Genomic DNA, 273,182 nt, shown 5'->3' with positions numbered 1-273,182 from the left:
GGTCCAGATTGTCTAGCCCAGCTGATTTGTAGGGATCCAGATTTTGCAGCTCTTACAAAACATCAACTGTCTGGATTTGGGTGAAGGAGAAGCAGGGGGGCTTGGGCCTGTTGCTGCAGGTGGTGCAGAGCTGTTGGCCGGGGTTGGGGTAGCCAGGTGGAAAGCATGGCCAGCCGTAGAGAAATGCTTATTGAAATTCTCGATTATTGTGGATTTATCGGTGGTAACAGTGTTTCCAAGTCTCAGTGCAGTGGGCAGCTGGGAGGAGGTGCTCTTATTCTCCATTGACTTTACAGAGTCCCAAAAGTTTTTGGAATTAGTGCTGCAGGATGCAAATTTCAGTTTGAAAAAGCTAGCCTTTGCTGTCCTAACTGACTGTGTATATTGGTTCTCCTGACTTCCCTGAAAATGTGCATATCGCTGGGACTATGAGGAGCAACCAGACACTGCACTTGACACATTTATGAAATTGCTTATTCCAGTTACTAATAAGCATTCACCCATTATGAAAATGACTGTAAAAACTGTTACATTCCCTTGGATTGATGTGGAATTGAAAAATTGTATATTTGAGAGGGATGAGGCAAAAGGAATGGCAAATAAGTCTGGCTGCACAAATGTACCGCAAATTAAGAAAACGTGACTAAACTGAATAAAACGAAGAAGAAACTACACTATGAAACAAATATAAATTACAAAGAATGATAGTAAAAAGCTTTGGAGCATCTTAAATGAAATTTTTGGGCAAAAAGGCAAACTCATTGAATGAGATGGCTCAGTCATCACAAAACCTATTGATATGGCCAATTACTTTAATGATTTTTTTCATTGGCAAGATTAGCAAACAGGCATGACATCCAGCAACAAATGCTGACACTACACATCCAAGTATAACTGATCAAATTATGAAAGACAAGCATTGTAATTTAGAATTCTGTAAAGTCAGTGTGGAAGAAGTGATTCTTTTTTTTGTCTATCAACAATGACAAGCCACCGGGGTCTGACAACTTGGATGGAAAATTACTGAGGATAATAGCGGATGATATTGCTACTCCTATTTGCCATAATCAATCTAAGCCTACTAGAAAGTGTGTGCCCTCAGGCCTGGAGGGAAGCAAAAACAGTTCCGCTACCCAAGAATATTAAAGCCCCCTTTACTGGCTCAAATAGCCAACCAATCAGCCTGTTACCATCCCTTAGTAAACTTTGTGGAAAAAATGTGTTTATAAATGTGTTTATAAAATGATACCCTCATTCAATGAATCAGGGATCAAATTGATACGTATCTAGTTAGCTATAGTTAACTAGCGAGATAACTGTCAGTTAGTCTGTTGTCTGTCATTATTTTATACCTGCTGCTGAAATGTAGTGCTCTCTCTCCTCTGGCAATGGCCCACACCTACAGACACACACGCAACACACACAGAAGGATCATTCTGATAATGGCTGACGTAGATTTGTAAGTGATTGTTAATATTTATATTATCATGAATTACATTAACAAACTCATTAAACTAATTTCCATAACTTTTCATGACCTTACAAACCCTAATTTGACTATTTGGAACAGCGCATCATGCGCATTCAGGCTGGAACATTTTCAATGTGTGCAATCTTGAACAGCCTACTGTCACTCATAGATTCACAGACTAGCGGCAAATAAACTTGAACAAAGCAGAATCAGGAAATTAATGCCCACTCTCCATTGCTATTCAAGGCAGATCCCACCTTCATTCCGCTTTGATCAACCTTTTTTGCCTTGGTATGTGAACCTGGGCCGGCAATAGGCTACTTATTATTATTTATTTTTAATTTATTTTTAATTTTACCCCCTTTTCTCCACAATTTTCGTGGTATTAAATTGCTAGTAATTACTATCTTGTCTCATCGCTACAACTCCCGTACGGGCTCGGAAGAGACGAAGGTCGAAAGCCATGCGTCCTCCGAAACACAACCCAACCAAGCCGCACTGCTTCTTAACACAGCGCGCCTCCAACCCGGAAGCCAGCCGCACCAATGTGTCGGAGGAAACACCGTGCCCGGATGACGCTAGGCCAATTGTGCGTCGCCCCACGGACCTCCCGGTCGCGGCCGGCTGCGACAGTGCCTGGGCGCGAACCCAGAGTCTCTGGTGGCGCAGCTAGCGCTGCGATGCAGTGCCCTAGACCACTGCGCCACCCGGGAGGCCCTCTACTTTGTTTTATAGAGGAGCCGGCATGCACCTCAAAACATTTGAGATGCCGCTACGACGCTCCGGACAGCTCCGGCCCAAGTCAAGCACTGGTTACGAATTCCAACGTTTTGTGACTAGTGTTAGCTAGGTGGCTAGGTGGCTAATGCTAACGTTAACTAGGTGGTTAACGTTAGCTAGGTTACAGTTTAGGGGTTAAGGTTAGGGTTAAAGTAACTAATTAGCTAAAATACTAAAGTTGTCCGTGATGAGATTCAAAAACGCAAGATAGGTAGCTTGACATTCGTGTTGTATGGCCACCCACCCATCCAACCACCCTATACCTTACCTTAATCCAAGTCTAAGCCGTTGGGGGGTACTAAGCTAACATATGGAATTGTTTTAAGATGGTCATACTGTGTATCATTTAGTTTTTTTATTTAGATTTTATGACCCCTTTAGGTATCTGCTCCAAAAATTACAAAATTATTTTATAAAAATATTGAATTTAGCCTTTACTACTATAGCCCATAGAAACACATTGTATAATACATTCATAAATGGCAAAAAAGACAGTAAAAAATACATCATCATAAGGAATATGGTTTTGAAGTGTCTGTCCTAGACCCCTTTCCAGTACACGACACACTGACGTTAGGCGAGACTCTAGGCTGCAGTAAGAAAGCCATTGCCATCTGCACCCATTCAACATAGCCTAGATTTAAGTTTTTATTACTTCTAAACAAAATAATTTTTTGGTGTTCTCATACGCTTACAATGATGTTCTGATTATTGCATGAACAGTCGCTAACATTATATTTGGTTGTGATCTTTGCAAAATAACTATTTTGGATGCAGCAGTTGTTAGCTAGAATGCTAACACTCATTGACATAGATGTATCAAAAGCTAGCCAAAGAGACATTTTTACTAGTTGAAGTTGAAGTGTTTTCTAAGTATAATGCAGTTGATTTGCGATGATGACATAAACATTATATTAAACAGAACATTCATATGAGCCTTAAAATCCAATTATAATCCAAAAGTAGTGTGAAATGCACTCATAAGCAACATGTAAATAGAGGCTTTTTCTGCTGGCGTTTTATAAGAACTCCCCTTCCACCAACTTGTGTGCATCCCTCTCGTGCGGCAATGTTTGCAAACACTGAAAGAGGTCTATATCCAGGAGATATAAGAAAGCCCAGGAAATATATATATATATATTTTTTGGAGACACATATTTAACCCTTTATTTTTGTTGCCACAAAACTACTGTACCTCCATACTTCCATTTGTTTGTATGGGCTACCTTCAGACAAGTCCTGTGACACTTGTGGGGGTCGAAGAATAAAATGGAGAACACCATCTTGTTATTGAGTCATTTGTTGACCGCTCGGATGCTACAGACGTTTTCGTGAGAAGACCGATTTGCGGGATGTCTCATGTTCTGACAAACACCGCTGTAGCTCAGCCACCTCCCACCGTACAGTAGATGCAGAAGGCCGACATAAGTGGTTGCAATGGATTGAGCTGCAGCCCAAATAAAAAAAACTTGATATCTCTAGTTTAAACTGACGGATTTTGATGGGGATTTAAAAAAATTATGTTAGTTAGATTCACGGTCAATAGACTCAAGATTTCTTAAGTAACCTTCTGTCTTCTGTAACCATATCATACTAAACGTAACATATCATACTAATTTGAGACCAGGCTGTGCGTTTGTATACTGCATCATCCCGGATTTACATTTACTATGTTACATCTGGTCTGAGACCAGGCTGTGCGTTTGTGTACTACATCATCGCATCTGCGCGACAGGACGCCCTTTGCAGGGGACAGTAACAAGCCGAAGAAGCGGTGGACACACTGATACGATGGATTTCAATCTCAAAAAGCTTACTTCTGATGCAGGAGTCTTCTTCACCCGTGCAGTCCAGGTATTTAGTGAATGTGTTATGTGAAATCCTATGAATAATTGTTTTTGTCGTGCTCTGACCGAGGTGCGTAGTCTGTAATTATCTTATTCCGAGTCGGATTGTAAGGGTCGTCTTTCTCATATAACGCTGCAAACACCAAATATAAACGGTTACTTCAAAAATATTTAAGAATAGGGAATGTTTTTCGTTTAGGTTTTTCTCACCGTGAACGTCATTGTAAACCGATAATTCTGGTTAAGCCCTTCTTCATTATTTATGTCTGTTTTCGACCGTAGCGCCGAGGGGTGCATGTGACGGTCACCAGGATACAGGGCGGCGACTCCTCTAACCGCTACTTTACACTCCTGTCAGAGAATTGTAGGGCTAGGCTACTAGACCTGTCTGCTATACATTTCTATGCATCATGCCACTGGTTGTCATTGCAGTCCTCACTGAAAAAAGGCGACATTTTTGTATTATGCTGTATTGCGTGAAGACTAATAATGGTGTGTGTAGCAGCCTATGTCTTATTCATCAGTCATTGGTCGTATTCTAATCATAGGATTGACCTGTTTCCCTGTCAGCCGGCAGGTACAGTAGTTTAGCGATTTGAGAGGCGAGCCCGGAGGGTTGCCAGTTTGAATCCCAGGACCGAAGGGAAAAATCTGTTGAAGTGAGCTGGCAACCGGAGGGTTGCTGGTATCAAATCCTAGATGCCATCGCCTGCAATTGTGCCCTTGACCAAGGCATTTAACCCCCCCCCCCCCACACAACAACAGCCCCCCTCTCCAAAACCTGTATGAGTGTGTGTGCATTCTGCAATTATTCAGACCCTTTCCCTTTTTCCACATTTTGTTACATTACAGCCTTATTCTAAATGGATTTCCCTCACCAATCTACACATAGTACCACATAATGACAAAGCAAAACATTGTTTTTTTGTTGTTGCAAATTTATTAAAAAGAACACAGAAATACCTTATTTACGTAAGTATTCAGACCCTTTGCTATGAGACTCGAAATTGAGCTCAGCTGCATCCTGTTTCCATTGATCATCCTTGAGATGTTTCTACAACTTGATTGGAGTCCAACCACCTGTGGTAAATTCAATTGATTGGACATGATTTGAAAAGGCACACACCTGTCTATAAAAGGTCCCACAGTTGACAGGGCGTCTCAGAGCAAAAACCAAGTCATGAGTGAGAAGGAACTGTCTGTAGAGCTCCGAGACAGGATTGTGTCAAGGCACAGCTCTGGGGAAGGGTACCAAAACATTTATGCAGCATTGAAGGTCCCCAAGAACACAGTGACCTCCATCATTCTTAAATGGTAGAAGTTTGTAACCACCAAGACTCTTCCTAGAGCTGGCCGCCAGGCCAAAACTGAGCAATCGGAGGGGAGAAGGGTGACCAAGAACCTGATAGTCACTCTGATAAAGCTCCAGAGTTCCTCTGCGGAGATGGGAGAACCTTCCAGAAGGACAACCATCTGTGCAGTACTCCACCAATCAGGTCTTTTATGGTAGAGACTGAAACCACTCCTCAGTAAAAGGCACATGACCGCCCGCTTGGAGCTTGCCAAAAGCCTTTTGGCACCTAAAGGACTAAGACAATGAGAAACAAGATTCTCTGATCTGATAAAACCAAGATTGAACTCTTTGGTCTGAATGCCAAGTGTCACATCTGGAGAACCTGGCACCATCTCTACGGTGAAGTGTGGTGGCAGCATCATGCTGTGGAGATGTTTTTCAGCGGCAGGGACTGGGAGACTAGTCAGGATCGAGGGAAACATAAAAGGATTAAAGTACAGAAAGATCCTTGATGAAAACTTGCTTCAGAGCGCTCAGGACCTCAGACTGGGGCAACGGTTCACCTTCCAACAGGACAAAGACCCTAAGCACACAGCCAAGACAATGAAGGAGTGGATTTGGGACAAGTCTCTGAATGTCCTTGAGTGGCCTAGCCAGAGCCCAGACTTGAACCCGATCAAACATCTCTGGAGAGTCCTGAAAATAGCTGTGCAGCGACGCTCCCCATCCAACCGCTTGAGAGGATCTGCAGAAAAGAATGGGAGAAACTCCCCCAAAAACAGGTGTGCCAAGCTTGTAGCGTTATACTCAAGGCTGTAATCGCTGCCAAAGGTACTGAGTAAAGAGTCTGAATACTTATGTAAATGTAATATATATATTTTTTTATCCATTTGCCAAATTTCTAAACATGTTTTTGCTTTGTCATTATGGGGTATTGTGTGTAGAATGATGAGGAAAAGCAACAATTTAATCCATTTTAGAGTACGGCTGTAACGTAACAAAATGTGGAAAAGTCAAGGTGTCTGAATACTTTCTGAATGCACTGTATATATACACTGAGTGGACAAAACATTAAGGATGCCTGCTCTTTCCATGACATAGACTGACCATGTGAAATCAATGACCCTTATTGATGTCAATTGTTAAATCCACTTCAATCAGTCTATATGAAGGGGAGGAGACGGGTTAAAAAAAGATTTTTTTAGGCTTGAACGTTGTTCACGCTCAACAGTTTCCCATGTGTGTGCCAGCATCCCTGTGTGGAATGTTTTCAGAACATTACCTTGTTTAGTCCATGCCCTAACGAATTGAAGCTGTTCTGGGGGCAAAATGGGGGGGGGGGGGGGGGGGCGCGCAACTCAACATTAGGAAGGTGTTCTTAATGTTTAGTACACTGTGTGTCCTTCAGAGGGGTTGGGTTAAGTCAAATTTCAATTGGACCTTGTGTGCAATTGACCATTAAACCGATCCCACTGTGTAGCTCAGTTGGTAGAGCATGGCAGTTGCAGCGCCAGGGTTGTGAGTTAGATTATAAAAAAGTTTAAAAAAATGTCTGTTAAATGACAAAAATAAAAAAATATATTATCATTAGGCCTATCCACAACGGGACTAGTATGCTACCACTCTCAGTACTTTTTCAACTTGGAGTGGTATAAAATAGGCCTATTTGGAGTTTAGTGTTTCTCTGGCTTCTAGAATTGGATGTTTTCACAGGGCTTACATGGCTGCCAATGGATTGAATAGCCTGCAATGTAGGCCTTTAATGGTCAAACAAGTCCACACTGTACAGGTTTTGGTAAAGCAAGTGAACAATACAGCATCATCTGACCGTATACCACGAGTATGAGAACATTTATTTTTACTGCTCTAATTACAATGGTAACCAGTTTATAATAGCAATAAGGCACATCAGGTTTGTGGTATATGGCCAATATACCACGCTAAGTACTCTATTCAGGTACTCTTAGCCGTGGTATATTAGCCATATATCACCCCCCCCCCCCATGCCTGATTGCTTAAATATTATACCCCCCCCCAAAAAATGCTAACCTCCCTGTTATTGTAATGGTGGTATGATATTTCTGCTTCTGTAACTTTCTCACTTATCATTATCCACGATTCACTCAGGCCTATCCGTAGTCATGGTAGCATCCACATTAATGTAGAAGTGTTTAGAAACATTATATTCTTATTTACAATAAAAGTGACTCCAAAATAACACAATACATTATTTACCATTAATTTCTGTTGGACACAAAATAATCTGTAACGCAACCAAAACAAACAGCAAATGCATCCAACAAGTTTGTAGAGTCACAAGCTTGATGTAATCTTTGCATGCTAGGAATATGGGACTAAATACTAAACTTTGGACTACTTTAATACACATAAATGAATTGGTCCCAAAACGTTTTGTCCCCTGAAATGAGGGGACTATGTACAAAAAGGGCTGTAATTTCTAAACGTTTTGCACAATATGGATGAAAAAACCCTCAAATTAAAGCTGACAGTCTATACTTCATAGTCATTGTATCATTCAAATCCAAAGTGCTGGAGTACAGAGCCAAAACAACAATATGTCACGATCACAATACTTTTAGAGCTCACTTTAGATGGCTAGTAGTAGTAACAGCTTTTTACTGTGTGAAATGCTAGGGGCAGGATTTCTCCACGAATCAGTAACTGTGATTCAACCTAAAGTGCAGGGTCACTCGAGAGGAAACAGATGTTTCGCTCCCACCAGTCACCTCTGTTGACGACCACATGTGATCCAAGAACAGGAAAATATGGCCAAATATTACCATTCCGTTAGAATGGTAATCACTGAAGCATTTTCCTATGTTTCTAATGGTTTGGATTTGGGTTACCAGTAACAGTCATTGTAACAGCCCTTTTATGCCATCTCCAGCTCCTGTCTTCACATGCTAAAAATCCCCCTGTGAGAAATAAACCTGAGCGCACCAATGCATAGAAAGAAAGTCTGATGTAGTCCTACTGTGCTGTGAGACTAGCTCTGTGGCTGATGTAGTCCTACTGTGCTGTTAGACTAGCTCTGTGGCTGATGTAGTCCTACTGTGCTGTTAGACTAGCTCTGTGGCTGATGTAGTCCTACTGTGCTGTGAGACTAGCTCTGTGGCTGATGGCAAACCACATTATGCACTTAGTAGCCAGTAGCCCCAAAAATATAGATTTTGAAATGGCTTGATATTGTCAGCACATTATTAGGGATGTGGTTGTAGTACTTTTTAGGAGTAGATATGGCATGTATTTCAATGTACTGCGTATGAAATGGGTTAGCTGTTATATTCACGCCAGATAAGGTGGTATTTCAAGCAAAGCTAAATGTATTATAGCCTTATGATAGGCTTCTTTTTCTTGTTGCCATTTTGCAGTGGAGCAGAAGTGAAAGTCTTCAAGTGATTGGTTAATCATGAGTCATAATGAGGGAGCTAAAGACGTCTTGTGATGCCGGATGGGCTACCAGTGTGGCTGCTGCACAATTATACAGCAGTCACTTGGGGAGCTTCTGCGCTCTGCTATCCTCACAGTTCTCTCTCTGTCTGTCTGTTCCGCTCCTCCCTCCCTCCACCCACACAGACACGACGTGGTGGTTGAGCTTAGGTTCATTTGGTTGCTTAGCTTTGTGTTGTAGTTCGAGAGGTTAGGCTTAGAGGGCCTTAGCAGTCACAAGCTGCTCAAAATGGGCCATTCACAGAAACATTTCAGAGCCAGACAGAACCGTTTCGGCTGGTTACAATTTGCCCAGCTGCCACTGACTTACAGAACAATGTTGTTTTTTGCCAGTCATAACGTATGCTGTCTTAGCCTACATTATTTAGGTGTATGTTTTTGTCAGTAATTATGATTTATTCCTTTTTGTCTCCAAGTTCACAGAAGAGAAGTTGGGCTCTGCGGAGAAGACTGAGCTCGATGCCCACTTGGAGAATCTGATCGCCCGGGCCGACTGCACCAAGAACTGGACTGAGAAGATCTTCAGGCAAACAGAGGTCTTGTTGCAGCCCAATCCAAGTAAGACCCAGTCCTAAAGCAACCTATAGCTGGTTCTTAGACCTGTTTGTGCTGTCCGGTCAACTCCCATGGTCATTGCCAATGCCAAACAAGACAGCACAAACAGATCTGCGACCAGGCTGAAAGGAGCCTTCATGGTGATGCCGTTCTGTTTGTGTTTTGGGTTCTGAGCCCTAGCTAGCGTTTTTCTCTGGCCGTGTTTTGCCGACATGCATATGTCCAAATAAGTACTATTGAAGTATACAGTACATTGTGGCATTGGTCCCTTTGAGAGAAAGAAAACTAGTATGTTAGAAAACTAACCATTGACTTTCTGACCCTCCATGCTACAGTTGACCACACTGGTAAGTCTGTCTCCACTCTCAGTATGTAGTAGCAATAGTAGCAGCAGTAGAAGTAGTAGCAGCACTAGTAGCAGCAGCAGCAGCAGCAGCAGTAGTAGTAGTAGTAGCAGCAGCAGTAGTCGTAGTAGCAGCGTACTTGAGGCTCCCCACCCCCATAAGACTTCCTATGGGGGTCAGTTGGAATGTGTGGAATGATTTCATTTTGGACCTAAACCCTTAACATACTGCACCCCCTCAGTGATCACAGATCTGAATGAGCTGGATAGGTCAATGCCATGTTCTACTTTATCATATGGTTTACAACTTTTGCTTAGTCCTTTAGCATCTTTGAACTGTGAAGGGGCTAGGTGCTGAAATAGGATGAGGCCCTTGTACTCACATGATTGCCTATGATGGCTGGTTATAGATAGCTAATAACTCCAATTGGTCCTACTTTCTCTGCAAAATGTCACTCCGTAAGGGACTTTCATTCTTACGGTGACTTTCCATGCAAGGCCAAGGCCTGTTTGGTTGCTCTGACTTGAGATATGCACACGCAAGGGAAACTTCAGCATAAATAGTGTCATCGATGTCAAATTCAATTGAGGTATTGCACGAAAGTTAGTTGAGTAATCTCTCGTGGACAGATTAAACTGGAAGTTACAACTTTTTACAAGAATTTTACTTCTGGGTAACCAAGATTAGTTGAAGAGACTTGTGTGCACGTCTCAAATCAGATTTGGGACGGTATTGATTTAGGCAAGGTAAACTGGGGTAGGAGGGCTAATTGTGCAGAGGAGGAGGGACCCAAATGGCACCCTATTTCCTACAAAGTGCACTACTTTTTACCAGAGTCCTACAGTAGACACAGTGTACAAAACATTAGGAACACCTTCCTAATATTGAGTTGCCCTCAGAACAGCCTTAATTGTTCAGGGATTGGCCTCTACAAGGTGTCAAAAGCATTCCACAGGTATGCTGGCCCATGTTAACTCCAATGCGCTTCCCACAGTTGTGTCAAATTGGCTGGATTCTTGATACACACAGGAAACTGTTGCGAGAGTGAATCCCAGCAGCGTTGCAGCTCTTGACACACTCAAACCGGTGCGCCTGGCACCTACTACCATTACCCCATTCAAAGGTACTTAGATATTTTGTCTTGCCCATTAACCCTCTGAATGGCAGACATACAAAATACATGTCTCAATTGTCTCAAGGCTTAAAAATGGATTTAACAAGTGACATCAATAAGGGATCATAGCTTTCACCTGGATTGATCTGGTCAGTCCATGTCATGGAAGAGCAGGTGTTTCTAATGTTTTGTACAGTCAGTGTATAGAGAATAGGGTGCCATTTGGGACAAATCTGTGAAGGAACCACCAACCTCTCCCCTACCCTCATTCTCATCAAGAAGCACATACACAAAGGAGTGTGTGTCATCGTGTGTGTGTACTTGTTGATGTGCTTTTCCCGTTGTGTGTGTATGTATGTATATCTTGTAAAAGTGTTTGGAGGGGGTAAAAAAGAAGCCTTTGTTTATCTGCTAAATGTTGTGTGTAGAAAGCTGGATAGGTTCCAGAGAGAACTGCCACCTCCTCCATTTCACTCCCATGCTGTGTCTTCTTCTGTAGTGCATTGATCAATGTTGCCTTTCACTTTCCAACAACAAGCAGTATAACATTGTAGATAGGAGTTGTCAACTGTTAAGTCTTGTTATTCATTGTCTGTCCATATGTATGTTATTACGTTTATAATCAATAACTCGTACATTTCGGAATTGTTATTGCTCAGTAGAGTTGTTTTGGTGTATGGTTTTAAAACTCATCGCTTTGAAAATGGAAGAGACATTTAGGTAATTTCATTGTACCTGAAGGACTTTTCTCTAGTGATAAATGATGTAGGCTAATTAATGAATGCCTCTGTTGAAAGGGCATAGATAAAGACTGAGAAGACAGGGGATTCATGTTTTTTGAGGGGGTTGGGTTGAGGTGTCACATCATTATATTACTTGTGCTTTTTTGTACCTTGAAATTTGTATTTTTTTCTAGCATATTGTTTTATTTATTGGGTTTTTGGCACAAAGGAAAAGCACTACATTTACTGATTGAGGTACCTAATTGCTGTCTGGTGTGAACTATCTTATTCTTTACTTTTACACAGGTGCGCGTATAGAGGAGTTTTTCTATGAGAAGTTAGATAAGAAGATCCCATCCAGGACAACCAATGGAGAGCTGCTGGGACAGTATATGCTGGATGCTGCTAAAGACTTTGGCCCAGGGACCCCATATGGTAGGTGGAACGTTTGACAGCCGCAGGAGGTGCCGTAACACTCTATTCTGCTATTTGTTCTGCAACACCCTCTTGTTTTTGAAAGTCATTGTTCCTGAACCTTAGTATTAATTGAAATCTTAATTGAAATCTACATAATGTATTGATGCCAATGTGTCTGGGTGGGCTGGCAATGCTGCCCACACTGTACCAGGTGCTCAGCTGTCTGTGTGTGGTTGGCACAGAAACAAACAACATGGCAGTACCCAGTGTTCTAAATGCCATCAGCCTCCATCAGCTGCCCAGGCCTCCATTTTATTCAGAACATAATGTCCGCGTTCCAGGCCGACTATATTGCAGTCGCTTGCCAGATCACATAACGCCTGAGTAGTTGTTTAGTATATCAGATATCCTCATCTATGACATAGCAATCTGATGCCCAACTGCAATGTATGATGTGGACCATGGCCAAAGTGACTCAAGTTGTCCAGATGGGGATACCCAAGTCTATTAGAAAATGTGTTCAACCTGAACACGATATGAGCATTCTTGCAGTGAAGTGGAATCTCTTAATGGTTCTCTTTCTAGGCACATTTTTAAGGGATTTTCTCTCAACAATCTAAGTGATGGTTGGACACATTGTACTGTATGTTAGAGTAGGGTTTCTTAAACTCTGCTCTAGGCATGTGAAATGTGTTATGAGTTTACAATATAATCACACACACTATTTCTTAATTTGGGTCTTTGGAGGAGGAATTTGGTCACGGAAGGACGCTCATTTTGTAATTTGTCTCTTTAGCTGAAAAGGTTTAAGAACCCCTGACAGAGCATTGTGGCCCAGTATATTAATGATGATCTTTGGGTGCTGCAGCCCAGGAGTAATCGAACTTGAATGAAAAGGATGGCCAACACTCGCCAGTTATGATATAAATTCCCAAGAAATGCAGCTTGCGACTGTTTTGTCTCCCATAGACTGTGAGCCAGTGTGATAATGGATAGTTGTGTCTATAGACAGAGTTATAGCTCTGATGCTGACTTTGATTACCTAGGAAGCTGGCGGGATACCCACTCCTCTCACAACTAATCTGATCCTTTACACAGCGGTTTGATGATACCATGCCTCACAACTTAGCAGCTTGGCTTAGCACGCTGTGTGTGTGTGTGTGTGTGTGTGTGTGTGTGTGTGTGTGTGCGGTCCCAAGAAATTCCCTCCAGCGGCAGTTTCTTACTGAAAATCCCCAGTCTCTCAAAACGATTATATGTCTATCTATCCATCCATCCATCCATCCTTTATAACAGCAGTAAAGAGTGGTTAATGCAGTGAAGCATGGAGAGATGCTGAGTTGAGGGGGATGAGTTCTGACTTATAAATATCCTTAATCAAGTCACTAAGGGGGAGAGGGGAATGCAGAACGTTTACATTCTGTCAGAACATGTTATTGTTAGACATCAGGTATCCTATGGAAAGGAGAAGGGACACAGTCTGGTTTCAGTTGTTGGGTTGTAATTTCAAATACTTGCTACACCAGAAGTTAATGGTAGGAGTAATGTATATGGTGGGGTCAGTTAAGGTTGCATATGAGCCAGGGGCTTGGAATGTTACTGAGTAAGGGAAAGGCAATCAGATGGTTGCGGTCACTGATAAGGGTGGATAGCTGTGGATTAGTGAGGAATGGGGGCCGAGGTCAGGTCACATTAAGGGAGAAGGAACAATTTATTACTACTTCCTGCCTAGCAATAAAGATGTCATGTTTAAAGAAAAGGAGAAGACTTGTTCTTAAGTGGGGTATATATACTTGTGATGGTGGGATCATGTCTTTGTCTGTTCAGCTGTCTGACCCATTGGGTGAATAAACTTGGTTTGAGCTTGTCTTAGTTGTCCGGTAGTTTTTACTCTGTTTATTTAGAACCTAACAAGGGGGAGGGTTGATATAATGCATGGCTATAATGATTTATGTTTTTACCATTGTTGAATACTTGTTTCTGATGGGCTTGAAGGGCATTCTAGAGTGTACATTATATCCCTATAATGTACAGTATATCAGCACGGTAGAATTCAATGGCTATTGTTCATTCTTACATGTTCTATGTTTGTGCTGCTTTTGAAAGCAAAAGTTGAATTGAAAACATTATTATTGGCATTGTTGAATTGGATTACTCTACTGGAAGGTTTTTTTCACTGGGAGTGGAGGGGACGGAGTCTCTGACCTGGCTCTCTCGCTCTCTCTCGCTCTCTCTCGCTCTCTCGCTCTCTCTCGCTCTCTCTCGCTCTCTCTCGCTCTCTCTCTCTCCTCCCACTGGGTCAATGGCCGGGCAGTTCTGATCTGATGAGTTGGGCTCAGTTTCATTCTAACTCCCTGGTAATTTAGGAAACTGAACGAATGTCATGGAATTCAATGTCCCGGTCCGGTATGTCCCTTTGTCTCCTGAATGGACTGGAACTAAAAAGGAATTGGCCATATTATTATTGCCCAGTCATGTATATTCACTGTCAACAACCTAATCATCCACTTCTGTCATCAACCTAATTGTGTGTGTGTGTGTGAGTGACAGGCAGTACCCTGATCACGGTGGGGGAGTACCAGAGTAGACTGGGCGGGGCGGAGAGGGAGTTCCTCCAGACCTCGGCTATCAACTTCCTCACTCCTCTCCGCAACTTCCTGGAGGGAGACTGGAGAACCATATCTGTGAGTATTCTGTGAAATCCTAAATAAATTCCTAGCCCCTCATCCCTAGCCTCTACCCCTTAGGCACTTCAAGCTGAAGATAAGTGTAAGTGTTCGCGGAGTTAAGAACGTACCTTAACCCTTCGCCTACAGTGGTCGTCCCTCGCGGAAATCTAATTAACATAATAAAAAAATCCCCATCAAAATCTGTCTGTTTAAGCTAGAGATATCTGTTTTTTGCATGGACTGCATCTCAATCAACCGCATCTGCCGATATCGCCCTTCCGCATCTGCGGTGAAAGGTGACAGAGCTAGAGCGGTGTTTGTCAGACCATGAGACATCCCGAAAATTGGTCTTCTCACAAAATCGTATGTAGCGTCCGAACGGTTTGGGCTACACACTAATATGAACCAAGAGGAAAGCTGAGACACTCACGAACACGGTGGTGTTTTGCTTTAGGACGCTCACGAGACTCATCTGAGGGTCCCCGGTACCAGTTTTAAAAATGAATGGAAGTATATATGGAGATAGTTTAGTGCCTAAAATAAGGGGATAAATACATGTTAAAAAAAATATATAATTTTTTACTGATCTTTCTTATACAGTGGGGAGAACAAGTATTTGATGCACTGCCGATTTTGCAGGTTTTCCTACTTACAAAGCATGTAGAGGTCTGTAATTTTTATCATAGGTACACTTCAACTATGAGAGACGGAATCTAAAACAAAAATCCAGAAAATCACATTGTATGATTTTTAAGTAATTAATTTGCATTTTATTGCATGACATAAGTATTTGATACATCAGAAAAGCAGAACTTAATATTTGGTACAGAAACCTTTGTTTGCAATTACAGAGATCATACGTTTCCTGTAGTTCTTGACCAGGTTTGCACACACTGCAGCAGGGATTTTGGCCCACTCCTCCCTACAGATCTTCTCCAGATCCTTCAGGTTTCGGGGCTGTCGCTGGGCAATACGGACTTTCAGCTCCCTCCAAAGATTTTCTATTGGGTTCAGGTCTGGAGACTGGCTAGGCCACTCCAGGACCTTGAGATGCTTCTTACGGAGCCACTCCTTAGTTGCCATGGCTGTGTGCTTCGTGTCGTTGTCATGCTGGAAGACCCAGCCACGACCCATCTTCAATGCTCTTACTGAGGGAAGGAGGTTGTTGGCCAAGATCTCGCGATACATGGCCCCATCCATCCTCCCCTCAATACGGTGCAGTCGTCCTGTCCCCTTTGCAGAAAAGCATCCCCAAAGAATGATGTTTCCACCTCCATGCTTCACGGTTGGGATGGTGTTCTTGGGGTTGTACTCATACTTCTTCTTCCTCCAAACACGGCGAGTGGAGTTAGACCAAAAAGCTCTATTTTTGTCTCATCAGACCACATGACCTTCTCCCATTCCTCCTCTGGATCATCCAGATGGTCATTGGCAAACTTCAGACGGGCCTGGACATGCACTGGCTTAAGCAGGGGGACCTTGCGTGCGCTGCAGGATTTTAATCCATGACGGCGTAGTGTGTTACTAATGGTTTTCTTTGAGACTGTGGTCCCAGCTCTCTTCAGGTCATTGACCAGGTCCTGCCGTGTAGTTCTGGGCTGATTCCTCACCTTCCTCATGATCATTGATGCCCCACGAGGTGAAATCTTGCATGGAGCCCCAGACCGAGGGTGATTGACCGTCATCTTGAACTTCTTCCATTTTCTAATAATTGCGCCAACAGTTGTTTCCTTCTCACCAAGCTGCTTGCCTATTGTCCTGTAGCCCATCCCAGCCTTGTGCAGGTCTACAATTTTATCCCTGATGTCCTTACACAGCTCTCTGGTCTTGGCCATTGTGGAGAGGTTGGAGTCTGTTTGATTGAGTGTGTGGACAGGTGTCTTTTATACAGGTAACGAGTTCAAACAGGTGCAGTTAATACAGGTAATGAGTGGAGAACAGGAGGGCTTCTTAAAGAAAAACTAACAGGTCTGTGAGAGCCGGAATTCTTACTGGTTGGTAGGTGATCAAATACTTATGTCATGCAATAAAATGCAAATTAATTATTTAAAAATCATACAATGTGATTTTCTGGATTTTTGTTTTAGATTCCGTCTCTCACAGTTGAAGTGTACCTATGATAAAAATGACAGACCTCTACATGCTTTGTAAGTAGGAAAACCTGCAAAATCGGCAGTGTATCAAATACTTGTTCTCCCCACTGTATCTCTCAGATATAGGACAGACACATCAGAACAAACTTTCTTTAGATTTTTTGGGGGACAAAATCTGTTATTCAATGCATTTCTGTTGGCTAATAGCAGTAAGGGGTCTTAAAATTCAAAGTCAAATAGCTAAATAATCCTTGGTATGATCATCTTAAAACAATTCCATATGTTAGCAACCCCCCCATTCCATATGTTAGCCCACACCCCTGGCTTAGAGTCTAGATGGTTAAGCTCACGCCACAGCTAGCTTGAAATATTGAGGATGGACAGTGGCGTGTATTCATGGAAGCCAGGCTTCCCCAAATATTGGACCAATAAAAAATTATAATATATAAAATAATTTCGCTTTCGTCTCTGTGTTTTCATACTTTTCTGTCAATTCGCAAGGGGCTGAATCTCACCAGAGAAATCATACGAGCGAGAGAAACAGTGCCTCTCTGTAACAGTGCCTCTCTGTCTCAGTATGTGGAGCCCATGTATCTGTGCTGTCTGGAACAAAAGAGTATTACATGTTGCGGCCGTAGCATTTGATTGATTGATGCCAGCAAGCATTTCAAATCAAATCAAATTTTATTTGTCACGTGCATAATTCAACAGGTATTACACCTTACAGTGAAATGCTTACTTACAAGCCCTTAACCAACAATGCAGTTTAAAAAAAAATACCCCCCAAAAAGTAAACGATAAGAATAACAAATAATTAATGAGCAGCAGTAAATAACAATAGCGGGGCTATATACAAGGGGTACCTGTACAGAGTCAATGTGCGGGGGCACCGGTGTCGAGGTAATTGATGTAATATGTACATGTAGGCAGAGTTATTAAAGTGGCTGTACATAGACAATAACAGAGTAGTAGCAGCGTCGAAGAGGGGGGTGGGGGTGGCAATGCAAATAGTCTGGGTAGCCATTTGATTAGAGAGAACAGTCTATGACTGGGGTGGCTGGAGTCTCTGACAATTTTTAGGCCTTCCTCTGACACCGCCTGGTATCGAGGTCCTGGAAGCTTGGCTCCGGGCCGTACGCACTACTCTCTGTAGTGCCTTGCGGTCGGAGGTCGTGCAGTTGCCATACCAGGCAGTGATGCAACCCGTCAGGATGCTCTCGATGGTGCAGCTGTAAAACCTTTTGAGGATCTGATGACCCATGCCAAATCCTTTCAGTCTCCTGAGGGGGAATAGGTTTTGTCGTGCCCTCTTCACGACTGTCTTGGTGTGCTTGGACCATGTTAGTTTGTTGGTGATGTGGACGCCAAGGAACTTGAAGCTCTCAACCTGCTCCATTACAGCCCGTCGATGAGAATGGGGCCGTGCTCGGTTCTCCTTTTCCTGTAGTCCACAATCATCTCCTTTGTCTTTATCACGTTGAGGGAGATGTTGTCCTTGCACCACACGGCTAGGTCTCTGACCTCCTCCCTATAGGCTGTTTCATTGTTGTCTGTGATCAGACATACCACTGTTGTGTTATCGGCAAACTTAATGACGGTGTTGGAGTCGTGCCTGGCTGTGCAGTCATGAGTGAACAGGGAGTACAGGAGGGGACTGAGAACGCACCCCTGAGGGCCCCCCCGTGTTGTTACCTACCCTTACCACCTGGGGGTTGCAGAGGGAGGTGTTTAGTCCCAGGGTCCTTAGCTTAGTGATGACCTTTGAGGGCACTAAGGTGTTGAATGCTGAGCTGTAGTCAATGAATAGCATTCTCACATAGGTGTTCCTTTTGTCCAGGTGGAAAAGGGCAGTGTGGAGTGCAATAGAGATTGCATCATCTGTGGATCTGTTGGGGTGGTATGCAAATTGGAGTGGGTCTAGGGTTTCTGGGAGAATTGTGTTAATGTGAGCCATGACCAGCCTTTCAAAGCATTTCATGGCTACAGACGTGAGTGCTATGGATCGGTAGTCATTTAGGCAGGTGTGGTATACCGTGGGGTGTTGGGTTGAGTGTGCAGAGATTGACACAGAGACAGGGAGGCTTTAGTCCGAAAAACAACTTTACTTAAGACAGAAAATAAATATATCAAAGAAATAACTTAGGTTTTGCTCTGTCTTTCTTCTCTCTCTTAACTGGTGTCCGTCTCTCTCCCTTCTCTCCCGCGGTGTGCCATCGTGCTCCTTTTATTTAGCCTCCACGGCTGGTTGGCACTTTCCTCTAATTACCTCCACTTAGCTGTCCATGTCGGGGTGCCCAGCTCCCGTATTCCCAGCAGAGGGAGCCATCGTCGCCTCACGTACCTCCCCTCTATTACCATCCCTTGGGGTAGACCTCCTGGGATACCACACAGGTTACATGGTGTTCTTGGGCACAGGGACGGTGGTCTGCTTGAAACATGTTGGTATTACAGACTCAATCAGGGACATGTTGAAAATGTCAGTGAAGACACTTGCCAGTTGGACAGCGCATGCTCGGAGTACACGTCCTGGTAATCCGTCTGGCCCTGCGGCCTTGTGAATGTTGACCGGTTTCAAGGTCTTACTCACATCGGCTGCGGGGAGCGTGATCACACAGTCGTCCTGAACAGCTGATGCTCTCATGCATGTTTCAGTGTTACTTGCCCTGAAGCGAGCACAGAAGGGATTTAGCTCGTCTGGTAGGCTCTTGTCACTGGGCAGCTCTCGGCTGTGCTTCCCTTTGTAGTCTGTAATAGTTTGCAAGCCCTGCCACATCCGACGAGCGTCAGAGCCGGTGTAGTACGATTCGATCTTAGTCCTGTATTGACGCTTTGCCTGTTTGATGGTTCGTCGGAGGGCATAGCGGGATTTCTTATTAGCTTCCGGGTTAGAGTCCTGCTCCTTGAAAGCGGCAGCTCTACCCTTTAGCTCAGTGCGAATATTGCCTGTTATCCATGGCTTCTGTTTGGGGTATGTACGTACAGTCACTGTGGGAACGATGTCATCGATGCACTTATTGATGAAGCCAGTGACTGATGTGGTGTACGCCTCAATGCCAGGGGAAGGATCCCAGAACATATTCCAGTCTGTGCTAGCAAAACAGTGTTATGTTGTAGCCTAGTAAGCTCACATTAACTAATGTTAGCTAGCTAGCTAACTTAGCTGGTTCATTGTTGCCCATACGAGGAAGTTAGGCTAGCAAGCATTCTATGAAAACAAAAACTAAAAGTGTATTGTATGACAGGGCCATATACTGTTTTGCCAACATGAAAGAGCGGAGGATGGCATTGGCGTTCAACTAGTCTACAGTTATTCTCTAAAACAACATTGGGAGGTGGCTTATGGTAGAGAAATGAAGATGTCTCAACTTGAGACATCTGTGTCATTGTGTTGTGTACATTTTAGGGTGGCCTTTTATTGTCCCCAGCACAAGGTGCGCCTGTGTAATGACCATGCTGTTTAATCAGCTTCTTGATATGCCACACCTGTCAGGTGGATGGATTATCTTGGCAAAGGAGAAATCCTCACTAACAGGGATGTAACATTTGAGAGAAATAAGCTTTTTGTGCATATGGAACATTTCTGGGATCTTTTATTTCAGCTCATAAAACATGGGACCAACACTTTACATGTTGCATTTATATTATTGTTCAGTCTAAATCAATAGTTGTTTAGTAAACTGTCAAACATTATCTTGCTTGACCATGCTGCAGGTCATATAACTATTTGCTTTGAGGTTTTCACGGGACAGATGTTGCTCTCGGGTTTGTGATGATACAAACGTATGTGTAGTTAAATTTATTCCGCCGCTGTTACTGTCTTTTTGTTGTGACGGCCTTAATGCACAGTACCAGTCAAAGGTTTGGACACACCTACTCATTCAAGGGTTTTTCTTAATTTTTTACTATTTTCTACATTGTAGAATAATAGTGAAGACATCAAAACTATGAAACAACACATATGTAATCATGTAGTAACCAACAAAGTGTCAAACAAATCAAAATATATTTGAGATTCTTCAAAGTAGCCAGCCTTTGCCTTGATGACAGCTTTGCACACTCTTGGCATTCTCTCAACCAGCTTTATGAGGTAGTCACCTGGAATGCATTTCAATTAACAGGTGTGCCTTGTTAAAAGTTAATTTGTGGAATTGCAGCACAAATTGCAGCACAAATAAATGTTCAAGTTCAAGTAACAGACACATCTCGACATGAACTGTTCGGAGGAGACAGCATAAATCAGGCCTTCATGGTCGAATTGCTGCAAAGAAACCACTACTAAAGGACTCCAATAATAAGAAGAGACTTGCTTGGGCCAAGAAACACGAGCAATGGACATTAGACCGGTGGAAATCTGTTCTTTGGTCTGATGAGTCCAAATTTGAGGTTGTTGGTTCCAACCACTGTGTCTTTATGAGACGCAGAGTAAGTGAATGGATGATCTCTACATGTGTGGAGGAGGGGGTGTGATGATGTGGGGTTGCTTTGCTGGTGACACTGATTTATTTAGAATTCAAGGCACACTTAACCAGCATAGCTACCACAGCATTCTGCAGCGATACGCCATCCCATCTGGTTTGCGCTTAGTGGGACTATCATTTGATTTTCAACAGGACAATTACCCAAAACACACCTCCAGGCTGTGTAAGGGCTATTTGACCAAGAAGGAGAGTGATGGAGTGCTGCATCAGATGGTCCTCCGACCTCAACCCAATTGAGATGGTTTGGGATGAGTTGGACCGCGGAGAGAAGGAAAAGCAGCCAACAAGTGCTCAGCGTATGTGGGAACCCCTTCAAGACTCTTGGAAAAGCATTCCAGGTGAAGCTGGTTAAGAGAATGCCAAGAGCGTGCAAAGGTGTCATCAAGGCAAAGAAGGGTGGCAACTTTGACGAGTCTAAAATCTAAATATATTTTGATTTCTTTAACACTTTTTTGGTTAATATATGATTCCATTTGTGTTATTTTATAGGCTCAAACTGTTGGAACGTTGTCAAGGAGGGCGGTCACGTGCTGAGTTCAAGCAAGGCATGAGCCCAATTGGGGGGTTACACGCTAAGCAAGCAACATGACGTCCGTAATATAAGCAACATGGTAAAAATGCCACCCAGCAATATCAGAGGGCAATGTGGAGCTGTTACCAAGTGGATACACAAGTGGCTCTGGCGTAGCACAGAGGAGAAGTAGTGGGAGAGTGGTGGTGGTCTGGTTTTGTGTCACTCACTTCCTCGTCTTCCTCCCCTGTGCAGAAAGAGAGACGTCTCCTGGAGAATCGGCGGTTGGACCTGGACATCTGTAAAGCACGTGTCAAGAAAGCCAAGCAGGCCGAGGCTAAAGCGGCGGTGAGTCTTCCTCATCCTCAGACACCCCTCCCCTTATGACTGGCAGTCCCAGTTTGATTGATTTCAGGCCTGACATGGGACATACAATTCCTGACACAGTTCTAGAGTTGATGAAAATGATTTGAGTTCTCTTGGCTCTGTTTACTTCCCTGTCTATCTATTAACTCTATTACTGGGGGGCATTAAGGCCGTCACAACAATCACTCAAAGGTGATTGCAAAGCAGTTTAGTTATTCAACAGCTACTACCTCCAATCACTGTATGCTTTTGATTAGATACTCTGGTCTATAAGTGGAGAATGAACACAACACAGTTTAACTCACATAATACGAGCTCACTGCTTGTCCTTCCCCCAAGCTTTCTTAAATGTGCTGTCAACTTAGATCAACTCCAACTGGGACATCAATAGAAATCCATAGACCAATAAGCCAGCTACACCAATAGAAATGGCCATAGGGGTGGGCAGGGGTGGAGGATTTTCATCAATGTCTAGGGGTCTACCTTTGAGTCACCTTCTCTGCAAACCTTACATGGGGCATGGCAATTGTCTCTCCCAAATTAGAATCACCCTTCACCCTCCAACCTCTCTCATTCTCTTCAGTTTTGCACGTGGAGACCAACGGTGCCCTCTGTTGACTAACTTTGGACTAACATGTTTCTCTGTTATCATTTGCGCAGTGTGAGGGAGATGTAAGTATTGACGAGAGTGTTGTATTTTCAGCGATCTCGCTTGCCTCTTTTTCTCCCATTTTTATTTTTGTCATTGAGTGTTGTTCGGGGCATCCTCCCTCTCTTCTTTCAGACCATCCATGCACTACAATATACTGTATAGTCCCAAAGAAAAGTTGAATGGGATTGTTTCAGTAATGACACCTAGAGATGGTCATATGAGAGGTGGAACATTTATTTTAATTTTTTTTCCAGTTGACTTTACCAAACAGAATGTTTTGGATGGTACACTGGCGCAACAAAGTTGATGATGTAGAACTGAGACTGTACATTTTTAGACTGTTGTTTTAAGTGGCCTCAGTGTTTCCACTACCATCTCCAAGGTCTACCCGCCTCATTGTCTGGGGCCCTGAAAGCTGATTCAGGGGTCACTGGACCCTTTGAACAATACTCCATTGTCCCCTCAGTTGGAAAGCCCTGCTCATTCCCACACTCACACATCCTGAAGACTGATGGGAGTGATGGGGGGTATCCAGCCAGTCTGCTGTCCATTCCACAGGTTCAATGGTCAGGTTTGAACAGAAGACAATGCAAAACCAAGATGTCTGCCACCATTATAATGATACCAGAATATTGGACCTTGACTTTGAAAACGTGCATGGCGCTTGATGCAAATAAATATTTGTGTAAGCTCTTCTAATCCATTCATGCCTCATGGTGTGGAGGTAGTATTTAATTCTCATCACTGGCTCTGCGTGACAAAATACAAGTTACTCATGCCATCCAAGTTCCTCTTAACATCATAAAACACAAATAGGCTGCGCACCACACTGCTACTTGCACTGCACAGTCCTGGGCCAATATCCACAAAGCATCTCAGAGTAGAAGTGCTGATCTAGGATCTGTCCATATAATCATATTCATTATGATCTAAAAGGATAAACTGATCCTAGGCCCTGAGCTGAGGCCTTCTGTATGGGAGAATGCTCATGCCCTCGAGTGGCTGCTACTGTCAGAGCCAGGTCTGTAGAACTCTGGGAGCCATAATTAGTTTAGCATTGTAAGGCTGCTACTGTCAACCAGGTCTGTAGAACTCTCGGAGCCTCTGTATGTAGCCATAATTAGCTTAGCATGCTAAGGCAGCTTCTGTCTGTATAGAGGACACATTGATGCCCCCCATATTTCATGAACTGCAGCTTTGCTTCTCCATCCCAGACTCCTGTGGGAACTGACCGTTTGCTGCTTCTTCTCATTCTCCTTTTCATTCTTCTTCTTCCTCAGTGTGCTGTTTGTTGGAGCTGCTTGTGTTGATGCGATGCATGACTGTATGACTTTGTTACCCCCTCTGCCTGTAGGCCGAGCCCGATTTTCAGGAGACTAGGCCTCGAAATTATGTTCTGTCTGCGAGCGCATCTGCGGTAAGACGCCCACAGACGAAGGAGACTCATGTTGAGAGATGCATACACACAAAAACACACAGGCTATACTCCATAAAATATGTACAATGGCGCACGCACACAAACACATAGCATTAGTGGTACAAATTCTGGTTTATTTGCACAAGTTTAGTGCACTTCATGGCCTACGTCACAGGTTAGCTTTTCTGAATGTATCTAGTCTTTGTGGATAATAACTTGGGTGAGACTGTTAGGAAGAGACAGACATGTAGAAGGAGACAGAGACTAAGCTATCCTCAAACTAATTCTTTATCTGATACAGAGGTACCATACTCTGGAATTCTTATCTTCACATTGCCAAAACCCCATTGTCCCTCAATAACTTCAAGCGAAGACTGGGGGTCAGCCTGATGAACCAAACTATTCAGTAATCTCCTCCATATAGTTAAATAAAGGTTATATATATATATATATTTTTTTTTTTAAATATAGCCCATCTCTCTCACACTCACATCCACACACATATTTAAACAAAACATATACTGTTTATTATTTTTTGTGATTTCTGATCAGTTAATTTGTACTTTTATAGTTAGAAGGTTTTGTTATCTGTTTTAACAAACGTAAAAAAAAAAAAAAAATCCTACTTGTATATATTTTTTTGTGGTATTGTTTTTATATAAGCCCTTGGTCTTCCAACCTGCACACCGTTTTTTACTTATTTGGTTTTATCTGTATTGTTGTCTATCACTTCTTTTCTTTGGTGCAAATAAATGAAACCTTCAAATTTAAACTTAAAAACAGCAAAGCAGTGGTGGCTGGGATAGTTGGGATCTGGAAGATTCCAAAGAGTCGGCCAATGTGATGGATCAGAGGAAGGTATATATAAATAGGTTTACACTGTTCATAGCATATATCAACAATACTAGATGGAATACAACCCCCGCCCTACACTGCTAGAAGAAATGGTGCTATACAGAACCAAAAAGCGTTCCATGGCTTGCTTCATACAGATCAGTGTGGTTCAGTCAGTCGAGCTTGGCACTTAAACACCAAGGGTATTGGGTTTAATCCCTGCTGGAGCCACCCATACATAAAATGTATGCTCGCATGACTGTAAGTCGCTTTGGATAAAAGCGTCTGCTAAATGGCTTATTATATATGGCTATATAAAACTGCAATGAAGCACCTTTTATTTTCAGCAGTGTAGGTACTAGCTCAATGGTACTGTGGTATAGTAGGGTGTTACTTGCTCCATCACCTGTTCTCAAGGCCCTTAGAGGGTGTGTATGTATTGGAGCCCACCCCCCCCCCCCCCCATCACCTCAACGTTCTGATGGAATCCAGCCAAACTTCAGCACCTGATTTGACTGACCACAGACTTGATTAATTAGTTCAATCATGGAGAGGCCTAACTGACCGAACAATAGACCGAATGCAAATACGAAGGTTTATTCAATTAGAATTGGGGGGTGACCTCGTCTCCGAGGGATGACCCCAGGAGCCAGATATCGGGATAGCAGATAGCCCTTTGGTGGACAACTGGCCAGAAGATTGCAGGTGTTAGGATCTCTTATCTACCTGATTTTTGCCACCATGCAGTTAGCTAAACAAAAATGGTCCTACGTTCCACTTTCATAGATCTGTTTTGCTCCTGATGTTGTCACTGTCTTCGCTACTGGTTAGGTAACTCTGTCACATTCGTCAGTCTGTATTGCAGGAGAAGGGCTTGTTCGTGGTAGTCGTGTTTATGATGAATGCCAGCGACGAAGACGTGCCTGGCCATTCTCTTTTCAGTCCAACACGTTGGACTATATTATTTGTTTTGTCAGTTGTTGTGTCACGGTGTTGTGTGTCTTTGTCTATAATGAGAGATTCTGTCGTTGTAATTGTCAAACAGATGGTTGTGTATAGAAGGCCGTTGTTGAAAAAGCAAAACATTTGAATCCCCTTCGTGACCAGAACACTGTGTGTGTTCACATCCTCCCACATTTGCCCTTATTGAGGTTGTATTTCTCCTTCGAGAATCAATTCCTTAGCTGCTTAGAATTCCCATAGAAATATAATCTAATGAATTATATTCCTATGATGTTTCCCATCAGTTTGGCTGAACCCTCAATAGAGCACTTCCCAGGGCTTTGTCATGCTGTCTGTGTACATGCTGTCTGTGTACTGTCCACACAAACTACGTGTCCTCCTGTCATTTTAATTCTGCTAGTCCCACAGAAATGTCATTTGGCTATACTTATTGTAGAGTAAGGAGCAGTCTAATAACGTGTAATAAATACCCTGTAACAGGGCTATTACAGTTGATAAGTACATGCAGTTATGGAATAGCTAGTTACTAATGCCTGTGTCAAGTGTGAACTGCTGCCCTACATTTAAAAGTGACTCTTGACTCACATCACATAGCTAACAGTGGTTTCAACAAAATCATCTGATTACTTACTCATGTTTTCAAATCATTGGCCTCTTCCAGACATGACTAGACTTTTATTGTTATGGGGGATTCCTGCCATCTTACTACGTGGCTACTAGTCTTTCATCATATTAATGAGTCAGAAAGGGAGTGGGGCCATTGCCCTTGAAACAGACTCATGAGACTGCTCTGGGGAGAAATGTCTGTTGTCTGCTGTCATTGTTGGTCTGAGAATTGCTCTTATCTCCCTTGTTGTCATGCTGCTTATTCTAGCTGTGGAGTGAGGAAGTGGACAAAGTAAGTATCACTTAGTAAGATTGGTGTTCAACAACACAGCCTAAAAAGGTCATAGGCATCTTTAGGTGTGTGTGTGTGTGTGTGTGTGTGTGTCCAGTGACCTCAAAGTATTTGGACAGTGAAACATTTTTTGGTTTGTTTTGGCTCTGTCAACTAAAACACTTTGTATTTGAAATGATACAATGACTATGAGGTTAAAGTACAGACTGTCAGCTTAAATTTGAGGGTATTATCATCCATATAGGTTTACATTATTTACCATTCATTTATTGGGTCATTTTGGAGTCACTTTTATTGTAAATCAGAATAGAGTGTTTAGAAACATATTCTATTTTTGTTTACAATAAAAGTGACTCCAATGCATTATCTACCATTAATTAATATTGGGCACAAAATCTGAAACGCAACCAAAACAAACAGCAAATGCATCCAACAAATTTGTAGAGTCACAAGCTTGATGTAGTCATTGCGTGCTATGAATATGGGACCAAATACATCACTTTTTACTACTTTAATACACATTAGTGAATTTGTCCCAATGCTTTTGGTCCCCTAAAATGGGGAGACAATGTACAAAAAGTGCTATAATTTCTAAATGGTTCACCTGATATGGAGGAAAATACCCTGAAATTAAAGCTGGAGTACAGACCCAAAAACGAAATAAATGTAATTGTTCCAATACTTTTGGAGCTCACTGTACATGCATGTGTGTGCATATACACTGAGTGTACAAAACATTAAGAACACCTGCTCTTTTCATGTCAGACTGAATCTAGGTAAAAGCTATGGTCCCTTATTGAAGTATCTTGTTAAATCCACTTCAATCAGTAGATGAAGGGTAGGAGACAGGTTAAAGAAGGATTTTTAAGCCTTGAGACAATTGATATATGGATTGTGTATGTGTGCCATTCAGAGGGTGAATGGGCAAGACAAAAGATGTAAGTGCCTTTGAACGGGTAATGATATTAGGTCAAATTTATTTCAATCAATCAAATTTATTTATGAAGCCCTTCTTACATCAGTTGATGTCACAAAGTGCTATACAGAAACCCAGCCTCAAACCCCAAACAGCAAGCAATGCAGGTGTAGAAGCACGGTGGCTAGGAAAAACTCCCTAGAAAGGCCAGAACCTAGGAAGAAACCTAGAGGAACCAGGCTATGAGGGGTGGCCAGTCCTCTTCTAGCTGTGCCAGGTGGAGATTATAACAAAACATGGCCAAGATGTTCAAATATTCATAGATGGCCAGCAGGGTCAAATAATAATACACAGTGGTTGTCGAGGGTTCAACAGGTCAGTGCCTCAGGAGTAAATGTCAGTTGGCTTTTCATAGCCGATCATTTGGAGTATCTCTACCGCTCCTGCTGTCTCTAGAGAGTTGAAAACAGCAGGTCTGGGACAGGTAGCGCATCCGGTGAACAGGTCAGGGTTCCATAGCCGCAGGCAGAACAGTTGAAACTGGAGCAGCAGCACGGCCAGGTAGACTGGGGACAGCAAGGAGTCATCAGGCCAGGTAGTCCTGAGGCATGGTCCTAGGGCTCAGGTCCTCCGAGAGAGAGAGAGAGAGAGAATTAGAGAGAGCATACTTAAATTCACACAGGACACCGGATAAGACAGGAGAAATACTCCAGATATAACAGACTGACCCTAGCCCTCCGACACATAAACTACTGCAGCATAAATACTGGAGGTTGAGACAGGAGGGGTCGGGAGACACTGTGGCCCCGTCCGACAATACCCCCGGACAGGGGAAAACAGGCAGGATATAACCCCACCCACTTTGCCAAAGCACAGCCCCCACAACACTAGAGGGATAACTTCAACCACCAACTTACCATCCTGAGATAAGGACGAGTATAGCCCACAAAGATCTCCGCCATGGCACAACCCGGACAGGAATATCACGTCAATGACTCAACCCACTCAAGTGACGCACCCCTCCTAGGGACGGCATGGAAGAGCACCAGTAAGCCAGTGACTCAGCCCCTGTAATGGTGTTAGAGGCAGAGAATCCCAGTGGAGAGAGGGGAACCGGCCAGGCAGAGACAGCAAGGGCGGTTCGTTGCTCCAGTGCCTTTCCGTTCACCTTCACACTCCTGGGCTAGACTACACTCAATCATAGGATCTACTGAAGAGATAAGTCTTCAGTAAAGACTTAAAGGTTGAGACCGAGTCTGCATCTCTCACATGGGTAGGCAGACCATTCCATAAAAATTGAGCTCTATAGGAGAAAGCCCTGCCTCCAGCTGTTTGCTTAGAAATTCTAGGGACAGTAAGGAGGCCTGCGTCTTGTGACCGTAGCGTACATGTAAGTATGTACAGCAGGACCAAATTGGAAAGATCGGGTAGGAGCAAGCCCATTTAATGCTTTGTAGGTTAGCAGTAAAAACTTGAAATCAGCCCTTTCCTTAACAGGAAGCCAGTGTAGAAAGGCTAGCACTGGAGTAATATGATCACATTTTTTGGTTCTAGTCAAGATTCTAGCAGCCGTGTTTAGCACTAACTGAAGTTTATTTAGTACTTTATCCGGGTAGCCGGAAAGTAGAGCATTACAGTAGTCTAACCTAGAAGTGACAAAAGCATGGATTAATTTTTCTGCATCATTTTTGGACAAAGTTTCTGATTTTTGCATTGTTACGTAGATGGAAAAAAGCTGTCCTTGAAACAGTCTTGATATGTTCGTCAAAAGAGAGATCAGGGTCCAGAGTAACGCCGAGGTCCTTCACAGTTTTATTTTAGACGACTGTACCACCATCAAGATTAATTGTCAGATTTAACAGAAGATCTCTTTGTTTCTTGGGACCTAGAACAAGCATCTCTGTTTTGTCCAAGTTTAAAAGTAGAACATTTGCAGCCATCCACTTCCTTATGTCTGAAACACTTACAGGGAAGGCAATTTTGGGGCTTCAACATGTTTCATCGAAATGTACAGCTGTGTGTCATCCGCATAGCAGTGAAAGTTAACATTATGTTCCCGAATGACATCACCAAGAGGTAAAACCTAAAACGGAACCGTGAGGAACACTGAAATGTACAGTTGATTTGTCAGAGGACAAACCATCCACAGATACAAACTGATATCTTTCCCAGTGATAAGATCTAAACCAGGCCAGAACTTGTCCGTGTAGACCAATTTGGGTTTCCAATCTCTCCAAAAGAATGTGGTCATCGATGGTATCAAAAGCAGCACTAAGGTCTAGGAGCATGAGGACAGATGCAGACCCTCGGTCTGATGCCATTAAAAGGTAATTTACCACCTTCACAAGTGCAGTCTCGGTGCTATGATGGGGTCTAAAACCAGACTGAAGCGTTTCGTATACATTGTTTGTCTTCAGGAAGGCAGTGAGTTTTTCTAACCTTTTTGTAGAAGAATGGGAGATTCGATATAGGCTATTTTCTGGGTCAAGGTTTGGCTTTTTCAAGAGAGGCTTTATTACTGCCACTTTTAGTGAGTTTGGTACACATCCGGTGGATAGAGAGATGTTTATTATGTTCAACATAGGAGGGCCAAGCACAGGAAGCAGCTCTTAAGGTAGTTTAGTTGGAATAGGATCCAGTATGCAGCTTGAAGGTTTAGAGGCCATTACTATTTTCATCAATGTGTCAAGCGATATAGTACTAAATAGTACTAGTGTCTCCCTTGATCCTAGGTCCTGGCAGAGTTGTGCAGACTCAGAACAACTGAGCTTTGGAGGAATACGCAGATTTAAAGAGGAGTCTGTAATTTGCTTTCTAATGATCATGATCTTTTCCTCAAAGAAGTTCATGAATGTATCACTGCTGAAGTGAAAGCCATCCTCTCTTGAGGAATGCTGCTTTTTAGTTAGCTTTACGACAGTATCAAAAATAAATTTTGGATTGTTCTTATTTTCCTCAATTAAGTTGGAAAAATAGGATGATCGAGCAGCAGTGAGGGCTCTTCGATACTGCACGGTATTGTCTTTCCAAGCTAGTCGGAAGACTTCCAGTTTGGTGTGGCACCATTGCCGTTCCAATTTTCTGGAAGCTTGCTTCAGAGCTCGGGTATTTTCTGTATACCAGGGAGCTAGTTTCTTATGACAAATGTTTTTTGTTTTTAGGGGTGCGACTACATCTAGGGTATTGTGCAAGGTTAAATTGAGTTCCTTAGTTAGGTGGTTAACTGATTTTTGTCCTCTGACGTCCTTGGGTAGGTGGAGGGTGTCTGGAAGGGCATCTAGGAATATTTGGGTTGTCCGAGAATTTATAGCATGACTTTTGATGATCCTTGGTTGGGGTCTGAGCAGATAATTTGTTGTGATTGCAAACGTAATAAAATGGTGGTCCGATAGTCCAGGATTATGAGGAAAAACATTAAGATCCACATTTATTCCACGGGCCAAAACTAGGTTCAGAGTATGACTGTGGCAGTGAGTAGGTCCGGAGACTAGTTGGACAAAACCCACTGAGTCGATGATGGCTCCGAAAGCCTTTTGGAGTGGGTCTGTGGACTTTTACATGTGTATATTAAAGTCACCAAAAATTTGAATATTGTCTGCCATGACTACAAGGTCCGATAGGAATTCAGGGAACTCTGTGAGGAACACTGTATATTGCCCAGGAGGCCTGTAAACAGGAGCTATAAAAAAAGTGATTGTGTAGGCTGCATAGATTTCATGACTAGAAGCTCAAAAGACGAAAACGTCATTTTTTTTTTTTGTAAATTGAAATTTGCTATCATAAACGTTAGCAACACCTCCGCCTTTGCGGGATGAGCGGGGGATATCGTCACTAGTGTAACCAGGAGGTGAGGCCTCATTTAACACAGTAAATTCATCAGCCTTAAGCCATGTTTCAATCAGGCCAATCACATCAAGATTATGATCAGAGATTAGTTCATTGACTATAACTGCCTTGGAAGTGAGGGATCTAACATTAAGTAGCCCTATTTTGAGATGTGAGGTATCACAATCTCTTTCATTAATGGCAGGAATGGAGGAGGTCTTTATTCCAGTGAGATTGCTAAAGCGAACACCGCCATGTTTAGTTTTGCCCAACCTAGGTCGAGGCACAGACACGGTCTCAATGGGGATAGCTGAGCTGACTACACTGACTGTGCTAGTGGCAGACTCCACTAATATGGCTAACAGCCTGCTGCCTGGTGCAGTAGGTGCCAGCTGCACCGGTTTGTGTCAAGAACTGCAACGCTGCTGGGCTTTTCACGCTCAGTTTCCCATGTGTATCAAGAATGGTCCACCACCCAATGAACATCAAGCCAACTTTATACAACTGTGGCAAGCATTGCAGTCAACATGGGCCAGCATCCTTGTGGAGTCAACATGTGCCAGTAGTTTCCTGTGTGTATCAAGAATCCAGCCAACTTGACACAACTGTGGGAAGCATTGAAGTTAACATGAGCCAGCACCCCTGTGGAAAACTTTCGACACCTTGTAGAGTCCATGCCCTGACGAATTGAGGCTGTTCTGAGGTCAAAAGGGGGTGCAACTCAATATTAGGAAGGTGTTCCTAATGTTTTGTACACTGTGTCTACTGTAGGACTCTGGTAAAAAAGTAGTGCACTTTGTAGGAAATAGGGTGCCATTTGGGTCCCTCCTCCTCTGCACAGATGGGCACTAAACACAATTAGCCCTCCTACCCCAGTTTACCTTGCCTAAATCATTACCGTCCCAAATCTGATTTGAGACGTGCACACAAGTCTCTTCAACTAATCTTGGTTACCCAGAAGTAAAATTCTTGTAAAAAGTTGTAACTTCCAGTTTAATCTGTCCACGAGAGATTACTCAACTAACTTTCGTGCAACACCTCAAATGAATTTGACATCAATGACACTATTTATTCTGATAGGGGGGGGGGGGTGCAACTCAATATTAGGAATGTGTACTTAATGTTTTGTACACTCAGTGTATGTGGGTGTTCATGTGGTCTCTCCCCTCTTCTCCTATAGGCGGAGCAGGAGCTGCGTGTGGCTCAGACAGAGTTTGACAGACAGGCCGAGGTCACCCGGCTGCTACTGGAGGGCATCAGCAGTACACACGTGAGTCCAGAGACATCACACACACACTAGTCACGGAAAGCCCAGACCTAGGGAAACAGCACTAGGTCTGGGGAGGATGCTGGATCAGGGGTAGAGATCAGGGGTAGCTCTACTCCAGTAAAGCAGTCAAACAAACAAAAAAGCAGGTTCTAACCAGTTCTCACAACCTATGTTTTTTTTTTTTTTTTTTTCACCTTTATTTAACCAGGTAGGCTAGTTGAGAACAAGTTCTCATTTGCAACTGCGACCTGGCCAAGATAAAGCATAGCAGTGTGAACAGACAACACAGAGTTACACATGGAGTAAACAATAAACAAGTCAATAACATGGTAGAAAAAAAAGAGAATCTATATACAATGTGTGCAAAAGGCATGAGGTAGGCAATAAATCGAATAATTACAATTTAGCAGATTAACACTGGAGTGATAAATCATCAGATGATCATGTGCAAGAAGAGATACTGGTGTGCAAAAGAGCAGAAAAGTAAATAAATAAAAGCAGTATGGGGGGTGAGGTAGGTAAATTGGGTGGGTAGTTTACAGATGGACTATGTACAGCTGCAGCGATCGGTTAGCTGCTCGGATAGCAGATTTTTAAAGTTGTTGAGGGAGATAAAAGTCTCCAACTTCAGAGATTTTTGCAATTCGTTCCAGTCGCAGGCAGCAGTGTGTCTAAGATGGGTGAGTGATTAGATCTTCAGAGCCTAAACAGATGGGAGAAGTATTCAGACAATTTTGCTCCAACAAATATAAACTATAATGTTGCGGTTTAGTAACAATCATTGTGAAAACCATTGAATGTGTGAAACCAGGCTTTTGGAGGTACAACTTGTTTCTTGTCTTTCCCTGGTAGGTCAACCACCTGCGCTGCCTGCATGAGTTTGTGGAGGCCCAGGCTACATACTATGCCCAGTGCCACCAGTACATGCAGGAGCTGCAGAAAGAACTGAGCAGGTGAGCACTTTACTAAGGAGGTTGGATGAATCATCACCCTTATGAGTGGGTTGAAGTGGCTTTGTTTACATACATGGGAAAATTCTTCAACATTTCCCTTTTTTCTCTCTGCTGGCAGTGCTAACAGCGATACGTAAGTAACTAGTGTTGTTGTTGATAGTGTTGTTTGTTGTGTTGAGTTTCTGTTTTAAGAGTGATTTGTGCGTATTTGTGAATACAGTGCCTTCAGAAAGTATTCACACCCCTTGATTTTTTAATACAAATTTGTTGTGTTACAGCTTGAATTTAAAATAGATTCAAATGTGTCACTGGCCTACATACAATACCCTCATAATGTCAAAGGGGAATTATATTTTTCAATATTTTTACAAATTAATTAAAAATGAAAAGCTGAAATGTCTTTAGTCTAAATATTCAACCCCTTTGTTATAGCAAGCGTAAATAAGTTCAGGAGTCAAAATTTCACATAATAAATTGCATGGACACACTCTGTGTGCAATAATAGTGTTTAATATGATTTTGACTACCTCATCTCTGTACACCACACATACAATTGTCTGTAAGGTCCCCAAGTCAAGCAGTGAATTTCAAACACAGATTTAGCCACTATGATCAGGGAGGTTTTCCAAAGCCTCGCAATGAAGGGCACCTTTTGGTAGATGGGGAAAAAATACAAAAATAAACAGACATTGAATATCCCTTTGAGCATGGTGTAGTTATTAATTACACTTTGGATGGTGTATCAACACACCCACTGTGTATCAACACACCCACTACAAAGATACAGGCATCTTTCCTATCTCCGTTGCCGGAGAGGAAGGAAACTGCTCAGGAATTTCCCCATGAGGCCAATGTTTACCTTTTAAACAGTTAGTGTTCAATGGCTGTGATAGGAGAAAACTGAGGATGGCTCAACACCATTGTAGTTACTCCACAATACTTACCTAATTAACAGAGGGAAAAGAAGGAAGCCTATTCAGAATAAAAATATTCCAAAACATGCATCCTGTTTGCAACAAGGCACTATAGTAATAATGCAAAAAATGTGGCAAATTAATTAACTTTTTGTCCTGAATACAAAGTGTTATGTTTCGGGCAAATCTAATACAACATTTTACTAAGTACCAGTGGCGATCGGTGCCGTTTTAAGATGAGGGAGGACGATAATTATTTTAATGAGCATGGCCTTATTTAATTTTTTTACAGCATGTTAAATCATGGTCATTCATATTCCATTCACCCAGATCAATGTAACATCTATAGGTTTAGGCTACTACCTGTATAAAATGGCGCCGGGAAGAAATGGCAGCAGTTTTATGGGCGCCTAACCAATTGTGCTATTATGTGTGTGTTTTTTTGCATTATTTGTAACTTATTTTGTACAAAATGTTTCTGCCACCGTATCTTACTGCAAAAAAAAGCTAATGGATATCAGGACAGCGATCACTCACCTCGGATTAGACAAAGATTTTTTGTTTGAAGGAAATATGCAAACAGGAAACCACTTACCCAGAGGCGGTGCTCCTAGTGGCCGGGGACTTTAATGCAGGGAAACTTAAATCAGTTTTACCTAACCTTCTATCAACATGTTAAATGCGCAACCAGAGGGAAAAACATTCTAGATCACCAGTAATCCACACACAGAGACGCATACAAAGCTCTCCCTCGCCCTCCATTTCGTAAATCTGACCACAATCATATCCTCCTGATTCCTGCTTACAAGCAAAAATTAAAGCAGCAACCACCAGTGACTCGGTCTATAAAAAAAAAAGTGGTCAGATGAAGCAGATGCTAAACTACAGGACTGTTTTGCTATCACAGACTGGAACATGTTCTGGGATTCTTCCCATGGCATTGAGGAGTACACCACATCAGTCATTGGCTTAATCAATAAGTGCATCGAGGACGTCGTCCCCATAGTGACTGTACATACATACCCCAACCAGAAACCATGGATTACAGGCAACATTCGCACTGAGCTAAAGGGTAGAGCTGCCGCTTTCAAGGAGCAGGACTCTAACCCGGAAGCTAATAAGAAATCCTGCTATGCCCTCTGACGAACCATCAAACAGGCAAAGCGACAATACCGGGCTATGATTGAATCATACTACATCAGCTCCAACGCTCGTCGGATGTGGCAGGGCTTGCAAACTATTAGACTACAAAGGGAAACACAGCCGTGAGCTGCCCAGTGACACGAGCCTACCAGAGGAGCTAAATCACTTTTATGCTCGCTTCGAGGCAAGTAACACTGAAACATGCATGAGAGCATCAGCTGTTCCGGATGACTGTGTGATCACACTCTCCGTAGCCGTAGCTTAAACTGGTCAACAGTCACAAGGCCGCGGGGCCAGACGGATTACCAGGACGTGTGCTCCAGGCATGTGCTGACCATCTGGCAGGTGTCTTCACTGACATTTTCAACATGTCCCTGATTGAGTCTGTAATACCAACATGTTTCAAGCAGACCACCATAGTCCCTGTTCCCAAGAACACTAAGGCAACCTGCCTAAATGACTACCGACTAATGCCCTTTCCCACCTGGACAAAAAGAACACCTACGTGAGAATGCTATTCATTGACTACAGCTCAGCGTTCAACACCATAGTACCATCAAAGCTCATCACTAAGGATCACTGGATCCTGGACTTCCTTACAGACCGCCCCCAGGTGGTAAGGGTAGTTAGCAACACATCCGCCACGCAGATCGTCAACACTGGAGCCCCTCTGGGGTGTGTGCTCAGTCCCCTTGCAGACGAGACGGCATGTAGGGATGTCCGAGACCTGGCTGGGTGGTGCCAGTATAACAACCTATCCCTCAATGTAATCAAGACAAAGGAGATGATTGTGGACTACAGGAAAAGGAGGACCGAGCACGCCCCCATTCTCATCGACGGGGCTGCAGTGGAGCAGGTTGATGTCCACATCACCAACAAACTAGAATGGTCCAAACACACCAAGACAGTTGTGAATAGTGCACGACAAAGCCTATTCCCCCTCAGGAAACTAAAATGGGTCCTCAGATCCTCAAAAGGCTCTACAGCTGCAACATCGAGAGCATCCTGACTGGTTGCATCACCGCTTGGAATGGCAACTGCTTGGCCTCCGACTGCAAGGCACTACAGAGGGTAGTGAGTACGGCCCAGTACATCACTGGGGCTAAGCTGCCTGCCATCCAGGACCTCTACACCAGGCGGTGTCAGAGGAAGGCCCTAAAAATTGTCAAAGACCCCAGCCATCCCAGTCATAGACTGTTCTCTCTACTACCGCATAGCAAGCGGTACCGGAGCGCCAAGTCTAGGACCAAAAGGCTTCTCAACAGCTTTTACCCGGACTATTTGCATTGTCCTGCCCCCCCAACCCCTCTTTTACGCTGCTGCTACTCTGTTTATCATATATGCATAGTCACTTTAACCATACCTACATGTACATACTACCTCAATTAGCCTGACTAACCGGTGCCCCCGCACTTTGGCTACCCGGAATATCTGCATTGTGTCCCGCCACCCGCCAACCCCTCTTTTACGCTATTGCTACTCTGTTTATCATATATGCATAGTCACTTTAACCATACTTACATGTACATACTACCTCAAATAGCCCGACTAACCGGTGCCTGTATATAGCCTTGCTACTGTATATAGCCTCGCTACTGTTATTTTTCACTGTCTTTTTGCTATTGTTTTTATTTCTTTACTTATCTATTGTTCACCTAATACCTTTTTTTAACTTAAAAATTGAACTGTTGGTTAGGGCCTGTAAGTAAGCATTTCACTAAGGTGTACGTCGTATTCGGCGCACGTGAAAAATAAACTTTTGATATGATTTACATGATACAACATTTTTCCCTATACCCATCATGAGGTTGCTGAAACCTAGCCTATGAATGAAAGTTTACAATGTAGATGCACAGGTCGAGAGACATTTTTGTAATCAAGGTGACAGACATTGACACATTCAATACCGCCTTGCACAATATTGCCTGCATCTAGCTGATCTAGGGTGTAATCATTAGTTCAACAGTTGCAAACGAGAGTTTCTATTGGACACATTCAGTTATGTTTATCCCCGTTTCATTCCGTTTGCTTCCATTTTAGAAAGGTTTTTCAACAGAATCGGGGCAATGAATCACTGACCCTGATCACACGCAAACACTGTTCACTTTCATAGCAGCCATATACAAACAGTATGATCCCTTTGATCATTGGATAATTCCTGCTCGCATCTACGTGCTCTCCTCCTCTTACCTTTTCCATTGACTTGTGGACTTCAGTGCACAACACATAAGCTGTCTGTGGCCAAACTTTCATATCATAACGGCTAACTGCTACACACAGCCTACATCGTTGTCACAATTTTAGCTGAGGTTAAGTCAACATAGCTACTAGAACTAACGTGTTAGTAAACCCGTTACAATCATGCAGTACAGTGTATAGTTAGCAAGCAGTTTAGCAGTTACACCGGCAGGCCCCGGTGGCAATAAATTAAATAAACCAAAAGGTTACCTTGACTTGGAAGAGTTCCAGTGTTGGATAACCATAGCTAGCTAGGTAACACAGCATGACCTTCATTACAAATCAGTGCGTTTTAATCAATTATTTGGTGAAGTGAATATATTTAGCATAGTTTTATCTAAAATGCATATTTTTTTTTTTTTATATTTCACTATTTAAAATTTTCTGAAATTCACTGAGGGGCCTCCACTCCTGTGTACCACTCTCCTTATTTTTAAGCATAATGGTGGCTGCATCATGTAATGGGTATGATTGTAATCGTTAAGGACCGGGGAGTTTTTCAGGATAAAGAAATTGAATGGCGCTAAGCACAGGCAAAATCCTACAGGAAAACCTGGATCAGTCTGCTTTCCACCAGACACTGGGAGATGAATTGACCTTTCAGTAGGACAATAATCTAAAACACAAGGACAAATCTACACTGGAGTTTCTTACTAAGAAGATAGTGAATGTTCCTGAGTAGCTGAGTTACAATTTTGACTTAAATCTACTTGAAAATCTATAGCAATACCTGAAAATGGTTGTCTAGCAACAATCAACAACCAATTTGACAAAGCTTGAATGATTTGTTTAAGAATAATGGCAAATGTTGCACAATCCAGGTTTGGAAAGCTCTTAGACTTACCCAGAAAGACTCACAGCTGTAATCGCTGCCAAAGGTGCTTCTACAAAGTATTTACAAATATTTACAAATATCTCATTTACTTACGTAAATGAGATATTTCTGAATTTCATTTTCAAAACATTTTCAAAGATTCAACAACAAAAAATTGTACTTTGCAATTATGGGGTATTGTGTATAGATGGGTAAAACAAAAAATCCTTAATCCAATTTGAATTCAGGCTGTAAGACAACAAATTGTGGAATAAGTGAAGGGGTATGAATACTTTCTGGAGGTATTGTACATTCTAAATATGTACTTGCTTGGGAAATAATATTCCTTTATCACCTTAGCACCCTAATTGATCACTTATGACCCCCTCTTCTTCCCCTCTCCCGTAACCCGACCCCAGGTACCCAAACTCTTTTGCCTCGAACGCCAACCCGTCCACCTCCGCCACATCCCCCTCCCCCGTCTCCTCTGCCACCCTGCCAGGGGTCTCACCCCCATGCCTGGCCTCCACCTCCACCCCTGGCATCGCTCGGGAGCCTTCTGGCCCGCTGAAAATCCAGGATGTGCAGCAGCCTTCCACAGGCCACCGCAAGGCCAAGGTCCTGTATGACTACGACGCCCACGACACTAGTGAGCTCTCCCTACTGGCCGACGAGGTAGGAGCAGTCACGGTTCACCACATCTGCTATGGGGAACCATTTGGAACATGCTGTATTATGTAAAAAATATTATAATAATTCCGTGCCACAAAATACAAACATTGCAATCTTTTGTCTACAAAATGGCAATTGGTAATGGCATGTTACAAACTGCATCCCATAATCTGGGACATTTAAACAGTTAGACTCTGTCTCTCTTTTAGGGCTGACCCATTTAGTAGGCTGGGCGATTGTTTGTTCAATAGGCTGTTGGTCGAACGACATTTCTTTAGTCGAGCAGTAGGAAAAAAACGAACGTTTCTGATTCACGCCTGTCTGAGTGGACTAATCCATTGTGGAGGTCGTGGGGATGGCACAGTCCATCACTCTAAAATGTGCAACTGAAATTCTATATGGTTATAAACTCCTCATGGACTGCACCAGATTTGCCAGTTCTTGCTGTGAGATGTTATCCCACTCTTCCACCAAGGCACCTGCAAGTTCCCGGACATTTCTGGGGGGAATGGCCCTAGCCCTCACCCTCCGGTCCAACAGGTCCCAGACGTGCTCAATGGGATTGAGATCCGGGCTCTTCGCTGGCCATGGCAGAACACTGACATTCCTGTCTTGCAGGAAATCACGCACAGAACGAGCAGTATGGCTGGTGGCTTTGTCATGTTGGAGGGTCATGTCAGGATGAGCCTGCAGGAAGGGTACCACATGAGGAGGATGTCTTCCCTGTAACGTACAGCGTTGAGATTGCCTGCAATGACAAGTTCAGTCCGATGTTGCTGTGACACACCGCCCCAGACCATGACGGACCCTCCACCTCCAAATCGATCCCGCTCCAGAGTACAGGCCTCGGTGTAATGCTCATACCTTCGACGATAAATGCGAATCCGACCATCACCCCTGGTGAGACAAAGCCGCAACTCGTCAGTGAAGAGCACTTTTTGCCAGTCCTGTCTGGTCCAGCAATGGTGGGTTTGTGCCCATAGGCAACGTTGTTGCCGGTGATGTCTGGTGAGGACCTGACTTAAAACAGACCTACAAGCCCTCAGTCCAGCCTCTCTCAGCCTGTTGCGGACAGTGTGAGTACTGATGGAGGGATTGTGCGTTCCTGGTGTAACTCGGGCAGTTGTTGTTGCCATCCTGTACCTGTCCCGCAGGTGTGATGTTCGGCTATACCGATCCTGTGCAGGTCTTGTTACACGTGGTCTGCCACTGCGAGGACGATCAGCTGTCCTCCCTGTAGCGCTGTCTTAGGCGTCTCACAGTTGCAGTTTATTGCCCTGGCCACATCTGCAGTCCTCATGTCTCCTTGCAGCATGCCTAAGGCACGTTCACGCAGATGAGCAGGGACCCTGGGCATCTTTCTTTTGGTGTTTTTCAGAGTCATTAGAAAGGCCTCTTTAGTGTCCTAAGTTTTCACAACTGTGACCTTAATTGCCTACCGTCTGTAAGCTGTTAGTGTCTCTACGACCGTTTCACAGTTGCATGTTTATTAATTGTTTATGGTTCATTGAACCCTTTACAATGAAGATCTGTGAAGTTATTTGGATATTTACAAATTAGACAGGGTCCTGAAAAAGGAAAGTTTCTTTTTTTGCTGAGTTTATTACATAAGAACAATTGTGCAACACTAATAAAAATGATTTTATTTTATAACAAATGTGCTTTCTCGCGTGTTGGATAGTGGTTGCTGTCCGCGGATCTGAAACACATCAGTGCGCTGTTGAATTGGCACCTTTTCCTAGACTACGTTGCTTTGTGCATAATAGTAAAGTTAACCAGCATATTGGTGTTAAGAACAATGCAGTGGAGGCAGCAGCAGAATGAGGAGATGAGAAAACTGCCCTTTATTGTCTAAGAAAGGTGAGGAGAGAGGAAACTCCCATTTTAATTAGGTCTATAATCAATAGCTTAACTGTTAAATGTGCCTGGCTTTATAAATCATTCATATACAGTACTGTGCAAAAGTTTTAGGCAGGTGTGAAAAAATGCTGAAAAGTAAGAATGCGTTCAAAAATAGACATGTTAATTGATAATATTTTTTAAAAAAATAACTAAATGCAAAGTGAGTTCTTAATGACTTTCGCTGTATGTTTGGGTCGTTGTCATGCTGCAGAATAAATTTGAGGCCACTCAGATGCCTCCCTGATGGTATTGCATGATGAATAAGTATCTGCCTGTACTTCTCAGCATTGAGGAGACCATTAATTCTGACTAAATCCCCAACTCCATTTGCAGAAATGCAGCCCCAAACTTGCAAGGAACCTCCACCATTCACTGTTGCCTGCAGACACTCATTCGTGTACCGCTCTCCAGCCCGTAGGCGAACAAACTGCCTTCTGCTACAGCCAAATAATTCAATTTTGATTCATCAGTCCAGAGCACCTGCTTCCATTTTTCTGCACCCCAGTTCCTGTGTTTTCGTGCATAGTTGAGTCGCTTGGCCTTGTTTACATGTCGGCGGTATGTTTTTTTGGCCGCAAGTCTTCCATGAAGGCCACTTCTGACCAGACTTCTCCGGACAGTAGATGGATATACCAGGGTCCCACTGTTTTCTGCCAATTGTGAGCTGATGGCACTGCTGGACATCTTCCGATTGTAAAGGCAAGTAAGCATGATGTGTCTTTCATCTGCTGCAGTAAGTTTCCTTGGCCAACCACTGCGTCTACGGTCCTCAACGTTGCCTGTTTCTTTGTGATTCTTCAAAAGAGCTTGGAGAGCACATCAGGAAATCCCTGTCTGCCTTGAAATTTCTGCCTGGGAGAGAACTTGCTGATGCAGTATAACGACCTTGTGTCTTGTTGCTGTGCTCAGTCTTGCCATGGGGTATGACTTTTGACAGTAAACTGTCTTCAGCAACCTCACCTTGCTAGCTGAGTCTGGCTGATCCTCATCCAGTATTTCATCACATACATTCATATTTCATATATTTACACACACATACATGGAGCTCTGTATGTTGTCTTTTATACAAATGTCTAAATCGGTTCTAACATACCAGCCCCTAATTGTTAACTGCAGTGAATGCATAACAATGACTTAATATTCAAAAATAGAGCCAATACACAAGACATACTATACCAGAGCAGTATTACGGTGCATAGCTTTAAACAAATATACAATGTCCCAAATAGGACAAGTGATCTCAGTCCCAGATTTGAAGTGTTCAAGTGTTGTGTCAATGTCAAGAGTTTGACGTCTCAAAATGTTAGAGTACGACATCTGACAATCAGAGGTGCATGTGATTCAAAGATGGAGCTCTGTGTGTGTGTTTCACTCAGCTGCCTCCAGGAGCAGACAGAGTTTATTGATAGGTCTCTGTAAGATGTTGGTCTTGGTCTTAACCATGACGCTCTGGACAAGACCTTTGGCCCCTGGCAAAACTTCCACCACACACCCAATCAGCCAAGAGTTCCTTGGGACTATGTCATCCACAATGAGAACACGTTTCTCTTAGTTTTGTTCCACTTGTTCCGCTCCTGCATAAGTGGAAGATACTCCCTTATCCATCTCTTCCAGAAGAGGTAGGACTGGACTGGCTTTTGCATTCAGATGATGCAGATGGTTCGGAGTCAGGGGTTCTAGATCATTAGGGTCATTTGTTACAGTTGTGATTGGTCTGTCGTTCATGATCGCCTCAACTTCACACAAGGTTGTCTGCAAAGCCTCATCATCCAGTACTTGCTTTTTAAGGACTAGAGGATATTTTTCACCAGTCGGATCAACCTCTCCCATACTCCCCCATGATGGGCTCCAGAGGGAGGGTTGAATGAACATTTCATTCCTTCCTTCAGTAATGCATTTTGAATATTGTTGTGATCCAGCTCTTTCAACGCTTCTCCTAGCTCTCTGTTGATGTTCTGCGGTGGTATGTGAGCGGAGTGGAGCGAGGAGTGGAGTGTGCCCAATTTGGCTGAAGCATGGATCGATTTTCCCAAAGGCTGGAGCATCGGCCTTCTCACCCGCTTCAATATCGCTCCAGTAGTGCTGACTTCACAAGCTCAGGGCATGACTGGCCCAGCATGCATTTCTAGTCTACTTCTGTGCTGCTCTAGCCCCTTGTTCCCGCACACTGACTCTGTACCTGTGCACCCTGTATATAGCCTAGTTATTCTTATTCTTATTATGTTACTTTTATTATTACTTTTTATTTTAGCCTACTTGGTAAATATTTTCTTCTTGAACTGCGCTGTTGGTTAAGGGCTTGTAAGTAAGCATTTCACGGTAAAGTCTACACTTGTTGTATTCGGTGCATGTCACAAATAAAATTTGTTTTGATTTGTCATGGAGTTTCGCTAAATATTTTCATAAAGAAACTGATAAAACACACGGGTGCAAAATCAAGGTAACTTACAAAGATGAGGAGAACCAAGGGCAAGAGAGGGAGTGCGGTGTGGAATCATTGTGGAATCTGAAAAGACACATCCCGAAAGCATGATGGTGTACTAGGTGCATATGCTAACAGAAAGGAACAAGGTGGGTAGCTAGCTAAGTATCATTGTAGCAAAGTATTTATAACCTTTAAATTAGATCTCTTTTAGATGTTCTTTAGGCCTACCTAATATTTAAAAAATGTATGTCATCCTATTATTAGAATAATTGAAATGGCCATCATAATTAATGTTTTATGGAGCTCATATGACAATTAATTTAAATGTATTATCATGCTGATTTAGGCCTATATTAAATGTAGGCTACATGTCTGGTTAGGCCTATATCCATGACTTGTCTAGACTTTTATTTTGGCGCTAATTTAAGATGAGGTAATAAAGCTTTAATTTGTATTTATAGAGAAGGAGAAGCAGCAGCAAAGAACTTTGCAGAAGATTCCAAGATTACTTTTCTGCACACAAAGCCCCAGCACTGTTGCGGGAGAGAACAAGTCAATTGGATGAGGCTTTCTTTAAAATGGTTTACTTGGACTTTGAGCCCCTAACTAAGGGAGAATGGGAAGGGAAGCGGTACTTTGCAAGTGCAGCTCAACCAGACTACACACCACCTTGCTATAGTATGTAGACATACTATAGACACCCCCATGCCCTATGCCCTGCAAGAAATGGAGGCCAAGCTGAGAGACATATTGCAACTAGGTGGGGGTTTCGTTGTGTCCACTGACATTTGGACTAGCAGAAGGCAAGTGATACGAGTGGTGACTGACAGTGCAGTGAGCGATGAGCGGGACTTCCGACAGCTGAACTCCACTCACATACTCTGCAGCAGGGAGGAGAGAGAGACAACAGGTGCTAGATACACAGTCACTCGCTGTCATTTGTTTTTAACACAGCGCAGCAAGTCAATTGTGGTTGGATTCCCTCTAGTCATTTGTGTGTTAATTATTTTTTCAAATGGTGCGCTTAAAGCATCAGACAAGCTCAGTGCATATAGTTGATTTGATTAAAACACATAGGATGTGTTTATAGATGGAAAAATGCACGTTTAAAAATGTCGACCGATCGAACAGATGACTCTTGGTCGACCCAGATTTTTGAGGGGTCTGTGACAGCCTTACTCTCTGCAGTGCAGTGGTTTTCAACCGGTGTGCCTTGAGAATCTCTCAGGTGTGTCATTAAACTTTTCCTAATCTTGATGAAAAAAAATACACTCACTTATAAACATGACCTGTGGAATGCTCATGGAGGTTTGATTTGAGAGCACTAGTACCGCTCAGATGATACAGTTGAAGTTGGATGTTTGTATACACCTTAGCCAAATACATTTAAACTCAATTTTTTACAATTCCTTACATTTAATCCTAGTAAAAATTCCCTGTCTTAGGTCAGTTAGGATCACCACTTTATTTTAAGAATGTGAAATGTCAGAATTATAGCAGAGTGATTTATTTCAGCTTCTATTTCTTTCATCACATTCCCAGTGGGTCAGAAATTTACATACACTCAATTAGTATTTGGTAGCATTGCCTTTAAATTGTTTAACTTGGGTCAAATGTTTTGGGTAGCCTTCCACAAGCTTCCCACAATAAGTTGGGTGAATTTTGGCCCATTCCTCCAGACAGAGCTGGTGTAACTGAGTCAGGTTTGTAGGCCTACTTGCTCACACATGCTTTTTCAGTTCTGCCCACACATTTTCTTTGGGATTGAGGTCAGGGCCAGTCCAATACCTTGACTTTGTTGTCCTTAAGCCATTTTGCCACAACTTTGGAAGTATGCTAAGGGTCATTGTCCATTTGGAAGAACCATTTGCGACCAAGCTTTAACTTCCTGACGGATGTCTTGAGATGTTGCTTCAATATATCCACATCATTTTCCTACCTCATGATGCCATCTATTTTGTGAAGTTCACCTGTCCCTCCTGCAGCAAAGCACCCCCACAACATGATGCTGCCATCCCTGTGCTTCACAGTTGCGATGGTGTTCTTCGGCTTGCAAGCTTCCCCTTTTTCCTCCAAACATAGCGGTGGTCATTATGTCCAAACAGTTCTATTTTTGTTTCATCAGACCAGAGGACATTTCTCCAAAAAGTACGATCTTTGTCCCCATGTGCAGTTGCAAACCGTAGTCTGGCTTTTTTATGGCGGTTTTGGAGCAGTGGCTTCTTCCTTGCTGAGCGGCCTTTCAGGTTATGTTGATATAGAACTCGTTTTATTGTGGATATAGATACTTTTGTACCTGTTTCCTGCAGCATCTTCACATGGTCCTTTGCTGTTGTTCTGGGATTGATTTGCACTTTTCGCACCAAAGTACGCTCATCTCTAGGAGACCGAATGTGTCTCCTTCCTGAGTGCTATGACGGCTGCGTGGTCCCATGGTGTTTATACTAGCGTACTATTGTTTGTACAGATGAACGTGGTACCTTCAGGCGTTTGGAAATTGCTCCCAAGGATGAACCAGACTTGTGGAAGTCTACAATTTTTTTTCTGAGGTCTTGGCTGATTTCTTTAGTTTTTCCCATGATGTCAAGCAAAGAGGCACTGAATTTGAAGGTAGGCCTTGAAATAAATCCACAGGTACACCTCCAATTGAATCAAATTATGTCAATTAGCCTATCAGAAGCTTCTAAAGCCATGACATCATTTTCTGGAATTTTCCAAGCTGTTTAAAGGCACAGTCAATTTAATGTAAACTTCTGACCCACTGGAATTGTGATACAGTGAATTGTAAATTAAATAATCTGTCTGTAAACAATTGTTGGAAAAATTACTTGTGTCATGCACAAAGTAGATGTCCTAACCGACTTGCCAAAACTATAGTTTGTTAACAAGACATTTGTGGAGTGGTTGAAAAACGAGTTTTAATGACTCCAACCTAAGTGTATGTAAACTTCCGACTTCAACTGTACATTGGCACATGGTTACAGTGCATCTGTATCGTTCAGTGCACTCAGCCTGTTGTTACACTGGCGTCGGTTCAGCTAAACCCTAGGGTATGGCAAAGTGGGGTGTGTAGAAATATTGCCACTAGTTGTAGCTCACTGTTGAAGCTCACTGTAAACAAACACAATGCCAAGAGGGCAAAGCTGTCATCAAGGCAAAGGGTGGCTACTTTGAAGAATCTCAAATATAAAATATATTTTGATTTATTAAAGTTTTTTTTTAGTTACTACATGATTCCATATGTGTTATTTCATAGTTTTGATCTATTCACTATTATTCTACAATGTAGAAAATAGTACAAATTAAGAAAAACCCTGAAATGAGCGTGTCCAAACTTTTGACTGGTACTGTATACCCATTGATTCTTGAAGAATATCACTTATCGATGCCTCATGAGCCTACCCCATCAGAATCAAAAATATAGGCTTGTTTTACTATTTTGTAAAGAAACACTATAGCCTTAAATCCTTGTTAAAACTATAACTGTTATATCATGGATGGTCTGTCCTTGTATCTATAGCTCTGTCCATGAGTTTTGGAGTGGTTACATTTCTCCAGCCCCATCCCTCAGCTGTTTACCAAATCAGTGGTGGGGTGTTCACTTTGTTATTGTTCGAACTGCTGATTGCCCTTTTAATGGAAATTGAATTGTTTCAGAAAACGAATGTGATTTAAATTCTATAAGAACATATGAAACCCTGAACTCGTTACAGCCCTGTCGATCTCTGTAGCATATGATATCTAAGGAGTTGTGTGTTGGTGAGTGATTTGTTGTGTGTGCACATGAGGCCTTGCCCAGGCCTGAGGGTTATACTACAAAGCAGGTTCACTGAGTTAGCTAGCGGATTTCGATAACTGTTGATTTTCTTACTCCATAAGAAGTCTAAACTGAGCCTCCCGGGTGGCGCAGTGGTCTAAGGCACTGCATCGCAGTGCTAGCTGTGCCACCAGAGATTCTGTGTTTGAGCCCAGGCTCTGTCGCAGCCGGCTGTGACCGGGAGGCCCATGAGGCGGCGCACAATTGGCCCTTGGCCCAGCGCTGTCCGGGTTAGGGAGGGTTTGGCCGGCAGGGATATCCTTGTCTCATTGCGCACCTCCTGTGGCGGGCCGGGCGCAGTGCAGGCTGACCAGGTCGCCAGGTGTACGGTGTTTCCTCCGACACATTGGTGCGGCTGGCTTCTGGGTTGGATGTGCATTGTGTCAAGAAGCAGTGCGGCTAGGTTGGGTTGTGTTTCGGAGGACGCATGGCTCTCGACCTTCGCCTCTCCCGAGTCCATACGGGAGTTGCAGCGATGAGACAAGACTGTAACAAGACTGTAACTACTACCAATTGGATACCATGAAATTGGGGAGAAAAAAGGGGTAAAAATATATTTTTTAAATAAAGGTCTAAACTTGTGTTTTTGGTTCGTGAGACAATTAGACCATGCCATTTTCAAGCTTATCTTTCTAAGTAATAAAGTAATTTCAGAATATTTAGGCAAGTTAGCTGGCTAACTACTTGATCCTACTTTGTAGTATTACCCCTCTGATGTGATGCCCGCTCTGTTTCAGCTCATCACTGTCTACACAGTGCCAGGCATGGACCCAGACTGGCTCGTGGGAGAGCGGGGCAACCAGAAGGGCAAGGTGCCCGTCACCTACCTGGAGTTGCTGAGCTAGATGGACCCACGTAGGGACACACACGTACACACACGTCCTCAAACGCACACACGCACGCTCACAGTCACACACGCACACATGCCTCTACTCTATGGTCTCATGGCACAGGAGGTTGGTGGCACTTTAACTGTGGAGGACGGGCTTGTGGTAATGGCTGGAGTGGAATAAGTAGAATGGTATCAAACATGGAAAGATGCCATTCCATTAACTCCATTCCAGCCATTATTATGAGCCGTCTTCCCCTCAGCAGCCTCTGCTGTCTCATGGTGCGCAACACACTTACTTTGGTCTCTATGCCAATTCAAACGCATATGCAAAAGGATTCAAAAGCTAAATGAGTATGGATCTATAGCGCATCAGAAGGGGAACAGTCGTAAAAATACAGTGAATAGTCTATATTCTATCTCTATAGTTGCTCTTTTCCCACTAGCTATTTGGAATCCATCCACCTTGCACGCTCTATCTTTCTCATTGAGAAATGACAGGAGCCGCTCGAATAAGGTGGCATATCTGGGAATATAGTGTGTATAATAGACCGGGTTTGAACTCTCAATATATAGAGGAAAGGTCCTTCTTGTTTTTAGTTTTTCAACCATGCTAATTTAGTCATAGTTAAGTCACCATTACTTTGATATTTCAAAGCCATGAAGAAGAAAAAAAGTAAAACAGCCTATAAAATCCCCCAGCTGTAGGCCTGTAATGCAAACATAATCCAGGGTGACTCAAATATTTATCTCTCCAAGGTGTAATTAGCCATTGGCTATCACAACATAAAAAAGGAATCTTGAAAGAAAGAGACCGCTGTACAGTATGCTAACAGAATGTGACTCATATTGACTGAGTCAAAAACGGGTGATGAAAGACTAGAGGAATAGTTGAATTTCAGTTATGTTTTCTGACTGGTTGCATTCTGTTTATGTACGTACTGTATTTACGTGGCTTTTATTTCTTAGGTATCACTGTTTTACTTTTTTGCGAGTGTTCCCCCATCTTGCCCTATTTGTGAGGAAAAGGACAAAACCATGGTAACTTTATTAAACTAACGGTTAAAATAAGGTTTATGCAAATCAAAGTATTGCGTTGCTCTCTCAGTGGGTTGGTCCGTTGTTGATGTTTGCGTGTCATTTTTGTTTTTGTTTATCCACTCTGGTTGCTGAAAAATGTGTATTTTTCTCCAGGATGTTTGTCGCGTTTCTGGTGTGTTTTACTAGCTATCAGGTCTTATTGTTTGTCTTTTTGAATTTGTAGATGTTTTGAAATTAGTGTAGTTGTATGTAATAAGTTCAGACCTGTGGTTTCCTTTCCTCCCTGATCTCCCTTTACCCCTGTGTGGGTCGCCATCTCTCCCTGAACCCCTCAACATTTCCTCCTGTCAGTGTGACCAATATGCTGTTGTATGATTATTGTATGAATGGAACTTGAAGAAAATAAACGACAGCTTGTTTAAAGTGATAAAATAAGCACTGGATAATCTGACTCATTAAAAGAAAACAACTTTTAATTTATAACATTGTACAACTGAATAAAATGTAACATTTCAACAGATTTTTTGTGACGAGGCAGTCCCACTCCTCATCTTCAGTGTTTATTGGATAGATGTAGGAAAGAGTGTACTGAAATAGCAGTGGACCAGATTCAAACCCATGTTGCAGAGGAGGCAGGGGCTTAGACCGCTAGACCAACCTAGGTCACATGTAATGTTTTTGAAAGACAGAGTGGGATGATCTGTGACTCACTGGAACCTTTCCCGGATTGAGGAATTAATGCAGCCGCAGAGTTACACACAGACAGGGTAATAGATAGGGATAGACTGATGTGTAGATAGATAGGGATAGACTGAAACCACAGTGTCTGCCCTGAGATTGGCATGTTGGGGGTCAGATTCCCGGTCGAGTCGTACCGAAGACTCTAAAAATGGGACCTGATACCGCTAGAGAAACAGGGCCATGCTGGCTGGTTACTTCATCCTACATGTGTTTTATTTCATTAAACAATAAAAACTTCAAATTACTAATTCGAGGCTGTAAGGAGTTGGAGCCCACAACAAAAGTGATGAATTTCTTATTTGCTCACTTTAATCCATTGGATAAATACAAACCAGAAACCTTTGGGTACTAGCCCAATGCTCTAACCCCCCCCCCCCCCCCAAAATGTATTATCAGTTACTCGTGTTTCATTTTCCGTCTACAACACATTCTGAAGCATAAACACCTGATGAAAGCAACAGTAGTCAGCAGTATCAGTAGCACAGAAGCTAGAAGGAACGTCATGACATCCAGAGAGTGGTAGGAGTACCAGGGCATTCTGTAGGACTCTGTACGCAGGTGAGCAGTACCTTTGTGTCTCATGACATACTCAATCCAGAACATGGCGAGGTCCAGGGGGTTCATTGGCTGATCCCTGTGCAGCTTGGAGAGCCTCTGCATGTTCTCCCTGTAGGATGGCTCCTGAAGAACTTCCTGTAAGGCCTTGAGGAAGTCGTTGTTTAGCGTGGCTATGGTCACAATCTTTGCTCCTCCTCTTGCTTGCAGACGGAGGAGGTTGTCATATTGGTCGAAAAACAAAGGTAGGCCAACAACGGGGACTCCGTGGTAGATGGCCTCTTGAACTCCATTGGTTCCTCCATGAGCTACAAACAGCCTCATCTTAGGATGTCCTAGTAGGTCATTCTGCGGCATCCAGTCAACTAGTAAGGTGTTGTTGCCCAGAGTCGCTGGCCTGTCCCCAATGTGCCTCCAGATGATCTTCTGAGGCAATTGGGCAAAAGCAGTCGCTATCTCGTCTGTCATGTCACTCGGGAGTTCATTGACAAAAGTCCCCAAAGACATGATAATGACACCGTGTTCTCCTGAACTCTGAAAAAAGTCCTCCAGGTCTTGGGGAAGGGGCTTGGCCGGTTTGCACTGAAACCCTCCAATGTAGATAACGTTAGGCATGGTGGGACGAGGGAACTCAAACACAAAGTCGACTCTCATGAGCCATAAGTCAGCCCCCTGTATTAACTCATTAAAATCCACACCCAGTTGGAAATACTCCTCGCAAACTGCTTGGTAATAGGGTCGCACTAAGAACCTGTCCTGAACTTGTCCAAGCAATTTAATAAGCATATTCTTCACTCTCTCTGTGAAGGTCATTTTGTCCGTCAGCCCAGATCCAGTCATTGGAATGTAAGACATGGGGGATGGTGCGATGACCTGATGTCCCTCTCCAAAGGTGACCCAGCGGACATTGTAGACCAGAGGTAGCTGAAGATAGTGGGCCATCAGAACACCTGCTCCCCATGCCGGGTCAGTCAAGACGAGGTCATACTGGGTTTCCTTTATGTCCTTCATTAACTCCTTGTCTTCAATCATATTGGTCACCATTTCAGCCATCATCTTAGGAACTTTAGACATGAATGACAAGGCCTCCACCTGCAAACTGAAGAAATTTAAAGCTGAACTTTTACCTCTTTCTATATCGAGGAGTTTGTTGAGAATTGGCTTCACAAAGCCCTCGTCTACTCCATCAGTGACGTGTACTGTAATAGAGCTGTAATATGAAGACTCTTCTTTAATGTACCAGCTTTTGTTTGTTCGTACCACGGTCACGGAGTGTCCTTGAGCGTGAAGGGCCTTGATCAGAATGTCCATGTGAAGCCAATGGCTTCCTTCCAGAAGAAAGACCAGCACCTTCCCACTGTGGCAAGCTGGCAAAGACACCATGAAGCATGTCACAAGAAGACATGAGAATATGCTCCAAAGATGGTACGCCATCCTTCTGAAGGAGAAGGAAAACATTATCAAATGTATATTTCATATTTAAAGATAGAATCTGTATTTGGTGAAACCGCCATGATTGTTTGGGATATTACAACAACAAAGAAGTTACTTTAAATTAGGATCACTCTTCTTTTCCCCTCGGACATCATTGCACACCCGATAGAACAGCAGAATATGTACTGCAATTTTGTTTTACCATGCTGCCAGATGCTTCTCTCCTCTGTTTCATCATTAAAAATAATAACAAAGGAGCTGGGGAAAACAGTGGTGCTATTTCACCAAATGTGGATTGTAGCTTTAAGACAACATAATTAAAAGCTTCCCTTATTTGGCCTTACTATAAGACCCAGGCCATGATTCAATCTGATCATGTTTTGTCTGATGTGCACCTTTTTAAAGGCAATGTAATCACATTTGTGGAGACTGTGTTCACGGTAAGTGCTGTATATATCGTCTCAATCAGAAATTAGCTTTAAATATCATATAAAACTGATCTACCACTGATCGGATTGAGTCCCGGGACTGAAGTGGCCTATAGGATTGTGGTTGAATATGGATCATTTTTGGATAGAGGGTCACCGGGCATTAAATGTCACAGAAACACTTCAGTCCATAGAAGAAAACTTCAGTTTTACTCACAGACAAATCCGCCAATGTTTGAAAAGAAATCCGTTTGATTGAGCTTGAATGAATCCTTATGTATAAACTGAGTCTGAGCTTGTGTGTGGTTCTTATCTCTTTTTAGTACAGTAAGTTCAAAGTCCTTCCCCAGTCAGGACCTTGTCATTCTGTTAAAGTGACAGACCTGTTTTGCATAATTATATCAAGTACCTGTCCTGTTAGTCTAAGATTCAGACCATGTGGTACAATGCGACTAACCAATGGTCTGACAAAGCTTGGCCATAATGACCATCGTTATGTTTGGGGGAAAAAGGGGGAGGCTTGTAAGCCGAAGAACACCATCCCAACCGTGAAGCACAGGGGTTGCAGCATCATGTTGTGGGGGTGCTTTGCTGCAGGAAGGACTGGTGAACTTCACAAAATAGATGGTATCATGAGTAAGGAAAATTGTGGATATATTGAAGCAACATCTTAAGACATCAGTCAGGAAGTTAAAGCTTGATCGCAAATGGGTCTTCCAAATGGAAAATGACCCCAAGCATACTTCCAAAGTTGTGGCAAAATGGCTTAAGGACAACAAAGTCAAGGTATTGGACTGGCCATCACAAAGCCCTGACTTCAATCCTATAGAACATTTGTGGGCAGAACTGAAAAAGCGTGTGTGAGCAAGTAGGCCTACAAACCTGACTCAGTTACAACAGTTCTGTCAGGAGGAATGGGCCAAATTTCACCCAACTTATTGTGGGAAGCTTGTGGAAGGCTACCCAAAATGTTTGACCCAAGGTAAACAATTTAGAGGCAATGCTACCAAATACTAATTGAGTGTATGCAAACTTCTGACCCACTGGGAATGTGATGAAAGAAATAAAAGCTGAAATAAATCATTCTCTCTACAATTTTTACTGGGATTGAATGTCAGGAATTGTGAAAAACTGAGTTTAAATGTATTTGGCTAAGGTGTATGTAAACTTCTGACTTCAACTGTAGTTCCTGAGTTCTTTAAATTGTCTGTAATTAAACCATGTTTAAAGAAATCAAACCTCAATCGCCTTTCCAACATACTATAGAAGAATGTAGCCCAGTAGATAACATTATTTAAAAATTCAAACAGTATCTCTGAAACCTTGTCAAGGTATTAAATGACCTACTGCTGTCCTAAGACCGTGGTCATGTCTCTATTCTCGTTCTTTTAGAAATAAGTTCTCCCTTTTACACTATTGATTATACTATTCTTATTAAGAGACCAGAAGGCTTAGTTGTTCTGCGAAGACAGGTTCTTAACTGGTTTAAATCATACCTCTATACCTCTATTATCTTTTAATTTGTTCAACTGGGTAACAAGTCATTGGAACGTTCCAAGGTTGAATTTGACATTCGTCACAGTTTTGTGGTATAACCTCTTTTATTTCACTTATACATGCTACCCTGGCCTTGGTTATGTCATCCGTAAGCACAGACATACTCCACTATTAAAAACCTACAACTGCAGCACACATTTTAACCAACTCTAAAAGGCATGAGTACATCACTCCATTTTTATCTGCACTACACTGCCAGCCTGTAAAGTATCAGTCATATTTTTAAAATATTCATGTAATATAATCAGCCCTCATAACACCCACATATCAGCAGTGCATCACTGGCTGATGCTGTTAAAACTTGTTTTTATCTGTCAGGTTTCCTCTCTTTACGTCACTCAAAACCAATGGATTTCTATTTCAGAACCATGTGTCATACCCTAGAGAGAATCCCTCTCACTCAAACGCTTTCATCATAAACATCCCACCGTCTTTCCTCAAGATTCCAAAAAGGTCAGCGCAATTTCACTTCGCCCCCACATTACTCATGTCTGGGCTAGTCCTGCCAACTGTTGTGCAAGCAAGATAATGTACACGTAATAACTTCTCTGTATTCCCTTGTGGAATACTGGGGATTGAGAAAGAAAGCGATGGCTGTAGTTAATGTGCCACAGGTATCGCTATGCTTGCAACCAGATCAGATGATGAAAAGATTACAACCAAAATATGCCATCATTTCCAGTCTAGTCTGATGGAAAAACACCTTTGGCTGAAGTTTGTCATGCAAAATTGATTGCTTGAAAATACTTCCACAAGTAGATGTAACCAAACATATTGTTAGACGCTAACTGTGAACTGTAAGTAGTTGTTTCCCATTGTTTTCTCTCTAGTTTTAAATTGTCACACCTCAAGAAAAAGATGTGACCTCTACCATTCTACAGTATATTGAAATCCCATTCCCCTTACATATGTTGTTTTTTAAATTATTGGAATTGTTAGAGACATGTAAAAATGTGCTGAATTCAAGGATTGTACATGGGAATGTCAATTTTTTTCCACCCCTGAGTAGATTGGTGACAATCACTCTATCTCTGTTGACTAAGACGATTGACTTTGAGTTGTGTGTTGTGTAGAAAGTTGCTAGTTCGATCCCCATTCAGGGCAGAAAATAATGCCTTCTGTTACAATGGGACCAGTTTTAGAATCCCTGGCCAACTGTCAGCTAAGACCTTTTTAACTTCTGTGGGGGATGAATCAGAATTAGTTGGGTAACATAGATAAATAATATGTTTTATTTACATAATATGCTTATGTGAGAGACTTGTCATTAGAATGTCTCCCTTTCGACTATACTGTTGGTAGTTGCACTTTTCCCTTTTCAGCTAGGGAAAAGTCACTTGGGGCCCAGAGAGGGGAGAGGTCAGGCTTGTCTTCATATGTGAATGTATCTGTTAAACCATCTGGTGCTATGCAGAATATCAGAAGGGGAGGAGGTCTGAATGGAACATTGTCTTCATATGTGAATGTATCTGTGAAACCATGTGAAGGGATGATTAAGGGGGAACCAATTATCTCTTGGCTCCACAATGTCTGTGCGCAAGTCACTCCTCTCAGTGAGCTTGCCCAGGAGTGGGGAGAAGGGGGGGTTTTACTTGAGATAGGAGAAGATAGAGTTGACAATTGAGTTATGCCTTGGATGAGGCAATGTTTTGGTACTATGAAGTACCAGGAATGAGATTAGAACCTCGTCTTAGAAACCAAACTGAACGATAATTTATAGCTAATGCTATCTGGCTATGGGATACTCCTCTCTCAAGTAAAAGTATTTCTTTGTGAACTGTTCCTAAGATCTGTGGTTTGTCATGTCGACTAGGGGGGTGTATCTTGGCTATAAAAGATCTTGGTATTCTTTTGTAGGCACTCTCAGAATTCATTATAGACAGTGAATTGATCTGAGAGTCAAAGGGCGATTTTGAAGCTCATATAATTAAAGATGACATTTAAGTATAACTCTGACTGGTGTGTGGTTTATAACTCTCCTCATTTGGTAATACAGGAAATTGCCACGACACTTCTCACTCTGTTCCTAATGTGCACCAATACAGTTTTAGACCTGGAAATAGCACAGTTTCAGCTGCCACGCTTGTTTTAGATTGTGTTTGGTATTTTGGGGGTATTTTATTAGGATCCCCGTAAGCTGTTGCAAAAGCAGCAGCTACTCTTCCTGGGGTCCACACAAAGCATGAAACATGACATAATACAGAACATTAATAGACAAGAACAGCTCAAGGACAGAACTACATATAATAAAAACATTAAAAAACACAACTACTGACCCCATAACTACTGACCACAACCACACAACTTCTGACCACAACCACACAACCTCTGACCACACTACTAGTGTCCACACAACTACTGACCACAATTACTGATCACAACCACACAACTACACCACCGTTCAAAAGTTTGGGTCACTTAGAAATGTCCTTGTTTTTGAAAGAAAAGCAATTTTTTTGTCCATTCAAATAACATCAAATTGATCAGAAATACAGTGTAGGCATTGTTAATGTTGTAAATGACTATTGTAGCTGGAAACGGCTGGTGTTTAATGGAATATCTACATATGCGTACGGAGACCCATTATCAGCAACCATCACTCCTGTGTTCCAATGGCACGTTGTGTTAGCTAATCCAAGTTTATCAATTTAAAAGGCTAATTGATCATTAGAAAACCCTTTTGCAATTATGTTAGCACAGCTAAAAACTGTTGTTCTGATTAAAGAAGCAATAAAACTGGCCTTCTTTAGACTAGTTGAGTATCTGGAGCATCAGCATTTGTGGGTTCGATTACAGGTTCAAAATGGCCAGAAACAAAGAACTTTCTTCTGAAAATCGTCAGTCTATTCTTGTTCTGAGAAATGAAGGCTATTCCATGCGAGAAATTTCCAAGAAACTGAAGATCTTGTACTACGCTGTGTACTACTCCCTTCACAGAACAGCGCAAACTGGCTTTAACCAGAGTAGAAAGAGGAGTGGGAGGCCCCGGTGCACAACTGAGCAAGAGGACAAGTACATTAGAGTGTCTAGTTTGAGAAACAGACGCCTCACAATTCCTCAACTGGCAGCTTCATTAAATAGTACCCGCAAAACACCAGTCTCAACGTCAACCGTGAAGAGGCGACTCCGGGATGCTGGCCAATAAAAATAAAATATTAAGATGGGCAAAAGAACACAGACACTGGACAGAGGAACTCTGCCTAGAAGGCCAGCATCCCGGAGTCGCCTCTTCACTGTTGACTACTGACTGAAAGCGCTGCGTTAATCGAATCCGGTATCAGGATAAATAAAAAGCAAGGTCTGCTAACTTTCTTTAATTATTTTTAATTAACTTAAGCAATAAATGGCAAATACAATCTTCGTATATACGGGTCCTCTGTGTCACCACGCAGGGCAAAAACAGGAACTCTGGAATGTGCACAAACAACAGTTATTATACTGTGATAGAAATAGTTCCAACCCGTCCGTTGGCCTATCACAGTAGAGGCTGAGCGTGGTTTAAACTTGCTCAGTCTATCGCTGGCACTCAGGCTGGTCCCAGCCTCTTGGTGCTCTCTGATGTCCATATCTGGTCGTTGGGTAGATTAGATCTGTCTTGTGCCACACCCCAGATGCTACACTCAAACAGTTCCTTTTATGGTATTGTCCAGTGTTCTTCCATTTCTACTAAACTTGGAGATGTGCACCCCTCCCCTCCCCAGATTAACCACAGCTTTTGCAGCAAGTCACTCTATGTTGCTCAATCTTTACACACATACACACACACACACACACACACACACACACAAACAAGGCAGATATAGCAAACCATATTCAATCACAAACGATATGGTGGCGGGCTATAGTGCATAAACTCAGATCCTCACAATTCCCCCTTTTTACACCCTCATGGGGTGTAACCAACTCATGTATCCATATACTGGGTTGCCGTTGAACCCAGGAACTTGAAACCTTCAACCTAGGAGGATAGTTATTTTCATGAAATGCATAATTTTTAGGCAAAACAAGATAAAAACATCGGTGGGGTTTTAGATTCCCCCTTTTGACACCCCCAAGGGTGTCATCAAAACAATATGATTACACACAGAGTATATATGTTAGAAAATTAAACCCTCTGGTCCCTCCCGCTATACATCTTGTACCAGGTGGGCTCCTTGCCACCCGGGAACTTCAAACCTTCACAACAGGGAGGACAAATGATCTGGATAAAAAGTATATTGTTTCTGCTCGTTATTTATTAGTAAGAAAATCTTTTTAAAATGTTTTATTCTACAACCTCACCCACAGCAAACCAAGGGTCATCCTCAGTCAGACCCATCTTTCTCCTGAAGTTTGACTCAGTATCAGCATCTTCCTCCGGAGCATCAAGCAAAGGCATCATTCCAGAAGCCTTTGCTACATCTGTAACAGATTTCTTCAAACAAGGTATGATGCAAGCAGCACAACACATTAGCATAAGAAAAACAACAACTAGAGTCAGAAATCCAGTAACCATTAATGCAGTGTACTTACCAAACCAACCACCCAGCCAGGGGTACAGTCCACCCTCCTCCACACCTGCAAACTCCTTCATTTCCACCGATAACTTGTCCAAGCCACTCAGTGCTTTGGAAATACTCCCATCAGGACTGGTATTGTTAGGAATAAACGTACAACATTGTTCTACAAACATCTTACAAACACCACCCTGGTTGGCAAGAATCATATCAAGGGCTAATCGATTTTGTCTACTCGTTCGGGAGGTAGCCTCTAATTGTTCAGACATCCCTGTAAGGGCGGTGTGGGAATAATTAACGAACCGTTGTTGGTTGTAGTAGATGTAGTTAATCCAGGCCGTCTGTTTAGCATCTACAATAGCTGGGCCAATAATGGGCAACAAATGCCACAGCCCATCATTCTTGTTTAATGCCTGGAATTCGTGGGTGACCCCTATTGGGACCCCCAACAGATTGGTGTGGATATTATCTGTACCCTCAGACCAAGGAGCTTCACGTTTCTGCAGCCTCCTGGATCGGTCCCGAGCCTCTGAATCATGAGCAGTTCCCAGGAGTTGGTCAGCTGTAACTTCAATAATAGTTAATGGCGTAATTAGGCTGGCCAACGCACAGGTGCCTTGCCAGTCTCCCTTTAACATGGGGATCAATCGCCTGGCAGGTTCACACATCCACCATACATCAGCAACACCTTTAGTTTGGTTCAACCCTTCTACTGGCCACGTGTCATTAATGGTAACATTGGTCATGCAGTCAGCAACGGGGAGCCTCCCATAATTTATGCCCCTACCCGTACCCGTGATACAGCTGTAATTTCCCCCATATGCCTTAACCCCCCACGGTGCCTTCTGAGGGGGGACTTCTGGGAACACAAGACCCAGAGCTTTACATAGGGTCGAGTTTGGCTAGTTATGATAGAAACCTTCCAGTATGCACATCCAGCCCTCCCCACCGCTTAGGGCAAAAGGGTGTGTAGCCAAAATGGGTCTAGCATGCACACAAACAACACAGTCCTTCCTATTAAGTGTTTTGGCAGTGTATCTCATATAGGCTAACCACATGTTCTCCCTTCCCTCATAACCAGTTTCCGTTCCTAGTTGGTCACTGTCTGATATGTCCCTTACATTTACTACCTGTACTGGATTGAAGAGCTTGGGTGGTGAGGTGGGACTCGGGTTTGGAGTGGTGGAGGAGTGTGTCTGGGTCTGGCTCATCTGGGACCTCTGTGGTTTTGGCAGTACCTTAATAGAAAACACGCCCATCGTGTCAGCCCCAGACCTTTCCTGTCCAAGGGTATATGTTCCTGTATCAGAGAGCTGGATGGTTTTAATGGTTAGTAGGATTTCATCACCTTTACAAACGTTCCTTCCGGGAGATTTCCAAATCATTGAGAATCTCTCCATCTTAGTGGGATCCCCAATACTATATGGGTAACCTCTCCTCCACTCCCAAAACTTCCCCACATTAGTTATCATGTAGTCCCAATAGGGACACCACTCTCCATTGCACAGATAAGTCGGTCGTTGTCTTGCATAGGACACCAATGTATTGCAGCTCCCTGGTGTGAGTATTGGGCAGATATCCCCTATCCTTTTTGCTCCATTTCTCCATGGCCATATCTTACAAGGTTCTAAAGTTAGCACCTGAGATTCCCCTTCCTCTAGAGTGATAACTATGCTCCCTGCAGAGTGGGTTACAAGCCCTGACAGTATGGAGATCAACAGGAAGCTTGGGCATCCCATATCCTATGGTTGTACTTCGGCTAGGGCTTCACCTACTTGATCTAATGTTCTTCCTGGGGCTGAATCCCTGGCACAGTGAGTTCGGTGGTACCACGTGTCTTTATGCTCAGTGCTTACCCTCAGGGAGTGACTTGCTACCTCTTTCACCTGGAACGGGCCTTTCCACCTGGGCTCTGTCCACTTCCTCGAATGCACTTTCACTCTCACCCAGTCTCCCACCAGGATGTCTCTGTTCTCGTCTGTGGTTTCAACTGCAGGAGTTCGGACCTCCACCACCTGTTTGGACAGAGAGGTTAGAGCCTGCATGTAGTCTGTTTATCTGATTTTAGCAATGTCTAGTCTAGGCAAATTCATGTTATCAGCAGGTGGACCTGGCATTCTTCTCCCTGTCAACAGTTCATGTGGTGTAAGGTGTGTGTCTGACCCTGGTGAATTTCTCATGGACATTAAAGCCAGAGGTAACGCGTCTACCCAATTTAGCTTAGTTCCTGCCATTATTTTGGCCATTTTTCATTTCAGAGTCTGGTTGGCCCTGAGATTGGGGGTGATATACTGACCCAAACTTGTGGGTGATCCCCAATGCCTGCTCGACCTCCTTCAGATGTTCATTCTTGAAGTGGGACCCATTGTCGGATCGAATCATTCGAGGGACCCCAAATCTTGGAATGAGATCCCTTCTTAGCCACTTGATGACTGCCTTAGCATCCTCTCTTGCAGTTGGAATGGCTTCCACCCACCTGGTGAACCTATCCACCATCACTAACAGGTATCTTTTCCCTTCTACTCGGTTGTCTTGTCCCATGTCTGTGAAGTCAATGCATATGTCCTGAAAAGGTGCATCTGGTATGGGAAAACTCCCAATCACTGCTCCCAGTGAAACCTTGTTGTTATAACCTTGGCAGATTTCACAGCTTTCAGAAACTTCTCTTGTCATGTCTTGCATGTGTGGATGCCACCACACAATTTCCAGGGCCTTTGCCACGCTCTTCCAACCCCCATGTGCTTTGTTGTGTTCCTCCCGTATCATTGATCTGAGCAGCTTAATGGGGGCCACTGTTTTCCCATTGTGGGATCTCCAGATTCCTTGGTGGTCTCTTCTGGCTCCATGTCTTTTCCACACAGTTTGTTCATACACGTCTGCTGCCTCCTGTAACTGTCTCACAGTATCTATGGTTAATTCATCTTGTGTCTCTTCAGTCCGTTGTATCATCTGTTGGGTAGTATAGCCACCTGCTTCCTTGGCCACTTGATCTGCCATGTCATTTCCTTCCCTGATTTTTGTGTTCTCCTTGCTGTGTCCTTTGCATTTCATGATGGCCACACTTGTTGGTAGTTGGATTGATTCAATTAATCTCTGTACTTCTTGTTTGTGTTTTATGGGTTCATTCGAGCTGGTCAGATAGCCCCTCCTCATCCATTGTGGGCCATCAATGTGTGCAATGCCGTGGGCGTATGCAGAGTCTGTGTAGATGTTCACTATTTTTCCTTTGCTCAGTTCCAGTGCTCTCCTTAGTGCTCTGAGTTTGGCCAACTGGACTGAGGCCTCAGATGGGTCCAATTTCTTTGCTTCTACCACCTCGTGTGTTCCTGCCATTCCTCCTTGCTTCACCACTGCATAGGATGCTATGTTACCTTCTCCTGGTGTCTGTGACCTGTAACAACAGCCGTCCGTAAACAGGGTCTCTGCTGTTCCTTCCAGTGGGACATTCTGTAGGTCCATCCTGACCTTTACTTGTTTTGCTGCCCTGTCCTCACAAATGTGTGGTTCCCCGTTCCCCATCCCATCAGTCATGTTGGTCACCTCTGTCACATAGGTGATGTGTTTGGCCGTGATCATTTTTGTGATGTTTGATTTCCTTTTGCTCGATAGGGTGAACAGTTTAGAGCCAATAAAGGCGGTCACTCCATGATCTGTGTTGATTTCCAGAGGGTGTCTTATTACGATATGAGCAGTTTTACCAATTGCCTTAGACAGGGCAGCAATGTGTCTTGCACAATCAGTTTGGCCACATTCAATGTTGTCCAATTGTGCACTGTAGAAAAATAACACTCTTCTCTCCCCCTTTTGTTTCTGATAAAGGATGAAATGAACATACCCATCCTGTTCAGAAACATCCAAATTAAACGGGATGGTGTAATCAGGCAGGGACAGAGCCTCAGCTTGGGCAAGGGTTTGTTTCAGTGCAATGAAAGCACCTTCGGCTTCTGTGGTCCAAGTGAGCTTGGCTGTGAGGTTCCTGTTACCTGCCTCTCGGAGAATGGCCCTGAGTGGTTCAACTTTCAAGCAGTATTCTGGTACATGGGTTCTGCTATACCCAGTGAGTCCAAGGAATGACAAGAGATGTTGTACAGTTGTGGGCTTTGGGTGCTCCAGGATAGAAGTCATCTGGGCTGATGACACCGCCTGACCTCTTCCAGAGAGAACTCTTCCCAGGAATTGAACGGTTCTTCTGCAGCATTGAACTTTTTCTTGTTTAACTTTGTATCCTTTATCAGCCACATGTTTGAGCAGGAGCTCGGTTGCCTGAAGACAGGTCTCAGCAGTTGGTGCGGCCAACAACAGGTCATCAACGTATTGGAGAAGGGTGACCCCTTCTGGCAAGGTGAGTTCTTCCAGGTGGTCCTTCAGGATAGAATTGAAAATTCCGGGCGAGTCCCGGTACCCCATTGGCAGCCTGGAGTAAGTAAGTAAGACATTGATTTTGGTAGGTGAAAGCAAACAGAGGCTGTGAGTCTTCATGGAGTGGGATGCAGAAGAATGCGTTGGCCAGGTCTATAACGGAGAACCAGTCCTGTGTTGGGGAGATGTTCTGCAGTGCCAGGTAAGGATCGGGGACAGGCCTCACGTCAGGAATGGTAACATAATTTATGGGCCTGAAATCTTGAACCATCCTCCACTTACCCGTACTTCCTTTTTTAACAGGTAAAATGGGTGTATTCCAAGGTGACGTAGTATGGAACAGCACACTACTATTCTGTAACCCAGCAATAGTAGGTTCAATTCCTCTCACCTTCTCCTCACTCAAAGGGTATTGAGGCCTGTAGACAAGAAGGTGGGCAGGAGTATCAGTCTTGAGCAGGATTTTAATAGGCTCCACATCTACCAGACCCACATCTTCTGGACTGGTGATCCACAGCTGGTCCGGAATCCTAGAGAGCATGTTATCAGTGTCAGGATGATCAGTCATTTCTCGTCCATGAAACCTGGTTCTTCTGGCAACCTCCGGGATGGATGTGTCCTCTTCATTAATCCTTATCCTCCATACCTGATGATCTCCCATGAAGGCAGTGGATACATGGTTCAAACTGGTGTCAGTCCAGGCTAGGTCTACAGCCACTTTGATTGCGGGACCCAGTGAACGGGCCTCGTAGCCGAAACCAACAAGTAACGTAACGTGTGGTGCTGAATCAGAGTCCAATGTGAACCATTTTTCGACCAGATCCACATCTCCATCACTCATGAGGCAAGATGCAGCCACCCCTTCTTTAAGGACATATATGTGATGGCTGAAAACAATAGGCCACCTGTCAACCATATCCTCATACCATGCCTCATTGTATATATCGTCTTTTTCTCGGGAGTAGTTCATGGTGACATGTGGGGGGTCTTCGGGGGGATAGTAAGTCTTCAGTGTCTGTATCCATGGTTTCCACTTCTGGAAAATTCGACAGACTCTTGGAGTGTCTGGATCGCAATCCAGGAGTCTGAGCCAATAGATGTACGTCTTGTCCACTGGCTCTTCCATGTCCCCTAGATACAGCATCTGGGGGGGGGGGGGTCCGAAAACTTTTCAGTCATCAGTATTGGCATCAAATCGGCTGGAGGGATGCTAGTTGCATGCATTCCTTTTCCATTACAGTATATGCTGCAACCGAGCTTGGAGAGTAGGTCCCTTCCCATCAGTCCTATGGAACACTCTGGGTTGTATAGGAATTGATGGGTAACTTTTTTTGGTCATCCCAGTAAACATCCAGTGGGACAGTTAACCTCTAATTCCTCCCAAACCCGGATCCGGGAGCACCCCCCACAGTAAAAAAGCTGACTAGCATAGCCTAGCATAGCGTCACAAGTAAATACTAGCATCTAAATATCATTAAATCACAAGTCCAAGACACTAGATGAAAGATACACATCTTGTGAATCCAGCCATCATTTCTGTTTTTTTTTAATGTTTTACAGGGAAGACACAATATGTAAATCTATTAGCTAACCACGTTAGCAAAAGACACCACTTTTTTTACTCCACCAGTTTTTTACTCCATCAGTAGCCATCACTAATTCGACCAAAATAAAGATATAAATAGCCACTAACCAAGAAACAACTTCATAAGATGACAGTCTGATAACATATTTATTGTATAGCATATGTTTTTTTAGAAAAATTTGCATATTTCAGGTATAAATCACAGTTCTACATTGCAGCTGCAATCTGAAATAGTGCCGAAGCTGCCAGAATAATTACAGAGACCAACGTCAAATACCTAATTACTCATCATAAAACATTTCTGAAAAATACACAGCGTACAGCAAATGAAAGCCCAACATCTTGTGAATCCAGCCAATATGTCAGATTTTTTAAGTGTTTTACAGCGAAAACACAATATAGCGTTATATTAGCTTAGCACAATAGCGAACATCACACCAGCATTGATTCAAGGCAAAAATAGCTATAACGTATAAACCACCAAAATATATTAATTTTTTCACTAACCTCAGAATTCTTCAGATGACAGTCCTGTAACATCATATTACACAATTCATATAGAGTTTGTTCGAAAATGTGCATATTTAGCGGCACAAATCGTGCTTATACATTGAGAATAGTGTCCAAAATCTCAAGCAATCTGTCCGGCGCCATCTTGGAACGGCACCTATACTTATCGAAAACTATTCATAAACTTGACTAAAAAAATACAGGTTGGACAGCAATTGAAAGACAAATTAGTTCTTAATGCAATCGCTGAATTACATTTTTAGCAGACGAATTCTTTGTCCTCTCAGTGTGGAGGATTGGAATGTTTGTGTGGGCCTATGGAGAATCTACCTCAGAACAGTAACATGCACTAAATGGACTTTGGGACAATATATTTAATTAGCCAAAACGGTGGAAAAAAACGATAGATGTAATATGAACATTTTTGTCATGTTTGTTATGTCATGAAAAGTTAAATGACAATGTTATTGTCACGTTCGTCGTTTGGATGAAGAGAGGAAGACCAAGGCGCAGCGTGATATGAATACATCTATTTATTTATGAAGATGAACACTAAACAAACTATACAAAATAACAAAACGAACGTGAAGCTATCATACAAAAGTGCAGACACAGGCAACTAGACATAGACAATAACCCACGAAATACCCAACGGGATATGGCTGCCTAAATATGGTTCCCAATCAGAGACAACGATAAACAGCTGCCTCTAATTGAGAACCAATCTAGGCAACCATAGACATACAAACACCTAGACTAGACAAAACACATTCATCCCCCATGTCACACCCTGACCTAACCAAAATAATAAAGAAAACAAAGATAACTAAGGTCAGGGCGTGACAGTTATAATGAAAACATTGTAACTTGAAGAGTTTTCATAATATTTACATGATGTTTGCATACTGTGCGTTGTGTGGGAAATGTCCAGATCAAAGAGAATGTTTTTGTAAAAGTGAACTGTTAAATTTTGTTGTCTAATGAGATCAAAGTACATTGTGATACCTTGCCTCGTAACTAGATACACCCCAGAGAACAGAAACGGCCCTTTCTGACCCGAGGGTATAAAACGTGTGAGTTAAGAATTTACAATTCAGACTAGATGACCACGCGCTGCAGGCAAGGTCTACAATTAGTCGCAACCCCAAAACGCAACACGAGGTTGAAGAAGACAAAGGAACCTCTTAACAATCAATGTTACAGTTGAGTAGCTGTATCTGTATCTTAGAAGGTGAATTCAAGCAGGACCACCCGGTTATTCTGTTTCATTATACTAAGTTATAATCAATAGCCTAGACTGTATGTTTGTGTATGTGTATCTTATATTATAATTTAGCTTGTTAGTAAATAAGTAACCAACTCAATTGGTGTGGTATGGAATGATTTAGTGAGACCCGAGTTTGTGCAGATTTACGAATTATACGACATTCAGGATGAGACTGTAGAGGAAATATATTAATTAGTGACTGCTGTAAAAATCGATATTCTGATATTCTTTGAGTTAATTTGGGAAATGGAAACTCATTAAAACAAACTTTACCCATGGTGCCCCAGGTTACTGAGTTAATTATTACCTGATTAATTTAATCAGGTAATTATAAACATAGTTCATTATTTGATAAACAGCAGTCGTCACATTAATGATACCAACATTACGACAGTGGGCAAGACTAAATATATGTTGTTCTCTAATTCTGGCAAAATTGTTGATGGACTACCTATTTATTAATTGAATGGTTCTCCAATCGATCAGGTTCCAGTCTATAAATATATGGGCTTTTGGATTGACATGGATTTAACTTTTAAAAAATATATACTGATGAGCTACTTAAAAAGCTATGATTTAAAGTGGGCTTCTTTTTTTAGAAATAGGGCTTGCCTCTCCCTGAATAGCAGGAAGCAGATTGTACAGTCAACTTTCCTGCCAGTTCTTGACTATGGTGACACAATTTACCAGAATGCAGCAGCCACTACTCTTAAACCTTTGGATGCCGTCTACCATAGCGCCCTTCGCTTTATCACAGGTGACAGTTTTAATACTAGTCACTGCATCCTGTATCAAAAGGTTGGTTAGTCCTCATTAAAGTCCCGTAGATCACGTCACTATTCCCTTTTTGTTTACCAAGCTCTACTACACAAGATTCCTATTTACCTATCTTCATTGTTGAAGTATAAAAATAGGGTTGGTTAACTCTTGAGGTTCCTCAGGTCCCCACTGAATTAGGTAAATCCGTATTTAGTTTTAATGCGCCTCACTGCTAGAACAATTTGCAGGACTCATTACAATTAGATGTTCTGGTGCCACTCGGGCAGTTAAGGGTGTTAATTGAGGACCTAGTAGCTGTGGACTGTAAATGTTTTTCATAAATGTTGTTGTTTTGTTTTACATTGTATTGTTGTGATCAGGGCACCCTTTGGAATAAGACCATGCTCTCAATGTTGTTGTCCCCTGAATAAATAAAGAATTAAAAAAAACACCAACAATAAGACCCTGCCCGGCCGCTGAGGTTCAGAGGAATAGGAGGACGTCAAAGGGCGGTTAATGTAGTGGAGGTGAAACAATAGCGTGTTGGCTAGAGTACATCAGTGATATCACCTTCCCTGAGATCTTAAGCCAACTGTCGTTCACGGCATTGAGTTGCAGTGTTATTGCAGAAAGTTGTTAGTCTAGCTTTCTCTATAAGACTAATAGTCACAAGGTGCTGCTTACATTCTTAACTGTCCATATATCAATGATTGATGAGAATTAAGAGATGACGTTGTCTGTAGCGACCTAATGTGCTGTACACCAGAGGGGAACACCCATGCTGGAGTAGAGACACAGGCAGACATTATAGATACAGGCAGACATACACGCCCACCAGCGTGTCTTCACCCACGCAACCCTATTATAGCCAGCCACACTGGGCTATTTTTAAGAACAAGGCTCTTCTTTTGCCTTTCATGTTAATTGTTTAACACTGGGAAAGGTATGATAGTCAGATGTCAGCCAACTGTCACTTCCTTTGGACAACTGTGGCTAAGTTAACAGTGTTTTTCCATCACTCTACGATCATTAATAACAATCACCTCTGACGTTGTCCACTTCAACTGGTCCTTAGGATGTAGTTAAGATTCACGTTTGGAACGGCAAGTGCTGTTTGTATTTCCATTGTACAAGTGATGTCATTAGTTCAAATTCCCTTTTAACATACAGAGTTATTATTAAAGTGAAATATACAGATAGATACATGTATTTACTGTATGTTTTTCTTTACTACTATGATCCAGATAAAGATGACACCCAGCCAGCTGGCCCAGGCAAAACTCAATATGCAACCAATTTAGCAAAACTCTAGTCTAGAATATAACTGGCTTACAGAAAAAGATATACAAAATTAAACATGTTTTTAGATAACTTTAGATAACACATAAAAAATGCAACCCATTTTAGTTTGACAATCCTGTGATAAGGATATGGATTTCATAGCATAGGGGTCCAAAATGGGTCACCTTTGTCTATAAATGGTTTTCATACAGGTCCAAAAATCACATTCACATGAACCATTTCGCTACACATGAAATGTTTTTAAAATGAAAAGGGGTTGTGTGGGACTCAGTAGTAGTGCTGTAGTTCCATAAGCACACATTGTTATTCTCCTTAAAGCCTAAATGGTCCTTTTTTGCATACAGAATGGAATGACCCTGGCCAGCAGCATCCCACCCTGCATCCCACTGCTGGCTTGCTTCTGAAGCTAAGCAGGGTTGGTCCTGGTCAGTTCCTGGATGGGAACAGCTGCACAAAAAAAATATCCCAAAGCCCCGGGTCAGTGATTGGGATATGGTGCTGTATTTTGGATGGGATGTTAAATGGGTGTCCTGACTCTCTGTGGTCACTAAAGATCCCATGTCACTTATTGTAAGAGTAGGGGTGTTAACCCTGGTGTCCTGGCTAAATTCCCAATCTGGCTTTCATGCTGCTGAATCATCCCCAGCTTACAAGTGGCTCTCTCCTCTCACCTGTAACTACTCCCCAGGTTGTTGCTGTAAATGAGAATGTGTTCTCAGTCAATTTACCAGGTTAAATAAAAGACCCTACAGCAAACTAAACAGAACAACATTTGAATCACACCAATACAAAAGCTGGAAAACATCAGTGACATAAAATGTTAATACTAAATCAAATAGCATAAACCAGGATGACACCTTTGGCTATTGCGTCACACATTCCCTAACGTAGTTAAACAAATTCCCAAACCGGTTCTAGGTAGCTGTTTAAACAGATATCTTTCTCCCACACAACCACACACTCTCTCCTTATAACCACAAACGGAAGATTTTCATTGACACAACATGTAGGCTACATTCACACCCACATAAAACCTCCATGTAAACACTTTCTCTTGCCAAGGGTACTGTGATCAGTAGGTGGAGGAAATCAGTTATTTGCTTGTGTCTCAGGAGCTGTCATCGAACAAAACATGAAATATATTGAGTTGCCATGTGTGTACATTTCCCTTACGAAACAGTCCAACGATTTACTTCTGTTTTCTATACCCAATTACCATAGTAGACCACTAACCTTTTTGCTCCTAGTATTCAATGCCACTGATCAGAAATATTGATCAAATGTTGCACAGTGCAATAACATACAATTTGGTTAAACCCAGTAGCTTTTTCCCCATGGTCAAATACAATCCCAGTTGGTTTTGGGTACTGTAAAAACCTACCACCACAACCTGGACTCAGGGGTAGACATAACATAGTAAACATAAATCTGGGACACTCCAATTAGTATATGTTACGTTTGGTAAGGTATGCATTCATTTGTGGATGTCCATCATCCATTTCATATGATATGTTACGAATTACATTTCATACATTATGTTATGAACTTGCAAAGCATATGATATGTTACGAATTCCAATTTGTTGTGGCCAACGTTAGAAGATAAAAGAACATCATTAATCTTTTGTCTACATTGAACTGCCTTAATTTGCGCATGATAAAATACTACCTTTACACCCACAGCTCTGTCGATTAATTTGAGAGTGGTAATGTATAGCAGCATGAGGGATAGTCTGTTAATGCAAGACTTGGGGGATTTTCCCGGGGCACATGTGCAGGGAAAGGCACTGACAGCCGAGTCGCGTAGGCGGTAGAAGAACTATAAATTCGGATGTATTTCATGAAGAAGATAAAACGTTACTTTAGACTTCGTAGTGGTGGTTTGATATGGATAAGTGCGCAAGAAACAGCGAGATTCCTCTCGATACGGTGATTTCAATGGCGCAGCAAGAGTCTGTTGTTCTTTTGCTCAAACACTGTCAAGAAATGAAGCGACAGGAGAGTCGCTTGCGTCTTGTCACGTTATTCTTGGTTCTGGGCTGTGCAGCTGTATTTGTCTTTACGCAGCGTGTGAATAGAGACTGTAATGAGAAGGTAAGCAATGCGACATCCATATGTTTTTAACGGGGCACAGAACTGCCAGAGAGCTTTAGCATTGGATTTTAATGGAACTTTAACTTTCATTACTGTGGGTGACCATTAATAATTAACTTGTGTTTGTAGGATTCATTCAAACCAGCTGAATACTCACAACAGCAAGCTATAGGTATGATATGTCTTCCATAGTACATTCCTTTGATTTTATGATTTAAGCCTCGAGAGGCGCTTCTATCAGCAGTGTAAAGCAAGCATGCGCTGATCGTTGTTTTCTTTTTCCTACCAGATCGTCAAGAACAGAACCTGAAGCCAAACGCTCACCTGACAAGTATGTCTTAGTAAAGCGTGTTTTTATTATAAACATATATATATATATATATATATATATATGCCTGCATGTGAATGGACCGGATGTGTGGGTTTGCAACTTTGTAAAAAAAAAAGTTTGCTGATTTATACCAATTATTTTTGTTATACAATTGTATTATCTAATGTAGCCTAGATGTGCCTTAATGATTCTATTTTAGGAACCACATGCTTTTTGGATATCACTGAGAAATCCCTAGTGTATGGGTATGGTGTTATTCACATGCCTAATCAAACTTCCTGTTTAGTTTGCAAATAGGCTATAGTGTGCACATTGAGCTGTGCTAATATTGTGCAAGGGCAGCAGTCAGGAATGTTGGCTTCTTGTGTGTTGAATATCAAGTGGATATATTTCCAGAATCACAATCGTTTATATATTTCCTCTGATCCTCTCCATCTTCTCCTACCTCCAGCATCATCAATGTGCAACTCCGTGCCTGAAGATTACATCCAATGGGAACACCAGGGCACTGGCTTGGTACACATGCAAAATTTCACCTATGATGAGAAGAAGCATGCTCTGGTTGTCCCTCAGGGAGGCCGATACTTTGTCTACGTAGGGGTCAACTTTCGAATGCCGGATAAAGACAAGGTATCTGGCGAGATCCATTTTCTTAGCCTGAAAGTCTGGAAATTCTCCAATAGATACCCAAAGAATTGGCCTATCATGGAAGTCAAGGATAGCATACCAGACAATAGGAGAGGAGCGAGGACTGTGTACACGGGACAGGTGGTTGCTCTGGAGGAAGGGGACCTCCTGAGCGTGTCCATTAATGAAGACAATTATGAACTGATTGACTGTTCAGCAGAGACTACCATGTATATTGGTGCTTTTCTCCTCTAGACAAGGAGAACATGTCTATTCCAAAAATATGCAGTCTGTGTGGATTTATATTATTTATTTCCATGCTTACTTTTAGTAGGACCAGTGCATGTTTCAAGGCACATTTTAACATCCTTGTGGATACAATAACATTGCAGGTATTAGTTAAGCCTTTCCTTCTGACAAAGCTGACCTTATTTCAGGGTGGCAGGTAGCCTAGTGGTTAGAGCATTGGACCAGTAACGAAAGGTTGCTAGATCAAATCCCCAAGCTGTCAAGGTAAAAATCTGTTGTTCTGCCCCTGAACAAGGCAGTTAACCCACTGTTCCTAGGCACCCACTGTTCCTAGGCTGTCATTGTAAATAAGAATTTGGTTTTTGCCTTGTTAAATAAGGTACAATATGAATGTATTCATACATTAATTTCATACTGTTTGCTACACATTTCCTTTCTTGATCAAGATTAATTAAATTGTTGTTCAATAATTGTTGTTAAATTAAATAACTTATTATGATTTTATAGAGTGGGGTCAATTCCTAACTCAAACTTTTGCCTAATTTAACACATGAGTTTTGTGCTACAGCCACTACAGACATATGACATTTTTATTTTTGTGTCCCTCAAAAACGCAAGTAAATTATTTTCAGACGAGTTGCATACACATCTCTGTTGTCCATGGATTACTCCCATACAAACCCATTGGCTCAATAAGCAATTTTCGAACACAAAATCTTTGTGTGGCCGTAGCCCTACGGAAAGGTATTAAACTCCCTTTACTGTATGTTATTCTGTCTGGAAGCACCACTTCATAGGTTTTATGTTATTCTGTCTGGAGGCACCATTTGGTAGATTTTATGTTAAAACTGCTCCTCAAAGGGATAGTTCATCCAAATTACAAAATTGCACATTCGTTTCCTTCCCCTGTAGGAAATCTTCGCTTGTCCATAGACTGCTTACATGTTAAGGACACCAATATGTAGTTTTGTAATTTGGGTGAACTATCCTTTTAAATATGTTACCAAGTAAACACTTTATATTGACCTTTCTGTGAATAAAGTATTTAATTTCTGTAAAAAACATATTTCTACTTTGGGATTCTTCCTTGAATGAAAGAGAAACCTGAGGCAAAGCAGTGAAAGTTGGATAGATGACAATTGAACTATCCCTGTGCGTGGGTTCCTAAGTGTGAATCCTGGCCTGAAAATGTTGTGTCATCATCCCTGGAAGTTTTCAATTTCTTAGTCAGTGGATGTGGTCACAGTGTGTGTAATGGAAAGATGTTTCTACACTGCAGTTAAATGGATTACTCTTTCCCCTCTGATCTTAAACATAATGAATCACTCCATATGGTTTACCTAACTACTGAGGGGTATATTACAAAGCATGATCAACAAGTTAGCCAGCTAACTTTGATAAGCAACCAGAAATAACTATAGATTTTCTGGTTAATTAAAACAGCTAAACTTCGGTATGTGTTTTTGTTTGTTGAAACAATTAGACTATGCCCATTTCAAGCTTCTCTTTAAAGTTATATCAGAATATTTAAGCAAGTTAGCTGGCAAACTCCTTTATCCTGCTTTGTAGTATCCCCCTCTGGTCTCCCCTTCATGATAAGCTCTAAAACGGGTAATCTGCTATTGCTACATCCATTTTTGGACTTTTAAATGAGTGATATATACCCATTGAGTCTTGTAGAATATAACGGTTGAGTGTTTGAATCTCATCACGGACAACCTTATCATTTTAGCTAATTAGCAACTACTTACTACTTTTTAGTTACTTTGCAACTACTTAACATGTTAGCTAAACCTTTCCCCAACTCTAACCTTAAGTTAACCCTTAACCTATCTCCTAAGCCTAACCTTAACCTAGCTATTAATAGAGAGTTTCCTGATAAAAATACCTGTATGCCTATGGATGCGTAGCTAGCTATGTAGCCGATCTGTCTATGGACCGTAAACGTTTGATATACATATTAGTTCAGAACCTAGCTATGAACCTCAGCTATCATAGCCAGTTGTATCAACTTCAAAACAGCCTGAAGGACATTAATGAAGCCTATGGATTGAGTAGAATGTAATATAACTTTGTGCCAAGGATGCAAGTCGTATATACACAGAGGTGTGGACTCGAGTCAAAAATATGATGACTTGCAACTCAACTTTGACTTTAACATCAATAACTCGTGACTTAACTTGGACTTGAGCCTTTTGACTCGAACTGACTTGATACCCTCCCCAAGCCCAGATATAAAAAATGATGCCATTAAAAAAAGTGTGAATTCAGATGGAGCCCTTGGAAAGATGATACCCCAAATTATTTTTTTCCGGATATAAAGACTACGCTGTATCAACAAAAAAACAGATTGCAACTTGCAAAACATGCGGGAAGAAAATTACAGACGGAGGCGCAACAACTTCCAACTTTGTTCGACATTTGAAGCTGCACAAAGAACGGTAAGTCGTGGCTAATACAGCCGACAGCTATATAATTTATATCTTTGCTAGTGTAGCATGTTGGCTAACGTAACGTTAAATCAATGAGCTTCCACACTGTAAGTCAGTGCGGGAACGTGAACATTGCACCCAAGATTGAGCTACAAATGGCTAGGCAGTTGATAGCCCTCAAACTCTCTACCCAGTGTTACCGGACTTCCCTCCTCCTCATCCGCCTCCTGCTGGTCCGCTGGATGCAAGACCACTACAACCTGCAGCCCCACCACTTGTCTCTCCCAACACCACGGTGATTGATCGTTTGGCACGGAGCCTGGCTGAAGTCCTGAAAGGGTCTGGAGTGACCCCGGCCAGTCCCACTGGAGGCGCGGTCGGGGGGAACACTCCAGAAGGGTAAGAAGATCAACAATCCTTTTCTCAAGGCTCCTCCACTCAGCTCCAGTGAGGAAAGTGAGGACGGAGGGGCACTCCAGCTGACTCCCCCGCTGAAGGACCGTCTACGGACCAGGACGGAGAGGCGTGTCTCTACCCCCTCCCCATACGACCCAGCATCAGACATGTATCGACAATACAATACTTAATTGAGGAAAACAAGAACAATCCTAAATTTATTTTTGATACTGTTGCAAAGCTAACTAAAAAGCAGCATTCCCCAAGAGAGGATGGCTTTCACTTCAGCAGTAATAAATTCATGAACTTCTTTGAGGAAAAGATCATGATCATTAGAAAGCAAATTATGGACTCCTCTTTAAATCTGCGTATTGCTCCAGGGCTTAGCTGTCCTGGATCTGCACAGCTCTGCCAGGGCCTGGGATCGGGAGAGACACTTAAGTGTTTTAGTACTATATCTCTTGACACAATGATGAAAATAATCATGGCCTCTAAACCTTCAAGCTGCATACTGGATCCTATTCCAACTAAACTACTGAAAGAGCTGCTTCATGTGCTTGGCCCTCCTATGTTGAACATAATAAATGGCTCTCTATCCACCGGATGTGTACCAAACTCACTAAAAGTGGCAGTAATAAAGCCTCTCTTGAAAAAGCCAAACCTTGACCCGGAAAATATAAAAAACTATCGGCCTATATCGAATCTTCCATTCCTCTCAAACATTTTAGAAAAAGCTGTTGCGCAGCAACTCACTGCCTTCCTGAAGACAAACAATGTATACGAAATGCTTCAGTCTGGTTTTAGACCCCATCGTAGCACTGAGACTGCACTTGTGAAGGTGGTAAATGACCTTTTAATGGCATCAGACCGAGGCTCTGCATCTGTCCTCGTGCTACTAGACCTTAGTGCTGCCTTTGACACCATCGATCATAACATTCTTTTGGAGAGACTGGAAACCCAAATTGGTCTACACGGACAAGTTCTGGCCTGGTTTAGATCTTATCACTCGGAAAGATATCAGTTTGTCTCTGTGAATGGTTTGTCCTCTGACAAATCAACTGTACATTTCGGTGTTCCTCAAGGTTCCGTTTTAGGACCACTATTGTTTTCACTATATATTTTACCTCTTGGGGATGTTATTCGAAAACATAATGTTAACTTTCACTGCTATGCGGATGACACACAGCTGTACATTTCAATGAAACATGGTGAAGCCCCAAAATTGCCCTCGCTAGAAGCCTGCGTTTCAGACATAAGGAAGTGGATGGCTGAAAACGTTCTACTTTTAAACTCGGACAAAACAGAGATGCTTGTTCTAGGTCCCAAGAAACAAAGAGATCTTCTGTTAAATCTGACAATTCATCTTGATGGTTGTGAAGTCGTCTCAAATAAAACTGTGAAGGACCTCGGCGTTACTCTTGACCCTGATCTCTCTTTTGACGAACATATCAAGACTGTTTCAAGGACAGCTTTTTTCCATCTACGTAACATTGCAAAAATCAGACATTTTCTGTCCAAAAATGATGCAGAAAAATGTATCCATGCATTTGTTACTTCTAGGTTAGACTACTGCAATGCTCTACTTTCCGGCTACCCGGATAAAGCACTAAATAAACTTCAGTTAGTGCTAAATACGGCTGCTAGAATCCTGACTAGAACCAAGAAATTTCATCATATTACTCCAGTGCTAGCTTCCCTACACTGGCTTCCTGTTAAGGCAAGGGCTGATTTCAAGGTTTTACTGTTAACCTATAAAGCGTTACATGGGCTTGCTCCTACCTATCTTTCCGAGTTGGTCCTGCCGTACATACCTACACGTACGCTACGGTCACAAGACGCAGGCCTCCTAATTGTCCCTAGAATTTCTAAGCAAACAGCTGGAGGCAGGGCTTTCTCCTATAGATCTCCATTTTCATGGAATGGTCTGCCTACCCATGTGAGAGACGCAGACTCGGTCTCAACCTTTAAGTCTTTACTGAAGACTTATCTCTTCAGTAGGTCATATGATTGAGTGTAGTCTGGCCCAGGAGTGTGAAGGTGAACGGAAAGGCTCTGGAGCAACGAACCGCCCTTGCTGTCTCTGCCTGGCCGGTTCCCCTCTCTCCACTGGGATTCTCTGCCTCTAACCCTATTACAGGGGCTGAGTCACTGGCTTACTGGTGCTCTTTCATGCCGTCCCTAGGAGGGGTGCGTCACTTGAGTGGGTTGAGTTACTGACGTGATCTTCCTGTCTGGGTTGGCGCCCCCCCCCCCTTGGTTTGTGCTGTGGTGGAGATCTTTGTGGGCTATACTCGGCCTTGTCTCAGGATTGTAAGTTGGTGGTTGAAGTTATCCCTCTAGTGGTGCGGGGGCTGTGCTTTGGCAAAGTGGGTGGGGTTATATCCTTCCTGTTTGGCCCTGTCCGGGGGTATCATCGGATGGGGCCACAGTGTCTCCTGACCCCTCCTGTCTCAGCCTCCAGTATTTATGCTGCAGTAGTTTATGTGTCGGGGGGCTAGGGTCAGTTGGTTATATCTGGAGTACCTCTCCTGTCTTATCCAGTGTCCTGTGTGAATTTAAGTATGCTCTCTCTAATTCTCTCCTTCTCTCTTTCTTTCTCTCTCTTGGAGAACCTGAGCCCTAGGACCATACGTCAGGACTACCGGGCATGATGACTCCTTGCTGTCCCCAGTCCACCTGGCCTTGCTGCTGTTCCAGTTTCAACTGTTCTGCCTGCGGTTATGGAACCCCTACCTGTCCCAGACCTGCTGCTTTCAACTCTTAATGATCGGCTATGAAAAGCCAACTGACATTTATTCCTGATTATTATTTGACCATGCTTGTCATTTATGAACATTTTGAAAATCTTGGCTCTCTCTAATTCTCTCCTTCTCTCTTTCTTTCTCTCTCTCGGAGGACCTGAGCCCTAGGACCATACGTCAGGACTACCGGGCATGATGACTCCTTGCTGTCCCCAGTCCACCTGGCCTTGCTGCTATTCCAGTGTCAACTGTTCTGCCTGCGGTTATGGAACCCCTACCTGTCCCAGACTTGCTGTTTTCAACTCTTAATGATCGGCTATGAAAAGCCAACTGACATTTATTCCTGATTATTATTTGACCATGCTTGTCACTTATGAACATTTTGAACATCTTGGCCATGTTCTGTTATAATCTCCACCCGGCACAGCCAGAAGAGGACTGGCCACCCCTCATAGCCTGGTTCCTCTCTAGGTTTCTTCCTAGGTGTTGGCCTTTCTAGGGAGTTTTTCCTAGCCACCGTGCTTCTACTCCTGCGTTGCTTGCTGTTTGGGGTTTTAGGCTGGGTTTCTGTACAGCACTTCGAGATATTAGCTGATGTACGAAGGGCTATATAAAATAAACTTGATTTGAACTTTTTTTTTGATTTGAATACCCTCTGATAGCCTGTCCCAACCCTCAGCCTCGACCTGATGATGCTAATGCTGCTGCCGCCGCAGCATGGAACCCCTTTGTGTATGTCCAGAGGACGTGGAGACATGATGAAATCAAAGACATTGTAGAAGACTTACCAGACCCAAGTAAGGACGCTGTGAAATATTCAGCAGAGATGAGGGTATTGGTGGGTCAGTACAAACCATCTGCTGCTGAGATAGCCCATATCTGTAAAACAAAACTGGGACTCAGGTGGGCGGATGTACAGGGACAGTTTGATTGCAACTACCTATAGGCTGAGAATGGTGCGTATCAGGACCAGATAACGGCGCTGCTAGCCAAGATTGTGGAGATGTATCCAACTAAGACCGACTGGACTGCAATTAGAGAATGCCCTATGAAGAAAGAGGAGGGCCTGGAGGCATTCAGAAAGAGACTTGAGACCTGTTTCAGGCTACACAGTGGTATCAGACCAAACGAACATGCATATGGGGATCTGCTGAAAGACGCCCTGGTGAGGGGTCTGACACCGAGCCTGGAGAAAGCTGTGAGAACTACCTGCATCAGTTGGGATACTGAGCCATTAGCAACGGTGGTACAGCACTGCAAGCATGCTGAGAGACAACAAAGTACTCAGAAGGAAGAAAAAGTGAAGACACAGAAACTACAGGCTGCCCAGATGATGTTTTACCAGGGAGCAGCCCCAGCAGGGACAGGACAAGGGGGTGGCGTGCGCAAGTGATACAATTGTAGGAAGCCGGGTCATTTTGCTGCTGACTGCTCCGAGCCAACGAATCCACAGAGGAACACAGACAGGGATGGACCGAGAAGGGGGGCCGAAAGGGAGGGGGCAAGAAGAGGAGGAAAAGGAGCACCTGCATGGACAGCCCCATTCCAACAACAGCCGTGGCAGCCACCTCCCAACCAATGGCAGGTCGGGCCACCTCAAGTGGTCGAGCAACAGCAACAGTGGGGTCCACAAGGAGTCCCATCAGGCCGAGGACAACCTGGAGCCTGGCAGACGGGGCCGCCGGCACAGACAACCCTGTACAATCCAGGACAGGGACAGGAGGAGGAGTATTGACGTGATGAGGAGAAAGGGACAGTTGTGCTAAAATCCTCAGAGCAACAAGAGCATTTGTTTTTAAAGTGTCACACCCTTCCGAGAGTAGAGCCAACCGTGGATGCTTGCGTCAATGGTGAGTCACTAATATTTCTTGTTGATACTGGGGCTGCTATGTCTGTCATTAACTTCTCAGTGCTACGGATCCCTTTTACGGGATCCCTTTCCTAAACAACCGCTAGAATTGCAGGGCGCCAACTGCAAAAATATTACTCAAAATATTTATAATCATGCAATCACAAGTGAAATATACCAAAACACAGCTTAGCTTGTTGTTAATCCACCTATCGTGTCAGATTTTGAAAATATATTTTACAGCGAAAGAAATCCAAGCTTTTGTGAGTGTAGCTTTCAATGCTACAACAGCTAGCCCCAAATTAGCATGGTCACGAAAGTCAGAAAAGCAATAAGATTAATCGCTTACCTTAGATAATCTAAGGATGTTTGCACTCACGAGACTCCCAGTTACACAATAAATGTTATTTTTGTTCGATAAATATTACTTTTATAACAAAAAAACGCCATTTGGGTTGCGCGTTATGCTGAGAAAACTACAGCCTCGTTCCGGTCCTGAAAGGAAGATGAAAATTTCCAAACGTATCAGATTAAAAAATATTACTCAAAATATTTATAATCATGCAATCACAAGTGAAATATACCAAAACACAGCTTAGCTTGTTGTTAATCCACCTATCATGTCAGATTTTGAAAATATACTTTACAGCGAAAGAAATCCAAGCTTTTGTGAGTGTAGCTTTCAATGCTACAACAGCTAGCCTTATATTAGCTTGGTTAGCTTGGTCACGAAAGTCAGAAAAGCAATGAAATTAATCGCTTACCTTTGATAATCTTCGGATGTTTCCACTCAAGAGACTCCCAGTTAAACAACAAATGTTATTTTTGTTCGATAAATATTACTTTTATCACAAAAAAAACACCATTTGGGTTGCGCATTATGTTCAGAAAATCAAAGCCGTGTTCCGTTCGACAAATTCCAAAAAGTATCCGTAATGGTCGTAGAAACATGTCAAATGTTTTTTCTAATCAATCCTCAGGTTGTTTTTAACAAACATAATCGATAATATTTCACCCGGACCATAACCTATTCATTAAGAGACAAAAGGAAAATGGGGTGCCCCTCTCTCGTGCGCACCTGACTACTTTTGAAAAAACTCGCTCATTTTTCAAAACAATTACATTGCACCTCCCATTTTCCCCCATTGACAAGAGATCTCCATTATGAGAAACAATGGCTGTGTGATACATTACAGAATGAGTCAGTGCAGTGTGAGAGTTTATACTGTAGCAGTGATTTCTGTGCTTTAGGGGTTAATCTAACCCCTGCACAGAAAGAGCTCTACCTGTTAGAGGATAGCGCACCACATGTGTCCCTGGCAAAATCAGACAGAGTAGATTGGGTGGATGGGTCAACATATTCACCGAGCACATATTCACCGAGCACACCCATCGCCCTGATGGGTCAACATATTCACCGAGCACACTGACAAGTTGTTACCCACTCAGTTGGAAAACGCCAAATGAGAGGGGTGTGCATGGTGTTGATCAGGTTTCTTTTTCTACCAATATCATGTTGGTGAGTGAAGACTCCTGAGAGGGGTCCCTGAATGCCTATGGGCAAGGGACAAATATGATTTTGGGAGAATAAGGGGAGCTGAGCCAATGGTGGTCACTCCTAAAGATATCAGGCGCTCATCAAGAGCACAGTATCCACTCAGTAGGGAGGCAATAGCAGGTATTACTCCTGTTCATGCATCCCTGTTAGCTAATGGCACTTTAATTCCCTGTCCAGAATCACCCTGTAACACCCCTATCTTGCCTGTTAGAAAACCTTCAGGTGATTGGAGATTGGTCCAGGACTTAAAACCTCTTACGTATAGGGGGCAGTATTTTAGTTTTTGGCTAAAAAACGTACCCATTTGAAACTGCCTATTTCTCAGCCCCCGAAACTAGAATATGCATATAATTGTCAGATTAGGATAGAAAACACTCTAAAGTTTGCAAAACTGTCAAAATTTTGTCTGTGAGTTTAACAGAACTGATATTGCAGGCTAAAACCTGAGGAAAATCCAATCAGGAAGTGCCTCTGTTTTTGAAACCTCTCTGTTCTTATGCATCCCTATCACCCATTTAAAGGGATATCAACCAGATTCCTTTTTCTATGGCTTCCCTAAGGTGTCAACAGCCTTTAAACATAGTTTCAGGCTTTTATTTTGAAAAATGAGCGAGAACGATCACATTGCGTAAGTGGATAGATGGGGGCTCTCAGAGTGAGTTGTGCGCAACAGAGAAAGGCGGCCATTGTTACTCCCGGTCCTATTGAAAAACCAACACTCCCGGTTGATATATTATCGAATAGATATCTGAGGATTGATTATAAAAAACGTTTGACATGTTTCTGTGGACATTATGGATATTATCTGACAATTTTTGTCTGCGTTGTCGTGACCGCTTTTTCCTGTGGATTTCTGAGAATAACGCGCCAAACGAACGGAGGTATTTGGATATAAAAATATCTTTATGGAACAAAAGGAACATTTGTTGTCTAACTGGGAGTCTCATGAGTGAAAACATCCAAAGATCATCAAAGGTAAACGATTAATTTGATTGCTTTTCTGATTTTCGTGACCAAGTTACCTGATGCTAAGTGTACTTAATGTTTGGTCGAGCGATCGATAAACTTACACAAACGCTTGTATTGCTTTCGCTGTAAAGCATAATTTCAAAATCTGAGACGACAGGTGGATTAACAAAAGGCAAAGCTGTGTTTTGCAATATTGCACTTGTGATTTCATGAATATGAATATTTTCTAGTAATATTATTTGACTGTGGCGCTATGCTATTCAGCGTTGCTGATGACAATTATCCCGGAACCGGGATGGGTGGTTCAGAAAGGTTAATGCCTGTGAACGATGCAGTTTTTGCTCGTGCACAGGGGGTTCCTAATGTTACTACTCTGTTGGGGGCGGTACCACCCACAGCAGAGTGGTTCTCTGTGGTTGATTTGACAAATGCATTTTTCAGTATTCCTGTGGCACCAGAATCTCAGTTCTGGTTTGCCTTCAAGTTTCTAGAGATTTACGTGGACTGTGGCTCCTATGGGTTACGTGGAATCCCCCGCTATTTTTTCAGCAGCTTTAGCGCAAAATTTGGAGGGTTTTATACCCCCTGAGGGCAGCACTCTGATTCAGTATGTGGATGATTTGTTGTTGTGCTCCAGCTCAATGGAAGCTTGTGAAACTGATACTCTGTTGATATTTCTCGCTGAGAATGGCCACAAAGTTTTAAAGAAGAAGTTACAGTTGGTTTCACAGATGGTGAAGTATGACTGGGTCATGACATCTCTCCCAATGGCAGGCAGCTGGGTAAAGAGAGGATACAGGCTATTCTCTCCGTCCCACAGCCGGTTACTAAATGACACATGATGTCATTGACTGGTATGGCAAGGTATTGTAGGGTGTGGTTACCTGACTATGCTGAGGTGACCTTATTTATGGCCACAAAATGGATATGAATGACAAAATTAAGTGGACACCAGAGGGACTGCCTGCTCTGACCAGACTGAAACAACTCATGACTACTTCTCCCTGTTTGGGACTCCCTGACCATTCTAAAACTTTTAACCTCTTTGTTTGTGAGAAAAATGGTTTTATGTCATCTGTTCTAACACAGGATCATGGAGGAAAGCAGCGCCCGGTTGGGAATTATTCCAAACAGCTGGACAGTGTGGACAGAGGTCTGGTTTGTTGTTTGAGAGCTGTGGCTGCTGCTACTGAAGCTGTGTTGGCTTGTGCAGACATTGTTGCCATGTGTGAACTCACTGTACACGTTCCTCATGCTGTACATGCTTTTATTTCACAGGCAAAGACTGCCCATCTAACACCAGCTCGACTGCTCCATTATCAGAATGTTCTTCTGACAATGTGTCATGTGACCCTGAAGAGGTGCACTGTGTTAAATCCTGCTACTTTGTTGCCCACCGAGGACGATGGAGAGCCGTACGACTGTGCTGCCCTGGTGGAGCTTGTCTCTAAACCAAGATCGGATTTAACTGATGTCCCTTTGCAAAATGCGCATTTGGAACTGTTTGTAGATGGCTCTGCTCAGCGTTCTGAGAAAGGAGAACCATTGGTTGCGTATGCGGTTACTACTGCCTCAACCACACTGGAAAGTGCTAAATTACCCTCCCACCTTTCTGCTCAAGCAGCAGAACTCTTTGCACTCACTATAATTTGCATATTAGCTAAAGGCCAGTCTGCTACTATCTATACAGATAGCAGATATGCCTTTGGTGTGGTACATGATTTTGGTACTCTGTGGAAACAGCGCGGCTTCCTGACCTCATCTGGTAAGACAATCTCTCATTCAAAACTTGTTGATAACTTGCTAAAGGCTATTTTGCTCCCTTCTGAAGTTTCTGTTTGTAAGTGCCTTGCTCATGCTAACTCTTCCGACCCTGTCTCCAAAGGTAATGCTATGGCTGACTTGGCAGCTAAGGCAGCAGCTGTCTCCTTGGAGGCCCCTGTGTTACAGATGGTTTTACTTCCTGATCATAACCTCTTCTCTCCCACTGATATCTCTGACTTGCAATCCTCGGTGGGTCCTGTTGAGTTGAGGAAGTGGAAACGACTATGTACATATGACCAGGTGCAGAAACTCTGGCTGTGCCCGGCTGGGCTACCAGTTTTACCACGTTCATGTTTCCCCTACTTAGCTAAGTTGTCACATGGTAGGGATCATGTGTCACAGGGGGGAGTTGTTGATTTTGTAAATACATTTTGTTTTGCACCTGGGTTTTCTGTGTTTGCTGAACAATTTTGTGCAAAATGTGTGATTTGTATGACTAACAACATGGGAAGAGGGATTCCCATGCCACTGTCGGCTCATCCAACCCCTGAAGGACCATTTGAACACATAATGATGGATTTTATTGAACTCTCTCCATGTCAGGGTTACAAATATTGTCTGGTGATAGTGGATGCCTTCTCCAAGTGGGTAGAGGCTTTCCCATGTCGACATTCCACTGCTATGGCAGTAGCCAAGAATCTCCTTAGGGAGATCATCCCAAGGTGGGGGTTACCATCTAAATTAACCAGCGACAATGGCTCCCACTTTGTGAACCTGGTGATAAAGAACATGTCTAAGAGTCTGCAGATAGACCTCAGGACCCATTGTAGCTATAGGCCGCAATCAGGCGGTTTAGTTGAACGCGCTAATCAGACCCTAAAATCTAAGATGGTGAAGCTTATGGCAGAGACAGGGCTTTCCTGGGTCACTGTGATGCCCCTGGCTCTGATGTATATGCGAGGGCGGCCCCACAGAACCACTGGATTGGCTCCTCGTGAGGTTCTGACAGGTAGACCAATGAGAATTATCAATTCTCCCTTCCCACAGAACAAGCTGACACTGATGGGCTGTGACGATGACATGGTAAGTTATTGTACTGCTCTAAACAATGTTCTGAAGGCTATTTTCCCCAGGGTGAAAGCGGCTCTACCCCAGCCTCTGGTGGGGATCCTGCACAAACTGCAACCAGGTGACTGGGTGGTGGTGAAAGGCCTGAGACGAAAGCATTGGAACCAGGAGAGGTGGACTGGACCATACCAGGTGATGCTGATTACCCCCACTGCTGTTCGCGTAGCTGAGAGGTTTACTTGGATCCACGCCAGCCACTGCAGGAAGGTGCCATACTGCCCACCAGACCCTGAGGATGGAGGACAAGAGACGCCGGAAGTCACCGACTAGATGGTCATGGGAGGATCAGGCCCAGACTCTATGCATCATGTTTCTTGCTCTTGTCTTGAGCCGTCTCATTACAGTTGCCATATGGACAGTGACTCAAGGACAACCGGTTCTGGAAGGACAACATGGTACGGACTCGACTGATGACCGTTCAGTCCCATTGCGGGACTTAAATAACAGCCACTCCAGCTCGAGCCAACGGCAGGCTCAGGACAGGAGTCCAGCAAACAATAGCCGCTCCCATATCGAAAGAAGAAGAAGGTCAATGCATCCACTGGATGAGCATCACAGTAGGAATCACGAGGGAAACACTTGGTGGTCACTGCTTAATTATACAGTAAAGACTGAACTGATGTTAGGAAATACCTCCTGTTATGTATGTAGCTTGTTTCCACATTCAGTGATCTCCCCATTCTTACAGTATTCAGTAGAGGTCAGCATTAATGACACTCGATGTGCACTAGAAGTGCTCTTGTCCAATGAGAACACAGGGGGTCAACCCTCACTAGGTAGAACACTGAGGGATAAATGCATTAATGGTAATTTGTCATCAACAAAAGATTTACGAGGGGGATTTGATTGTTCACATTGGTGCAGTTGAATCATCTTAGAACCTAGATCCCGTGTACCAGAACCTATTCAAGTCCAACCCCGGCGAACCCCATTCAGGACCTGTCATTGTCACAACCCAAGAGAATATTTCCATACCACAATTTAATGAATCCTATCTGGGAATGTCAACATGTGTCAATTATAGTGTTTTCCCAACAGAATGTAGCCGGGAACATGCAGCTCTGGAAACCCCATTAGACTGAGGGTGGGGCACACCATTATTGATGCGGAAACTGACGATCGTTCTCCTCATCAATTTGTCTCGGCAACATTTACTGATCATTATTGGATCTGCGGTGATAAAGCCTATCTCTACCTACCAACAAATTGGACAGGGTGCTGTATTTTTGGTAAACTAAACATCTCCCTTGTGGTAATGCATAAAACTAATTCCTCCATTCCAAGCAGGTTAAGATGAATTAAGAGGGGCATCTCGCAATCCAATCCTCGAAATTGGAAAAGTTCTGGCGCGGTTTAATCCCCTGGTATGGGGCATCGGAGAATGCACATGAGTTGGATAGGCTAGGATATCATTTGGAATCGCTGGTAAATTTGACCACTTCAGGGTTTTCTATTATAAGACGAGAGTTGCAAGCCACTCGACTCATTGCAAAACAAATTAGGTTGGCTCTTGACATGTTGCTAGCACGTGAAGGAGGGGTGTGGCAAATTATAGGAGATCACTGCTGTACATTCATACCCCAGGGAGAGGAAAATTTGACTATTGTAGTGGAACATTTGAAAGAGCTTAGTGGTGTTCTCGAAAGGGAACACCAGCCTGACATCGACTGTAATCTGTTAGGGTGGGTTCAGTCAGTGTTTGGTGCTTGGGGAGTGACTTTTTTCCACTGGCTCATCTATGGTCTAATATTACTGATTGCTCTGTTGCTAATTATCATTTGTGTGAAGAAATTGTTTAATAAAGTGGTTGATGTTGTTCTTACTATGCCCTTGCTTGCAAATAAAGTAGGTGTAGATGAAGAATCTGAGATTGATGGAAGACAATCAGGAAATATTCTCACTGGACAGTGTAGATAGAGAGGGTTCACAGTATATGTGTATATGTGATTCCTGACTACATCTCTGATGGTGGGGAACCCAATTCTGAGCATGAGGACTCAGAGGGATGACTGTCCTATCTGTTGTGATGAGGACTGTGTTTAGACACTGGTTCTCCTGTAATTTAGGGATCATTTCTATGTTCTGTTTTTTTTTGTATTTTACTCAATGTATTATTTTGTATGACTAAACATGTGCAAGTCTGTCTTGTGGTATAAAGGTTGTAAACTCAGTTTCTGAAGGGAGAAAGCTTACATGGAAATAAGGTACTCGACATTGAAGGGATTTGATTCTCTATTTTCTTTCAAATTTGATTATGTATTTTTTAAATTTTTATAATTCATATACTCTGCAACTGCTGTTAGTAAGGTACCATGTTACTTTTCTGATTCTCCAGAAGGGACGGAGTCCCTTGAGAGGGGAATGTGGAGGATGAATCAGAATTAGTTGGGTCACAGATAATTAAGATGTCTTATCTGCATAATATGCTTATGTGATATACTTGTTATTAGAATGTATCCCATTGGACTCTGGTGATGGCAGTTGCACTTCTTCCCTCAGCTGGGGCTCAGTCACCTGGGGCCCAGAGAGGGGAGAGGTCAGGGTTGTCTTTCACATGCCCCTGGAGATATGCAGAATATCAGAAAGGGAAGAGAACAGGATGGAACATTGTTTTCATATGTGAATGTGTCTTTACCTATTCTTAAACCATGTGAAGGGATGGCGTGATTAATGGGGAACCAATTACTTGTCTCCACAATGTCTGTGCGCAAGTCACTCCCTCCTTTGGCATTGGGAGAGGTGTATAGCAGTGTCTGGAACCATTGTATGTCCTCTCTGATGTTGCACTTATCCTGGGATAGTGTATGACTGTCACGAGAATTTTCAATCACAATGATAATAACTAACAATCAATAATCTTTGACCAATCCCCGAGGTTTGTAAGACCCTGGGTTTAATAATAATTAGGCAAAGACTCAGCTTATGCAAACGGTTCGTACAGTTTATTCACGAGAACGTTCTGAAGTCCATAATACAAAGACATCCATTTTATAACTTGCTCCCTACTTACGCACATACCTCCACACAAACAGTAGATAATCTACACACATACATACACACGAACAGTAGGTGATGTTACGTTCCCCAGTTTCTGTGTTGTGTTTTGTATTTGAGTGTGTGTGTTTCAGGAGATAGCTTCCTGAGTTCTCCCCAACCAGCTGATTGGTCGACTCAATGGCTAATTGATGATTGGAGAGCTGACCCCGTCCCCTCGTCAAGAAGCAGCTGACTCTAATTACTATTGCCACCTGAAGCTATAAAAGCCAGTGTTGAGAGAGAGAGAGAGAGAGAGAGAGAGAGAGAGAGAGAGAGAGAGAGAGAGAGAGAGAGAGAGAGAGAGAGAGAGAGAGAGAGAGAGAGAGAGAGAGAGAGAGAGAGAGAGAGAGAGAGAGAGAGAGAGAGAGAGAGAGAGAGAGAGAGAGAGAGAGAGAGAGAGAGAGAGACTTTGACTTTTTGTCTTTCTTTATTGAAACATTCTCATTTCATTTAAAACTCACCCCCCCCTAAAATAAAAAAACAAAAATATATCCTGTACTGCATACATGTACCATACTCACCTTTCCATCTACCACATGATACAAACCACCATCACCATACACAAAAACAATACCCTCTCCTACAACCGTATATCCAAAACATCTTCCCCAGCAATACAGACAGCCCCCCCAACACACCATATCTCCTCAAACATCTCCACACATTTGATCAGTTTATAGAACTCAAACTCAACCCTAAGGCGCGCAGAGACCATCCCATTAAACAGTAGTAAAGGGTCTGTTATCCCCCCACCTTTGACCCTGTTTCTCCTTGTTAGCCAAATAGCTAATTTTGCCTGAGCAAACAGAAAATTCAACAAAACACATTTTTCTTTCTCCTTACTCGAATACCTGTATCCCATTATAAACATCCCAACAGCAAAAACCACCCCCAACCTGTCACACAGACATTCCAACAGAGACATTAATGGCATTAACCTGGTGCACACAGAAAACACATGAATCACAGTTTCATTCATTTGACAGAAAGGACACCCCTGCCCAATTCCCGGATCAACCCGTGCCAACCAGCTGTTAGTGGCCAGGGCTCCATGAAGAACCCTCCACTGGAGGTCCCCTGACCTCTTTGGTACTGGGGGTTTGTAGAGCGCCCTCCATCTAAAACCCACCATACTCTCCGCCCCACATACCCCCTGCCACTGATGTGCCTTCACTCCTGTTAGGCTTCTAATGTTCCTAACCTTAACGCAGAGGTTGTAGAGGGCTTTACCTCCCACCCCCTCAAACTCCCCCAGGCTCGGAGTGTTAAAATCTAACAAGTCCTCCAGACCCCCTTGCCAGTCTCCAGTCTCTGCCGTCACCTGCAGTGGCGGAAACATTGGTGGCCCCTCTCCCTTTGGCCTCTCAAACACCCCCCTTACCGGCTCAGACAGTGCCTCCTGGACCTCCTCCAGGAATCTCTCCAGCAGCCTAAGAGACGTTATTCCTGTTTGTTGCGCCAAGACCTCCGGGGTTTTCCACCCCTCCTCTCCCAGCAGTCTCAGGTCACCTAGCCTTTGTAAACCCCCTGCCATCAGTTGCCTCTGCAGGGTGGCCGACTGAACCGATCTCAAAGGGATGGCTGGGTTGTGGAAAATAGGCTCCTCCCACACCCACTGCCCAGGCTCCACACCCCCTTCTCGTGTGGGCCTTAGCAGCTGCCAGGCCCTCAGCACCGCAGAGTAAAACTCTGAGAGACCTGCTGTACTCAGCCTCTCCAGCTTCATGAGGAACAGCTGCCGGTCCAACCCTAATCCGCCAGCTCTCCTCAGCAGCGCGCATGCTGGTTCCCTCCAGCCAACATCAGTATGGTACAGCAGTCTCTGCACCGCCTTTAGCCGGAAAGCAGCCATCCTGCTCTCCAGTTCCACCAGGCCCTGTCCTCCTTCGTGGACGGTCATGTACAACACTGCTGCCTTCAGCCAGTGATGGCCCGACCAAAAGAAGTCCACCAGCTTGCGTTGCAGGTCTGCAAGCAGACCGGCGGGGGGGTTGAGGACAGCCAGTTTATGCCACAAGGAAGATGCCACCAGGTTGTTGATTATCAGCACCCTCCCTCTATATGACACTTGGGACAGGAGCCACCTCCACCTGGCCAGTCTTGACACCACTGCCTGTGACAGCCCCTCCCAGTTCTTGCTGACCCACCTCTCCGAGCCCAGGTACACCCCCAACACTTTAAGCCCTTCACAACCCCACTGCAAACCCCCTGGAAGCAGAGGAGGAGCCCTATCCCCCCATGCCCCACATAACAGAGCTTTGCTCTTTCCCCAGTTTACCTTAGCTGATGAAGCTCCCTCGTACACCTTCAGACTGGTCTCTAGCTCCTGCATATCTTGCCCATCCCTGACCATCACAGAAACATCATCTGCATATGCTGAGACTGCTATTCCTGTCACCACCTCCATGCCTGTCCAGCACACTCCCCGCAGTTTCCTGCGTAGCAGTCCTAAAAAAGGCTCAATGGCTAGTGTGTACAGCTGCCCAGATAGAGGGCATCCTTGTCTAATGCCCCGTCTCACCCAGACAGGCCTACTGAGCGCCCCTCCCACCTTAACCATACATGACGCCCCAGCATACAACAGCTTCACACAGTTCACAAAGCTCTTCCCAAACCCAAACACAGACATCACATTAAACAGATACTCATGATCCACTCTATCAAAAGCCTTCTCTTGATCTAAAGAGACCAGTCCAAAGTTCACATTAGAACCTCTCGACAAGTCCAACATGTCCCTAATCAAGAACAAGTTGTCCGTGATTGAGCGTCCCGGTACACAATATGTCTGGTCCTTGTGTATTATAGAGTCCAGATGGGACTTCAGTCTGTTAGAGAGGACCTTGGCAAATATCTTATAGTCCGCACAGAGTAATGCCACAGGCCTCCAGTTCTTAAGTTCACACAAGTCCCCTTTTTTGGGCAGGAGAGTCAGTGCCGCCCGACGGCAGCTCATCGGCAACTCTCCTACCTCGACGCATTCACGCAACACGCAAAAGAAATCCTGTCCAATAGTTCCCCAGAATTTTTTGTAAAACTCCACTGGAAGTCCATCGACCCCGGGTGCACGACCGGGGGACATCTGGGTTACGGCCTCTGCCAGTTCATGTGACAACAGAGGAATGTCCATTTCATCCCTCTGTGCCCGAGAGAGCTTAGGGAGTCCTGCGAACAAGACCTGAGCACACATAGGATCACACATTTCTGCCCTATACAATTCAGTATAAAACTCCACAGTCCGCTCCCGCATCTCCCCCACCACAGAGGTCACCCGCCCATCAGACAGCCGTAGACAATGCATACCCTTGGCTTCACTGCTCTGTCTTTCCAAACCAAAGAAGAAGGAGCTGGGAGCATCCATCTCCTTTAGCATGGAGAACCTAGCTCTTACAAGTGCTCCCTTTGCTTTAACCTGGAAAAAACTACCCAGGTCCCTACGTAATTCGGCTAAGTTAGCCTGGAGGCCTACATTGCCTTGCCCCACCATCTCTACCTCCATCTCACTAATACACCGCTCTAGTTCCCCCAATACTCTCCTAGCCTCTGAGGATGAGAGAGCTGTGTACTGTTGACAGAAAAGCCGAATTTGCACTTTCCCCACATCCCACCATTGACTCAGAGACTCATACTCCTCTCTTCGCTGCCCCCATCTTTCCCAAAAAGTCTGGAAACCTGAGCAAAAAGTGGCATCTTGTAAGAGCTTTACATTGAACTTCCAATAAGATGCCTGCCGGGGCCCTGGTGAAATAGACAGCCGAGCCATGGTTATGTGGTGATCCGAAAACCCCACTGGGAGAATGGTAGCACCCAGCAGCCTATTGCTCTGATTCCTGGACATGTAAAAACGATCAAGTCGAGCTGCACTCACCCTAGCCCCAAAAACCTTCACCCACGTATACTGTCTTGTGTTTGGATGTTTAGTTCTCCAAACATCCACTAGGTCAAACTGATTAAAGATGTCCCTTAACACTCCCACTGACACTGAATGAGGCTCTTCCCCATTTCTGTCTTTTGTAAAATCCATTGTACAGTTCCAGTCACCTCCGATCACCAGCGTCTCCTCAGGCGCTACTTGTGAGAGTTCCTGTCTAAGACTCCCAAATAGAACCCCTCTTTCTCTCCCTGTGTTAGGCGCATACACATTTATAAAGACAAAACCCATGTTGTTAATCTCTGCTTTAACAACAAGCAACCTGCCCCTACACACCTCCTTTGAGGAGCAAATTTTTACAGCCAGACCCGGTGCAAAAAGGACTGCCACCCCTGCACTAAGATTTGTCCCATGGCTCAACACACTTGCCCCTTTCCACCAGAGCCCCCAATCAACTTCATTCACCACATCACTATGCGTCTCCTGCAGAAACAACACCTGTACTTTCTTTTGTTTTACATATTCACCCAACACACTCCTCTTTCCCGCATCTCTGGCACCATTTATATTAAGCGAGCCTACCCAAAGAGTCTCCATAAGAAGTGGGAGAAAAGCCAGCAGAGAAATAGACCAATAGGAAAGCTCAAAAAGCCCCAGTGTCAGTAAGAAATTAAACATTTAAACAGTGTCTGAAGGTAAACCTTTACGCACTGTTGTGACCCACTTCCTCAACCTAAACCGTTTCTTGGGTGAGAGGACACCATGCCCCTCATTTCTCATAGCATGTTGTACTGATCTTACAAACTTTCTAGAATCAGGAAAAAAAGCCTCAAGATTAACTTTTTTCCCCTTAGTCTCATTCAGGAACCTTGTCAGTTCTCTCAACGTGTACTTAGACCCCTCTGGTTGACTGGCTGTCAGCTCCGGGCCAATTGAAGAGGAGTCTGAAAAAAATAACTCCTCATCCTCTTCCTCAGACTCACTTTCCTCCTCTTCTCTATCTCCCACCCTGACCACCTGCCCTTTCTCTCTGGTTAGGGCCTCACCCACAGCAACAGGCAACATTTCCATGGTGCCTTTGTCCACACCCTTTTTCCTTTTCCGCTTGACACCCTCCTCCTCCCCCCCTAATCTCTTACACTTCCCCACTATACTCTCCTCATCCACTAGAATAACCTGACTAGACCCAGTATCATCTACACCACCCTCCATAGCATGACTCGGCCCAGCATCATCTGCACCACCCTCCATAGCATGACTCGGCCCAGCATCATCTACACCACCCTCCATAGCATGACTTGGGCCAGCCTCAGCTACCCCACCATCCATAGCTTGACTAGACTCAGCCTCTGCTATACCACCATCCATAGCCTGCCTAGACCCAGCACCCTCTACACCACCCTCCATAGCATAACTAGGCCCAGCCTCAGCTACCCCACCATCTCTAGCCTGACTAGACCCAGCCTGTGCTTCCCCACCATCTCTAGCCTGACTAGACCCAGCCTCTGCTTCTCCACCATCTCTAGCCTGACTAGACCCAGCCTCCACTACCCTACCATCTCTAGACTGACTAGGCCCAGCCTCTGCTGTCTGCATCTCCTTACCCCCTGCATTTTGACCTCGATTTCCCCCATTTGCGCTTGTATCCTCACCTTGTCTACGGCCTTTATGTGGGCACGCAAAGCTCTTGTGCCCCAAATCCCCACATTCAAAACACCGTAGACTATCTGTGCTGGCAAAACCTGCATAGAGACCCTCCCCATGCCTCACTTTAAAATGCACATTTAGCTGTTGCTCGTTGTTGTTCAGAAACATAAACACTTGCCTCCGGAACGAAACAACGTGTTTAACGGCATCTGCCTGAAACCCTGCTGACAGTACACGGAAACCGCTAGCAAACTTACCAAAACGACTCAGCTCTTTCCTAATTTGATCATCCGTGATAAACGGAGGCAAATTTGCCACTACAACTCTTGTTGAAGGGGTAGAGAGAGGTGAAATTGACACCAACACATCCCTTACAAATATTCCGCTAGCAATTAGCCTACCGACCAAATTAGCCCTTTTCATGAACACAACCACAGCTTTGTTCATTCTAGAAGCAGAATGTATAAACTCAGCTCCTACCTGTTCACCGACCGCGAGCAGAACCTCCTCCACCTTAACTCCGTTCTCAGGAACACACCTGAATCCATGCTGTATAGACAGCGTCTCCTCCGCGCTAGGCTGAGAAGCCATTGCGCACACTACACCTTCCAACCCCCAGGAAAGTTACTCTGTCCTCTTCCACCCTAACTTTGAAAAAAAAACTTTGGATACCGCCAAAAACAAATATTGCATTAACCCTCCACCATAGAAAATAACATGTAAAGAAAAGAATCAAGAAAGTTAGTTAGGATAGAGCTTTCCACACCAAACACTCAGACTCCAAAAACACCCAGCATGCACAGAGAGAGAGAGAGAGGAGAGAGAGAGAGAGAGAGAGAGAGAGAGAGAGAGAGAGATCATTGAATGCAGAGAGTTTGATTGTGAGAGATATTTGCTGAGAGGAGGCTGATGGCTTTGGGGTAATTTACTGTGTTAGTTGTTGCTGGGAGCAGTTGGTACATTCTGTGAGTTTGTTGCTCAGTCAGACAGAGCCTCATTGATGTCCTGTGTTTGTGAAATTGTTAATAATTATTCTGTTTAATTTGTTCCCAGGGGGGAAGGGGAAGGCACCTAGGGAGTGCTTAGGCAAGAGGCCCGTGGGCATACATATACCCGTAGTATATTCAATGTCTAGGCACACTAGGTAAGACCTGGGCGGACCACCCCCTGTATTTTGGTTAGGGCACCAGCTGGTGCTAAAATAGGTAAGTTAAGTGGGTAGGCAGGTTAGATAGGAGAGGGGGAGCTTTGATATTTACTTTCTTTGCTTTGGTTCCGTCCAGCCCCTTTTCCCCATATTACCGTGTAGGAAATAAATCCTAGTAAACGGTCAATTCTGCCTTTGTCGTCCTTTCTCGCACCTACAGTTCATACCTCTTTTGCTTCACGGAGAGTTGAGTTGCAGCAGGGTGTTGCGTTCCCTCTTCACAGAGGCGTGCGTAACAGGTGAGTTGTATCCTTCCCCAGAGTTCTCACCACTGTTTATCACTAACCAGCCAACAGTTCCATTCCCCCGAGATTAGAGGAACCTTGAGAAGGACTCCCTGTCCTATCATAAGTTTCTCAGAGTTCTAGCCAGGTCGGGTCAAACACAGTTGAATTGTTCACCGTATTTTCTTAGGCACACCCATACACACACATTTCTCTCCCTCACAGGTCTCTTCTGAACCTTGTTGGACTTACGTTTAATACTTTAATTATTCATTATACATGCAACATAAACTGATAATCACTCATTAGTTACGTTTCAGGGTGGGGTTCTTTAATCATTACCTTTAAGCATATAATTCCCTTATCAATGACCTAGATGCTCACTCCCCTCAGTGAGCTTGTCCAGGAGTGGGGTCAAGAAGGGGTTTACTTGAGATGGGAGTATCTACAGTTGACAATTCAGTTATGCCATTGGATGAGTTGGTGTTTTTGTGATATGAAGTACCAGGAACGGGATTAGAACCTCGTTTTAGGGGCCAAACTGAACGATAATTTATAGCGAATGCTATCTGGCTATGGGATACTCCTCTCTCATTTATAAAGTCTTCCTTTGTGAATTGTCCCTAATATCTGTGGTTTGTTATGTCGACTAGGGGGTGGATCTTTACTCTAAAAGATCTCAGTAGCCATTGTGTTGTCACTCTCAACGGTTCATTAGAAATGGCGAATCGTTGAAAGTCATTGCTATTGCAAAGCTCTTATTATTAAAGATTTAGTTTAAGTATAACTCTGACTTGTGTGATAAGTTTGTCTCTCTATTTGATAGTAAAGAAATTAACCACCACAACTACAAATGCCTTTGGAGTTGTTTTTTTTACAGTGATAAATACATCAATATAGCTAGCTAATATGAAGTTACCTAACTAAGTTTGTCTCTCAAATAGAGAGAGAGACGAACTTATCACACAAGTCAGAGTTATACTTAAACTATTTTTTTTTGATTTAGTTATTTAATTAACTTAGCAAGCTATCTATACAGTATGTAAAGTTGGCTAGACAGCTAGCTAGCCAACTAGCTAGCTCATTTAGCAGCTCATTTGAGTTAGCCTGCACTGTAGCTAGTTAGCTAATAATACATATTTTTTTACCTTGTCGAAATGTATTAACTTATTTGAATAGGTTCTCCTAGCCATGTGGACAATTGGAAACAGAGCAGCAAAGTTTGTCACCAGATTGTTTTAGAGCATATTACTATTGAACTATTTACCCATTAAATTACCAAACCCTCATACAAACTTGCTATGCTGAATTCTTGACGCACAATCGAACGTGCTGCTATATGCTGCTATACGCTGCTAGCACGCCCACAAGCGAGCCACTCTGGCCGGCCTAAGCGGCAATTTACCGCGTACGTGCAACGTGCTGACCACACCGCCCGCGTCGCATCGTTCCTACCAGGAATATGACTTTCCCGAAACGGATCCAGTGTTTTGCCTTCCACCCAATACAATGGATCTGATCCCAGCCGGCGACCCTGTGCGACGCCGAAAAAGGGGCAAACGAGGCGGTCTCGTGGTCAGGCTTCGGAGACGGGCACATCGCGCTCTACTCCCTAGCATACTACTCGCCAATGTCCAGTCTCTTGACAATAAGGTTGATGAAATCCGAGCACGGGTAGCATTCCAGAGAGACATCAGGGATTGCAACGTGCTCTGCTTCACGGAAACATGGCTAACTCAAGGGACGCTAACGGAGTCGGTGCAGCCAGCTGGTTTCTTCATGCATCGCGCCGACAGAAACAAACATCTTTCCGGTAAGAAGAGGGGCGGGGGGGTATGCCTTATGATTAACGAGAAGTGGTGTGATCATCATAACAACACACAGGAACTCAAGTCATTCTGTTCACCTGATCTAGAACTCCTCACAATCAAATGTCGACCGCATTATCTACCAAGGGAATTCTCTTCAATCATAATCACAGCCGTATATATTCCCCCCCAAGCAGACACATCGATGGCCCTGAACGAACTTTATCTGACTCTTTGTAAACTGGAAACCACACACCCTGAGGCTGCATTCATCGTAGCTGGGGATTTTAACAAGGCTAATCTAAAAACAAAACTCCCTAAATTCTATCAGCATATCGATTGTGCTACCAGGGCTGGAAAAACCCTAGATCATTGTTATACTAATTTCCGCGACTCATATAAGGCCCTCCCCCGCCCCCCTTTCGGAAAAGCTGACCACGACTCCATTTTGTTGATTCCAGCCTACAAACAGAAACTCAAACAACAAGCTCCCGCGCTCAGGTCTGTTCAACGCTGGTCCGACCAATCTGAATCCACGCTTCAAGACTGCTTCGATCACGCGGATTGGAATATGTTCCGCATCGCGTCCAACAACAATATTGACGAATATGCTGATTCGGTGAGCGAGTTCATTAGGAAGTGCATTGACGATGTCGTACCCACAGCAACGATTAAAACATTCCCAAACCAGAAACCGTGGATTGACGGCAGCATTCGCGTGAAACTGAAAGCGCGAACCACTGCTTTTAACCAGGGCAAGGTGACCGGAAGCATGACCGAATACAAACAGTGTAGCTATTCTCTCCGCAAGGCAATCAAACAGGCTAAGTCCCAGTACAGAGACAAAATCGAGTCGCAATTCAACAGCTCAGACACAAGAGGTATGTGGCAGGGTCTACAGTCAATCACGGATTACAAAAAGAAAACCAGCCCCGTCGCGGACCAGGATGTCTTGCTCCCAGACAGGCTAAACAACTTTTTTGCCCGCTTTGAGGACAATACAGTGCCACTGACACGGCCCCCTACCAAAACCTGCGGGCTCTCCTTCACTGCAGCCGAGGTGAGTAAAACATTTAAACGTGTTAACCCTCGCAAGGCTGCAGGCCCAGACGGCATTCCCAGCCGCGTCCTCAGAGCATGCGCAGACCAGCTGGCTGGTGTGTTTACGGACATATTCAATCAATCCTTATCCCAGTCTGCTGTTCCCACATGCTTCAAGAGGGCCACCATTGTTCCTGTTCCCAAGAAAGCTAAGGTAACTGAGCTAAACGACTACCGCCCCGTAGCACTCACTTCCGTCATCATGAAGTGCTTTGAGAGACTAGTCAAGGACCATATCACCTCCACCCTACCGGACACCCTAGACCCACTCCAATTTGCTTACCGACCCAATAGGTCCACAGACGACGCAATCGCAACCACACTGCACACTGCCCTAACCCATCTGGACAAGAGGAATACCCATGTGAGAATGCTGTTCATCGATTACAGCTCAGCATTTAACACCATAGTACCCTCCAAACTCGTCATCAAGCTCGAGACCCTGGGTCTCGACCCCGCCCTGTGCAACTGGGTCCTGGACTTCCTGACGGGCCGCCCCCAGGTGGTGAGGGTAGGTAACAACATCTCCACCCCGCTGATCCTCAACACTGGGGCCCCACAAGGGTGCGTTCTGAGCCCTCTCCTGTACTCCCTGTTCACCCACGACTGCGTGGCCATGCACGCCTCCAACTCAATCATCAAGTTTGCGGATGACACTACAGTGGTAGGCTTGATTACCAACAACGACGAGACAGCCTACAGGGAGGAGGTGAGGGCCCTCGGAGTGTGGTGTCAGGAAAATAACCTCACACTCAACGTCAACAAAACAAAGGAGATGATTGTGGACTTCAGGAAACAGCAGAGGGAGCACCCCCCTATCCACATCGACGGGTCAGTAGTGGAGAAGGTGGAAAGTTTTAAGTTCCTCGGTGTACACATCACGGACAAACTGAATTGGTCCACCCACACAGACAGCGTTGTGAAGAAGGCGCAGCAGCGCCTCTTCAACCTCAGGAGGCTGAAGAAATTCGGCTTGTCACCAAAAGCACTCACAAACTTCTACAGATGCACAATCGAGAGCATCCTGTCGGGCTGTATCACCGCCTGGTACGGCAACTGCTCCGCCCACAACCGTAAGGCTCTCCAGAGGGTAGTGAGGTCTGCAGAACGCATCACCGGGGGCAAACTACCTGCCCTCCAGGACACCTACACCACCCGATGTCACAGGAAGGCCATAAAGATCATCAAGGACAACAACCACCCAAGCCACTGCCTGTTCACCCCGCTATCATCCAGAAGGCGAGGTCAGTACAGGTGCATCAAAGCAGGGACCGAGAGACTGAAAAACAGCTTCTATCTCAAGGCCATCAGACTGTTAAACAGCCACCACTAACATTTAGCGGCCGCTGCCAACATACTGACTCAACTCCAGCCACTTTAAAAATGGGAATTGATGGAAATTATGTAAAAATGTACCACTAGCCACTTTAAACAATGCCACTTAATATAATGTTTACATACCCTACATTACCCATCTCATATGTATATACTGTACTCTATATCATCTACTGCATCTTGCCATCTTTATGTAATACATGTACCACTAGCCACTTTAAACTATGCCACTTTATGTTTACATACCCTACAGTACTCATCTCATATGTATATACCGTACTCTATACCATCTACTGCATCTGCCATGCCGTTCTGTACCACCACTCATTCATATATCTTTATGTACATATTCTTTATCCCTTTACACTTGTGTGTGTGTGTAAGGTAGTAGTTGTGGAATTGTTAGGTTAGATTACTTGTTGGTTATTACTGCATTGTCGGAACTAGAAGCACAAGCATTTCGCTACACTCGCATTAACATCTGCTAACCATGTGTATGTGACTAATAAAATTTGATTTGATTTGATTTGATTTGATGTGCGAGCATTGCAAAATAACTGTAAACGTACATGTTATTCAATCATTGCACCCACACTGCTCGCCTGCATCAGGCGCTAAAAATAGAACTTGGGTGCTAAAAATAGAACTTGGTTCTATTTGTGACACTTGATGCGCTGCAAGTCCCACCTCCCCCATCGGTTTTTAGCAGCATATACCCACGTGCCATCTCTTCATTGGTTTTTAGAGGCATATACTCACGTGCCATCTCCTCATTGGTTTTTAGAGGCTTATACCCATGTGGGTGAGTGAAAGATTAACTTAGTTCCACACTCCAGTCCAATTGATGGTGGTAATGCACCTTAAAGTTGGTTGCCAACCGCCATATAAAGTCCAAAGAAGAAGAAGAAGAAGCCTGAAGGAGGAGAGATACTAGAAAAAGAGATACTAGAAAAACTTAGTTTACCCTTTTATCCGTGGATTAATTGTCAGTGTAGAGGACCTTGTGCATTTCAGGTAAAACATCAAACCAAAGTTTATACCCCAGGACAAATTAGCTAGCAACAGCAAGCAAGGTAGCTAAATTGAATGTTTAGTACTTTTCCACCTGTCCCCAAATGAATATAGTTGGTTCAGAGTTTGTTTTGATATTTCAACCTGCGTGTCCTGATCACATCTGGTGTGGATGGACAAAATCAACATGCGGACGTATGCACGCACCCTCGGTCTAGTCAGCATGTAACATGCTGACCACACCGCTGGCAAGTGTTGCAAAATAAATGTAAACATGCATGTTATTCAATCATTTCTTCCAAACTTTTTTTTTTAAACCAAAAACTTTATTGGGAAAGTATAAACAAAAGCAATGGAGTAGGGTAGGTTTGGTAGAAGAGTAGAGAATCCAGAATGTCCCCATATCAAATTTCCCAGGCAGGTGGTGGAGTCTCTTGACCAAGACAACAGTAGCACTGTCTCTTTGCAGCCTCTCATTGGCATGGATGGCACAGCTCGGGTTCAGACTTTGAACATGAGACCCTTGTCCTGTGTTGTGTCCAGAAGGGTCACAGCCATGGTGTTGTAGGGGGAGGCAGTCTACTTGGACCTCTGCCTCATCTTTCGCCTCTTGCGCTTCAGCCTTCAATTTCTTCCAAACTGCTCGCGCGCGTCAACAAGCTACGTAGCCAGGTATGGAGCGCCATTCTCGTCTTTGTGTGTCAAATAAGCTTGCAGACTAATCAGGACATAAATATGACTGCACATCACATAATTTAAGACGTGCATTAGTAGTTATTTCACATCGATTACACTATCACTCGTATTTCATATGCCACAGCGATTCACCGATACCTATGCCATGATGCTGGTAAAGTTGTCTCGCACACCTGCCTGCTGTCACACTTGAGCGCGACACACTTCCCCAAGCTTTGGGACAGTGCTGGTCATACAAAAAAAGCTAGCTAGCTGATGGATGCAAACAATGTTCTTCCCCAAAAACATATCAAAACGATATAATCTAAAATACCCCTAATTTATAAAACAGTTATTTGATTAATGATGGTCAGACCCACCTAAGTGAAGCTAGACACAATAAGGATTAGCCACAATAGTGGAATTTGCAGTTCGACTTCAAAATAAAAGCATATTATTGAAAGTGATGCAAATTAATACAAAAAGTGCCATATTAGAATAGATCATGCTAAACGATGTTGGAATGTTATATAAATGTAACAAAATATAATAATTTGTTCATTTGACAAAAATCTGTTGAAATCACACTGTGGATGTATTATACTTTAGAATTGCATTGGGGACCTACATATTTCACTGTGCAGTCTTACCTATGGATTGTGGATCAATGACATGGGGCATCAGTCTACTCAGTGACACCCACAGAACATTAGCTTTTTAGCTCTTATTGCGGGACTCTGAAACCACTGTGAAATTAGCCACATTTATTGTACCAGTCAACCTACAATGTGTATTGAACACTATTCCAGAGGAAAAACAATACAATGTGTATGTTTTGGAGTCTGATAACTCTGAGGGGGACTTTGGGGAAAAAAGCACTTGGGTACTGAGTAGACTGATACCCTATTTCATTGATCTCCAACCATTAGGTAAGGCGGTAGGTACAGTGCAATATTAATGTCAATATGCACAATAGGCTGACTGGGGAAGTGATTTCCCACAAAGTCCTGAAATAAGAGCTACAATGTGGTTTTCCAACAGCAAGGCTCAGATCAACGTGGCAGTGTTGCCATTGTTTATAAAGGTTGTTCTGTAGAATGTCTCTAACGCATCCCATATCACACACTCAAACTGAAATCAAATGTGTGTACATTACACAATCACTTAGTGAGTCTCAAATATCAAATTCATTTGTATATATCCACTGTAGAGTATAGGCTACATTCAGAATAGTGAACAAATTCATGCTGAGGGAAAATAGAGCCACCCAAACACAGTGGGGAACAATGGGCCTTCTACGCTTTCAGAGAATGGCTAAGGACTTATAAAATAATAATAATAATATTTAAAATGAAGCTAGATAAAGGCATGTGCCATTCAACTGTATTAGGGCAACATTTTGGAGTGACAGTGGAAACAACCAATCACATTGTGACTTAATTAATGGGTGGAACCCATTTTACAAAAACGTATGGAAACTTCTGCCTTCTTGAAGGCCAACAGGTTCCTGTGCAATAGCGAGCAGTAGTTTTCCCACGATCTAGCTAGCTAGCTTTGGTTGTCGGCTAGTTTGCAGCGGCTGCAGCAGGTGTTGATCCGGCGCCGACAGAGATGGCCGCCTCGCTTCGCGTTCCTAGGAAACTATGCAGTATTTTGTTTTTTTATGTGTTATTTCTTACATTGGTACCCCAGGTAATCTTAGGTTTCATTACATACAGTCGGGAGGAACTACTGAATATAAGAGCAACGTCAACTCACCATCATTACAACCAGGAATATGACTCTCCCGAAGCGGATCCTGTGTTTTGCCTTGCACCCAGTACAATGGATCTGATCCCAGCCGGCAACCCTAAACAACGATGCCGTAAAAGGGGCAAACGAAGCGGTCTTCTGGTCAGGCTTCGGAGACGGGCACATCGCGCTCCACTCCCTAGCATACTACTCGCCAATGTCCAGTCTCTTGACAACAAGGTTGATGAAATCCGAGCAAGGGTAACATTCCAGAGAGACATCAGAGACTGTAACGTTCTTTGCTTCACGGAAACATGGCTCACTCGAGAGATGCTAACGGAGTCGGTGCAGCCAGCTGGATTCTTCACGCATCGCGCCGACAGAAACAAACATCTTTCTGGTAAGAAGAGGGGCGGGGGTGTATGCCTTATGATTAACGAGACGTGGTGTGATCATAACAACATACAGGAACTCAAGTCATTCTGTTCACCTGATTTAGAATTCCTCACAATCAAATGTCGACCGCATTATCTACCAAGGGAATTCTCTTTGATTATAATCACAGCCGTATATATTCCCCCCCAAGCAGACACATCGATGGCCCTGAACGAACTTTATCTGACTCTATGTAAACTGGAAACCACACACCCTGAGGCTGCATTCATCGTAGCTGGGGATTTTAACAAGGCTAATCTGAAAACAAAACTCCCTAAATTCTATCAGCATATCGATTGTGCTACCAGGGCTGGTAAAACCTTGGATCATTGTTATACTAACTTCCGCGACGCATATAAGGCCCTCCCCCGCCCTCCTTTCGGAATAGCTGACCACAAGCTCCCGCGCTCAGGTCTGTTCAACGCTGGTCCGACCAATCTGATTCCACGCTTCAAGACCGCTTCGATCACGTGGATTGGGATATGTTCCGCATTGCGTCCAACAACAACATTGACGAATACGCTGATTTGGTGAGCGAGTTCATTAGAAAGGGCATTGACGATGTTGTACCCACAGCAACGATTAAAACATTCCCAAACCAGAAACCGTGGATTGATGGCAGCATTTTTGTGCAACTGAAAGCGCGAACCACTGCTTTTAACCAGGGCAAGGTGACCAGAAACATGACCGGATACAAACAGTGTAGCTATTCCCTCCGCAAGGCAATCAAACAAGCTAAGTGCCAGTATAGAGACAAAGTAGAGTCGCAATTCAACAGCTCAGACACAAGAGGTATGTGGCAGGGTCTACAGTCAATCACGGATTACAAAAAGAAAACCAGCCCCGTCGCGGACCAGGATGTCTTGCTCCCAGACAGACTAAATAACTTTTTTGCTCGCTTTGAGGACAATACAGTGCCACTGACACGGCCCGCTACCAAAACCTGCGGGCTCTCCTTCACTGCAGCCGAGGTGAGTAAAACATTTAAACGTGTTAACCCTCGCAAGGCTGCAGGCCCAGACGGCATTCCCAGCCGCGTCCTCAGAGCATGCGCAGACCAACTGGCTGGTGTGTTTAAGGACATATTCAATCAACCCTTATCCCAGTCTGCTGTTCCCACATGCTTCAAGAGGGCCACCATTGTTCCTGTTCCCAAGAAAGCTAAGGTAACTGAGCTAAACGACTACCGCCCCGTAGCACTCACTTCCGTCATCATGAAGTGCTTTGAGAAACTAGTCAAGGACCATATCACCTCCACCCTACCTGACACCCTAGACCCACTCCAATTTGCTTACTGACCCAATAGGTCCACAGACGACGCAATCGCAACCACACTGCACACTGCCCTAACCCATCTGGACAAGAGGAATACCTATGTGAGAATGCTGTTCATCGACTACAGCTCAGCATTTAACACCATAGTACCCTCCAAACTCGTCATCAAGCTCGAGACCCTGGGTCTCGACCCCGCCCTGTGCAACTGGGTCCTGGACTTCCTGACGGGCCGCCCCCAGGTGGTGAGGGTAGGTAACAACATCTCCACCCCGCTGATCCTCAACACTGGGGCCCCACAAGGGTGCGTTCTGAGCCCTCTCCTGTACTCCCTGTTCACCCACGACTGCGTGGTCATGCACGCCTCCAACTCAATCATCAAGTTTGCGGACGACACTACAGTGGTAGGCTTGATTAACAACAACAACGAGACGGCCTACAGGGAGGAGGTGAGGGCGCTCGGAGTGTGGTGTCAGGATAATAACCTCACACTCAACGTCAACAAAACAAAACAAAGGAGATGATTGTGGATTTCAGGAAACAGCAGAGGGAGCACCCCCCTATCCACATCGATGGGACAGTAGTGGAGAAGGTGGAAAGTTTTAAGTTCCTCGGTGTACACATCACGGACAAACTGAATTGGTCCACCCACACAGACAGCGTTGTGAAGAAGGCGCAGCAGCGCCTCTTCAACCTCAGGAGGCTGAAGAAATTCGGCTTGTCACCAAAAGGACTCACAAACTTCTACAGATGCACAATTGAGAGCATCCTGTCGGGCTGTATCACCGCCTGGTACGGCAACTGCTCCGCCCACAACCGTAAGGCTCTCCAGAGGGTAGTGAGGTCTGCACAACACATCACCGGGGACAAACTACCTGCCCTCCAGGACACCTACACCACCCGATGTCACAGGAAGGCCATAAAGATCATCAAGGACAACAACCACCCGAGCCACTGCCTGTTCACCCCGCTATCATCCAGAAGGCGAGGTCAGTACAGGTGCATCAAAGCGGGGACCGAGAGACTGAAAAACAGCTTCTATCTCAAGACCATCAGACTGTTAACCTTTACAGCCCCAGCGTTCCGCTAGCGGAACTCCTCCCACATTCCACTGAAAAGCCAGAGCGCGAAATTCAAAAAATATTTTTTTGAAATATTTAACTTTCACACATTAACAAGTCCAATACAGCAAATGAAAGATACACATCTTGTGAATCCAGCCAACATGTCCGATTTTTTAAATGTTTTACAGCGAAAACACCACGTATATTTATGTTAGCTCACCACCAAATACAAAAAAGGACAGACATTTTTCACAGCACAGGTAGCATGCACAAAACCAACATAACTAACCAAGATCCAACCAAACTAACCTAGAAACAACTTCATCAGATGACAGTCCTATAACATGTTACACAATAAATCGATGTTTTGTTCGAAAAATTTGCATATTTGAGGTATAAATCAGTTTTACATTGCAGCTACCATCACAGCTACCGTCAACAATAGCACCGAAGCAGCCAGAGTAATTATAGAGACCAACGTGAAATACCTAAATACTCATCATAGAACATTTCTGAAAAATCGATGGTGTACAGCAAATTAAAGACAAACATCTTGTGAATCCAGCCAATATTTCCGATTTTTTAAGTGTTTTACAGCGAAAACACAATATAGCATTATATTAGCTTACTACAATAGCCTACCACACTACCGCATTCATTCATCAAGGCACGTTAGCGATAGCAATAGGCACGTTAGCGTTAGCGAATAAACCAGCAAAAGATATTAAATTTCACTAACCTTCATAAACCTTCCTCAGATGACAGTCCTATAACATCAGGTTATACATACACTTATGTTTTGTTCGAAAATGTGCATATTTAGAGCTGAAATCAGTGGTTATACAATGTGCTAACGTAGCATCTTTTTCCCAGAATGTGAGGAGATTTCTATTAGACTCTCACCTATTCTGACCAAATAGCTATTCATAAACATTACAAAAAAATACATGTTGTATAGGAAACGATAGATTCATTAGTTCTTAATGCAATCGCAGTGTTAGAATTCTAAAAATATCTTCATTACGACATCCAGCTTACGTTATAGCCAGAGAGATGCCCAAAACCTGGGCGCAAAACTACTAGTACACAGTTCGACAGATATATGTAATAGCATCACAAAATGGGTCCTACCTTTGGTGATCTTCCATCAGAATGTCGTACAAGGGGTCCTGTGTCCAGAACCGTCTTTGTTTGGTATTAGAAAGTCGTTTTCCCTCTTGAATTAGCAAGCACACTGGCCAAGTGGCGCGAAGCTATCCTTCCTGAACATATGCAGACAAAGCAACACGCCTAACGTCCCGCAAAAATTTCAATAATCTAATAAAACTATATTGAAAAAACATACTTTACGATGATATTGTGACATGTATCAAATAAAATCAAAGCCGGAGATAGTATTCTCCTATAACGACAGCTTTTCAGAAGGCAATTACAGGTCCCTCCACGCGCCTTCCAGAAAACCGAAAATGGAGGACACGTCATTCCAAGAGGATTCATTCCATCTCAGACCAAGATAATCAACTCATTTCTTCTCTCACTTCCTCTTGACATCTAGGGGAAGGTGTATGACGTGCACGTATAGTCATACGTATCATGCCCATTTATAGGCAGGTCCTTGAACAGAGCATCGAATTCAGACTTTCCACTTCCTGGTCAGAAAGTGTGCTGCCAAATGAGTTATGTTTTACCCACAGACAAAATTCAAACGGTTTTAGAAACTAGAGAGTGTTTTCTATCCAATAGTAATAATAATATGCATATTGTACGAGCAAGAATTGAGTACGAGGCCGTTTAAATTGGGCACGATTTTCCCCCAAAGTGAAAACAGCGCCCTCTGTCCTCAACAGGTTTTAAACAGCCACCACTGACATTTAGTGGCCGCTGCCAACATACTGACTCAACTCCAGCCACTTTAATAATGGGAATTGATGGAAATTATGTAAAAATGTATCACTAGCCACTTTAAACAATGCCACTTAATATAATGTTTACATACCCTACATTACTCTTCTCATATGTATATGTATATACTGTACTCTATATCATCTACTGCATCTTGCCATCTTTATGTAATACATGTATCACTGGCCACTTTAAACTATGCCACTTTATGTTTATATACCCTACATTACTCATCTCATATGTATATACTGTACCCTATACCATCTACTGCATCTTGACTATGCCGTTCTGTACCATCACTCATTCATATATCTTTATGTACATATTCTTTATCCCTTTACACTTGTGTGTATAAGGTAGTAGTTGTGGAATTGTTAGGTTAGATTACTTGTTGGTTATTACTGCATTGTCGGAACTAGAAGCACAAGCATTTCGCTACACTCGCATTAACATCTGCTAACCATGTGTATGTGACAAATAAAATTTGATTTGTTTTGATTTATCAAAGAAGATGTTGTTGCTAATTTGTTAGCTTCTGCCTTTTCAAGAATACCTTTCAACTAGAAGTTACATTTCAAATTATCATCATCTGGTGAGTGGAACTGTGTTTTTTATTGCAGCACACTTGCTGTTAGGCTTCTCTTTGGAAATAATGTGTGTGAAACATTGTTGCATTTAAAGTAGGGATGCACGATGTATCGGAGAACATATCGGATGTCTAGTTTAACGCTGATGTGGAAAACCGATGTCAAAGCTGACGTGCATACCTACGTAGGTACATGAAGTAATGACGCCACATAAAATGTTGCACTAAACTTGCAACACAGCATTCCTAAACTAGCCCACAATGTCTGCTGTGTGGATCGAGTAGTCAACAAGTCAAGCAGTCACTTAAAAGAGTAACAACATTTCAGCGAGACAACTCAAAGGCGAAATCCATTAAAGCCAAGGTAATGGAATTCATTGCAAGCAAACACCGGCCACGAACAATGTGTTTACAATACCGCGTTGGTAATAAAGCATCATTTGTTCGACCGCAACTTCTGGGGTAGCTAGCTTTAGCTTGGTACCTAGCTAACACCAATACAACCAGCCTGAAAACAATGACCAGTAGAAACTACAGTCATTTTCATTGTTCTTAGCAATGATTTAGGAATCTTTATGAGTAAGTATTAGCTAGGTTGCCATTTGTTATTCGCCTATTGAAATTGATCTTCAGTTCATGAAAATAAATAGCTAGCCAGCTACTTAAAACTGTTGACCAAAGCTAACGTTATAAGCAACCAGATAGCTTCATCTGGCTAGTGACGCTCGACCGGACCGGGTTGTGTGTTGTGAAGCTAGCCACAATAAGAATTAGGCACAATAGTGGAATTTGTGGTTTGCCTTCAAAATAAAAGTATGTCACTGTCAGCTTTATGTCTCTCTCTAATGTCAATATGCCTTGTATACTATTGTTTAGGGTAGTTATCATTGTTTTATTTTACTGCGGAGCCTCTAGTCCCACTCAACTTGCCTCAGATAGCTCTTTTGTTCCACCTCCAACACATGCGGTGACCTCACCCAGCATAACTAGTGCCTCCAGAGATGCAGCCTAACATCCTACCACGCCCAGAAATCTGATCCTTTTATTCTCTGTCCCCAATGCACTAGACGACCAGTTTTGATAGCCTTTAGCCGTACCCTCATCCTACTCCTCCTCTGTTCCTCAGGTGATGGAGAGGTTAACCCAGGCCCTGTGTGTCCCCAGGCGCTCTCATTTGTTGACTTCTGTAACCGTAAAAGCCTTGGTTTCATGCATGTTAACATCAGAAGCCGCCTCCCTAAGTTTGTTTTACTCACTGCTTCAGCACACTCTGCCAACCTTGATGTCCTTGCCATGTCTGAATCCTGGCTTAGGAAGGCCACCAAAAATTCGGAGATTTCCATCCCCAACTACATTTTCCGTCAAGATAGAACTGCCAAAGGGGGAGGAGTTGCAATCTACTGCAGTTCTGTCATACTTTCCAGGTCTATGCCCAAACAGTTCGAGCTTCTAATTTCAAAAATGAATCTCTCCAGAAATAAGTCTCTCACTGTTGCCGCCTGTTATAGACCCTCCTCAGCTCCCAGCTGTGCTCTGGACACCATATGTGAATTGATTGCCCCCCATCTATCTTCAGAGTTCATTCTGTTAGGTGACCTAAACTGGGGTATGCTTAACATCCCGGCCATCCTACAATCTAAGCTAGATGCTCTCAATCTCACACAAATGATCAAGGAACCCACCAGGTACAACCCTAAATCCGTAAACATGGGCACCCTCATAGATATTATCCTGACCAATGCCCTCCAAATACACCTCTACTGTTTTCAATCAGGAAAACGCGGTCAAACGACCAGCCCTCATCACTGTCAAACGCTCCCTAAAACACTTCTGCGAGCAGGCCTTTCTAATCAACCTGGCCCGGGTATCCTGGAAGGATATTGACCTCATCCCGTCAGTAGAGGATGCCTGGTTATTCTTTAAAAGTAATTTCCTCACCATCGTAAATAAGCATGCCCCTTTCAAAAAATGTAGAACTAAGAACAGATATAGCCCTTGGTTCACTCCAGACCTGTCTGACCTCAACCAGCACAAAAACATCCTGTGGCGTACTGCACTAGCATGGAATAGTCCCCACGATATGCAACTTTTCAGGGAATGCAGGAACCAATACACACAGTCAGTTAGGAAAGCAAAGGCTAGCTTTTTCAAACAGAAATTTGCATCCTGTAGCTCTCACTCCAAAAAGTTTTGGGACACTGTAAAGTCCATGGAGAAAAAGAGCACCTCCTCCCAGCTGCCCACTGCACTGAGGCTAGGAAACACTGTCACTACCGATAAATCCACGATAATCGAGAATTTCAATAAGCATTTCTCTACGACTGGCCATGCTTCCCTCCTGGCTACCCCAACCCCGGCCAACAGCTCTGCACCCACTGCAGCCATTTGCCCAAGCCTCCCCAGCTTCTCCTTCACCCAAATCAGGATAGCAGATGTTCTGAAAGAGCTGCAAAACCTGGACACGTACAAATCAGCTGGGCTAGACAATCTGGACCCTCTCTTTCTAAAATTATCCGCTGCCATTTTTGCAACACCTATTACTAGTCTGTTCAACCTCTCTTTCATATCCTCCGAGATTCCTAAAGAGTGGAAAGCTGCTGCGGTCATCCCCCTCTTCAAGGGGGGTGACACTCTATACCCAAACTGTTACAGACCTATATCCTTTCTGCCCTGCCTTTCTAAAGTCTTCGAAAGCCAAGTTAACAAACAGATCACTGACCATTTCGAATCCCACCGTACCTTCTCCGCTGTTCAATTCGGTTTCCGAGCTGGTCATGGGTGCACCTCAGCCACGCTCAAGGTACTAAACAATATCATAATCACCATTGACAATAGACAGTACTGTGCAGCCGTCTTCATTGACCTGGCCAAGGCATTCGACTTTGTCAATCACCGTATTCTTATCGGCAGACTCAACAGCCTTGGTTTCTCAAATGACTGCCTCGCCTGGTTCACCAACTACTTCTCAGATTGAGTTCAGTGTGTGAAATCGGAGGCCCTATTGTCCGAACCTCTGGCAGTCTCTATGGGGGTACCACAGGGTTCAATTCTCAGGACGACTCTTTTCTCTGTATATATCAATGATGTAGCTCTTGCTGCGGGTGATTCATTGATCGACCTCTACACAGACGACACAATTCTGTATATATCTGGCCCTTCTTTGGACACTGTGTTAATAACAAACCTCCAAACGAGCTTCAATGCCATACAACACTCCTTCAGTGGCCTCCAACTGCTCTTAAATGCTAGTAAAACTAAATGCATGCTTTTCAACCAATCGCTGCCCGCACCCGCCCGCATGACTAGCATCACTACTCTGGATGGCTCTGACTTAGAATATGTGGACAACTACAAATACCTAGGTGTCTGGCAAGACTGTAAACTCTCCTTCCAGACTCATATTAAGCATCTCCAATCCAAAATTAAATCTAGAATCGGCTTCCTATTTCGCAACAAAGCCTCCTTCACTCACGCTGCCAAACATACCCTCGAAAAAACTGACTATCCTACCGATCCTCGACTTCGGCGATGTCATTTACATTTACAAAATAGCCTCTAACACCCTACTTAGCAAAAATCGCTGAAGTTGGAGACATATCTCACTCACTAACTTTAAGCATCAGCTTTCTGAGCAGCTTACCGATCGCTGCAGCTGTACACAGCCCAACTGTAAATAGCCCATCCAACTACCTACCTCATCCCCATATTGTTTTAATTTACTTTTTTTGCTCTTTTGCACACCAGTATTTCTACTTGCACATCATCGTCTGCACATCTATCACTCCAGTGTTAATTTGCTAAATTGTAATTACTTCGCTACTATGGCCTATTTATTGCCTTACGCCATTTGCACACACTGTATATAGATTTTTCTATTGTGTTATTGACTGTACTTTTGTTTATCCCACGTGTAACTCTGTGTTGTTTTTTGTCGCACTGCTTTGCTTTATCTTGGCCAGGTCGCAATTGTAAATGAGAACGTGTTCTCAACTGGCCTACCTGGTTAAATAAAGGTGAAATAAAAATAAAAATAATATAAAAGTGATGCAAATGAATACAAATAGTTGAATTATGCATTAATTTTATTTTGAAGGCTAACCGCTAAGTCCACTATTGTGGCTAATCCTTATTGTGGCTAGCTTCACATAGATGGGTCAGACCATTAATCAAATAAGAACTGTCTTTTAAATTATAAATTATTTTAGATGATGACACCTAGCTATATAGTTAGCTAGCTAACTATAGCTACTGAAACAGATTGTCGTTTTGCTATGTTTAGCTTTTTTTTATGATCAGCACTGTAGCTGTGCGAGACAACTTTACCAGCATCATAGCACACATATCGATGAATCGTTGTGACATGAAATACGAGTGATAGTGTAATCAATGTGTAGTAACTACGTAAAAATTCATGAACGCGTTAAATTATTATGTGATGTGTAGTCATATTCAGGTCCTGATTGGTTAAAAAGCTTATGTGACACGTCAAATAGTGTAAATAGCATATTTTTTGACACGCAAAGACCCAAACTGCGTTCCATAGCAAAGACACAAACGGCGTTCCATAGAAATACTGTTTGAGAATGAAACGACTGAACAAATGAACAACGAAACAGCACATCAAGTAAGTGACAGAAATAGGTTTTGATTATGTTTTACTGGTAATGGGCACATATGTAAATGCCAACAAAATAACTTTTTGGTCAGTGTGGTGTGTGTGTGTGTAACCTTTATTTAACTAGGCAAGTATGTTAAGAACAAATTCTTATTCACAATGACGGCCTACCCCGCCAAACCCGGACAACGCTGGGCCAATTGTGCGCCGCCCTATGGCACTCCAAATCACAGTCGGATGTGATAGAGCCAGAATTCGAACCAGGGACTGTAGTAAAGCCTCTTGCACCGAGATGCAGTGATGCACCACTCGCTCGGGAGCCATGACACACACACACACACACGCACGCACGCACGCACGCACGCACGCACGCGCACACACACACACACACACACACACACACACACACACACACACACACACACACACACACACACACACACACACACACACACACACACACACACACACACACACACACACTCTTCCGACTTCAACTGTATATTGTGTGGCGTACAGCAGGTCAGCCACCAGGGGCGAGGCCTGGTGACAGATGGAGTCTATATCACGAGGGGATGGCTCCATCTGCTGGACGTGCCAGGTCTCGGCGGGTTCTCCGCACAGGACTAATTGGGGCTGATTGGGGAGTTGGTGAGTAATCAAGGGCTGATTGCTCACCAGCTGTACAAGCCCCATAAAGCTGCCAAAAGGGCAGCACACAGGAGAGGACTGGGGGAAGTGAGGTGACTTCCATTTAGTTGGAGACGGTTAGTTTCCAAATACATGGAGCCTGTCAGGATACAGCAAGACCCAGAAGACAGTATCCCGGAGAGGGTCTCATGGGGGAGACTGAAACTTGAAACCGAGCTAATCAAACTCTGTCTGTGTCTGATCTGTGTAAACGTCTTGACCAAACCCCCTGGCCTGCCAAAATATATATATATACACAGTTGAAGTCGGAAGTTTACATACACCTTAGCCAAATACATTTAAACTCAGTTTTTCACAATTCCTGACATTTAATCCTAGTATAAATTCCCTGTTTTAGGTCAGTTAGGATCACCACTATATTTTAAGAATGTGAAATGTCAGAATAATAGTAGAGAGAATGATTTATTTCAGCTTTTATTTATTTTATCACATTCCCAGTGGGTTAGAAGTTTACATACGCTCAATTAGTATCTGGTAGCAGTGCCTTTAAATTGTTTAACTTGGGTCAAATGTTTCAGGTAGCCTTCCACAAGCTTCCCATAATAAGTTGGGTGAATTTTGGCCCATTCCTCCAGACAGAGCTGGTGTGAAATGCACCAGTCCCTTTTTGTGAAATGCACCAGTCCCTCCTGCAGCAAAGCACCCCCACAACATGATGCTGCACCCCCGTGCTTCACGGTTGGGATGGTGTTCTTCGGCTTGCAAGCTTCCCCCTTTTTCCTCCAAGCATACCGATGTTCATTATGGCCAAACAGTTCTATTTTTGTTTAATCAGACCAGAGGACATTTCTCCAAAAAGTACGATCTTTGTCCCCATGTACAGTTGCAAACCGTAGTCTGGCTTTTATATGGCGGTTTTGGAGCAGTGGCTTCTTCCTTGTTGAGTCGCCTTTCACATTATGTCGATATAGGACTTGTTTTACTGTGGATATACACTGCTCAAAAAAATAAAGGGAACACTAAAATAACACATCCTAGATCTGAATGAATGAAATATTCTTATTAAATACTTTTTTCTTTACATAGTTGAATGTGCTGACAACAAAATCACACAAAAATGATCAATGGAAATCAAATTTATCAACCCATGGAGGTCTGGATTTGGAGTCACACTCAAAATTAAAGTGGAAAACCACAGGCTGATCCAACTTTGATGTAATGTCCTTAAAACAAGTCAAAATGAGGCTCAGTAGTGTGTGTGGCCTCCACGTGCCTGTATGACCTCCCTACAACGCCTGGGCATGCTCCTGATGAGGTGGCGGATGGTCTCCTGAGGGATCTCCTCCCAGACCTGGACTAAAGCATCCGCCAACTCCTGGACAGTCTTTGGTGCAACGTGGCGTTGGTGGATGGAGCAAGACATGATGTTCCAGATGTGCTCAATTGGATTCAGGTCTGGGGAACGGGCGGGCCAGTCTATAGCATCAATGCCTTCCTCCTGCAGGAACTGCTGACACACTCCAGCCACATGAGGTCTAGCATTGTCTTGCATTAGGAGGAACCCAGGGCCAACCGCACCAGCATATGGTCTCACAAGGGGTCTGAGGATCTCATCTCGGTACCTAATGGCAGTCAGGCTACCTCTGGCGAGCACATGGAGGGCTGTGCGGCCCCCCAAAGAAATGCCACCCCACACCATGACTGACCCACCGCCAAACCGGTCATGCTGGAGGATGTTGCAGGCAGCAGAACGTTCTCCACGGCGTCTCCAGACTCTGTCACGTCTGTCACATGTGCTCAGTGTGAACCTGCTTTCATCTGTGAAGAGCACAGGGAGCCAGTGGCGAATTTGCCAATCTTGGTGTTCTCTGGCAAATGCCAAACGTCCTGCACGGTGTTGGGCTGTAAGCACAACCCCCACCTGTGGACGTCGGGCCCTCATACCACCCTCATGGAGTCTGTTTCTGACCGTTTGAACAGACACATGCACATTTGTGGCCTGCTGGAGGTCATTTTGCAGGGCTCTGGCAGTGCTCCACCTGCTCCTCCTTGCACAAAGGCGGAGGTAGCGGTCCTGCTGCTGGGTTGTTGCCCTCCTACGGCCTCCTCCACGTCTCCTGATGTACTGGCCTGTCTCCTGGTAGCGCCTCCATGCTCTGGACACTAGGTTTTCTGACAGACACAGCAAACCTTCTTGCCACAGCTCGCATTGATGTGCCATCCTGGATGAGCTGCACTACCTGAGCCACTTGTGTGGGTTGTAGACTCCGTCTCATGCTACCACTAGAGTGAAAGCACCGCCAGCATTCAAAAGTGACCAAAACATCAGCCAGGAAGCATAGGAACTGAGAAGTGGTCTGTGGTCACCACCTGCAGAACCACTCCTTTATTGGGGGTGTCTTGCTAATTGCCTATAATTTCCACCTTTTGTCTATTCCATTTGCACAACAGCATGTGAAATTTATTGTCAATCAGTGTTGCTTCCTAAGTGGACAGTTTGATTTCACAGAAGTGTGATTGACTTGGAGTTACATTGTGTTGTTTAAGTGTTCCCTTTATTTTTTTGAGCAGTGTAGATACTTTTGTACCTGTTTCCTCCAGCATCTTCACAAGGTCCTTTGCTGTTGTTCTGGGATTGATTTGCACATTTCGCACCAAAATACGTTCATCTCTAGGAGACAGAACGCGTCTCCTTCCTGAGCGGTATGACGGCTGCGTGGTCCCATGGTGTTTATACTTGCGTACTATTGTTTGTACAGATGAACATGGTACCTTCAGGCGTTTGGAAATTGCTCCCAAGGATGAACCAGACTTTTTTTCTGAGGTCTTGACTGATTTCTTTTGATTTTCCCATGATGTCAAGCAAAGAGGCACTGAATTTGAAGGTAGGCCTTGAAATACATCCACAGGTACACCTCCAATTGACTCCAATGATTTCAATTAGACTATCAGAAGCTTCTAAAGCCATGACATCAATTTCTGGAATTTTCCAAGCTGTTTAAAGGCACAAGTCAACTTAGTGTATGTAAACTTCTGACCCACTGGAATTGTGATACAGTGAAATTTAAGTGAAACAATCTGTCTGTAAACAATTGTTAGAAAAACTACTTGTGTCATGCACAAAGTAGATCTCCTAACTGACTTGCCAAAACTATAGTTTGTTAACAAGAAATTTGTGGAGTGGTTGAAAAACAACTTTTAATGACTCCAACCTAAGTGTATGTAAATTTCCGACTTCAACTGTATATATATATATATAAACTCAGCAAAAAAGAAACGTCCTCTCACTGTCAACTGCGTTTATTTTCAGCAAACTTAATATGTTTAAATATTTGTATGAAGATGACAAGATTCAACAACTGAGACATAAACTGAACAAGTTCCACAGACATGTGACTAACAGAAATTGAATAATGTGTCCCTGAACAAAGGGGGGAGGGGTCAAAATCAAAAGTAACAGTCAGTATCTGGTGTGGCCACCAGCTGCATTAAGTACTGCAGTGCATCTCCTCCTCATGGACTGAACCAGATGTGCCAGTTCTTGCTGTGGAATGTTACCCCACTCTTCCACCAAGGTACCTGCAAATTCCCAGACATTTCTGGGGGGAATGGCCCTAGCCCTCACCCTCCGATCCAACAGGTCCCAGACGTGCTCAATGGGATTGATATCCAGGCTCTTCGCTGGCCATGGCAGAACACTGACATTACTGTCTTTGCAGGAAATCACGCACAGAATAAGCAGTATGGCTGGTGGCATTGTCATGCTGGAGGATCATGTCAGGATGTGCCTGCGGGAAGAGTACCACATAAGGGTGGAGGATGTCTTCCCTGTAACGCACAGCATTGAGATTGCCTGCAATGACAACAAGCTCAGTCCGATGATGCTGTGACACACCGCCCAAGCCCATGACGGACCCTCCACCTCCAAATCGATCCCGCTCCAGAGTACAGGCCTCGGTGTAACGCTCATTCCTTCGACAATAAACACAAATCCAACCATCACCCCTGGTGAAACACAACCGTGACTCGTCAGTGAAGAGCACTTTTTGTCAGTCCTGTCTGGTCCAGCAATGGTGGGTTTGTGCCCATAGGTGACGTTGTTGCCGGTGATGTCTGGTGAGGACCTGCCTTACAACAGGCCTACAAGCCCTTAGTCCAGCCTCTCTCAGCCTATTGCAGACAGTGTGAGCACTGATGGAGGGATTGTGCGTTCCTGGTGTAACTTGGGGAGTTGCTGTTGCCATCCTGTACCTCTGCCGCAGGTGTGATGTTCGGATGTACCTATTCTGTGCAGGTGTTGTTACACGTGGTCTGCCACTGCGAGGACGATCAGCTGTCCGTCCTGTCTTCCTGTGAAGCTGTCTTAGGCGTCTCACAGTACGGACATTGCAATTTATTGTTCTGGCCTCATCTGCAGTCCTCATGCCTCCTTGCAGCATGCCTAATGCACGTTCACGCAGGTGAGCAGGGACCCTGAGCATCTTTCTTTTGGTGTTTTTCAGAGTCATTAGAAAGGCCTCTTTAGTGTCCTAAGTTTTCATAACTGTGACCTTAATTGCCTACCGTCTGTAAGCTGTTAGTGTCTTAACGACCATTCCACAGGTGCATATACATGAATTGTTTATGGTTCATTGAACAAGCATGGGAAACAGTGTTTAAACCCTTTACAATGAAGATCTATGAAGTTATTTGGATTTTTACGAATTATCTTTGAAAGACAGGGTCCTGAAAAAGGGACGTTTCTTTTTTTGCTGAGTTTATATATATATTTTTTTTTTTCAGAACATTAACCGTGTGTAGGTAGATACGTGTGTAGGTACAGTATAGTTTCGCACTGCGCAAACATGTAATAGATAAGGCGGTTAAGATATTAATGTTTCAAGAAAGGAGTCATTATATTTGGCCTGGCGTGGCGGTTTTTATGCGCTGACTCAATCGAAGGAAGCTGATAATTATGAGTTTTATACTCCACTGGTCCCGGGAAGAAATTACAAGTCCTCACTGTCCTAGGCCGAGTCAAGACCAAGTACAAATGTATCTGACACCGGGACATGGCCGAGACACTCAATATGTGGTCTCGAGCACTAAAACACTGATATAGATATCATCTATACACATGTTCCATAGCATGTGTGAGTGCACCGGCAGCACCATTGAGGCAATCTCCATTTTGAAGTAGTCAATTTTCTTCTAATAATTCTGTTTGCTCACAAGTATAATTAATTGGTTGATCCCTCTTAATGACCCAGACATAATAATTTGATCCATCCTTAACCCATAGAAAGTCCCACACAGTTTACTACTTTAAAAACTTGTTAGGGATAGGGCCTTGTTTCCTGAATTTCCACCTGACTGACGTGCCCAAAGTAAACTGCCTGTTACTCAGGCCCAGAAGCCAGGATATGCATATAATTGGTAGCATTGGATAGAAAACACTTCGTTGGTTTTTCTAAAACTGTTAAAATAATGTCTGAGACTATAACAGAATTGATATGGCAGGCGAAAATCAGAAGAAAAATCAACCGGAATTTGGATTTTTTGAGGTCCCAGGCTCTTACAATGGAAAGCTATGGGTCCTATGTAATTCTGGCTCCCAGATTGCAATTCCTATGGCTTCCACTAGATGTCAACAGTCTTTATTCAAGGTTTCAGGGTTGTTTTTTGAAAAACGAGCAAGAATTTGGAGTTTGGTGAAGAGAGCACCGGAACAATATCAGTCTTTCGGCGCTCGTGGAAGAAGGCCCGCGTTTACTAATTTTACTTTCCTGTATAACATACTACTTTCCGTATGAAATATGATAGTTGATTTACATTTTAGGATACCTGAGGATTAAATAGAAACATCGTTTTACTTGTTTGGACGAAATTTAGCGTTAGCTTTTTGGACTCCTTTGTCTGCATGTTGAAAGAGTGGATTACTGAAATCGATGGCGCCAACTAAACATACTTTTTGGGATATAAAGAAGGATTTTATCTAACAAAACGACAATTCTTGTTGTAGCTGGGACCCTTGGGATTGCAAACAGAGGAAGATTTTCAAAGTAAGTGATTTGTTTAATCGCTATTTGTGATTTTGTGAAGCCTGTGCTGGTTAAAAATATGTTGATGTGGGGCGCTGTCCTCAGACAATCGCATGGTATGCTTTCGCTGTAAAGCCTATTGTAAATCAGACAACACAGTGAGATTAACAAGAATATAACCTTTTAAATTATATACGATACTTGTATGTTCATGAATGTTTAATATTACGATTATTGGATTCTACCTCTAGTTCAGATCCTCGGAGCTCCCAGCCTCACCAGACCGTGCCTGAGAGACCAGCCCATTCAACATCACCAGCTGTCATCATAGGCAGCTTTATGGTGAGAAACATCTCGGTCCCCAAGACAAAAACCCTGTGCTACCCAGGAGCACGAGTACACAACATAACAAGGCTGCTTCCGACTGTTCTACCACAGATGCCAGGAACTGACACTGTCGTAGTCCATGTGGGGTCAAAAGACATCAGGAGGGCTAGCTTGGAACATTTGAAGTTTGATTTTAAAGAACTGATTTTAGCATTAAAAGAGTCCAAAAAGCAGACAATAATTTCAGGTCCAGTACCATCATTGGGCCGCCGGTGTGAAAGATTCAGCAGACTGCTGGCATTACACATCTGGCTAAAAGATTACTGTATGTCACGCCCTGGCCTTAGTATTCTTTGTTTTATTTATTATTTTAGTTAGGTCAGGGTGTGACATGGGGAGTGTATGTGTTTTTGTAGTGTCTAGGGTGGTTGTAAGGTTTAGGGGGTTTATTAGTAGTTGGGTTTATGTTTAGTATAGGTATCTAGCTGTGTCTATGGTTGTGTGTAGTTGTCTAGGGAAGTCTATGGTTGCCTGAATGGGTTCTCAATTAGAGACAGCTGGTTATTGTTGTCTCTGATTGGGAGCCATATTTAAGGTAACCATAGGCTTTAGCTGTTTGTGGGGTATTGTCTATGTCGATGTTCTATGTTGCTTGTAGGCACTAGTTCATGTTTAGCTTCACGTTCGTCTGTTTTGTTATTTTGTAAAGTGGTTTCGTTTGGTGTTCGTTCTCTTCAAATAAAAGGAAGATGACTTACTTTCCACGCGCTGCATGTTGGTCCTCACTCTCTACTATAGACGATCGTGACACTGTAGCTCTGCTGGAGTCACTTTCATTGATGACTTTGACACCTTCTGGAAACAGAAGATACTCTACAGAGTCCATCCAAATCATCTTGGCTCCTGGACTGTTTCAACGCACTTCAAGGCTGCGTTGAAACAATGACTGGTAAATGATCCAAGACCAGCTCAGTTAATCCCTATCATTGTGACAATAAGTCGCCATAATGCTGCATCAAATGTACATGATCTTAGGGGCATTGGCAAACACAATCTAAGTCATTTAATTTATGTTCCCCTAATTGCTTCATCTGTTTTTCCTACAGCTATTGTAAGCAGTAATCATGAGCCTATAAACCAGAGTTACACTGTTAGCACTGAGGCGCTGTGCACTAGTATCAAATCAAATCAAAGTTTATTTGTCACGTGCGTCGAATACAACAGGTGTGTCACCTTAGTGACATGCTTACTTACAGGCTCTAACCAATAGTGCAAAAAAGGTATTAGGTGAACAATAGGTAAGTAAAGAAATAAGAACATAAAAAGACAGTGAAAAATAACAGTAGTAGGAAGACCACTTTATGCAGCTCACCCTGCACTATCAGCTCCAATGTAAATAACATGAGTAAGTCTACTTCTGATAGGCTTCCCAGTAAAGCATTAAAAACAATCAAGCAACCCAGAAAAAGTGCTAAAATTTGCCTATACTAACATATGTAGGCTAAGAAACAAGGTCCACGAAGTCAATAATTGCTTGTAACATGACATTCATATTCTGACTATCTCTGAAACTCACTGAGATAATAATTTTTATACCTGTTGTATTCGGCGCACGTGAGAAATAAACTTTGATTTTATTTATCTAAAATTGTTTGTGAAGCTCAGTCACTTCTAAATGTTTTGAACATGATGCACGAAAACTGCTAATATCGGTCCCATGACTTATATGACATTGCATGGATTGCCGTGATACCTTGTCCATAGACTGCTGGAATCCTTTGCCGTGTACTGGTAGGTGCTTCCTGCACTCCCCACCCCGGTTGCCCCAGCTGTACCACTCAATCACTTGAGTAGACTGCCCTGTTCGGCAGTCATGGCCTACATGGTCTTGTAGCCCTTGATTCTTAGCTGGTACGTCTCTCAGCTTCACCACAGCGCATTGTTCACAACGTCTCCGGGCTACTTGAGCCGTCTCCCGTAAGGCACCTCAAAATGCTCCAGGCCGGTTCGGTCACGCTGGGTCTCCCTCAAGACTAGCAAGGGAAGCTCAGTCTTCTGCCCCAGCCACTCCCAGGACCACCGATGGAGACATTAGGACCTGATTTGCAGTGGTGGAAAAAGTACTCAATTGTCATACTTGAGTAAAAGTAAAGATACCTTAATAGAATATTACTCAAGTTAAAGTGAAAGTGACCTTATAAAATACTACTTGAGTAAAAGTCTAAAAGTATTTGGTTTTAAATATACTTAAGTATCGAAAGTAAATGGAATTGCTAAAATGTACTTAAGTATCAAAAGTAAAAGTATAAACCATTTCAAATTCCTTATATTAAGCAAACCAGATGGCATCATTTAAAAATATTTTTTTTATTGGCAGATAGCCAGGGGCACACTCCAACACTCAGACATAATTTACAAACAAATAATTTGTGTTTTGTCAGTCTGCCAGATCAGAGGCAGTAGGGATGACTAGGGATGTTCTCTTGATGTGTGTGAATTGGATAATTTTCCTGTCAAAATGTAATGAGTACTTTTGGGTGTCAGCGAAAATGTATGGAGTAAAAAGTACATTATTTTCTTTAGGAGTGTAGTGGAGAAAAAGTAAAAGTTGGCAAAAATATAATTAGTAAAGTACAGAAACCCCAAAAAACTACTTAAGCAGTACTTTCAAGTATTTTTACACCACTGCTGATTTGGGTACACACAAGAACGCAAGCACAACAGCAACACATAACAAAACAAAACTGGCTCCATACTTCAAAACTGATCCTGCTGAAGCTACGTCAAATGTCATAGGAATGAAAAGGTGTCCCGTTCGTTTGGATCTGGGTTGAGCAGGTAGAGTGAAGTAGAGAATAAACACAAAGGTAAGTTTCAAAGATGTAATAAATATAAGACAGGTTTTCCATTAGTTTCAGAATGTACTTTTCCTTATTTCAGTTACTGTGGCCATTCTGGCTCAGGAACACATTTGAAACCCATGCAAGTTAAAAATGAATCAACAAACAAATAAAAAAATACACAATGGCTGCGTTTCAAACACATAAAAGACACTCTCCTACACTTACCCTTGCCTTTTGCCCTTGGGGGAATCCCCGCGGCAATCTTTGACGTCGGTCCAAACAATTAGCCAAGCAAGGGAAGTTGGCAACGATAGCCCCTAAGCCCTCGTTTGTGATCGAGTGTGTGAGTGTGCAATTCTGTTCACTCCGGGGCCTTAATAAAACCAACATCAACATACAAGTGTAAGTAAAAACAAATGTAAATAAGTTTGAAATTGTTCTACTAATGCACATGACGACAAAAACACGTATCGTAAAAGTAATTATGTTTTTGTTTAGCTAGCACATACAACTTTCCCTGCTATCACACTTGTACATTGTGATTTTCGATTTACCTGATATAGTCGGATGGTTAACATTCGATGTCTGCGGATGCATTGTCTTCTAGCCAAGATATGAAATGCAATCATAATTGACTGTAGCGCATATAATGCACACAAAACAGCTACCGGTGGTTCCATGATGACTGAAAACACAACCGTGGGACGAACGAGTGACAAATTTCCAGGCAAGAGCAATCCATTTAAAATTAATTAATTCTTCCCTCGCCCTGTAAGTGTCAACTCATCAAACGTCATGATATGTCATTAGAAGTACTTAACTTGAGGGCTGAGGAGAGAGGATGTGTCTTTTACATGTTTGGAATGCAGCCATTGAGGCACAGGATGTGGTGTAGCCCAGCTAGCAGACAACCATTTTCTTTTAACTGTTTCACAATCCTCAGTAGCCACGTGCTCTCACCTAAATACTGCCACATGCTCTCTACCAAAGTGGCTCCACCATGCCTCTGGACTGCATATTTTCCTGTGGGCTGCTGCCTAGAACACATAAAGAGGGGGATTTAAATGCACACATCAAAGTCACATGATCAGTTCAATTACCCAAGAGGATACTGTCTTGACAATGAGGGCAATTAGTCACACCCATGACACAGTTCCTTTTTTGCATGTATGGATGACCACCACCATCATAAGTATGCTGATAACTCTGTTGGATTCTGGGTTAAACTTGGAACATTGCTATCCTAGAGACTGGTTTTTACATCAGAAGTTAATGGTTATCTGTAGGAGCCAGATGGCTTTGGAATGTGCTGGGTGGACGGGAGGAAATCACAGGATTGCTATAGGGGATACGGGTGGACATCTGTGGATTAGGAAAATTAGGGTTTGTTGTCAGATCCCATTAAGGGAGAAATTATGGTTTATTACCCTATTACTTCATCTTCCTGTTGAACCATAATATATGTAAGGATTGGAGAGAAGGAGGAGTGCCTAAATTGGAGTATATATACTTGTGGTGGTGGAAACATGTTTTGTCTAATGCAGCTGTATTGATCCTCTGGGAAGAATACACTTGGTTAAGCTTTCATAATGTCCGTTGAGTGTTTTACTCTGAGAATTAGAACCTAACAGTTGGAGCTGCGAGCAGGGCTCACCACGATTTGTAGTCAAACCAGAGAGCCCAGATCAGTGGAGCAGGAGCTGGCAACATACAAGGTAGGCACAGTTCCTACACATGTTTCCACTCATTTTGACATCTTGGGGAGATGAGAATCGTAGGCTGAACAATTATAGGATACAGACCTAGAGAGCCTGAGTTTATTCGGTAGGCCCATTTTGTAACGACCGGTTGTAAATATCTGGTGTAGGGTAGGTTTCATAAGGATAGGTCCCGTGTGGAGGTTTTCCTCTGCGAGATCCAAGTAAAAGACAGGTGTAGGGTGGGTTCCTTCAAGGATAGATCCCGAGTGGAGGTTTTCCTCTGCGAGATCCAGGAGTGACAATACAGTGCAGGGTAGGTTCCGTATTAGGATAGGTCCCTAGTGGGGGTATTCCCCTGCGAGATCTATAAAAGGGACAAAAGTCCCAGCTGCAGTGAGTTTTTGTAAAACGAGAGTTCTAGAAGCTAGTGAGTTTTAGGAAGACGAGAGTTCTCGAAGCAAGTGAGTAAAAAGAATCTATAAAAAAAATAGGAAAAATAAAATATTCTAACACTATTTGAGTTACGTGTAGTAGCAATAGGGAGAGAGGTTGGTTTATGCCCTATGGGGAGGGGGAACCATGAAAGAGTATGTGAAAATAGGAAGACAAGTATGAATAATTTTGGTAATGTGGGTTATCAACAATATGAGGCGCAGTACTGGAATAAGACATTAAGTTATCCGTATTCTCCAGTAGTAAATGTGCAGATGCTATAGTATAGGTTCTAATACAAGGTATTTAGTGTCGTGACCAATTAATAGGCACAAATACCATAACCATTCTCTGGGGAAGTGGGTAGCGCTACCTTGGAAAATAGTTAATAGAAGGTGTGTATTATAGAAGGGAGAGGTTTGGGAATAATAACTATTGAAATGTCGACAAACGACCCCGTTTAAAACCATGGAGGCGCTGAAAGAAGTGCACAAGCATTCTACCAATTCAGCTCGAATATGGCAAAAAATTTGCAAACTGGATCAAATTGGGCAACATTTCCCTGCTGGCGGAGAATTCAAATCAAATAAAGAATTCAGGGAGGCAATTATGACTTGGCACAATGACATAAAACCAGAATCAAAAGCTCTATACAAACCGATAAACCCGGAATTAGTAGAAGTACTCAGCCACAGAAAGACTGGGTACGGGAGTGCATTGATAGAATTTGCATTTCTGCTTTGATGGCAGGTTTGAACCCTGTGATCAAAACGGAAATTGCGGATGTAGTGGATGAAATAGAGCAGGATGTTTTGAGAGTGAAATATAACTCTGCTCACTTCGCAGACGTGCCACAGGGAAAGTCACTAAATATGGTTTCAATGGCCAAGGTAAGATAAAGAAACGTAGCGAAAAAACATAAAAGCGTAAGGAGATAGCTCCCTGTTTTAGATGTGAGACTATTGGACATTGGAAGAATGAGTGTAAGGTGATACTGGAACCTGCTGCAATCGAAGGAAATGCTGCTATACAAGCCTTTGCATCTTTTTCAAAAGAGCAACAACAAATCCTTTTGAGAGTAGCAGGAGAGGAAATGTCACATTTTGGTGTATAGCCCCGGTACGATCGATAGTGGTTCATAGAGATTACAGTTCTATGTGAAGGAACACATATGAGATCACGTCTTACACAACTTTTTAATAGATGCCAGGGAACAAATATCGCAGATTACTTATGATGAGAGATTGGCTAAATTTGCCACAGAAAAACTTATTTTGGGTTGAAGAATCTAAGCGAAATGCCAGGGGAATGGATTCTAGAGGTAACGCATTTAAATTATCTGGCCAAACATTCCTTGCAAACTCAGAGAGCTTTGTTTTTGTTTTTTTGATCTCATGAGACATTTTATGTGATTTTATTATTAAATAGATTTACATTTTATGTCGTCTTATTATGAAATAGATTTTTAGAATGGACAAAAGGGTGGAGGGGTCACGAGAAATTAGCATGTGGTATTGGGGAGAGCAGTTAGTGATATTCGGCAGTTTTAAGTATAAAAGTATCTGGATTAAGCCATAAATGGAGTTCCCAGATAAGTAAGGCCTGTTCATGTGTGTTTTTTCGACCTAAGGTTAACCACACACACCAGCGCGCACACACAATTTACCGGTTACGAATATGCGTTAGTGGTGATGATACTGTGGGATTTATTTTGGTTGCGGTCTTTTCAATTCAGTTTTAAATTGGGTATGCAGAAGGATGGAAATGTTTGGAAGCTTTTGAAATCAAATCAAATTCAAATCAAATTTCTTTATAAAGCCCTTCTTACATCAGCTGATGTCACAAAGTGCTGTACAGAAACCCAGCCTAAAACCCCAAACAGCAAGCAATGCAGGTGTAGAAGCACGGTGGCTAGGAAAAACTCCCTAGAAAGGCCAGAACCTAGGAAGAAACCTAGAGAGGAACCAGGCTATGAGGGGTGGCCAGTCCTCTTCTGGCTGTGCCGGGTGGAGATTAAAGCAGAACATGGCCAAGATGTTCAAATGTTCATAGACACAAAACATTTCTTACGCAAAAACTTAAGAAGCTTCTTAATAAAAAAAGATAGTTCGTAAATCCAATTCCTCAACAATATCTTAAGATTGAATGATTTTCTTACGAACTTCTCAAATATCTTCTTACATATCTTTTTAAGATGTATGTTGCGAGGCAACCATTTTAGCTAGCAATTGCAATCATGTTAGCATATTTCTTACTGAGATTACTGTTCTAAAACATGTTCTTGGATTTAAAATAATCAATACTGAAACTTTAAGATGAAGTTTGTGAGTGAATTAAACATGTTCAGTTGCTTTCAATATCTTTTTCTCTCACTGCGCTGAGTTTAAGACAAGGATTTAGATATCTTGGAATTAAGGAAATTTCCAATAACTTTATTGTCAAGAATCTAATTTCTTCTTAACACTTTTTGCTTAAGGAGAAAGATAAGAAATAGCGCAAGAAAATGTTCAAGAACCGTTTTGAGGAATAGCAACTTTGCTTAACTTTCTTCTTAAGTCTATAGTTAAGGAAAAAATGGCAGTTAAGAAGAAATGTCTTAATATATCTTCTTATGGCTGCAGGGGCAGTATTGAGTTGCTTGGATGAAAAGGTGCCCAGAGGTGCCCAGAGTAAACTGCCTGCTCCTCAGTCCTAGTTGCTAATATATGCATATTATTATTAGTATTGGATAGAAAACACTCTGAAGTTTCTAAAACTGTTTGAATGATGTCTGTGAGTATAACAGAACTCATATGGCAGGCAAAAACCTGAAGAAAAAAAATCCAACCCGGAAGTGGGAAATCTGAGGTTTGTAGGTTTTCAACTCATCGCCTATCGAATATACAGTGGGATATGAGTCAGTTTGAACTTCCTACGGCTTCCACTAGATGTCAACAGTCTTTAGAACCTTGTCTGATGCTTCTACTGTGAAGTGGGGCCGAAGGAGAGGGGATTGAGTAAGGTCTATCATGAGCTGACCATGCGCTGACCATGCGCGTTCATGTGAGAGCGAGCTCTGTTGTATCGCATTTCTGAAGACAAAGGAATTCTCCGGTTGGAACATTATTGAAGATTTATGTTAACATCCTAAAGATTGATTCAATACATCGTTTGACATGTCTCTACTGACTGTTACGGAACTTTTTGACATTTCGTCTGCTTTTAGTGAACGTGCTTCGTGACTTTGGATTTGTTTACCAAACACGCTAACAAAAGTAGCTATTTGGACATAAATGATGGACATTACCGAACAAAACAAAAATGTATTGTGGAAGTGGGAGTCCTGAGAGTGCATTCCGACGAAGATCAGCAAAGGTAAGTGAAGATTTATAATGCTATTTATGACTTTTGTTGACTGCACAATTTAGAGGGTAACTGTATGGCTTGCTTTTGTGGCTGAACGTTGTTCTCAGATTATTGAATATTGTGCTTTTGCCGTAAAGCTTTTTGGAAATCTGACACAGCGGTTGCATTAAGAACAAGTGTATCTTTAATTCTATGTAAAACATGTATCTTTCATCAAAGCTTATGATGAGTATTTCTGTTATTTGATGTGGCTCTCTGCAATTTCTCCGGATATTCTGGAGGCATTTCTGAACATGGCGCCAATGTAAACTGAGGTTTTTGGATATAAATATGAACTTTATCGAACAAAACATATATGTATTGTGTAACATGAAGTCCTATGAGTGTCGTCTGATGAAGATCATCAAAGGTTAGTGATTAATTTTATCTCTATTTCTGCTTTTTGTGACTCCTGTCTTTGGCTGGAAAAATGTTTTTTTTCTGTGATTTGGCGGTGACCTAACATAATCGTTTGTGGTGCTTTCGCTGTAAAGCCTTTTTGAAATCGGACACTGTGGTGGGATTAACAAGAAGTGTATCTTTAAAATGGTGTGAAATAGTTGTATGCTTGAGGAATTTTAATTATGAGATTTCTGTTGTTTGAATTTGGCGCCCTGCACTTTCACTGGCTGTTGTCATATCGATCCCGTTAACGGGATTGCAGCCCTAAGAGGTTTTAAGAAGGTTTCGTGAATCTAGGTCCAGGAGTCTATGAAAGGCATAACATCACAGTCCAACACATAACATATCCCTTGAGAAGTTACAACAGCTCACCCCAAATTCTGCCACACCACACTGATTATATGAATCACAGCAAAATGAAGTTGGTGAAGATCAACTGCAGAAAATTGAAGTCGACTGCAGTCAAAATGTAGCTGCAAGTCAGACAATTTTTATCCACATAGTGCAGCACACTTTGAAAGGCGACTTGGACAGTTCGGGGGGGGGGGGGGGGGGGGGGTTGGACAAGATGGCGTGTCCGCCAGAATGGTTGTCGGACCTGGAGATAGAGTCAGGGGAAACCATTCAGGTTGGTAAGAAAGCGGACAGGGAAAAAAGGAAGAAGGTGGAACATATTAAAAGTAAATATGGATTGAACATGATGAGAGTGAGGATGAATTAGCTCCGGTGGCATGTGCGGTGAAGAACGCCGAGTTTGAGCCTTGTCCCGATGGGGATGAAGATGTTTTTTTTGCCCAGTGGGAGTGTGATTTTTTTGAGAGAATAGATCCTTTCCTTCTGGCTAATCAATTTGTTGTGTCAGGTTAGATGGAAAAGAGGTTGGGGAATGTTGTGTCATTGAAAGTGACTCGGAGTGGAATCGTGTGGATTTTTTCAGTTTCTGCCGTCCAGAGGTATTTTCTGGAGCAAGGCACCATTGAACTAGTGATAACTGAAGTGGTGTTATCTGTTGAGTTGGGTCAACGGAAGTTGAAGATTCTCGGTGTCTGTGACAGCCGCTGTTTGGTGCAACGCAGACCCGGTGGAGAGCGTGGTGAAACACTGTCTGTACTAGTGAGTTTTGATGCAGAACATTTTCCAGATAAAGTTAAGTTAGGATGTGTCAGGTATCCTGTGAGAGCTTTTGTACTGAACCATTATGGTGTTTTAGGTGTCAAGCTTATGGTCATGTGGAAGCAGTGTGTAGTAGAGAGATTCATAGATGTGAGAAGTGTGCAGGAGTACATGAGACAAAGGAATGTGTAGTATTGGTGGAAAAGGTTGTGTCGTAAATTGTAGGGGTACCCATGGTGCTTTAGATCAGAGGTGTCGTATGCTGAGGCAGTGAAGAGAGTAGTAGAGGAAGATAGGTCCAGGGTGATGCCAAGAGTGTGCAAAGTTGTCGTCAAGGCAAAGGGTGGCTACTTTGAAGAATCTAAAATATATTTTGATTTGTTTAACACTTTTTGGGTTAATAGAAGTGCCTGTTCCCAGTGCCTGATTCCATGTGTTATTTCATAGTTTTGATGTCTTCACTATTATTCTACAATGTAGAAAATAGTAAAAATAAAGAAAAGCCCTTGATGAGTAGGTGTGTCAACTTTTGACTGGTACTGTATATATTTACCAAAAAAGATATGGGGGATTGGAAATTATGCAGATAATTACATTGTTAGAAGCCACAATCTACAGTATCTGCAATATTAAAGGTGATCTACAACCTAAGGATAAAAAATGTCATACATGTCCCACTTCTCTCCCTTCTGCGGAATCTTTCTTGCACCCTGTCTCCTGCTTTTTCCTCTGACTCACTTCCTCTGAATTTCTTAGTCACTGAATGTTGTAGATGGAATGATAACACTTACCCTAAAACAGAAATAACAGAGCACATAGTCGGCTACGGTTGAGTTTCCAAAGCTGAACCTTCGTCAAGATCTCCTACACCCAGAGAGTAGGGAGGGACCTACCAGCATTTGTGACTCATGAAGGGGTATAATCCATTCCACTACATGATAACGCCTTTTGGTCTCAGTTCGGTTCCCAGCTATTTCCAGAAAATAATATCCATCATCCTTGCAGGGGTCCCTGGAGTGGCCGTCTACTTGGACAACATTGCCATCCACAATGAACGTCTGTAAGCATTCTTCGCTCAGCCCACACAACCTCACACACAACACTGAGAAGTGCCTGATCGAGTTTGTCATGTTCCATCTGTCAGCCTACAAGCAATGGCGGCCCACTTATTTTAATTAGATGGAAAAGTGGCTTGTGCTGAACTGAGCAAGGCGAGAGGAGCATGGTGAACACAGTGTGCATTAAGTTGGTAACAGAGGGTGAGGGGTAGCCTGGGTACCAGTCTGTTTTGAATTATCAATCCACTCCTTGATAGCAGAAACAGACTGGTACCCTGGCTTGGAAGAGGGAGGGAAAATCATATACTTACAAATACATTTCAACTCAGTTTTTCACAATTCCTGACATTTAATCAGAGTAAAAATGCCCTGTTTTAGGTCAGTTAGGATCACCACTTTATTTTAAGAATGTGAAATGTCAGAATAATAGAGAGAATGATTTATTTCAGCTTTTATTTCTTTCATCACATTCCCAGTGGGTCAGAAGTTTGCATACACTCAATTAGTATTTGGTAGTATTGCCTTTACATTTTTTAACTTGTGTTAAATGTTTTATGTAGCCTTCCACAAGCTTCCCATAATAAGTTGGGTGAATTTTGGCCCATTCCTCCAGACAGAGCTGGTGTAACTGAGTCAGGTTTGTAGGCCTCCTTGCTCGCACACACTTTTTCAGTTCTGCCCACAAATTTTCTATAGGATTGAGGTTAGGGCTTTGTGATGGCCACTCCAATACCTTGACTTTGTTGTCCTTAAGCCATTTTGCCACAACTTTGGAAGTATGCTTGGGGTCATTTTCCATTTGGAAGACCCATTTGCGACCAAGCTTTAACTTCCTTACTGATTTCTTGAGATGTTACTTCAATATATCCACATAATTTTCCTTCCTCTTGATGCCATCCATTTTGTGAAGTGCACCTGTCCCTCCTGCAGCAAAGCACCCCACAACATGATGCTGCCACCCCTGTGCTTCACGGTTGGGATGATGTTCTTCGGCTTGCAAGCTTCCCCCTCTTTCCTCCAAACATAATGATGGCCAAACAGTATTATTTTTGTTTCATCAGACCAGAGGACATTTCTCCAAAAAGTACAATCTTTGTCCCCATGTGCAGTTGCAAACCGTAGTCTGTTTTTTTTATGCCGGTTTTGGAGCAGTGGCTTCTTCCTTGCTGAGCGGCCTTTCAGGTTATGTCGATATAAGACTAGTTTTACTGTGGATATTGATACTTTTGTACCTGTTTCCTCCAGCATCGTCACAAGGTCCTTTGCGGTCGTTCTGGGATTGATTTGCTCTTTTCGCACCAACGTACGTTCATCTCTAGGAGACAGAACACGACTCCTTCCTGAGCGGTATGATGGCTGCGTGGTCCCATGGTGTTTATACTTGTGTACTATTGTTTGTACAGATGAACGTGGTACCTTCAGGTGTTTGGAAATTGCTCCCAAGGATGAATCAGACTTGTGGAGGTCTACAATTTTTTCTGAGGTCTTGGCTGATTTCTTTAGATTTTCCCATGATGTCAAGCAAAGAGGCACTGTTTGAAGGTAGGCCTTGAAATACATCCACAGGTAAACCTCCAATTGACTCAAATTATGTCAATTACCCTATCAGAAGCTTCTAAAGCCATGACATAATTTTCTTGAATTTTCCAAGCTGTTTAAAGGCACAAGTCAACTTAGTGTATGTAAACTTCTGACCCACTGGAATTGTGATACAGTGAAATTTAAGTGAAACAATCTGTCTGTAAACAATTGTTGGAAAAACTACTTGTGTCATGCACAAAGTAGATGTCCTAACCGACTTGCCAAAACTATAGTTTGTTAACAAGAAATTTGTGGAGTGGTTGAAAATCGAGTTTTAATGACTCCAACCTACGTGTATGTAAACTTCCGTCTTCAACTGTAAATAGGAGATAGAATGTGTTATTTTATTTAACCTTTATTTAACTAGGCAAGTCAGTTAAGAACAAATACTTATTTACAATGACGGCCTACCCCGGCCAAACCCTAACCTGGACGACGCTGGGACAATTGTGCGCCGCCCTATGGGACTCCCAATCACAGCCGGTTGTGATACAGCCTGGAATCGAACCAGGGTCTGTAGTGACGCCTCTACCACTGAGATGCAGTGCCTTAGACTGCTGGGCCCCTTGGGAGCCCATGTAGAAGAGTATTGGTCGTTCCAAACTTCTTCCATTTAAGAATGATGGAGGCCACTGTGTTCTTGGGGACCTTCAATGCTGCAGAAATGTTTTGGTACCCTTCCCCCAATCTGTGCCTCGACACAATCCTATCTCGGAGCTCTGCAGAATTGGACAATTCCTTCGACCTCACGGCTTGGTTTTTGCTATGACATGCACTGTCAACTATGGGACCTTATATAGACAGGTGTGTGCCTTTCCAAATCATGTCCAATCAATTGAATTTACCACAGGTGGACTTCAAACATACATTTACATTTAAGTCATTTAGCAGACGCTCTTATCCAGAGCGACTTACAAATTGGAAAGTTCATACATATTCATCCTGGTCCCCCCGTGGGGAATGAACCCACAACCCTGGCGTTGCAAGCGCCATGCTCTACCAACTGAGCCACACGGGACAAGTTGTAGAAAAATCTCAAGGAGGATCAATGGAGCTCAATATCGAGTCTCATAACAAAGGGTCTGAATACTTATTTAAATAAGGTATTTCTGTGTTTTATTTTGAATAAATTAGCAACATTTTCTACAAATCTGTTTTCACTTTGTCATTGTCGGTACTGTGTGCAGATTGAGGAAAACCTTTTTTTTTGTTGTCCATTTCAGAATAAGGCTGTAACGTAACAAAGTGGAAAAAGTAAAGGGGTTTGAATACTTTCCCGAATGCACTGTATAACACACAGTGCGGCCCTACGGGCTTCGTTGAAGACCGAATGCGGACCCGGGACAAAATTAGTTAAGACACCCCTGCTTTAGGGTTTCATTCATTAATGATCGACTGTTGTATTTGAATCACCTGAGTAATATAATGATCAAGAAACGTGGAATGGCTTGGTCCCTTGAACCTGTTGCTTCTTTGGGGCAGCAGGTAACCTAGTGGTTAGTGTTGAGCCAGTAACTGAAAGGTTCTTTGATCGAATCCCCGAGCTGACAAGGTAAAAATCTGTCATTCTGCCCCTGAACAAGGCAGTTAGCCCACTGTTCCTAGGCCGTCATTGTAAATAAGAATTTGTTCTTAACTGACTTGCCTAGTTAAATAAAGGTTAATTAAAAATGTATTCAATTCCTAGAACTGGCCACCCGGCCAAACTGAGCAATCGGGGGAGAAGGGCCTTAGTCAGGGAGGTGACCAAGAACCTGCTGGTCACTCTGACAGAGCTCCAGAGTTCCTCTGAGAAGGTAGAACCTTCCAGAAGGACAACCATCTCTGCAGCACTCCACCAATCAGTAAAAGGCACATGACAGCCCGCTTGGAGTTTGCCAAAAGGCACCTAAAGACTCTCAGACCATGAGAAACAAGATCCTCTGGTCTGATGAAACCAATATTAAACTCTTTGGCCTGAATGTCAAGCGTCACGTCTAGAGGAAACCTGGCACCATCCCTACGGTGAAGCATGGTGGTTGCATTATCATGCTGTGTGGATGTTCTTCAGCGGCTGGAACTGGGAGACTAGTCATGATCGAGGGAAAGATGAACAGAGCAAAGTACAGAGGGATCCTTGATGAAAACCTGCTCCAGAGCACTCAGGACCTCAGACTGGGGTGAAGGTTCACCTCCAACAGGACAATGACCCTAAGCACACAGTCAAAACAACGCAGGAGTGGCTTCGGGACAAGTCTCTGAATGTCCTTGAGGGGCCCAGCCAGAGCCCGGAACATCTCTGGAGAGACCTCAAATTGCTGTGTAGCGACACTCCCCCTCCAACCTGACAGAGCTTGAGAAGATCTGCAGAGAAGAATGGGAGAAACTCCCCAAATAATGTAGGTGTGCCAAGCTTGTAACGTCATACCCAATAAGACTTGAGGCTATAATCACTTTCAAAGGTGCTTCAAAAAAATCCTGTCTATGGGTCTGAATACTTATGTAAATGTACAAAGTTTTTTTAATTTTCAATACATTTGCAAAAATGTCTAAACCTGTTTTTGCTTTGTCATTATGGGGTATTGTGTGTAGATTGATGAGGGGAAAAAACAATTTAATCAATTTTTGAATAAGGCTGTAACGTAACAAAATGTGGAAAAAGTAAAGGGGTCTGAATACTTTCCGAATGCACTTTATATCCACTCCATAAAAAATAGCCCTCTATCCATAGCTTGGGGATTTTTTAAAGCTCCCTGAATGTCTAGTATAATTTCTACAGTTTCAATTTGATTTTAGTCATTTTACACCACCCACAGGCAGGATGTTGGACACCCCTGCCCTAAAGTGACCTGATTGACCAAGTCCACTAAGATCACTCTGCTGAAGTACCCCTAACCTAGCAGTCCACATTTTTTAATCTATTCCAGAACTAATAGACTTGACAATTTGGTGATCATTAGAATCAGGTTTGCTTTGTACCTGTAATTAAAGAAGCAAGCATTCCCATAGATCAGTGGTTCTCAATCCTGGTCCTGGGGACCCAAAGGGGTGCAGATTTTTGTGTTTGCCCTAGCACTACACATCTGATTCAAATCATCCAAATCCTGATGAGGTGTAGTGTGCGAGGGCAAAAACAAAAATCTGCACCCCTTTGGGTCCCCAGGACCAGGATTGAAAACCACTGCCATAGATGGTCAGCAGAGGGTGCTATGAACCCAGGTAAAACCATCATGACCAAACTCCCCCACTCATGCCAGGCAACCACCACAGTCAGCTATAATCTGTGGAGGCATCAAATGTCACAACATTAGAATATGAGATTAGTAAACCTAAAAATGTTAACATTTTGAGTAAATGTAGCTACCACAGGGGAAATACATCAATATTTAAAAACTGTTTGTGATAACACTACAACAGGACATGTTTTGTAAGGGAGCAGAGACGACAAGAGGAATCAAGGAGAACTAGAAAAGCCATAAGTGTTATTTCAATTGTATAACATCACTGGTGGTGTCATTATGAAAAAGTGTCCATCCATGGTCAAATATAATGTAAGCAATAATTGTGTTTAACTCATTTTTTCCCTTATTTTTAAAATAAAAATTATGGTTTCATTTTCCAAGTATTTGCGTACCTAACAACTAGGCCAACTTCATACACACACATTATATATACACACACTACATTTTCCCATGAGCCTCCCCACCAATCATTAGGAAAGTGTATTTGTTTTGACCAATCGGACACTGCGCGCCTGCTTTTGGACTCCACCCTAGAATTTCGAGGTGGCATTGGGGTGTATTCATTACACCTATTCTGTTGTAAAAGTTCTGCAACAGAAAACGTTTACTCCAAACGAAAACGTTTACTCCAAACGAAAACGTTTTCAAACGAAAACGTTTTCAAACGAAAACCAGAGTTTCTCTTGGACAAATTCAAGTACGTCCCTCACCGGTTCGTTTGGTTATTTAAAATGTTAAACGGCTTCCGTTGCAAGACATAATGAATACACCCATAATGACGTTAAATCAAAATGGCGGTAGTAACGACTGCTTTGAATTTTATACCCGCTTCATATTGAGGTTTACGCGTAAATATTGATATTAATTAAAAGGGAATACCATTTCAGGATGGATTCCGTCGTTGGAGATGATCAGACGCTTCCCTTTGACATCAATGGAAGGTACGCGATTTGCCTGCCAATAACGTTAAAGCTAGCTTGCTAGCATATCTAGCTAACGTTATTCAACTAAAGTTATTTCAAAATTGGTGTTGATATAACGTTATTAGCTTACTGGGGTTAAAGCTAGCTAGCTCAAGTGGTCTGTGGCATTTGTTTCAGACGGGTAAGACAATAGGGCTGAAACGAATAGTTAGCGTTAGCTTCCCACGTATTTTAACTCCTCACTTGACTTTGCACAAGCTAGCTAACGTATTTCCGTTAACTTAGTTGTTACAAATCTTATGGTAGCTGGTTGCCAACTGGTTATCTGGCTAGTAACGCTAGTTAGCCACGGTTGTTGACAGTGTTGTCATTAACGTTCATTCAAACCAAATAGTATTCTAAACAATACTACTAAATAGCTAGTCAAATGACTACCTGAGCCTGCTGACTATGCACACAGGAATCTGACACCCCAACATGTGCATACTGACGACTCACAACATACGCTGCTGCTACTGTCTTATCTATCCTGTTTCCTAGTCACTTTACCCCTACTTTACATAGCTAGCTACCTCAATTTCTAGGGGGTATGGTAATGGTACTTCCTGTATATTATAGCCATGTTATTTTCAACTGTATTCACTATAGCCATGTTATTTATTTTACTTAGTTATTCCTCGTGTCATTTATTTTTAACTGCATTGTTGGAAATGGACCCGTAAGTAAGCATTTCACTGATGGTCTACACCTGTCTGCGAAGCAGGTGACATATAATTTTATTTAAGCCACCACAGTTGCGCAACTCATGAACTCGGTTGTGGTGAAATATTCATAGCTAGTTAATGTTAACTAACTAAACAACCAACAAGGCAGTTGATTTATTGTGAATTCCCATAACTAACAAACCCCGACGTTCCGATGCTGTTCCTTGACAGTCACGTTCATTTGTATTGATGAGATCCAATACGTCTCCTCTGACGCGTATGTAGAATACAATTCAATTTGAACTTACTCTACCTGTTGTTAGCTAATTTGGACTTTTTGTGGGTTTAAATTAGACAACATATCCACAGGAAAGTATTATTAAAACGACTTAGCCACACACAGTGACCAGTGTTTATCACGATTTGTTTGCTCATCACCTGAAGCACGCGCACTAACCAGTGTTTCCCCGCTCCATATGCTGTGGTGCAGCGCCAGGGCAAAATAATTGCCGCTACGCAACAATAAATAAAAAAAATGGAACATTAAAAAATATTTCTGCTTAGGAGCACTTTGAAGATGGTAGAACAGTCCACGTTTACTTTTCCTGGTCAAACAAAACGACTAATTCATAGAAAAATCGGAAACCCCCATAGTAGAATAGTTGATCTATTTACCTGAATCGGCTTGTGTGTTCTATGCAAGATAAATATTCCTCTCGTTGCCTATTCTAGTTATGTGAGCCATAGGGAGGAAAAAATGGATTCGGACATAGTCAATGCACAACAGTTATTGCAATCGCCAGAACAGCAGTTTTAATGGCCTTTGTTAAAAAAAAAAAAGGGATTCCAGCTTTCGATTCTTACTTTATTTCTCAACTCCTAAATCTGCACGAACTGCACCATTTTAAACTGTTTTTTAGCAGTGGCATGGTTATGCACTTTACAGCTTTGCAATTAGCAGTAAGTGCATAGGGGAGAGCGGGGCTAAATGTAACATGTCAATTGTAGGGTAACTTGGGGTAAAATGCCACTCTACCTCAAAATAATTTGTTGGGAGTGACTTAAAAAATTGTCATTAGACAATTTTTTTAAGTCACAGATAAATTATGAAACATATTTTTAGTTGATCATGAGTAGTGGCAACCAGGGAAAGTGTTGAGGGGGATGTCATGAAGTGGTTTCTGTGAGAAGTAAAGGCGTATTACCCTGGTTGGCGAGTTACTCTTAACAGGTAGGCAGTATACATACATTATATTCACTATGTCCCAAAAAACATGCATAAATACAAAGTTAATCTATAGGATAACTATACTGAACAAAAATAAATGCAAAATGCAACAATTTATATAATTTTACTGAGTTATAGTTCATATAAGGGAAAAAGTCAATTGAAATAAATGTATTAGGCTCTATTCTATGGATTTCACAGGACTGGGCAGGGGCGCAGCCAATCAGAATTCGTTTTTCCCCACAAAAGGGCTTTATTACAGACAGAAATATTAGATTATCAGATTTTCCGGCAGGTGAAGAAGCCAGATGTGGAGGTCCTGGGCTGGTGTGGTTACATGTGGTCTGTGGTTGTGAGGCCGGTTGGACATATTGACAAATTCTCTAAAATGACTTTGGAGGCAGTTTATGGTAGAAAAATTAACATTGTAATCTCTGGCAACAGCTTTGGTGGACATTCCTGCAGTCAGCATGTCAATTGTGTTTACATCCCTGTTAGTGTGCATTTCTCATTTGCCAAGATAGTGCATCCACCTGACAAGTGTGGCATATCAAGAAGCTGATTAAACAGCATGATCATCACACAAGTGCACCTTGTGCTGAGGACAATAAAAGGCCACGAAAATGTGCAGTTGTGTCACACAACACAATGCCGCAGATGTCTCAAGTAGAGGTCGACCAATTATGATTTTTCAACGCCGATACCGAGTTTTGGAGGACCAAAAAATGACGATACCGATTAATCGGCCAATTTTATTTATTTATTTGTAACACTTATTTTAACTTAATATAATACATCAATAAAATCAATTTAGCCTCAAATAAATAATGAAACATGTTCAATTTGGTTTTAATAATGCAATAACAAAGTGTTGGAGAAGAAAGTATAAGTGCAATCTGTGCCATGTAAAAAAGCTAACGTTTAAGTTCCTTGCTCAGAACATGAGAACATATGAAAGCTGGATGGTTCCTTTTAACATCTTCAATATTCCCAGGTAAGAAGTTTTAGGTTGTAGTTATTATAGGACTATTTCTCTCTATACCATTTATATTTCATATACCTTTGACTATTGGATGTTCTTATAGGCACTTTAGTATTGCCAGTGTAACAGTAGGGCTTCCGTCCCTCTCCTCGCTAACTAGCTAGCCATTTCACATCGGTTACACCAGCCTAATCTCGGGAGTTGATAGGCTTGAAGTCATAAACAGTGCAATGCTTGAAGCACAGCGAAGAGCTGCTGGCAAACGCACAAAAGTGCTGTTTGAATGAATGCTTACCAGCCTGCTGCTGCCTACCACCGCTCAGACTGCTCTATCGAATATCAAATCATAGACTTAATTATAACATAATAACACACAGAAATACAAGCCGTAGGTCATTAATATGGTCGAATCCGGAAACTATCATTTAGAAAACAAAACGTTTATTCTTTCAGTGAAATACGGAACCGTTCTGTATTTTATCTAACGGGTTGCATCCCTAAGTCTAAATATTTCTGTTACATTGCACACCCTTCAATGTTATGTCATAATTATGTACAATTCTGGCAAATTAATTACGGTCTTTGTTAGGAATAAATGGACTTCACACAGTTCAACGAGCCAGGCGGCCCAAACTGCTGCATATACCCTGACTGCTTGCACGGAACGCAAGAGAAGTGACATAATTTCCCTAGTTAAAAGAAATTCATGTTAGCAGGCAATATTAGCTAAATATGCCGGTTTAAAAATATATACTTGTGTATTGATTTTAAAGAAAGGCATTGATGTTTATGGTTAGGTACACATTGGTGCAACGACAGTGCTTTTTTCGCGAATGCGATTGTTAAATCATCACCCGTTTGTCAAAGTAGGCTGTGATTCGATGAGATATTAAAAGGCGATTATATGCAACGCAGGACAAGCTAGATGAACGAGTAATATTATCAACCATGTATAGTTAACTAGTGATTTTGTTAAGATTGATTGTTTTTTATAAGATAAGTTTAATGCTAGCTAGCAACTTACCTTGGCTTCTTGCTGCACTTGGTAACAGGTATTCAGCCTGCTATGCAGGCTCCTCGTGGAGTGCAATGTAATCGGCCGCAATCGGTGTCCAAAAATGCCGAATACCGATTGTTATGAAAACTTGAAATCGGCCCTAATTAATCGGCCAATCCGATTAATCGGTCGACCTCTAGTCTCAAGTTTTGAGGGAGCGTGCAATTGGCATGCTGACTGCAGAATTCTACACCAGAGCTGTTGCCAGATAATTGAATGTAAATTTTTCTACCATAAACTGCCTCTGTCCTTTTATAGGATGTGGCATTATGTCTAACCGGCCTCACAACCGCAGACCACATGTAACTGGTAGAGTAAATTGAAATTATATTATATTCAACATTCTGGCTTGGGTAGAGAACATTTCCAAACAAATGTATGACGTTAACCTCTGACTGTAACCAGAGGTATTAGTCTGTCAGGCAAACTAGCCCCATTTGTTCTTTCATATTTAGCTACACTAGCTAGCTCTATTATTGAATACTGTTGATCTTGGATTTACTGGCAAGGTCATGTGGTTTATTGCTGTCTGCGCTTGTGATACTAGCCTATTTTTAAACACCACGGATGATGACTTCACATGTGGCTGAGTCGTTCCCTGTCACAACAAATCAGCAAAGTCCTCCCCTCTAATAATTTTCGGGGAGTCCACGTGAAAAGCGGAAACCACGCATGTGGTTGTGAAATTGCTTCTTCCTTGCAACTATGTAATGTTTAGGCTAGCCAATACGGATATTTTTTTCTTCCTGTATGCTTGCCATGAAGTGAGTCACCGTCTAATATTGGTAGGTGAGCCTCTCATTTTACCCCATTGAAAGCTAGAGAGAGTCTAGTTGTAGATAAACCTATTTGTTTTGTTTTAGTTGTAATTTGTTGGACATATTGCTATCCTTAGACTCCTGGCCAAGGTTAAAATAATAGCTGCGTGAGCGTCAATGTGTTCCAGAGAATTGTTTAACTATGTATCCCACCAATAAATAAGGTGGGTGCGTGTGTTGAATGGGATCATCCAGGTGGTAAGTCTCCACAGTAATTCAAGACATAAGCAACAGGAGTGGTGTAAATGACTTCATTCTGCAACCTGACTCGCTTAAATCAGCCATTAAACAGTGCAGTTTGGTTACTCCAGAGCAAAGATCTCTACAAATATTCCTACTCGTTATGTAATATTAGGCTTTGTAATATTAGGCTTTGTAACTGGCATTGGAATGCTAAACAGGAAAATTAAAATGTACAAAGAGGAAGTCGATGTTTACTGGCTGCCTCATTCCGGCTCATAGTATGCTGAGTAACAGAGTTGGCATGTGTCAAGTCTTTGGTACTGTTACTCTACAATGCTTTATTTTCATAGACACTGAGCTATAACTGTGTACCTGTCACACACACACCTATCACACAGTGAACAAGACGACATCATAGCTGTATCCTATGCCAGCCCATTAGTCCTCCTATTTTTGGTAAGCACTGACTTTGTGGTTAAATAGTGCTCAGAGACACACGAAGGCTGGGTCTGCCACAGTGTTGTCAGATCAGTTGTCAAAACACTGAACCGTTCTGTTAATATCTGGGTCTGTTCTGCTGTGGTGTTGTCCCTGAGTTGTTTGCGTCATTGCTGCTGTGACTGAGTTTGTGAGTTCCCTGTGGTTAACACTTGTAATTTGTCTGTCTTAGTTCAAACCTATTGACAAGTATTATACAATCTTGCTCCTGGGCACTAGGCACCCAGGGTGTGTAGACAATACCACTGCTGTGGACATGAGTGTTTGCTGGGCTCTGGGATCAGCGGCACTGCCAGGGGAAGAGAGGGAAGGAAGTCCTACAGAGCTGGTCATATTGTTAGAGCCAAAAGCCAGGGCAGCTTAAATGGCTGAGAGAGTGTGGACACTCTTTAACAGTGTGTTAGACATGGTTTCTCTCCAAATTGTTGGGTAATGTTCACTTAGGTTAGGAAGGCCTGAGATGTTGGAGCCGATTGTAGGGGCAGCTATCTAATATTGGTTAGTTGTGAGCTTAGCTTAGTGGTAGCAGAGCTTCCCCATCACTGGCTTTGACAGCACTGTTTTCATCGCAATCTTATTATTTCCCCAATGTCATCAGCCTTGTCCAGATGTGTGCATTGTGTTGTGTGCCTGACTGTGTGACTCCACTGTGTTCCCTTTTTGTCTGAGTGATGTTTGGCTGAGCAGGTCCACAGTAGCTGCTTGTTTAGCAATGAAAGCCCTCTAAGTCTGTCCCCTCTGCTCTGGACCTGAGAGCCAGCCTGCCATTGGCACATGGTCTTCTCCAGTCCAGTCTACTCTGCATGGCACACTGAGGAATAACCTAAACAATGACCTGGGAGAGAAAAGCATTGCACTGTCATAATGAATCAAAAGATCCAGAGACTAATTCTCCTGCTATTTCTGGAGCTTCCTTAGGGGCTAGGGAACAGGCGAGCCAAGCATGACTAATGCCTGAACTACATCAGGACATTTTTTGTATTTGTATTTTTGATCTTTTTGCAGGGCATTTGATTGCACAATTTTGCATTGGCTGTGCTAGAGAGGAGGTTTTCTGTATTTTTGATTGTGGTATTGACTGATACTTTGGCTGTGTGTTACAGCCTATTACCTACAATGTTGAGTCTTCACATGTTGGATCCAGACTCAGATTGGCTGTTTGTTTCTTTCCCTAATGAATTTATTTTGTCTCCAGCTGTAGCATGTCCAAACTCCCAGACTCCATAGACGTCGGGGATTTCTCAATGGACAACATGACAGGTACGGTACCTGCTTCCGTGTGCTCCTCTATGCTACCACTACCTAGGTTACCTACCCTTGAGTGTTGTGACTTTGAGAGTGAGAGAATACTACCCCTAAATGGTTTCACCATCCGCTTGATTTTGTATGGAGTTATTTTCTGTTGAACATACAATCGCAGAGTATGTGCAGAGCAACTGCTTTGTACAATCAATTGATTTACTGACTCCAGGTAAGAATCTGCATTTTCTTTTTTATTTATTTTTTGCCACCTGATCCAGACACCTTTTTAGCAGGGCTTTCCGTCAGGCTCAGCTGTGCTAAACCCCTTGGTAACCAGACACCTGAGACAATTATAGCGTCTCTTTGCAGCCTGTAGCTGACACGCCACCGTGACTCCAAGCTGCAGACTGGACTCTCCTCTGGGACTGGGGGGGACGGGGACGCTTAACACAGTGGGGCTGTGAACAGGTTATTAGTGTAGTATAAAAATGTGATGTTAATTTATTTAGTGTTATATGAGCAGTGGTGGAGTCGGTCAGTCTGTGGTTGGCTTGGCTCACTGACCCCAGGAGTGCTAAACGGGGCAGCTTTCCAAGATAACACTGTCTATTTCACCTCTGATCTGTTTGTGTTTATCATCACTATGATTTACCCTGGTGTTTTTCATAATAAAAGCTTGGTACTGTACCAAAGGTTTTAAGATGAACTATGTCATTATCATATAAATAAGAATGAATAGAACGGGCTTGGAAGCTCTAACCCTGGCAATTGACTGGCAAATTCATGGGTACACTTGCAATGGCTGCCTGGTATTGTGGCGCAATAATTTCCAGAGTATTTTGGAATGTTCTGTCAACTGATTGTTAATGTAGAATATTAATTCAAATGATGCTAACTTATATCGCTCATGCAGTGGAATGTATTTTTTGTCATGTAAGTTAAGCTGACTCAACAAATTACACCACAGGGTGCACTTCCTCCTCTTACTTCATGGCATGAGTACACTCAAAATGGCTGCCAGTCCTCCCATTATGCCATCATTGACTTGAATGTAGACAGCCTTTCTATTCATTCTTATTTCTGTGGTCATTACCGTATGTGAACTGAACTAATGTCAATTCTCCCTCTTGTTCTTCTACAGCCCCTACGTTTCCAGATAAGATGTCCCCCGTTAAGGCCGCTCTCACCCTAAAAGACTACGAGAATGTGAGGGATTTTCATCACTTCAATCCCTATTATGGAGATGTTTTCTGCCTTACCTGACAAGGTCTCCAACCATTGTAGATACCATTTCAAGAGGGCTGTTCATGTGTCAGGATCCCAAATGGCGCAGCGGTCTAAGGCACTGCATCTCAGTGCTAGCGGCGTCACTACAGACCCTGGTTCGATTCCAGGCTGTATCACAACTGGCCGTAATTGGGAGTCCCAAAGGGTGGCGCACAATTGGCCCAGCATCGTTAAGGTTTGGCCGGTGTAGGCCGTCATTGTAAATAAGAATTTGTTCTTAACTGACTTGCCAAGTTAAATAAAGGTTAAATAAAAAGGATGCTCTGAGACTCTAACCAGCATTGTCTGTCTCAAACTAGTTATTTATCCTAATATGTTCCATTTAAAATGGTAATAATTTCATGGTAAACCATTGAATGGGAATACAGACCACTGCAGCATGCATGTAGGCTAAGCACTATGGAGCCAAGCCTTATCCCAGTATCAGCGACAGACATGTCGGATATTATGGTTCTTAATAAGCCTGATCCAGTGTCTAGCCAAACCAAGGAGAACAGGACAACACTTAGCCTTGTTCCAAGCATGGGGGGAGAGCCTACAGTAGGGGAAGCCTGCTGAAATTCAGTGGTTTACTCAGATTTCTCTCTTCTCCCTATGCTTGATGATTAGATGTTGGTAGAGTGGTCATCTGGACTCCATCTCCCACTCCAGATGTGTGCAGTTAAAGGCCCTGTAGCACAGTGATGCACAGTCTGCCGAAGCAGAATACCTCTCTCCCCTTTCCCAGACCACAAAAACTCTCTCAAACATGGCTTATTACACTACCCCCACCCCCCGTCCTCTTTCTCTCTTTCTCTGTCTCTCTCTGTGTGTGTGCTTCTCCATTGGACCATGTGAAATGACTGCTTTTTCTCTGGGGATAAATTGCTCAGCTGCTATGTTATTTTGACCTAATTTACTGTATTTGCAGTAGCCTTGTTATAGACTGTATAGGCAGTTATACATCGGATGGCTTTAATGGTCATAACTTTTAGTTTTCATTGTCCAACAGTGTCTCCTTTTCAAATCAAATGAAGTCCGAGGTTACATAAGTCTGTGTTTCTTTTCATCTCCTTCTATTCTCAGCAAATCATGACTCTGAAGAAGGAGAACTTCAACCTGAAGCTGCGTATTTACTTCATGGAGGAGCGCATGCAGCAGAAATGCGACGACTCCACAGAGGACATCTACAAAACGGTGTGTGTGTAGAGGGGGGTGTGGTCATGTGTTACGTCATTCACACCCGTCAGTGCCATGATAATGTAATATGTGACTCAGTCATTCATAATTAGGAACAATGACCACATGGCCCCAGCAGCCATGAATACAGCAGGCCATTGTTGCACCTAGGGCTGGGCGGTATACTGTATTTTATTATATACCGGTATTGATGTAGGGACCGGTTTGAGTTTTTACTTTACCCTCTATAATGGTATTTCAATGTTTGGTTTGTTAAATGTGATCCGCAACTCAACAAATCTGCGTATTTTTTATTTATTTTTTAGTTTGATACTTTAGTCATCTCCCTCTCCTCCCGCATGCCACTAAACACAGCAAGCCATGCCCCCTGTCACTCAAGGAGAGATTAGTTGCTTGACCACGGAGTTACAAGCACTTTCTTCCTGTTCTCTCTGCATGGTCAGATGGATGCAACAAGATGTTGGTGACATGCTGCTTTCCACAAGCATTCTAGAATTACACTATTAGTGTATTTTACTGTCTGCTAGTTTGTCTTAGCAAGTTGTTGCTAAAATAATTTGTGTTAGCCGCTAATGCTAATCACTAGTTAGCTGGCTATTTAGCTTGACAAATGTAATACGAGTCAGCAAACCTAGCTAGCTAATACTGCCTGGTACTAATGCTGGTGTAGGCCTAGATAAGCATGTTTGTGCAACGGTATCTTATCAGAGAGGAATAGGTGAAGCATGAATATTTTGTCTAGCTAGCTACATGAAAGTAAGAAAACAACATGTAATGTAACATCTAATTAGGGCCCCATGGAAACACGGACTCAAATCAAACCGAGCTTTATTTATACAGCACATTTCAAACATGGAATGTGCTTTACAGGAAAAACTAGTAAACAATAAAAATAAAAGCTGAAATATTTACTACACAACAAACATAAGATAAAACAACTAAAGAACAACACAAACTAAACAACTAAAAAGCACCCCAAGGAAAAGTAAAGATAAAAAATATGTTTTAAGATCTCTCTTTAATATATCCACGGTTTCTGCCCCTCTCAGGTTCTCTGACAGGCTATTCCAGAGGCTGGGGGCATAAAGGCTGCCTCGCCATGCCTCTTGCTCCAAGGCTTTGTGCCAGGGGACTTGAGGGACCTACTGGGTACATCACTTAAAAGCATGTCTGACATGTATTGGTGTGCACAATCATGGATTGATTTAAAGAAAAATAGAATAATCTCCAAATGAATTCTTAAACTCATAGGCAGCCCGTGCGGAGAATTTAAAACCGGTGCATAATGTATGCTCTTCGTCTGGTCCTGGTCAGTACCTGTGCTTAAGCATTCTGCATGTTTTGCAGTTGACCAATGGCTTTCTTGGGTAGACCAGACAGGAGAGCATTACAATAGTCAAGCCTGCTTGTAATAAAAGCATGGCAGTGTTTCAGGTGGTAAAAAGCTATTTTGGTCACATTCCTAATGTGTAATTCAAAATTTAGTTCAGGATCTAAAATAACACCTACGTTTTTAACATGGTGTTTTATCTTTATTGCCCGTGAATTCAAATGTGCGGCTAGATTCACTCTCTCTGATCAACAGTGGTCTCTACCCTGTCAATAATTCCTCCGTGATATATTCATTTGTTGTTATGTCAAACAACAATGTATTCAAGGTGCTGCCCACCTATTCAAGGCTGCTGAGGGAAGGATGGCTGCTTTTTCTCCGGGGATATGAATAGAGTCATGAATAATGGCTGGAACGGAGCAAATGGAATGACATCAAACACAAGGAAACCATGTGTTTTGACGTATTTGATACCATTCCACTTACTCCGCTCATTCCACTTACCACAAGACCGTCCTCCCCAATTAAAGTGCCCCCAACCTCCTGTGCTGCCCACGATATTCCAACTATAGAATTAGAATAGTCATTATATATCATGACTCCCAACAGTTCAATGAACTAGGCCTATATTTTTTTGCCTCATCATACTGCGTGGCACAGTGTCGAAATGATAATGGAAGTGCAGGAAAATGCTGGCCATTATTTTTGTTTGGAGTTGGATTGAACAGTATAAATGGAGAAAGCCTATAATGTGTGTGTGTTGCCACCCTGGGGTCATGAACTACTTGGAAAGCATATTTAGAACTTTTTTATTATTCCAAAACACAAAATGTTGTCAAATACTGTGAAAAATGTGAAAAATATTGATATGATATTTTGTCCATATCTTCCAGCCCTATTTCCACCCAAAAACACAGCTAACCCCCACCAGAGTTTAGCCCACTGATCTCAGACTAGTCTCACTACTTTACTAAATACTCATCTACCATGAGTGTTCTCTCCAAAGAATGTAAGTGGCGCTGCTCCACCTTGTGGGTCTCCCACTGCCGTACGCAGCAGCAGCACCACCTTGTTTAAAAATCCTTTGGAGAAACTGGTGTCTTACATTTAGCCCACTGAACTCAGACCAGTTTCACTACTTTACTAAATACACAACATATCTCACATTTATTCCACTGATCTCCGAGACAAGTCTCTGTCTTCTTCATAGAAAAATATTGTCTTAATTTATTTCTGTATTCTATTTTATGATCTGCCTGCAATTGAGTACACACCTACTCATTGTTATGATATGAACACATAGCTTTCAGTGCCAAAGCGAATTACATTATTGAAGTATGCAGTTGAGGACCATACTCAACATCTTCTCAGACCATACTTGGAGTGCTTTAGGAACCACTCCAAACAAAATACAATGCAGGAATGAACTATTGGATCTAAGCTACGGTGTGCCAGGTTTTTCCATGTAAAACATCTGTGTTAAAGTGAATGGAATTTGACTGAATGATTCTCCTCCTCAGAACATTGAGCTGAAGGTGGAGGTGGAGTCTATGAAGAGAGATCTGGCAGAGAAGCATGAGCTACTGGTGTCTGCATCGTGAGTACAGCCTACTGATACTGTTTGAGTACCGACTACTGATGCTATCGGTCTGTGAGTACCGACTACGGCTGACGCTATTGGTCTGTGAGTACCGACTGCGGCTGACGCTATCGGTCTGTGAGTACCGACTGCGGCTGACGCTATCGGTCTGTGAGTACAGACTGCGGCTGACGCTATCGGTCTGTGAGTACAGACTGCGGCTGACGCTATCGGTCTGTGAGTACAGACTGCGGCTGACGCTATCGGTCTGTGAGTACAGACTGCGGCTGACGCTATCGGTCTGTGAGTACAGACTGCGGCTGACGCTATCGGTCATCAATAGTCCTGACTCACTTTTCACTCTTTGATTAATCACTAGTTCATTAGTTGGTAAACATTGACTGTCATTGATCCAAGTGTGTGTGTTAGAGAGCCAGTTGTGTATTTTTTACCTTTACTTGTCAAATAACTTTAGTTTATTCTGTCAAATATTGAAAATCCAAATAACAAGACAGGAGTGATCAAAGTTTATTTATTATCAGGAAAGCGTTGGAGAGCCTGGCAGGTAGAGAGTCTGGTGACTCCCTGCGTGTGAGAGAGCGAGCCCACAGAGAGATGGATGCACTCCGAGACACTCTCAACAAGCGCATCGCTGAGCTGGAGCAGGTGAGCACTGGGCTACGGCATTACTGCACTAATATGAACACTGACTACAGAGCACCTTAATTGGGGAGGACGGGCTTGTGGTAATGGCTGAAGCGGAATCAGTGGAATGGTATCAAATGGCTCCGTTTGCTCCGTTCCAGCCATTATTATGAGCCGTCCTCCCCTCAGCAGCCTCCACTGGTCTTACCATGTGTCTAAGAGACTTTAGTCAAAGTTAGGTGATAATGAAAAGGCACATTGTTGGAAAAGGTCAGTGACTAGTCTTGGAACATTCCCATCAATTTTCTCTTCCATGTCAGGGTCTGAGAGCGGCCGAGAAGGAAGTCGACAAGATGGCCGCCATTGCTGAGCAGGAGAAGGTGAGAAGCATTGGTATGGAGAAGCAGCTCTTGGCCCTAGGCCGGTCGGGAACCTTCACCCCCATCCATGTTCCCAGCTACGACCTGCAGCAGGCTCTACAGGAGAAAAACGGGTAAGGACAGATACAAAGGGGCTTTTCAACAAAGTGTAAAACCTAGGCTGTGTACGAAATGACTCCCTATTCCCTATATGGGTAAGTACTTTTGGCCGTTCAAAAGTAGTTCACTATATAGGGAATAGGGTTCCATTTCAATTGCAGCCCATGTACTTTTAATTTAATATCTGCTGTGATATTCTACACTGAAACCAACATGTTGATCATGGAGAAATTAGATGATTATGTAGCTCTGATGTACTCTGTCTCTTCCATTTCACCTGCCTTGAGTATGAAACCTAATACTTTTGTTATCCAATGGCACCTAAATGTAAGGACAATATGCCATTTGTTTATAATGGGGATAAATGTTTTGATAATGTAAACATAACGTAGCCTACTTTTTGTCCCTCCAGTGTCATAGATCAACTGAGGATATCTGTGATGAACCAGGAAGCTGTGATCCAACAGCTACAAAGTACTGGCAGAGACCAGGGGACGGACGCACCAACCACAGAGCACACCCTACAACTCTCTGCTCTCATTGGCCAGAAAGACAAGGAACTGCAGACTCTGAGGGCTGAGCTGGGCCGCGAGAAGGGCAGGACGGAGAAGGACCATCAGGTGTTTTTTTAAAATTGATTTCTGTTGCCATATTGCCTAACGCATATCAGCTCAATATCTCAATCTACCAACTTTACCCTCTTACATCATGTGATGACAGACCGCCCCGGAATCTATGATTCCTTCCCATCCAGTATTTCCTAGGCTCCTTCTCGACCGTATTGGAGGAAAAGGTCCATTCCCTCCTGCTCCAGTGCATTTTGAGAACAAATTGAGGAGAGAGAGTGCCAGGAATCAAGAAAATATGTATTGAGAAGGAGCCAGACTCTCAGAATGAGTGCCTAAGGGGGTAGGAGCCGGTTGAGGTTGTTTCTGGATGGGGCCATGAGGAAGATCTCAATAATGCATACTCCTCGCATCTTCTTCCTCATCTCCAGCTCAAAACCCGTTGGATGAGAAAGCCAGTGGTCCCTCCCCTCTGACCTTTTCCTCCAATGGGTTTTGAGGAGGAGGAGACAGGACGTGGGGACTTGGGGAGATCTTCCCATAGTGTCTGACAGTGCATACACTAATGCGTATTAAACTTCTCTGAGTGTCCAACTAGAGTGTACTTGCTTGTGATTGTCTGTTTTGTTGGGTTGTATGACACTCCTTTTGTCTAATTCTGTGGCGGCTCTTTTATTTAGTGACAGGTCACGGTGTGCCCACCAGGCATTAGCTACCCTCTCTTAGCTGTCGCCTGCATTCATGTAATTCAAGTGTACACACACACACACGCATGTCCTCTGACCATATATCTCTGTGTGCGACATGGAACAGACACAATCTGTCAGGCGGTTTGACTCTGAATCTGCTCCATGAGAGGAAATGCATTCTGAAATGATTGTCTATTGTGTTGCCCTTTTTACGTCCGTATACCTCCTCTTATGTTCTTTGTTGGTTACAGTGCTGTTGGTTTCTCTGTGTGTGTTCTGCTTTGTTGTGGCAGGCAAGAGCTTTGTAGTTTATAGAAGTTGCCGTCATCAGAGGAAGCTGACGTCATTGGTTCCGCAGGGAGAGAAGTAGAGTTGTCAGATGTCTGTTCTATTCTTCTCAACCATCTACAAGCTAACACTATAATCTACTGCTAGAATCTGTCTACTTTATTAACCTAAATGATGTAAAATGATTTAATGTATGGTTGTCTTAACTAGCTACAATAAGTTGAATGCACTGACTGTCAGCCGCGCTGGATAAGAGCGTCTGCTAAATTACCTAAATCAAATGTTATTTGTTGCATACGCATGTTTAGCAGATGTTATTGCGAGTGTAATTAGATGCTTGTGTTCCTAGCTCCAACAGTGCAGTAATATCTAACAATACATAATACGCAAAAATCCAAAGTAAAATAATGGAATTAAGAAATATATTAGGATGCGCAATGTCGGAATCGGGAGATTAAGTGTGACGTATTGTCAGTATGGGGATAGAATATATACTATATCTGAAGAATACGTGGATAGTGTATGTACAGCAATAGTTGAATAGTCTGGACTTGACTACTGCTGGGTAAAACAGTATGTGAACGTTGTTAAAGTGACCAGTGTTCCACATCTATGTACATAGGGCCTCTAAGGTGCAGGGATGAGTAACCGGGTGGCATCTGAATAAAAAATATAAAAAAATCCATTAGCCTAGGTGTGTGGAGAGACAGATATTGTACATTTATGAGGAGGAAATTAGTCCTGAAAAAGCTTTCCGGTTTCACTGACTCACCCAATGATGCACAGCTCACTCACCGGTGATGGCTGATAGGCTTCTGGCACGAGCGCATCTCTTTTTATTTTTATTTTACTTTGTAAAACAATGCTGTTCGATCAATAGGCCTATTTGCAAGTTGCTAACATATTTAGTAGCCTACAAACAGATTAGTCTTCTTCTTTCCATTTGCTTTCCAACCGGTGTTTTCCCACGATTGCATATGAAATATTGCGAAAGGCATGTTTTGGCTGCATGCCGTTCGCTGACAGATTTGCCTTGCGTTCCCAGCCGTAGGCATGCCTTGTGATTGGACTACACACCATCCACAGCTAGGCTATGAAGAAAAAAAAGCTATTGATCCTCTGTGGCTAAATTTAAAGGCCTACTCCTGATGTAGTATTCCGAATGATACAATTTCTATTCCCGAACGGAAGCAGTAATTCTATAACTTTTGACAAATGTATTTCAATTTCTCAGAAGAGTTGCGGCACCTCCAGCACGCTTACCGCAGCTATGATTCTATAAGGAAATAGATGAATTGCAACGCTGGAGAGATCAGTTGCGGGCTCATGTCTATTAGAGCGGAGAGAGATCCTAGAAAGTTAATATCATTCTAGACTACAATGTTGTGCAAACCATAAACCCGAGTCAGCCCAACACTAATCAGTTGTTAGGATATCAATTATTTTCACATTACATTATTTTTAGGGGGCAGGAGAATTACAGAGTAGGCTAAATTGAATGAACTGTGATTAGAATTTTTACATTGCATATGATGAATACTTTTTCGTGCCACGAGAGGTACCGCCTCCTGGCAAATGGGTTCCGGAACGAAACAATCCAAAATTGAGAGTTGCCAGATCCTGTTCCGTCAGGATCCGGCTCAAATTAAGCACTGTTGATAGCAGATCAAAATATGGATTTCATCTACAAGATGGACAAATATAGTATTATTATTTTGTCCTGTCAGACAGTAGCGGAAGTTGTCAGTGTCCATGTTTCCTCCTCTCTCTTGGCCCAGGTTTCTGTGTTAATACAGGATTAGCATCCCGGCAGGAGAGAGTTGCCCTTAGGGTTATTTATGGACTAACTTTATATTAAACACCACAACCCCTATAGGTTTCTATTGGATTCTGTCTGGACTGTCTGTCAGATTACATGGTGTAAAAGGGGTAAAGCTGGGTAAAGAGTCCAGTCTCTGGGTTGTTAGGTCAGTAGTGTGTATCAGAGAGCCACACACACACACAGAGGTCTAAGGGGCCAGGCAGTTCATCACTGTAGCTCTATCATGTTTTCTGAGGTGAGGCAGGTGGTGGCATTGAGGACCAGGTGAGGCCATCTCTTCATCTCAAATCAGATAAATCAGATTTACCTTAGCCTTGCCAAGGAGACCAACACACCTTAACCAACCCCCTGTCAATGTCACAGACCTAGGGCCCGCCCAGGCCCTGCTGTCCTTGTTGGGGCAGCCAGGATGAGTAGATAGTCCTGGGTTCAGATGGGGCTGGATTACGAGGCCAGCAGTCAGCCGTAACACAGGAGATCACCGCGGGTCCAGTCCAGGGGATTTGGTCTGATTGAATGTGTGGGACAGCGGAGGAGGGATTAGAAGATGGGGCTTAACGCTTACGCTGCTCTCACCAGGAAGAGCTTTGTCAGTCTCTCCTCTTCAATCAGAGCGGGAGAGTCTGCTGTATGCCATGGCTGGCAGACTGACGACCATGGGAAAGCGGAGAGTTTTTTGTGTTTAGGGTCTGTTGGGAGCATTTTTGAGTGTTGGACTGAACTGTGAGCTTACTGCACTGTTCCTGTCACAGAAATGGAGAGAGCATTTTCTCTGTGCCATGGCTGGCAAGCTGACGATTGCGGGAGATTGGAGCGTTTATACACAGAGCCTATCTGAGTGTGTTTCTCTGTTGGACCAAACCATCACCATGAAGGACCCATGCCGCGTATGCAGATTACGCCTCATTGGCAGCCAGTGCCGCTGGATTTTCAACCCGTCGGGCAAACGGCAGCTCCAGGTCATCCTGTCCCACGTGCTGGGGCGCCAGGTCGACCGCGACCCTGACGGTCAAGCGTCAGAGTTCCTGTGCGGCAAGTGCGTGTTCACGCTGGAGCGCATTGTGCAGTGCGACGTGCAGATCGGCAGGCTGCAGGAGGAGCATGCTGCCCAGGTGCAGCGTTTGCAGCAGGAAAGAGAGAATCTGAAGCAGTGTGTGGCCCACGTCTATGGACGCCACAACCCCCTGCCGGAGAGGCCCGACGTGGGGGAGGTGAGCACCATTATGACCCCCCTCTGGAGGTCCTCTGAAGGTGGAAGTCCCGATGAGTGCGGGGGAGATCAGTTTACGTCAGAAGGGCAGAGGAAGGAAGATGGAGGGGATGGGCGGGTGAGGCGCTCTGTGAGTATGGACCTCCTGGGTGGTCCAGTGGGAGCCGCAGGTCGGTCAAGCTCAGCCCACAGGAGGGTGCAGTCTGGTGGGGATCCCTGCCCGGAGAAGAACCCTGGGCTTCGCTCCCGGAGCATGATGTACCAGGACCTGGTCTACCGCAAAGGCACCCTCTCCTCCCCCAGTTCCAGGTTCCGCTCGGCCTCGCTTCAGTCCCTCAACCCTGACCACCCTCAGACAGAACCCCTGGGCCCCCTGTCACAGAGACCGTGCAGAGAGTCAAAGATATCAGTGAGGGAATGCTCTCCTTCAGTGAGCCATACTACCACCAGAAACCAGAGAGGGCACTCCCCAGCCCAGCCTCCCATCTCTGACCTGCTGCAGCTGCTGCGCTCCATCCCCAGACGACCAATCCCAGGGACCCCCGGGAGCCGCATCCCCGTCCTGCGGAGGAAGCCCAGGGTGGGACAGCCACTCCCCCCAGGATGCAGCATCACCCCTGGGGCCCGACGCAGACGGAAGGAGGCTGAGTGGAAGTCCCTCCAGGACCTCACAGAGGAGTTTAATGATGGTTACATTCCTCTCAGAGCTGAGGTAGTCAAGTCATCTCACCTCAGACCGATCCTCTGTAGAGAACTTGGAAGGCCATGGAAATGTAGCTTTAGACTGAATGGATAATTATTTGACTAAAAAAGATCTACCAGTTGTGAGGTTGGATATCGTCGCAGTAAAGGATCAATTTTTGTTGATAATGGGAAATAAAGTATATGTGAATAAATAAATGTATCAATAAAAGGGATTCACAGGTGTTCTCTGCCCCTGTGAAAGTTTTTCCTTCCCCTTTTGATGTCCTATTTTCATTTCTTAGCCAACTCATTCTCTTTGACTAATTTCCCAGAATTCTGTTTCCCTTCCCCAGGGTTTCACTGAGCAGCTGAATGAGGTGAGCAGGCTGGAGACAGCCCAAAGGCAGCTGAGTGAGGAGATGAACCAGTTCAGAGCAATGAACCAGAACCTCTCCAAGACCCTGGAGGACATCCAGAATAACAACAAGGTGATTTGGGGGGGAAAAGAAATGCATTCCAGGGTTTTTCTTAATTTTTTAAAATATTTTCTATATTGTAGAATAATAGTGAAAATATACATACATACCGGTAAATGTTTTCATCATGGAATTTTCACTATTTTGAAATGAATACACCTAGGCAATCCTTTCAGTTCTACAGAGATGGCTATGGGGTAGGAGCACATATTTAGGGTGGATTCAAAATGTACCATTGTGATTAATTGAACACGTTGGAGGAAGATGAATTTACTGTCTCTTGTTTTGGCTACTTAATTATATGCAATTTAGCAGATGCTTTTATCTAAAGTGACTGTCAGTCATGTGTGCATACATTTTACATATGAGTGGCCCTGGGAATCAAACCCACAATCTTGGCGACGCAAGTGCCATTCTCTCACGACCGTAGCTATAGAGGACCACAAGTGACCACTTTTTTTTTTTAACAGGTACTGTCTGGTAAGCTGGAGGAGACTGAGAACGAGCTGAGCTCGGAGAAGAAGAACGCTCTGAAACGAGACAAAACCATCCAGGGACTCAGTCTGGTGCTCAAAGAAAAGGAAAAAGAGGTGTGGTTGATTAGATGATATTCACACTGTAATAAATGTTGAGGATGATAACCTCATTTGATAAAATACTGCTGTAACCAACTATTGTTGACCACTAAAAAATATCGCCTCATATGCTATGCCATTTCTGTGCTGCGCAGACTGCGGGCTTATGTAACATTGTCACACCAACACGTCTGTCTCTGTCTGTGTGTTCCAGATTGAAGAGCTGTGCCATGAGATTGAGGACAGGGACGAGGCATTAGCTAAAGCCAGGGAGGCAGCGCACAAAGCCCAGCTCCAGAAATACCAGGCAAGTCAGATCAGACACAGCATTGGCCGCGTTCCAGGCCCAATACATCAGTTGCGCTGCATGCATCAACCAATGGCTGTGTGCCACGTCATTCACTGCGCAGTCGGGCATGGAAGTGCTATGTCGTATGATGTTATTCGCTAAACACCATTAAAGGTATTGTGAGATCTGGCAGGCAGCTGCAGTGTGTGTATTTACTCTGCTTTAGGGCTGTAATGTCTATCTGTGCGTGTTTGCCAGAGGTCACATCAATACAGACTTCTGCGTTGCACACACATATACTCAAAATACCAAAATAAGTCTCCTGCTTCTCTAACTCTATCCATATTCATGCTTTCCCCCCAGGGTGCAGAAGAGCACCAGTCTCTGCTGATGGAGAAGCAGGCGGAGCTGTCCCAGCTCCAGGGCGAGCACCACACCAAGCGGCTGGAGGCGCAGAAGCTGCAGCGCTCCCTGTGCAGGAGGGAGCAGGAGCTGGCTGATCTGCAGCAGGCCAAGGAGCAGCTGGAGCAGGAGCTAGAGGAGCTGCAGCAGCAGAAGAAGAAGGGGGACAAAGCTCTCAATGTAAGGCCACAGGAGGAATATCTATTGTTTTCCTGGGAATTGCCAGGGACCTAACGATATGGTGTTATCATGATACTTAGTTGCTGATAATATATCTATTGTGTTTCTCAAGATTCTATCCGTTTTGCGATTCGAAACAGATTTTATTGTGATTTGATGTTCCAAACATATTGTTCACTATATGTCTGCTGCAGAGAGACAAGAGAGCATGAGAAAACAAGTTTTGATCAGTTAAGGAAATGAAAGTGCCAAAAAACATTTTGGCTCACTATTTAAAAAGAAAATGGAGAACAAGCAATAACAGGGGTCCCCAACTGGCGGCCCCCGGGAGTTTTTATTTGGCCCCCCAAGTAAAAAAAAATAATAATAATAATAAAAAATCATTGTTGGACTTAAGAGTGTAAAAACACCTCCAAGTGATATTAATTTATGAAATCTGTTCACAAGTATTTCCAGACATAATAGAGATGTGATCGTATACAAATGAGAGCAAGGTTTGAAATGATTATGTTTTAGTAAAATATTATCTGTTTGGGCTTCTTGCGGTCAACAAATGATTTGTAATTATGTTCTGGCCACCCGACCATCTGCTCAAGAAAAAATGGGCCCACAGCTGAATCTACTTGATGATCCCTGAGCTACACAAAGAAAAATACAGGAGTTTTGGCACATATACAGCCGACTAACACTACCTTCAGTAGCAATAATAAATAAAAACAATATACCATTATCCATTCACGGACCGGTTTGGATTTTTACTTCACCTTCTATAGCAGTATTTTAATGTTTGATTAGTTACATTAAATAATTCAGTAATTACTCAAAGTTATGGCAATCATCCATTTTTATTGCCAGTAAGAAACTACTAACTGCTGAGAATGAATAGTTAACTTGCTAACACAACAAGTCAACAACTTTAGGAGGGTAACCTTGCCAAATAAACTCCCGGAAATCGTCTGTGGCGAAAGTAAGAACTGCAAGGACTAGAGGGGGGTAAAAAACGTGACGCAGTGTGTAAATAATAACAAATTAATGAAGGAAATTAAGAAATGTATTAAAATGCTGGAAGTGAGTGTTGGAATTCAACAAATAACTTTGCAAATGGCAACCATTGGTCGAGTACCAGAGTTAGAGGCTACAAAATAGGATTTTGATTCCTATGCAATGTTCTACAAATAAGACCACTGTCAGTTTTGTCCTATTATTTTTAGTTGAAGTTTGGTTGAACAGTATAAAGCAATGCAATCAGAATGGAGAAAGCCCATTTAATAAAACCACTTAGGATTAATTTGTTGCCATCCTAGGGTCATGCACTACCCATGAAGCATATTTAGAACTTTTGTTATTCAGAAGTGTCAAAAATGAGAAAATACTGTGATATGATATTTTGGCCATATTGCCCAGTCCTACTTTGTTGTGTGGAAAAGCTTTGATATTGGCAATGGGCAAGCTGGGAGCAGGTATAAAAGCTGTCCTATTTAACCCATTCTGTAGGTTTACTACGGCTGCTTCTTTTACTACCATGTAACTACGTGGTTTTACCCGCGCATAATAGAATGCAGAATATATTCCCCAAAGCCATCAATTTTTCCTAAAGTTGAGAGCAACTTATTTTCTGTGCTTTTGCTAAACCACATGACCCAACCAGGAATGATCTCTTGACCCTTTTTTGTTGAGAAGACGTTGAAAATATGTATTTTCAATGTATTGTGCTTACTGGGTAAACTATCTACGCCACGCAGGAGATGCAGAACCAGCTAAAGAAGCTTAACGGGGAGCTGGGCGAGAGGGAAAGCAGTCTGGAGCAGCAGTACCAGGAGCAGCTGGAGCAGACAAAGAGGAGGCTGCAGAGTCACGACGTCACCATCCAGCGCCTTACCACCTGCCTGGCCGACAAGGAGCAGCAGCTACAGGTAGATAGTCAGAGCTCGAGAAACTAAAAGTGAAACCATAGAAATATAATCTATAGAAGGGGGCTTAGAGTATCAAACACTAGCAATTTTGTGAGGCCTGTTCTATATATTCCTTTTCTATGGAACTAGGTAAATATGGTGTAGTAGCACCATATTGTGGTGATAGTACACCACAATATGGTAGTCCCGTGTGGCTCAGTTGGGTTCAATTCCCATGGGGGACCAGTACGAAAGAAAAAAAATTATATATATATATGTGTATGTGTATATGTATATGTATATATATATATATATACTTTTTTAAAATATTTTTTTTACACACTACCGTTCAAAAGTTTGGGGTCACTTAGAAATGTCCTTGTTTTTTGAAAGAAAAGCATTTTTTTCTTTTCATTAAAATAACGTGTCCTCGACTAGCAGCTTCCTTAAATAGTACTCACAAAACACCCGTCTCAACGTCAACAGTGAAGAGGCAACTCTGGGATGGTGGCCTTCTAGGCAGAGTTCCTCTGTCCAGTGTCTGTTCTTTTGCCCATCTTAATATTCTTTTTTTATTGGCCAGTCAGATATGGCTTTTTCTTTGCAACTTTGCCTTGAAGGCCAGCATCCCGGAGTCGTCTCTTCACTGTTGACGTTGAGACTGGTGTTTTGCGGGTGCTATTTAATGAAGCTGCCAGTTGAGGACTTGTGAGGCGTCTGTTTCTCAAACTAGACACTAATGTACTTGTCCTCTTGCTCAGTTGTGCACCGGGGCCTCCCACTCTTTCTATTCTGGTTATTGCCAGTTTGCACTGTTCTGTGGAATAGTACACAGCGTTGTACAAGATCTTCAGTTTCTTGGCAATTTCTCGCATGGAATAGTCTTCATTTCTCAGAACAAGAATAGAACAAGAATAGACTGACGAGTTTCTGGCCATCTTGAGCCTGTAATCGAACCCAGAAATGCTGATGCTCCAGATACTCAACTAGTCAAAAAAGGCCTTTTTTAAATTTTTATTATTATAATTTTTTTGCTTTTTTTAATCAGCACAGCAGTTTTCAGCTGTGCTAACATAATTGCAAAAGGGTTTTCTAATGATCAATTAGCCTTTTAAATTCCTAAACTTGGATTAGCTAACACAATGTGCCATTGGAACACAGGAGTGATGGTTGCTGATAATGGGCCTCGGTACGCCTATGTACATATTCCATAAAAAGATCAGCTGTTTCCAGCTACAATAATCATTTACAACATTAACAATCTCTACACTGTATTTTTGATCAAGTTGATGATATTTTAATGGTAATTTTTTTGCTTTTCTTTCAAAAACAAGGACATTTTTAAGTGACTCCAAACTTCTGAGCGGTAGTGTGTATATATGAAAATGTATGCGCTCTACTATAAGTCACTGGATAAGAGGTGTCTGCTAAATGACCAAAATGTAGCACGGGAACCGGGAAAAACTTTTTTTCTTTCTGTCCCTCTATTCGATCTTGTTCTTTTTCTTGCTGTTGCTTTTTTCCCTCCTTTCTGTCTGCCTCCTCTCTCTATTCTCCCTCTATCAGGAGTACATGAACATGATGAGAGACATGGAGCAGAGCAGAAGTCCTGAGGAAAGCGACACCATGTTGTCAAAGCTGCGAGAACGACTGAAAGAAAAAGAAAAGGCTCTGGAGGTGGGCTTTCTATCAATGTTAGAAATATTTTACATTTCACTCTCGCTCGCTCTCTCTCAATTCAATTGCTTTATTGGCAGGATGTAAAAATGTACATATTGCCAAAGTGTACTTTGGAAATGGAATGATTTAACTTTTTAGGGCTGTAATCCCGTTAACGGGATTGAAATGACAACAGCCAGTGAAAGTGCAGGGCGCCAAATTCAAACAACAGAAATCTCATAATTTAAAATTCCTCAAGCATACAAGTATTTCACACCATTTTAAAGATACCCTTCTTGTTCATCCCACCAGTGTCCGATTTCAAAAAGGCTTTACAGCGAAAGCACCACAAACGATTGTTAGGTCACTGCAAAATCACAGAAAAACACAGCCATTTTTCCAGCCAAAGACAGGAGTCACAAAAAGCAGAAATAGAGATAAAATGAATCACTAACCTTTGATCTTCATCAGATGACATTCATAGGAATTCATGTTACACAATACATATATGTTTTGTTCGATAAAGTTCATATTTATATCCAAAAACCTCAGTTTACATTGGCGCCATGTTCAGAAATGCCTCCAAAATATCCGGCGAAATTGCAGAGAGCCACGTCAAATAACATAAACATAAACTTTGATGAAAGATACATGTTTTAAATAGAATTAAAGATACACTTGTTCTTAATGCAACCGCTGTGTCAGATTTCAAATAAGCTTTACGGCAAAAGCACAATATTCAATAATCTGAGAACAGCGTTCAGCCACAAAAGGAAGCCATACAGTTACCTGCCAAATTGTGCAGTCAACAAAAGTCATAAATAGCATTATATATCTTCACTTACCGTTGCTGATCTTCGTCGGAATGCACTCCCAGGACTCCCACTTCCACAATAAATTTTCGTTTTGTTCGGTAATGTCCATCATTTATGTCCAAATAGCTACTTTTGTTAGCGTGTTTGGTAAACAAATCCAAAGTCAGGAAGCGCGTTCACTAAAAGCAGACGAAATGTCCAAAATTTCCGTAACAGTCAGTAGAAACATGTCAAACGATGTATTGAATCAATCTTTAGGATGTTTTTAACATAAATCTTCAATAACGTTCCAACCGGAGAATTCCATTGACTTCAGATGTGCGATGGAACAGAGCTCCCTCATGTGAACGCGCATGGTCAGGTCATGGTAGACCTGACTCATTCCTGTCTCCTTCGGCCCCACTTCACAGTAGAGGCATCATACAAGGTTCTACAGACTGTTGACATCTAGTGGAAGCCGTAGGAAGTGCAACTTGATCCATATCCCACGGTGTATTCGATATGCGATGAGTTGAAAATCGACCAACCTCAGATTTCCCACTTCCTGTTTGGATTTCTTCTCAGGTTTATGCCTGCCATATGAGTTCTGTTATACTCACAGACATCATTCAAACAGTTTTATAAACTTCAGAGTGTTTTCTATCCAATACTAATAATAATATGCATATATTAGCAACTGGGACTGAGGTGCAGGCAGTTTACTCTGGGCACCTTTTCATCCAAGCTACTCAATACTGCCCCTGCAGCCATAAGAAGTCAATGAACGTCATTAAAAATGAAGATTGTCACGAACAGGATGTCGATCTTTCTCTCTCGCTCTGATCTGATGAACATTGTATGCCTTTGGTCTTTTAATTTCAATATTCTGTATGGCTCCTCCACAGCAAGCGTTGGATGAGAAGTTTTCAGCGCTAGAAGAGAAAGACAACGAGATCCACCAGCTGCATCTGTCACTCAGGGAGAAGGAGAGGGACCTGGAGAGACTCAACAACCTGCTGTCTCACAATGAGGACACCATCAACGTAAGGGACCATGATCACCCCACCAGCGTTGGAGTCAATTCCATTTCAATTCAGTCAGTTTAGTTAGTCAACAAAAATGTAAACTCCAATTTCCCTCATTGCTTTTCAATGAGGAGAATTGGATTTTCAATATACTTACTAAATTGACTGAATTGAAATGGAATTGACACCAACCCTGCATATCATATTTAAGTCGCACACTACCTCCAATAGGGAGTTGTTGCAAGGACTGCTAGGGTAAACATCATGTTGAATGGAGAGTCTACAACACTGGTCTCTCACTCTCCATTGCTCCCTGCAGAGTTTTGACACGTTGATCAAGGAGAAGGACGTGGAGCTGCAGCACCTTGCCAACACTCTGAAGAACTTGCAGCGTGCCAAGCAGGATGTGGAGGACAACCTGAACCGAGCCTGCAGGGAGAAGGACTCCATCATCAGTCAGCTGCAGCTGTCCCTGGAGGGCAAGACCAAGGACATGGAGGTAGGAAGACGCATAAGGAGAAAGTAAATCCCATGTATTACCTAGCTGACACTCACAAAATATTACCTGAACATAAAGAGTTTTAACACAGGCATCAATACTCACAAAACAGTGACATCATTCACCAAACACGCTGTCGTTCAATGATATATTGATTTGATATAATATTGACCTAGTATATCTTGGAAAAGAGGTTAATCCCAGAAGGATAAAGTTGGATAAGTAAAGATTGACAAATAACAAATCTCTTTTTCTTTTGTTCGGTCTTTCTCTGCGTCTGTCTGTCTGTGTGTGTGTGTGTGTAGGCGATGGCAAGTGCCCTGCTGAGCCAGTCCCAGTCTCAGGCCCGTGACCTTGCGGAGCAGATGGGTCAGAGGTTAAAGGTGGCAGAGGCCATGCTGGTGGACGCGGTCAAGGCCCGTGAGAGGCTGGTGGCGGACAACGAGAGCGCCGTGGAGGGCCTGCTGGCCACAATCGGCAGCAAGGACCAGCTTCTCAAGGTACACGCACACACACACTGGAGGCATTTTTACTGGTTGATTTATTGTGATGAGAAAGTTTCTGTCTAATAACATCCACACTCACATTCTATTTGTCTTAACCTTGTAATATTTTTACAGGAGGGTTAGTGTTTATTATCTCATGTTTTCTCTCCTGTCCCTCCAGGAGTCAGCAGAGCACTATAACAGGACACTGTCTGAGCGCATCCAGGAGATCGAGGAGCTGAGGCGACAGCTGTGTACCCGGCAGCAGCAGCTGGCCTCCGCCGAGAAACTTAGTTCCACTGCAACACAGGAGGGTTACCTGGAGACTGCCAAGCTCAGGGCTCTGCTGACCGAGAAGGAATCCATCATCATTGTGAGTTTGGACAGAGTTATTTGGATAGGTGCAGAGTACACTACTATTTTGTGTTTTTGATAGTTTAGGATTTAAATCATGGCTGGCTAAAATATGTGCAGCATTTTGCTCCTGCCCAGCTCTAACGCACCTCACAAGTAAAAAATAAAAGTACAAAAAATATTATTTTGTTAATGTTGGGCTAGAACAAAACCTGCACATTGGCCATCCTTGATTTGTCTTGGTAGAATAACGTTGAATAAAGTTAATGGCAAGGTTATGAGCTCCGATGTGTTTAGCTTTTGATTTCCTCTGCCAGAAACTTCTGGAGCGAGGCCGGGAGAGGGACCAGTTCCTGGCTGAGTTGAGGCAGAAGGAACCTGTACCGTCCCAGGTGCTGGAGCTCAGACAGACCATCCAGTTGCTGCAGGAGAGACTGGAGGAGAGGGAAGGTGAGAGGTTTTACCTCTTAAAGCTGCAAGCTGTGCTGAACAGTTTGGCATGCCAATGAACTAAACAGCAGTTGGCTGAAGTACAAACTGTCTTTGTCCACCAACACCCTGACCCCACTAATGTCCTCTACTGGTTTTGTTCCCTCTGTAGGTGACCTCTCCAAGAGGAACAACAATGAAGACAGCATGGAGAAGGTCCCTCTCATCAAGAAGACAGTGGTCATCCTGAAGAAGGAGTTGGCTCAGAAGACTGAGGCTCTCAACAAGGCTCTGAGGAGGGAGAATGAGCTCAAGGTGAGAACAGTACATACTGCAGCTGATTCAAATCCCTGAGCCGGCAAGGTGGGGAAAAAATCTGCCGTTCTGCCCTTGAGCAAGGCAGTTAACCCCCAACAACAACTGCTTCCCGGGCGCCGATGACGTGGATGTCGATTTAAAGCACACCCGCCCGACCTCTGATTCAGAGGAGTCGGGTTAAATGCGGAAGACACGTTTCGGTTGAATGCATTCAGTTGTGGAACTGACTAGGTATCCCCCTTTTACTCTGGTCAAAGAATACACTATTTTTGACTGAGGAATAAGAAATGATTCACTTTCACTTTCTTGATCCTTTGTTGGTTTGTCATTGAGTTAACATCGTTTTTTTCCTTTGCTCTTGGTAAAAATAACCTCTGGGTACAGATCAGAATCAGTAGATTACCCTCCACAAGTCTAAATCCTGACTATTATGTGGATAATAGAAAATGGACCGTGGGTCAATGTCTTCATTCTATTCCATTGTTCTCCTGTGTTCCAGATGTCCCTGGCTGATCTCCAGTCAGTGCTGTCTGAGCTGGAGGGGCGTATCGAGGGCCAGGCGGCCAGCATAGACTCCCTCACCACCACCCTGGAGACCAAGGACGAGATTATAAACGTGAGTGGATGGCCAGTGGTCTCCTCACACACTGCTACTAATCTACACAGACACTCATACACACACTCAAGCAGGCTCAGGAGGTTACCTGGTGCCATTTGGTTTCATGGGTAGCTTGCACAGGGTTAATCCACCTGGCTGACCTTGAACTGATTTTTGCCATCACCATCTGTGCTACCTCTTTTGAGCATGGCTCAGTTATAAATAATCTATTGCAGTCATTGTAAATTCCGAAAGGAAATTAACACATCTGAGCGATACTTTCACTTCAATACATTCTTTTTTTTTTTTTTCCTTCGAGGGCACTTTTTTTCATTTGCTGTAACTAGTTTGACCTCAGTCTCTCTGCTGTGTATATGTTGACAGGACCTCCACCAGCGTCTGGGCCAGAGAGGGGACAGTCAAACCAGGGAGACCCAGGATCACGCTGCTGAAGCCGGGGTGGAGCACTCACTCCCTGGCCTCCCTCAGCGGGAGAGGACCATCATCGGTGGTGACAGCCAGCAAGAGGTAGCCCCACGCAAAAGCAAGCCCTGCCTGAAACGTATTTATGAGCTGTAGTGTGCCATCTATCTTCAGAAGAATGGCCATGTCTGAATGTACCGTAGTCGAGTGTTACATCAAAAATCAATAAAGTCACAACCTTTTGTGATGTCTGGTTTAATTGTGTGAAAATAAAGTGTTCAACAACACAAAGTCACAATTTCAAAAGGCTCACTCTTTGGTCTGCATGTCAAAAACAGTCAAGCATGAGAATAAACCCACCGTGACCTGGGTCCTGTTCATTAGGCACCAAAACTGACTGACACATGGCGGGACTACCTGGACCTGTCCAATAACGATCTCTCATTTTTGTTTTCCATTGCGAAACGGTTTAAAACAATTCCCATGCACAATGAATATGACCCTTGTATAGCAACTGATTGAGTGGCATCTGACCTTTGACCTGTGCCCCCCTCCCTCCCCAGGTCCTGCCCTTGTTGGCTGACCTGCAGGTGGAGCACCGCTCTTTGAACCGAGCCCTGAGGGCCGAGCAGCAGCTCTACTCCAGCTTGGTTCGCACCGTCAAAGAACAGGACAGGTATCTGGACGATTATCACAGATTGGATTTATTCCACATCATATTTTATTGCCATGTAATTTAAATAGTCTTACCAAAGTCCTTTTTTATATGCTTTGGTTGGTGTGGCATTCAAAAGGGTTTCTTTTTTTTGTTGCAATACCCAGTGTGTCCATAGATATTGTCTACTGGTACACCGTGTACATAGCCACGTTATCGTTACTAATTTATTCCTCATGTTGTTATTTTTCTATTATTTAAAAATAATTCTCTGTATCATTGAGAAGGGTCCATAAGTAAGCATGTCACTGTTATGCTTCGTAAACAACAGGTGTAGACTGTGACAAATACAATTCGATTTGTCTCCTTGTATATGTGGAATAGTAATTCATACATTGTGTGTTTTGCAGTGCCCAGCGTCTTCACGCCCTCCAGATGGAGCTGACAGCGGTGACGCTCCTCAGACAGCAGCTGGAAGAAGGGATCCGGAGCAACGAGGAGCTCAGAGAAGACCTGGAAAGAGAGATCGCCAGAGCCAAGCTCTCAAGAGAAGGTGCAGTAGTAGTACACAGAAGAGGAGGGGGAGACTAGAGAGATGGAACTAGGAAGGGCACAGAGGAGGGGGATACTAGAGAGAGGAAGGGACCTAGGAAGGGCACAGAGGGGGAGACAAGGGAGGAAAGAATGAGAGGGAGGAGGGGTTCTGATCCTTTGTTTCTTGAACTAGACAGCTGGCTGAAGCTCAGCTGTGAATGAACAATGTCTATATTGAGTTGAGGAAGTAGAGACCCACTATATTATTTTAAACTGTCCAACACTAACATGTTATTCATGGTACTTTAATAGGAAGTTATACTCTCTTAGGGAGAGGCACACACATACATGCATGCATGCTATCAACCATGGTCAGTTTGGTCGCTACATGTTCTAACACTGCCTGGTGTTGCCAAGCCTGCTGTCCACCTGGTCATTTTTTCATCTGTTTGCTGTCTTCTGTTCACTGTCATCTTCATCATTAGCATCCTCCCCATCTGCATGTCTAAAACACGACCGCAATAGCCTACGTTTTTTCTCTACTCTATTAATGTCCCCACTGGCACCTCCTATAAACTCATCCTCTCACCTGGAAAGTAATTTCCTTTGTCCTGGTTATGAGCTACTCTGCACAATAAAACATAATACGTGTGTCTCTGTCTGTCTTCCTCACTTACAGCTTACCTTTACTCATTTGCTTATCTTCTACTCTTGTTTTTGTTTATCCATTAAAAAGCCATGTCTGTCTCGTTGCATCACTTCACTCGCATATCACATGAAATCATTGTCACTTATCCAATGTCTGCTTTATTAGAAACATAGCAGTTAGTACACACACACACACTCTTATTAAGCCATCTGTAAGCTCATTCAATTACAGCCTATAGGGTTGGGGCAGTTACAGAGCATACCTCTCTGTGGCTGCTTCCCTGTTCTCTACCCTTCTTCCAAACTGTGCACTTGCTTGTGAAGCGTGCATTTGTTTCAAGCATATTACCTACAAGTTGTTTACAAAACATAAACACAGGTCGATAAAATCATCCTACATGCTGAACTGAATTCAACGACAAGGAGTGATGGGATGTCACTGTTTAGTAGTGCAAGGCTTCAGTGGATGCAGTGTTAGGACACATACCATCATAGAACCTTGATTGATGAGGCCAGGTGCCAGTGAGAGAGCTCTGTATAGGTGTGGCAGTGTGACAGTCTGAACCTGATGATTTATTCATCTATGGTGCAGCCTGTGTGTGCATGCGCCCATCTGCCTTCCAGTTCATACCATTCCTCCCCTATAAAGAGAGCCAGCTATATAATATAGGTAAGATGCCTTGGGCTCGTATTGAATGCTGCACAGTAGAGGGAATTGCTCTTTATAGTGGCTTTATATTTATACGGGGTGGCAGGTAGCCTAGTGGTTAGAGCGTTGGCTCAGTAACCTAAAGGCTGCTAGATCGAATCCCCGAGCTGACAAGGTAAAAATCTATACTTCTGCCCATGAACAAGGCAGTTAACCCACTGTTCCTAGGCGGTATTGTAAATAAGAATTTGTTCTTAACTGACTTGCCTGGTTAAATAAAGGTTAAATATAAAATACTGGGGGAAAAAACAACAATTTCATTGATTTTGACGGGGTTACAGTTCATATGAGGAAATCAGTCAATTGAAATAAATAAATTAGGCCCTAATCTATGGATTTCCCATGACTGGGATACAGATATGCATCTGTTGGTCACAAAAAATGGGCCTCAGGATCTTGTCATGGTGCATTCGAATTGCCATCGATAAAATACATTTGTTTTCATTGTCCGTAGCTTATGCCTGCCCATACCGTAACCCCACCGCCACCATGGGGCACTCTGTTCACATCGTTGAAATCATCAAACTGCCCACACGACACTCTACACTTGGTCTGCGGTTGTGAGGCCGGTTGGACGTACTGCCAAATTCTCTAAAACATGTGGCTTGTGGTAGAGAAATGAAAATTCACTTATTAGGCAACAGCTCTGGTGGACATTCCTGTAGTCAGCATGCCAATTGCACGCTCCCTCAACTTGAGACATCTGTGACCTTGTGTTGTGACACAACTGCATGTTTTAGTGGCCTTTTATTGTCCCCAGCACAAGGTGCACCTGTGAAATGGTCATGCTGTTTAATCAGCTTCTTGATATGCCACACCTGTCAGATGGAGGGATTATCTTGGCAAAGGAGAAATGCTCACTGACAGCGACGTAAACAAATTTGTGCTCAATTTGAGAGAAATAAGCTTTTTGTGTATTTGGAACATTTCTGGGATCTTTTATTTCAGCTCATGAAACATGGGACCAACACTTTACCTATGGCGTTTATATTTTTGTTCAGTATACGATACATTTTATTTTGGCCATTATTTATATTTTATACCACAGCATTGTTGAATAATAATTTCTTATTGGCTAGAAGGGCATTCTAGAATGTAAAAGATATTGGGACACCTTGCAATCATGACATGATATGCACCTACACATGCAGACCGTACTTGCTACAAAGTTACAGAAAGCTAAAGCAACAACTACACAAACTGAAATTGGATACATTGTAAGAGTGACTTGTACGTACACTGAATGTACAAAACATTAAGAACACCTGCTCTGTCCATGAGACTGAACAGGTAAATCCAGGTTTTTCACCTGGACGATCCTTTTATTGATGTCACTTGTTAAATCCACTTTAAGTCAGTGTAGATGAAGGGGAGGAGACAGGTTAAAAGAAGGGTGTTCAATCCTTTAGACAATTGAGACATGGATTGTGTGTGTGCCATTCAGAGGGTGAATGGGCAAGACCAAATATTTAAGTGCCTTTGAACAGGGTATGGTAGTAGGTGCCATGCACACTGGTTTGTGTCAAGAACTGCAACGCTGCTGTGCTTTTTAAGCTCAACAGTTTTCCGTGTGTATCAAGAATGGTCCACCACCCAAAGGACATCCAGCCAACTTGACACAACTGTGGGAAGGAAGCATTAGAGTCAACATGGGCCAGCATCCCTGTGGAACGCTCCGACATCTTGTAGAGTCTATGCTCCGACGAATTGAGGCTGTTCTGAGGGCAAAAGGGATGGGTGCAACTCAATATTAGGAGGGTGTTCCTAATGTTTGATATACACTGAGTATTCCAATCTAGGTGGTTGAATTCAGTACAGCATGTAGAATTATTCTTTATGATCCTGTGTGTATAATAGAATGTAAACAACATGGGTGCGCTTGAAGCGTTATTCCACTGACTCTTTCCTTATGTAACTCTACATGCAGTGACCCAAACCCCAGGCTTTTGAGTGTTGATATTTCTGTTCTATGCATAGTTCATCTGTGCATAAGCTTTCTATTCATGCTCGATTGTGTGATCTTGATAAACACAAACTAAATATACACTTCCAAACGTAACATAGGAACTGGAAAGGGCAGAAGCTAATGTGTGTTGCTCCCAGAGGTGATCTTAAATGAAGTATGGTGAAGAATAGAAGAACAGAAGCTTTACTAAAGATCACATTTTGGAGTAGCAAACAGTGAACATATTTCTTAGTTTTTCAAGTGTTTCACCCCACCTTTTTTTTTTTATTATTATTTTTAACCCCCCTTTTCTCCCCAATTTTCGTGGTATCCAATCGCTAGTAATTACTATCTTGTCTCATCGCTACAACTCCCGTACGGGCTCGGGAGAGACGAAGGTCGAAAGTCATGCGTCCTCCGAAGCACAACCCAACCAAGCCGCACTGCTTCTTAACACAGCGCGTCTCCAACCCGGAAGCCAGCCGCACCAATGTGTCAGAGGAAACACCGTGCACCCGCCCCCCTTGGTTAGTGCGCACTGCGCCCGGCCCGCCACAGGAGTCGCTGGAGCGCGATGAGACAAGGATATCCCTACCGGCCAAACCCTCCCTAACCCGGACGACGCTAGGCCAATTGTGCGTCGCCCCATGGACCCCCCCCGGTCGCGGCTGGCTGCGACAGAGCCTGGGCGCGAACCCAGAGACTCTGGTGGCACAGCTAGCACTGCGATGCAGTGCCCTAGACCACTGCGCCACCCGGGAGGCCCTACCCCACCTTTCTAAGAGTAGATTCAGTAGATAGGGTTTTATTCATCTGTCTTGGTCTCTCGAACTAGGAATCATGGGTTGGTGGGTTGCAGCCAGTCACTCTTTGCAGTTAAATAAAGACTAGGTTATGGTTAGAAATATGACTTTTAGTGGACCAAGAACATTCACATTGCTTTAAGATGGGACACATTGTAAAAACATATGCAGTGTATTCATCAGCACACACCATAGAAAAACTTTTTAAGATGTAAAGTCCAGGCAGTCCCTGCCTGTTTTAGTCCTTATTCATCCTTAGCAGAGTTGCCAACTACCGGATGTATCCGGTTTACAGGAATACAGCTAATTCAACCTAGCTTCCTTTTCCACCTAAAACCGGATGTGGGAACTCCGCTCAGGCGTTTTCTTTTGCGCCTGCTACGTTAGTGCCTAAAGAACACCCTGGTCCTCCGTCTCTCTCTAACCCAATCATGTCTCTGCAGGGCGCGAGGGCCAGGGCCACGTTGACCCCAGGGAGCTGCAGAGTGTCAGGCATCAGCTGGAGGACGCCCAGCGCTGGAATGCCTCCCTGCAGGCCCGCCTCGGAGTCATCAAGAACCGCGGGGGAGGGGTGGGTGCCACCAATGACACTGGTGAGAACCAGGATACTGTACTATCGCATCATCACAAACCCTGACGATGTCTCAGCACATTGACAAGGACAGTAGAGCCGGGATGGGAAACTCGAGGAGACGCTTGAACTGCAGGGTCTCTTTAGAGTGCACAACCCTGGGTTCCTTGGTGTTAGTCAGTCACAGACTTAAAGGAGTGTTTCTTTAAATATAAAGTGGCGCATACCTGAAGTTAAAGTGCAGTCTGTATATTGGTAGTAAGTAACTCCTCTGTTCCAGCTGACACCCTGGGTAGTTTCATGGCCGACCAGACGTCCTACATGAGTATCTGTGTAGGAGAGGGGGAGGGCCTGGACCATCTGTCTGTAGAGGAGCTCCGACAGAAGGTCAGCTTTTACTTCACTGCATTAGCATACTTCATATGTCATATTTGATTCATACATGATCATACTTAATGTTAATTTATTTATACATTATCATACCTCTTTCCTGTAAATAATGTTTTATTCTGGCATCGAGCCGAAGAGCTAAACTGGAGGAAAACACAGTTTTTATTGTTTCTAAGTATCCAATGCTAGTGGTTAATGCAAGGTGTACATCACTACTGATGAGTTGCTAACGTCATTGTATCTCCTGTAGGTGATGGAGCTGCAGGACTATGTCAGTAGACTGCAGGCTTTGAATGAGGACCTGCAGAGGACGCTCTCATTGACCGAGGGCTCAGACCACAACCTATCACAAAGCAGCTCTGGGAAAGAGGTATGTCCAATTTCAAATCGACCCATTTGGCATTCACCCTGGCACTTCTGTAGATCATAAATGATTGGAAAAGTGCATTTAATATGGTGGAAATTCTATCAGAGAGGAAGGTTAAGTTATTGTTTCTAGCTGACAGATCCGTGTAGATCTATATGTAGGCTCTTGTGCTTAGTGCTCGTGGTCTATTTGGGATTCGGAGGTGTGTTCAGTTTGCTTGAATGTTTGCTACGTTGCGGAACGGTTTATACTGAACAACATATTTCACAAACGTTATTGAACAGACCGGTACGTTTGCTCCTATTTGCTGGGTGTGGCGAGGTGTGGCTTGAAGAAATGAGTGACCTATTTAAAGGGCATTAGCCATACTGACAGCGTTCCCCAAACCCTACCCATTTTTTAAACTGGTTGTTCAGTACAGCACCGTTTCCATTCAATTGAACGTTCCAGAATAGAAGTAGTGCTTCCTGATTCTCAGGGCAGGGCTTTAAAGTGCGATATACAAATAAATATTTTGCTGTGAGACCATGAGTTTTATTTTGGGAGCACTGTGCGACTATGAAAAAAATCTCCCAGATTGTAATTGTTGTAATGAGGCTTCGCTGTACAGTTGTTTCCAAGTGCCTAAGAGATACACACGAGTGCAGATTCATTAGCGTCATGGTTGTACCATTACTACAGCGAAAATGTCTGGCTTCTAGCCCAACCAGGTCAAAATGTCTGGCTTCTAGCCCAACCAGGTCAAAATGTCTGGCTTCTAGCCCAACCAGGTCAAAATGTCTGGCTTCTAGCCCAACCAGGTCAAAATGTCTGACCCACATTTCAGCGGGTCGCTGGGATCTCATTTTACATTCAAAAACCATGTCGTGGGCCGTTCAAAAACTACTTGCGCGTCGAGCCTCGCTACCATTTGTTTACACTTTGTTCAAGCATGTTAGACCTTTGACTAGCTAGCTAACAACCAGGTAACTTCAGCAGTATATCCAAACATCTGGTGGCACAGAAGGAAAGGAACGGGATATCTTCTTCAGGAGATCAATGATCACAACAATGAATGAACTACAGATCTCTTGCATGTCTTCATCACAAACCTGACGTTTTTAAAGAGACTGTTTAAAATGTTCAAAGTAATGCATCTCAATAGGAAAATAGTGCTTTGTATTCTACAAATTACTGTAAATTCAATGACCAGTATTTGTATCAACATTTGAGCTTTTATAATAAACATATTTACAGCGTTACATATTAGTTTCTAGGGTAATATGTGCTTTAAAAGTAGCTAGAATGCATCCAGGCCCAATACAGGCTGTATCTCAATCAATAAAACTATTCTGGTGCTCCTACATTTCATGTGGCACATTTTAATTTAGAGCCCTGGGCACAGCTTCATTCTAATCCTCTCCCCTAACCTCTTACTGATCTAACCTTTGACCCTGAACCCTCACTGATGTATGTTTGTTCTGTCTCCTTACCAAACACTTTTACATCTGCAGTACTGTGTCCTATATCTGTTTTACCTCTTAACTAATGCATTATGTCTCTGTAGTATACAGCATTTACCATCTCTTTCCACCCCTCCTAACTTCGTCCCTGTTCTTTCTTATGTGTCCCATGAAACAGTCTTTTCTTACCCCATGCCACATTAGACACGTCGCTGTCACGCCATTCTGCCTTTGCTGTGGTGCCGTGTTGTCTTATGAATTCTGTTCCCTCATTGCATTTTTTTTCCGTTACAAAGCCATGTGTCACATACGCCTCCCATCCCATTACTATAGCAGCATCTAGAGCGGAGACAGGAGAAAAAGTCACGGCACAGTGACAGAGTCCACAGTGACTCTGGCCAGGACAAAGGGAGCCAGACGGACAGCGGCCTTGGACAGGTAAGCAGGGCTGATTTAAAGATGGGTGATAAGGAAAATAAATGTTTAGTTGTTTTATGCATCTTAAAGAACCATAGCAATTAGAGCACATAAAATATGTGTTGTGGGTATGTTTTTCCTAATCTGAGGAGTTCCTTGGAATTTTGACGTGAGAAAGTATACATTGAGCATTATGCACCATACCACGTATAGTACTTCTCATACACTCTGAAAAATTCCCCTTTCAGGTGGTAGATGGAAAGCTGAATGACGGCCACCAATCTGCTGATGTGACTGTGAGCAGTACCCTGGCCCAGATCCAGAGAGGGATATGGCCTCCCTGGTCTTCCAAAGCCACCAGTGAGAGCCAGTCACAGAGCAGCCAGCAGGGAGAGGTGGAGAGGGACAGAGACTGGGAGCAGCTTTGTTCTCTTCTGTCCGACTGTGGGGCCTTATCAGTCAACCACCTCAGGTGAGTCACCTTCATCTTCTATCTAATTACTGTGTTTTAAGGGGGGTGGGTACATTTTCATAAGGAGGAGGAAAGCGATTGTGCTTTTCCACTAATAATTCTGTGTGTTTAGGGAGGAGCTACAGAGGTTGCGGTCAGAGAATGTGGACCTGAGGGGTCAATTAAAGGAGGAGAAATCCACAGAGTCCAAGGAGAGCGCCGACACCTTGGGCGACATCGGCGACGCACAGGGCGACCTCCGCAAGACATTGGAGAGGCTGAGGTCAGAGGCCAAAGGTCACCGCAAGATTATCCAGTTGCTGAAGGAGCAGCTGGAGAGGACTGAAGCGGTGGTGGACGTAGAGACCCGGTCGGATAGTCAGCCGGACATGATGGTGACGATGACCCGGGAGATGGAGAGGCTGCGTTTGGAGCAGGAGGGAGGAGCTCATGGTAGAGAGAAACTGCTTGAAGGAGAAGCGAGAGGGAAAGCACAGGGAGATGGTCATGCCACACAGGGGAACAGCCACACACAGCCTGCCAAGAGACATTCATATCGCATCGCAAGACATGGGGTAAGTACTGTCATTGAAATGAGAAAGAAACATGAAGTGAAGAGGAGACTTGCACACATTTTAATATTCCTGCTCTGCTGTTTGTTTCTGTATTGCAGGCTGGTGTCAAATCTCGCCTGCCCGTCCCTGTGCGACACAACAAACCAGACACTGCTGGCAGCAGAGAGTCGGTAAACCAGGCGTCAGACGAGTTCTCTGAACATCTGAGAGGAGACGTACTACATCAACTAGGCCTGGACCACCACCATGACCAGCAAACCTCAGACTCCGACTCCCACAGCTCTCCTAGAGCCGCCCAGCACTGCAGCCCAGGCTCTAACCATAGCAGCACCACTAGGGGGACCACCAGACAGGGCCTGGAGGCGGAGTTCCTCCGAGCTCAGGCTCCCACCGACGCCGAACTCCTATCCCAGTTGGAGCTCCTCCACCAGGAGTGCCAGGACAAGGAGCAGCTGATAGACCGTCTGGAGGAGCAGATGGCCGAGTGGGACGAACTTCAGGCCCAGCTCCGGGAGAAAGACCGGCTCAACCGTCATTATATGGAAGCCCTGCAGGCCGCCGAGTCCACCATCACTTATCTTACAGCCTGCAACCTGGACAGAAACAGCCAGGGTGGAGTACTAGGTGCTGGGTCCCCTGGTTCAGAGTACATACTCCAGAGACAGTGCATTGAGCTCCAGAAAGCCCTTGAGGAGAAAGAGAGACTCAACACCCAGCTGGTGGAGTGTCTCAACATGGTCGAAGCGGCCATTGCCTCGCTCCCCGGCACCTCGTCATCCGCCAACGCCCTGGACGGTCATTTGGACCCCCAGGAGCTGTGCACGAGGCTGGAGGCGACCTTACGGCAGGTCAGTGCTTCTCTTGACCCTCTGGTCCTGAAAACCTCGGTTCCAGGGCCTTCGGGGGGCCTCGACGCGGAGCTGCAGCAGCAAGTGGACTCCCTGCAGGAGACGCTGTGGGAGCAGAGCCGGCTGAACGTCGAGCTGCAGGAGAGGCTGAGGTCAGCTGAGGAGGCTGTCGCAGCACAGCAGGGCACTGCCAACACTGCCCCCGCAGGCCTGGAGGGCAATTACGGTAGGCAGCCAGAAGAAGACCTGAATGAGTTTCCGAGAGGGAATGAAACAAAGGGACAGAGAGGTTGGGGAAAACATCATGGAAGAAGCAAGTTTGCGTCCGATGAGAAGAGCAGCCTAGGATCTGAGCAGGTTGCCAAGCATCTCTCCGAGTGTCTCAGAGCAGCCGAGTCGGCCATAGGCTCACTCACAGCTCACTGTACCAACACGAGCACTAGCACCTCTACCACGACCAGAGCAGCTCAAAGCAGCTCTGACTTACAACAGCAGCTAGACAGACTACAGAGAGCTCTACAGGAGAGAGAAGCGCTGGACGACCTGGGCTCCACCGAACCCACCCACCAACAGACCAGTAGGACCCCCACACGACACACCACTCCTGGGGCTGAAACCCCCTCTCCCCTAGAGCTCCACCATAACATCTGCCTCCTCCAGAAGGCCTTCTACGACCTGCAGGAGGAGAGGGGACGCAGGGAGAGGGAAGCCCAGACGATGGAGCCTGGAGCTTGGGTACCACCACGAGATGTCCAGGCCCAGCTGGAGAGCCTTCAGAAGGCTTTGAAGGAGAGGAAGAGGGCCTGTAAGAGCCTGGAGGAGAAGCTGGCCACGGCTCAGTCCATCATAGCTTTGCAGAACTCCTCCAAGAAGACCAGTCATGTAGCAACACATAGAGGTAAGGGAACAGTAATTGAGGTGAAATTGTTGATAAGATTCATACATACATTTAAAAATGACATTCCTTCCTACTATTTCTTATATGGCCCTTCGAGCCGGATCTGTTGGCTACTTTGTTTTTCAAGATTCATTTAAAGCACAGATCTAGACAGAACAACAACACAACGTCAGGAATTTGGAATCAGCTTTTTGTTTGAAAATGTTTGTCTTGACATACGTTCTTAGAGGAATGTGTGCAACCTGCACTTTGCTGAGCTGTGTTTTTATAAATGTGCATAGACCTCTATTGCAAGAAGTGCATGTACTGGTGTGTCGAGCATGACAGCCAAGCCTTTTGGTTACTGTTTTTGATGCACTAAAGGGAGCTTCGCATAGCATGACAACGAATGACAGTGACTGGCTCTGTGTAGAATTAAACTACTGCCTGTGTGATTCAATTGTTACATCAAATATCAACGTTTGACTGCACAATCCAAATGCAATGATGACATCACGTCCTCGGCATCTGATCAAGCCGAAAGAGAGAGAACCTGAACCTTCTCTTGTTAACCCCCGCCTGCCTGCGTGTTGCCTCTAGCGCCCCCTCTGGAGCAGGAAGACAAGGGCGTGCAGGTGGACCTGCAAGACCTGGGTTACGAAACCAGTGGCAAGAGTGAGGCCGAGGTGGATAGGGAGGAGAGCAGTAGCACAGGTAGACGACCACGTCTAGACGGAGCATGTCTGTCTGTCTGTCGAGTGGACACTAATAATCACAGTGGTGGAGTGGCGTCTGCTGCATGAGGAATGAAAACACTGGGCTGTAAGACTGTTTGATAATAACACCACTGTGCTTTTCTGGTCTGATAGTCACACATCGTCCGGGTGCGTCTCGATAGTCTAAAGTGGCTTCCTTTCCTCTCCTTCATCTGCTCTGACATAAAAAGGACTGGACAGGTGAAAGCAGCTCACGGGCATCCGACATTTTGTTTTCCTCTAGCCTGTGTTTTCAGGTCAGTGCAGATAGAGGTAAGGAGAAAAGGAGAGGAAGCGACTTTAGACTATTGAGACTCAGCCCTAAAGACTGCATGGGGAATGAACACTGGGCTGGAACATTGTGGTGATAACCCCACTGTGTTGTATGGGTCTGACAGTCACACCTTCTCCTATGTGGTTTAACCAGGGCACTGACTTGTACAGCACACCTGTGTCTCTGCCTGTCTGTCTCTCGCTGCCTGTGTCTCTCCTGCATGTGTGCACTCTGGTTGTTGTACTCTGGAATGGCTTGCTCTATGGGACACTAACTCCTCCTTATTTGACCACGGTCAACTGTAAAACATCAGCACAAAACCGATCCTCTCTCCTTTCACATTGTACCATCTTCGTCAGACTTGCTTATTTTAGGTATATACTGTAGACCCCTGTTTGATCCTTTTGTGTGTGGTTGACGATGATCCCTCCAGATATGCAGCTTGTCCCTGGCAGTGCTAACAGCAGCCTGCCCTGCCTGCTGAAGCAGAACCAGGAGGAGCCCTCGTTCTCCTCCACAGAGAACCTTGACACGGCCTCCAGTGCCTCCTACCCCAGCTCCCCCACTCTCAGCTCCCCCAAGGTACTGCCGCCCTAGTTACTGCCGCCCTAGTTACTGCTTTTCACATTTTTATTGGACATGGTCCTCGTCCTGTGTTTTGGTTTGATTGTATTGTCTCTCTTAAACCCTCACCTTTATGCTCTTTCTCTTTATCCTCTCTCACTTTTGTGCTTTCTTGTTCTATCTCTCTTTCTCATCCCCATCCCCCATCTCTCACTAGGTGAGTCTGAAGAGCCTCCAGACGTTTGACTCCTATGGTCTGTGTGAAGACCCAGCCCAGCTCAAGGCCCAGGTGAGGGAGCTGAAGACCCAGCTAGAGAGCCAACACCAGGTCATTCTCCACCTGCAGACCATGCTACGCCGCCGCGCCTCCCTGTCCAGCGAACTGTTGACCGCCACATCTGACTCCCACACTGCCACGGGAGGTCACACGGGCTCCGAGAGGGGGGAGGAGGGTGGGAAGGAGGAGAGGAGCCTGGAGGGAGAGGGGGAGGTGACGAAGGAGAAGATGAAGAGTATGAGCATGGAGCTGGAGAGGGAAAGGAGCGTGAACAGGAGTATGAGCGAGCAGCTGTTGCAGGCCCAGCAGCGGAGTCGATCAGCCTCACCTGCCAGGTTGCTAAGTAGTTGTTTCTTAACTTTCTTCATTATAAAGTCCTAAATATGTATTTTTGACATGGTAAAAAGTTGAACTCTGAATGGCTGTTCAGTTACTATTTCATTGTATTATTATGGACTCAAATGAATGTTTGTTTACAGTTGTATCTTTTATTTCACCTTCATTTAACCAGAGAGCCCTGGGGTCTAATTTGTGAGGTCAGCTCTCTACAGTGTATTTGTTTAGAAATGTCTGATAAATCTGTCTAGTAATCTAGTTATTGTCATCACCACCGTCTCTGTTTGGTTAAAAAGTATTTTTTTTAAATGATCTCATCTGTTCCCTATAGGATCGACTCCCTGGTACAGTCGCAGGCGAGGGAACTGTCCCAGCTGCGTTGTCAGATCCAGGAGAGCCGGGGCCTGGGGGCACTGCATCGGATGCAGCTGGAGGAGCTGTCGCTGGCCTTCGAGGAGCTGCTCCAGGCCAGCGACGTAGACTACTACGTGGGAGAGGTGTTCCGAGAGCAGCTGGACAAGAGCCTGGGCGTCCTGGAGAGGCTGGAGGGCCGGCTGGAGAAAGGTAAGCACAACAAACATTCTATGTAGACATTGATGATAGTCATAGTTGACATTGATAATAGTAATAGGATTTTAAAAGCAGCTATACAAACATGTACTAAGGACTCTTAAAGAGCCAATGGCCTCTACAGAATGGAGTCTATTGAGACTGTTCTGAGATGCTCCATTCACCAACCCATTCTGAAATTGTATATACTTTCATAACCTACTCACCAATGCAGAGATGCGATGTTGGGATTGCGAACATCTGTGAGGGTTTCATTTTCCTAAAATGAAAGATCAAAGTTGCACTACTTTTGTAGTGTAATACACGTTCTAGCCAAACCACACATCATCATCCAATACCAGATACCCCACACGTAGGCCTCTCACCACTTGGCAAGCACGAGAATACAGGCCTCTCACCACTTGGCAAGCACGAGAATACAGGCCTCTCACCACTTGGCAAGCACGAGAATACAGGCCTCTCACCACTTGGCAAGCACGAGAATACAGGTTAGGGCTGGGCGATATGGCCAAAATATTATATCACGGTATTTATAATAATAAAAAATATTTTTAAAATGACGTTATGACGTTATTTTACGGTACTTGAGTAAAAGTAAAGATACGTTAATAGAAAATGACTCAAGTAATGGAAGTCACCCAGTAAAATACTACTTGGGTAAAAGACAAAGTATTTGGTTTTAAATATGCTTAAGTATTAAATGTAAATGATAAAATGTACTTAAGTATCAAAAGTATAAATAAGTGTTTCCTAGGGGACCCTATAAGCTTTGGCTACAGTGCATGTTCTCTCTTAGCTACTTCATGTAGCTAACATATTCTTGCTTTGCATATTCCTCTTTGATTTAGAGGATACTGTTGCACAAACAACATGCTGATTTAGGTCTACACCATCACTGGTATTATCAGGCTGTATTAGCTAGCTACGTTTGCTCTTACTCAGTACATTTATTCGCTAACTGTTAGCATTAGCGGCTAACAATTAGCGTCTCACAAGATTCAGGGGAACTTGTTAAGAAAAGACAAACTAGCTGTTTGCTGATGTAAGAAACACACTGATAGTGTCATTATAGAACGCTAGAGTCATGAGCTTAGTTTAACCGTCGTACCCCATCAGAACCAAAAATATGAGCTTGTTTTACTCCCATTGTTTGCAAATAAACACTATTTAGCTAAAACTATCATTTAGATATCATTGGGGGGTGTGATCACCATAAGGACACAGCACATAGTCTACCTGAAGAGGTTAGGAGAGAAAAGAGGCGGCTGAAATAGACAGATTGCTTCTTTAAAATAGGTGTGATAGGCTGAAAGAGACAAGCCTTTCACCATCCCTCTCTCCCTGTCTCTAGGAGACGCTCAACTGGATAACGAGGACGGGGCAGCACTGGAGCTGGCGCAAAGGTGTGTGTGTGTGTGTGTGTAATTTAGATATCATGTGTGATCACCATAAGGACACAGCACATAGGCTACCTGAAGAGGTTAGGAGAGAAAAGAGGGGGCTGAAATAGACAGAAGAGAGTGAGGTGTGATAGACTGAAAGAGACCATAAGGAGTTGCAGTCTCCCTTCCTCCTGTACCACACAAACACCCTCCATCACTAATGGAGCCTTTTTATGTGAGATGTATGTTTTCCAGCCAACCAAGTTCTATTGACCTGCTTAGACAGTCACTGATCTGTTAATTTTAAAATGTTACCTTTATTTAACTAGGCAAGTCAGTTAAGAACAAATTCTTATTTTCAATAACGGCCTAGGAACAGTGGGTTAACTGCCTTGTTCAGGGGCAGAACGACAGATTTTTACCTTGTCAGCTCGGGGATTCAATCTTGCAACCTTACAGTTAACTAGTCCAACGCAATAACCACTAGGCTACCTGCCGCCCCAAGAGAGTCCAATGTTTCTTCTACCTCAGCTGCTTAAAACACTCACATTTCACGGACATCCATAGGCTTACAGCTGTCTTACTCAATACTGTGTGGTTGTGTCAACTTAATGTCAACATTTAGAGGAATATTGTCTCTTAACATTATTACTGGACAGCCACACCGTGCTCCATCAGGAGTTGCAGTACCTGCGCTCCCAGCTAGATGGTGAAAGTGACGGAGCTACAGCAGCAAGACAGCCCGGCCGCTACCAGGCTGCAGAGTACTTGCGGCTAGAGGGCGAGAGGGAGCTGCTGCAGCAGGGGATAGAGAACTTGCGGCTGCAGCGAGAGGGAGCTGCTGCAGCAGGGGATAGAGTACTTGCGGCTGCAGCGAGAGGGAGCTGCTGCAGCAGGGGATAGAGAACTTGCGGCTGCAGCTAGAGGGAGCTGCTGCAGCAGGGGATAGAGTACTTGCGGCTGCAGCAAGAGGGAGCTACTGCAGCAGGGGATAGAGTACTTGCGGCTGCAGCAAGAGGGAGCTGCTGCAGCAGGGGATAGAGTACTTGCGGCTGCAGCAAGAGGGAGCTGCTGCAGCAGGGGATAGAGGACTTGCGGCTGCAGCTAGAGGGCGAGAGGGAGCTGCTGCAGCAGCAGGTCTGCTGCCAGGTCCAACAGAACCAGAGTTTGGCCGAGTGTGCCAGGGAGCAGCTAGATTTGTGAGTGGCCGCTCACCAAGAGGGATTCTGCGAGGTTGGAAGCATGAGTTTGCTGTGAACTCTTCTTGACTTATGACTCTTTCGACATGTCTTCCTTCAGCTGGTCATTTCTTTTGGAATGTTTCGAGACCTGTCAAAATAGACCCTTTCTAGATAGTAGGCGTTTCGCTCTTGGTATGTTGTGTTGTGGGTCCTCTGTGTGTGTTTTTCTGAGTTTGCTGTTCTTGTAGCTGTTCTCTCGACAGACATCTACAGTCATGTGAAAGAAACACTTCTCTCTGAGGCACTCACCCCCCTCTTTCCGACAGTGATTTTTAAGTGTTTTTTCACTATTTTGGACTTTGTTTCAGACTACTTCAGACTGTGTGGAAGCGGCCTCCCCCCCGTGGCCTTATAACCTGCTCTAACTCTCCCTTTCTCTCTCTCCCCGCTCTGGCTCTCTCTCTTATTTCCTCTCCCAGGCTGTCTAAAGAGTTACAGGAGAAGACCCGTCTGGTCCAGAGTCTACAGATTCAGCTGCGAGGCCAAACTCCTAGCAGCCACCACAGCTCAGACTCGGACCTGTCGGACAGGGTCTCTAACCAGGCCACAGCCTCCTACCACAACAGCCCCACCCTGCCAGCCTGCAGCAAACTCCATGGCAACCAGGCCTATCATGGTAAGAGATCATCAAGCTACTAGTTATAACATGCTGAACAGACAAAATAACTTAATGCTGTTGTATTATGCCACGTGTAGCTGAAAACCCAGACAGTTTTCAGTTCATCATCAAGGTTGTATGAAATGAACAATGTCAAGAGTTGTCAGTTGTTCAGAATGAGCTCAACCGATGTCCCCAGACTTGGTATCGAGTGCAGGGAAGCAGAGAAAGGTCCATGCTAAAGAGAAGCTACTCTTTGAATGTCACCCAGGTCCGGTCACTGTTCCCGAGTCTCTCCTTCTTCCTCTGTTTTTTGCCAGGGTCGCATTCATTACACAATGGAAAATGTTTAAAAACTTTGTTGCAATGGAAAATGAAAATGAGCACCCTTAGTCCAACTAGTTTCTCCCTGTTTCAGATTGTTTTCTTCCATTCGGTGCCTAATGAATACGAACCAGGTGTGGTATGTGAGTAGTGCAGAGTTAAGCTATTCTGGGCTTGTGCCGGATTAACTTTTAGCTCTCCATTAAATATGGTTATTGTTCCCCTCTGGCGGCCCAGCCGGGTCAGTGTCGTTGAGATTGCCTTTGCATCCCAGTCAGTCTAATGGTACTTATTTTCCACTCAGGCCCATTGTGGACCAGTCAGGAATCTCGAAAGGACAAAGAGGGCCAGCCAAGGGCAGTACGGGTGTCCGGTTACACCCATTACTGTTTTCTCCCCCCTCCATCCCCTCCCCTCTCTCTCCACTTAAAACTGCATTATTTAGTAGTTCCGCCTATCTGGTTTAATCTTCAAATTGTGTTTCGCTTTGAGTGTCGACAAAGAGGGCTATTACAAAGATAGATGATGTGTTGTGGGAGGACAAGTGAGAGAAGAGCAGGGCTACTGAAGAAGAACTCTCTTTTAGCTTAGTCCTGCGGCACTGCAGATGCTAGCGAGTTGCAGTTTTTTACTCATAGGGCTCCTGAGTGTTGGGCAAAGTGTTCATAGGCTAGGCTAACTTAGCAGCGGCTCATTTGGTGACGAGTTTGTTGTGCATGGAGACTAAGCTAACGGGGAGCATTCTATGGTATTAGTTTGAAGGGGCTAGGCTAGGCTAACCATCAGAGCTGTCATTCAGCCAGTCAGTGTAGGTAGCGAGGCTAACCATCAGAGCTGTCATTCAGCCAGTCAGTGTAGGTAGCGAGGTTAACCATCAGAGCTGTCATTCAGCCAGTCAGTGTAGGTAGCGAGGCTAACCATCAGAGCTGTCATTCAGCCAGTCAGTGTAGGTAGCGAGGTTAACCATCAGAGCTGTCATTAAGCCAGTCAGTGTAGGTAGCGAGGCTAACCAACAGAGCTGTCATTCAGCCAGTCAGTGTAGGTAGCGAGGCTAACCATCAGAGCTGTCATTCAGCCAGTCAGTGTAGGTAGCGAGGCTAACCATCAGAGCTGTCATTCAGCCAGTCAGTGTAGGTAGCGAGGCTAACCATCAGAGCTGTCATTCAGCCAGTCAGTGTAGGTAGCGAGGCTAACCATCAGAGCTGTCATTCAGCCAGTCAGTGTAGGTAGCGAGGCTAACCATCAGAGCTGTCATTCAGCCAGTCAGTGTAGGTAGCGAGGCTAACCAACAGAGCTGTCATTCAGCCAGTCAGTGTAGGTAGCGAGGCTAACCAACAGAGCTGTCATTCAGCCAGTCAGTGTAGGTAGCGAGGCTAACCATCAGAGCTGTCATTCAGCCAGTCAGTGTAGGTAGCGAGGCTAACCATCAGAGCTGTCATTCAGCCAGTCAGTGTAGGTAGCGAGGCTAACCAACAGAGCTGTCATTCAGCCAGTCAGTGTAGGTAGCGAGGCTAACCAACAGAGCTGTCATTCAGCCAGTCAGTGTAGGTAGCGAGGCTAACCATCAGAGCTGTCATTCAGCCAGTCAGTGTAGGTAGCGAGGCCAACTCTGATACCATGGATGTAAAGGAGGAGAAAGTGGAACCAAATGACATAATTCGAGGACGGTGGAAAATGGCACTTGATGCTACCAAAGATGAATGCATGGGTACATAGGGATATTGTGTGGACTGACATTATATTTTTTCTCTCTAGGGTTTTGTTTAAAAAATGTTTAGGCTACGTCGCACAAAGAAAAATGTTGTAAACAACTTGTTCAAATTTCCTCTTATCCTATACTTCATCCATCCAGGAATGAAAGAGTCCAACGGGGGCTCAACGTCGGCTCCAGACTCTGCAGCCCAGCAGACTGGGGGCGTGGCTAAGGATGGGGGTGTGTCTGGCCCTGGGGTCGTTTCTGAACATAAAGGGAGAGCCAGGCAGCTCCAGGGCTTGCAGAGGGAGAATGGGCGCCTGGTGGAGCAGCTGAGGAGCAGCGAGGAGCTTAATGCCACGCTGCGCAGCGAGCTGGACCTCCACCGCTCTATTCTGGTCCAGGGGATCTCCACGCCACTACACACCCAGGGAGAGGGGCTGGGGCAGAGCCAGGGACAGGCTGGGGGGTCACCACAGAACAGGGAGGACCAGAGGGGAGAGGGACACCCAGCCTCACAGCAGGACACTGCCCAGCTACGCAGCATGAACCCAGGTACAGAGCCGGGAGTGGGGGGTGATCGTCACGTCTGAATGGGGATTATAAGCCTGTAGTTGCTTCTAATGGTATGTTCATTGGATCTGTATGTGTTAGTGACACTTGTCCTCACAAGGTTAGAAAAGTGTGTGTATATTTTGACTGACATTTTTGTCAGACCTGTTAGCAGAACACCTGTTGGAGATCAGAGCCCTGAGACAGCGTCTGGAGGAGACCATCTACAACAACGACCGGCTCAGAGAACAGCTGGAGAGAAGACTGGGCGAGGTGGAGAGAGACCCAGGTACACACACCTCTACCTCTCTCTCTCTATGTTCATATTTGCTTAGAGTCACACTGACTGGCTGAGATGGATACTCACACAGAGCATATTATGTTTGACTTCCTCCTCAATGATGAACTTAGCAGCCACCAACATCTTCATCCACGGTACGGAGGAGCAGGGCCAGCTGACCAGCGAGCTGCGGTTCCTCTGGGGACAGAACCAGGCCCTGAAGGAGCAGCTCAACCTGGGCTCCAGAGGTACCACTAACGAGTAGCCGCTTTCCCCACATACTAGTGTGTTTGTGATTCCTGAATTGATTGATACCACAACCTGGGCATTGCTAGCCTCATGCTCTTACCAACTGAGCCACAAAATGTCCCCAATATAGCAGAGGGAGAATAATAGCCCATTTTGTTGTCTATCCTATTAATATTATATTTAAATATTATTATGATCTCTCCAGACAAGCAGAAGGAGAACGAGAAGCTGCGTGAGGCGCTGGCCAGACGGACGGCCAAGCTGGAGCAGAGCAGAAAGGAGTGTGAGGTCCTGAGACAGGAACACACACGTCTTCAGGACCGCCTGGACAGGAGCATCCTGGAACACACACACCTCCAGGACACACTGCACTACAGGCGCCAGGAGATCCACAGGTAATATACAGAAACACACACACAGGACACGCAAGTTTGTAGTGATTCATATGTTGATGATGTAAAGAATATTTTCTGGTCTGTGGGGTGTAATTTTATTTAACCTTAATTTAACCAGGCAAGTCCGTTAAGAACAAATTCTTAATTACAATGACGGCCTACCAAAAGGCCTTCTCCGGGGACGGGGCCTGGGATTTAAAAATTTTTTTAATAAATGCAATATAAATATAAATTAAGAAATAGAGTGACTAAATAAATATAAACTATACTATGAAACAAAGATCAATTATATAAAGAATGATAGTAAAAAGCTACGGGCACCTTAAATTAAATCTTGGTGGTAAAAGCCAACTCGGCTCCATCGTTCATTGAATCAGATGGCTCATTCATCACAAAGCCCACTGATATTGCCAACTACTTTAATGATTTTTTTCATTGGCAAGATAAGCAAATTTAGGGATAACATGCCAGCAACAAACGCTAACACTACACACCCAAGTATATCAGACCAAATTGTGAAAGACAAGAATTGTACTTTTGAATTCCGTAAAGTCAGTGTGGAAGAGGTGAAAAAATGATTGTCTATCAACAATGACAAGCCACCGGGGTCTGACAATCTGGATGGGAAATGACTGAGGATAATAACAGACGATATTGCCACTCCTACAGTGGGGCAAAAAAGTATTTAGTCAGCCACCAATTGTGCAAGTTCTCCCACTTAAAAAGATGAGAGAGGCCTGTAATTTTCATCATAGATACACTTCAACTATGACAGACAAAATGAGAAAAAAAATCCAGAAAATCACATTGTAGGATTTTTTATGAATTTATTTGCAAATTATGGTGGAAAATAAGTATTTGGTCAATAACAAAAGTTTATCTCAATACTTTGTTATATACCCTTTGTTGGCAATGACAGAGGTCAAACGTTTTCTGTAAGTCTTCACAAGGTTTTCACACACTGTTGCTGGTATTTTGGCCCATTCCTCCATGCAGATCTCCTCTAGAGCAGTGATGTTTTGGGGGTGTTGCTGGGCAACACGGACTTTCAACTCCCTCCAAAGATTTTCTATGGGGTTGAGATCTGGAGACTGGCTAGGCCACTCCAGGACCTTGAAATGCTTCTTACGAAGCCACTCCTTCGTTGCCCGGGCGGTGTGTTTGGGATCATTGTCATGCTGAAAGACCCAGCCACGTTTCATCTTCAATGCCCTTGCTGATGGAAGGAGGTTTTCACTCAAAATCTCACGATACATGGCCCCATTCATTCTTTCCTTTACACGGATCAGTCGTCCTGGTCCCCGTGCAGAAAAACAGCCCCAAAGCATGATGTTTCCACCCCCATGCTTCACAGTAGGTATGGTGTTCTTTGGATGGAACTCAGCATTCTTTGTCCTCCAAACACGACGAGTTGAGTTTTTACCAAAAAGTTTTATTTTGGTTTCATCTGACCATATGACATTCTCCCAATCTTCTTCTGGATCATCCAAATGCTCTCTAGCAAACTTCAGACGGGCCTGGACATGTACTGGCTTAAGCAGGGGGACACGTCTGGCACTGCAGGATTTGAGTCCCTGGCGGCGTAGTGTGTTACTGATGGTAGGCTTTGTTACTTTGGTCCCAGCTCTCTGCAGGTCATTCACTAGGTCCCCCCATGTGGTTCTGGGATTTTTGCTCACCGTTCTTGTGATCATTTTGACCCCACGGGGTGAGATCTTGCGTGGAGCCCCAGATCGAGGGAGATTATCAGTGGTCTTGTATGTCTTCCATTTCCTAATAATTGCTCCCACAGTTGATTTCTTCAAACCAAGCTGCGTACCTATTGCAGATTCAGTCTTCCCAGCCTGGTGCAGGTCTACAATTTTGTTTCTGGTGTCCTTTGACAGCTCTTTGGTCTTGGCCATAGTGGAGTTTGGAGTGTGACTGTTTGAGGTTGTGGACAGGTGTCTTTTATACTGATAACAAGTTCAAACAGGTGCCATTAATACAGGTAACGAGTGGAGGACAGAGGAGCCTCTTAAAGAAGAAGTTACAGGTCTGTGAGAGCCAGAAATCTTGCTTGTTTGTAGGTGACCAAATACTTATTTTCCACCATAATTTGCAAATAAATAAATAAAAAATCCTACAATGTGATTTTCTGGAATTTTTTTTCTCATTTTGTCTGTCATAGTTGAAGTGTATCTATGATGAAAATACAGGCCTCTCTCATCTTTTTAAGTGGGAGAACTTGCACAATTGGTGGCTGACTAAATACTTGTTTGCACCACTGTATTTGTCACATCTCCAATTTAAGCCTACTAGAAAGTATGTGCCCTCAGGCCTGGAGGGAAGCTAAAGTCATTCCACTACCCAAGAATGGTAAGCCACATTTACTGGCTCAAATAGCCGACCAATCAGCCTGTTACCAACCCTTAGTAAACTTCTGGATTTTTTGGGGGGACCAGATACAATGCTATTTCACAGTAAACAAATTGACAACAGACGTTCAGCACGCTTATAGGGAAGGACACTCAACAAGCACAACACTTTCACAAATGACTAATGATTGGCTAAGAGAAATTGATGATAAAATTATTGTGGGGGCTGTTAGACTTCAGTGCAGCTTTTGACATTATCGATCATAGTCTGCTGCTGGAAAAACGTATGTGTTATGGCTTTACACCCCCTGCTATAATGTGGATAAAGAGTTACTGGTCTAACAGAACACAGAGGGTGTTGTTTAATGGAAGCCTATCAAATATAATCCAGTTAGAATCAGGAATCCCCCAAGGTAGCTGTTTAGGCCCCTTTGCTTTTTAAATTTTTACTAACGACATGCCACTGACTTTGAGTAAAGCCAGAGTGTCTATGTATGCGGATGACTCAACACTATACACGTCAGCTACTACAGTTACTGAAATGACTGAAACACTTAAAGAGCTGCAGTTAGTTTCAGAGTGGGTGGCTCTAAATATTTCTAAAACTAAAAGCATTGTATTTGGAACAAAACACTCACTAAACCCTAAACCTCAACTAAAACTTATAATAAATAAATAATGTGTAAATTGAGCAAGTTGAGATGACTAAACTGCTAGGAGTAACCCTACATTGTAAACAGTCATGGTCAAAACATATTGATACAGTAGTAGCTAAGTTGGGGAAAAGTCAGTCCATAATAAAGCGATGCTCTGCCTTCTTAACAACACTATCAACAAGGCAAGTCCTACAGGCCCTAGTTTTGTCGTACCTTGACTACTGTTCAGTCGTGTGGTCAGGTGCCACAAAAAAGGACTGTAGAAAATTGCAATTGGATGTACACAGAGAGCTAATATTAATAATATGCATGTCAATCTCTCTTGGCTCAAAGTGGAGGAGAGATTGACTTCATCACTACTTGTATTTATGAGAGGTATTGCATGTTGAATGCATCGAGCTGTCTGTCTAAACTACTGGCACACAGCTCGGACACCCATGCATACCCCACAAGACATGCCACGAGGTCTTTTCACAGTCCCAAAGTCCATAACAGACTATGGGAGGCACACAGTACTACGTAGAGCCATGACTACATGGAACTCTATTCCACATCAAGTAACTGACGCAAGTAGTAAAATTTGATTAAAAAAAACAGATAAAAAAACACCTGATGGAACAGCGGGGACTGTGAAGCAACACAAACATAGGCACAGACGCATGCATACACACACACACGATAACATACGCACTATATACACACATACACATGGATTTAGTACTGTAGATATGTGGTAGTGGTGTAGTTGGGGCCTGAGGGCACACAGTATGTTGTGAAATCTGTGAATGTATTGTAATGTTTTTAAAATTGTATAAGCTGCCTTAATTTTGCTGGACCCCAGGAAGAGTAGCTGCTGCTTTGGCAGCAGCTAATGGGTATCCATAATAAATACAAATACAAACTCCTAAATACATACACACAGGGTGCATAAACACACACTCACACAGGGTACATCATACTAAACACACACACAAACCCCAGGTGGAAAGGGAGAGGAGAGGTGATACTGCTGTGGAGAAGTAGACTCCTGGTATTGGGTGTCATCCTCACTCAACTGTGTCACTGGGAGACCAAGGTCATGGGTCACCAAGGTCATGTAAGCCAGGTTTTCCCAAACTGGGGTACGTGTTTTTTCTTCACATTTTTCAAACAGTACAATTGTATTTTCCAACGGGGCTATACATTTGGGTGAGTTTTTTCTCACCTGTGTACCCTCGTTTCACTGCCAAAAATAAAATTAAACCATCTAGTGTTCAGCTAAATAACAACACAATGTCAAATACAGGTAGCCTAGCCAAATAATTAACATCCAATCACATTAACTGTTACTCTCTCGCGGGAAACCTTCACTCTTTCGCAGACATTTAGAAGCGAAACATGACCATTTCAAAAAAGTAAGCCACGGGAGTTTTTTGAGCGAGAATAAAGACGACTTTCGAGTAGTAAGACATGTATAAAAGCAACAGATACCATTAATAAGAAGGGGCTAGAAGCGTCTTATGGTGAGATACCGAGTGGGTAGGACAGGCAAGCCCCATACTGTTATGGAGGACCTAATTCTTCCTGCTGCCGTGGATATGGCTGGGACAATGCTGGGGGAAAAGGCCAAAAAAACTATACAGACAATGCCTTCATCAAACACTTTCACAACGCATTGGTGACATGACAGGAGATGTTTTGAAACAATTACTGCTTCGCATACAAGCCAGTGAATTATATGGGTTACAGCTGGATGAGTCAACAGATGGGGCGGGCCTGGCACAGCTCCTGGTATATGTCTGTTATATTTATGGGGGATCAATTTAAGGAAGACATCCTCTTCTGGAAACCAGGACAACATGAGAGGATATTTTTTTAAGTACTGGACAGCTTTGTGACATCAAATGGACTTTGGTGGTCAAGATGTGTTGGTATCTGTTCTGATGGCGCAAAAGCCATGACAGGGAGACAACGTGGAGTGGTAACGGGCGTGCAAGCAGTTTCTTCCGACGCCACTTGGGTACACTGCAGCATCCACCGAGAGGCTCTTGCTGCCAAGGGAATGCCTGACATCTTGAAAGAGGTTTTGGACACTACAATGAAAATGGTTAACTTTTTTAAAGCAAGGCCCCTGAACTCTTGTGTATTTTCTGCATTAAGCAATGATATGGGCTGCAACCATGTAACGCTTTTACAACATACAGAAGTGTGCTGGTTGTCAAGGGGCAAATTATTGACACGTTTTAAAAAAATTGAGAGACGAGCTTAGTTTTCTTTACTGATCATAATTTTCACTTGTCTGACCGCTTGCATGATGACAAGTTTCTCACACGACTGGCCTATTTTCTCGCCTGAATGATCTGAATCTAGGATTACAGGGACTCTCCGCAACTATATTCAATGTGCGGGACAAAGTTGAGGCTATGATTTAAGAAGTTGGAGCTTTTTTCTGTCTGCATTAACAAGGACAACACACAGGTCTTTCCATCAATGTATGATTTTTTTTGTGTACAAATGAACTCAATCTTGTGATATAGCAAAGCACCTGAGTGAGCTGGGTGCGCAATTTCGCAGGAACTTTCCGAAACAAACAACTGGATTCGTTATCCCTTTCATGCCCTGCCTCCAGTCCACTTACCGATATCTGAACAAGAGAGCCTCATCGAAATTGCAACAAGCGGTTCTGTGAAAATGTAATTTAATCAAAAGCCGCTGCCAGATTTCTGGATAGGGCTGCGCTCAGAGTATCCTGCCTTGGCAAATCTCACTGTTAAGACACTGATGCCCTTTGCAACCACGTACCTATGTGAGAGTGGATTCTCGGCCCTCACTAGCATGAACACTAAATACAGGCACCGACTGTGTGTGGAAAATTATTTGATTGAGACTCCAATACAACCCAACATTGCAGAGTTATGTGCATCCTTTCAAGCACAATTATTGATGAATAAATAAGGTTATAAATGTAAGATGGCGTAGCAGTAGGACGTGTCTTTGTCTTGTCTTGTCCCGTGTAAATAGTCTTCGTATTTTTCGTATACATTTCGTATATATTTTAATTTCAATTTCCATCTAGGAACTGAATATACATTCCTACATTCCGCCTCACCCAATGTGGTACGGACCTGCTATTTTTTTATACTTTAGAACCGTAACCCCAATCAGAAGCTAGCCAGATAACTAGCTACTAACTAGTAGTCAGTTAGCCACTGCTGCGGTCTTCACCCTCAACTCGGACACTGCCAGCTTCAATACCGGGCCAATACCTGCCAGTCTGCAAGCGCGATATCAACCCAGAGCATATAGGACTGCTTTTTCTCTACCACATCACCGGATTCCTGACTTAAGCTCTGGACAATTACACCGTATCATCACAGCTAGCTAGCTGCAACCGAGTGGCTACTACTGGCTAACACCTCTGTCCCGAAGCAAGCACCAGTTAGCCTTGAGCTAGCCTCGAGCTAGGCCCATCTGCCGGCTAGCCGAAGAGGTCTACCAGCGAATTCTTGGGCTACAATACCTCTTTTGCCAATTGGACTGGACCTTTTTTTTTTGCCGACACAGAGCCCTGCCAATCCATCACAACTGGTCTAAATCAGCTACAAGCTAATTTAGACATTTTTTTGCCGCTGCTAGTAGCTTTTACCTTCTGCACAGACACCAGCCCTGTTATTAGCCTGGATATTACTCACCAATTTACCAGCATCGGACTGTCTCTCGACAACAACGCCGGATTCCTGCCGTAATCCCTGAGCCACTACTTCTGATCCTCACAGCTAGCTTGCAGCTAGCGCAGCTAGCGCCACTGCCACGAAGCTAGCACCAGTTAGCAAACACAATTCTACAATTCACAACCTCTCTTTCGCCATTCGGCTTGGATTCTCTGTCGACACGACCACGTCTGAGCAGACCCCCTCCGTCTGAGCAGACCACCCCCCGGGCTACTAACTTTAAACGCCGCGTGCTAGCTTAGTGGAGGCCTCCCTGCTCCATCTACGGCTGCCCCCTGGACACTATGATCACTTGGCTACATAGCTGATGCATGCTTGACTGTCCATTAATTCACGGTACTCCATTCTGTTTATTTGTGTTTTATCTGTCGGCTCTGTGCTTTAACTCAGGATCTGTGTGTAGTTAATCCGACCCTCTCTGCCGAGTCGTCGCCATTTTTACCTGTTGCTGTGTTAGACTAGCACCCTGTTATTGCTGCTGTTATCTTACCTGTTGTTTTAGCTAGCTCTCCCAATCAAGACCTGCAATCACTTTATGCCTTATTGTATGTCTCTCTCATATATCAATATGCCTTGCATACTGTTGTTCAGGCTAGTTATCATTATCATTGTTTTGGTTTGCAATGGACCCTGTAGTTCCACTCTCCGTACCTCTGTTACCTCCTTTGTCCCACCCCCCACACATGCGGTGACCTCACCCATTGAGACCAGCATGTCCAGAGATACAACCTCTCTTATCATCACCCAGTGCCTGGGCTTGCCTCCGCTGTACCCGCGCCCCTCCATACCCCTGTCTGCACATTATGCCCAGAATCTATTCTACCACGCCCATAAATCTGCTCCTTTTATTCTTTGTCCCCAACGCTCTAGGCGACCAGTTTTGATAGCCTTTAGCCGCACCCTCATCCTACTACTCCTCTGTTCCTCGGGTGATGTGGAGGTAAACCCAGGCCCTGCATGTCCCCAGTCACCCTCATTTGTTGACTTCTGTGATCGAAAAAGCCTTGGCCTCATGCATGTCAACATCAGAAGCCTCCTCCCTAAGTTTGCCTTACTCACCGCTTTAGCACACTCTGCCAACCCTGATGTCCTTGCCGTGTCCGAATCCTGGCTTAGGAAGGCCACCAAAAATTCTGAGATTTCCATACCCAACTATAACACTTTCCGTCAAGATAGAACTGCCAAAGGGGGAGGAGTTGCAATCTACTGCAGAGATAGCCTGCAAAGTTCTGTCATACTTTCCAGGTCTATGCCCAAACAGTTCGAACTTCTAATTTTAAAAATTAATCTCTCCAGAAATAAGTCTCTCACTGTTGCCGCCTGCTACCGACCCCCCTCAGCTCCCAGCTGTGCCCTGGACACCATCTGTGAATTGATCGCTCCCCATCTAGCTTCAGAGTTTGTTCTGTTAGGTGACCTAAACTGGGATATGCTTAACACCCCGGCAGTCCTACAATCCAAGCTTGATGCCCTCAATCTCACACAAATCATCAAGGAACCCACCAGGTACAACCCTAAATCTGTAAACATGGGCACCCTAATAGACATTATCCTGACCAACCTGCCCTCCAAATACACCTCTGCTGTCTTCAATCAAGATCTCAGCGATCACTGCCTCATTGCCTGTATCCGCCATGGGTCCGCGGTCAAACGACCACCCCTCATCACTGTCAAACGCTCCCTAAAACACTTCTGCGAGCAGGCCTTTCTAATCGACCTGGCCCGGGTACCCTGGAAGGATATTGACCTCATCCCGTCAGTTGAGGATGCCTGGTCATTCTTTAAATGTTACTTCCTCACCATATTAGACAAGCATGCTCCGTTCAAAAAATGCAGAACCAAGAACAGATATAGCCCTTGGTTCACTCCATACCTGACTGCCCTCGACCAGCACAAAAACATCCTGTGGCGAACTGCAATAGCATCGAAGAGCCCCCGCGATATGCAACTGTTCAGGGAAGTCAGGAACCAATACACGCAGTCAGTCAGGAAAGCAAAGGCCAGCTTTTTCAAGCAGAAATTTGCATCCTGTAGCTCTAACTCCAAAAAGTTCTGGGATACTGTAAAGTCCATGGAGAACAAGAGCACCTCCTCCCAGCTGCCCACTGCACTGAGGCTAGGTAACACGGTCACCACCGATAAATCCGTGATAATCGAAGACTTCAACAAGCATTTCTCAATGGCTGGCCATGCCTTCCTCCTGGCGACTCCAACCTTGGCCAACAGCCCCGCCCCCCCCCCCCGCTGCTACTCGCCCAAGCCTCCCCAGCTTCTCCTTTACCCAAATCCAGATAGCAGATGTTCTGAAAGAGCTGAAAAACCTGGACCCATACAAATCAGCTGGGCTTGACAATCTGGACCCCCTATTTCTGAAACTGTCCGCCGCCATTGTCGCACCCCCTATCACCAGCCTGTTCAACCTCTCCTTCGTATCATCTGAGATCCCCAAGGATTGGAAAGCTGCCGCGGTCATCCCCCTCTTCAAAGGGGGAGACACCCTGGACCCAAACTGTTACAGACCTATATCCATCCTGCCCTGCCTATCTAAGGTCTTCGAAAGCCAAGTCAACAAACAGATCACTGACCATCTCGAATCCCACCGTACCTTCTCCGCTGTGCAATCCGGTTTCCGAGCCGGTCATGGGTGCACCTCAGCCACGCTCAAGGTACTAAACGATATCATAACCGCCATCGATAAAAGACATTACTGTGCAGCCGTCTTCATCGACCTGGCCAAGGCTTTCGACTCTGTCAATCACCATATTCTTATCGGCATATTTTTATCTCCCTCAACAACTTTAAAAATCTGCTATCCGAGCAGCTAACCGATCGCTGCAGCTGTACATAGTCCATCTGTAAACTACCCACCCAATTTACCTACCTCACCCCCCATACTGCTTTTATTTATTTACTTTTCTGCTCTTTTGCACACCAGTATCTCTTCTTGCACATGATCATCTGATGATTTATCACTCCAGTGTTAATCTGCTAAATTATAATTATTCGATTTATTGCCTACCTCATGCCTTTTGCACACATTGTATATAGATTCTCTTTTTTTTCTACCATGTTATTGACTTGTTTATTGTTTACTCCATGTGTAACTCTGTGTTGTCTGTTCACACTGCTATGCTTTATCTTGGCCAGGTCGCAGTTGCAAATGAGAACTTGTTCTCAACTAGCCTACCTGGTTAAATAAAGGTGAAATAAAAAAAGAGCAAGATTATTGATTATTATTATTATTTGTGCCCTGGTCCTATAAGAGCTCTTTGTCACTTCCCACGAGCCGGGTGGTAACAAAGACTCACACTCATTCTTGTGTTTAATAAATGTATCGTATAGTGTGTGTGTGGCAGGCTTACAATGATGGCAAAAACAATATTTGAGAGTGTGCTGACCCTGGTGCATTTCTGTTCATTTCTATTGGGCACAAAATGATCTAGAGGGGGTACGTAGCTGGAGGTTAAATGTTTGAAGGGGTATGGGAAAATATAAAGTTTGGGAACCACAGATGTAAGGGATTCCACATTAGTGTGTTTGTGTGTTCTCAGATTGCAGAGTATAATGGTGTTCTCAGTAATGATGATGTGTAATGTGTTGGTTATGGTAATGATGAACGTACAATGTCATGACATTGGTTAATTTGTGTACTTTCAAGTTGCATGGCAAGATTGAAGTGCTGATTTTCTCAGTGTATACTGTGACTGGTCTCTGTCTTGTGTCCGCTAATGCAGTGTAGATGTGATGTGTTAGTCACTGGTGCAGTGTAGATGTGACGTGTTACAGTCGCTGGTGCAGTGTAGATGTGACGTGTTACAGTCACTGGTGCAGTGTAGATGTGACGTGTTACAGTCGCTGGTGCAGTGTAGATGTGATGGTAAATGTGGGTGTTTCATTGGGTTGCTACTGGGGTGGCAGGTAGCCTAGTGGTTAGAGCGTTGGGCCAGTAACCGAACGGTTGCTGGATCAAATCCCCGAGCTGACAAGTTAAAAATCTATCTTTCTGCCCCTGAGCAAGGCAGTTAACTCACTGTTCCCCGGGCGTTGAAGATGTGGATGTCGATTTATGGCAGATTTATGACATTATGGCAGATTTATGGCAGCCCCCCGCAGCTCTGATTCAGAGGGGTTGGGTTAAATGCGGAAGACACATTTCAGTTTTACAACTGACTAGGTATCCCCAATTCCCTATACTGTGTGTCAGTCTGTACGTGCGTGTGTGTGCAACTTGCTTGTATACCCGTCCTAAACGTGTGTTCCTCTAGATTGCAGTGTGAGGTGAAGATGCAGAGACAGCAGCTGTCAGACAGTCAACACCTCCTCCAGTCTCTACGCGTGGAGCTGCAGGTCTACGAACAGATCAAAACTGCCAATGGGACACACAAGCACACAGGTAGTGTCCTACAAGCACACAGGTAGTGTCCTACAAGCGTGCGCACACACACACTTGTCGCTTAGTTGTTTCTGACATTCCCTCTCTAGAGTCCAGTGGTACAGCCCAACAGTCTGGTCCTGGTTCAGGGTCTGGGTCGAACCAAGTGGACCTGGGGGAGCTGCTGTCAGAGATCCGCCACCTGAGGCTGCAGCTGGAAAGGAGCATCCAGACCAACACGTCCCTGAGGCAGAGACTGGAGGAACAGCTGCTCAGAGGTCCCAACCGCCCAGATACCATCAATATCAACTATCTACTGGCTACTTCAGGTACAGTGAGCTCCAAAACTATTGGGACAGTGACAATATTTTTGTTGTTTTGGCTCTGTACTCCAACACTTTGGATTTGAAATGAAACAATGACTGAGGTTAAAGTGTAGACTGTCAGCTATAATTTGAGGGTATTTTTATCCATATCAAGGGAACTCTAAGAAAGAACAGCACTTTTTTGTAGATGTGCCCAATAGAAATGTTTTGTCATAGAAATGAATGGTAAAATATGTATTATGTCATTTTGGAGTCACTTGTATTGTAAATAAGAATATAATATATTTCTAAACACTTCTACATTAATATGAATGCTACCATGATGAAGGATAATCCTGAATGAATCGTGAATAATTATGAATGAGAAAGTTAGATGCATAAATATCATACACCCCATGTTATTGTAATGGTGAGAGGTTAGCATGTCTTGGGAGTATGATATTTGTGCGTCTAAAATGTTTCACTCGTCATTTATTCACAATTCATTCAGGATTATCCGTAATCATGGTAGCATACACATTAATGTAGACGTGTTTAGAAATATATTATATTCTTATTTACAATACAAGTGACTCCAAAATGACATAATACATAATTTACCATTCATTTCTATTGGGCACAAAATGATCTGAAACACAACCATAACAAACAGCAAATGCATCCAACAAGTTTGTAGAGTCACAAGCTTGTGTGCTATGGGACCAAATACTAAACTTCTGACTTTTTAATACACATAAGTGAATTTGTCCCAATACTTTTGGTCCCCTAAAATGGGGGGACTACACTGAGTGTACAAAATATCAGGAACACTTGAGTTGCACCCCCTTTTGCCCTCAGAACAGCCTCAATTAGTTGGAGGTATTCCCACAATTGTGTCAAGTTGGCTGGATGTCGGACCATTCTTGATGCACACGGGAAACTGTTGAGCGTGGAAAATCCAGCCGCTTTGCAGTTCTTGACACAAACCGGTGCGCCTGGCACCTACAGTTGAAGTTGGAAGTTTAAATACACCATAGCCAAATACATTTAAACTCAGTTTTTCACAATTCCTGACATTTAATCCTAGTAAAAATTCCCTGTTTTAGGTCAGTTAGGATCACTACTTTATTTTAAGAATGTGAAATGTCAGAATAATAGTAGAGTGATTTATTTTGGCTTTTATTTCTTTCATCACATTCCCAGTGGGTCAGAAGATTACATACACTCAATTAGTATTTGATAGCATTGCCTTTAAATTGTTTAACTTGGGTCAAACGTTTCGGGTAGCCTTCCACAAGCTTCCCACAATAAGTTGGGTGAATTTTGGCCCATTGCTCCTGACAGAACTGTTGTAACTGAGTCAGGTTTGTAGGCCTCCTTGCACGCACACGCTTTTTCAGTTCCGCCCACAAATCTTCTATAGGATTGAGGTCAGGGCTTTGTGATGGCCACTCCAATACTTTGACTTTGTTGTCCTTAAGCCATTTTGCCACAACTTTGGAAGTATGCTTGGGGTCATTGTCCATTTGGAAGACCCATTTGCGACCAAGCTTTAACTTCCTGACTGATGTCTTGAGATGTTGCTTCAATATATCCACATCATTTTCCTCCCTCATGATGTCATCTATTTTGTGAAGTGCACCAGTCCCTCCTGCAGCAAAGTACCCCCACAACATGATGCTGCTACCCCTGTGCTTCACTGTTGAGATGGTATTCTTCAGCTTGCAAGCCTCCCCCTTTTTCCTCCAAACATAACGATGGTCATTATGGCCAAACAGTTTTATTTTTGTTTCATCAGACCAGAGGACATTTCTCCAAAAAGTATGATCTTTGTCCCCATGTGCAGTTGCAACCCGTAGTCTGGCTTTTTTATGGCAGTTTTGGAGCAGTGGCTTCTTCCTTGCTGAGAAGCCTTTTAGGTTATGTCAATTTAGGACTTGTTTTACTGTGGATATAGATACTTTTGTACCTGTGTCCTCCAGCATCTTCACAAGGTCCATTGCTGTTTTTCTGGGATTGATTTGCACTTTTTGCACCAAAGTACGTTCATCTCTAGGAGACAGAACGTGTCTCCTTCCTGAGTGGTATGGCGGCTGCGCGGTCCCATGGTGTTTGTTTGTACCGAAGAACGTGGTACCTTCAGGCGTTTGGAAATTGCTCCCAAGGATGAACCAGACTTGTGGAGGTCTACAGTTCTTTTTCTGAGGTCTTGGCTGATTTCTTTTGATTTTCCCATGATGTCAAGCAAAGCGGCACTGAGTTTGAAGGTAGGCCTTGAAATACATCCACAGGTACACCTCCAATTGACTCAAATTATGTCAATTACCCTATCAGAAGCTTCTAGAGCGATGACATAATTTTCTGGGAATTTTCCAAGCTGTGTAAAGGCACTGTCAACTTAGTGTATGTAAACTTCTGACCCACTGGAATTGTGATACAGTGAATTATAAGTGAATTAATCTGTCTGTAAACAATTGTTGGAAGAATTACTTGTGTCATGCACACAGTAGATGTCCTAACCGACTTGCCAAAACTATAGTTTGTTAACAAGACATTTGTGGAGTGGTTGAAAAACGAGTTTTAATGACTCCAACCTAAGTGTATGTAAACTTCCGACTTCAACTGTACTCACCCTCTGATTGGCACACATACACAATCCATGTCTCAATTGTCTCAAGGCTTAAAAGTCCTTCTTTAACAAGTACCATAAATAAGGGATCATAGCATTCACATCGTCAGTCTGTCATGGAAAGAGCAGAGTTCCTAATGTTTAGTGGACTCTAGAAATGACAGCACTTTTTGTACATACACAAACGGTTCACCCGATATGGATACAAATACCCTCTGCCAGTCTGCACTTTAACCTCATAGTCATTGTTTCATTTCAAATCCAAAGTGCTGGAGTACAGAGCCAAAACATGTGTCACTGTCCCAATACTTTTGGAGCTAAACATATAAGTATGTGGACACTTCACCCTTCAAATGAGTGAATTCGGCTATTTCAGCAACACCCGTTGCTGACAGGTGTATAAAATCTAGGACACAGTCATGCAATCTCCATTCACAAACATTGGCAGTAGAATGGCCTTACTGAAGAGCTCAGTCACTTTCAATGTGGCACCGTCATAGGATTCCACCTTTTCAACAAGTCAGTTCGTCAAATTGCTGCCCTGCTAGAGCTGCCCCGGTCAACTGGAAGTGATGTTATTGTGAAGTGAAAACATCTAGGAGCAACAACGGCTCAGCCACGAAGTGGTAGGCCACACAAGCTCACAGAACAGGGCCCCCGAGTACTGAAGCGCGTAGTGCATAAAAATCGTATGTCCTCGGATGCAATACTCATTACCGAGTTCCAAACTGCCTCTGGAAGCAACGTCAGCCCAATAACTGTTAGTCGGGAGCTTCATGAAATGGGTTTCCATGGCCGAGCAGCTGCACACAAGCCTAAGATCACCATGCTCAATGCCAAGCGTTGGCTGGAGTGGTGTAAAGCTCGCCGCCATTGAACTCTGGAGCAGTGGAAACACGTTCTCTGGAGTATTGAATCGCGCTTCACCATCTGGCAGTCCGACGGACGAATCTGGTTTTGGCGTATGCCAGGAGAATGCTACCTGCACCAATGCATAGTGCCAACTGTAAAGATTGGTGGGAGGAATAATGGTCTGGGGCTGTTTTTAATGGTTAGGGCTAGGCCCCTTATTTCCAGTGAAGGGAAATCTTAATGACATTCTAGATGATTCGGTGCTTCCAACTTTGTGGCAATAGTTTGGGGAAGGCCCTTTCTTGTTTCAACATGACAATGCCCCCATGCACAAAGCGAGGTCCATACAGAAATGGTTTGTCGAGATCGGTGTGGAAGAACTTGGCTGGCCTGCACACAGCCCTGACCTCAACCCCATCAAACACCTTTGGGATGAATTGGAACAACTGCGAGCCAGGCCTAATCGGTCAACATCAGTGCCTGACCTCACTGTCCCAGTAGCAATGTTCCAACATCTAGTGGAAAGCCTTCCCTGTTATAGCAGCATAGGGGGGACCAAGTCCTTATTAATGCCAATGATTTTGGAATGAGACGTTCGACGGGCAAACTTTTGGTCATGGAGTGTATGTAGTATAGAGGTAGAAATCCATACACTATCATGTACTACCCACGTCAGGTAGGATATATATGTACTGGCTCTCTCACTGAACGCATGCACATCCATATTCAACCATAAAGTCCCGTGGCATAAACATTTGTCCTATGTTATGTGTTCCAGAGGATACAGGCAGGTCTCCTGGTTGTGAAGGCTGTGATCTTCCCCGCCACTCCTCCTCTCACGGTGAGAACCCACAGCACACCCAATCCACAATGTACTGTATGTTACTGGCCTGTAGGTACATGTCAATAAGTTAGAGGTGAGTAACTGTGTATAACATCAATGTACGTCTGTGTCAGTTGTCAGTCATTAACGGTATATACATATATATATGTGTGTGTGTGTGTTTGTGTTCTCTCTGCCAGATCTGAAGCGTCAAGCCCAGTCGGAGATGGACGCCGTGTCACAGTGTAGTAACAGTTCTGGGGACAGTATCTCTGGCTCGGCTCCCCCTCCATCCCGCCTGGTGCCCGGCCACCGCCTGTGGGCCAACCGCCAAGGGCGCCACATCCTGGGTCTTATCGAGGACCACAATGCCCTGCGGAAGCAGATCTCCGAGGGAAGGAGGCTCACCCGCACCATGGACACACACCTGCAGGAGTGTGTCTGCACACTCAGCCAGCAGGGGACTGACAACAGGGTAAATACAACAGTCTTATGAGCACATTCCCTTGTTTAATACATGTCAGACTTTCCTGTTTCCTGCTCAGGTGAAGTCCAGCCAACTACCTTTTAGTATTTATAATGTGCATGTAATATTTGAAAATCATTCATACAATAAATTGCTGTAATAATTAATTACATTTCCTATGTGTTCATTATGAGTGTTCAACTGTTTATTTTGAATATTGAGCCAGTGTTCTGTGTTATTGTCCAGGTGGTGGAACACGGTCACCTGAAGGCTCTGTCCAGCAGTGTGAACACCATGCAGCAGGTCCTGGAGGAGGCTGGCCAGCTGCTCAAACTGGTCTGGAGGGTATCCCTGCCCTCTGGCATCGTGACCGCAACCAGCAACCAGCAGGTACACACACTCTCACACACACACCAGTTATACACACACCCTCTCAACTCAGTCTTCAGTGCACACACAAACAAGGCTCTCTACATGATAAGTACACACATTTTTCCCACAAATTATAAATATATTAATACTGTCCACACAAAGTCTATACACACAAACATGTAATTAGAATGACGCAATTGGAATAAATTGGTCAATATGTGTGGAAAGTGGAGATGTCACAAAGGTTAAAAAGTAAACATTAGCGGAGACACCTTATCAGTTGAGGAGACTGACTGCATGTTTGCTGGCGCTACACGTTTGCTAACTGTGTCTCCAGGGTGTCTCAGTCGTGTTTACGTTTGACTGATTGTGACGTAATCCACTTTCCATACTAATTGGGGGTACTGATAAGACCAGTGTAAATGGTCTCCCTCCACTCTTCCCTCTCCCAGGATGAGCTGTTGAAGAATGAGATAACGAGTCTGAAGAGCCGTCTGTCCCAGCAGGAGCGGATGCTGAGCGGTGCGGTCAAGCGGCTGCGGACCACCAACCAGCTCAAAGAGGGCATGGAGAGGGTCATTATTGACCAGCGTAAGAACTTACTTCACCTCCCATGCTTGAGAGAATGATAATGCATTTGATTGAGAATCAACGCAACGCTTTCATATTTTACTGAGTTACAGTTCATATAAGGAAATCAGTCAATTGAAATAAATTCATTAAAGGCCCTCATCTATGGATTCACGACTGGGAATACAGATGTGCATCTGTGGGTCAGATACCTTAAAAGAAAAGAAAGTAGGGGCGTGGATCAGAAAACCAGTCAGTATCTGGTGTGACCACCATTTGCCTCATTCAGTGCGACACATCTCCTTCGCATAAAGTTGATCAGGCTGTTGATTGTGGCCTGTGGAATGTTGTCCCACTCCTGTTCAATGGCTGTGCGAAGTTGCTGGATATTGGCTGGAACTGGAAAATGCTGTCTTACACGTCGATTGAGAGCATCCCAAACATGCTCAGTGGGTGACATGTCTGGTGAGTATGCAGGCCATGGAAGAACTGGGACATTTTCAGCTTCCAAGAATTGTGTACAGATCCTTGCGACATAGGGCCGTGCATTATCATGCTGAAACATGAGGTGCTGACGGCGGATGAATGGCACGACAATGGGCCTCAGGATCTCATCACGGTATCTCTGTGCATTCAAATGCAATTGTGTGTGTTGTCTGTAGCTTATACCTGCCCATACCGTAACCCCACCGCCACCATGGGGCACTCTGTTCACAACGTTGACATCAGCAAACCTCTCGCCCATACATGCCATCTGCCCAGTAGTTGAAACCAGGATTCATCATTGAAAATGACACTTCTCCTGCGTGCCAGTGGCCATCAAAGGGGAGCATTTGCCCACTGAAGTTGGTTAGGACGTCAAACTGCAGTCAGGCCAAGACGACAAGCACGCAGATGAGCTTCCCTGAGAAGCTCTTCGGTTGTGCAAACCCAGTTTCATCAGCTGTCCAGGTGGCTGGTCTCAGACTATCCCGCAGGTGAAGAAGCCGGATGTGCAGGTCCTGGGCTGGAGTGGTTACATGTGGTCTGCGGTAGTGAGGCCGGTTGGACGTACTGCCAAATTCTCTAAAATGATGTTGGAGGTGACTTATGGTAGATAAATTAACATTCAGTTCTCTGGCGGATATTTCTGCAGTCAGCATGCCAATTGTACACTCCCTCAACTTGAGACACAATTGCACATTTTAATGGTCCCCAGCACAAGGTGCACCTGTTTAATATGCCACACCTGTCAGGTGGATGGATTATTTTAGCAAAGGAGAAATGCTCACTAACAGGGATGTAAACAAATTTGTGCACAACAAGCTTTTAGTGCGTATGGAAAATGTATAGGATTATTTCAGCTCATGAAACCAACACGTAGCGTTTTATATGTTAGTTCAGTAACTTATTCAGATCCTATTCTGAGAATAATTAATGCATTTGATTGAGATCAATCAAATGTATTTATAAAGCCCTTCTTACATAAGTTGATATCAATGCTATACAAAAACCCCAAACAGCAAGCAATGCAGGGGTGGAAGCAGATCCAAACATTTGAATTGACATTTGTTATTCTTTCAAACCAGTGTCGTTAACCCATGGAGTGCTGAAGAAGGCCAGAGGGAATCTAGAGGTGAGTCAAAGAATCAGTTTAGACAGACACCAACCAGTATTGTCAGTCAGACCAACTCCTTAGCCTTTTCTCTAATGTGCCATCTCTTATTGGTCTTTCTTCTCACTCTGTCTAAAAATGTGGGCAAATCTCAGACAAATTATTATACCGTCTTTGGGCTGAAAGGCCTGTCTGGAGGACCAGAGGAAGGTAAGTGTGTGAGGGGACAGAGTTTGAGTGTTCTGATGCATGACTTGGTTTGTTCCATAGCTTTTATGACCTGGTTTGCTTGCACTGTACTTCACTATTAAAAGTAATAATGATGCTTGAGACGACATTGCTGCAAACGCAATATCCGTGAACTGCCTTAAAATCAGGTGTGCAGCCTTAGTGTTGCATGAAAAGAAGGACCTGGCCCAATTGCATGCTGGTCATTCTCACAGGCCCATGCTGACTCGGTTGGTCTTTTGGATTCATATATTGCATGTTCTGTTGTCTAAGATTTACCACAAATGTATTTACATGGGGAAATGTTGATCAGTGGAATTATAGGGGTATTTCACTGGATTTTCAGACCTCAATTTGAAAGCTATCAGCATGGATCATAATGAAGAGACACATTGATCAGCTATTGTTAGGACGTTGCCAATGTATGTGTATGGTTGGTTAACTGACGTATCCTTGCCTCTACAGGAGGTCCCGGTCAATGGTCAGTGACCATCGGTCCTTCAGGATCCTCCAAGGGAGTAAGCGTCCTCAGCCCTGCCAGCAGATACACTGAATCCCCAGAGGAGATGAACAGTGACGCCTCATCCCACTGCAGCTACTAGAGCTGCCGGTCCAATAATAGTCTACGGTACCTTTGTCTGCACTGATGTGTTATACTGGTTTCCCCCTAATCTGTTCAAATTAAGGAAGAGGGAGAAGTAGCCACTTTACACCTCACTATTGAGATGGGACACACTGCCTTCAGGCCCCTGCTCTAATACTGTCTGCTTGTTGAGTAACCTTACCCTGAGCTGTGCAAATACAGTACTATCTTGAGACCTATGTTCGGTACAAAAGTTAATGTCTCCTCCCCCTTAATTTCTTAAGATTGTAATATCCTTTTTATACAATGGATGTATTTTGAAAAGTCTTTCCCTTGACCTGTCAATGGTGGGTTCTTGTTTGTATATTGTCCTGGGCTTCAGAGTTTAATGTACAAATCTCAATGTAATGTCCTCAAAACATGAAAACACAATCAAAATGTCATGTTCTACCTAAAAGGTATTTTATTAGCAAACCTGTTTTAATGTAGCAGTACTTGATGCACAAATGATCAGAAGTCAGAAAATCCAAGCAGATGCAAATAACATTTTTAAAAGGAGAAAACATCCCTCTGTCCAAGCGTTATAAAAGTCAAAATGATATAGAAAACAGCAGAAAGTAACTAGGCAGCTCATTACAAATGTATAAATTGATTAAATGTGGCTTCACAATTTGACATACGGGGTTGATTTTTCAATACAGAAAGGTCTATTGTCAAATGGCCTATAAAACTAGGCCGGTGGAAAGACTGGACACTGTCAACAAGACTGATGTTCAATAGCACCAAGATGTGTTACTACTGATTCCCTTAGAGGTAAATGTCTACAGTATCTCAAAATTGACTTTTTTTTAGCTAGCCCTTGTAAGCAGCTGTGTCCTCTTGACATTCCCACTGAGGTATGGTAGGCTATAAGCATGACAAATTTGAGATATGACCAATGTGTATGGGAGCATTTTCTGAACACCCAAAGCCCGATTTGTTAGAATCTGGCACAGCAGATTCTAAAGGTGACTGGCTTGACAAATATCACTTCAACTGAAAAGAATGAACCGACACTGTTGCACCGTGAAAAGTATAATTCAGAAGAGAATGGTTACGGTGCCGTGTGAGCAGAATACGATAGCCATGTGTGCCAAGAGTTTTTCAGGCCCATAATTTCTTAACAGGAACACCTCCTGGCCCTAGTTGTACACTCCACGTGGTGGGTCTACCTCTGTATGTGGCGTACAAAGGCCTGCACCAGCTGGATGAAAGGCTCCTGACCCTCGTGGCTGGCCTTGGCGCCTGGGGTCTGGGGAGATGGCAGCAGGCTGCTGGCCGGGGACGAGGGGGCGCCACGGCGGAAGTGACGGGACAGGCTGGAGAGGAGGGTACTCTGGAGGGGAGACAGGCATCACATAATATATTAAAAGAGCATTTAAAAAATAAAAAATTAATTGCAGGCTATTAGAAACAAGACACTGAGCTGATGAGAACAGATGGGACTAGAGTGGAACGGCAAAATAGGACAAAGAACTAGTCTGAATGAGGAGAATGACTCACCAGTTCAGAGCCAAGCTCCTGTTTGAGTCTCTGTTTGTCTCTGGGGGCGATGGTGGGGTCCTTCAGACAGCGGACGGCCTGTGAGATGAGCACGTAGAAACAGTTCTCCATGGTGAACATCAGCAGAGACCTGGAAGGACAGTCACACATACCAGTTAGAAATGACCAATATTACCACCAGTGAGAACAACTTTCTCTATGTCTCCTTACTTGAGGGCTTGGGTTTCCTCTGACGAGGCCAGGGAGGCCACACTCAGAGAGGCTGGCTCCTTCTTCTCTACCTAAATATGGACAGAACACAAAGTCAAATGTACAGTACAATTTATATTTCCTCATATGCAAGAAATAAAATCATTTCAATGTCGTCTTAGTTCGAACTGAATGGATTTGAAATTATTGGGAGGACAACCTCTCCCAGCATGCTTAGGGCCACGTTGATGGTTGCCAGCAGGGTTCCAAAAGAGGGCGCCACATCAGCGTCAAAGGCCGAGGTGGTGAAGCTCAGCACAAACAAGGTCCTGTACTCAGCCAGGTCCATACACTGTCACACACAATCTCAGTCAGTGAACATATGCTAACATATTTCAACCACATTCTTTATGTGTATGAAAACTATGTAGAGGCTGATGATGCAAGGATGTGAGTGTTTGGTAAGTTGTTAGAAGATTGCGCTAATGGAGTCACAGTTCAAACAGTGCAGATAGTTTTTAGAGACAGTGTGTTATTCTCACCTGGTCCAGTATTATCTGGCAGCAGTCGGGGGTGAAGTGCTGCAGTGTGGCCAGAGTTTTACTGAGGATCTTCAGCAGGCTGCACTGCACCGCCAGCAGGGCCTTCTGCTCCGCCTCCTCCCTCTCCCCGCCCCCTCCTTCGGCTGCAGCTTTGGAGGGTGTCTGAGGATCTCTCTGGGCACGGGGGCCGGAGGGCAGCGCCTCCCCATTCTTAGCCTGGGGGACAATGACAAGACGTCCGGTGAAATAAATGGAAATAATGAGTTCTCTAGACATTAATTCAACCTGGTATAACCCCAGTAACAACATGGTAATGTCTGTCTGACCTGGAGGTAGTGATGAAGCATGTTCCTGCTGTGGAGGAGGTAGGTGCACGTCTGACACAGGTAACACAGATTGATCTGCAGGTAGACAAAAAGTAAAAACCTGAGTTTTCATTGTTGTAAGCTAAAAATATATACTTTGGGGGAAAATAAAACAATCACAATAAACAGGGCATTTCATTCATTATTAGAGTTAAGTGTACATTTGATGATGCTCAGTGCTGACTGACCTGTACATCTCGGAGCAGATGGGGCAGATGGAACTGCCACTCCTTACAGAAGCTGGACAGCTGCAGCAGGAAGCCCACTGTGTGGTCAGCCTCATCCAGACACACCAGACTCTGGACCGTCCGCACCGCATTCAGGCACTGACAGAAACAGAGACTTTAGGTTCCATATACAGAAAAGAGATGGTGTACACACAGATGACAATTCACAGACAGTAACACACACCTGCAGTATGCGTTCCTGGTGCACTCCGACAAAGTCGAGGGCCTCGTTGATGAAGTTGTAGCGCAGCGTCTTGAGCAAGATCTCCATGAGGGACATAGAGAGGCGGTACACCCCCGGCCAGCAGGGAGCATCCTGGGACTTACGGGAGAAACCCTGACCAGGGAGATGAAGAGAAACTAATGTTATAATACCACAGAGAGAGCACGAGCGCCTAACATTAAAATAACACTACAACAATTCTTCAATGCCTTGTCAATTAATGATCGGTTTAGTATGCGTTCCAAGTGGTGCCCTACTTTTGACCAGACATATAAGCCCTGGTCAAACGTAGTGTACTATACAGGGAATAGGGTGCCCTTTGGGACGTACAATGTTGTGCTTGTGTGTTACCTGTGAGGCTCCATTAGAGGGCACTTCGTAGACACTGAGCAGAGGGAGACAGATACTCTGGATGACGCCGGCCCCGGCTACTGCTGCTGCACCCTGGAAGACAGGAGGGATGAAATATCCTTTATTACTAATGTGGTTGATAAAGCATTTAGTTATTTTTGCATTAGAAATCGTGTCTAATATATCTGTCTTAGTCATTTATATAGCAATGTAGTAGTGTGTGAGTACCTGTGGTGTGCGGGCTAGCGTGAGCAGCAGGTGCAGGGCAGCCTCGGTGAAGTAGAGGTTCTGTTTGGAGCGCAGGCTGAGTTCTAGAGCGCTGAGAATAGAGTGGAGAGCAGGAATCTTCCTCATCACTAGAACCCAGTGTTCCCCGTCCTCGTCGGCACGACACAGCTCCTTGGCCAGGTGTAAGGCCAGCACACACACCTGACACAGAGATGAAGAGGGAGAGAGAAAGAGGGGTGTGAATATGAATTGCCTCATCACTCAATGAATTACCAAGAAATCATGCAAATCTCTTTAAATCAAAACTTCTGATTCCACTCTTGCTTCACATAAACCAAAGCTAGAGATGATCCACCACAGACATGCTGAGCTGCCCTGACCGAGATCAAAGATTAGAATTTATTCAGCACGTGCAGAGGTAATTCATTGCAGCTTACTATTTGGTTGGATGTGCCCTTTTTCAAAACACTTGGAGCAACAGTTATGCACTGTGTGCGTTTAGAAGAGTACAATTATTCTAGTGTTGCTTAAGGTCTGTTTTTATGCGGTTAAGCTGAAGAGAAATGTCCACATTACGTGAATAATAAAAAGTTAATCTCATTCTAAATTGCCGGCGCTGTGCGACTCACCCCGTCTCTCTGGTCCTTCTGGATGCTGCGGACGGCGTCAGTCTCCATGCTGTCTTTGTCATCCGGGACGTCCCTCACATGAGCCGCGTGACGAGTGCTGTCAATCAGTGCCAGCGCCTCGTCCTGCACCGTCTCACACACACACAGCAGCAGCTGGGGCAGTTGGGAGATCTCCCCACCTGATCAATGTAATGAGCAATACTGCTAGAGTACTCGACAAGTCATGTACAATGAGTGTACAAAACATTAAGAACACCTTCCTAATATTGAGTTGCACACACAGCGATTAGTCCCCCTCACCGTTGAGTCCCTGTATCTGCAGTGCAGAGATGAGGGCAGAGAACACCTTGGCCTTTGTACTCTCCATCAGCTGCTGGTCGGCCTGCAGGACACTCTCCAGGATCAGAGAGAGGGGGGCCAGTACGTCAGGGGCCGTGGCAACCACACTGCATGGGTAAGCAGGACAGACAACAAAGGTGTTAGTGCTAAGATGTGCAGAAAGAGTTTGATTATTAACAACCAATGTACTACCTCACGGAATTATAACAGCTTTGAGATCATTTTCATTATCCTGATATTTCAACATGTGGACACACTGTACATCAATTCACGCATGTGGGCACACACAAACCTTCTCCACTGTTTAAGTAGGATCAGCAGAAGAGTAGCCATCATGGATCCCAGACGTAGACAGGGCACAGACATGGGCACCAGCAACTAGAGAGAGAGAGAAGGGGGAGGTGATAGCTTGTGAGTGAGAAGAGGACAGATGAAAGAGATGAGCAGTTGTCATGGTGACTAACTCACAGCAGCTTTGGTCCCATCCAGCACGTCCATGAAGAGCTTAAGTCTGGCAGAGTCCTCCTTTAACTGCATCACATCCGACTGTAAACATCAGAACACATCAATGAATCAACCAACCAGTCACACTGCAGCCAGTCACACTGATCAGCATAGTATCTTTTTTTTTTTATACCTCCCATATATTTATGGGGTATTGTTTATTGTTTATCGCTTATTCATCATGGAATTCATAGGACGACTTCCTCTGCCATGTTTGACAGAATTCTAGTGAATGTTTTTAAACGCCACAGTGACGAGTGGAGTGGTGTGTGACATACATGACTGGTGGAGAGGATGAGCAGCATCCGCCAGGCTGAGATGACCATCTGGGTCTCAGAGAAAGAGTGCACGCCCTCCTCCTCCTCCGTCTCTGCCACGTGGACCACCAGGGACTTAACATACTGGGACCAGTACTCGTAGCGCCGCCCGCTGGAGAACTTCTGCAGTGCATCCTTCAGAGAGCGCTCCAGAGAGCCACTGGGGAAAAGAGAGGGCCATTCAGATAGAAGTATACTGTGTGGAACAGATGAATGTCTGTCAGGTAGAATAGCGAATCGTGTCTGATCTATCCATTACATTTAAAAAATTTCAACTCAAGTCAATCTCATTTAGCCTAGTTTATTTCATATCTCAATGTATATTTTATTCATTTATTGTCACAGGAATTTGTTTAGCATTTCACACCATCAATTCACACCAGCCTGGTCTCAGACTAGACATAACATAATAAATGGAAATCTGGGACACTCAAATTAGTATGATATGTTACGTTTGTTATGGTTACATATGAAAGGAGGGTGGTTGGTCGGGGTGGGCGAATAACGCGAATGTCTAGCAACCCAAAGGTTGTGTCCCCGAATCACATCAAGGACAACTTCAGCATTTTAGCTAATTAACAACTTTTCAAATACTTTTTAGCTACTTTGCAACTACTTAGCATGTTGGCTAACCCTAACCTTTTAACCTAACGCCAAACCTTACCCCAATATATTCTACTGTTGGCTCCCGAGTGGCGCAGTGGTCTAAGGCACTGCATCTCAGTGCTAGAGGCGTCACTACAGACACCCTGGTTCTAATCCTGGCTGTATCTCAACCGGCCGTGATTGGGAGTCCCATAGGGCGGCGCACAATTGGCACAGCGTCGTCCGGGTTAGGGTTTGACCGGTGTAGGCCGTCATTGTAAATAAGAATTTGTTCTTAACTGACTTGCCTTGTTAAATAAAAGGTCAAATAAAAATAAAGCCTTAAACCTTAACCCCTAACCTAGCTAACATTATCCAGCTAGCTCATGTTAGCCACCTAGCCAACATTAGCAACAAATTGTAAGTTTAGCAAATTCGTAACATATCATACGAATTGTAATTGTAATTCGTAACATGTCATGCAAAATGGATGATGGACATCCACAAATGAATACATAACAAATAAATGGAGTGACCCGGATTTACACACAGAATAATACGTAATGCAGACAGCTTGACACATATCATATGCAGTTCGGTAGATAAAGCCATTGATACCACTAACAACTCAATCCACCAAATATACTGGCTTGGATTGCTGTATGTAGCTCTAGAAATATGTAGCCTTGTTACCTGACTACATAGTAGATCTCAAGGCCGATGATTTTCATGACGAAGGCACAGGTCTCCAGAACACAAGGCTCAGTGATGTCTGAGGGGGCGGGAAGGGTTCCAAACAGAGGCGTGGTCAGGTTTTCCCAAAACCTCTCTCTGTGGGAGGAAACGTCATACATTTATTAGGATGCCCATCAGCCAACACCGATGGCGACAATTAGTCTTACTGGGGTCCGACAGATAATGTAAAAGACATAAGACATAATTTACATGCATACAAAAACACGTAGTGTGTGTGCATCTATCAGTTACACATACATGTCAATACATGCACACCAAAAGTAGGTAACAAGGGGGAGACGTTGTGCCATGAGGTGTTACATGAAATCACTTGAAACACACAACAAAAAGAATGTTACGGCATAATCTCTCATGTTGGTGTGTGTGTATGTGCATGTTCAAGCGTGTATCTCTGGCTGTGTCTGTGCGCCCAGGCAGTGTCACCTCACTCACTTGGTACGTAGGACAGAGATTGCGCTATCCCGTCGGTCCTGCCACAGGGCGTGGAGGAAGGCCAGGGCAGCGCGGTGCAGCAGGGGGGGACACCAATACTTCCCCTGCTGCCTGGAGTCAATCAGGTCCAACACAACCTGCAGACAGCTCCACTCACCCAGCAGAAACTCCTGGGAGGGAGAGAGAAAAGAAGACTTGTCCATTAAATTACTGAACTGAGTCTGGTATAAAGATTCAGAAACTCACAAAAAGAAAACTATACGTATTAAACTTAAGTTAACTATACGTATTAAACATCTTAAACATCAACACACAAGTCTAAGTCCTAACATGTTCCTGTCCTACGCTTCGACTGCCTGCTTCGCCCAGCTCTTACCTTTGACCCCTCTGCGCCGTCCTTGACCTTCAGGTTGAGGAAGAGCTCGATGAGGCCTGGCTGGGTCTCCACGGCCACGGTGAGGAACTCCAAGATCATCACCTTGATCCTCATGTCCTCCGTTCTGCTCTGTAGCCGCGTCAGAAAGGCATCCCTGATGGCAGCCGCGTCACCGCCCAGGCAGGCGTACACCGACATGGGAGCCACCTGGAAACCAGAAGGTTACGTAAATATTACACAATATCTTGAGACTAGTACTGTAGTCTTGTCCCCATTTCTGTTTACATCTACTTCAACAGTGTCTCACTGCGTTCTCTTGCCCTCTACTTATAAGCCCTGTAACAACTGGTGATGTAAAAAAGGCTCAATACATTTGATTGATTCATGTTTTTGCTCGCTAACCTCCAAACACTACCCAACAGAGAATGTGGCAAGTGTAACTTATGATGCTGCTAGAACTACGTTGGGGTTTTCACTACCTTAGTTGATTGCTCTGATCATCATATGTGCAATGTGTGTTGAGTTACCGTGGCGAGCCTCTTGAGCAGCTGGATGGCGAGGCGCGGTAGGGCCGGGTCGTGTTTGTGGTAGATGTACTTGGCAAGCACGGCGATTAGGTTGCTGCCGTGGCCACCGTGCTGTGTCAGCGCCTGCTCCAGGGGCGAAACAGCGCTCGACGGTGGCTTGAGGCGGATCACGTTGTTGGTGACGGAGAAGGCCAGCTTGACCGTCTGGATAAGGATCTGACCTGGGCCCTCCGAGCCACCACTAGAGGGAGACACAGAAAAGTTTAAATTAACATGGAAATCATCAGTTTCTAATTCACAAACAATAGAACATACTTTTAGGGTGGTCAAGCGGTCTAAGCTGCTGCCTCCGAAGCACATATTACCGCTGCAGCATGGATTTCAATCCATCCCACTGCATTTCAGAAAACGCTCCATCTTTCCTCTGTACTTCTGTCCTCTCCAATGAACAAAAAAAAAATACTTGAGTGGGACTGCCCCACTCTTAAACAAAGGAAAGCTGTGGCAACTCTATATCCACTGCTTTTCTATCTACATGCAATGTTCTGAACCGGGCTCCCCCTCCTGAGACACTATGATACAAAGACCACTGGTGTAGTAGAGTGGTCAGCTGTAGACATGCCAAGGTGTAGAGTGACACGTTACCTGCTGGGCTGAGCAGCCAGGACCACGTCTATGGTGTCCACTCCCACCCCCATGATATTAACCACCGCCTGGCCAGCCTCGGTGTTAGCCAGACTGTAGATACACAGAGACTGGAGGGTTGGCGTGCTGGGGGAGAGATAGAGAAAGGTTAAAATATGACACCAATCCTTTTCTGTTTGATAGTAATACTATGGGGTTAGGCTCCATCTGGGTCTACAGAGTCCTGTCAGTCTGCAACGCACTATTCAGATGTGCGTTTTACCCAGTCCCAAATTCAATAACAAGCAATTCAGACGGACGAGAAGCATTTTGTTTCTTAGTGATGTAATGTCTGTTTAGGTAGAATAAGGAATGTTGTTTTGATATGCACAGCAGCCCTACCTGCCACTAGCCTCTCCCTCTGGACTGAGGTTCAGGATGGCATGGACCAACTCCAGGATCAGACAACCTAGAGGATTCAGAATGTTTTTCAGTCTGACAGTAGTTTTACAGCCAGCCCTTTCAATACGGCTAAGGCCACCCTCAACTGTGGGCCCTGGTCAAAAGTAGTGCACTATAAAACGGGAACAGAGTGCAATTTGAGACAGACACACTGCACATATTCTAAAAGGGATATCACTGATGTAGTTGACCACCATAGACTTGTGAAGGTACTCACCGATCCTCTCTCTGACTCCGTGGGTGTTGTAGCGCCACTTGTGGTAAGTGGGTAGCATCTCCTTCAGCACCAGCAGTACACAGGGGATGAGGCCCTTGTCCTGGGTGCTGCCCAGCTGGCCCTGAAGGCAGGAGGGAAACACCGTTATTACAACTACTGATAGTCAGCCACTCAATGCCAAATAAACTCCTAGCCCCTAAACACAAGACCTTTGTGGAGATTGAGGCGTGGAGAAGTGTTATGATAATGTATTGTCTGTTTTTGTCTTGTCTGTATGCTTATTTTATTTTTCCCCTTTAAAAACAGATTTACTTGAAACGGCTATATTAATGCCCCATGTAAAAGAAAGACATTGAGATGGGATAGATGTAAGCTGTTTTTGGGGGGGTTGATGAGCCATTACTAGACTGTTAATAGAATAGAGAGAGCGAGATACCTTGACCAGGGTGGTGACGAGGCGCAGGAAGGCGATGGTCACAGCGTACTCCCCTCTGGGCTGCTCTATCAGGACCAGCAGGTTGCCGTAGTTACCTGCCTTCATCCCCTCAGCACTGAATATATATATAAATACATAATATTAACTATGACGAAACAAGACCCCTCAAAGACTTCCCTCCCTGTGAATATGATATGGCGTGACACAACCTACCTGATGGACTGTGCCATATTGGTCAGAGGGGAGGAGGCGAAGGGCAGAAAACCAGTGTGGTGCAAGCTGGACCAAACCTACTCAGAAAGTAGAGGGGGCATAACAATACACACACATTAAGGAATGGTAAAGGTCCATTTTTATCTCAATATCAAATAATTTCTTGTTAACAATTAAGTACCTGTGATTGTTTTCAATTAAATGATCAAAAATAGTTTATTATCAAAGAGCAATTTCTCAAGCAATAATTTTGCTAGGATTATCTGGGAGTGGTTAGGAGGGGATAACTGAAAACAGCTGTTGTTGGCAGAGAGGTTTGGAACTCTTTCCTATTGGTCTATTAACAAATGTACCACCTGGTGATGTCACCAGGCAGGCCAAAACTCCATCCCACCAAAACAGGATGACATTTCAGGTTGTCTTTTCAAACAGCTCTTACAATAAACAAGGCCTTGTCATTTTCACAGTATTATTCAAACCTCAGTGTGTAAATATATATAAAACACACAGGATATCATGTTTTTGACTGCACAGGTCCTTTATGTCTGTTGAAGGCTATGAGGCCCCTCAGAGCCACGTAGAGCATGGTTTCCCAAACTCGGTCCTGGGCCCCCCTACACAGCTGATTCAAATAACCAACTCACCATCAAGCTTTGATTATTTAAACTCAGCTGTGTCGTTCTAATGCAAAAACCAAAACGTGCACCCAGGGGTAGCCTCAGGACCGCGTTTGGGAAATACTGCTCTACCAGACCATCTGTAACCCACCTTGCCAGGCATCCTAGCAGCCAGGACGATGAGGCAGTTCGCACAGGACGCTATCACATCCACTGGAGGGTTGATGACTGATGTCAACCTAACTCAAAGATACCACAATATTCTCAAATAATCCATGAATACAAAGTACCAACAAATACAAAATACTTACAAATCAACTTTGAAGGGAGCCCAAACAAGCTTATCATTATTCCATGTGAAATATATGATTACTGTCCATGACAGAGTGATAAAGAGATGTATGTGTGTGTGTGTGTGTGTGTGTTGCATCTCACCTCTGCAGTAACATGTAGATGCGTGAGGTGAGGGGCAGCAGACAGTCAGACACAGTCCAGTCTGTGCTGATCATCTTATGGACCAGGTCCAGGATGGGCTTCACACGCTCACAGTGTAAGATCACATCTGGACCAGGGAGAGAATCACACACACATATTCACATACTCTGAAACAAAAACTCTTGTATTGAAGGATCTCTGCTGATAGAGAAATTATTTGAGTGTGTGTGTACTGTATGTTTGAGGATGCATTATTTGAGTGTGTGTGTACTGTATGTTTGAGGATGCATTTGGGTATACAGTATGACTTGACCTGTGTAAGTATGTGTGTGGGTCTATAAATGTGCCTGTATTTATCTAGTTACCTGCAGTAGAGACAACGTGGAGCAGCATCTCTATCTCACAGGTGAACAGGATCCAGGCACTGTAGGAGTAGTCCCAGCGCACCACGTAGCCCTGCTCCCCCACAGCCACCTGACCCAGCACACCCTGAGGCATCCGCAGGTTAGTCTGGCCCAGGCCTGACGGACAGAGGGAGAGATCTCAATCAGAAATATTTGAAGAAATGTAATGAAAGACAATTACTTAAAGACTATAGCATCACAAAAATACTAATGTGCACCCATTAGTCTGTTTCTTCTAACAAGCAGCCTAAACCCACCGAGAGGGTAGAGGAGTTTTGGTGCTTGTCTCCTCCACAGTGTCTCGTCTTCTCTAGAGATGACGTCATTGGGCTTCGTTTTGTAGACCTCGGTGTAGAACGACATCTTGTCCAGGAAAATGTACACCTAACACACAGACACATTAATCAAGTGTAACCACAGACACATTAATCAACACATTAACCACAGACCAGCAGAACGGTGTGTGTAATCAATACCTTCTTTGCGGTGGACTTATCTGACAGGAGCGCAGTGAGGAGCTGCAACAGCAGACCAGTCTTGTGTGGGAACATTCCCATTGCGCTATCCAGGATCATTCCCAACCCCATAGTGGGCTTCTGGGAAAAGCATTCAAAAAGCCATATATTAGGAAATTTAGCTAAAGACATATTCTTGGAGTGATTTCACATCCTTCATGAGGAAGAATTGGTTTAATTAATTTCTCCTCACCGTTTCCCAGAAGAGCTCAGCCAGACTGGGCGCAGAGAGAACTTCACACGCTGCATTTATCAGATGCTATGGGGAGGGACCATTCAATCATTAATCTGTGATATTATTTATCAGCATCATTAGGAATGTGAAACTATGCAGATTTCTGTGATATCACTGATCAGTCTGTGCTATAACTCAACAGTATCGTTACTTGGCTGAGCCTCAATGTGAGATAGCAAGGCCTGGTACCTGTTGGCTGCCCAGCGTCTCCTCTTCAAAGGAGGTAATGACAAAGGAGAGGAGGCCATAGATACACATCCTGGCTGTACTGGCTGTGCACTGTGGGAGGAGGAAACATAACATGGCGGCAGGTGTGGTTAGAGCATTGGACCGAAAGGTTGCTGGATTGAATCCCCGAGCTGACAAGGTAAAAATTGGTTGTTCTGCCCCTGAACAAGGCAGTTAACCAACTGTTCCTAGGCCGTCATTGTAAATAAGAATTTGTTCTTAACTGACTTACCTAGTTAAATAAATGTTCAATAAATACAAAAAAATGAAAGCAGCATATTTCTGAAACATTGTGTGAATAATTCTTGCAGGTTGTGTGTTGTGCTGTATGCGTATGTAAAATATGTGTTTGTGTGTGCTGTCCTGTGCTAGGTGAGCGTTTTGTGTGTGTGTGTATTTTTATTATAATGTGTGTGTCCTTACATTATTCCCAGTGCCTCCCAGACCCTGCAGCATCGTAGTGAGGTACTGAAACACCCCAAGTTGTAGGGAGGTGTTCCCGATACGTCTGATGACGGGGCTGGACTCATCTGGGCTCAGGGTGTGTCTCAGCAGGACCCAGGCCAGCAGCACTGGCCCGTGGTGAGGGATGTCACCAAACGTCAGCAGCATCTGGTCCATCTCCTGGTGGGTGACAAAGTCGACAATAATGAGTGTCACTTATTGATCAATTGCAATGTATTCCCCCATCGAACGGATCATAAAAACCTACTACTTCCAGAACATTTCAATCTGAACTAGCTCATTCTGATGACTTGATAACAAAACGGGAGTGTATACATGTCAATTCCAACAGTACATGTAAAGGTGCTCAGTGTTTACCTTGCTGATGGCAGGGGTGTTGGAGAACTGGTGCTGCTCCGTGCGCTCCTCTAGGGCACACTTGTGGAGGAAGTCTATGTCCATGCCTTCCACCAGGATCAGACAGCTGAAGTACCTGCAAGACAGAAGGAGAGATACATTAACAAGAGGGAATACCTTTAGAAAAGATTATTGTTCTTTAATTAAGCTGAATCCCTTGCCCAAGCCAAAGCAACAAATGTAGCAATTATCCTGAAAATGTAACCTACTTAAATATGTCTGGCCAATAAAGATGCCATTAGGAAGTAGCTAGCTGGCTATGTAGATTTACATCCAGTACAGTGCATTCGCTAGTGCTCTGCCATTCTGTTTACAAATGAATTGCTAAAGGAAACAAATGTAGCTTGCAATCTTCTAAACTGTAGGCCATGTCCCTAACCGCAGATCAATATTAGGCCAACAAGAAGTAGCTAGCCATGAATATTTCCATCCACTCCAGTGTATTAGTGCTGTGACTGACCCGATGCGGTCGACCAGGGCGTCCATGCTCTTGTCTACCAGGTGTCTGTTGGTCTGGCGAAGGCCGAAGCCCTGCTCCTTGAACATCTTGGTGAAGCTGAGCAGGTCTCCGGGACCCATCTCAAAGTAGGCATAGTACAGGAACAGGATCTCCAGCAGCAGGGACTGCTCCCTCAGACACTGCAGGAACCAGCGGGACACCTGCCTCTCCGTCTAACCAGAGAGAAACATGATTGATTAAGAAAGATGCACATAATAGAAGATTATAGAAGGTAGGGGTAAAATATCAAGTCCATATTATGGCAAGAACAGCTCAAATAAGCAAAGAGAAACGACAGTCCGGCATTACTTGAAAATGTCTTCAAGTGCAGTCGCAAAAACCATCAAGGGCTATGATGAAACTCGCGCTCATGAAGACCGCCACAGGAAAGGAAGACCCAGAGTTACCTCTGCTGCAGAGGATAACTTCATTAGAGTTAACTGCACCTCAAATTGCAGCCCAAATAAATGCTTCACAGAGTTCAAGTAAACAGTCCCATCTCAACATCAACTGTTCAGGAGACCGTGTAAATCAGGCCTTCATGGTTGAATTGCTGCAAAGAAACCACTACTAAAGGACACCAATAAGAAGAACAGACTTGATTGGGCAAAGAAACACGAGCAATAGACATTAGACCGGTGTAAATCTGTCCTTTGGTCTGATGAGTCCAAATTTGATATTTTTGGTTCAAACCGCCGTGCCTTTGTGAGATGCAGAGTAGGTGAACGTGCATGTGTGGGTCCCACCATGAAGCATGGAGAAGGTGTGATGGTGCGTTGGAGGTGACACTGTCGGTTATTTAATTAGAATTCAAAAAGGTACACTTAACCAGCATGACTACCTCAGCATTCTGCAGCGATACACCATTTTTACATTTACATTTAAGTCATTTAGCAGACGCTCTTATCCAGAGCGACTTACACCATCCCATCTGGTTTGTGCTTAGTAGGACTATCATTTGTTTTTCAACAGGACAATGACCCAAAACACACCTCCAGGCTGTGTAAGGGCTATTTGACCAAGAAAAAGAGTGATGCAGTGCTGCATCAGATGACCTGGCCTCCACAATCACCCGACCTCAAACCAATTAAGATGGTTTGAGATGAGTTAAACCGCAGAGGGAAGGAAAAGCAGCCAACAAGTGCTCAGCATATGTAGAAACTCCTTCAAGACTGTTGGAAAAGCATTCCAGGTGCTGCTGGTTGAGAGAATGCCAAGAGTGTGCAAAGCTGTCATCAAGGCAAAGGGTGGCTACCTTGAAGAATCTCAAATATATTTTGATTTGTTTAACACTTTTTTGGTTACTACATGATTCCTCATGTTATTTCATAGTTTTGATGATCTTCACTATTATTCTACAATGTAGAAAATAGTAAAAATAAAGAAAAACCCTTGAATGAGTAGGTGTCCAAACTTTCGACTGGTACTGTAGGTGGAAGATAATGTTGAAAACATTAGGATAAGAACTTATGGAGAGTTTGAGATACCCATATTTACTTCAAGCATTGAGGAGTCAATCAGATCCTAAACTCAATGTGTAACTTGGAATAGGGTAGTAAAGAATGTAGTTCTAACCATGAGGTTGCCATGCGTCTCCCATGTCGGGGATTCAGCTTTGAACAGGGTCTCAAACTGCTTCTGGTAGTTGTTGACCAGATCCTTCTCCAGCTTGTTCACACAGTTGGAGTACTCCACCTGCACCCAAAGCAACACAACAAAAAAATCCATTGATTCAAAGTTGTCATACCTTTTTTTTATTTTTATGTTTACACACTTCCATGTCTAAACTGTACTATTTGTAACCTGTACCATTGTAGGCTTCACTGTTGTTTCCCATAAATGGTATCAATAAATGTAAACACAGGTTACAATGTGTTAGATATACTGTAATAGATCATAGCTACTACAAATAGCCAATCAGGAACATTGGCCTGTACTGTATTAGCATGAGCATCAAATGAGCTTACCAGCAAATGAGCTTACCAGCCTGACCCCACCCCCCATACATACAGATGGGTCTAGTGTAACATTGGACCACAGTGTAAGTCCTAGCAGACATAAGGGAGCTCCTTACCCTGTAAGGGTGTCTCTCATCCTGAAAGTACGTCAGCAGGAGGAGGACGCATCGCAGATGACACACACGCTCCTCGTAGTAATAGTCAGCGATCTGAACACACACACACACACACACTCAAAGAATCAGTGTATAAGCCTATCAATTGACCTGATTATGCTTTATGAGCTGGTGAAATAGAATACCAGCAAACTTAGGTAGCTTGTACTAACCTTCAGAAGTAGGGCTTGGCTCGGTCTCTCATCCTGCAAAACATCCTATGAGGGCAGATAAGATATCTCTAGTCAAGGTACATGGGGCGGCAGGTCGCCTAGTGGTTAGAGCATTGGACTAGTAACCGAAAGGTTGCAAGGTTGAATCCCAGAGCTGACAAGGTAAAAATGTGTCTTTCTGCCCCTGAACAAGGCAGTTCCTAGGCCGTCATTGAAAATAAGAATTTGTTCTTAACTGACTTGCCTAGATAAATAATGGTTAAAAAAAATAAACATGTGTCTAGACTGACAATATTTAGTAGTATAGAATTCCTTCACAGTCATCTGATATTTTTTCTGAATCTAGTATCACCACACAGAGCGAGAGAGAGCGAAGTAGAGAGACTACCTTCAGTGTGTTACGGGTCCCTCTGTAATCTTCTTGAAGGTAACATTGTAAAATCTGTACACTCTGCTGTTGATCCAGACCCTGAAAAAAAAGAAGCGTGTTAATAAATTCCACAAAGGAAAGGAATTACAACTTAATCATACCCTGTTCATATACCGTATTCAAGTTAAATGGTGGTGTGTCTCCATGCATCATTACACTATATACAGTGCCTTGCAAAAGTATTCACCCCCCGTGGCGTTTTTCCTATTTTGTTGCATTACAACCTGTAATTGAAGTAGATTTTTAATTTGGATTTCATGTAATGAACATAGACAAAATAGTCCAAATTGGTGAAGTGAAAAAAATGATTGTTTCAAAAAAGATTAAAAACTTACAAGTGGTGCGTGCATATGTATTCGCCCCCTTTGCTATGAAGCCCCTAAATAAGATCTGGTGCAACCAATTACCTTCAGAAGACACATAATTAGTTAAATAAAGTCCACCTGTGTGCAATCTAAGTGTCACATGATCTCAGTATATATACACACACCTGTTCTGAAAGGCCCCAGAGTCTGCAACACCACTATGAAGACAAAGGAGCACTCCAAACAGGTCAGGGACAAAGTTGTGGAGAAGTACAGATCAAGGTTGGGTTATAAAAAAATATCAAACTTTGAAGATCCCACGGAGCACCATTAAATCCTTTATTAAAAAATGGAAAGAATATGGCACAACAAACCTGCCAAGAGAGGGCTGCCCACAAACTCACAGATCAGGCAAGGAGGGCATTAATCAGAGGCAACAAAGAGACCAAAAATAACCCTGAAGGAGCTGCAAAGCTCCACAGCGGCGATTGGAGTATCTGTCCATAGGACCACTAAGCCGTACACTCCACAGAGCTGGGCTTTTTAAGGAAGAGTGGCCAGAAAAGAATAAGCAAACATGGTTGGTGTTCGCCAAAAGGCATGTGGGAGACTCCCCAAATATATGGAAGAAGGTACTCTGGTCAGATGAGACTAAAATTGAGCTTTTTGACCATCAAGGAAATCTATGTCTGGCACAAACCCAACACCTCATCACTCTGAGAACACCATCCCCACAGTGAAGCATGGTGGTGGCAGCATCATGCTGTGGGTATGTTTTTCATCAGGGACTGGGAAACTAGTCAGAATTGAAGGAATGATGGATGGCGCTAAATACAGTGAGATTCTTGAGGGAAACCTGTTTCAGTCTTCAAGAGATTTGAGACTGGGACGGAGGTTCACCTTACAGCACGACAATGACCCTAAGCATACTGCTAAAGCAACACTCCAATGGTTTAGGGGAAACATTTAAATGTCTTGGAATGGCCTAGTCAAAGTCCAGACCTCAATCCAATTGAGAATCTGTGGTATGACTTAAAGATTGCTGTACACCAGCGGAACCTATCCAACTTGAGGGAACTGGAGCAGTTTTGCATTGAAGAATGGGCAAAAATCCCAGTGGCTAGATGTGCCAAGCTTATAGAGACATACCCCAAGAGACTTGCAGCTGTAAAAGGTGGCTCTACAAAGTATTGACTTTGGGGGGGGGGTGAATAGTTATGCATGCTCAAGTTCTGTTTTTTTGTCTTATTTCTTGTTTTGTTTCACTAAATAATTTGCATCTTCAAAGTGGTAGACATGTTGTGTAAATCAAATGATATAACCCCCCCAAAAATGAATTTAAATTCCAGGGTGTAAGGCAACAAAATAGGAAAAATGCCAAAGGGGTGAATACTTTCGCGAGCCACTGTAGTATTCAAAATAATACCTGCTTTTGCCATGCATCATTACACTATACAGTATATCTTACTTCATTCACTATCCCGTCAGATCATTTAAGCATTCCTTACCAGCAGTTTACTGATCCTCAGACCAACGTCCTTCAATGGTTGGGCCACATCTTTGTCCGCTTTCAGTTTTTCCGCCGCTGATGAACTAAAACACGGAAAAATGTCAAACATAATTTGGTCTATCTACAAGCTTAAGCATTTCGTATTGGAACATTTAAATAGTTTGATTGCACCGCATACCTGGGTGTTTTGTAGTAACACAGCCCTTGAAGTAATCGTTCCCAATTCCGATCTAGTTCTTCCTCTATTTGAGCCTTCATCCAGGATGGATGTAATATTGAAGAAGAAAAAGCACAGTGGCAGACATTGTAAGACTTTGTTGAAATATAAAATATATATGATAGGTGAGGAAATAAAAAGGCTACATACCGGTTCCCTCAATGCAGATCTCCCCAGTAAGATAGTCCATAACTCTCGGCTGCTCCTGCAAAAGCAAAACAATTCCATAGCTCCCTAGATAGTATTTTTCAGGTGGTTAAACTCATAGTTAACTGTTCAAGTTCACCTCCACCCTACCGGACACCCTAGACCCACTCCAATTTGCTTACCGACCCAATAGGTCCACAGACGACGCAATCGCAACCACACTGCACACTGCCCTAACCCATCTGGACAAGAGGAATACCCATGTGAGAATGCTGTTCATCGATTACAGCTCAGCATTTAACACCATAGTACCCTCCAAACTCGTCATCAAGCTCGAGACCCTGGGTCTCGACCCCGCCCTGTGCAACTGGGTCCTGGACTTCCTGACGGGCCGCCCCCAGGTGGTGAGGGTAGGTAACAACATCTCCACCCCGCTGATCCTCAACACTGGGGCCCCACAAGGGTGCGTTCTGAGCCCTCTCCTGTACTCCCTGTTCACCCACGACTGCGTGGCCATGCACGCCTCCAACTCAATCATCAAGTTTGCGGATGACACTACAGTGGTAGGCTTGATTACCAACAACGACGAGACGGCCTACAGGGAGGAGGTGAGGGCCCTCGGAGTGTGGTGTCAGGAAAATAACCTCACACTCAACGTCAACAAAACAAAGGAGATGATTGTGGACTTCAGGAAACAGCAGAGGGAGCACCCCCCTATCCACATCGACGGGTCAGTAGTGGAGAAGGTGGAAAGTTTTAAGTTCCTCGGTGTACACATCACGGACAAACTGAAATGGTCCACCCACACAGACAGCGTTGTGAAGAAGGCGCAGCAGCGCCTCTTCAACCTCAGGAGGCTGAAGAAATTCGGCTTGTCACCAAAAGCACTCACAAACTTCTACAGATGCACAATCGAGAGCATCCTGTCGGGCTGTATCACCGCCTGGTACGGCAACTGCTCCGCCCACAACCGTAAGGCTCTCCAGAGGGTAGTGAGGTCTGCAGAACGCATCACCGGGGGCAAACTACCTGCCCTCCAGGACACCTACACCACCCGATGTCACAGGAAGGCCATAAAGATCATCAAGGACAACAACCACCCAAGCCACTGCCTGTTCACCCCGCTATCATCCAGAAGGCGAGGTCAGTACAGGTGCATCAAAGCAGGGACCGAGAGACTGAAAAACAGCTTCTATCTCAAGGCCATCAGACTGTTAAACAGCCACCACTAACATTTAGCGGCCGCTGCCAACATACTGACTCAACTCCAGCCACTTTAAAAATGGGAATTGATGGAAATTATGTAAAAATGTACCACTAGCCACTTTAAACAATGCCACTTAATATAATGTTTACATACCCTACATTACCCATCTCATATGTATATACTGTACTCTATATCATCTACTGCATCTTGCCATCTTTATGTAATACATGTACCACTAGCCACTTTAAACTATGCCACTTTATGTTTACATACCCTACAGTACTCATCTCATATGTATATACCGTACTCTATACCATCTACTGCATCTTGCCATGCCGTTCTGTACCACCACTCATTCATATATCTTTATGTACATATTCTTCATCCCTTTACACTTGTGTGTGTGTGTATAAGGTAGTAGTTGTGGAATTGTTAGGTTAGATTACTTGTTGGTTATTACTGCATTGTCGGAACTAGAAGCACAAGCATTTCGCTACACTCGCATTAACATCTGCTAACCATGTGTATGTGACTAATAAAATTTGATTTGATTTGAAGTCTGAGTTGTGGCATAACGGCAAATATGGTTTAAGTTAGACATAGCTATTAAAAGTGCAGTGAGTGGCCACAGTTAGAACAAAGCTAACTAATAACAAGTGTGCTATGATGTTTGTTATTGTGAACCAGCTGTCAACTCCCTCTAGCTAGCTAATTAGCTGTACCAGACAGTTTAATACGCAAAATCAGCATCAACGTTATGTTGAGTTAGTTAGCTAAATTATCAAGTAAATGTTTTTATTACGAATACATGTCTGAAAGTTTATTCCCAGACAAATGCCAGTTGTACGCTAACTAAACTTGCTAGTTCACGTCTCGTTGATGCATGCTGCTGTCGTCATGCGTTTGGAACTGTGTAACAGACCGCGCTATCATGCCATTCAAATGTAGTTAGCAAGTAACGTTAACGTTACGTTAGCAAGCATGTTAACGAGCTAGCAGCTTGCTACTACTAGCAACTAGTTCCCTCCAAGGGAAGCTTTCACATTGCTGTACAAATGTAAGTACAATTTCTAAATTAAAGCACATCTTAAACTTTACTCATGAATTTGAAAGCTATAATGGTCAAAATATACATAAATTGTATTTCATTTAGTTACCTCACATACATCTCCGAGTCCGCCATCTTCTCCCTGCAACGTGACGTAACTTGTCTGCGACATGGACCCCCATCACGTGACCTGTAGATGTTGTTTTTATAGTTATGCTTTTAAATGTATATAAATACCAAACATTTGCCATTCACATGAAATTAAATATATAATAAGAAAATATCACACGTCGTGCACCATAAATAAAGGTTTCCATGTACCACGTGACTTGGCTGTCAATAAGGCCACCTCCTACGGGTATGAGGGGCGCCAGCTGATTGTGCAGAATATAATAGTCGAAAGATCGGATATCGCTTCACTCATTTATCCTGATATGTGCAGTATTTACCGGGTAAGTCTATTTGTGATGCTTTCAATTCATTTTAAATAACCGTTTAATGGTCGAATACCGGCTATCTGAACGAGAACTCAACTCAGTACATTTGTCAGATAAATTTTTGCTAACGTTAACTAGGATGCGGGATCGCTGCATCGGCTGAAATTGCATTCAAGCATTTCTCACTACAGTGAGAGGGATCTGTAGCAAGGCCACGTTATGTAGCAGTTCATATGCATATAGCCAAAAAGCTATTTGATATCTCGAATGATCATGAATTAACGCTTGTTACCATAAATCGTTCGTTTTAAAGATACTGTATAAATAATTTCAACCCTCACCACCTCTTGTATGAGAAAAAGGTTGGAGTTAAGGCATTTCTACTTGTCTAGACTTGCCCTTTTGTATTGTCATCTCTAGACTTTACTGTCTAGTACAATTTCTGGTAAATAATTCATCCATAGCAATTATTAGCCATGATCACTTTTAGCTACCTGACAGTTAATTTGGGAGTGAATGTTAAGTGTGGCAATCGGTCATGGGCATTATGCCGCGTTCACGTACTAGTCGAATCTAGGAAATTTCCGGTTGTAGTTATACACGTGTGGTGTTTAACCAGTTAGCATGTCGGACATTTCCGAGTTTCCTAATTCGACTGGCGACTGAACGCGGCATTAGTCAGTGGGCCAAGGTTCAGTGGTATTTCAACAATCGATGTGGGGTGTGGATCTTTTGAAATAAGTGTGAGTGTAATGGGAAAACAATGGTTTAATATATTCAACGTTTGATTCTCATTAAATGGTTTTTCACTGTATTTTGCTTCAGCCATTTTGCTACTTTGTCTTCACAGATACAGGACAGGCCTAAGATTGTGGACTAAAATAAGAACTAACCATGATGTGTGCCGCAGAAAGGAATTGACAGACCTTTTAAATAAGAGATTTGTATTCGAGCTGGAGTCCTCTGCCGTGAACCGCCCTCCCTCCCTGTCTTCTCCCCCGATTGCAACCATGCAGACCAACCCGGTACTGGTGGAGTCTGCGGTGGTCTTCTCTGTGGTGATGTGTGTCCACATGGCCGTGTGGAACCAGCACTCCTGGTGCTGCGTGGCCCTGGTCATCCAGGCCTTCTACGTGCAGCACAAGTGGGACCGCCTGCTCCGTAATGGCAACGCCGTCTTTCAGTGGCGCCTGTCAGCCAACAGCGGCATCGTCCCAGCCGTCATGGTGATGCCCCTGCTGGGTGTGGCGCTGCGGGAGAAGTGCGCCGCCTCGGGGAACGTCTACTTTGAGCGTTTCTCCATGGTGGTCACAGTGACAGGCATGATGCTGGCACTGTTCCTGTCGCTCCTCGCGCTGGGCATCACGAGGCCCGTGCCCACCAACACATGCGTGATCGCGGGCGTGGCGAGCAGTGCCATCCTGTACACGGTGAAGCAGACCCTAACGGTGTCGGAGGTGATTGAGGTTCTGGAGGTGCTGCTGATATTCGTCTACCTGAGTCTGATCGTGCTCTACCTGCTACCGCGCTGCTTCACGCCCGGCGAGGCCCTCCTCATCGTCGGGGGCATCAGCTTCATCGTCAACCAGCTCATAAAGCGCTCACTCAACATGGCTGAGGTCAAAGGGGAGCCAGTCCACTACTTCCTGCCCGTGGTGGTGGTAGGATCTCTTCTCCTAGGGGTGTTTTTTGCCCTGCTCTTCTGCTTCATGGAGTCTGAGACCTGGGTGTCGTCGCTCTTCTTCCATATGATGACGGCTGTGCTGGGCCTGGGGATCCTCATGCCCTGGCTCTCCCTCCTCATCCGCCGCCACCCCATCATGTGGCTTCTGGACTTTGTGACTCTGAACGACAAGCGTCTGTGCCTGCTGGGCTACTGGGTGCTGCTGGCCACGCTGGCCACCCTGGTTGTGCTGCACCAGAACTACCAGCGCCAGTCAGGCTCCAAGAAGCACCAGGCCTCTACGATAGTCAGAAAGTACTTCCACCTCATTGTAGTAGCCACCTTCGTCCCAGGCCTGGTGTATGACCGCCAGCTCCTACACGTGGCGTCCGTGGGCTGCCTGGGGGCCTTCCTGCTCCTGGAGTATGTGCGCTACTTCCGCATCCGCCCGCTGGGTCAACTCCTCCGTCAGTTACTCACCCTGTTCCTGGACGAGCGTGACTCTGGACCTCTCATCCTCACCCACATCTACCTCCTCCTGGGCATGTCCCTGCCTATCTGGCTGTTCCCGGGGCCCTGTGCCCCCAAAGGCATCCTGCCCGGGGCGGGGGGCCTGGTGCCCTACGCCGGGGTGCTGGCGGTGGGTGTGGGGGACACAGTGGCGTCGGTGTTCGGCAGCAGCATGGGCGAGATCCGCTGGCCGGGCACCAAGAAGACAGTGGAGGGCACAGCTACGTCGGTATTCGCCCAGATCATCGCCGTGGCCATCTTCCTCATATTCGACCCCACCATCAATCTGAACTCCACCTACTCATGGATCGTGGGCTCCATCACCATGGTAGCCATGCTGGAGGCCTACACCTCACAGATAGACAACCTGCTGCTGCCGCTCTACCTCTTCATCCTGCTGCTGCTCTGATGACCCCCGTGGAGCACCGCACACAGGTCATGTTTGAGATCGACTACCTTGCAGTCGGCGGCGGCAGACTGACAGATCTGCAAATCATAGTGAGTATCCGTTTAGGATGCAAGGCGATTTGTAGATCAGTTGGTCTTCTCAGTCTGTGATCAGCGGCTGAGCAGATGCACTTAAACACACCCACACGGTCACCTCTTGACCAGAGGTCAGATTGGATAGGCTAACCAATGTAATTTCTGACTTTTAAAGTCTAAGGGAATGTATGGAAATCCTCATTGGATGACTGAGGATTTTTTTGTTTTGTTGCTTTGTGAGAGTAAAAGTTATGATCCGTTGTATTGATGTTGCATTGATAATCTCTCCACTAACATGACCATGTGTGGGAAAATCAATATGGCTGGCACAAAGAAGGATGAAGTACAATCTGATAGCACTGCTAGCTAGGGAATGAGCTTGCAAACATTATGAGAAATACATGAAGCCGGAACATACACTCTAGATTTTGCTCTTCATTTTGTGGGACAACAGCATGACAATAGAATCAGTGATGTTCAGCTAGAATACAACAAGTCGGTTCAACATGCACACTACTGTTTTTCTTTTTTTTTCTTTTCAGTTGCTTGGTTGAGGATAAGGGAAGTTAAATAATTTTGTTTGAGAGCAGGGTCGTATTCATTAGGGCACACCGTAGCAAAATGTTTGGCAACAGAAAATGAAAACGAGCATTCCTCATTGGACAAGTTTGGGGTAGTCCTGCCTTGTTTCAGGCTGTCTTCTTCTGTTTGGTGCCTAACCACTGTTGATAATTGCTGACCCTGGCCATGACCCCACTCTGCAAAGGTGTCTCAGAGTTGGGATATGCAAAAAAATTATACATTTCCAATTCACACATGCGTATTAACACACGTGTACATGTGTGAAATAGGACAAATAGAAGCACCCACATTATTATTATTATTATTAGTGAATATGACCCAGCTCTGTCTTGATGGGGAGGTGGGGGATTCCCCTGAGGGACAGAGGATGAATGTCCCTGAGTCACTGTAACACTCTGAAATCCCAAACTCCTGAATTATACAACAGGAGATGGAGTTCAGTACATTGGACAAAATGTATTTTAGCCGGAATTAAGTTTCCCTGCCCTGATCAGCTGTCATGGCAGACACTGGTAAATGGCACGTTTTAATAAATTGTGATGGGCTTTTTTTTGCTAAAGGAAAACTACCTTTGTACAGCCTTTTGAAGAACATAATTTGATAATTTGTTTTTCAGAGCATTTTTTGTTGTTACAATTTCATCTGACTATAATCTATTTGCATTTCTTGTTGTGGCAATATTACGGACTGATTGCGGGACATATATGCCTTAAAGAAGTATATTTTGTATCACACATTACCTAGTACTGTAGATACTCTAGCTGACAGCATGGTTTGTGTTGAAGTAGACTGATTGATTCTTCAATATGGCAGCAGTTTATACACTTTAGCATGACATTAAACATTTTGAAATCCTTTACTGTAACTTGTATACAGAAATTACCCTACAGTATCTTTTCAGTTTTGTATGAATCCTTTGTCTTTTATCTGGGTGTTTTGATAGGACCCTCTCCAAAATATACATGAATTTCCTTAACGTTCATCCCCCCCAAAAAATCTGATTTGTATATTGGAAATAAATTGTAGAGATGATATAACAGGGCCACATGTATCATGAACATATTGAATTCATGTTTTGTTAAATTTAGAAATGATTAAATTCATTTCCTGACAGTGTTTATAAGCTGCAGGAAGGTATGTATTTATGGTGTAATGAAAGTAACTACATGTACCTTTTAAAAATTAAATCAGCTAACATTGAGATGCTATACTAGTTATCTGTAGATGCATCTTTCGCTATCTGGCTGTGTTTAGACAGGCAGCCCAATTCTGCTGATCTTTTTCCACTAATTAGTCTTGACCAATCAGATCAGCTCTTTTGCCAATAATTGGGCAAAATATCAGAATTGATCTGCCTGTGTAAATGCCTCTGAGTCAGACATGTCACATCAAACTACAACTGTCCATAGTAGTGGAGGCTGCTGAGGGGAGGATGACTCATAATGTCTGGAATGGAGCGAATGTAATGGCATCAAACACATGGGGACCATGTATTTGATACCAATCTGCTCCAGCCATTACCAGAAGCCCATCCTCCCCAAATAAGGTGCCACCAACCGCCTGTGGTCCATAGGAGCCTCTGCGTTCCCATAGCCTAGTTAAACTAGACGGAAATTGGCACTCAAACAATAGAGTGCACATTGAGTCTGGTACAGCCAGGCTCCAATTCCACTTCCTCCAGTTTACTGTGCATTCTGGAGAGACCTCTTTTTATAATGTTTGTTTACTTGTTTTTTTCAGCATGGAACTGACAGTATTTGATGAATCTGTAATAAATAAGTAGTATTTTGTTTGTTGCCTTTTCCAATAATCCGTAATGATAATTTATGAGCTTGTTCTTGCCTTTGACGGGAAACACTTGTATTGCATGGCAGATTGTTGCATCATTAAAGGCCTTTTATGCTAGATGTTTGTCTGTTTTTCATCCAGAGATAGCAGGGTATATTTGTGGGCATAATGTCTCACATTGATCTATCAGGAAGACATACCTTGATAAGGCAAACTGTGTTTCTGATCAGATAGAAGATATGTTGGATACTTAAGGGAATCTGAATGAGATTAACTGCTAAAACACATGTGATTTGAATTAACTGTTCTACACACAAACACATTGGTTCATTGCTCACTTCAGTGTGCTACTACTAAATGTTCACTCATCTTATAAAGCCTAATTACATGTCTTCTGACTAATACCCTGAAGCACGTGCACACACACAGGCAGCCCAATTCTGATAATTGTTTTCACTAACTGGTCTTTTGACCAATCAGATCAGCTCTGAAAGATCTGATGTGATCGGTAAAAAGATTAGAATTGTCTGTCTGTGTAAACATTGCCATGTTGATTCATTGCTCACGACAGTGTCCCACTACGGCTGTGTTTAAGCAGCCCAATCTTTTTTGCACAAATTGGTCTTTTGACCAATCAGATCTTTTCACATAGGCTTTTTTTCAGAGCTGATCTGATTGGTCAAAAGACCAATTAGTGAAAAAAAATTGAATTGGGCTGCCTGTGTAAACAACCCTAGATGCCCACTCATTTTATTGTAGAAGCCTAATTGCAAATCTTCTGACCAATGTCCTGAAGCGCACACACCTGGGAAATAACAGAGGTGTCTTTATATCACTGGGTCCAAATGTAACCATATTTAGGTTGACTAAACCATGACCACATTTCAACAGCCCCTTTCTGACCCTGTACCACTGGCAACCTGGGCTCTGCTGGTCACTTTATCATGGCGTTAAGCCAGGATCAATCCGATTGCAGGTTATAGGCGTTGCATATTTTAAGACATTGTTGTTCGATTCACGGTAAACACTGCATGTCTTCTCGATCGTAAATCTCCTTTTAAAATCCGCAATGCGCGATCAGATTGAATCCCGGCCCTAGTCAAGAATGTTTTAGTTTTTTTCAGGAGTGAGGCTGAGAAAACGATGTGATGCTGAAAAAACGATGCTGTCAAGTAGTAGAAAAGTTTATAATACCAGAAAAGAGAACGTCAAAAACATTTAATCTGGAGGGGATAATTTGTTTATTTAATCTTCTCTATGGACAAGTGAAGGTGTCTGCCTCTGTCCATCCATTCAGTGTAGTGGCAGACAGAGGGAACCAGGATTACTTGGTGTACAGGGCAGGGAAAGGAAGCTCCTCTGTGGGCTGTAACCTGTCAAAAAAGAGTGAGGAACACCTTTATCTCAACACCTTCTTATATCCCCCCGAATCGCTTACTGTATTTATTTCAATGTATCAGAAGTGTACAGCGTGACGCCAATGCCTCAGATGTGTGCTATTCTGTGAAAGACCTGACGAAGATCCATTTGGAACACTGTCACTAACCAATAACAAGGTGTATATTTAAGCAATAAGGTCCGAAGTGGTGTGGTATATGGCCAATATACCACGGCTAAGGGCTGTTCTTACACGCAACGCGGAGTGCCTGGACACAGCCCTTAGCCGTGGTATATTGGCCATATCACAAACCCCAGAGGAGCCTTATTGCTATTATAAACTGGTTACCAATGTAATTAGAGCAGTAAAACGAAATATTTTGTCCTACCCGTGGTATATGTTCTGATATACCATAGCCTTCAGAATTCAGGGCTCAAACCACCCAGTTTATAATTAAGCAATAAGGCCCGAGGGGGTGTGGTCTATGGCCAATATACCCCGGCTAAGGGCTGTTCTTATGTACGATGCAACGCGGAGTGCCTGGCCATATTGGCCATATACCACAAACCCCCGAGGTGCCTTATTGCTATTATAAACTGGTTACCAACGTAATTAGAGCAGTAAAAATAAATGCTTTGTCCTACCCGTGGTATACAGTGCATTTGGAAAGTATTCAGACCCCTTCACTTTTTCCACATTACAGCCTTATTCTAAAATGGAATATATATGTATATATCATCCTTGAGATGTTTCTACAACTTGATTGGAGTCCACATGTGGTAAATTCAATTGATTGGACATGATTTGGAAAGGCACACACCTGTCTATATAAGGTCCCACAGTTGACAGGGAGTGTCAGAGCAAAAACCAAGCCATGAGGTCGAAGGAATTGTCAGTAGAGCTCCGAGACAGGATTGTGTCGAGGCACAGATCTGGGGAAGGGGACCAAAAAATGTCTGCAGCATTGAAGGTCCCCAAGAACACAGTGGCCTCCATTATTATTCAATGGAAGAAGTTTGGAACCACCAAGACTCTTCCTAGAGCTGGCCACCTGGTCAAACTGAGCAATCGGGAGAAATGGCCTTGGTCAGGGAGGTGTCCAAGAACCCGATGGTCACTCTGACAGAGCTCCAGAGTTCCTCTGTGGAGATGGGAGAACCTTCCAGAAGGACAACATCTCTGCAGCACTCCACCAATCAGGCCTTTATGGTAGAGTGGTCAGACGTAAGCCACTCCACAGTAAAAGGCACTTGACAGCCTGCTTGGAGATTGCCAAAAGGCACCTAAAGGACTCTCAGACCATTAGAAACAAGATTATCTGGTCTGATGAAACCAAGATTGAACTATTTGGCCTGAATGCCAAGCATCACGTCTGGAAGAAACCTGGCACCATCCCTAAGGTGAAGCACGGTGGTGGCAGCATCATGCTGTGGGGATGTTTTTCAGCGGCAGGGACTGGGAGACTCAGGATCAAGGGAAAGATGACTCGAACAAAGTACAGAGAGATCCTTGATGAAAACCTGCTCCAGAGCACTCAGGACCTCAGACTGGGGCGATGGTTCACCTTCCAACAGGACAACAGCCCAAAGCACACAGCCCAGACAACGCAAGAGTGGCTTCGGGACAAGTCTCTGAATGTCCTTGAGTGGCCCATCCAGAGCCCGGACTTGAACCTGATCGAACATATCTGGAGAGACCTGAAAATAGCTGTGCAGCGACACTACCCATCCAACCTGACAGAGCTTGAGAGGATCTGCAGAGAAGAATGCGAGAAACTCCCCAAATACTGGTGTACCAAGCTTGTAGCATCTTACCCAAGAAGACTCGAGGCTGTAATCGCTGTCAAAGGTGCTTCAACAAAGTACTGAGTAAAGGGTCTGAATACTTATGTAAATGTAATATTTAAGTTTATTTTTAATACACTTGCAAAAACTTGTTTTTGATGTATCATTATGTGGTAGTGTGTGTAAATTGATGAGGGGGAAAAAACGATTTAATCAATTTTAGAATAAGGCTGTAACGTAGCAAAATGTGGAAAAAGTCAAGTGGTCTGAATACTTTCCGAATGCACTGTATATGGGCTGATATACCACGGCTGTCAGCCAATAAGAAATTCAGGGTTCGAACCACCCAGTTCATAATTGAGCATTGACTATGCAGGACATACTCTATTACATATTTTCCTGGATTATGTGTATTTGACTTCATAGGAAGAGAACATTGTCATACACTCACCAGTTCTCAGGGCTCCATTTTGTCTTCTGAGACTCCATGATGTGGAAAGTGTAGACATGTCGCGATTTTTCTGACACGTTCTGCTCACTTTTATGGACAACTTCTCCATCAATCAACACCACCCCACCTGAGCAGAGACAAAATAGATAGACAGTTACTTACTAACCTGCTATCAATGTTTCTCTACGGAACAGTCATGAACCTGACAGACCAGTTTTCAAGTCAACTGTGCATGTTGATACTTTCTGATTGTAACTCAGCTTTAACGGTTACTAAAGACTCAAAGGTCAATGAAGTGTTAACTGGCTGTGTGCTTCAGTCTGTACCACTCAGTACCCTTTGACCCCCACTCCACCCTGCTCCCTCTAACACAGTGGAAAAGACAACAGTGCAGACACTACAAACTGAGGTCTGTTTTGCAGTTATTAACCAACCCTTTTGAGGTCAGTGTCCCTGATGTCAAGAGCGGGGCACACTTTGGTTTATTTTATGTAAATATTATGTGACCCACCATTACAGGCCAGTTGACAGTCAGCAGTAGAAATGAGCAACATACCTTTTTTGACAGGTGCAGGTATGAACAGCTTATCGTTATAGGTTGCCTCTCTCCCAACAAAGTCTGTCAGGGGATAGGTGCCTTCAGGGGTCCGAACCATACGTCGGGTGATACCATCTAGAGGGAAGGGGGAGATCATGGTTTGAATTACATGCTAACTCCTTAGGGGGGCACCCCTGTTATTCAAAACCTGGTTGAGACTGATGAAGGCAGTGGTTCTCAATTTACTTGAACTTGTTTTGAAATCTCAAAGGAGGAGCTGAGATAAATAACCAGTCCCGGGTCTTGGCACCAATGACTAATGAATCATTAGTGCCTTACTGTTGTGTGAGCCGGGGATGAACCACAAGCAGCCATTGTCCAGGGTGGCATCCTCCAGGGCGATCCACACGCCCATCACCCTGCCCAGGGGCTCCGTGTGGAGGAATGTAGCATCTTGGTGGGGCATCACTGACAAACAGGCAGGCAAAGTGCCATATGGGGTTCAAAATACACACACACACAAAATCACAGACACAGAAACTCTACAGTATTCGTAAACAGTTCTTTTCTTTTCTTCTCCTCCACGATTCTTACCTTCTCCACCGATCCCTGGTTGCTGAAAAACACAACGGAGTAATGTCAGAACCAGTTACCACACTTTCTAAAGAGAAAGTCAGACTAGTGAAAGGTAAAAAGCTGGTGTGCACTCTACCTTGAAAATGTACATGCTTTGCAAAATCACAGGACTCTTCAGACCAAGCTTCTTGGCTATACCCTGGGAGACAAACAGAGCAGTCAAATCAAATCAAATTTTATAAGTCACATGCGCCGAATACAACAGATGTAGACCTTACAGTGAAATGCTTACTTACGAGCCCCTAACCGACAGTCCAGTTTAAAAAAAATACAGATAAGAGATAAGTCTGTATTATTCAGTGTTAGTCTGACTGTAACAGTTTCTGTTGTGTCCTTTACTGACTAGCTGCTTAAGGAATTCTCACCTGAATCTTGGGTGAATGAGTGGCAGTTTTGTATAAAGGCTCATAGGCATGGAGTGCTATTGGAGATGAAATAGGATCATCAATACTGTAGATTACTGGATACTAGATCTATCTGATAGTCTTGGCAAAAAATGTTATCAAAACTTTTGAAAGATAAGCACAACATCTATTCAAAGATTTGAAACTCACCATGTCCAATTTTGTTGAGAGATTGTTCTTTTGGCACGGTGAAATCTCCTATAAAGCAAGTGACACTTAGCTGTCAATCAATGTCAAATAAATCCAACACATTCTATATTGCATCACATTTCAGTGAGTTGAGAGATTAACCTTGACTCATAATAAGGCCTCACCTTTATCATCAAAAACTCCTTTCTCAAAGAAGAAGCGGATCTTATCTCCACTGGTGATGAAGTAGTCAGCGTTTCCCTGCAGATAGATAAGGATAAGGTATTCCAGCTGTAAGATCAAATCACATTTTTTTTGTGGCGAATACAACAGGTTTACCTTACCTTCACCTTACCGTGAAATGCTTACTTACAAGCCTTTAACCAACAATGCAGTTCAAGATTTACTAAATAATATTTACAAAATAAACTAAAGTAAACAATGAAATAAAAAGTAACAAAATAACGAGGCTATATACAGGGGGTACCGAGTCAATGTGCGGGGGTACAGGTTAGTCGAGGTCATTTGTACATGTAGGTAGGGGTAAAGTGCCTATGCATAGATAAAACAGCGAGTAGCAGCAGTGTAAAAACAAAGGGGGAGGGTGTCAATGTAAACAGTCCAGGTGGCCTTTTGATTAATTGTTCAGCAGTCTTATGGCTTGGGGGTAGAAACTGTGAAGGAGCCTTTTGGACCTAGACTTGGCGCTCCGGTATCACTTGCCGTGCGGTAGCAGAGAGAACAGTCTATGACTAGGGTGACTGGAGTCTTTGACATTTTTTTGGCCTTTCCTCTGACACCGCCTAGTATATAGGTCCTGGATGGCAGGAAGCATGGCCCCAATGATGTACTGGGCCGTACGCACTACCCTCTGTAGTGCCTGACGGTCGGTCGGCTGCCGAGCAGTTGGTATACCAGGCGGTGATGCAACCAATCAGGATGCTCGATGGTGCAGCTGTAGAACCTTTTGAGGATCTGGGGACCCATGCCAAATCTTTTCAGTCTCCTGAGGGGGAAAATGTGTTGTCGTGCCCTCTTCACAACTGTCTTGGTGTGTTTGGATCATGATAGTTTCTTGGTGATGTGGACACCAAGGAACTTGAAACTCTCAACCCACTCTACTGCAGCACCGCCAATGTGTATTCGGCCCTCCTTTTCCTGTAGTCCACGATCAGCTCCTTTGTCTTGCTCACGTTGAGGGAAAGGTTGTTGTCCTGGTACCACACTGCCAGATCTCTGACATATCTCTCCCTATAGGCCGTCTCATCGTTGTCGGTGATCAGGCACTGTTGTGTCGTCAGCAAACTTAATGATGATGTTGGAGTCGTGCTTGGCCATGCAGTCGTGGGTGAACATGGAGTACAGGAGGGGACTATGCACGCACCCCTGAGGGGGCCCCGTGTTGAGGATCAGCGTGGCAAATGTGTTGTTGAACGCTGAAGTCAATGAACAGCATTTGTAACGGATAAAGTTATACTGTTACACATTCTCACATAGGTGTTCATTTTATCCAGGTGGGGAAGGGCAGTGTGGAGTGCGATAATGTAACACAGGTGACAGCCAGGGTCACACATGAGCGTTGGCAAAGGAATTACTATAAAGACAATTCTAGAGGGAGGAAATGCATAGGAGGGAATAAAGAACCTTACCTGCATCTTTATAATGTTAATAGTTAGACATGGAGAAGACACATGGTTGGGTCAAATGGTGTAGAAAGCAAACCTGTTCACTCAATGTAGGCTACAGCAGACATAATCAATTCCTGTGCAATCCCACCAGGCACAGATGTCAGTTGGGTGAGAAAAAATGCCCCTTATGTTGATTACTTTTTGCAAATCGAAATCAGTTTTCCAAGTTGATTCAATGTCAACACATTTAATTTTTTTCTTGAAATAACGTGGAAGTAACGTTGAATCAACCAGTTTTGCCCAGTGGGATGTTAACCTGTGTTTTCAACTGCTCGTCGTGATTGGTGGAGAACTGGATCCGACAATGTTCTGGAACGTCCATCCGGTCCACGATCTCTCCCATCCTCAGCCGGAGCTCATCACACTCCGCCGGGCTGAGGAGCCCATCCAGGATCAGGTACCCGTCCTCCTGGTACTGTTGAAAAGGTCCAGAAAGTATTCACCGCCACAGTATATGCACACTAGAGTCCTATAGAAATACATTATTTGGATTTTCACAAGTTAGTTTCGTTTTTTAATTAGAATTGTAGCCGAGGTCTTTGCAGCAGCTGAAGTTATGTAAGGGTCGCTGATGGTCTACAATGAATTCAGTGAGTAGGCCGCATCTGCTACGTAGTAAATCACTTGAATCACGGGCATGCAAGTTGCATTTTCACTGTATGGACAAAAATGTAGCCTATAAATTAAATGCTTCTCATATCTGTGCAGCCTACAGGATAAGTAACGGATTTACTGAAATTATATAAGTGACGACAGCCATCGCTATGAGAGCCATTACTACGCAGGCTTGACAGTAAATACAATACAAAATAATTATAAATATATACGCTTAGGTCTACATTTTAGGCTGACCTTTTTCGCATCTTGATCTGTTAGAAAGTCCATGCTGAAAACTCCAAATTAAGCTCCGTATCCAATTTAACCGGGTTCTCCTGGTCTAAACTGCTTAGAAGTACCACGTGATGTAGACGTCTAACTCGATTAAAATGTAACAGGATTTTTAACCATTTCGATGCTGCTGCTCAGGACCTACGCCTACCTGTATCTGCAATTCATCCCCAAACGCCAACCCCTCCAAACGCTTGAACTGGATAGTGGGCATTCTTTAAGACTGTTGTACATTGGCTGTTGCTGAGATTTTAAAGGCTGGTTTCCCAGATTAGGCCTATAGTTCTGGACTAAAAGGGTACTTTGAATGGAGATTCTCCATTGACAATTGTTTTGAATTGGGGATCGATATCAGTAGGCAAGTCATTAATGGAAATGAATACATGGAGACAGTGATAAGTGTTTTACTTTATCATTTATATCAGAATGGTAAAAAAAAAAATAGGCACGGTAAAACAACTGTTGTGGTGTTGTCAAGGCTCAAATATTCCATTGTTACAAGAGTCTGGGGCATTCATCATTTCTCCACTAAGAAAGCCAGTGTTCCCTCATTTTGGCAACGACGTGAAAACCTATCATTACATGGGCAACACTGATGTAGAAGAGATACAGATTGTCATTTGCCCATTAACTTTTGACAGGTCCATGTTATGTTTTTACACTTAAATGAAACAAGAGCAACATTATAGTGCCGCCCAATGTGGGTGGCATACAGTATATGAACATGACATAAAATGTGTGGGTTGAGATGTTGACCAGACTGTCCAAGCAGATGGAAAGGAACCAAAACCTGACAGGAACTAAAGCCAGCACACATCAGGGCCCTTACAATGCCAGCCAGCAAAACATCAAAGAAAGAAAAAGATACAGGCTTGTACCAACTGATCTCATTCAGTTGGCTGACAGAAATATGTATCATTGTCCTGTTGACCACCCAAAGTATGGCTTATAAGAAATAAAAACCATTTTTTTTACAGACAATGTGCATTTCCGTAGCCCTACCCAATATTGAGAGAGCATGCCATGTCCGTGTCATTTGTTAATGCTACGGAGATATCACAAAACTAAATTGTATTTGTCACATGCTTCGTAAACAGGTGTAGACTAACAGTGAAATGCTTACTTACGACCCTTCATAACATCGCAGAGGGAAAAATAACACGATGAATGAATACACAATGAATAAAGATGGCATTAGTTAGGTGATAACTTGGCTATGTTATTATCAACTAAGCCAAGTACAATATGTAATAAGAAGCCTTTATCTCAGACTCCCTGAACTGTTTCCATAGGCTGTGTTTTTTAGACCAACTTTTGAACTCTATCATGAACCATATCGTGTAGTATCATGAACCCCCTATTAAAAAGTAGGTCGTTTGCCTATTTATGCATATGCAATAAGAGTTAACCTAGAAACTATTCCCCAAAACAGGTAAAATACATAATCATGAGAAGCATCAATGCTGCTTAGACTATGTTTTGGTATGCTACCCAAATGATACACAATGTGGTTAAATGACTGGCCATTAAGAGTCAGAAAATTCTAATATTTTGATGGTAATACACACAACCGTACAGCATTATTTTTTACATTACAAAAAATTTTAGAAAATGACAGTGAACACTTTCCTCTATTACTCAGACCTCCCGCAGGAGGGCGCTCCACCCACACTGGATGCACAGGACTGTTGAAATAAGGCGAGCGTTGCATAGCTCGAGCACTGAACACCATTTCTGACCAGTCTGAGAACTTGAATGTTGCTTATGAAAACAAGCATTCAGTAACTCTGAAAAAACACATTAAATAAAGGAATGTTGGGATGCATACATGTAAAATAACATTCACAACAGTCACATTGCTGATGGGAGATAAAAGTGATGGGATGATAAAATAAAAATAGGATGTGTGCAGTGAAAGGTGTTGTTTTACAGGGTCAGCCATAGTAATATGGTGCCTCTGTAGCACTTTAGGGTTAAGTGCCTTGCTCAAGGGCACAGACAGATTTTTCACCTTGTCGGCTCAGGACTTCAAACCAGTGACCTTCCAGTTACTGGCCCAATGCTCAAACCGCTTGGCTACCTGCTACCCTTGCGTTCAACTGTTGTGACCATGGCATGACTACCTACAGTACCTAACATACTGGCACAGTCCTATATAGATCCTATACAGATGTTACATTATACCCTGATGAAGACATTTATGTCCAACGTTTCGACAGACAAGCTATTTTTGCATCCGAGCTCCTCGCCTTTATTTAAGTGTTCCACTCCGCTGGCCAGCACCTCGCCTAAATAGGTGTGTGTTTCTTTTGCCTCCAGATCTAACCGCTTGGCTACCTGCTACCTTTGCGGTCAACTGTTGTGACCATGGCATGACTACCTACAGTACCGAACATACTGGCACAGTCCTATACAGATGGGGGGGGGGGGGGATGTACAGTAGAGGTTGTCTCCAACCACTGATACAGGATCAGATCTTATTTAATCTCCCTAATGACTAAGCTCATGAGGGTACTGCAATCTGACCCTAGACCATGCAACATGTACCTTGAGCCGAACAGAAACCGTTCCTACAGTGACGTGATCGGGGGAAGCATTTTCTGTGGGTCACACACACTTCCGGTCACACTTTGTTGATAAGCAACTGCTTGCGAAGGTTACAGTTAGGGATATATTAAGGGTTAGGTCTAAGTTAAGGGTTAAGGTTAGGGCGGCAGGTAGCCTAGCAGTTAAGAGCGTTGGGCCAGTCGCTGGTTTGAATCCCCAAGCAGACTAGGTGAGAAATCTGTTGATGTGCCCTTGAGTAAGGCACTTAACCCTATTTGCGCCTGTATGTAGATCTGGATAAGAGCCTCTGCTAAATGACTAAAATATAATGTAATTGGTTAGGGCTAGCAGATAGTTAGCTGAAATGTAACTTAGTCTGTAGAACATATACAGATGGACTATCCAAATAAAATGTTACCACACTTCCTAGTTCCACTGCTCTGTAAACACTTTGCTGACCTCACCCTCCACCTGTTTCCTCCATGGCGACATACTGGAGGGGGAGGGGGGTTGTGAAATAGAAGTTTGAAATCTCTCTGTGCTTTTTAGGGGGGAATGCCTAATCTTGTGATTAAGGGAAGTGAGTGTTCCCACTGTGTTGAAGGTCAGTACAAGTACAGGTCAGGATAAAAACAGATTTTTAATTTGTTGGGGAGGGCTATGGAAAAGGATAAAAAGCTGGAGCATTAGATCTGGTTAGATACAAATAGTTCAGTGTAAAAACAATACATTTATAGAGTTAGACGTGATACAGAAGAATAGCATGTAACCACTACCTCAGCTGAACAGAAAGAGGCTTACACAAAGAGGGGGATTCTTTATGACGCTATATGGCTTTTAAAGAATGACAGTAATTATATACAACAATATATTCTTAAATATATTATCCTGTTCTATTATCAGAATCTCAATTTTCTTCTCCGATTCAGTCAGCGCTAACTGTTACCATATTTACCCCTTCAAACCTGTGCCGCTGTGAATCAATGAGCTCTCCAGTGAAGCCCTGAGATAGTCCTATGGTACTCTCAAAACAGTTTGTTAAGATAGCTCAACCACATCAATCATAACAGCCCGTTTAAGGAATGACCTGTGGTGTAGCTGTTTGCAGTTGTTTTCAAATGTTTCGAAAAGTTTGGAACATGTCAGAGAATAATACTTCAACATTAAAGTAGGTCTGTATTCAACCACCCAAGTCTCGACCAGCGAGCCTCTGCTCTGGGATTGTGTGTTCTTCTCTGATGCACTCTTACTCTGTGAGCGTTGCTCCAGCCTTTTAGAGCTGGGCTCTAGCCTTTACTAACAAATGCAAGACTGAGGCCTTTTCAGAACGGAGCAGGACTCAAAACACCCATTGGTAACCTTGCAAAAAGGGCAGTTATGTATGTAGTTATTACATTTAAAAAATTGTCAACAAATATGAATTAATCTCACTTTCCTCCAAAGTGAAGCTTCCCTCTCCTTTTAAAATAACTTGGAACAGCTGGTAAGAATAATAATACCATGTAAAGTCTTGAAACATAAATGTACAACATTATAAGCTATACATTTGTCTGCATATTTAGCAAAATCATGAACATGATGGTTGTAATGACACAGCGTGGGACATACATTACAGTACCAGAAAGGGAAGGCCATATTAGTAACAAGAGTTGCCTGGCTGGTCTTAAAGGAATCACCTTTGGTGGCAATTGACCTCTAATGTTCTCTACTCCAAGTCCATTCAATAAAAAAGTATCTCTTCGATATTCATGCAGAATATACCGCACAAATGTGTTCTGTATAAGCCAATGATGTATCCACGGTCACTGTTTTGGAGTGCAAATATCTGGGTTGTTTTCTTTAGGGCACACGGTAACAAACATTTATAAATGTTTTGCAGAAAACTAAAATTTGTGTTATTTTTGGACAAGTCCAGGTAGTTTCAGTCCATTTCCCACTATTTGGTGCATAATAAAACAGGGCCCTGCTTTGGTTGCATCGGCCATAGTGTTTCATTAACCAGTCAGATCCTGCGTCCTCTCACTGGCGTTTGGATAAACAGACTCGTGGACTGTATTAGAGGTCGATCGATTAATCGGTATGGCCGATTAATTAGGGCCGATTTCAAGTTTTCATAACAAATTGGAAATCGGTATTTTTTTTACACCTTTATTTAACTAGGCAAGTCAGTTAACACATTCTTATTTTCAATGACGGCCTAGGAACGGTGGGTTAACTGCCTTGTTCAGGGGCAGAACGACAGATTTTTACCTTGTCAGCTCGGGGATTCGTTTTTGCAACCTTCCGGTTACTAGTCCAACGCTCTAACCACCTGCATTACATTGCACTCCACGAGGAGCCTGCGTGGCAGGCTGACTACCTGTTACGCGAGGGCAGCAAGAAGCCAAGGTAAGTTGCTAGCTAGCATTAAACTTATAAAAAACAAATCAATCTTCACATAATCACTAGTTAACTACACATGGTTGATGATATTACTAGTTTATCTAGCGTGTCCTGCGTTGCATATAATCGATGCGGTGCCTGTTAATTTCTCATCGAATCACAGCCTACTTTGCCAAACAGGTGATGATTTAGCACTGTCGTTGCACCAAACCTAACCATAAATATCAATGCCTTTCTTTAAAAATCAATACACAAGTATATATTTTTAAACCTGCATATTTAGTTAACATTGCCTGCTAACATGAATTTCTTATAATTAGGGAAATTGTGTCACTTCTTTTGTGTTCCGTGCAAGCAGTCAGGGTATATGCAGCAGTTTGGGCCGCCTGGCTCGTTGAACTGTGTGAAGTCCATTTATTCCTAACAAAGACCGTAATTAATTTGCCAGAATTGTACATAATTATGACATAACATAGAAGGTTGTACAATGTAACAGCAATATTTAGACTTAGGGATGCCACCCGTTAGATAAAATACGGAACGGTTTTGTATTTCACTGAAAGAATAAACGTTTTGTTTTCGAAATGATCGTTTCCGGATTTGACCATATTAATGAACAAAGGCTCGTATTTCTGTGTGTTATTATGTTATAATTAAGTCTATGATTTGATATAGCAGTCTGAGCGATGGTAGGCAGCAGCAGGCTCGTAAGCATTCATTCAAACAGCACTTTCGTGCATTTTGCCAGCAGCTCTTCGCAATGCTTCAAGCATTGAGCTGTTTATGACTTCAAGCCTATCAACTCCCGAGATTAGGCTGGTGTAACCGATGTGAAATGGCTAGCTAGTTAGCGGGGTGCGCGCTAATAGCATTTCAAATTGGTGACGTCACTCGCTCTGAGACTTGGAGTAGTTGTTCCCTTGCTCTGCAAGGGCCGCGGCTTTTGTGGAGTGATGGGTAACGATGCTTCGAGGGTGGCTGTTGTCGATGAGAGGGACGGAAGCTATACTGTTACACTGGCAATACTAAAGTGCCTATAAGAATATCCAATAGTCAAAGGTATATGAAATACAAATGGTATAGAGAGAAATAGTCCTATAATTCCGACAACCTAAAACTTCTTACCTGGGAATATTGAAGAGACTCATGTTAAAAGGAACCACCAGCTTTCATATGTTCTCATGTTCTGAGCAAGGAACTTTTACTTTCTTCTCCAACACTTTGTTTTTGCATTATTTAAACCAAATTGAACATGTTTCATTATTTATTTGAGGCTAAATTGATTTTATTGATGTATTATATTAAGTTAAAATAAGTGTTCATTCAGTAGTTGTAGTAATTGTTATTATTACAAATACATTTCCATTTTTTAAAATGTATTATTATTTATTTTTTATATCGGCCGATTAATCGGTATCGGCTTTTTTGGGTCCTCCAATAAATCGGTATTGGTATACGCGTTGAAAAATCATAATCGGTCGACCTCTAGACTGTATACTTCCAAGTGAAGATGGAAAACAGAGCACACACATATATTGCTTTGTAGGCTACATGAACATTCCACTCCCACACCAACTCTTTTATGTTGTCCTTCTGTGGCCACTGTCTATACCAGAAGTGTCAAAACAAACTGCCTGCCAGTTGTTTGAGAAAAAATATATATAAATATTGTTTTCCTTTTGGTGGGGAAACATACTCAATATAGTTTAAAATGACTAAAACCAAATGGCAACGGTGTAGAAATGATAATGGATTTACATTCATACAGTTTAACTGTGTCCAACTCGCTATTAATCACTGAAATTAAAGCTAGACAGTCCGGGAGGATTGACCTTAAAGACCAAATGCAGCCCCCAGAGCAAAATGAGTTTGACACCCCTGATCCATACTGAGATGACACCGTACAACAACAAAATAAAATCCTCAATCTCACAAGCATTTCATTTCTGTCTCTCATCCTCTCCTAATCAGCATTCGACAAGGATCGACTTTGCACATCGTTTCATTAACAAAAAGGGGGAAAAGAACGACAAAGTTGGCGAGGAGAGGTCTCCATCTGGTTAGTCTGTTAATGAACATCTTGTGACCCTGTGACTAGGGATTTGATGGTCATGGAATTTTGGATAACGGTAATTGGCCAACCCAATTACCGCGGTCACCGTAATAAATGTTTGAATAGCAAAAAATGTATAATTTTTTGGTAGATTTACATTTTCTCCTCTCCTCCGGACTGCATGTGCTGCTATAGAAATATAATGAATAGAACATGCATCCCAATTCAAGTAAATTATGGCATAATGGGTGGAGTGGCGGTTATTGACAGTGTACCCATAGTTTCAAAGCAGGAAGTAATTTGTGCTGCGATTTGATTCAATCAACTCAACTGACATTACAAAAAAATACATTGCATGAGCTACATCAGTTAACATAATTTGAATGAACATTCTACATTACCATGGAAATTATTGCATCACAATATCAGGCAGCCATTGCAAGTGTACCTACAAGTTTACCAGTCAAATTGCCAAGGTTAGATTTTCCTAGACTGTTCTATTTCTGTGTGCTGATGCTGCTGCATTGTGGTTATTCAGCCAGCTGTTTTTTTTTTGTTTTTTTTTAAATGGTTATGACTGTCTTCATCGGTTACACGGTTATACTGTAATTGTGGCAGTCCCACCAGTTACCCTAAAAAATACTAATTCAGCCAGGAGAGCCAAGACAACAACCAACCAACCAACCAACCATCCTTCTCTGGATGCGTGTCCAGCAATACGGACACAATTTGAGAATGGCCTCCAATTGAAAGTGACATCAGCCTCCACTGCCCAATCCTCTCTCCCGCTTTCCTCCTCTCCTTAGGCTCCCTCTCTCTCTCTCTGGACTCTCTCCTCAGACCAGCTCCTTGTCGGCCCTCCACAGCTGTTCTTTGACCTCTGTGGGCAGCGTCTTGAACAGGTCCTCCTCCACCACCAGGCCGCTCCTCTTCAACTGCCTGCACTCCCCCAGCTCCACGGGCAGGCACTCCAGACGGTTACCCCGCAGCTCCAGCTGGGTCAGGCCCGTCAGCTCGCCGAAGCGCGACGGTAGAGTATGCAGGCAGTTGTTGCCCAGGTTCAGGGTGCGCAGCTTCTTGCACTGGAACAGCTCCGGCGGGAGTGACTCGATCTGACAGTGACAAGGAGGGAGATCAGAGAGGATGAATGTTGAAATAGGAGAAATGTTTATTTTGTCTGTTTTTGACCTCATAAAATATAATTTAACTGTATTTGTGCATAGGTTATGCATACTATAGTGTATGGTTTAAAACAGGCATACTGTTTCTTGCTTTAGGCTGTGAAAGGTGCTTAAAGTTGAACTCCTCCCCAGTGAACAGCTATGTTCTCAAGAACAGACTTGGCAAAAGAGGGGAGAAAGGAGAGTTCAGTACATACTGTTCCGACTGTAGCTACCCAATCGAAAAACAGTCACACCAGCCCATAGGACTTTAAGCCAATCAGAAACAAACCTAGGCACTCTGCCCTAAAGAAGGGAGCCAATCGAGCCATAGAGGTACAGACATACAGTCACAGTCTTAGAGTACCATACATATTTGTATAATTACTTATGCTTACACCAACACCTGTTATTAATAGTTCAGTCATCTGTTGAGGCAACAGCACAATGAGTGCATTTTACATAGATGCTGTTCATTTAAGCCAAAATATGATCAGAGTAAGCTGATTCACCGAGCTTAAAATAGCCTTATCAAATTACAAATGCTTTTCTTAGCTTCAAAACACTGAAGATGTGAGGCAGCTGGAGCTACCCAGGCATTGTTCTTCAAGAGAAAAACAAAAACCTAGAACACTTTAGAACATTGGAGTACAGTGGTGAGCGTCGGGTCCTCGTTAGGGGCCCACCTGGGAATAACGTTTTACAAATTTCACAACTCATTTAGGTCGATAATGTACTAATGGCAAAGAGAAGACTCTGGAGAAGGGCATAAAAACACAGAACACACCAGAGGGGTTCCTTGTAAACGGGGCTATTTTGAGCAGCATACCACCCTGTTTGTGGCCTATTCTCAGTATGGAACTACGTATATGGGTGAGTGAGTGCAGTAAAATAAAAAAACATAATAGTATTGTTTACTCAAACCATCTGATTCCTCACACAGCACATGACCACCAGTAGGTAATGGGGGAAATGTTGTATAACCTCCCAGAATTCCTTGCAAGTCCTTATTTTTCACACTAAACTTGATTCTTTAAAAAATGTATTGGATGAACAGTGTGTTCAGTTAATGAACTGGCTCAGCATTAGACAATGTCCACCAAAATCAAGCAAATTTGTTGTAAGGAGACTGAAGTCAGCCTGTCTGTCAGGAATGTACAGGAAGTCACAATGGTCAGTGTCGTTGACGCAAGATGCACAAATCGGCCAATGCAAAAACACAAAATGGCCATTGCTATAGCGGAGTCATTTCACATTTACATGATTAAAATATATGAAATCCTATAATGCATTTACATATGATATTACACAAATTATATTTTACATGATACATTCCACTAAAGTGTTACACTTTAATTTACAAGCTTTACACTTACAAGAGTTAGCCTACACTTAAATTAACCTCAAAACTCTAGAAGTCAGCACTCAGACAAGAATTCACATAAGTCAAAGTTCATGTTAATGATCTCAGACTCAGTCGGGTGTTTTGGGAATTGTTTGTAAGATTGCATCTCCCTGAGGTATTCTGTACAGGACACACTAAACCTTTTCCAGCCATCTGCTTAACAAAGATGAATTGCATCTAACAGGGTGGGGAATAGTACAAATAAAACAATACAGAATGAAAACAGTTTGCCATGAAAATCACCCCAGGGATACGACCTCTTGATCTGCAGCCAGAAGTGTGACAAACTCATTAGCATAATATAACTGCTCGTCTGTACTTTTAGGACTCCGGCACATAGTCTCAGTTAACCAACAGTGTGTAGTAGGTCGAGCAGTTTCCCCTATTTTAACTAATTTCAAACATTATTAGCAGGGTAGGCTGTTACTTTTCAGAATAGTGAACCATTCAAGTGACCAGTTTATCTCAATGGCACTGACTATGTAGACATTCCAGTCTACTACACAACTCTACAATAGGTACACAAGGTCATTAGGTATCTATGTCTGACAAGCAGTATGGAGCTGCGGCTTGGAGTATTGTTTCTTCATCCTATGTAATATATTCCCTGTGAATCTGGTGTTTTTCCAGCCTTTATGAAAAATTTGCCATTAAAGTCACTTAGTCAATATTTACCATACATTACTCTGAAAGTACCATGTTTTGCTCAATAGATGCTGCTGTTCCTGCTACACCATTTTATCAATTTTGATGGGCTCTTGAGTTTTTAAATGCATCAACTACAAAAAAAATTGCAACCTTGGATAGAAAACCAATAGCTTTTGCTCATGATGAAAATACATTGTGTGATCACGCACAAGACAGTCCTCCATGAAAGCAATTCAGTTTGTCCTTCTAGCAACCTAATGCTTCAAGCCAACTCTCCTTGAACAGTTTAACAAATGTCAGCTTTATGAGATGGCTATCCCAATGGTGCAAATTCTATATGAAGACTTTTCCTACCAGCCCAAAACTTTGATGGAGGAATGGGCTAGTGACTAAAACTGTTGCAACAAACCTAATAAAATAATACAATTATGAACCACTGCACGGCAGTCATAGGTTTTTCAATAAAATCATTAAAACATCTCTATATGTAGTGTGATTAGTGACATTTACCATTAAATACAACACCATTACAAAAACACTGTGGCCATGTCCTCATGCTCCTAGACCTTTGTGCTTGCTGCTTTTGACACCATCGACCATAACATTCTTTTGGAGAGATTGGAAACCCAAATTGGACAAGTTCTGGACAAGGACAAGTTCTGGGCTGGTTTAGATCTTATCTGTCAGAAAGATATCAGTTTGTCTCTGTGGATGGTTTATCCTCTGACAAATCAACTAAGTTTCAGACTTCCTCAAGGTTCCGTTTTAGGACCACTATTGTTTTCACTATATATTTTACCTCTTGGGGGATGTCATTCGAAAACATAATGTTAACTTTCACTGCTATGCGGATGATACGCAGCTGTACATTTCAATGAAACATGGTGAAGCCCCAAAATGGCCCTCCCTGAAAGCCTGTGTTTCAGACATAAGGAAGTTGATGGCGGCAAATGTTTTACTTTTAAAAACTCAGACAAAACAGAGATGCTCGTTCTAGGTCCCAAGAAACAAAGAGATCTTCTGTTGGATCTGACAATGAATCTTGATGGTTGTACAGTTGTCTCAAATAAAACTGAAGGACCTCGACGTTACTCTGGACCCTGATCTCTCTTTTGACGAACATATCAAGACTATTTCAAGGACAGCTTTTTTCCATCTTCGTGACATTGCAAAAATCAGAAACTTTGTCCAAAAATGATGCAGAAAAATTAATCCTTGCTTTTGTCACTTCTAGACAACTACAATGCTCTACTTTGCGCCTACCCGGATAAAGCACAAAATAATCTTCAGTTAGTGCTAAACACAGCTGCTAGAATCTTGACTAGAACCAAAAACTGTGATCCTTTTACTCCAGTGCTAGCCTCTCTATACTGGCTTCCTGTAAAGGCTAGGGCTGATTTAAATGTTTTACTGCTAACCTACAAAGCATTAAATGGGCTTGCTCCTACCTATCCTCTCGGATTTGGTCCAGCCATACATACCTACACATACGCTACGGTCACAAGACGCAGGCCTCCTTAATGTCCTTAGAATTTCTAAGCCAACAGCTGGAGGCAGGGCTTTCTCCTAAAGAGCTCAATTTTTATGTAATGGTCTGCCTATCCATGTGAAAGACGCAGACTCAGTCTCAACCTTTAAGTCTTTATTGAAGACTCGTCTCTTCAGTAGGTCCTATGATTGTGTGTAGTCTGGCCCAGGGGTGCGAAGGTGAACGGAAAGGCACTGGAGCAACGAACCTCCCTTGCTGTCTCTGCCTGGCCGGTTCCCTTCTCTCCACTGGGATTCTCTGCCTCGAACCCCATTACGGGGGCTGAGTCACTGGCTTACTGGTGCACTTCCATGCCGTCCCTAGGAGGGGTGAGTCACTGACGTGATCTTCCTGTCCGGGTTTGGCGCCCCCCTCAGGTTCATGCCGTGGGGGAGATCTTTGTGGGCTATACTCAGCCTTGTCTCAGGGTAGTAAGTTGGTGGTTAAAGATATCCCTCTAGTGGTGTGGGGGCTGTGCTTTGGAAAAGTGGATGGGGTTATATCCTGCCTGATTGGCCCTGTCCGGGGGTATCAGCAGATGGGGCCACAGTGTCTCCCGACCCCTCCTATCTCAGCCTCCAGTATTTATGCTGAAATAGTTTGTGTTGGGGGGATAGGGTCAGTCTTATGTTTGGAGTATTTCTCCGGTGTTCTGTGTGAATTTAAGTATGCTCCCTCTAATTCTCTCTCTCCCCCAGAGGACCTGAGCCCTGGGACCATGCCTCAGGACTACCTGGCCTGATGACTCGTTGCTGTACCCAGTCCACCTGGTCGTGCTGCTGCGCCAGTTTCAACTGTTCTGCCTGCAGCTATGGAGCCCTGACCTGTTCACCGGACATTCATTCATGCCTCTCTTTTGACCTCTCGACCTCTGAATGCTCGGCTATGAAAAGCTAACTGACATTTACTCCTGAGGTGCTGACCTGTTGCACCCTCTACAACCACTGTGATGATGATAATAATTTGACCCTGCTTGCAGTTTGGGGTTTTAGGCTGGGTTTCTGTATAGCACTTTGTGACATCGGCTGATGTAAAAAGGGGTTTATAAATACATTTGATTGATTGAATGAACACCCATAGTAGCGTACTACATACTTAAATTGCATATACTAATTTCAGGGTTTGATCTAGTGGAATTCACTCGTCTTTCCCGACTCACGTGTTTTACAACAGCTGATAAGTTGATTGCACTGTACCAAAATGAACGAATGGCAGGGAGTCAACGCAATAGTGCATAAGATGACACATTCGGAGTACTATTTTAGAAATTGGATATACTATTAAAAAAATATGACATAATATTTAGTGGCAGGTATGGGTATTTAGACACGGCCACTGTGTGTTTGGGTCGTTTACCATTAAAGACCATAACATTGAAGTCATTAGAACTGCTGGGTTTACCAGGAATGGTCTAACTAATACAGCCCTTTTTGTTTTTGAAGGGGATAAACCACACAGAGGAGCTGTTTCCTGGACATAGATTAAGGATAAGAGAAGGACAAACTGAATTGCTTTCATGGATGACTGACTGGCTTGAATTGTGACCACATAAGCAAAAGCTATTGGGGTCCATGGGTGGCTTTTCACCATGTTATTGGATTCCTCATGTCTCACTCATTGTTAGAAAGAATTATGGTCCAAATCGGATGTTAGGTACTATATTTATTGACGATTATATGAATCCAATAAATTAAAATAGACAATTTGGGTGCAATCAATTACCTTAATTTCACAGAGATCAAATTATATTTCAACACAATAATGTTTCAGGAATGCTGATCTTATCTGTTTAACTACAGACACAATTTCAGCTCAATCTCAGATGGTGGGTTTCAAAATCCTCTTTGTGCTTTTTGAGGTGGAACAACCCTAGGGACATTAACCCCAACATAACTGTATTCATAATGCTAACCCCTACCTTCCTGTTACCCAGTGTGACCTTTGACCCCATTCACATGTGAAAGAGGAAGAAAGGGCATTTCAAGAAAAATGTCTAAAATGTTCCTATGACACACAGATAAAGGCCTTAACAAGTGTTTGGTGACCATTTGACCTGACCATGAAATAGCTAGATAGAGGAAAGAAGAAATTGTGTTAGTTCTAGGTGTATAGCACAGGAGGCTGGTGGCACCTTAATTGGGGAGAAAGTGCTCGTGGTAATGGCTGAAGCGGAATACGTGGAACATGGTTTCAATGTGTTTGATGCCATTCCATTTGCTCCATTTCAGCCACTATTACAAGCCGTTCTCTCCTCCGCAGCCTCCACTGGTGTGTAGCTAACATTTTCTCAGGAACACTCAAATACTAGATCTCTACTCACCCTGTTGGCCGTCACAGCAAAGTACTGCAGGTTCTGGAGGAAGCCCACATCGGCATGTATACTGGTCAGGTTGTTGTGACTCAGGTCCAGGAAGCGCAGTTTGCGGCAGTAGAAGAGCTGGCCCGGGATCTTCTCGATCTTGTTGCGGTTTAGGTAGAGCCTCTCCATGTTCGTCAAGGTGCCGATCTGGATGGGGATGTAGGCGATCTGGTTGTACCACAGCTTCAGGCTTACCAGCCGGTGCAGGTGCTGGAAGCTGATGATCTCCTCGATGGTCTTGAGATTGTTGTCCTTCAGGTCGATCTCCTGCAGGTTGTGTAGGCTGAAGATTGAGTGCGGGATTCGTTCCAGGTCACAGCGCAACAGCTCCAGCTCTGTCAGGTTCATCATCTTCTTCAGGCTGTTGAGCACCATTAGCTTGGTGCCCTCGTTGTTGATGGACAGCTTTTGGAGGTGGACTCCGACGTCTGTCACCACCTGAGGCAGCTTGGTCAGGTTGCTCTTCAAACGGAGCACTTTGAGCCTCTTGAGCTCCCGTAGCCCGTCGATTACGATGAAGCGGTTGTTCTCTGCGCTCAGGTTCCCTGTGAGGTGCAGCTCACTCAGGTTCTTCAGGCTGTAGATCCACAGAGGGATCTCCTTGATGTCTGTGAACTTGATGTGGAGGGACTTCAGGTTCTCCCTCAGGAAGGCCAAAGCTGGGGCCTCGATTTTGGCTGGTGTGTGGTAGAGCCACATCTCTCTCAGGCTGACCAGCTGGGCAATGATGGGGGGGATAGTGACGTCGGGGATGAGTTCCAGCTTGAGCACCTCCAGTTCTAGGAGGTCAAACACTGTGTCAGGGATTCCGCTAAGCATGAACAGGTGCAGCTCCAGTTTCTCTTGGGAGTTCTTGGTGATGCGTTGCCTCAGCTTGTCCAGCGTCCACTCGTTGTTGAGGTTCAGCTGACGCAGTTTGTTCTCACTCACCTCCGATAGGAAAACGGCAAACCGTTTTGAGTAGAGCGGGTCATACTGATCAATCATGTGCAGCATGAAGGCAAAGTCATTCTTCACATCGGGTATGTCGCTGTAGTGGCTCTCCTCACGGATCGACTCAAAAGAGTAGCGCTTGAGGGAGCGGCTGAGCATCCAGCAGAGGGTGTACATGCAGATGAGACCGTAAATCCCCACCAGGCTGATATAGAAACAGGCCAGGATCTTGAAGAGGGTGGCCAGGGGGTGAGCACAGTGGTACATCCTATAGCCTGTCAGCTTCTCAATGTCCACCTTGCAGATCACACTGAACTTGATGTAGTGCACATAGTAGGCCGTGTAGCAGATGATCAGGATGAACTTGACGACTTTGATGATGGTCTGGCGGATGTAGAGCCGGTAAACGATGTCCCCTTCTTCAACGTGCATCCGGAACTTCTTCACCTTCTCAAACAGAGCTTTGGCCTGCTCGCCTTCCTTCTTGTCCAGGACGCCGGTGTCAGAGCGGTCCACGATGCCCTGTTCGATGCGGGACCTAGTCCTTTGGAGCATAGGAATGCTGGCCTCCACGTCCTCGCTGACACAAGATGCCTTCTTGTCCACCAAACCGTTCATCTTCCCCAGGGGCTTGGGGTCGCTTTCCTCCACTACCGTCTCGGACAGAGCCCTGGTGGTCCAGGGCGAGTCAAAACACTTGAGCAGGATGGATACAAAGTGCTCCAATTTGGAGCTAGTCCGGGGGAACTTGAACCAGAAATTACTGCAGGCCAGGAAGATGAGGGTGTGCAGTAGCACCAGGTAGGGGAAGTACTTGGCGAACCAGTGTAGCTTGTTCTCGTAGCAGACCGCGTCAATGTAGTTGTACTGGTGCCGATCGAGTTCATACTTGATGCCTTTGGGCTCAGAGGCAAATGGGTCTGGGAAGCTCACATTGAGGTACTCACAGGACTTATTGACCACCCACTTGCAGGGCAGGCAAATCATCTTGTCCTGGGTGACCTGCAGCGTGCCCCCGAACACGGCGATCATGAGCATGACAATGGAGATGTAGTCTGTGAAGACGTCCCACCATGGCTTCAGGATGCGGTACGCCGGCTGGGTGTCAACAAAGTACCGGAGCTCTGTGATGGGGATCATGATGGTTTACCTATGGAGAGGGAGAGAAAGAGACTAAATATAAATGTGAATGTCTTGCATTACATGTATAGTATATTTCAAAGTTCATTAGAGCAAAATATTTACAGGTTTGCGCCAACATGCTTCATCTTGAACTACAAACACAGCTCATCGAACCACAGACACTGCTCATCAGATACTCTGACTCGTGGGGAGACACGTCATGTCAGTGTAACAGTTTAACTTTCGTCCGTCCCCTCGCCCCGACCCGGGCTCGAACCAGGGACCCTCTGCACACATCAACAACTGACACCCACAAAGCATCGTTACCCATCGCGCCACAAAAGCCGCGGCCCTTGCAGAGCAAGGGGAACAACTACTTCAGGTGTCAGAGCGAGTGACGTCACCGATTGAAACACTATTAGCGCGCACCACCGCTATCTAGCTAGCCATTTCACATCGGTTACATCAGCATGCGTTCTCAATGAACTTATAAGCTTTCTTCAACCACTGATTTTTCAGCACAAGTGCAGACAGCTAAACACAAACCCGACTGCTTGCGTGTGGTTACTTTATTCCAGTGAACTAAACCACAGACCTCCTACGTATATTAAATGTGACTTCCTTTGCAATGTTATGAGTCAGCTAATCTCAGCACCTAGAACCAAATCAGTTACCTGCGCCTCAAACACAGACCATTCTTTACATTCAACTATGTCTAACACAACAACTCCACAATTGCTTCAATTATTATATTCTCATCTGTAACCCAACATCTTATTTATATCAGAATGCAAAACCCAAGGAAGCTTATTATGGGAAATATGTACCCATATCTGTACCCATTCCCAGATGATTAGGGGCATTATGTCTGTGGGTTGCCAGGTTGGTGCAGGGAAAGCAGTTATTATGTTTCCCAGCTATGGAGAGTCTGCTACTCGTCAGGGACAACCCAGACATCCTGTGAGCAGACAGAACACTATGTGGCTCAGAGAATGCAGAGCAAGCTGGATACAGAGGGGCACAGAACCTGACACAGCACGCATCAACACACTAAAGTTAGTAACATCTCTGAATCAATGTTCTGTGAAAAGACCCCTCACAAAAATGTGAAATCAAAGTAATAAAAAGGACAAACCCATCATGTAGGAGGACTTGACATTTTAAGGAAGGAGAGCTTTCCAGAACTTTGGCATTTAAAAAGTCCATTAAGAAAACAGTGACTCGCCTGGTTCACCAACTACTTTGCAGACAGAGTTCAGTGTGTCAAATCGGAGGGCATGTTGTCCGGACTTCTGGCAGTCTCTATGGGGGTACCACAGGGTTCAATTCTCAGGCCGACTCTTTTCTCTGTATATATCAATGATGTTGCTCTTGCTGCGGGCGATTCCCTGATCCACCTCTACGCAGACAACACCATTCTGTATACTTCTGGCCCGTCATTGGACACAGTGTTAACTAACCCCCAAACGAGCTTCAATGCCATACAACACTCCTTCCATGGCCTCCAACTGCTCTTAAAACGCTAGTAAAACCAAATGCATGCTTTTCAACCGTTCGCTGCCCGCACCCGCTCGCCCGACTAGCATCACCACCCTGGACGGTTCCGACCTAGAACTATAAATACCTAGGTTTCTGGTTAGACTGTAAACTCTCCTCCAGACTCATATTAAACATCTCCAATCCAAAATCAAATCTAGAATCAGCTTTCTATTTCGCAACAAAGCCTCCTTCACTCACGCCGCCAAACTTACCCTAGTAAAACTGACTATCCTACCGATCCTCGACTTCGGCGATGTCATCTACAAAATAGCTTCCAATACTCTACTCAGCAAACTGGATGCAGTCTATCACAATGGCATCCATTTTGTCACCAAAGCCCATTATACCACCCACCACTGCGACCTGTATGCTCTAGTCGGCTGGCCCTCGCTACATATTCGCCGCCAGACCCACTGGCTCCAGGTCATCTATAAGTCTATGCTAGGTAACGCTCCGCCTTCTCAGTTCACTGGTCACGATAACACCTACCCGTAGCACACGTTCCCGCAGGTATATCTCACTGATCATCCCCAAAGCCAACACCTCATTTGGCCACCTTTCCTTCCAGTTCTCTGCTGCCAGTGACTGGAACGAATTGCAAAAATCACTGAAGTTGGAGACTTTAATTTCCCTCACCAACTTTAACTTCTTATGGCTGGGGGCAGTATTGAGTAGCTTGGATGAATAAGGTGCCCAGAGTAAACTGCCTGCTACTCAGGCCCAGTTTCTAATATATGCATATTATTAGTAGATTTGGATAGAAAACACTCTGAAGTTTCTAAAACTGTTTGAATGATGTCTGGGAGTATAACAGAACTCATATGGCAGGCAAAAACCTGAGAGAAAATCCAACCAGGAAGGGGTTCTGAGGTTTGTAGTTTTTCAACTCATCGCCTATCGAATATACAGTGGAATTTTGGTCATATTGCACTTCCTAAGGCTTCCACTAGATGTCAACAGTCTTTAGAATCTTTAGAACCTGTTTCAGGCTTCTACTGTGAAGGAGGGGGGAATGGGAGCTGAATGAGTCAGTGGTCTGGCAGAGTGGCATGAGCTGGTCACGCACGTTCACGTGAGAGTTAGCCCTGTTCCATTGCATTTCTACAGACAAAGGAATTCTCCGGTTGGAACATTATTGAAGATTTGATAAAAACATCCTAAAGATTGATTCTATACTTCGTTTGACATGTTTCTACGAACTGTAATATGACTTTGTCTAAACTTTCGCATGGACTTGCCCGCGCGTCGTGAGTTTGGATTGTTTACTAAACGCGCAAACAAAAAGGAGGTATTTGGACATAAATGATGGACTTTATCGAACAAATCAAACATTATTGTGGAACTGGGATTCCTGGGAGTGCATTCTGATGATCAAAGGTAAGTGAATTTTTATAATGCTATTCTGACTTCTGTTGACTCCACAACATGGCGGATATCTGTATGGCTTCTTTTGTTGTCTGAGCGCTGTACTCAGATTATTGCATGGTGTGCTTTTTCGGTAAAGCTTTTTTTTTTTTTTTTTATCTGACACAGCGGTTGCATTAAGGAGAAGTTAATCTATAATTCCATGAACAACAGTTGTATCTTTTATCAATGTTTATTATGAGTATTTCTGTAAATTGATGTGGCTCTGCAAAATCACCGGATGTTTTGGAAGCAAAACATTACTGAACGTAACGCGCCAATGTAGAATGCGATTTTTGGATATAAATATGAACTTTATCGAACAAAACATACATGTATTGTGTAACATGAAGTCCTATGAGTATCATCTGATGAAGATCAAAGGTTAGTGATACATTTTCTCTATTTCTTCTTTTTGTGACTCCTCTCTTTGGCTGGAAAAATGGCTGTGTTTTTCTGTGACTAGGTGCAGACCTAACATAATCGTTGTGTGCTTTCGTCGTAAAGCCTTTTTGAAATCGGACACTGTGGTGGGATTAACAACAACTTTATCTTTAAAATGGTGTATAATACTTGTATGTTTGAGGAATTTTAATTATGAGATTTGTTGTTTTGAATTTGGCGCCCTGCACTTTCACTGGCTGTTGTCATATCGATCCCGTTAACGGGATCCCAGCCATAAGAAGTTTTTAAACATCAGCTATCTGAGCAGCTAACCGATCGCTGCAGCTGTACATAGTCCATCTGTAAATAGCCCACCCAATCTACCTACCTCATCCCCATATTGTTTTTATTCACTTTTCTGCTCTTTTGCACACCAGTATCTCTACTTGCACATCAGCATCTGCTCATTTATCACGCCAGTGTTAATCTGCTAAATTGTAATTATTCGCTCCTATGGCCTATTTATTGCCTACCTTCTCCTGCCTTTTGCACACAATGTATATAGACTCTTTTTTCTACTGTGTCATTGACTTGTTTGTGTTATTGGCTTGTTTATTGTTTATGCCATGTGTAACTCTGTTGTTGTCTGTGTCACACTGCTTTGCTTTATCTTGGCCAGGTCGCCGTTGTAAATGAGAACTTGTTCTCAACTAGCCTACCTGGTTAAATAAAGGTGAAATAAATAAAAAATGTTTCTTCCTGTTTACGTTCTCAAGAAATATTACTCAATGCGTGACGTTTAATTATGGTATTCAATGGGGCAACAGCGAAATGTCACAGACTATAATAACCAAAGAGGAATCCATTAACACGGCTGCAAAGTTGTTTTGCCAGAAAAGGTTTGCATCGTCATGGTGTTTAACCTGTTATGTCTAGCTCAGCATTAGTCTATCACCACCAGTGATCTCTCAAACATGGGAAAACAACCCATTTATTAGGACATTGTTGGGGCCAGGAGTTTTTTGGCCAGGAAAAAGACTTTTGGCTGTAGTTATAGCCTATTACTAAGGACTTGCATTTTTTTCTGGTCAGGAAAACCTTCAGGCCTGAGAATTTACTACTACTTGCCAATTCCACGGTAACAGATTTACGTTGAGACCATTGATTTAAAAAGTTTAACAAATTCTGTGACTGTGGAATTGCCCTACTACTACGGTGTATGGGGAAAACCACCCATTTAATAGGGCATTCCTTGGGAAATGAACCAGTCAAGTACAAAGTCCTCTGCATTTGTACCATTTCAGTGTTTCAGTGTTTAAGCAGCGTTAGTGCCGTTGCCAATGGCACAGTTTTAGGGGCCCGCCTCTTGGCCGCAGAGACAACATTTTGGTGTTTTAAAGCAAATTTCCTGCAATTACACACATTTTGCCAAGGCTTATGCCCAGTGTTCAATGTTCCCTCTAAGCTGTGCGCGGGCGTGCATCTCCCCTGGGACTGCCGCACAGAAGAAATATCAGCCCGTGCAGAAAAGCACAAGATTGAACTTCACTCAACTTTAGAGTTTTCCCCGTTAGTTAAAACTATCAACGTTTCTTTACTGAGGGAATTGTGATCGAATCAACGCAATATTTAACCCCTTCCAAGGCAACATACCAAAACAAAAACAAACTATGCAAGATATTTTGTGGTAGGCAGAACACATCGGAGTAGGATTCTATTGCATTGACAGGCACGACTCAGGCCTGTACTCTACAGAGACCGGTGCACCATAACCAAATCAGAGCTGCAGTAGGCCTACAGTGCATTCGGAAAGTGTTCAGACCCCTAAACATTTTCCATATTTTGATGTTACAGCTTTATTCTAAAATGTATTAAATAGTCCCCGCCAAAAAATCTATACACAATACCCAATAATGACAAAGGAAAAACAAGTGAGAAATGTTTGCAAATGTAAAAAACTGAAATATTACATTCACGTAAGTATTCAGACCCTTTACTCAGTACTATGTTGAAGAACCTTGCGCAGCGATTACAGCCTCGAGTCGTCTTGGGTATGACGCTACAAGCTTGGTACACCTATATTTGGGGAGTTTCTCCCAATCTTCTCTGCAGATCCCTCAAGCTCTGTCAAGTTGGATGGGGAGCGTCACTGCACAACAATTTTCAGGTCTCTCCAGAGATGTTCGAACCGGTTCAAGTCCGGGCTCTGACTGGGCTACTCATGTCCCAAAGGCACTCCTGCCCCAAAGGCACTCCTGCCCCAAAGGCACTCCTGCCCCAAAGGCACTCCTGCCCCAAAGGCACTCCTGCCCCAAAGGCACTCCTGCCCCAAAGGCACTCCTGCCCCAAAGGCACTCCTGCCCCAAAGGCACTCCTGCCCCAAAGGCACTCCTGCATTGTCTTGGCTGTGTGCTTAGGGTCATTGTCCTGTTGGAAGGTGAACCTTAGCCCCAGTCTGAGGTCCTCAGCGCCCTGGGGCAGGTTTTCAAGGATCTCTGTACTTTGTTTCATTCATCTTTCCCTCGATCCTGAGTCTCCCAGTCCCTATCGCTGAGAAGTGGCTTACGTCTGGCCACTCTGCCATAAAATGCCTGATTGGTGGTGTGCTGCAGAGATTGGAGAACTTTCCAGAAGGACAACCATCTCCACAGAGGAACTCTGGAGCTCTGTCAGAGTGACCATCGGTTTCTTGGTCACCTCCCTGACCAAGGCCCTTCTCCCCCGATTGCTCAGTTTGGCCTTGGTGGTTCCAAACTTCTTCAATTGAAGAGGCCACTGTGTTCTTGGGGACATTCAATGCTGCAGAAATGTTTTGGTACCCTTCCCCAGATCTGTGCCTCGACACAATCCTGTGTCGGAGCTCTACGGACAATTCCTTCGACCTCATAGGTTGGTTTTTGCTCTGACATCCACTGTCAACTGTGGAACCTGATGGAAAGGCACACACCTGTCTAAATCATGTCCAATCAATTGAATTTACCACAGGTGGACTCAAATCAAGTTTTAGAAACATCAAGGATGATCAATGGAAACAGGATGAACCTGAGCTCAATTTCAAGTCTCATAGCAAAAGGTCTGAATACTTATGAAAATAATGTCTTAGTTTTAATATATTTGCAATACATTTTGCTTTGTCATTATGGGGTATTGTGTGTAGATTGAGAAAAAAAACTATTGAATCAATTTTAGAATAAGGTTGTAACGTTAAAGAAAGTGGAAAAAGTCAAGGGGTCTGAATACTTTCTGAATGCACTGTGTATGCAAATAGACCATTGCCATATGGATGTGCCATTCACTTTGAACTAGACTGTTTTTACAGCATGAGTGGTCGTGCTTTTGATATGGAAATAATGAGGCATTTTATTTTGTGAAGTGGTTTCTTGCATCAAACAACAATTTCAGTCACTTCCTTGTCTGATGGACAAGTGGATAGACAGGTTAATGTCAAGCCCTGCATGTTTTTTTAGTTAAGACTCATGGAGTGTAGGCCTACATTGAACCACACATTGGCCGCTACTGTAGGCTGAACCATACAACAGCTATTTCAATGTTAAAATGGGATGCATTTTCTCCATAGTTTTTTTTTTCTCCTCAATTTCGTGGTATCCAATTGGTAGTTACAGTCTTGTCCCATCACTGCCACTCCCGTACGGACTCAGGAGAGGCAAAGGTCGAGAGCCGTGCGTCCTCCGAAACACAACCCAACCAAGCCGCACTGCTTCTTGACACAATGCCTGCTTAACCCGGAAGCCAGCCGCACCAATGTGTCGGGAGGAAACACTGTGCACCTGGCGACCGTGTCAGCGTGTATTGCGCCCGGCCCACCACAGGAGTCGCTAGTGCGTGATGGGACAAGAACAACCCTGCCGACCAAACCCTCCCCGAACGACGCTGGGCCAATCTCCCAGTCATGGCCAGCTGCGACAGAGCCTGAACTCGAACCAGGATCTCTAGTGGCACAGCCCCTTGGGCCTTAGACCACTGCGCCACTCAGGAGTTCTCCATCATTTTGATGGTAGGCCACGCTGGCAGGCCTACATTATGATCAAATAGCCACAGTAGCTTACTTGACCACTTAAAACTAACTTAAAGCGGATATAGTCTCAGTGTTCACAGTAAACGTGCGCCAAAAGTGGCACAGAAATTTCACAATGTTCAAGTTTGCACTCAGCAAACCTGAACAGTGACAAAGAAAATTGGGAATAATTCTTAGCCTTGTTCTTATGCCATCTAATGGTGCCGGAGGAGATGGATGCTGTTTTACGGGCTCCTAACCAATTGTGCTATTGTGTGTTTCTTCACGTTCTTTGTAACCTGTTTTGTACATAATGCTTCTGGATATCAGAACAACGACTAGTCTCCTCATACTGGACAAAGATTCTTTCCTTTAACGAGTCGGACATGAAGGATTTACACACTTGACAAGGTCAAAATCCCCGTCATTCGCATGAAGAGAAGGATATATAGGGGGCGTAAGTCAGGGTGCCTTGTAAGAATCCGACTGCGAGTGGGTAACCCGTCTCTACCTTCCGTACTATTAGCCAACGTGCAATCATTGGCTAATAAACTGGATGAGCGCCGATCAAGATTATCCTACCAAAGGGACATTAAAAATTGTAATATCTTATGTTTCACAGAGTCGTTGCTGAACGACGACATGAATAACATACAGCTGGCTAGGTTTTCTGTGCATCGGCAAGATAAAACAGCTGCATCCGATAAGACAAGTGCCAGCGGTCTGTGTCTTTGTTAACAACAGCTGGTGCACGAAATCAAATATTAAGGAAGTCTCAAGGTTTTGCTCGCCTGAGGTAGAGTATCTCATTATTAGCTGTAGACCACTGTCATGCCCTGACCTTAGAGAGCCTTTTTATTTCTCTATTTGGTTAGGCCAGGGTGTGATTTGGGTGGGCATTCTAGTTTTCTATTTCTTTGTTGGCCGGGGATGGTTCCCAATCAGAGGCAGCTGTCTATCGTTGTCTCTGATTGGGAATCATACTTAGGCAGCCTGTTTTCCACCCTAGTTTGTGCGATCTTGTTTTTGCACAGTTGCTGTCTAGCCTTGCAGAACTTTACGTTCGTTTATATTTTGTTGTTTTGTTGGTGTTTCAGTATTAAATATCATGAACACTTTCCACGCTGCGCTTTGGTCTCATTCATTTAACGACGGACGTAACAACCACACTATTTATCTATATTTTTTAGAAGCTGTTTAGGAGGTCGACCGATTATGATTTTTCAACACTGATACCGATTTATTGGAGGACCAAAAAAAGCCGATACTGATTAATCGATCGGCCGATTAAATCGATATTGTTTTTTTTGGGTCCTCCAATAAATCGGTAACGGCGTAAAAAAAAAATCATAAATCGGTTATTACAAATATATATTTGTAATAATGACAATTACAACAATACTGAATGAACAACGAACACTTTTATTTTAACTTAATATAATAGATTTTATTTATGTATTTAGTCTCAAATAAATAATGAAACATGTTCAATTTGGTTTAAATAATGCAAAAACAGTGTTGGAGAAGAAAGTAAAAGTGCAATATGTGCCATGTTAAAAAGCCAACGTTAAAGTTTCTTGCTCAGAACATTTGAAAGCTGGTGGTTCAATATTACCAGTTAAGAAGTTTTAGGTTGTAGTTATTATAGGAATTATGACGCGTTGACTATTTCTCACTATACCATTTGAATTTCATATAACTGACTATTGGATGTTCTAATAGGCACTTCAATATTGCCAGCCTAATCTCAGGAGTTGATAGTTGATAAGTCATAAACAGCGTTGTGATTCAAGCATTGCTAAGAGCTGCTGGCAAACGCAGTAAAGTTTGAATGAACGCTTACGAGCCTGCTGCTGCCTACCACCGCTCAGTCAGACTGCTCTATCAAATAATAGACTTAATTATAATAAACACAGAAACACGAGCCTTTGGTCATTAATATGGTCAAAACCAGAAACTATCATTTCGAAAAAAAAAATATGTTTATTCTTTCAGTGAAATAAGTAACCGTTACGTATTTTATCGAACGGGTGGCAACCCTAAGTCTAAATATTGCTGTTACATTGCACAACCTTCAATGTTATGTCATAATTATGTACAATTCTGGTAAATTAGTTCGCAATGAGCCAAGCGGCCCAAACTGTTGCATATACCCTGACTCTGCGTGCAATGAACGCAAGAGAAGTGACACAATTTCCCTAGTTAATATTGCCTGCTAACATGAATTTATTTTAACTAAATATGCAGGTTTAAAAAAAGATACTTCTGTGTATTGATTTTAAGAAGGGCATTGATGTTTATGGTTAGGTACATTCGTGCAACGATTGTGCTTTTTCGCAAATGTGCTTTTGTTAAATCATCCCCCGTTCGGCGAAGTAGGCTGTGATTCGATGATAAATTAACAGGCACCGCATTGATTATATGCAACACAGGACACGCTAGTTAACCTAGTAATATCATCAACCATGTGTAGTTAACTAGTGATTGTGAAGATTGAGTTTTTTTACAAGATAAGTTTAATGCTAGTTAGCAACTTAACTTGGCTCCTTGCTCCACTCGCGTAGCAGGTGGTCAGCCTGCCACGCAGTTCTCGTGGAATGCAATGTAATCGGCCATAATCGGCGTCCAAAAATGCAGATTACCGATTGTTATGAAAACTTGAAATCGGCCCTAATTAAATCGGCTATGCCGATTAATCGGTCGACATCTATTTACCACCACAACCCGATGCTAGCACTAAGACCACACTCAACAAGATGTACAGTACCAGTCAAGTTTGGACACACCTACTCATTAAAAAAAAGGAGAAAAGGGTTAAATCAAAATATATTTTATATTTGAGACTGTTCAAAGTAGCCACCATTTGCACACTCTTGGCATTCTCTCAACCAGCTTCATGAGGAATGGTCAAGTGCTGAGCACTCATTGGAATGCTGTGGTAGCCATGCTGGTTTAGCGTGCCTTGAACACTAAATAAAAATCAGACAGTGTCACCAGCAAAGCAACCCCACACCTCCTCCCTGCTTCACGGTGGGAACCACACATGCAGAGATCATCCGTTCACCTACTCTGCATCTCACAAAGACACAGAGGTTGGAACCAAAAATCTCACATTTGGACTCAGAGCAAAGGACAGATTTCCACCGGTCTAATGTCTGTTGCTCGTGTTTCTTGACCCAAGCAAGTCTTATTATTATTTGTGTCCTTTAGTAGTGGTTTCTTTGCAGCAATTCAACCATGAAGGACTGATTCATGCAGTCTCCTCTGAACAGTTGATGTTGAGATGTGTCTGTTACTTGAACACTGAAGCATTTATTTGGACTGCAATTTCTGAGGCTGGTAGCTCTAACGAACTTATCCTCTGCAGCAGAAGTAACTCTAGGTCTTCCTTTCCTGTGGCAGTTCTTATGAGAGCCAGTTTCATCATAGCGATGTATGGTTTTTGCGACTACACTTGAAGAAACTTTCAAAGTTCTTAATTTTCCGGATTGACTGACCATGTATTAAAGTAATGATGGACTGTTGCTTCTGTTAATTTGAGCTGTTCTTGCCATAATATGGACATGGTCTTATCTTCTGTATACCCCCCTACCTTGTCACAACACAACTGATTGGCTCAAACACATTAAGGAAATAAATTCTACAAATTAACTTTTAACAAGGCACACCTGTTAATTGAAATACATTCCAGGTGACTACCTCATGAAGCTGGCTGAGAGAATGCCAAGAGTGTGCAAAGCTGTCATCAAGGCAAAGGGTGGCTACTTTGAAGAATTCAAAAAATTCAAAATTTTATATTTGACATTGTTTAACACTTTTTTGGTTACTATGTGATTCCATGTGTTAATTCATAGTTTGGATGTCTTCACTATTATTCTACATTGTAGAAAATAGTACAAATATTATAAAAACCCTTGAATGAGTAGGTGTCCAAACTTTTGACTGGTACTGTTTAAAAACCTATACACAAAAAAATCTGTGGCTGCCACGATTTAGCAGTGGCATAAATGCATATAGGGGAAACACTGCTGTTTAACCCAGACACGCTACTTAATGAAAACATCCCATAACTGAGAATATACTGAAGCTTAGAGTGCCCACCCTCAGCAGAGCCCGTGATACTGCTGATTAGATAACCCTCGCAGTAAGACATTTCCTGTTTCCTCTTTGTATGTGGTCAGATGTGGTGGAGTGGGTGGTGTAGACATTAACTGAAGAAGTTATAAACTCTGTCTCTCCCACTCTCCATCTGCCCCCTCCCCCTCCCCATGGTTGATGGACGTTAACAGAGGCTCATCCAGTCCAAATCAGTATGCCAGGCAGGAGCCTGAGCCATGTAGCCATCTTAAGTCTGCCTCTCTCTCTCTTTGGATCACTGCCCTCTCATGCAGCAACTCCCAGTTTGTCAGAAGTAAGTCTAGTTAAAACACTGAGACCGAACAAAAACTAGCCTGTGTTTCCCTCTACTCTTATTGTTTTTAATTCACAGAATCAAGTTGCCTAGAAAGAGACGTTTTAGTTCTCATATTTCCAGTCATAGACTTCTACGTTTGCGTCAGAGCGAATAAATTACTGATACTGTGTGCGAGCCTGGGTGACTCAAACACCCCGTCACACAGCCTTTCAGTTCACCTACAGTAGCTTCACAGGGTACGTCACTCAGATCATTATATAGCAGCTTGATAAATAATTTCTGTTTCCCCGTGTGGGTCAGAGTAACCTAGATGTGTCCAGTCTGTTCAGGTTCAGACAGTATAAAACATATGGAGATCTGCCCAACAACAGTACACCCAATATCCCTCCTCTCCGTCTTCCCCATCTGTCTGGTCCCCTGGCACACCTACTTAATTAAACTCCAAGAATGTCTGATAGAACTGCAACTGCAGTTCAAAGTTTCCCTGACAGTTGCCTGACATGGAATTGGGTTAGTATTCAAGTTAAGGCAGGTACTGTAGAATCTTAACTAAAGTTATTCCCCTGGTGGATTGATCAAGGTAATCTGATCCTCTGGGCTGCAGCAAGCTGAAAGCAAACTAACAGAAGGGCCCTTGTGTAAAAATGGGAGTACAGGGGATAAATCACAGGACACAATTTTCACAGCACTTTGATACAAAGTGATCCAACATGCATAAAAAGTATTTACAGGCAACAGAAATGATTAACCCAAAAATAGATTAGAAAACAATGATTTTAGTCAATGTGACTCTGTAAAACCCTTTTTGTTAAATCATGTTAGCCAGCTAACTAGCTAGCAAGAGTGGCAAGCTTAGCTAGCTGACATGTACGTGCTGACATATCACCGCCCAGGATACGTTCTTTTGAGCATGGTGGAATGTGAATGCACCTCAACCAAAGACAACATGCCCCCCACAGCAACTCCGCCTCGTTCCATTTGCGGCTGCCTGGGTTACTTGCTGTAACTTGGAAAAGCATGCACAGTTTAGGCAACAGGGTGGTGAAAGTGCACAGTCATGAGCTTGATGCTCCTTTCCAATAACTATCAAGGGTCTTAAACTTGTATGCTAGGGACAAGATGATCGGTGATTAGCTGCCACTTATCCATCTCAACATATAATCTGTCCAATGTCCACTTAATCAGCAAACTGTTGTCTAAAGAGTATGCGCGAAAACCAGATTGGGCAAGTTTGCCATTTATCGCAACAGTTTGTCTGAGAAAACTATCATCAGAGTGGAAAATTAAATGGAAACACATTCATCTCATGTTTTATATTCAGTACATGAAAACTTAAGCGCAACAGTGTTATGTGCACTACGTCATCACGCACAGCCGTAACAAAGTCAGTCTGGTGGAAACACCTCTGATGTGGAAATCTGCATATGTTTTAAAGCAGATTTAATCATATTTGCATGAAAATCTGGGGTAAATTCAATGGACCAACCAGGTTTCCATTTATTGTGGACGCATTCAAAAAGCTGGCCCCCGGTGTCTGGTCTGGAGAGCCAAGTCATGAGCTCTGCTGGTGGGTTACTGCATAGCAACCTAGCAGTGCCAAAAGCCCTGGTCTGCCCTAGAAAGTCTATGTAAATTACAAATCGGCAGAAAGGTCAAACAAAAAATGCAGACCTGTCCTTAACTCGATTTACTAACCCGTAGTGGAAAAAAAATCCACCACCATTTTCAGACAACTTCTGGATGTTGCACACTGCGGAAGTTTACCCCTGGCTGAACACAGTGGGTGACATCTAGGTTGAAAAAATACAAGTTGGCCTCCCGGGTGGCGCAGCAGTCTAAGGCACTGCATCACAGTGTTGCGGCGTCACTATAGCCTGGGGTTTGATCACAGGCTGTGTCATTACCAGGGGGGGGGGGGGTTTACTTGGCTCATCGCGCCCTAGCGACTCCTTGAGATGGGCCGGGTGCCTGCAGGCTGACTCCAGTCGCCAGTTGAATGGTGATTCCTCCGACACATTGGTGCGGCTGGCTTCCAGGTTAAGCAGGCGGGTGTTTTAAGGAGCGTGGTTTGGCGGGTCATGTGTCGGAAGACACATGACTCAACCTCCGCCTCTCCCGTGCCCATTGGGGAGTTGCAGGGATGAGACAAGATCGTAAACAGTTAATTGGGGGGAAAAAAGGGGGAGGAAAAATACACACAAGTTAAGACAATGTGACAATTCTATACAGAGCATAAAGAAAATAAACATTCATAAGACCAGTGGCGTTAAAGATTCTACAGGATTAGCATTTAAAAAGTGACCGGCGGTCAGAAAAGCAAGTAATAAAGTGGCTGTAGATCATTTTGATTTTTTTTTAAATGAATAGAATGACTAAAACAGGTATGGTACGAGTTTGTTGAGTAGTTCGCTGAAATTCACTATGATTGTGTTTATTTTCCACTTTGATAGTGAACTTTCTGTACTGCTAACATTCACTTCGTTTTTAAGTCCGGCGCTGGTCCAATGAATTTGTTAATTTTTGAACACTTCTGCATGTAACTATCTTGTTATCCTCAACCTAGGGCAACATCAGGAAGTACCATTAGCCACCCTAGCATGGTGGTGGAATATTTTGTTTTAATAAAGACAGTACACATATTTTTCAGATTTTTTTCCCACCGAAGGGCCATTAAATCGAGTTAAGGAAAGAAACCGACGCCTTTGCAGCCTGAATGGAGGATGTTTTATGTATGAACCTGTCGCCAGGTTACACAAGTGTATTACTGGCTGTGCAGCAAATGACAAACGACGTAAGGAATAATAGCAGCAGGGCTAACCTCTGGTAGGAAAATGCTCATTTGTTTTATGCAGATTTTAGAATATTCACAGAATACTAGCTAGTTTCTCACCCAGTGGCATATATGGGCTATTTCGGTGAACGCTGATGCCGGCCCATGATAAGCAGTACCAACTTTGTCAAATATTGTCCATGCCTGCATGCCTCTCCAGGATGCTGTTGGAGAGAAGCACCACTGCTGTGCTCCACCAATGTTCAAAAAAAATTATCAAACATAAATCATATAGCCAATAGCCCAGGGGTTCTCAAAGTGGGGTCCGAGGACAAGGTACTGCAGGGGGTCTGCGGACAGATCTCAAAATATAAAAAAAACTATAATTTGTAAATGAATGTTACTAACAGATTAAACAAATTTAGGCCAAGGGATCCATGGAATAAGTTTAGTAATACAATATTATTAATCTACAATTTATGTTCTTAACCATGGGAAACACAGGCCTGTGAGGCTCACAGGGATATTGGAATCCACAGTACTCCCCCAGATATACATTTTAACGCAATACTTTCTGTATTTCCACAATTATTATTAGTTCTTTTTTTAATAGATAATGCACTATAATTTAAGGTAACTGTCCAGTGAAAATCTCACTTAAAAGTTCATATTCTGTTAACTCATACCCAAATAATGTTATTGGCTCATCCTATACTTAATGGTCAAATCATAAATTGGATAATTATTATTATTTTTACATCTCTAACTTCTCTCAAACAGACTTTTTCAAAAATGCTTTCCATTTCCTAATTGAGGATGATGCTGGCCAATCAGCAGTCTACCTGCATGAATATTTTGAATGACTGATATATGCTCACACCATTCTGTTGTTGGGGTACACCCACACCATTCCAAAACAGAAAATATCATTTTTTAATCATACTTAATTGCATTTTTTTGTGCGGAAAACTATTTCACTCATATTATAACTAAATATAGGTCATATTTCATGGAACACTGGACAGTTACTTTAAGCTTTAAAACTGCAAAATTCTCTCTGCTTCATGGCAAAATGTGTAGAATTGCAGGACATTTGTAACATTTTCTCTCCAATGCCTAGAAGCTGGCCTTTAAAAATGTTCTTCCCAGGGTCCGAGAGACTTGGTTCTTCCGGCCATGCACTCCCTTCCCTGTATGCTATTTTTTTCTCACTCGAGTTGTGCTGATTATGTTTATGAATTTGCCATCACAAAAGGGGTCCCCGGCCCCCAAAAGTTGGAAAACCCCTACTAGCCTACGGTAGAAAGTGTGTCGTTTTCTGTAGCCTACTGGCTGGAGAATTACATTTAATCACAATACCATGAGATACACGTTTTACATCATGCACGTTAATCCGAGCAAATAGCCTAACCTAAATGGCGCCCAATCAATAACAATGTGCTTAGTTGTGAATATGACATGTTACCAAACAATATTATCCTAAAAAAACAGGACAAATCAAAGTAAAATTGACAATATCTGGAATGAAAAAAATAAAATCAGGATACTCACAACGGCTAAGCTGTCCAGAAAATTCGCCCCGTGTGCTAAATTGTCATGTTAATCAGTGATTTCAGGTATGTAGACCTATTTATCAATTTTTGAGGAACTGCATCATAGCGAGAGAAAAAAAAGACTTCTGCATGTCTCGCTGTGTAAAGACATTGATTTCATGGATTCTCAGGATAAATCCTGATAAAGTTGGGTAGTTGATATTCAGAGCCAAAATTATTAGTAACGGAAATCAGGACTAATAAAGCCAATGAAGCTGCCGACTTAAACGATAGGCCTACTACATTGATGTGTATTCATAAAATTCCATTGCGGGCCACACTATTCTGGTTTTGCGGGGGAGGGTGGCACATTTTTTTGTCTCGCCTAGGGCGGCAGAAACGATGTATATACACAAGAGTCGACATTTCTCTATGAACATGCTGCGATATGGACTGTCGTAATGTAGCATTTTAAAGTTTGTACTCACCTAATTTGTTACAATAACTGTCTTTCGCCTCTTCCGCACATAAGTGATACATTTCTTAATGTTTCACAGAATGGACATATTTACGTTCACACACCATTCGCAGCAACATAAAATACTCGGGAGAGGCAGCTGTCTCCACCCAGGAAGTTGGATCATAATAACATGGTACCAGAGGGTTTCCACTGGGCTCGTTTGGGTGGTAAGTCTTACATGCTGACCAGACCGGACACGTCGCGTGCGCGAGCGTCGCAAAATAAAATTAGAAATCCATGCTATTCAATTATTGCACCCACACTGCTTGCGCGCGCCAATGAGCGTCTGCGACACCAAGGGCTAAAATAGATGTTGTTCCTATTTCTGACGCAGATCGCGCTGCAAGTCCTGCCTCTCCCATCTCCTCATTGGTTTATAGAAGCAGGTACCCACCTGCCATCTCCTCATTGGTTTATAGAAGCAGGTACCCACGTGCCATCTCCTCATTGGTTATACCCACGTGGGTGATAGAAAGACCAACTGTTTTTCCGGTAGTCGTGGTAATACAATGAAAGTTTAGATGCGATCACCATATAATTTAAATGATGAAAAAGCCTGGAAGGAGGAGAGATGACTAGAAACGATTCGGTTGGCCGTTTTATGTGTGGATTAATTGTCGGAGTAGAGATCCTTGTGCATTTCAGGTAAAATAACAACTCAATGTTTATATCCCAGGACAAATTAGCTAGCAACAGCAAGCTAGCTAAATAGGACAAATTAATGTTAGCTAGCAATTGCAAGCTAACTAGCTAAATTACCATACATGTTTAATGCTTTTCGACCTGTCCCCAAATTAATGTCATTGGTTCAGAGTTTGTTTTGATATTTTAACCTGCGTGTCGTGATTGCGTTTGGTGTGGGGGGGGCAAAATAAATGTATACACGATAGCGCACGCGCACAGCCGGTTTGGGCAAGGTGTTACATGCTGACCAGACCGGACACGTCGCGTGCGCGAGTGTCGCAAAATAAATGTAGAAATCCATGTTATTCAATTATTGTGCGCGCCAAAGAGCG

The 273,182-nt window shown here is 43.6% G+C and overlaps 7 protein-coding genes, 1 long non-coding RNA gene and 1 pseudogene across 24 annotated transcripts; 4 read left to right on the top strand and 5 right to left on the bottom strand.

Annotated features, from left to right (window-relative positions):
- The first annotated feature begins 3,951 nt into the window (after positions 1-3,951).
- On the top strand, positions 3,952-50,175 carry sh3glb2b (SH3-domain GRB2-like endophilin B2b). Of its 9 annotated transcripts, XM_071351182.1 has the most exons (13): positions 3,952-4,105; positions 9,280-9,421; positions 11,905-12,033; positions 14,566-14,699; positions 22,022-22,114; positions 24,139-24,201; positions 24,985-25,059; positions 26,873-26,896; positions 32,818-32,907; positions 33,760-33,860; positions 33,979-33,993; positions 39,389-39,644; positions 48,523-50,175. In XM_071351182.1, the coding sequence occupies exons 1-13, from the start codon at positions 4,043-4,045 to the stop codon at positions 48,628-48,630; spliced, it is 1,293 nt and encodes a 430-aa protein (XP_071207283.1). In that variant the 5' UTR covers positions 3,952-4,042; the 3' UTR covers positions 48,631-50,175. The 9 variants fall into 9 exon arrangements, with proteins under 9 accessions (XP_071207283.1, XP_071207285.1, XP_071207284.1 ...); XM_071351184.1 differs by lacking the exon at positions 24,985-25,059; XM_071351183.1 differs by lacking the exon at positions 33,979-33,993.
- Positions 50,107-53,151, bottom strand: LOC139544262 (UDP-glucuronosyltransferase 2B31 pseudogene; annotated as a pseudogene).
- A 17,217-nt stretch (positions 53,152-70,368) lies between these two features.
- On the top strand, positions 70,369-73,012 carry LOC139544261 (lymphotoxin-alpha). The gene is made up of 4 exons (XM_071351180.1): positions 70,369-70,741; positions 70,871-70,913; positions 71,031-71,072; positions 71,524-73,012. The coding sequence occupies exons 1-4, from the start codon at positions 70,535-70,537 to the stop codon at positions 71,952-71,954; spliced, it is 723 nt and encodes a 240-aa protein (XP_071207281.1). The 5' UTR covers positions 70,369-70,534; the 3' UTR covers positions 71,955-73,012.
- Positions 73,013-135,807: 62,795 nt separating this feature from the next.
- cdk5rap2 (CDK5 regulatory subunit associated protein 2) lies at positions 135,808-206,976 on the top strand. Of its 7 annotated transcripts, none has more exons than XM_071351803.1 (50): positions 135,808-135,975; positions 142,623-142,687; positions 143,811-143,875; positions 145,022-145,132; positions 147,986-148,062; positions 148,587-148,710; positions 149,010-149,182; positions 149,581-149,788; positions 154,781-154,915; positions 155,374-155,493; positions 155,693-155,785; positions 156,131-156,349; positions 158,092-158,262; positions 159,808-159,918; positions 161,600-161,737; positions 162,039-162,218; positions 162,524-162,718; positions 162,885-163,076; positions 163,375-163,507; positions 163,659-163,801; positions 164,304-164,420; positions 164,787-164,930; positions 165,389-165,501; positions 165,891-166,033; positions 170,563-170,712; positions 170,971-171,077; positions 171,331-171,450; positions 173,226-173,327; positions 173,555-173,778; positions 173,891-174,332; positions 174,431-176,078; positions 176,658-176,771; positions 177,520-177,668; positions 177,868-178,262; positions 178,595-178,827; positions 180,185-180,236; positions 181,876-182,072; positions 184,231-184,626; positions 184,787-184,912; positions 185,035-185,151; positions 185,358-185,547; positions 196,536-196,663; positions 196,753-196,971; positions 201,207-201,269; positions 201,452-201,726; positions 201,964-202,107; positions 202,542-202,680; positions 204,228-204,274; positions 204,409-204,463; positions 204,947-206,976. In XM_071351803.1, the coding sequence occupies exons 1-50, from the start codon at positions 135,923-135,925 to the stop codon at positions 205,081-205,083; spliced, it is 9,192 nt and encodes a 3,063-aa protein (XP_071207904.1). In that variant the 5' UTR covers positions 135,808-135,922; the 3' UTR covers positions 205,084-206,976. The 7 variants fall into 7 exon arrangements, with proteins under 7 accessions (XP_071207904.1, XP_071207903.1, XP_071207902.1 ...); XM_071351802.1 differs by having other exon boundaries at positions 173,223-173,327; positions 185,038-185,151; XM_071351801.1 differs by having other exon boundaries at positions 173,223-173,327.
- LOC139544556 (uncharacterized) lies at positions 178,707-192,706 on the bottom strand. Its single transcript, XR_011668888.1, has 3 exons — positions 192,232-192,706; positions 179,040-179,092; positions 178,707-178,817 (listed from the first exon to the last, which is right to left on the bottom strand). It is a non-coding gene; the product is annotated as an uncharacterized lncRNA (long non-coding RNA).
- nup188 (nucleoporin 188) lies at positions 205,505-226,281 on the bottom strand. Of its 2 annotated transcripts, XM_071351809.1 has the most exons (42): positions 226,202-226,281; positions 223,841-223,895; positions 223,652-223,725; positions 223,472-223,556; positions 221,617-221,697; positions 221,229-221,273; positions 221,017-221,109; positions 220,518-220,637; positions 218,904-219,115; positions 218,405-218,519; positions 218,006-218,206; positions 217,544-217,633; positions 217,313-217,378; positions 217,081-217,200; positions 216,862-216,988; positions 216,566-216,721; positions 216,201-216,327; positions 215,917-216,004; positions 215,149-215,225; positions 214,936-215,050; positions 214,500-214,620; positions 214,223-214,289; positions 213,842-213,967; positions 213,197-213,437; positions 212,670-212,876; positions 212,294-212,463; positions 211,799-211,936; positions 210,482-210,680; positions 210,168-210,245; positions 209,992-210,077; positions 209,661-209,806; positions 209,361-209,539; positions 208,732-208,932; positions 208,504-208,596; positions 208,114-208,266; positions 207,891-208,028; positions 207,664-207,738; positions 207,338-207,553; positions 207,016-207,147; positions 206,817-206,887; positions 206,607-206,736; positions 205,505-206,439 (listed from the first exon to the last, which is right to left on the bottom strand). In XM_071351809.1, the coding sequence occupies exons 1-42, from the start codon at positions 226,225-226,227 to the stop codon at positions 206,272-206,274; spliced, it is 5,208 nt and encodes a 1,735-aa protein (XP_071207910.1). In that variant the 5' UTR covers positions 226,228-226,281; the 3' UTR covers positions 205,505-206,271. The 2 variants fall into 2 exon arrangements, with proteins under 2 accessions (XP_071207910.1, XP_071207911.1); XM_071351810.1 differs by lacking the exon at positions 207,016-207,147.
- Positions 226,282-226,424: 143 nt separating this feature from the next.
- dolk (dolichol kinase) lies at positions 226,425-231,672 on the top strand. Its single transcript, XM_071351811.1, has 2 exons — positions 226,425-226,544; positions 227,380-231,672. The coding sequence occupies exon 2, from the start codon at positions 227,540-227,542 to the stop codon at positions 229,109-229,111; it is 1,572 nt and encodes a 523-aa protein (XP_071207912.1). The 5' UTR covers positions 226,425-226,544; positions 227,380-227,539; the 3' UTR covers positions 229,112-231,672.
- Positions 231,673-232,772: 1,100 nt separating this feature from the next.
- Positions 232,773-239,569, bottom strand: phyhd1 (phytanoyl-CoA dioxygenase domain containing 1). Its single transcript, XM_071351179.1, has 11 exons — positions 239,416-239,569; positions 238,820-238,978; positions 237,061-237,136; positions 236,897-236,944; positions 236,708-236,763; positions 236,419-236,481; positions 236,301-236,322; positions 236,046-236,174; positions 235,725-235,841; positions 235,169-235,295; positions 232,773-232,928 (listed from the first exon to the last, which is right to left on the bottom strand). The coding sequence occupies exons 1-11, from the start codon at positions 239,446-239,448 to the stop codon at positions 232,880-232,882; spliced, it is 879 nt and encodes a 292-aa protein (XP_071207280.1). The 5' UTR covers positions 239,449-239,569; the 3' UTR covers positions 232,773-232,879.
- A 7,163-nt stretch (positions 239,570-246,732) lies between these two features.
- Positions 246,733-272,443, bottom strand: LOC139544258 (volume-regulated anion channel subunit LRRC8A-like). Of its 2 annotated transcripts, none has more exons than XM_071351177.1 (3): positions 272,135-272,443; positions 253,495-255,616; positions 246,733-247,545 (listed from the first exon to the last, which is right to left on the bottom strand). In XM_071351177.1, the coding sequence occupies exons 2-3, from the start codon at positions 255,604-255,606 to the stop codon at positions 247,270-247,272; spliced, it is 2,388 nt and encodes a 795-aa protein (XP_071207278.1). In that variant the 5' UTR covers positions 255,607-255,616; positions 272,135-272,443; the 3' UTR covers positions 246,733-247,269. The 2 variants fall into 2 exon arrangements, with proteins under 2 accessions (XP_071207278.1, XP_071207279.1); XM_071351178.1 differs by lacking the exon at positions 272,135-272,443 and adding an exon at positions 271,666-271,795 and having other exon boundaries at positions 246,979-247,545.
- Positions 272,444-273,182: the final 739 nt, after the last annotated feature.

This window comes from Salvelinus alpinus, chromosome 18 (genome assembly GCF_045679555.1).
Source record: "Salvelinus alpinus chromosome 18, SLU_Salpinus.1, whole genome shotgun sequence".
Classification (NCBI taxonomy): domain Eukaryota; kingdom Metazoa; phylum Chordata; class Actinopteri; order Salmoniformes; family Salmonidae; genus Salvelinus; species Salvelinus alpinus.
The sequence above is the reverse complement of the archived record's forward strand: the minus strand, read 5'-3'. Positions and strand labels throughout refer to the sequence as shown.

Bases quoted from the DNA above. Each gene is read 5' to 3' on its own strand.
- dolk (XM_071351811.1), top strand. From the start codon at position 227,540: ATGCAGACCAACCCGGTACTGGTGGAGTCTGCGGTGGTCTTCTCTGTG.
- phyhd1 (XM_071351179.1), bottom strand. From the start codon at position 239,448: ATGGACTTTCTAACAGATCAAGATGCGAAAAAG. The intron at 236,482-236,707 runs GTGAGAATTCCT...TTTGTCTCCCAG, and splicing joins CTCATTCACCCAAGATTCAG to GGTATAGCCAAGAAGCTTGG. The intron at 235,842-236,045 runs GTAAGGCACTAA...CCTTCCCTCTAG, and splicing joins CATCCCCGGCTCACACAACA to ATGGTATCACCCGACGTATG.
- cdk5rap2 (XM_071351801.1), top strand. From the start codon at position 135,923: ATGGATTCCGTCGTTGGAGATGATCAGACGCTTCCCTTTGACATCAAT. The intron at 173,328-173,554 runs GTAAGCAGGGCT...TTCCCCTTTCAG, and splicing joins CGGACAGCGGCCTTGGACAG to GTGGTAGATGGAAAGCTGAA. The intron at 178,828-180,184 runs GTAAGCACAACA...CCCTGTCTCTAG, and splicing joins GGAGGGCCGGCTGGAGAAAG to GAGACGCTCAACTGGATAAC.
- LOC139544258 (XM_071351177.1), bottom strand. From the start codon at position 255,606: ATGATCCCCATCACAGAGCTCCGGTACTTTGTTGACACCCAGCCGGCG. The intron at 247,546-253,494 runs GTGAGTAGAGAT...TGTCACTGTCAG, and splicing joins TTGCTGTGACGGCCAACAGG to ATCGAGTCACTCCCGCCGGA.
- nup188 (XM_071351809.1), bottom strand. From the start codon at position 226,227: ATGGCGGACTCGGAGATGTATGTGAG. The intron at 216,328-216,565 runs GTAACTAGATAA...TCCCTGGTCCAG, and splicing joins CCACGTTGTCTCTACTGCAG to ATGTGATCTTACACTGTGAG. The intron at 208,029-208,113 runs GTGTGTGTTACT...TGTTTCTGTCAG, and splicing joins ACCAGGAACGCATACTGCAG to TGCCTGAATGCGGTGCGGAC.
- sh3glb2b (XM_071351182.1), top strand. From the start codon at position 4,043: ATGGATTTCAATCTCAAAAAGCTTACTTCTGATGCAGGAGTCTTCTTC. The intron at 25,060-26,872 runs GTATATATAAAT...TGCTTATTCTAG, and splicing joins ATGTGATGGATCAGAGGAAG to CTGTGGAGTGAGGAAGTGGA. The intron at 26,897-32,817 runs GTAAGTATCACT...CTTCTCCTATAG, and splicing joins GGAGTGAGGAAGTGGACAAA to GCGGAGCAGGAGCTGCGTGT.
- LOC139544261 (XM_071351180.1), top strand. From the start codon at position 70,535: ATGGATAAGTGCGCAAGAAACAGCGAGATTCCTCTCGATACGGTGATT. The intron at 70,742-70,870 runs GTAAGCAATGCG...TTGTGTTTGTAG, and splicing joins ATAGAGACTGTAATGAGAAG to GATTCATTCAAACCAGCTGA. The intron at 71,073-71,523 runs GTATGTCTTAGT...TCCTACCTCCAG, and splicing joins GCCAAACGCTCACCTGACAA to CATCATCAATGTGCAACTCC.